Source organism: Synchiropus splendidus, chromosome 1 (assembly GCF_027744825.2).
Source record: "Synchiropus splendidus isolate RoL2022-P1 chromosome 1, RoL_Sspl_1.0, whole genome shotgun sequence".
Taxonomy (NCBI): Eukaryota; Metazoa; Chordata; class Actinopteri; order Syngnathiformes; family Callionymidae; genus Synchiropus; species Synchiropus splendidus.
In genome coordinates, this window is record NC_071334.1 from 10,187,415 (window position 1) to 10,422,344 (window position 234,930).

At 41.9% G+C, this 234,930-nt stretch overlaps 13 protein-coding genes, 1 long non-coding RNA gene and 1 other non-coding gene across 22 annotated transcripts; 6 read left to right on the top strand and 9 right to left on the bottom strand.

Annotated features, from left to right (window-relative positions):
• The first annotated feature begins 24,175 nt into the window (after window positions 1-24,175).
• trnay-gua (transfer RNA tyrosine (anticodon GUA)) lies at window positions 24,176-24,260 on the top strand. Its single transcript is given in 2 exon segments — window positions 24,176-24,212; window positions 24,225-24,260. It is a non-coding gene; the product is annotated as a tRNA-Tyr (tRNA).
• A 34,214-nt stretch (window positions 24,261-58,474) lies between these two features.
• Window positions 58,475-62,525, bottom strand: LOC128752324 (hydroxylysine kinase-like). The gene is made up of 4 exons (XM_053853426.1): window positions 62,228-62,525; window positions 61,527-61,669; window positions 61,208-61,388; window positions 58,475-59,055 (listed from the first exon to the last, which is right to left on the bottom strand). The coding sequence occupies exons 1-4, from the start codon at window positions 62,520-62,522 to the stop codon at window positions 58,622-58,624; spliced, it is 1,053 nt and encodes a 350-aa protein (XP_053709401.1). The 5' UTR covers window positions 62,523-62,525; the 3' UTR covers window positions 58,475-58,621.
• A 1,251-nt stretch (window positions 62,526-63,776) lies between these two features.
• LOC128752759 (hydroxylysine kinase-like) lies at window positions 63,777-66,701 on the bottom strand. Its single transcript, XM_053854360.1, has 5 exons — window positions 66,698-66,701; window positions 66,105-66,407; window positions 65,081-65,223; window positions 64,748-64,931; window positions 63,777-64,210 (listed from the first exon to the last, which is right to left on the bottom strand). The coding sequence occupies exons 1-5, from the start codon at window positions 66,699-66,701 to the stop codon at window positions 63,777-63,779; spliced, it is 1,068 nt and encodes a 355-aa protein (XP_053710335.1).
• A 665-nt stretch (window positions 66,702-67,366) lies between these two features.
• Window positions 67,367-71,081, bottom strand: LOC128752763 (hydroxylysine kinase-like). The gene is made up of 5 exons (XM_053854370.1): window positions 71,059-71,081; window positions 70,474-70,776; window positions 69,468-69,610; window positions 69,130-69,310; window positions 67,367-67,800 (listed from the first exon to the last, which is right to left on the bottom strand). The coding sequence occupies exons 1-5, from the start codon at window positions 71,060-71,062 to the stop codon at window positions 67,367-67,369; spliced, it is 1,065 nt and encodes a 354-aa protein (XP_053710345.1). The 5' UTR covers window positions 71,063-71,081.
• A 506-nt stretch (window positions 71,082-71,587) lies between these two features.
• Window positions 71,588-82,374, bottom strand: LOC128752862 (hydroxylysine kinase-like). 2 transcript variants are annotated; one of them, XM_053854554.1, is made up of 5 exons: window positions 82,276-82,374; window positions 76,893-77,077; window positions 75,374-75,516; window positions 74,239-74,419; window positions 71,588-74,178 (listed from the first exon to the last, which is right to left on the bottom strand). In XM_053854554.1, exons 2-5 carry the CDS (start codon window positions 77,071-77,073, stop codon window positions 73,745-73,747), a joined length of 939 nt encoding a protein of 312 aa, XP_053710529.1. In that variant the 5' UTR covers window positions 77,074-77,077; window positions 82,276-82,374; the 3' UTR covers window positions 71,588-73,744. The 2 variants fall into 2 exon arrangements, with proteins under 2 accessions (XP_053710529.1, XP_053710528.1); XM_053854553.1 differs by having other exon boundaries at window positions 76,770-77,077.
• A 737-nt stretch (window positions 82,375-83,111) lies between these two features.
• Window positions 83,112-89,010, bottom strand: LOC128752769 (hydroxylysine kinase-like). The gene is made up of 8 exons (XM_053854380.1): window positions 88,926-89,010; window positions 88,182-88,269; window positions 85,696-85,994; window positions 85,336-85,478; window positions 85,056-85,236; window positions 84,550-84,978; window positions 83,393-83,497; window positions 83,112-83,275 (listed from the first exon to the last, which is right to left on the bottom strand). The coding sequence occupies exons 1-8, from the start codon at window positions 89,008-89,010 to the stop codon at window positions 83,112-83,114; spliced, it is 1,494 nt and encodes a 497-aa protein (XP_053710355.1).
• A 7,072-nt stretch (window positions 89,011-96,082) lies between these two features.
• Window positions 96,083-104,207, top strand: nmur1a (neuromedin U receptor 1a). The gene is made up of 4 exons (XM_053854381.1): window positions 96,083-96,172; window positions 96,651-96,776; window positions 99,567-100,491; window positions 103,828-104,207. The coding sequence occupies exons 1-4, from the start codon at window positions 96,083-96,085 to the stop codon at window positions 104,205-104,207; spliced, it is 1,521 nt and encodes a 506-aa protein (XP_053710356.1).
• A 10,636-nt stretch (window positions 104,208-114,843) lies between these two features.
• Window positions 114,844-118,003, bottom strand: dynlt2b (dynein light chain Tctex-type 2B). The gene is made up of 5 exons (XM_053875734.1): window positions 117,861-118,003; window positions 117,450-117,583; window positions 116,933-117,002; window positions 115,051-115,114; window positions 114,844-114,983 (listed from the first exon to the last, which is right to left on the bottom strand). The coding sequence occupies exons 1-5, from the start codon at window positions 117,920-117,922 to the stop codon at window positions 114,936-114,938; spliced, it is 378 nt and encodes a 125-aa protein (XP_053731709.1). The 5' UTR covers window positions 117,923-118,003; the 3' UTR covers window positions 114,844-114,935.
• Window positions 118,004-118,555: 552 nt separating this feature from the next.
• Window positions 118,556-120,526, top strand: si:ch211-276k2.2 (receptor-transporting protein 2-like). Its single transcript, XM_053875722.1, has 2 exons — window positions 118,556-118,770; window positions 119,665-120,526. The coding sequence occupies exons 1-2, from the start codon at window positions 118,622-118,624 to the stop codon at window positions 120,005-120,007; spliced, it is 492 nt and encodes a 163-aa protein (XP_053731697.1). The 5' UTR covers window positions 118,556-118,621; the 3' UTR covers window positions 120,008-120,526.
• A 1,804-nt stretch (window positions 120,527-122,330) lies between these two features.
• On the top strand, window positions 122,331-131,621 carry LOC128767100 (5-hydroxytryptamine receptor 3E-like). 2 transcript variants are annotated; one of them, XM_053878829.1, is made up of 19 exons: window positions 122,331-122,437; window positions 122,525-122,573; window positions 122,646-122,809; window positions 123,113-123,157; window positions 123,216-123,322; window positions 123,400-123,569; window positions 123,886-124,046; window positions 124,119-124,329; window positions 125,150-125,335; window positions 125,791-125,978; window positions 126,968-127,031; window positions 127,293-127,456; window positions 127,954-127,998; window positions 128,144-128,250; window positions 128,657-128,826; window positions 128,896-129,059; window positions 129,233-129,443; window positions 130,970-131,176; window positions 131,246-131,621. In XM_053878829.1, exons 1-19 carry the CDS (start codon window positions 122,411-122,413, stop codon window positions 131,497-131,499), a joined length of 2,694 nt encoding a protein of 897 aa, XP_053734804.1. In that variant the 5' UTR covers window positions 122,331-122,410; the 3' UTR covers window positions 131,500-131,621. The 2 variants fall into 2 exon arrangements, with proteins under 2 accessions (XP_053734804.1, XP_053734812.1); XM_053878837.1 differs by lacking the exon at window positions 125,150-125,335.
• Window positions 131,622-132,036: 415 nt separating this feature from the next.
• Window positions 132,037-138,861, top strand: LOC128767108 (5-hydroxytryptamine receptor 3A). Its single transcript, XM_053878847.1, has 9 exons — window positions 132,037-132,199; window positions 133,000-133,163; window positions 133,232-133,276; window positions 134,095-134,201; window positions 134,263-134,432; window positions 135,115-135,275; window positions 136,366-136,576; window positions 137,874-138,083; window positions 138,354-138,861. The coding sequence occupies exons 1-9, from the start codon at window positions 132,151-132,153 to the stop codon at window positions 138,647-138,649; spliced, it is 1,413 nt and encodes a 470-aa protein (XP_053734822.1). The 5' UTR covers window positions 132,037-132,150; the 3' UTR covers window positions 138,650-138,861.
• Window positions 138,862-141,717: 2,856 nt separating this feature from the next.
• On the bottom strand, window positions 141,718-155,555 carry LOC128752772 (uncharacterized). The gene is made up of 19 exons (XM_053854382.1): window positions 155,517-155,555; window positions 155,391-155,446; window positions 154,214-154,370; window positions 153,982-154,026; window positions 153,798-153,907; window positions 152,858-153,027; window positions 152,629-152,789; window positions 151,479-151,689; window positions 150,338-150,598; window positions 150,045-150,258; window positions 148,683-148,803; window positions 146,805-146,996; window positions 146,692-146,736; window positions 145,814-145,920; window positions 145,569-145,738; window positions 144,453-144,613; window positions 143,594-143,804; window positions 142,808-143,017; window positions 141,718-142,033 (listed from the first exon to the last, which is right to left on the bottom strand). Exons 1-19 carry the CDS (start codon window positions 155,553-155,555, stop codon window positions 141,738-141,740), a joined length of 2,937 nt encoding a protein of 978 aa, XP_053710357.1. The 3' UTR covers window positions 141,718-141,737.
• Window positions 155,556-156,547: 992 nt separating this feature from the next.
• On the bottom strand, window positions 156,548-173,594 carry rubcn (rubicon autophagy regulator). 6 transcript variants are annotated; one of them, XM_053879336.1, is made up of 22 exons: window positions 173,359-173,584; window positions 172,219-172,372; window positions 171,713-171,796; window positions 170,522-170,681; window positions 170,287-170,393; window positions 169,903-170,119; window positions 168,846-169,241; window positions 167,686-167,733; window positions 167,269-167,364; window positions 166,879-166,994; window positions 166,599-166,797; window positions 166,039-166,146; window positions 165,428-165,502; window positions 164,657-164,717; window positions 164,326-164,458; window positions 164,104-164,249; window positions 163,103-163,167; window positions 162,521-162,759; window positions 161,857-161,918; window positions 161,626-161,779; window positions 160,737-160,830; window positions 156,548-158,666 (listed from the first exon to the last, which is right to left on the bottom strand). In XM_053879336.1, exons 1-22 carry the CDS (start codon window positions 173,394-173,396, stop codon window positions 158,530-158,532), a joined length of 2,889 nt encoding a protein of 962 aa, XP_053735311.1. In that variant the 5' UTR covers window positions 173,397-173,584; the 3' UTR covers window positions 156,548-158,529. The 6 variants fall into 6 exon arrangements, with proteins under 6 accessions (XP_053735311.1, XP_053735320.1, XP_053735328.1 ...); XM_053879345.1 differs by lacking the exon at window positions 165,428-165,502; XM_053879353.1 differs by lacking the exon at window positions 167,686-167,733 and having other exon boundaries at window positions 173,359-173,582.
• On the top strand, window positions 163,568-165,685 carry LOC128767362 (uncharacterized). Its single transcript, XR_008416102.1, has 3 exons — window positions 163,568-164,215; window positions 164,636-164,737; window positions 164,818-165,685. It is a non-coding gene; the product is annotated as an uncharacterized LOC128767362 (long non-coding RNA).
• A 7,629-nt stretch (window positions 173,595-181,223) lies between the features above and the next one.
• On the bottom strand, window positions 181,224-214,856 carry tsc22d2 (TSC22 domain family 2). Its single transcript, XM_053870488.1, has 3 exons — window positions 212,552-214,856; window positions 185,930-185,981; window positions 181,224-183,425 (listed from the first exon to the last, which is right to left on the bottom strand). The coding sequence occupies exons 1-3, from the start codon at window positions 214,081-214,083 to the stop codon at window positions 183,126-183,128; spliced, it is 1,884 nt and encodes a 627-aa protein (XP_053726463.1). The 5' UTR covers window positions 214,084-214,856; the 3' UTR covers window positions 181,224-183,125.
• Window positions 214,857-234,930: the final 20,074 nt, after the last annotated feature.

Consider the following 234,930-nt stretch of genomic DNA (forward strand, 5'->3'; position numbering starts at 1 on the left):
GCGTATTTTGAAGGAAATTATCATAAAACAATAATAACTGAAATAGCAGGCGTAAATATGCTATAGTAGATGTTAAAATGTGCACAGGCAAATCGCAGCATTAATAGCTTCGTTGCACCAATGTGTGTTGGGTTCCTTCAGCGGCCGCAGCAGTCAGTTGTTGCACACTTTCATTGGCAAAATGCGTTCGCACCCATTCATACATTGTCACTGTTTGTAAACTTTGCGCATGTCAAAAGATATAGGTCAGTCCTGCACTGTGGAAGCAGGTTGCAGCACTGGACTCTACAGTTCTGGTGCAACAAACTCAGCTGTAAACTCAAAACCAGCGTCTTATGGAGCTCGATCTCCTCCAACTACCACGCCACTATCAGTGTTCCTGTGTTGATTCCAATTGCATGTCCAGATTGGTGCCAAACGTCCAACTGATACCAAATTCATAAATACAAAAGTGAAAAGTGTATTTGAAATCCCAAGATTGACAAATATACTGTGCCATCTGCTGTGCTCTGAAGGATAAGACTTCATTTTCCCATCAACTTCCTGACAGCAGTATTGATGTCTCACAAATTTCCACTGACTCGTCTCCTGAATTAGCACTGTGACCCAGCGGTGACACCCCTTTAGGCATCAGAGTGACCCTGCAACACCCCCCACCGCTCGCTACTGGTTCTGACCCCCTCTGTTGTGAGGACTCTAAGATGTTCCCCTTATCAATTGGCAAAGCTTATTATTTCAGAGGACTTCCTCTTTCCTGGGTAGAGCAGCCCTGCCGGGGCGACCTGCAGGGGGTCACCAAACTTCCTGCGGGCCAAAAAAAAAAAACAAGTTAGGAGTTTTCCTAAACATCTGGAAACAAGTCACAGGGATGAGTTCACAAAGTAGTTTTGTCTTGTCAGCAGATTTAGCAAACCAAACTATTGGCAGGAAAAAGGCGATGTTAGGTGGCAGCGGAATTACCTGATGCAAAGCAAACTGTAAGTTTCATGAAAATTCAACTCATACTTCAATAAATCTTATTGCAATGACGTGGTTCAATAACTGAACAACTTACAAGGGCAGGGTGCGTAGTAGTATTACTATTAGTTGAACATGGTTAATTTTCAGAGCTCAGCATTTGGCACTCGTGACAATGTGAGAACTTGTTAAATCCTTATATAAAGCTAAAGATAGTGAGCCAAGAGTGCCATCTAGTGGGCTCCGATCACGAGGCTTCGTAAAGCTTCATGAGCACATTGTTATGATGGTTCCCTTTCTTTGAAGATTCAAGCAATTTTGAGGATTGTATTGTGCTGTCTGAAGACCAGTCCAGATCCCCGGAAGAAAAGTGAAGTAAATTCACTTTATATTACACTCCAACTAAATCTTTGCTCAAGTCCTTGGAACCATTTAGTTGTGGGGTGATGATGCCACCACTAGATGACACTCACCGTTCTAAAATCATTGTTCAATCAATGCACCCTCACATTGTTTTTAAACCGACAGCACCACCTACTGAGTTCTCAGAATAAGGACACTGTTTCATGAAGCCTCATCAGCCCAGCACTACTTTGCTGAGTCTTGGGGAAAACATGGTACACCGTAGTGATGGGTCCCGCAACACAGATGCGCCGTCGCGCGAGCTGAGCTCACAGGGCAACCACCCCTGTCGGTGAGCACACCGCTTGAAGACAATCATGTGACTGTGTCGACTCGGCAAAAATGCGCCAAACTGTGTTTATAAGGAAGCGCATCTGTCAACAGGAAGCAACTGCTGAAACAATCTAATCTCACGGTTCCTTGTAAATGTCTTTGTGGATCTAGCAGCTCCAAGCTCCAATAGTAAGTTGCGGGACCATTTTGATCTACTATCGGAGAAAAATGTATTTATTTCAATCTTTACTCAGTTAGTCACAGATTTTCGACTTGTCTTGTTCAAGTCTAATTCAAATTTATCTCATGGGATAATTTAATTTAGAAAATTTTAAAACACTGGAAAAACCTGTTTTGAATAAAAAATTCTAAAAACAAAAAGTCCACAAACTTCCTCACTCACATTGTTTTTCACATTATGATACATGTTCACATTATTTGAAGACTTAAATTGTATTATCATGTGCAGTCGGTCATCAAATCAGTATCAATTCAGTCTGTCAAGTCGGTGGCCTGCAGGGATTTTTAATGTCAGGTGTCAGTATTCAGCGACACAGCATCAGCACAGTATCGGCACAGTGTGTCATTGCGTCGAAACACTTTATGATGCCTCATTCACACATCACTAGTACACAGTCCCTGGCATGAGAGCAGAACAGTCACCGCATAAAATAGATTCCAATTTAAAAGTAAATCTAATAATAATAACTATTAAGGGAAAAGGGAGTCACCGGTATTATGCATAAATTCCATTTGTCATTGAAAGGGTATTTTAAAACATTTCAAATTAGGTCTATGAATTTGTACAAGGAGGTGCTTTTCAGTTGACGTTGGCACTAGCCAGGATTGAGATGACCACTGGGCAAGCGCGCAATGTTTGCTCAAGTGGAGCCAATTACTCAAAAATAAATTGGATCTTCCTTTCAGTTCCCGCTTTTTCTCCTCCGTCCTCCCCTCGTCTTTCTGGTATGGACTGAAAAAGCAGGTCAAATCCTCGGCGAGACCCTACGCTTCCAAATAAACAGGCCCGTTATAGCTGTTTACTCAGAGCGCAAGAGCCATTATGTGCGAGGAAGTTAAACATCTCTGACAGGCAGAATGGCCACAGACAAATCGCTCCAGCCCTCAGTGAGGGATTGATGGAAATATACCAATGTACTATTTCATTGTTTCCAGCAGCTCTTATGGATGTTTCATAAATTGTAGTGATATGAAAGTCTATGATCTCCATTTCTGTGTTTTTTTTTTTTTTTTTGTGTGGACTCTCTGTCCAGGAGGTCAAGACAGAGGCAGGAACCTTTGGGGGAATTAAGGCGTTCACAGGAGAAATATGTCAAGGGTTGGCGTGAGAAATCATTACGCCATCAACTATGAGCTCAAAATAATGTGACGTGAAAGTGGCTGCTCACAGACTCACTGTTTGATATAGTAGAGTAGAATGTATTTGTGGGTGCACGTGTGTGGAAAATGGTCTGCTCAAATCTCTGCCAACTGCTCTTCAATGGAAATTCACATTTTAGTTCCAAATATGCATTTTAAAAATGATGGCATTTTCTTCACAGTTTGAATCTTGAAGTCAGTTATTTGATGTGCGGGCGTTCTCATACATAGAAGTCAGAATGTCCCCGCGCAACAACATTGTTTATATTCCATTTATCTTTTGGATACGAAAATTAAAAACTGCTTTGTAAAACAATTTCAATCATGACTGCGTTGCTGGTTGATCGTTTTTGTCCCCCACTGTACCACTGGATGACATTGAGCCACTGCGCATGATGCACTGATGAGGCTTCATGAAACAGTATCATCATTTTCAGAACACTAGCTGCCACCCTCGGCTCTAAAATATTATATATGATATAAACCTCACATCATTTCTAAACTAAGACTGCCCCCTGCTGTGCTCTGACACGAAGGACACTGTTTCGTGAAGCATCATCGGCCCATCACTAGAAGCTGGTAACAAATAATAGCTCCTCTTTGATTTGAGCTGAGGTGCTTATGTTTCTATGTCTTTAACTGTCTCTAACTATGTGTTTATATAGAAAAAAAGAAGATCTAAATGTAACATAGTCACAACAAATATTGTCATTGACAAGAATAGTCTGAACCAGTAACCAGGTAATTCTTGCATTAGTATGACACTGATATATCTGCAAAGCAACTCAAATGACTTCTGTAGCTCTTTCCGTACTAATGAAACAGGAAAACGCCACGACAGAATTGTTTACAGTGTAAAGGATCTCGACGATACGGAACGGCTTAATTTCCAGAAATTGCTTCCATTTTAAGACAACAGTGGAGCAGGAAGCTGGTTGCAATTGAATTCATATAGTCATATTCTTCACAGATGGAGCCCGAATATGGTCCACAGGCTTTCCCCCTCTTGCAGTTCTCAGAAAATGTGCAAAAGACAAAGAACCGTTGTTTTAATTGGCTCAAATGTTTATGGTCTTCTGTTTCCAAGATGTGAGGATTTGCTTTGATTTATCCCGTCATCATTGCTCATGGAAATAAGGGGCATTTGTTGCCTGACAATTTCTTTTATTCAAACCAAAACTCACCCGCGTGTTTAATCCAATTCATACAAAGAAAAGCATTCCCTCTTCTTAGGCTGGTAACTATAGAAAAAAATACTCGATTCTCAGTAGAAGTGGATGTGCAAATCCTTTTCAGAGAAAACAGAGATGCATTGTTTTATGCTGATTCCTTCACAGTGAAAAAAACATCAAACTCAACGCCCAGGACCAAATCTTGTCTGCCTTATCAATTTGTGTGGCTCATATGCAAGTTAGATACAAAGAATAGACGTCGATTGAATTTGAAGTGCACCAAGAACTAGATCACCTTCAGTCCTCATCGTGTTCAACCTTTGCCCCTATGAGAGTGTACATGTCTTTCATTTATCCGGGTCAGAAACCAGTGTTTCTTGGGTAATAAGGAGAAGTCAGAGGATCATTTTGAAACTAAAAGAGCTGGGTTAAAAAATATCAATCTCTAAAAAATATCTCACATCGAACACTCTGTAATTTGAACTAGAATATACTTGTATATAATTAATATTCAGCGTTGCCCACTAGGCAGCTAAATGTAGCTCTTTTTTAAACCCTCTTGGCAATGTTACTTGGAAAAGTGACTAGCGACATTTTTTTTTTTGGTCCCAGTTTCCGTTAAAATTGCTGCTGTCTTCAGGAAGCAGCGGCAACTTGGTTGAGCGCCTCCCTGTCACAGAGCTCTCAGACTGGTGAATTTGGTATAGCGCCACCTCCAGGCAGTAAATGACATTATGAAGATTATGCAATGACATAATTTCACGACTTCAAGCGACACCTACAGCCACCGATAGCGACTTTTCTCAATGAGGGGTTGGCAACACTGGCCATGTTGGAGAGTATTTCCACTCTTTACAGCACTGGTTGTTAGAGAATCTCATCCACATTCAAGCAAAATTGGTTGAACTTGACCGAAATAGCCAAAGGGAGGCTTAAATCAGCCGCTGTTCAGACTCTTACCTCCAGTTTATTGAATTTGTCCCACGACCTGGACTGAGATTAAAACTTTGTACCCTGTCCTTCTTGAGTTTGGATCATTTTTCAGTCCTTGTTGGGGTTTTCATAACACACATTTCACAATTTATGACCTCCAGTTTAAATGACTTTTGCCACTTGCCGCTATAGTCTTTTAAAATGACGCGAGGCTTCTGAAATGGTTGGTCCCTCTGGTGGGCTCTGAATATGCTTCATGAAGCACATTACGGCCCACAGTGTACTACAACAGTTGAAAGAGTTTGAGTCCGTTGTGCATTCTTAACTAACAAGGCCATTTTCAGAAAATTCGGTCTGACTTTGCCGCTCACTGTGATTAAGTTTGACAAGTTTAAGGTCATCTTTATCTTCATGGCGATGATCCGATGTTCTTGCCGTCAACACTGTTAATGTTGCAGATGTTTCAGATGATTTAATCGTTTCTGTCAAAAGTCTCGTGCCCTTTTGTAGTGATCAATGTTCCCGCCTTAGTTGCTGCTGGATTTCATTATTATTGGCTGCAAACCCTTGCTATTGTTGCAAGTGCCATAATAACTGTGATGACTTTATTGTCTGATTATGACCGTCATAACCGGATACAACCGACTGAACCGCAGAAAATATTGTGCATATTTGAATTATCCTAAGATCCCAAGACTCATGTTTGAGCTGCGCTCACTGCCACGGAAACTCAGACGTGTTTTCCTTCAGACTTGTTCGAAAATTAGACACTGTTTTATTTCAGTCCTCAGAGTGCCATTGAGCATGACACACCTGAGTAAACAGGTTACTTCCTCACACACACTTACATCGTCCAATGAGGTATGTTCCTCTGTAAAGTGTGGACTCCACACAGCCCCAAATGTTTGCAGACAAGCCTTCTTCAAATGTTGTCGCAGTCGTGTAGCTGCAGCAGTTTCTTGTCATTTGAAATCCTTAGAGCTCCGGTTCCATCCTGTGTGGACTCTTTAAGTTCACAGGGATTTTGGAGCTAAGGTTGTTGACAGACGATGGTGTCTTGTTGTTGCAGAGTCAGTGGTGAAGCGGCCCCTTGACAACAGCCTCAGCTAATTGTGCCAGTAATCTGTTTTATATAAACTGTGAGGGAGATCAGGGAGTTATCATGGCGCATTCCTCTCCAGAAGTCTTTTTCTTAATAATCTTTTCCTGATGTTGGCGCTGTAATGATCATTGCGACACGTTTCTCGCCAGGTGAGTGTTTTCAGTTTGGCCTCAGGATTGCTAACATTTTGCAGTCGCTCTACAGCGGGGTTTGGTTTAGGTCAACCTGAGCGCACAGTCTGGTTGGACAATAAACAGGACTTCACAACTGCTATCCAAATATCTCCCTGGTGGCCTATTACCATTCTGTAGTCAAACATGCAATCCTGTTGGCAGCCAATCAAAAGGCAACATTCTGCCCACATCCCTAGACACATACCCCTTGGCTCTATTTACACCACAATGTTAACAGCTGCCAAGAAAAGAGACATACACAAAGCAATTTGTCCCTTGATGGAAACTGGCAAACACAGGATTCTGGCAAGGCCAGGCTCTTTTGTTATTCCATAAAGACGTGAAGTGCTGCATTCATCATTATTGCCTGACGCCAGAGTTAAATTCATCAAACGACTGTAAAATAAAAATCCTCACAGAGTGTCAGCGAGAACGGCTGGATTAAACAAATACAGTTAGCTAATGATTTCTGGTTAAAAATGATGTGTTTCTTGGTGTGCGCTCTTGTCAAGACAGAAAGCCATTTTTATCGGTGAGGATTGCAGACAACGCCCCACTTTCCTGAGTTTGGTTTCTGGTAAGAAGAGGTTAAATTTCACCAGTTCAAACCGTAGGTAAATACAAGGTCCTTGAGGTGTGCTTGTAGTCGTGGTCACCACCGTGTGGAAGGAGAACGTGTCGGTCACGTGGGCAGATGATGCCTCATGAAAAAGTGTCCTCATTTTCAGATGGTTCAAATGGTTGTTCAAATCCAAAGATTTCAGAGTGCCATCTAGTGGGCACTGAAAATTACTGTTTCATGAAGCCTCGTGAGCCTCTTCAGAACATATGAAGATGGAACCCATTATGTGACATTTTTTCTGCCTGAATTCAGAAAAAAAATCACCATTTGAGGAAGTGTAGTTTTTGTACTTGTGACTTAACTTTGGAATGACTCACAAACACGAAAGTAAAGTTTTGACTGGTTTGTCTATTCATTCTCCATGAGATGTTTCGCATTCTTTACCCCACAGAGCCTTAAACAATAAGTATTTGACTGAAGCTCCTTTGGCACTTAAGTGAGAAAAGGTAAATGCATTCAAAACAATATTGACATTAACAAGGCAACTCATGGGACTCTGACAATAGGCTTTAAAAAATCCACAAAAACAACACTTTTGTGAGTATGTCAGGCTTTATAAAAGTGGGTCAAGATGAGAAACCCTGCAGTGTTGTAGTCGAGACCAAGGCCAAGCTCAAGACCTAAGTCAATACCATTGTTGGGACTAACGCGATATTGAGTAACGCGTTATAGGAACTACGTTATCTTCTGTAATAACGCGTTCCTTGGCCAAAATTACCAAGGCGTTTATCATTACTGTGATTTAATATGTGTCCGTAATATGCATTAAAAGCCTCTGTGGTGGATGTGACACCCACACTAGTCAGGTGACACAGCGTGAAAACAATAATGACTGCAATCGATGGCGGTCCAGGTTTGATATTCCTGTTGTTGGAATATTCTCACTGTCTTTCATTTTTGGCTGTAAAAGACCAGAGAAATATTGTAGTGGCGAGCAAGCTATGTGGCGGCTGGGAAACACTGTGCACGTCCTAAACGAGCGATTCCAATCCGGCGAAACATTTTCAACCATGAGCACGAAGCAGACTTGCCAAGGTTCGCTCGTCTGACGCCACAGGAGAAGCCATGGCTACTAAACAGCAGAAGCTTGACTTCAGAACGCCTGTTGCACAGGCACATTTGTAGAAGACATGCAAGCTATCGTAACTGTGGAGTTGTCACTGCAGTTCATGCTTCAACAATAACTCTGTCCCAGTGTCGTTGGTTCTCGACCCAACCCGATGACCGTGACTGTTCTAAGATGACTATGTTTGAGCTTCGCTATAACAGTTTTAAAAAAGTTACCTTTGCTTGTAACTTCTTACTTTGAAAGTAATGAGTAACTTGAAGTAACAAAGTTACTTTTGAACGATGTAACTAGAACTGTAACTAAGTTACAAACTTAAAGTAACTTGCCCAACACTGCTTAATACAGAATGAACTACTATTTGTTTCGATGATGGCATTTCAGTTCTTTACTGAGAAGGACTGAGAAGGAAATTACGACTCATTTATTAAGCTGTAAAATGTGAATGTGTACGTCTATATGACATTATGCTATTGTATTCTGTACTCAGTTTGGTCCAGGTCTAGACTCTGTCTCTGGTTAGGTGGTTCTCTCCACATGACCAAACCATCCGGCCTCCATGATTTTGTCTCCAAACCTCTCTATACGAGCTCAGATATATTCAGTTCTCTGGTAACTCGAATATATTGATCCAGAATTGCAAAGGTAAATGTGTATGTGTTTGAATATTGTCCCTTGAAAAAACTAAAACATCATAACACATCGCACAGGTGTGTCACGCACAGCAAATGTAACCTAAAGTGGCATGAAATATAACTAAGCTAAGCTGAAAACCAAAGTATGTCAAAGCTATTCTCCAACTTCTCTGAACAATGAGAACTTTATATTGTGTGCCTTAAAAGAGCTTGTGTGCCATTATCGGTCTCGTCATGATCCTTGTGGTGCCTTGTAGTGCTGGCTGAAACTAGGTCTGTGAAGCTCTGCAGACAGTGGGTTTATTAAGTATTAAAGCATATCATATCAGTGTGGCGTAATAGTGCAATGGAACAGACTTTTACATCAGGATTACTTCATGTTAAGCCGTCCTCTGCATCTATCTGAGAACGAGATACGGCTTTGAAGTCTGGCCAGTCAATTAAATGATATGGGCGTACATTAAAAAACTGTGTAATGTTGAATAGCGAAACAATGAATTGAAGAACTCACACTAATAAAATGTAAAGAAAATTCATTAGGCGACATACAGTCCATTCCATATGAAGCAATATTCTAAATATAGTTGCTGTTCCTCAGCCCTTTGAGGATCAGAGCGGTAGCTGAACAGAGCAAAGTCTCCGTCGGTGGACAGATGTTTTGGTGAACAGGTGGCTGGGGGTTGTCCCTGAATTTGCATGGCTCTGACAGCCACTGCAAAGCCCACACACTTCAAAGGACAGAGGCAGGACTGCTAATGATCTGTGGAGAGAAGAATCGGGACAGACTGGAGAGCAAGTTGGCCTCAAAGGCATCATGTGGACAAGAACTTTCAGTAAATGACATTCCAGTACTGAGTGTGTCCAATAGTGACATCACATTTATGTTGTTAATATTTGGTCCTATTATGGCAACACTCGTGTTTCAGCAGTGTAAAAGTCTTTAGGGACCACTTCAACTGGAATTCAACATCTTTGGGAATGGCAATAATAATTTTATTAAATCTTACAAACCGCTTGTCGAAACACAGTCTGAGGTACATTGAAGATGGCAGCAGTCAAGTTATAGTGGAATAAGGACAATGAAAAACGCACATAGAATACACAGTGAAACTGACACTGGTATGATATAAAAACATCACAAAGAATGACTCTAATCCAGAACTCCACTCGCCAGAACTCCTTCTTTTTGTTTCAACAACAAAACTTGTGGCATTTTTCAGGGGTGGCTCCTGGGGGCGCTACTTCTTTGCCTTAGTTTGATCACTGTGTGAACGGAAGGTCAACGTTTGGATCCCAGCTCCAGATGTGTTTGTGTAGAAGTCTCTCTGAGCAAGACACTGAACGCTACTGTCGTCACATGAAGCTTCACGAAACAGTGTCCTCATTTTCAGAGCGCCTTATAAGGCACTCTCCGCTCAAAAAACATTTCCTCACGTCCTTTTTAGACAGAGGACCACCGAGTCACCTATGCAGGCACAGTTTCATGACACTACCCCTGGGTGTCTCCATACACATGACTACCGCAATAAATTTGTAGTCCTATTTATTATTTTGAAAATGATCACTCAGGACTTGGACAGAGTCAAAAAACAAGATTGTGAAGAGTTTATATAGATATATAGGGTGTATATATAGAGTAAATGTTAGACAAAGTTCAAATCATCTAACCACAAAGTGAATGATGGAAAGCTTTTTCAAAAATGATTTGTCTAATGTCATGACTTGGGTCAGCATGAAGTCTTCTTGGTGACCTTGATGGTATTATCATTTTCTGGGTTTTGTTTATTTATTTATTTTACATGATATTATTTCCTTTTTCAGACAACAGTGGCTGCACACAAATAAGCATGGATGTGGCTCCTGAAATGAACAAAGCCCAGGTTTATCTACACAGATAGAGTAGTGTATGAATTCAAAAAAAGCTTTGGTTCAAGAGAATACTGTTGTCCTTCATTAATTGTACTTTGGAAAAAGGAAAATAATACATATAAATCTGGAAACGCTGTTAACCTTTTTTACTCTGCGCCACCTTGACAAACATGACCTGTGATAAATCACATTAGGTCACTTTTGTGTGCCTTTGGAAATGCTCACATTCCTTATCCAGGCTTCCATCCCTCCTGTTTGGATTCCATAATTGGAACATTGTCTCTGGGCTTTCACATTAAAAAAAAAGTGAGCCTCTGAAGTAATCTCTACCATCTCGGCCCAACGCAAACACGGCTCAGAGAAGCCAGCGACACGATTTCTTTCCCTCTAATAACATCTTTATTGAAGCCGGGTGGAACAATTAGGAGCGTGAGAGTTCGCTGCCTTTAATTCTGCTCTATTGAATCAGTCCCCTGGATGTGACACAGTCAGAGCTGCCATGTTTAAACCGTTTTGGAGGGGAGCCTGGGGGGACGGATTGAGTAATGCAGTTATGGGTAATGCACACCAAAGCTCATTTTTAACTCAGAGGTGAACACTTACGCCTCATGCTCCAATTTCTAACAATGTACATCAGCAGTGCAGCCAAATGTTTTGGATAAACAATTGCAATTGAATGTAAAAATAAATGAATAAATAAAAGTCTATGCTTTTGTTTGATTCTGATCCACACAACTCCAGACGTCATCGTGCTAACTGGACCATCTGAAAACAAAGATAGAAAACAGATAACAATCCACTGATGGTTGTAATAGTCCTACTTTAGTAAGTAACTTACATCTGTGGTCACTGTGGTGAGTTGTATGTATATTTACAAATGTGTATTCTCTAAAGCCCCATAAGGCCCATCTACACTGAGACGTCTCACACATTTTTGGCATCAGATCGGCCTTGCGCACCCACAAACAGGTGTTTACAGTCACCAAAACTACAACCTTTCTAGAGCAGGTCCAAGAGTGGGTTGGTTTGACAATTCAAGTTTAGGGTTAAGGTTAAAATATTAATGTCATAGCCTCTTTTTACCTAAAAACGGTGGACGACAGAGTAATGCTTCTTTGTCTCCTATTGTTTGTGTATAGCATGTATTGAGGACGACAAATGTTGATGGAGAAGAAAAAAGGGTGTGGCGCCTGAGGGTTCTGCTCCATTGTGAAATGTGCTTATAGCACCTGTATGTATGTAACCATGAGCTTCACAACACTGTTAAACCCCTGGTCCTACCACATATACATGAACTAAATAACATCACAAGTAAAGTAATAGTGAGCACTATTGATCGTCTCCGCCACACGTCCTCATCCTAATCCCAACCATTCTTTTGGAACATCTTGAGGGGCCCTGGGAAGGGAAACATTTGATTCAGTTTGAAACAAAATGCAACACAGAGGGCTTATTTTTCGTCGTCCTGGACTCAAGATGTGGCACCTTTGGATCCTGAACTGACTCAGCAAGTTCACAGAGCGCTTTTATGAAAATGGCAGGGGAAAGAGAGAAGTGCCTTTGTCTAGACAAGGCACAATTTGTGGACAATTTATTTCCTCGCGTTGCCGTTCAAGAGAGAATAATCTATTCCTACAATTATAGTGAATTTATTCAATATACCATCTTCCTTAAAACAAACATTGCTTGGCTCCTGGGTCCATTAGCTGTAATGTAGTGGAAAACACCACAAACTACAAAAAGCTCCTCAAGTATGGGGGTGAAAGGCGCATTATTGTAAAATTGAGGACCAGGGAAGCTTGTGAGAGAAAGAGCGAGTGGTGTTGTATCTGTTTCGAATCAAAGGCTTACGGAAATATGTCCTGATGGAAATAAACTGTTCTCAATGGGAAACATGTGACCTCCAAAGTGGCCGGGTGCTTTTCAAGGATTTGAGCGCTACCCTCTTCACTCACGAGAGGTGTGTCATGAAACGCCCGTCGAATCTGCAGGATGCACTTTTATGTTTGCGTTGCAAATGGCCCGGCTCGGGGTGAAAGGTCAAAGCGATAATCACAAACATAAACACACCGCTGCGCCTTTGGAAGGCCTCACGCTTGACCCCGATGTTCCAAACAGGTAAATCTTTGCAAGGACCGACCCAAACTTGGAAGGCTGGTAAACTGTAGCAGTGTATTCTGGAACAAGGTAACACTGTAGCTGCTGTTTTCAGGGGGTGGAAAGCAAAGGCTTTGCCCAAACATCACAGACATGAAAGTCAATGTCATTGCTGGTTCATTTCCACACATATATCAAAATGTTTACTGTTTTTGTTTTTTTATTGAAGTGTGTGAGGACCATAGAGATGCGTTGCTATCATGGCTGGCAGGTTTGACTTTGTGTTCTGAATTGAATTGTCATTCTCTCTGTGGGGAGTTTCTTCTCCCCATTCTTCAGAGGATATCCTCTGGGCACTCTGGTTTCCTCCCACGGACCAAATAGCATACATAGTTGAATCTGCAACCTAAAATTGCCCCTGGGTCTGAATGAATGCTCAGTTGCCTATATGTGTCCTGCGAGTGGCGACCTATCAGAGTGTCCCCATACTAGTGATGGGCTGATGAGGCTTCATGAAACAAAGTGTCAAACAGAGCACGCTGGATGACAGCCACTGTTCTAAAATCTTTGGATGTGAACCAGCATTTCAATGAAACCTCACATCATTTGCAAAACAAGAGTGTCAGTAAGTGAGCATTGAAAATGCGGGCACTGTTTCATGAAGCCTCATGAGCCCATTCCAGCCCACTCCATTAGGGATTGAGCGGAAGTGAATGTGATGAGGATTGTGATTTGTTGGTCGCATCTTTCAAGTTTTTCAAATCCTACATTAACTCTCGGCGTCAGTGACTGCCCTTAAAAGGCTTAATCTGACTCGCCACAGTGTCAAATGTGAAGGAAAAAATAAAGACCATGAAGAACCTGCTGAAGAACTTTTAGTGCATAATAAAACAGCAATTACAGTTAGAGTAAATTCGCATGGGAAACTACAAACCCGAAGTGACACTGCCGTCAATACCCCTGACGCACACTGGTTCTCTAACTGCTCGGGTCCAATACATGTTTACATGAAGAAAATTCCGGACAGATGTCAGATGGATTTATCAGGGGAAGAAACAAGAATCATTTTAAAGTGTTTCGTGATGAGCAAACTGCAGAGCTATGGCCCAGATATATAAAAACTAATAACATTCGTCATGCTGTCTGCAAGATGTTTCACAACAAAGTCATGATTAAGTCGAAGTTTCTGAGCCATGACATCGTTCTCCCCTTAAATAAACACCGAGAGGTCATCAGATCTTTTTTCTTGCTGAGATTGAAATCCTCATGCAAACACTTTGAATATAAACAGACACTTGGCTGAACGTTTTTGGATCTTAGTCACAAATATGATTTGATGAGCTGTAATGCCATGGCCTTTTGAGCAGTGGGGATCTTTTTTGGACTCTATGAGGGTTTGAAACGTCCTAAAATGAAGTTACTGTATAAAGCCAGGGTGCAAAGACTTGCCACTGAATGTGAAGCAACCTTAACTGAAAATCAACTCATAACTCATAGTTCTCAATTGGAAAAGAGTTGCGTGTCCTGTAGGGCTGGTCAATTTCTTTTTTTTTTTTTTATCGGGATTACGATTATGTCTATCTCCGATTATGAATACACGATAATCGTCATGAAACGATTATTTAGCCGGACACCCCAACTTCTCTCATTCTGTCCCGATGCACCCAAATGCTGCACCACGCCTCGTCCAGACGGCGCAGTGAGCCCGCTACGCAGAGTAGCGCAAGGCTCTGCCTGTCAGCGAGTGTTGGACGCTAATATTAACCACTGTTTGCTCCCAACTCAGTACAACGGCGGCATGGAATTCAGAATCAAAACCTCAGAGGAACAGACGCTCACCAGCGTTTGAGTCACAACAGCAGTGATAGCTGCTTGTTGGAGATGTTCTGAAAACCAATGACTATTTGGAAATGGATAAATGCATGAGAACAATCGCTCGTGCTCAACCTGAGACGGGTGATAAAACCAAGCACTCCTTGTCATTCAACACGCTGCAGAGATGCAGGAAGAGATGTGGAAGTTTTATAATTTAAGGAGGGACATCTCTCATGAGCTCATGAAAAATGACAAAAAAAAAAAACCTTGGAATGTGAAATCACATCTTACAACATCAGAACCACAGAAAAATCTATGCATCCCAGTCAATTTCCTGCTTAACTCGAAATATTTTCTCGTCTCCAGCGTTCTCTAAACCCAGACTTTACAGATGAAGGTTAAATTTAACTATTCAATTATTGTTTACATGTTATGCATTGTTTTATTGGAGATCATTGTTCAATAAAGTTTGAAACTTCAATGACTGCGAAACATAAAAACGTTGAATAATCGAGATTATGATATCAATCAAAATAATCTCGATTATCATTTTTGCCATAGTCGTCCAGCCCTAGTGTCTTGTCCAGGATGGAGGAGAGCAACACCGCCTCACTCCCTGGACGTCCAATGTGGATGTTTTGGTTGGACGGCTCCAAGTCTCATTGTGACCAGCCTGTGAGACGGAGGTTGGGGTTGGTAGCTTCTGAATTTCTGATGACTCCACCACCATGACATCCTATGTATTCAGTGAAGAGAGCCTCCGAACGTCTCCCTGCGCCTCGTGCAGTCCACCTCCCCAACACAGTCTCAACTGCAACTTCTTCTGAATTTAGTTCAGTAACACAGACAACACAATAGAAATCTCATATTCTCAAGTTACATATCTCCACTGTTTGAAATAAGAGAGCGAAGGCATTGACAGGGAAGTAAACAGTTATTCTTTAACTAATGGTGTAATACAAAGCCAGATCCGACGCTCAATATTCTTTTCATTTCGCCAAAGTCATCTTTTATCCCACTGTCAGATGGGAACGCCGCAGAAGATTCACCAATTGTGCTGTCTGTTCGCGCTCACACTGGAGACGTCTGTTGGCTCAGCGCTGTGATGAGCGGATGCTGTCATCCAAACAAAGGAATGGTGAAGCAAAAATAGCGATTACTGGCATGCGGAGCCACATTTGCAAGCAGGCAAATATGCTTTTATAGACGCTCACGTTCACCAGCTCTCTAATTAATATCTCCTGCGCCTCCTGGGTCTGTGAGGCAAGTCCACCCAAATCCCCCGCCACTTTGTTCGGAGCAGGCAGCTCACAGCAAAACCTGCCTTTGGAACTCTAACTAGCATCATTGATTTTCTATCCTGAGAGTCTAAAAATAGAATTTGGATCTACTCGTATGTGAGGGGGATCAGTGAGTGGAAAGAAGATCACAGTTTGTCAGCGGATATATACTGTGTTTGCACAATAAAAAGGTACAATAAAAAGGACTGATCAGCATACGGTTCTGTCAGGAGCAGTTTGAAAAAATTCAAAGCCCAACATTTGCATTTGCAGGTGGGGATAGCAACTAATGCGTGAAGATAATCTGGAAGCATTACTGGCGTGGCCTGTGTTTTTATACTGACTCCGCCTTCTCCTCGCGGGCGATGACTTTGTCAGGCAGATGAATCGTTCCTCCTTCCGCTTAACTCCGAATCATGCAGCCTGAATTGAGCTCATGAGGTAACTTTAATGTAAATTGCCAGCGTCTACATGCCAGGGGAGAAGTAAATTGCGAGTAATGGACTCAGCGAGGGCCGGGATGTTTACCCGAGTAAATGAAGGAAGCCACACTGGAGAGCTGTGTGTGAGACAGCGTGTCAGACTAAAGTCCTGATCATGGGTGATGGATGCTGCCAATGTATTCATGCGAACTTGGAGTGAAATGGTTGCTGATTATTGCGGAGGTTATTTCTCATCGATGTGTATGTGAGTCCAGCTTGCTTTGACTTGGAGTAGGTGCAGCACCGTAACAAAAAACCGTACAACATCATTAGTCAAACTTGGACTCAGTAGAAAATCCAGATCCAGATTCTGCATCGGTGAAACTATACATCATTTACATTTAAGGTGTTGTTGAGTGGTGATGGGTTTATGAGATTTAACGAAACGGTGTCCTCAATTTCAGAGCCCACTAGATGGCACTCTCTCCTCTAAAAAAAAAAAAAAAAAGAGTTTTAACACCAATGAAACCGAGCATCATTTCTAAACCACCTGGCTTATTGCTAGTGTGAGACAAAGTTTGAGGTGACCAGGACGAGCTATTCCAACTGGAATCTCCTCACTGAGAACTTTTTAGTGTCTGTTCAAAGGTAATCTGGATCCAGTGCTGCGTAGCTCTTCATTTGCTCCATTGTCTATGTCAAATTTATATGGAGGAACACCATGAGCTCGGCACCAGGTCGGTGATACTGCGCCATACCAGACGTTCATAAGCATTTCCCACACCTGTCTTAAACACCTGTCCTCCTCCTTCACTGTCATCCTCTACCTGTTTCAGTGTCATCCAACATGCCACCCATCTCTCCTCTCCTTGTGTCCAAACCATATGATCCAGGCATCCCAGACTTACTCTCCAAACATCTCTATATGAACCATATTCTCATCTGACCCTCCTGGTTACTCTCCCTCATGTCCAGGCTCCTCTGTCATCTCTACCTGTTCCACCCTGCCTCCACTCTCTTCTTCCCTTGAGCTCTGACCACCACACTGTGTAACTGATACCTGAACAGTTTTCACCACCACCACTGACTTTAATCACTTGTCTCTCCAAATCATTACATCATCAGCAAACATCACCATCCATAGAGACTATTGTGCAGTTTTATTTTTATTTTTTAAGTGCTGCAAATTGTCCCCAAATATTTAACATATGTAACATCAACTTTTTGTGTACCTCCGTTTGTGTACTGCTTTCATCCGCCGTATTGATTCCTGCCATGTGACTCTAGATCCAGGAGTCCACTACTGCACCACATTTGGCAGAAAAAAAGGGAGTTGAAGATCACCAGGCTTTATCTCAACGGGTCAGAGGTCGCAGCAAGTGCACGGGCTGTTGTCTAACCTTCCTTGATGAGCTCGGTACAGTTTCATGGTCTGGTCGGGTCCTGGAGGAAAAAGGGAGTGGGGTTTTAAAAAATCCGGAGGAGTCTGATAAGGGGTTACCAAAGAACGCAAAACAACTGGGAGGTGCCTTTGACTCATATTTTGGCTTCAGAAGCAATATTCTGCAAACATTCACTGGAATAAGATTTGAAAAGTCTGTGATTCTCCCAGGAAAGCAGAGAGTTATTATGATCGTTGATGAATTTAGTGCACATGTTCAAGACCAGAGGGCACATTTAAAATAGGACATTTAAAATCCTTCCAGGGACTTACCTTTTAGTTTTACAGTTTAATATGATCACAGGTTTACGTGATAACCTTATTTAACCTTATTTAGAAATGGGATTTTTATCAAATAGACAGCTTGTTTTTCCGGCAGCTCATGTTTTTCTGACACTCTTTTGAGGACACTGTGTCATGTCAGACTCTCAGCTGGGCACTGCACCTTTCTGAGCAAAACCCAGTCTGAATGAGAACCAGGACCAGATGAAGAATCAAGATTTCACATTTAGATTAGATGGCCTTTATTAGTCCCACAGTCACTTGGTAAAGATCCCTGCACATCACACACGTTTTTCATGAATATTTCCCGTTATTGTTTTTCAAACCTGCTGTTTTTCAATCCAAGCTTGCACATCAGCAACATCATTTCACTGAGCGAAATTGTAACATATATTTTTTTTAGGTCAATTTTCCCAGAGTTTTGCACATCAGACTAATGTTTTGTTTTGTTTTATTGTTTGTTGACTTATACAAAAAGGGACACTTATACCACAAACCAAAACATTCAACATGGCGGAGAGCATCATTGTGTTCACATCCCAGCACCCAGTTCTTTACAACAAAACACATGAAAACTAAAAAGACACCCACCATAAAGACAACGCTTGAAGGAGAAGAGCTGAGCTGCAGAGATTGAATTTGACGGTGTGTGTATAAAAACCTCATGTAAATGTGAATGTTATGTATTTAACTGTGTTGTCCCCAGTGTGCAAAGACAGGTGCGTCAATATTAGCATCTAAACTTTTTGCAATTTAGTGCCTTTTACTCGCATCGCTGTCGCTGTGCGAGGACCTTTAAAGTGACCAAAAGTCAGATTCCTCGATGAAACAGTTTGGGTGACTGAAGGTGATAATGATGGTGATGATGATAAAGACAAGGGCGAGGATGAAGATGGTGATGAGGATGAGGATGTTAGAGGTGATGTTTGCAATGAGTTGTGAAAAAAATTCAAATAGACTTTTCAAGTCATAATGACGATTTATAACATAAGGTAGTGAAGAAGAGCTTTGAGTCCCTCCTCTTGAACACCAGGTAAAAACCTATACAATTCCGAAGAAAACTCTGCCTGCTGCCCAATGTGGAACTTTCAAAGTGACCACAATCATCCGAAGGCTTCTTAACAACAGCGGGCGAGGAAACTATCATAGCTCGCCTCAACCAATACGCTCCTCTGGCAAATCCATAAAGGGAAGGAAGAAGGAGGAATTAGGAAGATTTCCTGTCCTCCAAACACACCAGCCAGACGCCAATTTAGTCCTCCTTTCTCCTAGATTCTCCTCTCCTTTCCTTCGTTTCATGCTTTTATAATTTTTTCTCCCGTGCTCTTACGCTGCCTGATTGCATCCATATGCTCTCTGGGGAGAGATGGGGTCAGCACCCTACTTACTCACGCCACAGTGAGGCACTGACACTTGTGAGAAAGCTCTTCCAGCCCGCCAGCACAGCGACTGCCTCCGTGCAGCAGACGGGATGGGCTGTTGGCCCGTCATGCCAATCATCAATTCTGCATTCTAAACGTATGTTACTCCGCCGTAATCCGCCTTCTCCTCCTCTTTTGCCCGCTACATTTAGAATTGAGCCTTGAGAAGATCTGGCATCGATTAAGTGGCGCTAAAAAGGAACCATGTTGGAAGGGGCCCAACGGATCCTTCTGCCTTCAATCCTCTCTTTTGTTCACAAAAGCCAGAAAAGGTCATAAATTTAACCTGAAGACAGTGTGCAAATTGCAGTCACACTTGTGAGCAAAAGAATCAAGGTCGAGAAAGGAAAACGGAATTAGTCCCCCTCCAACAGTGGTCCAAATTCTTTCCTCTGTGCAGGAAAACACAGAACACAAGAGAGCGTGGTCCTCTGGCAGATGTTGTAAACCGCTAGGATGTGGCTTCAAGGACCAGGAAGGAAAGAGAGCACACCTTTAGTGGGCCACCAGCACGCATGATAATTTGTAACCAAATATGGTCACACAATGCAGGGAGCATATTGACAACAACACAGATGACACAGAACATTGAATCTCTATCAACTCCTCCCAGAAAGTGACCTTAGTAAGACACGATTTCCTCTCTTATATCTGTTTGCTGCTTCTGCATTAAGACAAATAACAATATTCGACACCCTAAAAAGGTGACATTCCCAACAATGTTTGAAATATATGCAAACACTAAGTGGATTTCTCAGTGTCATGCAACTACCTGAGATCAAACTATAGTGTTTTATAAAGACCAAAGTAAGTGTCAAAATGTTTTCAGTGAAATATTTCACTTTGATATCACTCTTTGAAAAGGCTGTAGCTTAAAATCAGTGAGAGATATAGGTGTACTCCAAATTTGAAAAATCTTCCAAATGACTGAGGCTACACAGTTTCTTTTCTGAGCCAATCCTTTCCCTGGAAGCTTTGTAAAAGTGGTTTCATACCTGCACACGAATCCACTGAGCACAACCTGAAACGGCATCTCTGTTGAGCACGTGCTTCTCAACTGTTACAGTATGTTGGCAGCACATTTGTGCAGTCTGAAAACTCATTCCCTGCTCAGTGATATGAAAGGGTAGGTGAGTTCACTGCTATTGTTGTGACCTGACGACTTTCAGGGTGCGAGACAAGACAGGTGAGAGGCTATGACCGACATGGATCCAGTGTTCTAAACATGGGCCGCTATATCAAAAAGCATTGGATCGGATGACTGAAAACGATGAATTTGTGTGGATGAAAGACATATACATCGCAGAACTTGCAGAGCATGAGGCCTCAAATAAATCACAAGAAGACGCTAGTAAACTAATAGATAAGATTTAAAAATAAATAAATAAATAAAGATTTCAAAAGGATGATTTAAAAAAATGCATAACATGAAATTAATGAAACTGTGTTCCTAAAAGTGATGTACCAGAAGATAAATGATCATAGAAGATAAATATTATAAATTATTTAATTATTGATTTTACATACATTTCATTTATAGACTCTCAATATGTAGATAGATAGATAGATAGATAGATAGATAGATAGATAGATAGATAGATAGATAGATAGATCTTGAAGAAAAGTTAAAAAAAAAAAAAAACTATCGAGGCTGGTGATTAAAAAGCCTGAAGTTGTGCCTCAAACACTTATCACATGAAAACCCCAAAGCCTTGTAACCTTGGAGTCACATGACTCGTATGACACGCATAAGCCGCCGCCGAGGCTCACTTTGTTGTGGTCAACGTTGACAAATCAAAGTTCCCTGCTAAATCTCTGGCCTGTGAGGTCAGGGACTTGATTTGAGGTTTTCTCTCATAACACAGCACGGCGACCTTCTTACATCTTTCGAAACGCATGGCGTGCTAATCTCAGGCTGCCTCTCTGATCCTGTGACCGCGACTTTTGGGTTGAGGTAGCAGGAACCGGAATCACCGCTGGTTAAAATAAGTTTAACCCCTTGACCTTTCTAAGAAGCCACTGTTTCCACAGAAGAAACAGAACCTGGCTGTGACAGAAAATATCCCCAGACCTACAGCGTCACGTATTAAAAAAAAAAAAAAAAAAAAGAATGCTTCCTCTCTTTTTCCTTCCGCCTCAATATGTTCTTGAAAAACTATTATCTAAAATTTCACATCAGCGAGCATGTTTAAATGAGCAGAATGATGTAATACCCAGGAATGTTTACGCCTGTGGTCATGTCTTGTCAAAGAAAGAATAATCACAGGCGTAACTAATAACAGCCGCTTTATTTGGGTGTGTTTGCTTTTCACCCATTTTCCTCTAATGCAGAACGACTCCACAGTCGGGTTCTAATCACGGCGTGCTGGATGTTTTGCCTGTGGCTGGTGTCGACAGAAGTGTGCTACCTGAGCGATTCGCTGCTTTTTCCTCCTTTGCTGCAAATCTCTCCGCTGGGATTGGATAACACATAGAAAGGTCACTGTATTCCTCAGAGATCCTGACCCCCGAAAATGACTGTTAATCACTGCACCTCTCGTGCCTAAACGGGACGTCGCCATTTTCCAGTCAGGTGTTGATTTATTAGTCGACTGAGGTGTCGTGGGAAGTTACTTGGCTGCTGCGCACACACACCTACAGACATTTAAGAAGTTCCTTGCACACAGAAAACCTTACATACACGCTGGATTAAAACCATCAGCATCACCATCACCAAAGAATTATTTCAAAAAAGCCAAAAAAAATGTTTTAGTATCATTACATTTTAGACTTTTATGATGGACGTTGTTGCTAAAATGCATTCCCTGGTGATGGGCAGATGAGGCTTCATGAAACTGTGCTCTCAGGAGGTGGCGCTAAAAATGATGTGAGGTTTCATTCAAATGGTTGTTCAAATCCAAACATTAAAGATCGGAGCGTGCACTTTTCATGAAGTTTCATGAAGCCTCGTGAATATTGATGGGGTGATGAGGCTTCATAAACACAGTCTCTACATTTTCAGAGCTCAGTTTGAGGCACTGCTGGTCTAGAAGTGACGGTTCAAATCCAAGGATTTTAGAGCGGAGTGCCATCTAGTGGGCTGTGAAAATGAGGTATCCGGTATCATGACATTTATTTAGTTCTTTTTGGCTGGCAAATATTTTAAAGGTAATATAATGTCAGCTATTAAATATCAAGTCGAGGTGGATTGAGATCGCCCGCTGGCCAAATGAGTTACGACGGTGAGTCCCGTACAGGAAGGTCCTGCGTCTCACTGCGAAGGAAACAGCAGCCGTCCATTGGCTTGTCGGCGCTCCCACACTAACTGAGACATACCCACCTTCCCAGCTCAGCACCGGACTGATGGAAACCATAACATGGTGCTGAGCTTCTCCGGGGGATTCAGGAACGCCACACACTAACATGGCTCCAGTTACCCTGTAACCTTAGACACAAAGCTGCACAGACACACAGACTCACACAGAGCCGGAGTGTTTGAAGGCACTTGAAGTGACACAACACACCAGCATGCAGGGCTGGATCAAGTGCTTTATTTTCAAATAACTGTCAATATTTACTTCAGACACCATCTGGTACCAGATGGATCCGCTTGGGACCAACTGGACTCTGCAATCCTATATTAGAATATTATTAGGAAGGGCTGCGGGACGCAGGAAAGACCTGCAACATGCAAAAACATTGTCAACTACCGTTGCAATGATGTTGCTGGGTGTATACAAACAACATTTGGATCCAGTGGCACCACGTCTTTTCTCGGCTGGGTCACGTGTTTTCACACCACTGCTGCCTGAATGCATGCAGACAAATGAATGGTGTTGATATGATTGAAAATATTCCATTCAACAGAAACAGGTAACTTGCAGACTATCATCTTTTTTTTTTTTGCTCTGCTGTAAAAAGATGAACTTGTGCTGAGGCCGTCATTCTAATTATGCGCTGACCCAATGGTTCATTTGTTCTTTGTCACAACTTTGCTCAGCCCTCTTTGGTCCCGGCCCTCATTGCAATTGGACTCGTCCTCCAGAAGTACCAAAGTAACAAAAATGTAAACACGATGAATACAGGGGAGTCGACCAGTTCGGAAATTCACCCCCAACACTTTTTAGCTCTCAGGAAAGGAGGACGTCCGGTCAGCCTCAGACAGTACACTCCAGCTTGGAACTTCATCTAATGAAGTAAATGTTGCTTTCTGAGTTTTGGGAAATAAGTAAATGTTCAATGAAAAAAATATTATTCATAATCTGCTGGAATGATAATGCTGTGTTAATTTATGCCATAAAGTTTTGCCAACACTTCCACACAAAAAGTGCCCCATTGACCTGACGCCACCCTTAGGGCGTTTCAAACCACACAAAAAAATACAAAAATTATGGATTATAATTTACAGCCAAATCACCCTCTGCCATGTTGAGGTCACAACATTTGATTCCTCCAGGCTTCCGTTGTTGCTGACATCACCTCCGGCTCCACTTAACCAAGCACAGGCTGAAACTTCATCAGTTCATGAACTCCATAGATAACGGAATCACTAAAATCACTCAACTTTCATTGCGGCAGTGTGTGGTTTGATGGAGCGCCACCTACTGGCTGATGAAGCACAATGCGCTCAATACATTTATCATAACTTATGTTGATAAAACACATGAGGGGCGATAATAAAAAAAAAGTCGCTGCGGAAGTAGGCACTTTCATAGTGCCTTTTTAGTTTAGTTGAGGGGCGGGCATGAGATGTAACATAAATACATACATCATGAGTTAAGCGCTGTTTAAAGATAGAACCGATGAAAGAAATATTAAATGTGACTTGACTTCCCATGATTGAAATAGTCAAGTCCTTCGATAGCTCAGTTGGTAGAGCGGAGGACTGTAGAGAGAGATGGATATCCTTAGGTCGCTGGTTCAAATCCGGCTCGAAGGAGTTGTTTTTCGGGAATTTCTCTTCGGAGATTAATAAAGTATCTATCTATCTATCTAGGTGTCATCATTTCTACAATGGGTGTCTCCTTTAGAGATACAGTATGATGAGGAGTTCTGTCACTTGGGAGAGACTCAGAGTCTCAGCTTTGTCGCTTTCAAAGGAGTCAGACGATTCGGGCATCTCATGAGGATCCCCCCTTGATGCCTCCCTTTGGAGGCGTTTTTGGCACAACCTTTTGAAGCTGCTGCCCCCGCGACCCGGCAATGGATAAGCAGATGATGATGGATGATGGATGGATGCATAGAAAAATAGGGCCTTTTTTTATTCAATTTTTTGTGTCCTTGTTTTTTTTCACTGGTTGAATTGATCATTTCTGTGCCAAGTACTACTAGTTTTTATTTGACAGGTTGTTGGACATTGCTTTATCTTATAGCAGAGTGAGTTTGTGTGGCTGCTGCAACAAATTCTTCCCTTCAAAGGAAAAATGCTTTCCACAAATCCTGCAGACAGCTGGATTATGTTCACGTCCATCGCATTGGTGTGTTCTCATCTTTTAATAAAAAAACAATATACGCTAACATCGGTCAAAGTCATGCAGGCACAGAATGTTAGGAGAGGCCAACAGATATTGTTTGAGTCATCCTGACCCGAGAAATCCCGTTCACGGACAGAACTGTTTACAGGAAAAGGACGAACAGAGCGAAAGAGGAGGTTTGAGTCGTGTCATCGCAACAGAGAAGGAGAGAGAAGTTAATAACAAAGTAGATACAATCTATTTACACCACTCATCAGTGAGCCATCCCACAGCAGGCGTAAGCATCTTCCTAATTCTCCCCATGTGCCGGCTAAATCCGCTTTAAAGCCGCAACTTTTATTTAGTTTTCAATTATCTCAATGTGTTTGTTAATAGGTGGACGAGACGGAAGGCGGACAAACACCAGAGGGAGCAGCAAAGAGCAAGTGAGGCCAACGTTGAGTGACCGGCGGAGCACAAACAACCTGAGCAAACTGAAAATATTTGCATGTTAACTGAAGACTTGAACCCGTTTAACCCCTTTACAACTTTGGAAAGTCGAGGTAAGGGTGTTAATGTTCAAGATTTTGAAGTGATATTTTAATGATTTTAATAAACACACAAGGCAACAGAAAATGTTGACCTGTGAAGCTGCTTTTACAAACGCAGGGGAATATGTTTGATGAATGGCTTCTCCATGCTTCTTCTCATGCTAGCACAAATATGTAAACACCTCGGACCTACAGAAGAGAACTAATCCCTTACTGGCGATTCCTCTTCGCACATCAGGGACCTCTAGTCCCTGGTGCTCCTGCGTCTGCTCGCCTGTGGAAGTCTTCATGGAAGTGGCATGTGTGTCACGGGTCCTAACACAGCGGAGGAAGCTGAGGAAGTGCAGGACCAATGAGTGTCAGGGTTTGTACTTCAGGGAGCCGACTCGAGGTCTAAGGGCTTGTTTGAACTTCCTGGCCGAAGCTTTCGCAGCTTTCTGAAATGTTATCGTACAGCGGTTCACTGTGAATCCCTGAGGGTCGGCGCGGACCAGGAGGTGAGGAGCGAGGGGGGATGTTTGCCTTTAGCCTCACAGGCTGTGTGAGAATGTTAAAATATATGTTTACGATTTGTTGACACTTTTTTGTTTTATGATTAATTAATCTAGGTTTGAGTATTTCTTTTTTAAGCTCCATAAACCTCAACTTAAACTAGGAAAGAGCAACAATGATCATGCATGTTTAATATGAATTCTTATGTCTATAAATCTCAATGTCTTCCATGCTTAGTCTTTTCAGGGAAATTTCGGGAGGTTATTGCTAAAAGAAAAACATTCCTTTCAACACCCATTTTATTTGAACTCTATGAAGCATTTTCAACCACAATTTGGGATGAATAAAGTCATTTCTATCTTATATTGGTTTATAGGACCACTGGTGGCCTTATGAGGCTTCATGATACAGTGTCCTCATTTTCAGAGTCCAGTAGATGGCACTGTCTGCTCTTAAAATTCTGGATTTGAACAACTTTTCAATATAACCTCACGTTGCTTTTAAACCAAGTGTCACAGAATGACCTCTGAAAATGAGGAGGCTGTTTCATGAAGCCTCATCAGCCCATCACTACAAGATACTGCAACATTATCTAAACACAAGCATCTCTCCTTGATATAAGCGTTTAGAACTTTCATCTCAGCTGGTTCTCCTCCTCAGAGGATCCAGATGAGTGTACCTGCTGTAGCCATGAGTGTTTGGACTACGAGGATAATGTTGGAGAAACCATGAAAAAATGAAAATGTGTCTGCTTCTACTTGTGTAAGTTGTTTTGTCTTTGAATTATTCATGAGGCCACCACCTACTGAAGTATTCAAAATCACTTTGAACCAGCAGGACTTTCCAATGAATCGCAGAGGAGACGAAAAAAAAACCTATATGATGAGGATGTTTAAACTGATGCGATTTGTTGCTAAGAGACACTTGCACTCTAAATTGAGAGGTCACAAATGTAATGCACCTAATTTGTTTTGGTGAGCGCAACCATGTAATTACAGTCATTCCGTGCTCCGCAGCGTTAAATGGAAGCGCTGCGTCATGAGGTCTTCCCACAGAAAAGCAGGAAGTCACGGCCCGGAGGATGTGGACAGTATGAGGAGCCGGTGGAAGACAAAGGTGAGAGTGTTCGCAAGTCTCTGCTGCTGATGCAGGATCACTATTGTAATGGTTGTCACATGTCGGTGCTTGTTTACGGCATGTGTGTTGTTATACTTACAGCACAAAGTACTCAGAGCTTGGCAGGCTACTAATGGGGTATTATCAGCGCACCACACAGCCCAACCACCTCCTGCTTTCATATCTGCATGCCGAAGAAGGCAATCAAACAGTCGACTCGAAAGCAGGCCATTAAATGGAATCAAGGATAATTCATCTTTTCTTCAGATTTGGAGCCAATGGCTGCTTTGCTTTTCATTCCAAGATGCAATTAGTTTATTTGTAAACAGAATGCCATTAAAGCTGCAGCTCTGATTTGCCATAACTTGCCAGAGGTTTGCATCGTGGGCTGAAAAAGACCTGTTGACATTAGACGCAATCATTAAGACTGTGGGTTTACGTAAGTAACAGGCAGAGTATTTTGATATTACGATGCAAAGTACCGATAACAAGGTGCTTTTTTGCCTGCTTGTAAATACAAAGTTTTTCTTTTTTCACTCAATGTCTGGCACCGCAGCACGTATTGTGTATGACAGTTACGGCAGCATAGTATTCCAGCATCTCACTCTCACACAGCGACTGAGGTCCTTAGTGATGGTGGTTACCAGCAGAAGGAGTCCATAATGGGAATGGGCGGACCAGCCAACATGAGAGGGGATGGAGGAGTAGTTATTCTCCTGAAGTCCAAGATCATCTCCACTGTCTGCTGGGCGCTGAGTATGAAGGTAAAATGGGTGCAAAAGTGGCACATACCCGTAACACAAGACTCGTATCCATGCGTCAGAGGCACATACGCGTAACTGCACATTTGCATCCGTAAACCCCCGTGGCACGTGCGCGTACGTTGCTAAGTTTTCCACCTCAACCACCGCCAAAACATGTGCATAAGTTCCACATACTTGTAGAACACGATCCGTATGCGCGTGCACCCTTTTGCACCTCTTCTCACACCTGTAAATAAAACTGATGCGCACTCGTAGAAGTGGTGGCAATACGTGCCTGTTACTCCATGCGTGTTCCCGGTAGTCACGTGACGTCTATTGTCCAATCGGCTGCAGCGACATCCCATGTCATGGCGGTTTACGAAGAATTCGGATAGAAGGCAATTCTTACTGTTACCACTGATAGAAAGACAGACGGTAAGTGCTTCATTTACCCACGTCGCTTTTCCTTGGAAGATTGATGCAATATAATGGCGCAGCGTGTCGCTGCAGCTAATTGGACAATAGACGTCACGTGACTCCCGGGAACACGCATGGAGTAACAGGCACGTATTGCCGCCACTTCTACGAGTGCGCATCAGTTTTATTTACAGGTGCGAGAAGAGGTGCAAAAGGGTGCACGCGCATACGGATCATGTTCTACGAGTATGTGGAACTTATGCACCCGTTTTGGCGGTGGTTGAGGTGGAAAACTTAAGCAATGTGTCACAATTGCAGTTTCAAGAGCTCGTGTTTAGCCACTTGCATCTGTGCACTTAGAAAATGAAGGCGAAATTACTTTTCATGTTTGTATGAATGTAAATCTTCTTTTTACGCACACGTGCCACGGGGTTTACGGATGCAAATGTGCAGTTAGACATATGTGCCTCTGACACATGGATACGAGTCTTGTGTTACGGGTATGTGCCACTTTTGCACCCATTTCACCTTCATAGTTGAGCACCAGGTTGTTGTGGCCGCACCAGGAAAACCAGCTGAAAACACAGGCGTCTATTTGCGAACAGAACAACAATGAAAGTCAAATCCCTTCTTAGTTTGCTCATTTCCAACCAACCATGTAAGTTCTATTGAAAAATGCTTGTTTGTTTTGGAGAGATTTTGTCAGATGGAGACAAACATGCCATACTGTGACTGTCATGGCCATGTGTTCTCGACCGATGAAACGGCAGAAAAAGAGACTTGGGGATGTGGACCTCGAGACCCTGTGAACAAGTTGTCTACCAAGCAATGCCCCTCCTGGCACATTACCCTGTGTCACAGCAGTTTTGTGGCGCGATCTGGCTGCAGCTTTGTGAAGTAATTACTCTCTCTGACTGCTGGACCTCAGAGGAGACATGTATCGCACATTTACTGAGGAGGGGGCGGAAAAAAAAAAGCCCTCAATGGCTCAGAATGGCACCCAGGAGCAATGTGCAATTAATTGATAAACGCCACGACGTGATGTCCAATCAGATAGCGCGGAAGTGCGGCAAAGGAGTGCAGCGGGGCGTGAATCGGCGCTGGAAATATGCATGAAGAGAAAGTTAGCGAAATGCCATTAACCTAGCAAAGCCCTCCACTGATAGCGCAGGGCTTAAATCGCAGCGAGCCCCTGAGATTATGGTCAAGTCTGGTGGTGTTCCACGAGAGGCTGCAAACCCCAGTCTGATTGCCTCTGACTCATGAAGTTCCACCGGCAAGACGAAAACCACCATTAGGTATGTGGTGAAAGTGTTTTGACCTGGTGATTATTGTGTATACACAAGGGCTGATTCATAATCAGATGGAATTTTTACTGGAAAATTATAATCATTATGTAGAATTGGCAATACTTTCACATGTCAACATGACTGTATTTTGATATTAATATTTTAATGCCAGCCACTGTTTGAAAAAATCAAACACAGGGAGTGGGTCGCAAATGTAAAATCTGGCTCAGGCTTAAAGCCACTTGTAGGAAACGTGGTAGTCATACAAACAGAAATATACATAAATTCCCTCCAAGTAAACAGACACACACCCTCCGCCTTTGTCTTCAGCGCAGATTCTGCTGGCTTTGATTAATCGTTGCCGTCAGGGGGAAGTTCCTGTGTTTAGACCCCAACAGGCTGGTTGCCCATTCCACATCTGGAAGCGCTAGACCTGCCCTGCATCACATAAGCTTGCTAAACATAAGGACCTCATCTGTGCCATTTCGCATCCCACTCATTTTTTAAGCCATTTCTCTCCTGTATATTCAATTATCACGGTCATTTAGATACTTTTAAAACGTTCTATTTATTCAACAGGTTTGAAATATATGTGCATTGCTATAAATCAGGAGGGTAACATTTTGGTTTCATGGATTTTAACATTCTTAGGCTTTTCATTCAAGCCATAATTATTATATTTGAGAAATATCTGTATTTGTGCTGTTTGTATTTATTATCATTTTATACAGATGCAGAAAGTTCTCTTGAGAGTAAAGAAAAAAAAATCTAAATATCTAACCAGTCAAGAAAGAATTGCATAAAAGCAGCTGTGAATTCAACGTGAATTTCATATGACCTGAGAAGGGCTGTTTTTTGGGGGTGGTAAGTGCTCTGCCTGGTAGAGGTGGTGAGAGACAGGCGGGTCGGCCCAGCTTAATTTCTCACCCTAGTTTGTTGTCTTATAATTGTCACCCTAAATCATCCGTCCATTTTCCCCTGCTTGGCTGATGTTGGGTCGCAGGGGCAGCAGCCGAATCAAAGAGGCGCAGAGTTCCCTTACGCCAGAAACCTCCACCAGCTCTTCCTGGGAATAGAGAAGCATTTATTGGTTGACAGAGAGACACAGTCTCTTCCAAAAGTCTGGGTCTGTCCCGGGGCCTCCCTCAAGTTGGAGGTACCGCTCCATCTTGAAAAAAAACTACGTCAACTGGCTTCCCTGAATGCAGAAGAGCATCGGATCTACTTTGAATGTGTCCTAATGTTTTGGACTCAACAACTTCACGCTTTGTGTCGCCTCATGAGTGACGATGAGTCGATCACATGCTCCATGTGTCTCTCACTCCTGAACAAGACCCAAAGATGCTTCAGGCCCCCCCACGTTTAGAGGGTCTTTTCAGCCAATTGGGCGAGACGTTCCAGTCCTTTCCCACATGAGAACCACGGCTCCAATTTAGAGGAGGTGATTTTTCCATTCAGCCGTGAATCTTGCCATGTATCTATACACACAGACCAATGTTGTGTTTACCGTAGCAACAACTTAAACCACAGGCCCCACAGATGAGTCAGGCAGCTGAATCAGCGCCGGCTGATGAAAGCGATTGCACAGTCATGGACACATAACCAAGTTAAAAGACCCTGACAGTTTTTTTCTTCCATACAGCTTCTGCAGGAAAAGTGACATATTATTTAAGTTTAACAGATATCATTTGACAGTCAGGTGTTGCAGACCACTCCTCCAACATCTCCACTTCCGACATGGATCATTCCAACTGTGAGTTGGAGAAGTACTCTTTAACTTTTGCATGCAGTTAAAAAGTACGCAGCAAAACCCAGTCGTTTATCCGCCTTCTACTGAATGTTCCAGCAATGGTTGTGTTGCCGGAGTAATTGTCAATGCGTGAGACGTAGGAACACCAGGAACAGACTGCTCCTCCATTAATGCTTCAAGTCTGTTTTGCACACTGGATTCTTCAACAGTCTATGAATGACAACCACTTTGTAGATGTTGATAAAGTTGCAAAATTACTGTAATAGAAATCATTTCAGAGTGAAATAACTAACAGGATTTTACCGCCATGATGTGATGTCCAGATGTGCGTGAACACCATCAGAGATATGGAGGCATCACTGGCTGATTTAATCCATACATTAATATGTGAGTGATGAATAGGTTTCACCACCAGACGGCTTCTTTAAGGTCCTCCAGCTGTTGATAATGAGAGTCAGCCACGATTCGTAAACTGTCTAACATTTATTTTCTGCTGCTTTACTGCGTACTGGTGGTCAGGAGTCTAACTCTGTTCCAATTGCTACATCAGCTCAAAACATTTCAGGCTGATAGAGTCACTTGAAGTTATGAGGCTCAAGCAACACAATCCAGATTTAGCCACAATACATCGGTAGAAAAGAGAGTGTTTTGCATGCGTGAGAGAAGGAGAGAAAAAGAGGGAGAGAGAGACATACGTCGGTTGTTAAAAGTAAAAAAGCAAGTGGTTCTCAGCGTCCTGGCTTGTTTTCATGTCGCGGTTTGTTGGTGAAGTGGTTGGATTAAAATTTGTCACAGTGTTGTTTTGCGGTCGCACTCTTCGAGGTGTATCTGAATTCAATTGTCTCCTAAAGATTCTTGGAATATTTGGAAAATTTACTTGAAATAATACTAGGAGTTCAGGAAAAAAAACACTGAATTAACGTTTGAATTTTTTATTGGACCAGTTTGAAAATTGTTTTAGGCAGTGAGGAAGGCTATTAGGTGACATATCGCTACACAATATCTAACTTCAACAATCCAAGATGGCGGCGCGGACACACGCAGCGGCTTCTCTCAGACCCTTACCTTACCTTAACTTTTTAACTTTTTTTTTTTACTTTGCAGTCAATATTTTCATGTAAAACTTACAATGACAGAAAAATAAATCTTTACATTTGATACGATAATAGACACCAGGTGGTTTGGTGGTGTCCTAAGTTCCTGCTTAGTTCGCCTTTTCTGAAGAGCACCAGCATTTTGTATCAAGCGAAGTTCTATGAAAGATGAAGTTAAACGGGGTGCTGCTCGTCACCCCTAGAAGGTCCAGGTTTTACGCTCTTCTGTGGTTTTGTGGTGTATCCTCCAATTGTCGGGAGATCTGTCCAGTGTGTCCGCTTCCATCTCCCCAACTCACTATGCATTTCCCAACCATTTTTTTGTTTTTAGAAAAGAGAACTTTTTTTTTTTTTTTTTTAGTCCCTGCGAGTCAAAAGTGTGAGAAGTTTCCCAGTAAGAGCCAGACCACCTTCCACGGCCATACATCTCATCAAGTCCACTTCCTGTGTATCTTCTGTGTTATTGTTGAATGTCACTTAGGGCAGACAGAGATGGAGGAAACCATTCTGTTTCTGACTGTCTGTGCCTTTCTGGGCGTCTGCCCCACAGCCTGTCCATATATCTTCCTGACTGGTTGTTAGGACTGTCACAGGTTATGATTCAGGGTTGCCTGCTTGACCCTGAGCCATGATATTACACTGCCACTCAGTGGAGGGAAGCCAGACTGCACCAACAGGCTGGATTGATTTCTGCTCTTACATACTTGAGAAACAGCTGTTGCCATGCTGCCTGTATTTAAAGCCACGTCCACGGATGTGAATGAAGGAAACATTTTAAAGGAACTGCTCTAAATGGATACTGGCCCCACCGCCCTAATAGCACTCAGACTGCTTTAGTAAGATTATTTTGCTTGCTTAATGACCAGTTATCAGGAGAAAACAGTTGAATTTCCTCACCAAATAATGACCAAACCTCTTGCAATTTAACACACCTGGGTTAACATGAGTATATTTAAAGGTAAACTGAAGCGGCTTTACGTCAAAAAGGAGCTGAGACAGTTTAGTGAGAGCTTGTTTGTATTGTACCGGCTATCCTCACAAATGGTGGTTTACGAAGAAGTGAAATGAAGAAATCGTACCTGAAACAGGCCTGAGTTTTATCCCTAGAAATGAGGTGAACAAAAAGTGAAATTTGAGCCCAGACAAATGTCTGTAATCTGTAATCTGTATGGTGTCAGTGTGGGTCACTGAGATTTTTACTGTGTTTTTTTACTGTCATATTGCTGCTGATATGAAATGAAATGATGATTATTAATAAAAATATTTTAAATCGACATTACTATTACATAAATGGAACTGCGACTGATAAAAAAAATTATTTTATTTTATTTTTTCCCCTATAGGGCGGCGGTATCAGCAAGAGGAGCTTTGTCATGGAATAGAGTTCACATGATGGTAGGAGGAGACTGAAGTGCATGAGCGGATTGACTCCTCCCACTGACATTTCTAATCCTATTGAAAATCATACATTATTATAACCCACATCCAGTGGTCAAGCCGAGTCAGTCTTTTCTATCACTTTCACGGGTCACATCACTCCACCCACTCGTAGCAGAGGTTGGATCTCAGCTGGCCCATCAATGGTTTTACTGTCAATGAAAGAACACGCTTTATTGATACAATTCTAACAGATAAACTGTGCTGGCCGAGGCACTCTCGATATATCATAAACCTTGTTTGGGCATTCTCAACAGGGCACCTCCAACAGATAGAGGGCATACGCTTTCATTACCAGAGTGGAATTTGACAACAGCCCATCTATCAAAGCGCTGCAGCCATAATTAAAGCTCCGCGCTGAGGAAAGTTCTGATGATCGTAAATTCAAATTGCCACTGAAACTTTCCTTTGAACTGTGAATTAGCTTTTCACCATGAAGTCACCCCAGATTGCTCCCCGGGGTCCGTCGGAACAAGGGAGATTATGAGAGGAGACAGATTTGTAGACGGATGAAGGTGATGACACGGACAGACGAGATGAGCGCGAGAGGGAACAATGCAGTCGGAGAGATGACAATGTTGATAAAGTGAAATTGGAGATCAAGCCAGCAGATGGAGGAGCAAAGAATGTGACCTGCCAAGTTGCTTGTGGCCGTTCAGCCCTGGATACGGATATGTACGGTGGGGAGATAAAAAGGAAGGGTGAGTGGGAGCGACAGATGCGTGGCAAGGGGAGGAAGAGCGATGGGAGACAGGAAGTGAGGGCGGCACACAAAGAGGAAAACAAGGCAGAGATGAGGCAGCAGAATAAAACCGCCAAATCGGTGAAATCAAAATTCTGACGAGAGACAAAGATTCAAGTCTGCGAGCGAGGGAAACGGTGAGAAAGGGGGGAGAGCCAGCAGCTCGCCTTCCTCTGATTCAGCTGTTCAACAATAGATGACTATCAGTCTGTCAGCACCCGAAAACGCTGAGGGAGTGAGAGGCAAGGAGCAACCATCAATGCGCCATTGTTTGAGCCGCCGACGAACCAAGTCTCTAGATGGTTTTCTAATAAAAGTTTGAACGCGATGAGTAATGACTGGAACACACAGACTGTAAACAGAGTCCACGGATGGGAAGTTCCGACGCCCAAAAATGCACGGCGGACAGATTGTTATAAATCCACACGGAGACGGAAACACACCCGTGGAATTAAGGTGATTTTTAAAAGATGTTTGGTATTAGCGCCCCGTGACAACAGGGGGAAGAAAATAATTGGCGGAAATGCAGCATCGCACGCAACGGTCCTCTGTCCGCTACGAAGCAAGGGAGTTACTTTCTTGTTGAGTTTCTATTGTACTGTAATGTAAGATTCTGGGCCAATACATAAAGTGTTTGCCTGAATACTAATGTACAATAGTAATATCATTACTTAACTAAAACTACTAAATGACAAAAAAAAAATGGCACATTTTAATGTGCACAATTTAGGAAAAAAAAACTTTGAATATGATTTTTTTTATTATATATGTATATGATGAAAACGCATGGAAATATTGGACAAATGTTGGATATGTTACAAAGCATTTCTTAATAAGAAGCTAACATTTTGGAGAAGTCACGATAGATGTACTGAAAGTGTTGGAGTACGTGTTTAACATTAGTGTAGCACTAAATGTGTCTTTTATTATTTGTTATTCCTCGTGTATATATTTAATGCAATGCTTTGAGTCATAGAATTTGCTTTTGTTGTTTCAATCCTTTAAAATATGCCGAAATCACAAATGATAAGCCGTGTCCGGTTTTTATCTGGCCATGAGTCTGGTAGCAACGTAACTCAGAAATGGATGTATGGATTTCATTGAAATTTCCAGGTAGTGTTTATAGTACAGAAAGGAGAGGATGACTACATTTTGGGTAGTGTACCGTCCGCACAGTGACTGCCCCTGAGTTTTCACTGACTCAAACCCAAAGATATTGGAACATGCAGCACCACCTGAAAATGAGGGCACTCATACTGAATTCTGCCTCAATTCTTGATTGTTGTTGTTTTAAATGTTCAAAAAAAAGTATCTAATCTTAAAGATTAAGCTGCTTAGCGGAGGTCTGCACTCGCTAAGTTCTTTTCTGGTGATATTTCTAGTTTGCGTTTATCATTGTGTATTTCAGTCACACATCCCTTTACCTGAAAACCCTTTACCTTAAGCTCTTCACAATCTTCACGCACGCTCATTTTTCTCACGATGACATATTAATTTTGCTCAACGTTTCGCTTCCACTCCATAAAACTTTAGAGGATCACAATACAGTTTAATCAGGAGGTCAAGTGTGACTTGAAAATTGAAGATCGTAGCGTGAAGGCAACATAATACGATTGGCACTGCACTCTACCAATCAAAATGACAGATTGTTGCGACACTGTTTTTTTTTTCTTTCTCTAACTTTTGCCCTCTTTGGCGAGGAAGCAGCTGAAGTAGATGAAACAATACGATTAAAATCCCAGGAGAACTGTGAGTTGGTAATGTGTGCAGGAATTCGGCGCCACACAGTACATTACCTCCATTCTCCATGTCAGAAAGTTCGACTTATCTATGGAAAAAATATTTACTTGACATTCCCATTTCTGAAGCAAAGTGTCTCTCATATACATCACATGATGGATTCCAGCATTGTTTCCTGCCACCTAACTGACTGTACTAGTTCCTGGTAGCCTGTCGTCATGGTTACCTGATGTTTTGAAAACAAAAAGTCCACTGCCCAGGCATGTGCTCTGAGAGACCCCTAGTGGTGCTCAAGCACCAGCCCTTTGTCTGTGGATGAGAGAAGTGCCCCTTTTTATTTTCAATTCCACCCTAAAGTATTTTGTTATCTCACATTTGAGTTGATCTGGGAGCCATGTTCTATGTTGAACTGGTATGGACAACACATTGAGATGTGACAGCTGGTTTATTTTCGATTTCACATCATGCTTTATGAAGTTTGTGGCTTGCCCTCGCCTTTTTTGTGACGTGACTGAAAGCAGCACAAATAGATGGGGAAACCAAAAGTATGTTTGTGAATCTAAATGAACCAATACAAGACCAATAATATTACTAATAAAAGTTAAGTTCCATGAATAATTTTTGTGAGAGGATGCGCCTTTTTTCTGACTTGAGCATCTGCTCCCCTCTAAAATGTTAACATGCCTGCTTCTGCCTTTCATTCATGAATAGATACTATTCAGGAGAAATATGCCTCAAACTAAACTACCCAGCTCTCGCTTGATCAAAGAAGAAGCATCCGCCACAAGGTCCGCACCAAGCAACCAACCTGCACCCCGGAACGCAGCCTGGTAGCTGAGGGAGACTTTTATTTAGACTGGAAATATTTTTGGTCTCTCAAATTAACCAGAGACATGCAGGCAATTGAAGGAAATGTCCAGAAACCTGGAGTCAAAGTGGCGTAGCCCACTTCCCTCCAGCTTCATCAACAGCTGAATGAATATTCCTCTCGAGTCATTTTGACAGGGTAATCACTCAGAACACCAGGGAAAGCTTGCAGCACAGCGTCCGTTTATTTGACTTCAGCCGACTACATGTAAAAACACGGCTTCTCTGTGACCTGATAATGCGCCGCGGTTATTAGGCTGGCCTCGGCCCAGCGCTCCGTCCGGCTCCTCTCTACGTGTGGATGTGCTCCACATACTGCGTTCAAAGGCTGCCGCAATGTGGTTGTGGTTAGGCGGCAGAGAGGCAGGAGGAAGAGACAGCTGCCCGTGTGACGCTCACCAAAGTCAACAGGGCTTTTGCTGAGCTCCTGCAGCACACGGCTGCAAACACGTCAAATAAATATCTGTAAACTGATAAGTCCACTTTTTCAGTTTCTGTGGGCTGCAGACGTCTGCGATGAAAGGAGCTGCGTCGTGTGAAGACACTGGGATGATTTGTTCTCAAGAGGGGCCACGTAAAACAGCGTCATCAGTGAAGTGTGTTTTGTAGGAAAGGAAAGGATGACGCTTGAAACTCACCATCAATAGTCAAGACAATAATGAATAACAATAATCATCATTTTGATTCATTCAAAAACGTTATTTTTGTCCTCTACTGATAAGAAAAGCCAGGGAGTTACTTTCTTGTTGATTTATTATTGTATTTTTCATATTATATTCTAATAAAAAAAATAAAATAGTGATGTCATTATTTAACCAAAGCTACTAAATAACAACAGGCAAAAAAAATAAGAAAAAAGGTGATATTCTCCGCCACACATTTAAAGTGTGTCAGTACAACTACTTAGGGGAAAAAACAAAATGAAAAAAATGTTATTACGTAGATGATGAAAAGGTACAGAAATATTGAACTAATGTTGGAATGTTGAAAAACATTTCTTAATAAGAAGCAAATAGTTCAGACAAGAAGCAAGAAATGTACTGAAATTGTTCTAAATGTACACTATATATTATTATTATGGTTGTTGTTGTTGTTATTATTATTATTATTATTATTATTATTATTATTATTATTATTATTATTATTATTATTATTGTGTTTTGTTCATTTTGGCACAACGTACCAAAGCACTTTCCTCGTAGGTGGGATCCTCACTGACCTTGACAATAAAGCTCATTCTGATTCTGAAAACGGAACTTATGATCAAAAATATGAGGCACATGCATCAATTACTGTAAATTAATGTCTCGAAATAACAGACTTAAAAAATTGACATTTGAAACTCTTTCTTCTGTGTTGTTCTTATGTGTTGCTGCATTTACTGACTCTTCAAGCAGTCACATGACCTGCTCATGGGCACCATCTCACTCGACTTTCTCAGACAGTGCTCACATTCCGTAAATATCTTGTTGACGGCGACTTCAGGTCAGATTGTAGACTTACTATAGAGTGTAAGTGGCGATGGGCCGATGAGGCTTCATGAAACAGTGTGCTCATTTTCAGAGCTCAGTAGGTGGCGCTGTCGATTTGAAAATGAGGTGAGGTTCCATTGAACGGGTTGTTCAAACCCAACGATTTTGGAGTCGTCAGTCGCCACTGCAAATGAGGCTTCACCAGTCCATCGCTAAAATGACGACAGAGAACGTGACTGGTAAAAATATAAAAATTGAAAACAAATCGATTGCAAAACCATTAAAATGCACGTGCAGTTAGTGAGTCTGTCTGTCTGGTCTGAATGACAACCACCGCTCTGTGAAAGAATACACTCCTGTTCCGGATGCATTTCAGCCACACATTTCTCCGTTCAGCGTTGAATGCCATGGCATTTCACTGGAAAGCTGCTCCTGGTCTAAGCTGCTTATTTACCAAATTTGAACCACTCAGAAAAGAGGCAGCATCCGTGTTTCACATCTTTGTTAATTACCGCTCTGATTTAATGAATCATTGCTTTCCGCTTAATTTCTTCGTTTTATCTTTTACAGCTGCTTACCGAGTCCACGTACCCTGCAGACAAACATCATTTCCGAGGCGAATCTGGAGTGTTTTGGGGAGGATTTAATACGTTTCTCCTCCCCACTGACAGAGCGGGAGAGAGAGGCTGAGCTGTGCTTAAGAGCAGCGCAGGGCTGCTTGGTCACGGATTACTAAGCGGGACCCTATAAATGTCACCCGCCCGACAAAGTGGTGGACAGAGACGGAGCAAAGGAAAGCTGAGGAGGATCACCCCGGCGATAATGTGTTTCACAGAGACGTCTCTGACGCCACCTGCGCGGAGAACTGAAGTACAGAAAAAGTTTAATATTTGAGCTCTTTTCAGACAACAGCCAACATGAAAACAACTCAGTTTGTAGTGATGGGATGGTGAAGCTTCATGAAACAGTGTCCTCATGTTTCAGTGCCTCAGTGCCATCTCTTGGGCTCTGAAAATGAGGACAGTTTTCATGAAGCCTCAGGAGTCCATCACTACTTAAACAAGAGCTTATTCTCATCCTCCTCTGTTGGCTGTGAATGATTTCATAAACAGCTTGAGATGAAAAATCAACTTTAATTGAACATTTCAATGTAAGTATGGGGTTCAAAATGGTGATGTCACTGAGCGGAAAAACTGCAATGGGTTGTGGCTTTTTCGGTCAACTAGAAAGTTTGTTTACAAACACCGTCGCCAGCTCTCTGCGCTGCTTGTTTGCTAAACTTTGATCATGGTGCAGAAGTACTGTGGTACTGACTGCCATACCCGTTCCCATGACCATTTCTGGGGGGAAAAATGGTCTGAGATTTTTTTTTTCTAAAGTCGAAGAAAAGTTAATGAAGACTAGCTGAAAATCCTTTGACAAACGTTGGTGAGTTTACAGCATTTTTAGACTTGAAACTTAAAAAAAAAAAAAAAAAACAAGACCAGAATCGACGTATGTGTCATGCTAGTTCATAAGTCACACGTAGTAATGCCACTTGTGTTAAACAAGAGGCCGAGTCAATCCCCTCTCTTTACTCAAAAATTCATTTTGACTTCATGGAATACTTTTTTGGACTCATTTATTCTTCCCATGTGTGGCGGTGTTTCACAAGTCGCATCAATCCAAGGCCAAGATGACCACCATTCACTTTGAGTTCATGTTGTGGCTCATACGTATCAATTTTTTTCTTTTTTGTTCCAAGGTACTGAGCCTTCCAACATGGGTCCAGCATGTTTGTGTCTTTTTTTCTTTTCATTTTCATTGATACATTCCTTTCTCACAGCCTTGCATTGAAAAGTGAATGCAAACAAAGACTGGTGACTGTAAACATAGCGACTGCGGCCCACAATGCATTGGGAAAACACGTAACTTCCATTTGGGGAACTAACCAAAAAAAAACCCACCTAAAACAACTACTGTTTTATACTGCCTTTACTTCCTCTCACCAATTGAGGGCCACATAAGTACAGGCCGAGGGCCGCATTTGGCCCCCGGTCTGTACTTTGTTCACATTAACTAAATGGTTACATTTCTTTTTATTGGCAGTTTGCTTTACCCTGCATAAAAATATATTTTACATTTCTTGGCATGCCACTTAATTTGCTTCACGCTGCTTTGTTTTAACAGCTTGGTAAAAAATAAAATGTTTAAATTAATGAGAGTGTTCACAAACTTTGGCGAGGATGTGATATAATGGTTGAAATTGGCTTCAAAAATCAGGTGGAAGGAACTCTGAGCCTCGCTGTCCCGTGTGAGAACACGTCTCAGCCTAATTCCGCCTAACAAGGTCATCAGGGAGCATATTTCTCATTATCACAGGCAAATAATTACTGGACAAAATAAAGAAAGACGGTCTTGGGTCTTGCCGTACAACACTAGCGCAGGCTGGGCCGCTCCACACGCGGATGCCAGGCTCCCCTGCTGCCCTGAGGGTATCAGCTCATCACTGTGCCTGCAGCGACTGACCGAACCCAGCTGCATTATGGATGAGCGGCTCACCCCATGCTCAGCCTCTGTATGTAGATTGTGCCGTGCCAAAGTCAGCGCTCCGTGGATGCCTGTGAACACAGGAGGGTGAAGTTTAAAACATGTTGCATTTGGAACTCGGGATAAGAAAATCGAATCGTTGCGACGGCGTGAGATGGAGTTGCTGACATTAAACATGTTTGTCTCTGCAAATCCACGCGCTGGAAAGTGGCGAGCGTTAATGTTTACTAGAAAATGACTAGGTACATTTGTGAGCGCTGCACCTAAGTCAGAAGTAAACCTGACATTTCCAAGCTGGAAAACAGTCCACCACCAAACACCGAGTCAAGAAAAAAGGCGTTTCTTTCAATTTGGCATTTTTCTTCTAATATTGAAGCCTGGATATCTTGGTTTTTTTTTTGTTTTTTTGTTTTTTTTTTAAATAAAGTACAAGAAGTCTTGGGAAAAGGACTTTTACTGTTAGCATTCGCTGGTCAGCAACATATTTAGCATACCGTACTGTGGAAAAATGACAAATAATGGCCTGTGAAGTGGAGGTTTTTGAGCCCTGAGAGGCTTTAGCCAGCAGGGAACCCATAAAACCTGCTTTGTAGAAGCTATAAATCACAAACTGATGACTGTACTTTTAAATAAATATGACTCAGGAGAAAGGAGTGGTTGGGGTCACAATTTGGCCAGTGGGGCAAAGCTCCAGCGCCGCTGTGAGTTGATGGTGATTTGATTTTAAATGTTTATTCTTGGGTGTCGTCATGGAAAACAAAAATAGAGCTGCACAATGTAAGGAAAATGAGGAGATTCTTTTCACGCTCAAATGTTTTCTTTCAGAATTGCAATGTGTGATTTCATGTTATGCACAGATGGAGAAGGAAAGGAAGACAAATGTAGTCAAACTTGACTTGTGTGGAAAACAAAGTACAGGGGAAGATTTCCAAACTGAAACTGGGTGACTATAGGGAGGTATAGTATATAGGACACACACCATAGTGGGTGCTCCAGTCCCCTCTTCACACTCTGCAGTCTGACACCACCACTTGTCCGAGCTTGTCATGGGCTCATGAGGCTTCATGAAACAGTGCCCTCATTTTCAGAGTAGCCAGTAGATCCCACTCATTGCTCTGAAATCTTTGGATTTTAAGAATCATTTCATTGAAACCTCACATCGTTTCTAATGGAGAGCGCCACCTACTGAACTGAAGGCTCATTTCTAAACTTCCCTGGTCCAGCAAAGCCTTTCTGTCATATTTTATCTTGATTCTAAATTGTTCCAAACTCTTAGGAGTTGAACTTAGATGGAGCCCAATGGACACACATTTTATTGTCCACCCTCTTTATATTACAAAACAAATGTGTTTTCTATCTGCATGTTTCTCGACTGAAAAGAAACTCTCACATCCAACAAAGCAAAAGCTGATGATTTTCACAAAAGCAAACTGGAAACAGCTTGGAGACTTTAAGGAATTTTTTAAAGCTCTTCGCTCAGTATGACTCTTTATGTTTGGGAATGTATAATTCAAAACTGGCCTGATAGGACTAACATCCAGCATTGAGTGTTTCCCATCACCAAACACTGTCATAATATTTTGATGCACTTGCAGCCAAGAACTCCCAGGTCAAGTCCACCTTTTACGGTATGAATGACGAACTGTAGATAGGAGTCGCTTCTTTGAAAAGTTCAGCCGAGGTTTTCCAGTTGCACTAATAATACAGCAGAGAGTGCCATCTAGTGGGCTCTGTTTCATGGAGCTGCACATTGAGAACTTTCCACTGAGGTACATCAAAGGTCAAAGCCGCCTCAGCGGTGAAGTCCACTGTGGTATCAAGGTCATGTCATATCAATGGGGGGCTTAGCCTTTGAAATAGGAGGCAGCTATGTATGAACAAGGGGTCATCTGATGTCAGCGGGACTGAATTATTAAAAGCAGGGAGCAGATGAACATTTGCTCGTATGCCTCTGGTATCATGTAAGAAACTGGACCTTGAAGATAGAAGTGGGGAAAACTGGACAAAAACTGGTATCTTGGCAGAACATCAACTGAATCTCGCCTTGCACTGTGCGCCAAATGACATCAACCAGTGTGTTGTATAGAGATGGAAATTTCTAACCTAATTTTCATGGAGGAAAGAGTTTAGCTTTAGGGCAGAAAAGACCATTTTGGATTCAGCAGCTAGTCCCGCTAATGCTCTCTGCCTGTCCCGAATCCCTCCGCTGTCTGTGGGCAGAGAGCCGGGAGACTGGAGCCACCGAGACCCTAGCGAGGGCGCCAGACTCGGTTCCCTCGCCCACCCAAATTCAATTCCCTTTTTCCCCTCCACTGCTACCGTCCATACCTCAACCTCTGGAGCCAACGGGCCGGCCTGGCTCCTCCATCCCTATTTTGACAAGCGCTTCAGACATAATGTCACGGGAAACCACGACGCCTGCCAGGAATGCTAACTAACCATAACACCAATTAGTCAGCAGGAGAAAGAGCTTCAGCACTGTACTTTAAACAGGGGGTGCCACCGGTCCGGCCATTGTGGGGAGACTTGGACCCCGTCCTGATTGGGAAAGGGGGAAAAAAAAAAGAACGGTGGAAAGTAAAGACCCCCTTTTTGGGACGGCGGGGTTAACAGCGGGGCTTTTAACGGGTGGGTTCAGTTTCATATGTTTCCTCCCTGAGGTTTCCCCTCCCCAGTTATCATTGATACGATCTGTGGCAGAGGGGTTAGGTCTCCCATAACTGTTTAATGGTTTCATCGCCTGGATCCGGAGACATCTCACAACAAATAAAACCCCCTTAACTTACTTGAAGGCTTTTTTTTTTTGAGCAAATGTTTTGCTTTGCTGAACCTTTTAGCCACATCTTCAGCCAGCAAAGTTCTTCTTGCCAAGCTACTGATGGTTGCGTTTTAGCCTTTTAGAATTATCACCTGAGGATTTGTCATCACTTGCATCCGATCTGCCTCTTTGCAAAACACATTACTGGAAAGCAAAGCAAAGAGCAGATTTCAATGGAATTTTCAGGGAAAGTTGCTAATGAGACACGGACCAGGTGGATAGACTTTTGAGAAGCTTCAATGTTCTGGGTCCAGGAAGTCTGTGAAGGACACATTGGTGATTGAGGAAACGGTTTGTGGTAACACGCAACACCCCTTGTTGCATGTTACATATTTGGGTGGGTGATATGGTTTTGTCACCAGGCGACGTGTTTGTGTTTATTTATCCATGTCTTACGAATCCGTTGTTATTTGTGTATATGTATGATGATCTTCTGCTTTTATTCTTCCATAAGCCACATGATTCATATGATTTTACCATAAGCCAGGAGGAGGTTCAATCTGACAAAATCTACCTAGTGAGGTCAATGTGTAGCATCTGACGTCCAGGAAAATCTGTAATGTTGCTGTTGAACAAAGACGGCTTTTGCCCGCAGAATCTGGTCATTTTTTTTTTTTTTTTTTTCTTTTTTTATGGGTACACAATTTTTTGTTGCTGCTTACTTTTTTCTTTTTTCGTATTGTTTCTTGGTGATTAAAAACTGCACTTTTTAGACATCCTTTTTTTGTTTTCATCTCTCAAACGTATTTATTTTGTGCAGACAAGGGCTGGAACTTAGGGGGTTTGTTCGTGAACTTTGTGTGTGGACTTTGGTTTCGAGTGATTGGGACATGCGCCGTTCGCGAGTAGATGTGTATTGTTGTTGAACTTCTTTGTTATTTTTCTATAATAATACATTTGATTGTTATCGGAATGGATTGAAAATTTTGTTGGCAATTGGCCTCGAGTTATTTGCAGCACCATGGTCAAATGATTCTGAACAGCACACGCCAATGTCCTTAAGTTAACGGGTTTGTGCCGTCCCCCTTGTGGAGGTTGTGTGGAGGCAGATCGTAACACAGCGTTAGCTTGACTACACTGGCTGCCTATCCAACAGAGATTGATGGGTACATCACTGACACAGAGAGTGAAACTCTGAAGAAAAGAAACGGCTTATCAGTGAGCAAAGTCAATAAACAAATAAAGGATGACATGTGAAAATATTTTTATTTTTTATTTTACTAGTAGCCACACACATCTAAACAATGTTGGGGTCTTTTATCTCTGCATGTCTTTGGACTGTGGGGGGAAACCAGTGTGTCAAGGGGACACTAAAACAACAAGAGTGATAACACACAAGCTCCACACGCACAAGGCAAACGTTCGCGCCGAGCTGTATTTGAACCCGTGACCCCCCTCCTTGTGAGGCTGAGGCCATGACGTGGTTTTCCTGCTTTTCTGTCGAGGTCACATACGGATGAAAGTTGCACTAAATGACTGTATATAGAATATTTTTGAGCAACCAATTTTTATGTATTTTCTATTGTCGACTGAGTCTCAGAGGGAAACTCCTCCAGCCAGACTCATCCTCAGTCACGAAGCCAGTTATTTGCTTTGATTGGCCGGACGCGTCTTGTGAGGAAAGGCAGAAATCATCCCCTGAACAATTTGTCTTCAATTCCCCTCAATCTGCTCCGAACACGGTCCAGGCTGTAAAAATACATTTTGCATGAAATTCTCTTGTTAAATATACAAAGCCCAGTTCACTCAACTGGGTATTCATCAAATCACATTTCAGAGGTGCATGGAGCAGAACAATAAGTTGGAACCCAGACCGCTGAAATCATTGCACTGTCATTATGATTTAAGCCTTGGTTTATTTGTTTCTACCCGCAGAAACAGGAATATCAGAGGGTTTGGTTTTACCAAAGTGGACGATGGAAAGCCGGCAATTTTCATTATGTCGTACTGCTGACCTGTCTGAGCTGCTGCCCTCGTGTTTTTTGGCAAAAACTGAAACATTGATGTACTTGTACGTAGAAATGCTCGGCCTGATGGACATGAATGCATGACCCGCTGGGCTGCAGTTTCAGGGCGGAGAATTCCCTCTCCACATGATCGTCCTGGAGCCTGTCGAGGGGGAATTCTGAGCTATTTCAAGAACTAGAGTCAAAATTCATTCAAGCTGATTTTCATTTATTTTATTCTGTCTTCACTACCCAATAGTGAACTTAAACACTAAATCAAGGGCTTTGCTTTTAAGCTAAGCTCTGTCCCCAGGACTCATCCTGTCATCACACTGTCAATAGTAAAAGGAAGCTTCATTTAGCGCTGTCTCCGTTTTCAATGAAACCTCACTACATTTTAAACTCTTTTTTTTTTTTCAAAAGGGATGACAACAACATTGTGAACAAGTGCTGTGAGAGTGAGAAAACAGTCCCATTCAAATATTAATGTGTTGGAAAAAAAACAGGTAGAAAATCTGCTTTGAGTTCCAAACTGCCGTAGAAAGGAAAGAATTAAGATATGTTTTTATGGAATGACGCGAGTCAGGTCACACATTGAAAGTTGCCCACAACTAACATAGAAAAGTGGGAACTAAACATCTGACCTGTTCCTCTCTGTAGTGTTTATGTGACGTACTGTAAAGATCGCTGAATACACACAATACAGTGCAGAGAGAGGGTCGGTGTCAGAGGCAGGGCGAAGGTTAAGGCAATGTTCCTCCTCTTGGCCACAGCGTGGATTTGACTTTCAACAACTTTGGAATTGTTGGCAACTTTTTCTCTTCTGATGATTGTTCCTGGTGACAGTGGCAATGTCACACTGGAAGAGAGTTGAGGGATGGGTTGAGGCACACATTTACTTCAGAGTATTTACGTCAGTTACATCAAGCTTAAATCGGAATTTTTGGACAAGACCCCTCCATCTCCAACAACAAGATACACACTGGTGCGTGATGTTTCCTCTTTGGTCTGATGGAGCTCATGATCCAAGTATCATTGTGTCCCCCCCGCAACAAAGCTTGCTGGTGAATGGGAGGACACAATGTCACCAACTGTGGATGCATCAAATGGGACACAGACATGATATATAAACCTGATGGTCATCTTCTGACCACTTCTGGAAAAGTGGCTGAATTGTGAACAACGCGGCGTGTTTTGGTTTGAAGCAGACTAGTGGCTCAAAAGCAGGAGCTGGAACAATTTATGCAACAAGTTGTGTTTTTCCTCTTGCGTCCGGAACGGACATATTTAATCAATATTAAAATCAGCTGAGGGGAACTTGGTCAAGAGCATATTTTACAGCCGTTCTTTTACGTCCCAATGACTCGGACATCATGTTGGAAGTCATCATGCCAGTATAACCTCATAAAGGCAGTTATATTTCAAGGACAATACATATAAAGATGGTGTTTTATTCATACGCTGTTTGTCTAAGAAGAAGAGTGAAGTTGTTCATTAGTGCAATGAAAAACTCCAAACAATGAATAACACACATTTTGGTGACACTAGTTCAGTACTGGTGGCATATGGAACCAAAACATTCATTTATCTTCAGTTTAGTCCCTATTTAAAGATGCACAAAGCTGTTCAATAAAGCAGCCAAGATGATTCCAAGATGGCAAATATTAAATGTGTATTTTTTCATTGCAATCAATTCTAGTTTTGATGAAAAACATCAGCAATTTCTATCTCTAAACACAAGATAGCATCTGGATGTATTTATTTATTTATTCAATAGGTTTTGCGCAGCTATGAGGTTCATTTTTTTATGCAAACATTCATTTAGAATTGATGAACCATTGGTTGTTCCACAACTGCAAATCTTCTCTCCATCAATAGCATCACCATAAATCTTATGACAAAAAAATAAAAACGTAGGAAACAAAATACATTACCAAAAATTTCATTTATATTATGCAGGAGGTTACTCATCATATTCATGCAGAATAATTGTGAAAGTCACAAGAATCTGAAGGTGGTAACTCTAGAATGTAGGAATCTCAGCTGTAAAAGTGGCTCTGCGCTGGAAAGACTGAGATACAAAACTGATTCTTGAGTGCAGACTTGCACTCTCCAGGAGAGATAGAGTTGGACCCAGACTTCTCTAGCTTGTTCACTGCAGGTGCTGTGAAAGTTCATACAGTGAATGGCATGACTGGCGGAAATAGTACGCATCGATGACGAAAAACACATTGAAATAAGTTCTCTGATCTGTGTTTGGGAGGAGAACAACTCAGCAAAAGACACTGCAACGCATCAACGTTGCCAATGGAGCCCTACGCCACTCTCAAACATCAGTTCTGTGCATACTGCCTCCAGCTGACCGGAGGGAGCACTGAAAAAACGGGACGCAGTGCTGAGGGTTGACATGTTTTGTTTTGAACTTCACCTTTAATTCACCCAAAATTATTTGAATTCCACACTGCGGGACTAATGAAGGTCATACAGTATAATCTAAAATATTCAGGTCAGATTGAATGTTGCGTACTTTTTAGTTTTTGTCTACACGTTTCAATTCCAAGTGCGTGAAGCTGTTACAGGAGTGAAGACAGAAGATGTTTCAGGCTCTGAATGACCATGCCACGCTGCTAGTCCGAAAACAACTCCACGGTCCCAGTGAGAAAATTACATTTACATACATACACATACAAACTTGTTTAAACAAACACACAGTCATAACGTGACACAGTTCATATATCTGTTTGTCCTCACGTCCACCAGACAGACGCCTCTGGGTCCTCGTCCCAACATAGTCAGTTTATACAGCGTCAGATTTATGGCGCCGCTGTGTTCATCCAAAACAGCATCTCAAACTCTCTTGTTCCCACAGTCGTGCGTTCTTCAGAGAGGTGATTCGTGAAGGTTTTTGCAATATCAGAGCAGCCCAGTCGGAGGACGCTAGACGTGTAGGTTTAGAACGTTTCACGGGTCCAACGGGAGAATAAATCAAATGCAGTTTTCCTCCAGTAAAAGAAAATCAAAAGACAGTGGGAAAAAACTGGCAACTGAAGAAACAAACTTGGAAAATAAAATGCATGCAAGAAATTTTTAAGGTCCCTTCAGAGTTATTGTGATATTTACAACAGCAACAGTTCGTGCAGCGGAAAATCATGAAACACATCTGATGACAGGGTGAAAAAAACACAGCCTGACAACAATCGCCGGCCATGCAGGACAGATTTTGAGACTTGAGCTTATTAATGGCTAAAAAAAAAAAAGTTTTGTTTTCATCTTTACTGGACTCAATGTATTACGGTTGTAGGGGAAAAAAAACTTGCCAATGCCAGAATGACAGAGACATGTGACCATGGTGACAGCAAAGGTCGTAGGTTAGAGTGCCACCTCCACACACTTAGTTCTCAGGTTGTCAGTACTTGGACCATCTCAAAAAATAGTGCAATCTGCCCAAACAAACTTTCATAGTCAGTCAACAACACGAAAAATCCTGCTCCACTGAGACAAAGTGCTGAGCTATTCTCCATTGAGCGCCATCCTAAGTAAGGGAGAGTCAGGGGACTGCTGCCGAACCACATATCTGATCTGAAAAAAGTTTGGACCGTGAGTAAGAAGACAGGTTGTTGTGTCAGGGGAGGACCAGGTTAGGAACTGTAACTGTTGTGAGGGGCCATCATCAAAAGAAAGACAGTGATGAATAAAAAAAAAAATATCCAAAATACATACTTAAGTCAGAAGGACAAAATGAACCTAAAAGCATTAAATGTAAGTAAGGATATTAAGAGGTGTAAATATAAACCTATTGAAATATTTTTATTTCATATGCATTTAATTTGCATATAAATCAAAATAACTATGGACCAGACGTTTCAGATAAAAAGGAAATTTATTTCAAAATATATTTTCAATATTCCTTCCATGTATTTTGAGGAACAAGAAAAACACACAAAAATGGCCAACATTTTCATCTTATAACATAAACATGATATATTGACTGCTGAAGTGGTGGTGGTAGTGACTAAAACAAAAAAGAACAAAAAAGGCAACGTATCAGTTATGGTTTTAGTTTGGACAAAAGTGTAGAAAAGTGTCAGGTGTGATGAAAGGGAAAGTGTTCAAAAGGGTGGTGAGGCCAGCAATGTTGCATGGTTTGGAAACAGTGGCACTGAGGAAAAGACAGGGGTCAGAGCTGGAGGTAGCAGAGATGAAGATGCTGAGCTTCTCTCTGGGAGTGAGCAGGATGGATAGGATCAGGAAGCAGTAGATCAGAGGGACAGCACATGTGGTCAGGTGTTTAGGAGACAAAGTCAGAGGCTAGATTGAAATGGTTTGGACATGTACAGAGGAGAGAGAGCCAGTACATTGGTAGGAAGATGTTGAGGTTGGAACTACCAGGCAGAAGGTGGAGAGGAAGGCCAAAGAGGAGCTTGATGGAGGTGGTGAAGGAGGACATGAGGTTTGTAGGTTTGAGAGAAGAGGAAGCAGAGGACAGGGTGAGATGGAGGAAGATGATCCTCTGTGGCCACCCCTGAAGGGAGAAGCCGAAAGAGAAAGAAGAAGTTCTGTTCCTCTTAAATTAAGTTAGTCTGACATCAAAAGGGCCACAACAATACAGGCATTGGGCCGCATATGGCCCCTGGGCCGCACTTTGCCCAGGTCTGCCTTATGGTATACACACAAGAGCGTGACGATTTGACACCTCAAGACGTCTTCTTCCTCTAAAATATAAGTCAAGGCGACTCAGATGGCCGACTCCCGGTCCCCTTGGCAGAAAGCCACGTTGGCTTTAAAAATAGTGACTGTTAAAAACTGCTGCCTGTTCTAGCTCTCTTCATTGACTCTCAGTCCCCTTCTGCCATCCAACAAAAAGCCATGCCAGCCTTGTTCAACGCATCAGGCACTCAGATGTACACAGATACAATACTTTTGTTCCATGACAATATCAGATTAGGGATGATTTCGCAATCGGACGTATCCCATTGGAAGTCACAACACCACAGACCAAAACTCTCACCATTTCTTGGAAACTTGAATACAACTTCTGTGTTTATTGGCACGTTCATTGTGTAGTGCAGCCATGTGTACAAGAAATGCCTTGTGTATACAGGGTTTGACAATTGAAATGATCCACTAAGATGATAAATACCAGCAGATTTGGCTACAAAAGAGAAACTAATAATCAAGTTTGGCAAAACGGCAAGGCAGAAACACACACGGGAAGATGTTTCGTCCTGGAAAGATACAAACACTAATGGGCTTCCCAAAAAAATCAAGTCTTTCTTGAAGTCATGTGTTTTCAATCGCTCACATAGATATAAATTGAAATCCCAAAACAGCAGCGCAATATTAAATCTCAATAAAACGTATAGTGTGTGAAGCTCTCTGGCCAAAGCTAACAGATTGGACGGAGCCTCATGAGCGTCCAGGTTCTTTGTCAGCCTCCAAATCGGAAAAGGAGAGTCCAACATCAGGTCTTGGAGGGATGAAGGGGCGAGAGAAGGACACAAAGGGTCAATGGGACCTGCTCGCACCTTCTGACTGTCCAACACTCACTCTCCTTCATTCTTGATCCGCCGCCATCGCGTCCCCTCTTCGCTCCTCCTGCGTCATTTATTTTCTGTTTGCATGAACACACGTGTGTCAGCAATTACACACTTGTTTGAACTCATCAGAAACATATGCAGCAGAGTAGGTCTTTATATCGCTAAATTAATATTGAAACCAACCGTGCAGCAACACAAGCAGAATCAGATCAGCATCTGGGGCTAGTTTTAGCTGAAAGAAAGCAGCTCAGTGTGACACATACTCAAACTATAACAAAGCCGCTTAGAGGAAAATGATTTTATGAATAATAAAGTTAAGAATATCGACTTATTGCCACAGGTTTAAAACAAAAATAAACTCCAGCCTTTGTGCTTCAAACGTCAACTTCGCTTCTGACATACTTCCACACGAGCGTCGCTGTAGACGGTGAATCACTCGTGTGTTATTGTAGCTGACACTTTTTACCCTACACTCATGTCCAGTCTTACTTACACAACACTCTCTCCATCATCGTGCCACTCACACACACACACAGAGTTGAACTGTGAGGTCACACTACGTGAGAGCGCACTCGGCTACGGCCATTAAAATAGACCGAATGGCGATGCTCTGAAATACAAAGCAGTTGAGCGTAAATATAAAACAGAATCTGAGTAACCAAATAACAAAACAGCCAGTGATATAATAAATATCCCTGAGGGACTGCTGTTCCTCAACTTTTCAACAGAATTGGATGTTCCCTTCAGAGGTAAACAAGGTTACAAGAAACATTTGGCTGTGAATCACTGCACGCGCATGCGATGTCCAAAGTGAATAGTCCACTGGTTCATCTCTCAGTGGTCACCAATCTCTTATGACTAGTAATCACATAAAATCATAATAGAATTTAAAAAAAACAGACATATACATTTGGACACAACTACTTCATAGAAGCAGTAGCGTACAGTGTTTGCCAATGTTTGAGGAAATATAAGTAGCAATTGGAATAACAGCAATAAAAGAAACAGCATTGCTCTCACACAATACTTTAACTATTTAACTATTTCCTGTGTCATAACGCTGCAACCTTTACCAACACTTTATTCTACATGAAGTAAAAGTAAGGAGTGTATACATAGTGCTCATTGTAGGCTAGACTAGACTTGTCCTTGTGTCCTTGAGCTGGTAATTTCTTTGAATTTAATTTGCTGAACTGTATCTTTTCCATCTTATGTGACTCCTGACAAATGCACTGAACTGTCTCATGGGATGGGACCAACATGGGAATCTTCTTTTCCAAGAACCAAACCATGGCTCTGAGTAGGAGGAAAGGCACACTGTTGGTAGGTGATGAGCTTCCGCTCAAGGTGGAGTCATGGAGTAATAAAAAAAACATTGCTAAAGTGGAGTATTGCGTTTTATACTGACAACAAAGCATTGCATGTTGACGCGTACGCTCAGGCGTTTCAATGGACTACAGTGAATGTGTCGGTCCAGGTGGGAACAGTAAGAGGCACAGATGTCCCTGCGTCAGGCATCTTGTCAGATGATGCGAGGCATAGGAGGAAGCCCAGGGAAAGACCCAGGACATACAGGAGCAAGCATCTGGACTTTTTCCAGAACCAGCCTCGGGTAGCAGACCTCGCGATAATTGATAGTTGTTAGCCATATTTACTTCACTGTATGTTCATCATATTTATTTTTACCTCAAGCAAACGGACAGAATTCAAACAGACATGAATTCATGTGTGTTTGATAAGTAATATTCACCTGCAGAAGAAGCAGAATCTAAACTAACTTGTCTGAGAGCTGAAATCTTTTCAAGCACTGAAACACAAAAAATATATATTATTTCAGTCCGCCCCAATGCTCTTTGCTTCATAATATCATTTTACAATGACAGTTATTTCATAAAAAGTCGTATTTCATGTCACAGCTACGTTATTTTTCCATTTTCCATTTTCGGAACAGTATAAAATCCCAAACACCTTCATCATGCGGGACAGTGAAGGCATCGTGTCGCAGAGGATCTGACCTGGACAGGACTTGTTTCGCAGAGTCATGACGTCCAGGAGCAGCAATGTGTTTAATAAAAAAAAAAAAAAAGCCCAATGTGAAGGAAAAATAAAAGCTGCTTTTTCAGGTCGCCTGAGACAGCTGTGAAAACACGACACATAATCACGCCTGATTGGAGAAGTCGGGACACAGAAATCAACTTTCCAACGTCGCATGATTGTGATGCATAAAGCGGGTTGTTTTACTTTTAATGACCCGGGGCACAGCGCTGCCAACACAAGCCTGGCTCTGACTCTGCTGCAGAGATGAAGAGGTCTCTCTCCTCCCACAGAGTCTGGCTAAAACCGCTGAGACAAGCTGCTTAATGGCCTGCGCTTCTGGAGGCAACAGGAAGAAATCCATCTCCCTCTGCACTTTCTCCTCCCGCCTACCCTGCGTGTGCTCTTGTTTGTGGCAGACGTGCATCTCATGCAGTCGATTCGCTGCGTTGCGGGTCAGTGCCCTCCACATTCTGAGCGTCTCACCGCATGAGCTGCGTGTGACGTCAGTGTCAGAAACAGACAGAGGAATGTTGTTATTCACGGGCGTGTTTGTCTTAAGAAGAGGACACGCGGCTCATGTGCCCATAAAACATACAGGTAAGAGGAAGAAGTTTTCACTGCAGAAGAACTTTATGATGAATAATTTGTTTTTACGTCACTTATTTCCCATCTCTTTTTTTTTTCTTCTTGGAGCAGCACAAGATCAATTATCAAACTGGATAACTGCACCACAGTTTGCCAAAAAGTTGTCCCATCTAAACATGAAAATCATCCCAAAATGGAACGCAACAATGATGGTGCCTCCGTGAGGTTGGAGCAAAAGTCAAATTACAATTTCAACCTGATCTGAGGGATCGAAAAGCAGCAGAGAGGAGAATTTTTCTTTTCCTAGACAGGTCTGGGTGTCTCTAACAGCAGTCCATTTTGAAGTCCTGTAAGTCAACTTGAGTGTAGCTCGATGGACACGGTAGTAGCAGAGAAGAACATCTGAGTGAATCATGAATCTTGTTGACCGTGTTCTTACACTTCCTTGACCACTCTTTATGACTTCAGAAGGTTTCTGAACATCTAACTCGTAGTCAGTCATACCCCTCACTGTTGGCTTCCTTCAGTGATGTGGCAGTGGGCATGGAAAGCCTCGTCTGGGGTTATGTAGATCACAATATGAGCCTCTTTGAACATAACCCACAGCTTCATTTAGCTGCTCATTGTCAAGCTGGTTTTCAACTGGTTTGTTCAAATACACAAGTGATGAGCTGATGAGGCTTCATGAAACACTGTCCATATATTCAGTGCTCAGTAGGTGGTATATATATATATATATATATATATATATATATATATATATATATATATATATATATATATATATTATATATATATATATATATATATATATATATCCATTTCTATAAATGATGAATAAACATTGTGACTGGTTTAAGGGGTGTTGAAGAAAACAGAATACAGATTAGAATAAAAAGTCGTACTGGAACAAAAATGAAGTAAATTGTCAGGGGAAATGTTTATATTTCATACAAGAGGTCATGAATGAGCGGGGCATGCGACTTTGGATGTAAAATATTGAAATCAACAAGAGGATTAAATCTACAAAAGAAGGGAGGAATTAAGAGTTGTATCTGCTAGAGACAGGAAGCTAAACAGTAGCACCACTGCACCCACTGATGGGAGGAGGCACTTGTATTAGCACCATGAAGGCTAGCAAAGGTCTTATGAAGCTTCATGAAACAGTGTCCTCAGTATCACCAGGTGACACTCTCTGCTCTAAAAATCTTTGGATTTGAGCAAACATTTTTATTAAACTTCTTATTTTTAAATGAAGAGCTCCACCAACTCAGCTCTGACAATGAGAGCACTGTTTCATGAAGCCTCATCAGCCCTTCACTGATGACTGCATTTTTGAAAGACTTTTTTGGCGACAAGGAGGTGCATGGTTTGTTAGACATTGTAATGCAACGCTGAGAACGGGGTCTCAAACTCATGGTCTTGGGGTCAAATGTGAGCGGGCTGGATGATGTTATCTGGACTTACATGGGGCTGGAACAGGGACAACTTACATTGGCATTAAGAAAAGAATATTGGCTGAAAAAATAAATATAGAAATATTTTCTTATTTTTAATTTTAATACCTTCTAGTTTTCTACCTCAATACAAAAATGTTTGAGTCAATATTCCGTTTTTCAATTCCTATATTCTTTTTGTCAGCCAATATTTTTTTTTTCCAATGCCAATGTTCGTCTTTCGAGTTCTCTTCAAGGTGGCACTGTTTTAGCGTGGAGGGCAGGCAGTGGGACGGGGCGGGGTTTGCGCTCTGTCTGCATGTCATCTGCATATTGGTGTAACGTCCAGTGTTCGACAGTGTTCGGTGAAGCTCATACCGTTGGAGCGCCAGACATGACATGGCAAAAAAATAAAATAAAATCGTGGTCACGAAAAAAGTAAAATACGAATTTGAGGGAACAAAGTACTAAATTGTGGCCAAGTACATTCAACATATTTCACCATTTAGTCTAAAACAAATGAAAATGTATTTTCATGAATCAAATCAAAAGATATCAGAAAATGTGTGTGTGTATAAGTTTGACAAAGCTGTTGAAATTCTTTCTCATGTTATTCCATGCATCAACTTTAGATTCATTCAGTCACATAGTAACTTTTAATTTTGTCAAGAAATCACATTTCTCCTTCATTATTCTCAGAATAAAACCTGACCTAGTTATTTATCTATTTTTCTCTCAAAAAATATGACGACATGGCGCAGTCGAAGTCAAGATTCTGGAAATTCACCCAGTAGTTTTTCAAACTATCGGCAAGTTTTGACACCAATTATTCATATAAACCTTACAAAAAATGATGCAACCTTTACTTCCTTTTCGAAAACCCACCACATACTTCCAGTGATGCTATTCCAGCTTTATATTCAACTTTTATTCCGGCGAAACACTGATGTTAAAAACAGCTAATCATCTATAAGACACGAGCCCCAGAGTCTCGTCGAGTCAAAAATGAATTGACTCGTTTTCTCAGTGTTCCTTTACAATAAGTCCAGGGTGGTTTTGTTGCCAGAGTTGTTGTATTATTGGCATCGGGTCAAGTCCAGCGCACACGGCTGTTGGGCATGTGTGGGAGTTTGAAACTATATTAAACTTTCAGGCGCTGTATATTCTTCCACTCTAAAGTGAAGACGCATGAGTTGTCTGTGTAGGTGGATGCAGTATTGACACGAGGTGATGGACTCTCAGAGGAGACAAAGTTTCTAAAAGTCATTTAAATCAATTACGTATGTAGTGACTGAGAGGCCCTTTATTTATATATATATATATATATATATATATATATATATATATATATATATATATATATATATATCTCTTCATGTCTCTGCCTGAGGAACACTGAGCACCGTGACTCCACTGTAAATCCACTCTGGCTAATGGATTGGTTCCTGCACACTAACCTCTGTCCTGCTAAAGCTGCTGTGCCTTCCACCTGTTGGACCACCACTGCGCGTTTTACAGTGAAAACTGAAGCGCCAGTAAAAGTCTGCCCGTGCTAATCTGTGACGCTATTCATGAATCCTTGCTGAAAGCTTCATACCTTTTCTCCTAATGGGGCCTTAGTGGATCGGTGATTGTGAAGATGATGCAGTGAAAACTGAAGAATGAACTGATAAGAATGGAGAGTCTACACGCCTGGTTAACTATGTAAGCTTTCTACAGACCTGCATGACATGACATTGTTTTTTGTCTGTTTGTTTTTTGATTGTGTTCACATAGAGTTGCTACTCTCTATTTTATTTTATTTTTTAATTTTTTTTTTTCATGGATTAAAATTATTTCAATGTTTAGAATTTCTCTTTGGCAGATGAAGTCAAATCAAAGCATAGTTGTTCTTTTTTTGGTTGGTTTTTGAAAGGTCTCACTTCATTTTTAAACAGACAGCACCATCTACTGGACTTTGAATTGTAAGACATCACGTCGTGAAACTCGTGAAAAGTCGAAAGAAAAGTCGAAAACTTGTTTTGATGACGTACATTTATGAAACTTTAGGGGGAAAAAAGAAAGGAAAAATGTCTCGTGATGAAGTTAGTGTAGTTTGAGTCATTTATTTGTTACCGTTGTTGACACATTTAAAGTAATGCAAAACTTTTGGTTAGTAAATTCACTGTCAGACGATCACTTCAGAGGGTGCGGCTCATTTGAAATACTCATATAGAAACAAACACATTTTGTAAATTTGTGTTTCCTCCTCTTCCAGCGAGTTTTCTATTTGCAAGCAGGGGACATACAGGTTGTATCAACATGGTGTTTGTCTATGGACAAAGCAAGTGCGACAATTGTTTTTCTAGACGTTGTTGTCTTGTTTGCCAACTTATGGTCCATTTATGCGCAACGTTTCGCATAGAGCCGGACACAGATACGTGATCTGCGTTCAGTACAAGTTGTGATATATTTAACGGGGTCACTGACCATCACGTCCTACAACACTGTCTGCGCTTTTGTCTTTAGTGCAAAAGGTACTTTAACAATACTTCTTCCACAGTCCTTTGCGAGTTTGTTGTTGTTATAAACTTCTGACTCTGGGCCGCTCCGGTGGATATATTGCTGAACAGCAATACCGTAACGTAAAGGACGCATGGACGTATGTGATCAGTGACGGTAACAAAATGCAGATGAATATTTTTGAAGATGCCGTGTGTATTCTTCACATGATAGTCCAGTCTGTGATCTCCCATGAAATGCATTTGAACCCTCAAGGGCCGGTTTCCAGATCCTGGTCACTCAGTTATTTTACGTGGGCCTTCACGCATGTAACTTGTAACAGTGCTCTGAAAATGGCAATAGAAAGTGCACTAGTTTAACATAGTTTGCATTTACGGTTCAGTTCACGAAGAAAAAAAAAGCAAAGATCACAATGATGAGATTAAATAAAGTCAAAACCGGACCACATTAACAAATCTGTGTGACAGTTGAAAGCTTGAAGATGCAGCTCTAAGGTTTGTTTGATTGCTGTTTATTTGCCACCAAAAAAAAAACATTTATTATATGTTGCCTTGTTTGCTATTCATATTTTTTCCAGCAGCATATATTAGAGATAACCGGTACACTGGCTGAAGATCCGGTTCTGAGTAACACTTTAAGTTACTCGTTTAAACGCGTTAACTTGAAACCACAACTCTGTGAATATTGTGATTAAGATTTGCCTCCCTCTAGTGCTCAACCTGTAAAAGTGCAAACAGGAAAGCCATCTCAGGAGAACATGGTGAGGTCAGAGAACCATTTCTTCAGAACTTCCTCCTTGCCAAGTTCCCAGAGCATTTTAAGAACCCACTCCCCATTTTGGGCAGTTCTCAGCAGATACTCAGCATTGTCAGGGTATTTTCTCGCATTGTCACGACCATAAACCAACGACTGGCATAACCGGCCCAGCACCAGGAGATATAAGGAATCCTTCTCCTCCTCATTGAGCACCATGACGCTCTGCCAGCCAGCTAGAATCGCCCCTCCAACATCCAGGGGTCTGGGGTAGCTGAGCATGTGGTACATGATGGAGACGGCCACCTCAAATACGATGCAGCTTTTCCCGAGTCCAGCAAAGTCCAGGACTCCTGAAATGTTGTGGTGGCCATTGAGAGCCGGCGTGACAAGGATGTTTCGGTCATTTAAGTCATTATGAATGATCCCTGAGGATGACAGAAACCATAGATGGTAAGTCACATGATCGCATCACAAACTTGTCTCGACGAGACTAGACAAGACTAATGTGTCTTCTACTTTCATCAGTCGTCAAACTCACACCGACTCAAGGAGGCCCTGGTTTGCTCACCATTTGGAGGCGACTTTGGAGCAGAGCGGAGGTTTACCTGTGCTCCCTGTGTTTGTAGGGGGTTCCCTAGGGCCAGCTCGATCTCAAGGCAATTCGTTCATGTAGTATTTAATCTATTGAATGGTGCATGGGGTCACGAAAAACGCCTTTTTTTACGTTCTGAGGAACACAAAAAAATGAATGGGCCTCCAATGGCGGCTCATTCACATGCTACAACATCGTACTGTTGCAATTTACTTGAGCTTCTCCGACCCTCGTCACTCATTTCACTAGTTTGACTTCGATTTTGGTTCTTATTCACTCTCCCGTTCCTGAGTGCGCTCTGCTGTTTCAATTACAAATTCACAGAAAAAAGTGCAGACTCATAATATCTACGTGCATTATATTGGTTAAGTTATTATTATTATTATTATTATTATTTATTGGTTGAGACCGGGTTGTTAGGGCAGACTGCTACCGTCCACTGCTTCTGGTAACAACAAGCTAAGCACAGCTCCAGCCACCGTAAACCAGGCCTGAACAATAACGAATGATTGAATGTTGGGAGACATACAGGTTGAGTTTTTTAGCATCAGAGGATTATTAATAAACAAAAGTTTTGGGTTTTGTGGGAGTAATGTGGTTTTGCTATTGGTTTGAAAGCTATGCCTTTCCGTTCTTCGTTCTCCGTTCTCCAAATGTGAAGTCAGCCAAAACCGTTGGACAGCTGGAGTTAGTGGCTGTCACACATACTCTTCTCCACTTTTATTCAGACTATTACTATTATTAAATTATTAAAATAATATAATAATAAATGTATTATTATTATTATTACATTACTATTATGAAACCCGCCCAGACCACACTAACAAGAATAAGTGTTGTAGCGGGAGGCGACAACACAAGGCTACAATTCACTCACTACATGAGAGGAAACGGGTCACAGAAATACATTTTCTTGTCCATGAGGCTGCCCCTTCCTGGGTGACAACTATATCCTTCTTTTCTCCGAGGCCAGAAGTGGCCAAAGCCCTCGTAGAGCAAATCCCAGTCAGAGCGTGGAGCAGCTATGACATAGAACTTCCAGAAGTAGAGTCTTCATTTTCAAACCCAAATACACGACACCCACTCCAATTCCACTCAGTTTAGAAATTGCCTTTACCGTTTTCTATTGACAAACGGTTGCTTTTGTGTTCAACGTCTTTTTGGTCGAATGACTTACAGTTACAGACGACACCTCCCGATGTTCACACGTGTTGACATCACGATACATTGTCACAGTGATTAAAGGCTAACTATCAACTATCAAAGGTTCATTGGGACCTTTTGTTCACGGATGTCAACCCATACCTTACCATGAAGTGGTGACTGAGGGTTTCAGAGTCTTACAAAAATGGCAGAGAAGTCACAGTTCAGGTGTCCACTGCAAACTGGAAAGCCAACAATGTAAGACAGAGGTGGGCAATTAAATTTCCTGAAGGGCCACATTAGAAACTGTAAGTGTAACTGTTGAAAGAGACAGAGATGACTACAAAACATAATGGAAAAATTTCCAAAATATATACATAAAACTATAACAAGGACAGAGTTAACCTAAAAAAAATGAAATGTAACTAAGGATATTAAGAAGTGTAAATATGTCATGAAACCTATTAAAATATTTCATTTTATCTGCATTTAATTTGAATATAAAACAACTTTGGAGTAGACGTTCAAGATAAAAAGGCAATTTATTTCAAAATAAAGTTTCAGTATTACTTTGTATTTTGAGGAACATGGAAAAAAATGGCCAATGAAAATCTGGTGGCGGCGACTTAAAAGAGTAAGAACAAAAAGAAGGCAGAAAAATTAGGAGATTCGTCATAGTCTTAGTCTGACGGGCCACAAAAATACAGGAATCGGGCCACATATGGCCCCCAGGCCGCACTTTGCCCAGGTCTGATGTAAGACATGCAGTGATCGAGCTCCCATTGCCCCACTGAAACAAATGCATGCATGAACTGCACAAATAGACTTCTCGAGATGATTACCTTTCCGGAAGGTTCCAATTTTGGGGATCACATTTAGTTGAAATGCTTTGATGACACCCAAGATGACTTCCTGTAGATGACCTTCATCCACCACTGTAAGGAAGTCTTGCACCGCAGCCATGTTCAGCATGTTCCAGGGATCTTCAGAAAAGTCTAAGGCATCAGAATCGGGCAGATCCAGCTGGAAATGTAAAGGTTAATAGAGTTTAGGACATAGGTTTAGTCAACAGATTAAAACTGTTCTGATGCACTTCCTCAAAGGATAAGTATCAAGACAGAGATGCGTTTTGAGTTCAGGGGATTAAGTGAGTCAGCATACCTGTTGGAAAGTCTGGTTCAGCGAGGCGATGAACTTGCCCACTTGGTAAAGATCCTGAAGCGTGACCTGAGAGTCGTAGATGCTTTTCCCAGGTAGAAAGGTCATCAGCCTCACACAGAAGGTCAGAGCACCTTGGCCACAGTCTGGAGGGCAAAACGATTTTTTTTTTTTCAATAAACTAAGGAGACACCAGGGAGAAATTTAAAATCTCTGCGGCGATCAAATTCAAATGAGCTCAAATATACAGCAGGTGGCAGTAGCGAGTAACCGAACACATGTGTACTGTACATACCAACACACACTTTCTTTCAAATACAAAATAAATAGTTCAGAACTACTTGTACTGTACAACAGTACAGCAGTGTTCATGCCACTTTTAAACTTCTACTCTGTTGTTATGATTCAACCGCACTATTTCTCAGACAAATAAAGGACCACAGCCATCTAACCGTCTCCAGATACAACTTCCCTGGGGACGATCAATTTCACTTCCACAAATTCAATTCATGGCAGTCACTATTGGACTCTAAAGATAAAGACGATGCTTTCAGAATGTTCAAATCCTACCTAAGCCTTCAACGCTGTTCTGTCACACTACTGCCGATTCTACAGGGACTTTCCTGATGTGGCAGGCTTCAGCCTGTTCAAAAACCCTGGCGGCACTTGCTGTACGTTGGAGGAGGTCCAGAAAGAAGCGTTACCTATCTCCTCCATGCTCATGAGCGTCCCGGCAGTGGTGGGCAGCACCTGTTGAACTGGAATGCCACGCTTGCCCAGACAGAGCGTGGTGAAGATTTGGATCTGTAGATGGGCGCCATTCTTACTCTCCTCCGCGTTCATTACCTTCAGAACAAATTTGGAGCCCTCTCTGCTCACCACCAGAAAGTTCTGGTCCAGATAGCTGGGGAGGGACGACATCTGGGATGGTGTGATTCCATAGAGACGGTGCACCAGAGCGTTGGCCTCCTCCATGGAGAGCTTTGGTCTGGGATCCATAGATTTTTCTGGATGTAAAATGAGGCACAATCGACCGGCTTAAGGATTTAGTTAAGGTCTTTTCACTCAAATAACTGTTCCACAAGGAAGGAAAGACAACATTTGAACAGTTAACCTGCCGCAGTACAACACACACCCAAAGAGCACCTCAGGCTATAAACACTGCAGTTGTCCTGACAAAGAAATGGGTTTTAATTGAGGCATTAAAGATAAGAAAAATGAGTCAACTCAACTGTCGGAGCTGTACAACTATAAAAACAGGATGCAAGTACAGTACTTACCCAAGGTGGAGAGGAGAGTGACAACCGCAGCCTTCACAGTCTCTTATGTGAGGACATACTAGTCACTCAACATTCCTGCTTCCCAACTTCAGACGCCTCGATATGTTTTCCACCCACCGTTTAAGACACAGCAGAGTCGTGATATCTGCCATGTACCGGGGCACCAAGTGCAGGAGAGATAGTTCTAATTTATTTACTTATCATAGCTCTGTTTGCATTATGAAAACGGTTCAAGCTACTCTGTTTTGACGAAACTACCTCCCTCCAGTTTATAGAACACCGTGTGCAGACTGTGTTTCTCTCAGATTCTCGTTTTGTTTTTGCATTCCCTCTTGCTGTGGAGTCTACCCTTCCTTCAGTCAGGTCTGAGGTGAATTGAGTGTGTGCTCACTGAGACCTCAACAAAGAGAGTATCAACTCAATTCTATTGGACTTGTACTCTCATTTAGTTTGCAAAGATGATCACAAAATATTCAAATCAACAACTGTTGACTGTCTATTGTAAAAGGCAACCAATGTCAGTCTATGACCAGAACAGGAGGTACATACAGTCAGAAAAAAAACATGCAACTTTGAGGGTTTCAAATTGACAGTCAATATTCACCAAACTTAAACATTACTTCTAAACCGCACCTGACCTCACAAACTAGTGAATAGTGAAGTGTAATGGCAAGAGATAATAAAATACACAGACGCAGATTTCAGACCTTAGAAACAAAATATCTGTGATAACATGTTTCATAAAACCTTGTGAAGTATTTCATGTTCTTGTAATGCAGATATTCAGGTTTTTTGTTTGATGGTTTTGTACTTTTGGGCACCAGAAACACTTGTCAATATCGAAATATTACCATCAACCACCTGCTATATTGTTTATAGACTTGGTGAATAAAGCTGTTCTGAGTCAAACCTCTGCTAAATGATTTGCCTCCCTCTAGTGCTCACCAGTAAAAGTGCAAACAGGAAAGCCATCTCAGGAGAACATGGTGAGGTCAGAGAGCCATTTCTTCAGAACTTCCTCCTTGCCAAGTTCCCAGAGCATTTTAAGAAGCCACTCCCCATTTTGGGCAGTTCTCAGCAGATACTCAGCATTGTAGGGGTGTTTTTTCACGTTGTCACGACCATAAACCAACGACTGGCATAAGCGGCCCAGCACCAGGAGATACAAGGAATCCTTCTCCTCCTCATTGAGGACCATGACGCTCTGCCAGCCAGCTAGAATCGCCCCTCCAACATCCAGGGGTCTGGGGTAGCTGAGCATGTGGTACATGATGGAGACGGCCACCTCAAATACGATGCAGCTTGTTTTCATAAGAGCAAAGTCCAGGACTCCCGAAATGTTGTGGTGGCCATTGAGAGCCGGCGTGACAAGGATGTTCTGGTCACTTAAGTCGTTGTGAATGACCCCTGAAGGAGACAGAAATCTGGGTTTTCAACCATTACGTAGAAACATTTTGTTTAAGAAAAAATGCTCATCAAAATAAAGGCAAACATAGGAATGAAGAATGATGTCTCTGACACTGAGATTAGAAGAGGTTGGAGCAAGCCAAAAAATGTTGCTCTGAATACTTGGGTGTGACCCGCAAAAATAAAAAAATGCTGTGTGGGAGAATTTAACAACACTCTGGGAAATAAAAAGACATTGTTCATTGTTAAACTTTGGGCCAAAAATGCATCACAGCAGACTGACTTGAACTATCTGCATCTGGAGGACAATTAAACAGCAAACCGTCCCCGAAAGTAGATCCATGCTTTGACGGTGTATTTTTTTGTGTGTGTTTGTTGTGAAGTAAAGTTGTACAAAAGCTTACAATTATTGTGTTGATGCAAAATAAACAATATTTTGTTCCTAAAATGTGTCTGTTTCTATCACACATTCATTGATGATACCATGACGTCACGGATTTATATTTGATCCAGAAAGAGATTTGTCAAGGTCATTACCTTTACGGAAGCTTCCAACTTTGGGCAGCACGTCTTCTTGAAAGGCTTTGACGACACTCAAAATGACTTCCTGCAGAGGATCTCCATCCATGACTGACAGGAAGTCTTGCACCTTAGCTACGTTCAGCATGTTCCAGCGATCATTGGAAAGGCAATGTAAGGCATCAGGCTGGGGCAGATCTAGCTGTAAATATAAAGTTAATAGAGTTTAAACTACTGTGATGCACTTCTTTCAAAGAGAGGCATCAAAACTGAGAAAGGATTCAACACTTTGATCAACTTTATCATCAATAATATTTTTAAAAAAGAAATTAAATAAATAAATAAAAGCACCTGTTGGAAAGTCTGGTTCAGCGAGGCGATGAACTTGCCCACTTGGTAAAGATCCTGAAGCGTGACCTGAGAGTCGTAGATGCTTTTCCCAGGTAGAAAGGTCATCAGCCTCACACAGAAGGTCAGAGCACCATGGCCACAGTCTGGAGGGAAAAAATAAAGAAAAAATGTTTTCATTTTCATCCAGTGTTATCACCCCATGTTTATTGTGTCTTTACAATTAGATGAATATTTGCAATTAATGGAGTGCTTCATGATTAACATGCAAAACAATGCTTTCTGGAACTGGAAATGCAGGTGTGACCAAGAAAGGGAAAAAGTGCTGAATGTAACAAGTGCTGTTACTGGTGATGGTTCAGGGGAACTATCAACTCCCAGAAATAAAAAAGTCATTGTTGAACATCAAGCTCAGTGCCAAAAAAACACGTCACAGCCCACAGACATAAACTCTCTGCAAGTGGGCAGCAGCAGTCCAGCTGTCACATCACTGTCATGGATGTTGGGGACACCACACTGTATCGATCCAGGAATTAGATCCAGTCACACTGCAGGTAAAATAAGCCTGCTGGGTGTTTCAGAAACTTCAGTTGGATTTGAATTACAGCTTCGTTAACTCCTAAAACACTTGTGAGCAAGTGGGTTTGTGCATCAGGTGGTTTGGAGCTACAAGTCAAGTAAAAATCACTCGGATTCAAAGAAGCCAAATATCAGGAGAAGGTTTAGTAATGTGTCCAAACACTGCCTTAAATGAGCAGTGAGACATTTTACAGCACGAGGATTGTACCTCTACGTGTCCAATGAAAATACAAGTGAATAATACATGAGCAAATACAGTCAGAGGTTGTCAATTATAATATAATATAATAAGTAATAATACGTTTGACATATACAAATCACCTTCGACACCTTTCTGTCCAACTATAGCTGAGTTACAGAACAGGTTCTTCCCTGGTGTGACAGGCTTCAGCCTGTTTTAAAACCCTGGAGGCAGTGAAGACGGAGGAGGTCCAGACAGAAGCGTTACCTATCTCCTCCATGCTCATGAGCGTCCCAGCAGTGGTGGGCAGCACCTTTTGAACTGGAATCCCACGCTCACCCAGAAAGGCCAAAGTGAGGTTTTGGATCTGTAGATGGGCGCCATTCTTGCTCTCCTCTGCGCTCATTATCTTCAGGACAAATTTGGAACCCTCTGGGCTCATCACCAGAAAGTTCTGATCCAGATAGCTGGGGAGGGACGACATCTGGGATGGTGTGATTCCATAGAGACGGCGAATCAGAGCATTGGCCTCCTCCATGGAGAGCTTTGGTTTGGGATCCACAGCTTTTTCTGGAGGTAAAATGAGACACCATCAACCAGTTAATTCAAATGAAAGTATTCCAAAGAAAGAAAACATTTACATAGTTAACAAGCCACAGTCGTTTCACTTGTGAGCACACACCCATGAAACTCCTGAGGCTCGTAACACTAAAATTAAAGGCATATGTTGGTCAGATGAAAACAGGCATTGAAGCACAGTAAACAACAATTTCCAATAGATTTTGCCGACACATATTGAGTCAACTCCACAACTGGCAGAGCTGTATAACTATAAAACAGGATGTAAGTACAGTACTTACCCATGGTGGAGAGGAGAGTGACACCAGCAGACGTCACTGTCTTTCTGCGGAAAAACCAGTGACTCAACGTTCCTGCTTCCCAACGCCTCTGTGTGGTTGCCACCCGTCCTTGGCAATACATCAGAGTCATAATATCTAAAGAGGGCATGTACCCAGAGCACCAGGTGAGGCGGAGATGGTTCTAATTTATTGTCAGGGCATATTTTAATTTATGTTCAGTATCATACATGTATGTAATGTCATTACAATAAATAATAACAAGGGACTTTGACACTTCTGAAGTAGAACTTTTACAATGTAAGTTCAAGAAAAATGTACCCTGAACTTGATCAACGAGAATTTCATGCTTAAAACATGCAACAATTTTGCTTTCCAGTAGGTGGCGCTCTCAGTTTAACCTTAATGTGAGGTTTTGTTTCGTTGTTTAAATCCTCAGATTTTACAACAGAGAGTGTCATCTAGTGGTCTCTGAAAATGAGGGCAAGGTTTCATAAAGCCTCACAAGACCATCGCTAAGTGAGGAGCCGCCTGAACATGGGCATTGGGGGAAGGATGGAGATGAATTGTGGATTTGTTCAAGATGAGGCCCCTGCATCACAAAAGGGGCCAAAATTAAAATTTTGCCTCCCTCTAGTGCTCACCAGTAAAAGTGCAAACAGGAAAGCCATCTCAGGAGAACATGGTGAGGTCAGAGAACCATTTCTTCAGAACTTCCTCCTTGCCAAGTTCCCAGAGCATTTTAAGAACCCACTCCCCATTTTGGGCAGTTCTCAGCAGATACTCAGCATTGTAGGGGTGTTTTTTCACGTTGTCACGACCATAAACCAACGACTGGCATAAGCGGCCCAGCACCAGGAGATACAAGGAATCCTTCTCCTCCTCATTGAGGACCATGACGCTCTGCCAGCCAGCTAGAATCGCCCCTCCAACATCCAGGGGTCTGGGGTAGCTGAGCATGTGGTACATGATGGAGACGGCCACCTCAAACACGATGCAGCTTGTTTTCATAAGAGCAAAGTCCAGGACTCCCGAAATGTTGTGGTGGCCATTGAGAGCCGGCGTGACAAGGATGTTCTGGTCACTTAAGTCGTTGTGAATGATCCCTGTAGAAGACAGAAACATCAGAAGGTGGGTATCACCTAGATTACCGTCCGTTACGGTTCATATATTCTGCGATGGGGTGCAACTATTCTGCCTTTTTACTTCAGTCAGAGTGGCCAGACTCACACAGGTGTAGAGGTGCAGCAGGGACAGACTCCAGCCTCCAGCAACCACCGTTGAAAGGTGCGGGGCAGGCTGGGTGTGGCCCAAGAAGCTTGAGTCAACCAACATCACTTTGAGTTACGATCTGAATTAATTTACAAGTGAAACCCAAATAGATCACACACTTTGAAAGCTGGTTTCTCCGAGTCCAGGAGTGGGCAAACCTGTCCTGAACGGGCCCGGGTGGTGCACATTTGTGTTCCAGTCAAAAAAGCACACACAGTTTGACACATGAGGCCTGAAACCAGCAGCACCAGAATGATAATGAACAGATCATGGTCTTCAGACATCAGATTGGTGGAAAACATGTCCTTTGGATTGGTTGGAACAGAAGCCTGCACCGAACTACGACCCACTGTGAACCAGGTTGCCCACCCCTGCTCTAGTCAAAGACATAATTTAAGGCATTTTGAGATGACAGCGCCATCTACTGTCTCCATAAAAAGGGGGAAATGCTTTATGACTTGCTTTTCTGTTACCACTAAAATCTGCTCTGAACATTTCCAATCCGTCGTGTTTCTGACGATACGAACATTTGCTTGGCCTGACAGCGACTTCGGGCGACACCTCTCCGGCCCTGGTGCTCCAATGGACATGTGGACATCCTATTTTGGGTTGCATTGCCACAGTAATTCAGCTTTACTGGGGCCTTCGGTCCAGACGTGTCAACCATTACACTACCTTCGAGAAGTTGTGGCACATTGCAATTTAACCTCAACATTCCACTGACAAATGAAGTCATAAACGTAAGTAACACATTTTATAAATACATATTTTTACTCTTTATAATCTCAGTAAAATGACAATTTCAAACAAAATCTCGTGTCTGAGTGCGACCACAAAGCAAGACAAACTGGAACTACAGGAGGCCAAGTTTCACAGATGGGGAGTGGTTTCTACGACCGACTGTTCACTCAACGTGTGTGGTTTTTAATGGTGTGGTTTTCTACGGTACAGAAACTATGATCTCAGATTCAAGACACTAGAGTGACGTAAAAGTACGGAAGCTGATGATTATGAAATTCTGTGTTTCTATCACAACATTCAAAGCTTCGTGTGGCAGGTACAATATCGTCATTTTATGCGACTAATCGAGATGAACTGACCACAGTGTCTCATGGAGTCACATGGATTTGTATTCGATCAAGAAACAGATTTCAAAAGATTACCTTTACGGAAGCTTCCGACTTTGGGCAGCACGTCTTCTTGAAAGGCTTTGACGACACCCAAGATGACTTCCTGTAGAGGATCTCCATCCATGACCGACAGGAAGTCTTGCACCTTAGCTACGTTCAGCAAGTTCCAGGGATCGTTGGAAAGATCTAAGGCATCAGAATTGGCCAGATCGAGCTGGAAATATAAAGGTGAATGGACGGCTGAGTGAATAGATTTTGTTTCATAATAATAAAAATATATAATTTAATGTGATGCACGTCTGTCAAAGAAAAACATTAAAACAGATTTAAGACTTTATGGACTTAGAGTGTGAAAAAAAATAATTAAGTACCTGTTGGAAAGTCTGGTTCAGCGAGGCGATGAACTTGCCCACTTGGTAAAGATCCTGAAGCGTGACCTGAGAGTCGTAGATGCTTTTCCCAGGTAGAAAGGTCATCAGCCTCACACAGAAGGTCAGAGCACCATGGCCACAGTCTGGAGGGAAAAAAATAAAGAAAAAATGTTTTCATTTTCATCCAGTGTTATCACCCCATGTTTACTGTGTCTTTACAATGAGATGAATATTTGCGATTAATGGAGTGCTTCATGATTAACATGCAAAAAAATGTTTTCTGGAACTGGAAATGCGGATGTGACCAAGAAAGGGAAAAATGCTGAATGTAACAAGTGCTGTTACTGGTGATGGTTCAGGGGAACTATCAACTCCCAGAAATATAAAAGTCATTGTTGAACATCAAACTCAGTGCCAAAAAACACGTCACAGCCCACAGACATAAACTCTCTGCAAGTGGGCAGCAGCAGTCCAGCTGTCACTCATGGATGTTGGGGACACCACACTGTATCGATCCAGGAATTAGATCCAGTCACACTGCAGGTAAAATAAGCCTGCTGGGTGTTTCAGAAACTTCCGTTGAATTTGAATTACAAATAACTACTAAAACACTTGTGCGAGAACTGGGTTTGTGCATCAGGTGGTTTGGAGCTGCAAGTCAAGTAAAAATCACTAGCATTCAAAGAAGCAAAAGATCAGGATATGGTTTAGTAATGTGTCCAAACACTGCCTTAAATGAGCAGTGAGACATTTTACAGCACGAGGATTGTACCTCTACGTGTCCAACGAAAATACAAGTGAATAATACATGAGCAAATACAGTCAGAGGTTGTCAATTATAATATAATAAGTAATAATACGTTTGCCATGTACAAATCACCTTCGACACCTTTCTGTCCAACTATAGCTGAGTTACAGAACAGGTTCTTCCCTGGTGTGACAGGCTTCAGCCTGTTTTAAACCCTGGAGGCAGTGAAGATGGAGGAGGTCCAGACAGAAGCGTTACCTATCTCCTCCATGCTCATGAGCGTCCCAGCAGTGGTGGGCAGCACCTTTTGAACTGGAATCCCACGCTCACCCAGAAAGGCCAAAGTGAGGTTTTGGATCTCTAGATGGGCGTCTTTCTTGCTCTCCTCTGCGCTCATTATCTTCAGGACAAATTTGGAACCCTCTGGGCTCACCACCAGAAAGTTCTGATCCAGATAGCTGGGGAGGGACGACATCTGGGATGGTGTGAATCCATAGAGACGGTGCGCCAGAGCGTTGGCCTCCTCCATGGAGAGATTTGGTTTGGGATCCACAGCTTTTTCTGGACGTAAAATGAGACCCCATCAAGCGGGTAAGGGGTTTAGTGGCGCACTTTTCACCCAAACAACAGTTTCACAAAGAAAGAAAGCAAAGTTTACACACATCATACAGTCTCCTAGTCTGCACAAACCCAGAAAACATCTGAGGCTATAAACATTCAAATTTAGACCAGATGTTGCGAAGAAGAAAACAGGAATTAAAGAGAAGAGAGATGAATTTCTGAGCTCCACACTAGAGAGCGCAAAATAAACCTATAAAAAGTGCAGGATGTTGAAGTACTTACCCATGGTGGGGACCTGACCGTCTCTCGACTGAGCACTGAGCCGGTGTGAGATCATACTAGTCACACAACATTCCTACATCCACTCAGCCCTTCACCCCCAGCTCGTCCCATTTGACGGAGGAGAGAACTGCCTCCCCGCCACGTTGGGAAGAAAACTGCCCATGAAGTTACAGTGAGGTAACCACTATTTCCCATGCAGCTGTTTGATTGCATTTTGGAGGTTGCGCTCATTTTCATCGCAGGCAATGGTTTCAAACATTTCATAATAGCTGCCTGTGACTGGCATCACGCTAGCCCCCGATCTACATATATCCATCTCGCCATCCGACAAACAAAAACTTCATTTAAACATTTCAAGATTCATCAGTGAAAACGCCCCAACTTCACAGGGATGGTAGTCAAGCGCATCCTAAACATGAACCCAGTGAAAGATTTCACTAACCTCTTTTGGTATTTTTTAATAGGCATGTTATTACAATACATAGTATTTATTTATTTCAAAATTCATCAGTGAAAATCCTCCAACTTCACACGGATGGTAGTCAAGAGTATCCTGATCATGAATCCAGCGAAAGATTTCACTAACCTCTTTTAGTATTTTTTAATAGACATGTTATTACAATACATAGTATATATTTATTTCAAAATTCATCAGTGAAAATCCTCCAACTTCACAGGGATGGTGGTCACGCGCATCCTGAACATGAACCCAGTGAAAGATTTCACTAACCTCTTTTAGTATTTTTAATAGTTTTTTTTTTTTTTAATATACACGCATAAAGGTGTATGTATTTGTAAAAACACACACATAACACACACATTCTTACAGTACATAACTTCTATTTAAGAACACAGCAAATCGTTATCAGTCATCTCAGTAACACACAACAACCACGGCAGATCTTTTCGCACGTCAGACACTTCACTGGAGCTTTTATTTAACTGCACAAATGAACGCGTTTCATCTATTTATTCTTTGGGGGGGGTTGCAGGACGGGTATATGTAAATCGCGGGCTAGCGTGATGTCAGTCTGCAGTCAGACAATATTGACTTGCAAACAATATTTATGATGTAGAATGGTGGGGAGAAAAATTGACAGCTGGAAAAACTAATATTTGATACGTTTGAAAGCAAAAAACGCGACGGAGTTCAGGGTTTATAAAGGATGGTTCGATAACACTGTAAAACATTAAAGTAATGTGTAGTGGGAAGTGGTTTTTGCTAGTAAATCATACCTAATGTATCACTGCCCAGGGACAGTAATTCCAGTTACACTTCAAGCTCACTTTGTGAAGCCGATTTTTGTCATCGAAATATACCAGGTGAACCAATAGAATCTAACGCTAAATCTAAACTGTAATCTTTATTGAGAACCTATCGCTGCAGCGTTGAGAAGGTGAGTTAAAGATGCACAGGAACCGCAACCTTTAGTCCATTAACTTGACCACTATTCCACTAATACTTTCATTCACACAACAACAAACTTTAACTAGCACACGCCAGTACGTATGATCCCAGTCCCATGCATCATTTCGATATGGGAGAATGAAAATTATACTTATTGATTGATAATGATATGATATATTACTTTAATAATATTTTCCCATGTATTTATTTTGAAACGCTACATGGGACTAAAATGTAACATCCATATTAGTGTCGACTTGACTTGGCGCTGCTCTAGTATCGGCAAATATATTGCTTGAACGTCACTTTCGAAAAGTGAAATTGAATAAAAAAAAAACACAAGAGGGCAGTGTTACACCTGAAAGAGGAAAACCATCAGTCCTGACACTCTTTATTGTCGCTATTGTTCACAGCGTCTGTCGCGACTTATTCAACATGTGAATTAAAAAAATAAAAAAATAAACAATAACGACTAAAAAATTCAGAAAGGAATTATGGTGCGCTTTTACTTGAGCAGAAGGATTTATAGAGTAGGAAAAGCGCTTTGTGGAGGTCTAGAAATACAGTTGGGTTAAGTCAGACACTAGGAAAAAAACAAAAAAAATCACTGTCAATTTTATACTACTTAAAAAAAAAAAAAAAATCTGTGTTCCGGTGCTCTTGTTCTGCACAGTTTTTGCATTGCAGCAAACCTCTGTTGGCAAAACCTACCTCTATTTTTAAGCAGCTATAACAACATTGTGACAGGTTGATTGATGTGAAAGAAAGTGTCACCTTAAAGAATCAGAACGCTTCTTTCAACACATTTAAAGAACCAACTTGACCGTTACTTCATTGACAGTTGGCCTTGCATGTCTTAAATTGGAGAGACATGTTTTACAGAAAACATTACGTTACAGAGCGTGTTCATTTCTGGCTACAATCCTTCAATAATCGAGTCAGTTTTCAAGTGCGGAACATGTGCCCAGTCAGGTAAACAGCCCACTTCTTAAAGTGATACAATGCACCACAGAGGGCAATACATGTCAATGCAAACCATGAATTCAGTCAGTCATCCTAAATATATCAATTCTTGACCGAAACAAAAGTACCAAAAGTAAACTTTCAATGAAATATTACTTGTAAAAAAAAAAAAGTGAGCTAATGCCGCTCTTCAATAAAAGTCACAGTCCTTCAGTCAACAGACTGCAGTGTAAAAAAAGTAACTTTGAGAGAAGCACTTTAAATATTCAGACCTTCATATTTCAGTACGTTTTACATATTTGATTCGATACGCTGTCAAGCGAGACGAGCAGCAGACTGGAACCAAACTTCCTCCACGTGTTCCTTCCCTAACTCCCAAAGTTCAGAAAGGATGCCGACGCCCTTCCTGTGCGTGATCATAAGGTACTCTGCGTTCTCTGGGTGCAAGCTGATTCCGTGCCGAGCTAAAATCAGGGACTGGCAGAAGCGAGACAGCACCAGGATGTATAGCGAATCTTTCTCCGCCTCATTGAGAGGAAAGACACTGGAGAACCCTGCTAGGACCGGCCCACCAGCCTCCACGGGATTCGGGTGCTGAGTGCACATGTACATTATGGCGATGGCCAGCTCGTGGACGAAATAGCCGCTGCTCATGTCCCCGAAGTCCAGGACTCCAGAAATCCTGAAGCTGCTTGTCTCGTCGGGCTTCACAAGTATGTTGAGCTCATTGAAGTCGCCATGATTGATACCTTAAAAACACAATAACTGATTGGATTAAAGGTCGAAAAGTGTCGGGAGCTTGGACTTACACTTGCGGAACTGAGAGTATTTGGGGGCCACAGTGGTTTTATACTGGTGGATGACAGACTTGGCGACCTCCTGCAGAGGCTCTCCATCCAGCAGACTCAAGTAAGACTCCAGCAGAGGGATGCTGGACAGACTCCATCTGAACTGCTCCCTCTGCAGAGTACCAAGATGAGGATGCTCCATCTGAATGAAGAAACATCAGTTATTCCTTTCAGCTTCTCTCAACTTTCACGCACTGACGTCGCTACATTTACTTACACACAAGTTGTCTGTAACCTACAGGCGATTTTTTTCATTTTCGTCCTCCAGCTAAAAACCTGTTTTCTGTTTTATTTCTCCACGCTTGCATCCTCCACACCACAATAAGAAATGACAAACATCATGCTAGAGCAGTGCTTCTCAATTATTCCTTCCTCCCAGGAAGATGTAAACGTTTCGCTCGCCCCAACTCTCCGCCATCTCTGTAAATAGTATAATTTGTCTCTAAAATTATTATAAGTACATCTCTGAATAACACTGTATCCTTAATAACATTAAAAGAAAAAAGTAATACAGTTAAGTTGTTAAGTCAGACGCTGTGTCAAGGGGAAAAAAAGACAAAGAGTGATAGAGAAATGCTACTTAAAAAAAAAAAAAATTGTAATGCTCAGTTTTTGCAACGCAACAAACCTCTCTTGGCGAAACCTCCCTCACAATAAAGAATAACTTAATTAACATTTTGTCTGGAACAGAAAAGAGTTAAAATGCATCAATTTGCCTGAAATAAAACTTAAAAAAATAAAAAATAAAAAAACATGAGTGGATGTGCAATTACACTTTATTCTAGTACGGCAAAAAAATATGTTCTGAGGTCACATGTCCCCCCAGCATCACTCTAAGGACGATGCTAGATACACCACAGATGACCCATGTATGAACCCGAATTATTAACAAAGACAGGCCACCAAGCAGACACACAAAAGACCAGTAGTTCTTAACTGGTCCGGCACTGGGACCCACCTACATGACAAGGCATGACCCAAATCAGGAGGTCAATACAACTTAAATATAAAGCAACAGGCTTTAATATTAAATATAGTTGAACAGCTTTGTGACTCACTTTTGGGGTCCGACCCAAACCATATGAAACACCATTACCTTTTGAAAAATTTGATCCATTTCTGCGGCCATCTTGCCAACTTCGAAAAGGATCTGCGAGGAAACCGCAACAGTAGACAGCATGACTCCAGGCAGGTAAGTCAGCAACCTCACCAGGTACTTCTGAGGACCGTAACCACAATCTGACAACAAGAGATAACGCACGTCAGCATGCTCATATGAGCTTGTAAACACACGCCATGACTTTTTATGTTTATGTTGCGAGATCAGATGACAAACACGCCGCTAGAAACCTTGCCCTACAGTGGTTTTCCATGTGTTGAGCCATCTTGAGCCAACCTTTTTTAAGCCGCAGCACACTTCATTCATTGAAAACAATTTTTAGGCTCATCACCAAAGGAACCTCAGACAAAGCACAAGTCCAAAGTCTTTGTCAAAATCCCTTTCAATTTGTGAAAAATTGTAGCTACTGGCACTCGGCGATTTTAGCAGGGTATTTGCAGGAACAAATTGCAGATTGTTTCCAGAAAGGGGTGGGCAACATGGCAAAACTATGTCATAATCTATTTGTTTATTTTAAATTAAATTGTATCACCATGTCTTTGGTGTGTTTTATTGTAGTTTGAGGAATTTCCAGACAAACCTTGAACATTCTTTGCCTTAGCTTGCTTCATAACAGCAGTGATTCTTTCACTCTTTACATTTTGGAGTGCATGTATTAGGTTTTGCATTTAGTTTTTAGCCAACTTTTAAACCAGGTAGCAAAATTTGACAGTCTAAGAGTGTCAACAAAGTTAGCCGTTTGCACAGCGGCGCAGACTGTCTTTAGCGTCGCAGGACCGAGGGACTGCGAGTGACAGACAAGTAGCATCAGCATAGCTCTATGGTGTATAGAGAGAATGCGACCGAATCTATGTTATCTCCTCATATCTCCTCATGTTGGTAGATGTTCAACAGGTTCAAATTGTTCATGTTCATTATTTTAATATTATAATATGATTTAGTATAATATAATATTTAATATTGGATGAAACTGGACTATTTCCCACAGCACACAGGCTAACACAGCACACTAGTGTTGGACACCGGTTGAAAAACACTGATCTACACAGCACAGAAGTCAGCCTTTTCGTTTGCATGCATTTGAACCTGGTCGATTATTTCCCCTCTGGACACATCGGCAGTGCTGGTCTGATGAAGTTTCATGAAAGAGCATCCGTACATCCAGGGCTCAGTAGGTGGCGCTCTTGGTTTAATAATTATTTATGGTTTCATTGAAATGGTAGGCCAAATCCAAAGATTTTAGAGGGGAAAGAGCTGTCTGGTGGGCTCTGAATTTGGACTGTTTCATGAAGCCTCATCTTGAGCTGTAACTCCTGTGAACCAAAAAGGCCACATTTACAGACAGACTTTTGCATAATAGAGTTACTTTTACCCATTTCCTCCAAACTCAGGAGCTGCCCCTTCAGGTTTAGCACAGCAGTTTGGGCGGGGACTCCGTTCTGGTGCAGGAAGGACATGGCATACGTCTGCACTTCGATCAGGTCTGGGTTCTTACTGTCCTCAGAGTTCATGATCTTCAGCACGTACTCCGCGCCGTCGCCGGCCGACACATGGAAGTTCTGATCGTCATAGCTGGGCAGCGGATGGGCCTTCGCTACAGTCAACTGGAACAGCCTCTTCACCAGATCCACCACTTGACACTCACTGAAGTTGGGCTGTGCTGCTTTTCCAAACATCCTCCTGAAGGGAGACACACATCACAGTCAGCATGAAGCACATAATCATAAAGGGCAATAAGGGCGTCCATTTGATAAAAAGATTGGATTAGATGCATTGAATGAATGGATCCATTTCGGACCTCTTTCAGCATCAGGGGATGCCACTGCAAGTTAATCTTCTCCAGCAGGATCAGTTGTGTCCAAACTAGGGCTGACTTAAACGATTATTTTTCTAATCAATTAATCTAGAAAATAGTTTTTCGATGCATCGATTAATCTAAGGATTCATTTATAATTCGATTCGATTATCTCCCCATAATTTGGCCTATATAGCAATTAATGCTAATTTATCTCCATGAATAAAACACAAATTTCCTCTTTCCAATATATTTGTATTATCAAGTTCAAAAATGAATTTTATTGAACAATACAACAATAAAGTGCACACAGTTGTAGTGCAATGGAATCCTATAAGAATCGTATAATTTATATATATTAATATAAAAAATATAATAAAATATATAATAAATAATATATTAATAAAAATAATAAAATAAAACTTTCTTTCAATAAATAAAACTGCAAAAAACACAATCTGAACCAAAATCAACATAAAATAAATAAAAAATAACAGCAGTGACAGCTGCAATTTACAAAACAACACAACGCAACTTAGCCTAATCATTTAAATCTGTGAAATCATCAAAAGGATGCTCTCAGGAAGTGCAGCAGCCTCCTGGAGGGTGCAGGGGGTGTGGTTTTTTTTTTCGTCCGATAGTCGTCAAACTTTTCTGCTTATCCCTGTCCCTGAAAACATAAATTACAAACACTGTGCATAGGTTAATAAAAATATATATTTCTAAATGATCTGCCCATGTCAATTATATAGTATATAAGTATAATAATAATAATACATTAACCTAAAAGTTGAAAGTTAGAAAACAACAATGAATGTTGTATTTAAAAAAAAAAAAGAGACAAAGAAATTAAAAAAAAACCTAACTTTAGCGTGGCCCAATTTAGCTTCTCTTTGTCTTCCTTATCTGAGAAGGTGTAGCCCACAAGACCTGCTTTCACAGAAAGATTTGTATAAAAAAGACTGCTAATAATGGGAGCTGTTGAAAACTTACGGTGTCTTCTAGGGCTGGGTATCAATTCTAATTTGATTCGATTCCGATTCTCATGACTTAGAATCGATTATCACAATTTAATTCGATTCGATCCAATCTCGATTCAGGTTAGTATTAAAACCATTTTCTGAGCTATTGCCATTATCACATGACTAGTAACGCAACCTATTAATACTAGTATCATATTAACATTCAAAAGGAAATTAATGAAGGATTGGTAGTAAATGATGTCTGTAAGACTGGTGAAAATAGGAAGGTTCAATCCCCCCCCAGGTTGTAGCATTGCTTTCACGAACATGCTGGCAGATGAATGATCGAGGACTGCAAACAGACAACGTTAGATGTGTCTATATTGTACCTGCGGTGATGGACTGCTAATGGGACTGGTGCATTATTAGAAATATGACATTAAAAATCCACCCAAAAGACGCTGCTGTTTAATACAAATGCCTTTTTATTATCAAAATGAAAAAAAAGATATTCTCAGCCAGTGAGAACGTAAACAGAGTGCTGGTTACTGACTTCAAAGCAACCAATAGGCATGAAAGGTACAGTACTTTAGTAACAATGAGTGTTTCACAGTTTTCTGTACGTATTTAAAATGCAAACATGTAAACAGGGTATTTTAATCTTAAACTGTAAATAGAAAATAAATAGGAAATTGAAAAAAAAAAAACCTCTCAGATGCAACACTGGTTCCGGGGACACAGAGATATCACTTTGCCATAAGAGCCAAATGAGGATATTCTACGAACTTCGTGTGACAGCAAAGCGGCAGAGATTGCTGGTTGTTGCTCCAGAAAGCGTTCAAGCATTTCCAGAGCACTGTTCCACCGGGTCGCAACATCAATTGTGAGCTTGTGTGCTTTCAGCTGCAGTAACTTCTGCTTTTCTTTAAGAATGCGGGTGGCTGTTGTACTGCGGTGAAAGAACTTTGCAATGTGCCTCACTCTCCCAAGCAGACGTGCAATATTTGGGAGTTTAAGACCGGCTTGCGAGGCGAGGTTGATTATGTGTGCAAAGCAGCCCACATGAGATAGCCCCATGATATGAACTGCACGCACCATATTTGCAGCGTTGTCAGTCATCATGACAGGGTCTTTGCTCACCAGCCCCGACTGCTCTAATGCCGCCGTCAACATTTCAGCCAGACACGCAGAACGATGGTCAGTTTCAACCTCTGTGGTCTGTAGCACATATGAGATGAGGTTCCACTCCTCATCAATATAGTGAGTTGTCAGACTCATGTAAGATTGCGTAGCCACCGATGTCCACGTATCACTTGTGATGCCCACCCTCACTGCTGACTGAAGCTTACTCTTCATGTTTTGTTTTACGGACTGGTACATATTTGGGATAACTTCTTCAGACAGACGTTTGCGAGACACCATAACGTAGTGTGGCTCCGTTACTTTAATTAGCCGTCTGAAGGCCTCGTTTTCAACAACGGAATACGGGCGCATATCTTTGCAAATGAATCCCGCAATTGCTTCAGTTATTCTGACAGAACGTGCAGAATTACCCAGTAGTGGTAAAGTTCGTTCGAGTGTCATTTGTTGTGGCCCGGTGGATGGCTTGGACAGGAGCTCTGGGTGATGTCGCGTCATATGGTTCTTGAGGTTGGTCGTATTTCCGCAATACTTCACCTCCATTTGGCATAACCTGCAAATTGCTTTGCTTTTGTCAAGCGCGTTCTTGTCTTGGTCACTTCTGAACCCGAAATGGTGCCAGACGGTCGCTTTGAGCGTTCGTGGGGTTTTCAAACCCGGCATGTCGCTAGCGTTGCCACTGTGAGAAGCCATGTTGTTTTGGTTTTCTCACAGGTGCGCGCCTGCGTCAAAGGGGTTGGACTTCACCCGGGGAATATGTATTAAAAATGTAATTAATTAATCCGATCTTTGGACCTAGGAATCGATTTTAAAATCGCTTTTAAGGAATTAATGTACGAATCGATTCAGAATCGGAAAATCGATTTTTTTTCAACATAGCACTAGTGTCTTCTCCTCCACACAAGCAGCTCCCGGGTGCCTCCTCTTAAGGTGCTGGTGCATCGCGGTAGTGCTTTATGCTGGTGCATCACGGTATGCTTTTATGGTATGCCATCTCTATTTTGCACAGGTCACAGACCATAGAATCGTTACCTTTAGGTGTAAAGTACTCCCATACTTTTGACAACTTATTACGAGATCTTGTCCCCTGACTCGCTGCTACTCGATGCCGCAGCTGCCGCCATTTTTTGATTCTGAGTGACGACGCATTGACATGCAGTTTTCGTGTCTACGTATTTTTTGTAGACGTCACCGATGCCGATGCCGTCGACGCGTCGTCCCAGCCCTCGTCCAAACTCTTCCAGAAAGGGCAGCAGTGGGTGCAGGTTTTTGTTCCAATCCTTGAAGCACACACAGTTTAACCAGAGCAAAAGGTGCAGCCTTAGAGAACCGGTCATATGAACCTTGTGCTGGTCTCCCTCTCCTTTTCCTCTTTAGTAAGTAAAGGGTTTCCGCCACGTATAAAAGACTTTATATGTGACTTCATAGGATATCTATTTTGCGTTTTTGCTATTCAAATGAAGTCTTTTGTGGGACCACAGACTGGACCTTGACGGGGTTTGATCGTGGACAATTTACTTTAGTGTGCGAGCTTTTAGCAGCATTCATCCTCAATAATGACATAAACCACATCATACACTTGCATATTATATATTTTTTAACTGAATAAAATGCTGTTTTATAATACTTTCACACATCACAACAATACCACGACAATAACACTATAAGTGGATTGGAATTTTCAAACCATAATATCCCGAGCTCAGACACAGCAGAAGGAATGGATTAAATAACCAATATCCGACTAGTGCCACCGTTGCCCTACACCCCAGGACGACCCTCAAGCATATTGATGGCATTAACCCAGCTTCTACAGCACCAGAGGAGGGATCCTGAGCAGCTCCGTCAGAACGCACTGTTAGCATCTACGACAAGGAAAAAATTCAAGCAGGAGGGAGTGCTGACTAGGGCTGAACGATACATTATCGTATCTATATCGTGATATGAGAAATTGAAAACTTTCACAATATTAACATCACAAAAACAATGTCAAGTCGTCTCCAGCTCCTTCTGCAACGTAAAGCCGAGGTAGAGTGATGCGCTGCTACGACCAGACCACCACAAACCTCTTTTCAAGTTTGTCATTGATTTACAACAGAAATGACAACCACCAGAGAAGGAGCGCAGTGAGTGAGGCTGCGACAGTACTTCAGACAGAACAACCTTCTGTAATTGTCAGATTAAATGGCCTTGACACAAATAACACCCCTTACGGCACAGGAACAAGCAGTCCAATTGAAGAAGGTGAAGGTTGTATCAATGTGGAAGAACACACAAAGCAGGAAATCCAAAGGTCAAAGTTCACATTATGTTCCAAATATCAGCTGTCATGTTTTCTAACCATACAAAAACATAGAAATAAACTCAGCTGTTGTTATTAATTCTAGGTCACTTTTGAACCACCTTTTGTGGAGAAAGTGGTGCACTTGCTTCATATATAAGCAGCAACATATTCGTTGGAAATGCACATTACATTTACGAGAGTAGGTCCTGTAACCTTTGGAGTTGTTCAAGGAGCAGCCACAGAGAGCTGGCTGTGTCAGCATACAGTACCAGTGCCAAGTCCACACTGACATCAAGTATGGCAGACGTCCGTGTCTTCCCTCTACATTCACAGTCTGGACAAAATCGTTCAGAAATTTCAATAAATAAACGGAGAAAACAGTGTCGCAATTGGCCATTTAGTCCTGTTTAGAGAGACTTTGTTGTAGCGGGCTTTTCGTATAGAACGTGGCGAAGCCCAACTCAGCATCAGCTCAGCGAAAATTACTTTTCCAGGCGGAAATACAAGAGTAACCTAATTCCGTTTGTATTAAAGTCATAAAATGTTGGAGAGTAAATCCTCATTTGTCAAATAAAAGGGTCGTAAACGTCAGTCCATGATGTCCCGACTTTTACACTACATCAGTGAACAGCAAAACCGTTATGCGCTTAAAACTCCCTAAGTAGAAATATCGATTACATGTAAGAACTGCACTTACCTTCCACTATCTTGACAAGGTGGTCAATCGAGTTGTGGCGAAAGTGGGGCCAGTGTCCAAGGAGTTTTTTGCCTTACCAAATCGGTCCCACCACTTCCGCGTTAGCCGAAAGACGCGTCGTGATTGGCCGACACGTACGGGATATTGTTTTTTATTATTATTGTGATTCTATTTATTATATTATTATATATCTCACAAAAATCACAATAGACGCCATAGTAGTCACTTATACACTCATAGATATATTTGTATTAATTTACCGAGGAAAATGCGCATCTATGAAGGAGTTTTCTCCCCTGCCAAATCGGTCTTACCACTACCGCATTTGTTTTATCGTTTAAATATGTCAATCGGATTATGTTAAATAACAATTGTGTATTTTAGATTCATTCGTATTATCTATTTAGTAATAAACCTCAATTAATATCTATATATTTTGCAGATTATTGACAGATAAATAACATTTTCTAAAAAAAAAAAAAAAAAAAAACATCCCTTCAATCAAAGGATTGAACCTAAATGATATTTTAAAATATCAATCTTGTCACTGGGACAGTGAGATGACAGGAGACACAGACGCAGGGAGTAAAAATAAACGGCAGAGGCAACAGAGCTTAAGTCAAAACAGGAACAGAAAGAGTCTGCAGCCTGAGAATAAACAATCAAAGACCGGAATTGTCCAAAGTCTATAACAGGAACGGAAAGAGTATCCAACAGAGAATATTAAATGATTGGAAGTCCAAATTCCAAACAGGAAGAGTTCACAGAATGGAACATGAACAAGGAGGAACTAAAAAAAGCGAGAAAACACGTTCTGGCGCTGCACAGTTATCCAGCTACTCCTTAAGTACTTGAGGGTGGATCAGGGGAATGAGGTGCAGCAAACACCCCTCAGGTGGATGGGCAGCGTTGATGGCGTACAGCGGGTACAGTCGCTTCATGGTCCTGAGATGGGAACAGTGAAGGCTGATAGCCATAAGATTCCACTGCGGGGTACAACCTGGTAGTCGATGAGGTCAAGGAATTGTGGGCGTATTCCACACAGGGTCAGTGAGAGCTCCAGGATGCGGAGTGACAAGCTGAGTGGTTGATTGTGGGTGGGACCCCGAAGACAGACTTGCAGAGGCATCGACAGCCATGCAGACGGCCCGCCAAACTTGAGATATGAGCTGGGTTCCACGGTCGGGAACAATCCAACAAATCTGAAGGGAGTCCATGGTTCCTAAAACCGTGAAGCACCAGCAGATCAGCAATTTCTCATGAGGGATAAAATGCATCATCTTGGAAAGACTTTCCACTCAAGCAGAGTGTGCAACAGAGTCCTTGACCTCTCAGGACATGTTTGGCCACCAAAAGCATTGCAGGAGGAAGTAAAGAGTGCAGTGGATCCCAAGATGACAGGTGAGTTTAGAGGTGTGCCTCCACTGTGACAACTGGGAGCGAACTGCTGAATGTTACCTGGACCCGAGCTGTGCCTCCAATACAGTGCTCTCAATGTTCCTGATGGCAACACAGATGAAACAGGATTCCCGCAGGATTGACTCAGGATCAGTTTTGATTCGTTGGGTCTATCCCTCAGGATGAAGCAAAAAACCCAAACTCAGAACGGCTCTCTCTTAACTGTTGTAGAACCTTGCGAACAGGAATATTGTGTTCTTCCCGCGATCTGGAGAATATCAGGATGTCATCATCACATGGGGGCGTTGGAAAGCCCCAAAAGCTGGGAATGGGAACTGAAAGAGTCTCCAAAGTCCAAACAGAAAGAACTCACGAAGAAGATTGGGCAAGTGGAGGAACAAAAAGCATGAAAACAGAGTCAGGATCAAACTTGCAAAAGAAACAGTCACTCGGCAAGTCAGGAGAAGAGTTTGAAGGCGAGGCGATCAGCATGCCATGACTTGAAACCTTCACAGTCTGGCGCTGCACTGTCATCCAGCTACTCCTTAAGAGGGGAAAGAGGTGGATCTACCACTTGTGCCCCACCTGTCAAAACAGAGGAAACACAAGAAAGAGGAAATGTCCATGCAAAATAAAAGCATGGAGGGAAGGGGACCTGACAAATGTATGTTGAACCATTCACAACATGAAAAGTAAGAAGAATAAAAGAATGTTTTAAATCATAACTGGTATAACATTTGTATTTTAATGATCCTTTCACACCTTGAAAAAAATGCAGTGCATGTCTAGGAAGTTTTATTTTAGAAAGTTCACAAACCGCACCCTGAGTTTTACCCCAGACTCGGCTTATTCACACTTGAATGATATTTGGCTGACTGAGTTCAGCAGCAGATTGGAACCAAATCTTCTCCACACGCTCCTTTCCTTGCTCCCACAGTCGACTCAGAACACCAGCAGCCTTCCTGCGGATCCCCATGATGTACTCTGAGTTCTCTGGATGCAGGGTGATAAAGTAGCAGGGTAAAACGCTAACCTGACAAAGTCGAGATAACACCAGAATATAAAGACAATCTCTCTCAGCTTCATTGAGAGGGAAGACACTTGTGAAACCTGCCAAGACCGGGCCTCCCGCCTCAGCAGGGTTGCAGTAGAGCGTGCTCATGTGCGCGATGGTGATGGCCAACTCGTGGATGAAATAGCCACTAGTCATGTCCACAAAGTCAAGAACCCCTGAAACCCTGAAGTTGTTCTTCTCATCAGGCTCCACAAGTATGTTGAGCTCGTTCAAGTCTCCGTGGTTGATGCCTTGAAAGAAAGATTTTTTCTGGGTTACTACCTTCATTTAACAATGAGGCTCTGGGTGTCTTCCTTTAAAAACGTACACTTGCGAAAGTTTGGGTATTTCGGTGCCACTGAAGTTTCATACTGTTGGATGACAGACTTGACCATCTCCAGGACAGGCCCTTCATCCAAGAACCTGAGGTACGATTCTAGAATAGGAACCCTGGATAAGCTCCATCTGAACTCCGTCCTGAGCAGCGTACAGAGATGAGGGTGCTCCATCTGAAAACAATGAATCATAAATCACAATTTCAGTGAGCAAAACCATCAATCTGTCAAAATGAATCTTTCAGACTTCTCAATTCTTAACGGTCCAGTTACCTTTTGCAAAGTCTCGTCGATTTTGGCCGCCATCCTGCCAACCTCCAACAGCAGCTGAGGCGACGGTGGAACCTTGGATATGGTGACCCCCGGCAGGTAAGTCAGCAACCTCACCAGGTACTTCTGAGGGCCAAAACCGCAGTCTAAGACGGAGGAGAGAAGGATATCATGTATCCCCGGGTTGAAAAACACAGCAATACACAACAATAGACATGAATTAGCTTTACTGTGTCTAGGTGGGATGCAGCCCGAGCCATTACAGTAGTACACAAGCACATTACTATGAAGTGATTGAAACTTCAAGGATCTGTTTCAAGCCCTGCTCTTCAATGAGCCTACATCGTGAGAGTCCTTCCTTACCCAAGTCCTCACAGCAAATCAGCTCTCCCTTGAAGTTTGGCAAAGTGTTTTGTACAGGTAGTCCATTTTGGCGCAGGAAGGACATGGTATCAGTTTGTACTCCTACCAAGGTGGTGTTTTCAGTCCACTCAGAGTTCAGGATCTTAAAAACATACTCTCTGCCATCACTGGCTGCCACATCAAAGTTCTGATCGTCAAAACTGGGCAGTGGCTGGACATCTGTTACGGTCAGGTGGTACAGCTTCTTCACCAGATCCACCACCTGAGACTCGCTGAGGTTCGGCTTGGTCTTCATTTTGCTGAAGCACAGAAGAGTTAGAATGAGCTCTTTAGTCTTATTGGGTGTAGTCTGCGACTCGCAAGACAAAACACAGGTCAAGGAAGAAGCGGCAGAGAGGATGTGTGATTAGCACACAGGTGTCAAACTGACCCCCAAAAGGGCCGCAGTGGGTGCAGGCTTTTGTTCCAACCAATCAAGAGGACACCTACTCACCAACCAGGTGTCTGAAAACTGTGACCCCTTGATCTTCAGTCTGTTTGTTTCAGCTGACACCTGATTGGTTAACCTGTTTGTGCTTTCAGGGCTGGAGCAAAAACCTGCACCCGGTCTCCCACAGTTTGGAGAGAAAGGTGGACAGGAGTGGACGTGCTGGACCACAGATGACATGTCTATATGAGCGAGTGTTGAAACTATGAAGTTATGGAGTCGTATTCTTCAAGAGTCTGGTTATGTGCTACCAATACATTTGTTTGTTTTTGCCACTACTCACTCAAACATTTGTTGTGTTCATCCTGGGGAAGCCAGAACATACACCAGAAGTCATATTAAGTCCTCCAATCGACAACCGCTATGTTCTCTAACATAGAGAGTTGCTTTTATGTGTTTATTAGTGTTTATATATATGTTTATATGCAGGACCCACCCGCTGTTTTCCATCACAATTCTCGGGTGATCCTGTTGTCATGCACCAAACACGCTTTTCCTGATGGATTCAAACGTGTTCACGTGACAACTCTTCCTCATACCCATCAGGCAAATGGGCGTATCTCTGAACATGTAAGCACCTGATTTCATGGTGCATATTTCCTGCTTTCAAACAGAGATACAGCTTTGTTTTTGGCTGGCAGAGAACATGTTACATTCAATGAGGAACTATCATGAAGCGGGGCTAATGTTGATCTTGCATTTATTCAGCATTCATTTAACCTGATGACAAATATGTGATGAAGCCGTTTGGCTTCACATATAATTTTTGCCACCCCTTGAATCTGTTTCATTCATCATTTCCACATCAAAAGAAAAGAAATCCAATCCTGAAGTACCCGAGGCAGCACTTTTTTCGAACAAGACAAATGTTAAAGCAAACCTCACCTCAGACACAAAGCGTCGACCAAGCACCGAGGAGTGAACCAAAGTGACACAACTACTGTAGATACATCCTACATCAACATTCTGTTTGGACCTACAAAATAAAACTTGCCACCTGCAGGCCTGGCATGTGTACTGCTTTGTTTTGTGATATGTGCGGACGCCTGAAGTGGCTCCATTTTGGTGGCACATTTCCCCGTGTGAGCAGCCTCTAAGTCGAGGGTGGGCAGTTAAATTCCCTCATGGGTCACAATACATACTGGGGGTGTCGCGAGGGGCTGTCAAACCAAGGCAGAAGAAAATGGTTGCGTATTATGAAAAAAAGAATGCATGACATAAAATGGGTAAAAGAAAAATCGAATGCTGGATATAGACAGCAAAAAGTGAAATCCCACTTTATAATTCAGTTTATTTACATTTTACTTTGATAGCGTGGAGTTTGCATGTGTTCTCCAGTTTCCTCCCGCAGACATGCTCACTAGGTTGGACACTCTAAAATTGCCACTGGGTGTGAATGGTGTATGCCCGGCGATAGACTGGCAACCTATATATATACTTTTTTTTTTTCTTTCCAAAGATTAGTTAACTTTGGAACAAACTCTAAAATTGAGAATCTCAAACTATATTAAGTTCAATTCTACATGCAATGAATCATGTACTGAATGTACACAAGATAGTTTCGTCATAAAAACATTACATATTATCACCAAAAGATGGACAGATGGTTGACAGACAGACAGACAGACAACTGTAACTTTGTGAGAGTTTGCAACAGTCTATGCAGCAAGCTGTGCAGTCTTTGATCTAGAATAGAATCGTCCATTAAAAGCGAGATGAAATGTATAATTGATGAGCAGGCATGTTATTACAAAGCCCTGCATTAGCCTTTTGCTGTATAATCTAATGTGTAGGTGTATAATTGTATGTAAATAGCAACATTATAAATAAAAACTCAAAGTTCCATGTTGACTTCGGGTCAAGCTGTGTGAGTTACCAAGTTCCTCCAGGCTCAGGATGTTCTGCACCGGCGTTTGGGCCGTGGTGTCAGTCTGCAACTCTATCATTTCAGGGTTTTTGCTCTCCTCTATGTTTGTGAACGTCAGCACAAGCTCCTCACCGCAAGTTCTGGTCGTCGGCAGCGAGGCTCTCATCTTGTAGACTTGCTTGATAAGAGCTGAGCTTTGGAAGTTTCTGCTGACATTTTGCTGAGGAAACATACAAATAAAGGTTTGTTTACATTGAAGAGCAGATCGATTTTAACCATTTTGAGGCTAAAAATTGAGGTCTGAAGCTCCTATTTCTTCTACACATTGGATTTTTAGGTTCTGCTCAGGAGATACACTTTCTATCAAAACAATTGAAACAATTGTTTTGATAGAAATTTGTCTAGAGAGTATTCCACAGTATTTCAGAATAAAAGCACCAGAAGAAGCCAGGTCTACATTTGCTTAATTATTACAAAGGTAAAGTCAGACAGATTCAATTGAAAATTTCATATGCTCTAATTATTATATTTAAAAAAACCAATACCATCGTAGCCATGTCTCTACTGCAAATAAAAAATTAGAATACTTTTCTATATGCCTCTGTCATTTTCCATTTTATTTAAACATTGACGGTGACATTGCCTCCACGGATGCAAACAATATCAATGATTCATATACAAATTAGCAATTATACAGTCACTGCAGATCTCACCAATGCAACATCTATATCTCACGCTATGACTAAATGAATATAACTGTCAGAAAACAATTTAAATATTGATCAAAAGTAAATTCCATGTGTATGTCGTCTTTCTGCAAATCCAAATCATTTGCAAACAAACCCCTTCAGTCAAAAATATGAATTTGGGACTCACCTAAACTGTGACACTGGATAAACGTGGTGAGATGAATGATCCAAAAAGCTTCAACAATCTCTTCTGAAGCCTGACGAGACGTCATGACAGGTGATCGCGCTTCACCAATTTTCATTTAAATGAGCTCATTATAGTATTCTGACGAGATAAGCGCTTCATTAACGTTCTAGAAAAATTCACATTAAAACGGGTGATAAATGGTGTTGCGGCCGGCATTTCAAAATAAGTGTTCTCCACCGTCATCGAATAACACCAAACAACTGGTCGAACTCAAAGGCGTGATTTTTTGCGACTTCTGAAAAAAACATGCGGATCATCTCGAGAAACCTGAAAAACATTTGAATCTACTAAATTTTCCATAAAGATTATGATCTTATCTGCAACACCGGTTTCACTCAGAACTGGTTTTAGCCCATTAACCAAATATATGAAATATATTCAGGCAACCAAATAAATACAGTTTAGCAAGGCATTCACAGGCGATTCATCCCACACTTTGGAGTCCTTTCAACAAACAAATAACTATGCCAAGACAATATAAGAATTAACATGATTATATTCTATATATGTTCTTTATTTTTTTATTTAAAAAGAATAGATAAAACATATAATTCTGATATAAAGGGACATTTCAAAATGGTTTTGACAAAATTCTTTCAATTTCTTTAGCGGGAAAAGAAAAAAGAGAAATGAAAGATAAAGAAAAAAAAAGTCGGGCCTCAAAAAAGATACATGAAGAGCTGAATTGGTGATGAATAGCATGAAAAATCATCAGTTTTACTCTGGCCTCAAGAGGCAAGAGGGCTAATGCAGTCAAGGTGCCACATCTGTGCTCTCACTCAGTATTTAAAAAAGAAAACTAAAGTGAAGCTGATGATGAGCGATGGGTTTTGTGCGAAATGAAAGCAGCCAAATAAGCTTCATTGCAGTATATGATTTGGACTGAAATTTTATAAAAACATCTATACTTTTTTCGTGACAATTAATAGTATCTATTGATATTTCTAACTTGAATCTTTGTTCAGCACATATACACATTCCCTGAATAATTGTGCACGTGTGGGGCTCTCTGTGGGGTTCACTGTGTCTCTGGAAGAAATGAACATGAATAGTTCCTGGCTGCCATCTGCCAGTACGCTCATATTAATGACATGACATTTACTCCCACTCGACTGAGGCCGCACGTCAGACACACCAGGAATGACTCATGACAATTATAAGCATTTTTTTAAAGCCTCCTCTCCCCTCCACAGTACATGCAAATGCCACTGATGCCGTCAACATGTACTGGATAATGATATGAGAATGATCCCATATTCTAGAAGCTTTTTTCCCCATGCATTTTCTGTTGACTGAAAATTTGCCCCTGTACGCTACCAATGCTAGTGATGGGCCGATAAGGTTTCATGAAACAGTGTCATCTTTTTCAGTGGCCTCTAGGTGGCACACTGAAACCTTTTGGATTTTTCACAAAAGCAAAAATTAGGTTTCATGACACCATCACTAACTACAGAGACAGAAGTTCCACCCCGTTTCCATTTTGAGTTTTTTTGCGATTATAGATAGGAGAGTGCGCCATGAGAAGTCACCATCATCCGCAAACAAAAAGTTGTTTTTTTTTTGGAAATTTCTAGCGTTTCCATTGATGTTTATTTTGGTTATTTGTGAACATTTGAATAAGAATAGGTGGATGCAAACCCATTACAGTGTGACGTGACCTTTGATCCATATTGTAGTGAAGGAAATACTGATGAAGATCTTGTCACATATCATCACATGTATATACGTAAATATATTTATGCAACTGAGCAGTTTTTGTATTTCGATTGATGCCTACAAACGTTTCTCTGTGGAAGATCAGTTCTGGATGACAATGAATTCAGTCAGCGCCACAACAATTAACTGAACTTAAGTCCTAAGTTTATGCTGAGATTCAAATAATAGACGGTATTTTCATACTTTATACATTGACACAAACGCAAACCTTTCACCAAGAAATGGGACCCCCAAAAATGAACGTTGAGCCTGTGGTTTGTTTGAAGATGTAGGTTCATGTCCTGAGTGGCATTGACATGCATCTGAGGCTTCATGAAACAGCGTCCACCAGATGGCACTCCCTCCATTAGAATCTTTGGATTTGAACACCTATTACTTACCATCTTTTTAAAATGGGATTGCCATCTAATGAGCTTTGAAAATGAGGCCACTGTTTCATGAAGCCTCATCAGCACAACATTACCTTGTCAGTGACCTGATAGAGAAAAACACCATCAGTTCAGGAAGCCATTCCATTTCATGTACGTCACTTTATTTATGCCAATACAGGCCATGAAAGGACGCATCAATCAACCCAAACAGAACCACAGACAAGTTTCATAGATAAGGAATGTTATCTGAGCAGGGACAGGGAGTTGTATTCTTTCTTTGTGTCTTGAAACGACGCCGACAACCCATCCCTTTACCAGGAAATGAGAACAGGCGTGTTCGTGCTTCTCTTTCTGTGGACACATTAGGTCGTAAGAAATGAAAAAATCTTAGGTGATAGGTCTACAGCACAGGTAGTGTCTGGAATAGAGATCAACTTTGGCGACTATTCAAGAAAGGCAGCTATTTACAGAGAAGTGCATCATCAGCAAATTTAACATTGCGAAAGAACAGTCTGTGTCCTGTGAGAAGGATAAAAATAAGGCTCTTTTCATAACATTCAAGGACAGAGTTTAAAGACCAAGTTTAAAAAACACACACGTACAATTTATACGGAACAAAAACAGACTGCTTTTTTTTTTTTTAGCTGAAGCAGTGTGATGGCTTTTCACAACACTCCAAATACACAACGCCCCCTGACTTCACGGGCTGCCTGCCAGAGAGGGAACAAAATTTGCTCTTCTTTGACTTCTTTTGATATTTTCCATTGGAGGTGGCCACACCAATCCTCCATCTAAACCCATCTTGCTCACCCTGCATTGTCACTCGTGTCCATCATTGGAGCTGACATCATAAGAAGCTGTTCCTTCTGGTGATGGGCTGAGGTTAAAGCCCTTTGTTCAGTGGGGAAATCACAATCACAGTCCCTAGAGATCACTGAGGAAACAGTTTTGAGCCTTGACTCGTCCATTAGCTGACTAAACCACTTTGCTATCCTTCCCTGCAGGTGGCAATTAAAAAAGAAAAGACACTTTTTGTATTGTGATTTCAAGCCCAATATATACTGTAGGACAGTGTTTGTTTTCATGTGGCAGGGCAGATGAATAAAACATGGAACACATGAGCTCTGTGAGGTCCATGCATTCATGTATGAGTCAGATTCTGTCAACATGTGGCCAGATTGAGATGTAAATCCTGCTCATGGATACATGTCTGACTTTTTCATAATGGAGTGCAACTCTATAGTTTTCGGCTAGTGAGGGCCTCTTCTCAGGCGTGTGGGAGACCTGATCGCAACCCACCCATCACCACAGTTTCCCATTAGTTCGTTGGATCCGAAAGTTAGCAAAAGTTTCACGAGCATTCGCCTCACAACCCCCCATTTTTTTTCCAAATCATGACCACAATTAATAGTCCAATAAGAAGGCAAGAAGAGTGTGTGAGTTACTGACTCTCTAAACTGACCCCCTCTATTAATATCAAAGTAGAATCCAATATATTTCCTGTCCAAGCAATGGCTGTGTGTAGCACCTCAACTTTAGAAGTCAATTTTTGTACAAATGAGTATCACACACAACTAGTGCAACAACTGAATGAGAGTCATATGTGACATACAATATATTGTGAATGTATTTCCACTCACTTTAAAAATCCTCCTACAATCACCAAGCCAAAAGGTCATGTTCATGGAAAAGTGTGCCTGAAAAGTATGCACAGCCCGATGGTGCGTCCACTGCAATTCTGCATTCCGGCGTCCTCAGAAATGGAAATTTCCCAGCTTCAACATTGGATTTCCCAGTCGGAAGTTCGCAAGCCAAGATGGCTTCCATTAACAGGACATAAAAGTTTAGAATAAAATACCCCAATGGAAACAAACCACAAATTTGTATTGCTTCATCTTCTGGCAGCTTTTCTTGCTCTAAATGGAATGTGAACTTGTCAAGAAGTTTCTTAAATTTGAACATAATTTTTCCGACCTCGACAACTGCAACGTGTTGAACTCAGCTTGATGTTCCGTGCTCTGATTTCCAACTGCTGAGGTAACTGCAACACAGCGTAAGTAATGATGAAATTAAATAAGCCTTTCACTTCAATTTCACTTCTACCCTGGAACAGCATTTTTGCACGTGTTTCATTGACCCAGTCCTGACCTCTGGTGGCCTACAAATGGCCTGAACACTCTTCATTTGAACTGAACTAATCTATTATGTTGTGCATTGTCTCTATAGGAAGTTTTACAAATTACTTTTCAAGGTACCCCATGGTCAGCAGTGCAGGGTTAATACTCTGTTGACAACTATATATGTAAATTCAAGTACATTCAGAGTAGTGGAGACCCTGGCCATTGTGAGTAAAACAAACAAAAAAGCAAAAGCAACCTGTATGCTTTTGTATAATAATGTGCATTTGAAGGATTTGAATAAGCTCTAGCTTTCATTGTGACATTTGTGTCTGTGTCAATGCAGATAAAAAACAGAATAGAAAGTGGTTCATTTTCTATTCACCAGTCAAGGACTAGTCACGTGTTTCCTTGACAGACCAGCAGTTGACTGATGAATCTCACAATCTTCAGCTCTCGTGTTGACAATTGAGTCCATTAGCAGCTTGGCATCAAGTGAGAACATGTGATATAAATGTGTTATCATTTCACTTACGAGGAATGAAGGGGTTATTTGAACAATATCTGAAATTAGCTGTTGGGTGACTGCGAATCAGGAAGGGAAAAGGAACAAACACTCCAATGTAGTAAAGTACTATTATCACTATGATGGCACACAGAGCTGGGTCAGGGGCAAAAACCTTCCTGTCCCACTTACATCGCCATTTAAAACAGAAGTTATTCAGCTAACTTGCCTTTTCATGAAGTTGGAGGCTAAACTGGTCTGCAACAGGTTGGGCACTTGGAGGGCACAGACCGTGTCGGGCAATGTTGCGAAGCGGACGACAACTAATGAGGTGGCAAACCCTGCTGAGATATGCCAGAGGACAACGTTGAAGGGTCGAAAATAAGCACACACAGTCCACAGAAATGTTCCCTTTATAAAGACAGAGGAGAGAGAGTGAGAGACATTCAGCCTCAACAAATCGATATGTCACACAGCCTCTTCACACATCAACAGCCTGGAACTAGTTTCGTCCTGTCTCTCCTCAGCACTGTGGTCAAGTCCATGTTTAAGAGAGAAGAACACGTTCTCACTGAGATAATAACAGTTCCTGAGAACGTCTCCTGATGTGACGGTGGAGGCAATAATGTGAGGGCGAGTAGTTTCGCCACCAGATCCACAGAACAGTTCATCAAAGTAAGATAATGACAGGGCAACACCGGCAGCGCGACCCCTCCTCCCTGCGATTTATAAGCCAGCACTGCGCTGCTGAGAGCATTTTCTATTGTGGTTCTGCAGGCGACTAAATACGAGGCTGAAGGTCAGTGATTAGGATTCATGTCCACCACTGTTCACTCAGTGATTCCTGAAGAAGCGACTGCTTTGAAACCTTTCCTTGTCACCTCCGTGCACAGAAGCTTTCGCAGAGGAAAAACATATTGGCTTGTTCTTGACAAGGGATGTTGTGATGGGTTTCATGAAGCAGCACTTCACTCTCTGAAACCTCCATTATGTTACCTTCTGAGGTAGAAGGACACTGTTTCATGAAGCCTCATCCAGTGTTGCCACAGTTACTTTGAAAAAGTAATCCGACTACTGATTACTCAGTACTCCCGTTACTTTACTGATTACTCGAATTTAAAAGTAACTAAGTTAGATTACAAGTTACGTGTCAAGTTACATTTAACAGCTGACTGCAGCTCTCATTGCCTTTAATGTCAGTTTTGAGGTGGGAGTTCTCTGGGGTCCAGCGTTTTTCCATGTTTGGGGTAAATTTTTTAGTACAACATCAGTTATATGAATGTACAGTCAATGTTTTACTTCAAGACACTCAACACTCTACACGCGACACTCTACAAAAAGTATGAAAAACAAAACAAAGTGATATATTGCTGTTTATATAATAAAATGTAGGAATTGCGGCATTTTTCACTTCACTTCACTTTTTTGCTTTTTGTAACCACAAGGCAACAGTTTAGTGTCTGTGTGTCACGTCTCCTGTTGGCCACCTGAAGGCAGTAGTTGCACTTAAGTGGCTGCTGTCACTGCCCTCCACGCTCTGTCGCGCCAGAGGGTCCTTCTATTTCTGATTTTCGAGAGAAAATGCCACATCAGTACCGTTTCATCCTGCACCAAAGAAAAAATAATCAATAAAAGTCTATTATAAGTGTTGTTTAACTTGACCTATCAAGAGGATTTTTTAAAAACTGGTACATAGATTTTTGAGTCTGCACTTTCGACACATTTGCAAGGCTACTTTATTTTGCTCTCTTTAACCGGTGATTTCTGCATGTTGGTGGACCCTGCAGGGTCAAATGTTGTCATCACGCCTCTGTTATTTACAGCTTGACATGTGAGCTGCCCGCGTGTTGAAAACGTGACTGGCATGTCCCGCACCTGACGTCATTCCCACGCAGTTATCGAAAGCGAATGGTAATATTTCGCTTCCAGACAATGGCAACAGTAGTAACACACGGTGAGTTAGATAAGTAACTTTAGTTGGATTACTTTGTTTGAAATAGTAATGTGTTAGATTACTCATGACTGGAAAAAGGTTGTGATATAAGTTACTAAGTAACGCATTACTGGCATCATCTGCCCATCACTAGCCAGCGATGATGAGTCCCTGGAAGACATTCCCCCTCCATATTATCTTCCCCCCAACTGAACCCCCCCCAATCTCTTCCTCAGAAACAGAAACAGCTTTAATGGCCAGTACAGTATAACAAGTGATATACAGAAATTCTTTTCTGTCTAATGGTAGCAATGGATGGACAGCAATAAAGTGACACGCATTAAGAAGAGCATGCAATGATGTATATTAACAATATGTATGCGCCAATGTACCGGTGAAGAGTATAGTGCAAAGCTGTCCTGAACAGTCAATGTGGCTCGGAGTTTGTGCGGGTTATGGCGGAGGGGAAGAAACTGTTCATGCGCCTGCTGGTTTTTGTCCGTAGCGCTCCGAAGCGCCTGCCTGAGGGGAGGGGGCAGGATAGGGTAAATCCAGGGTGAGCGGAGTCCATGATGATGTTCGCTGCTCTCTTCCTGGTCCTGGATGGAGGGCAGGGGGCCTCCAATGATTCTCCTCTTCATACCACCATTCTGGCTCCTCTCACCGCTTCTAGTCTCTTTTCTCATTTGCTAAATCTTCCTTTCTTAATCTCACCTCACACCCTCGTCCCTCCTTATTCCCACTTGCTTCGCTTCTTCTGTATGCTCCCATTTTAGATTTCTTCCACTATGCCTTCACGCCTTCTTCTCTCCTCATTTTCTCACTTCCTGCAACACCATCATCTTCACCTCTCTTCCTGACCCCGCTGCTACTCAGCAAAGTTGTAATGTTAGCAGATTTTTTTTTTTTTTTTTTTTTTAGCTGTGTGTGGAGACTGTGTGGAAATGTTCAACCTGACAGCACAAACATCAATTTGTCTGTAATTGATCATAAATAGGGATCAGCCCACACATCTGTGAGCAGAGGAAAACCAGGGAGAGAGAGAGAGAGAGCGTGGCGAGAGAGGCTGGAGATGAGGTGAATGAGGAGGAGACACTGCAGGAGCAGCATCACTTTCTCGCGCCGTCACACGACCAGCACCACGACAAGGTAAAATATTTCTGATAAAAGCTTTATATTTTCTATTTTCACAGAGGAATACAGTTCACTAAAAAGTTAAAATAATGTTTATTGCTTCTTTGTACCCACACAAACCATGTCTTTACTGTCTTTAAGTGACTTGAGTGCAGCTTGGACGAAGACACAAATGTCTGCTCATTTTACTGTGTGGCTGACATAAATCCAGTAATGTTTTTGAAATATGAGCCATGCAGAGACACAGAGACTGAATGTGTTTTGAAGACTGGAGTTATTGAACAGATATTTTTACATAAGTGTCGAGGCATGTTGTCACATAAACTAACAAATTCAATATGACATATAGATAAAGAGCTGTGATATTATTTATTATTAATGTGTTTTATATGTAAATGAGCTGCAGTGGCCCATAAGGAATAGCTGACTTTTTTAAGTACAGTATTTCAATTGACAAAATGGGATATTTTAAGTGTATGGAAACCCATGACAAAAAAAAGTCACTAGGGAGAAAAAAAAAAGGATGCATTCGGTGGCTGACTAAGTGTAGGTAAAAAGGGTACTTATCAAGAGTAAAACGGTGATTGTTGTTATTTATATATTTTGCTTTGTGTCAAAGTACTCCAAGCATTTACGTGATGACGAAATATAGAAATTGACGACAATTTCGCCTGAAATTATGTGTTTTGGAACAACATAGCAATTAGAAAACTACCAAAGAAAAGAAATGCAGAGATCCATGAATGCATCGCACCTCAAGTGCAGCATCGGCATGGAAACTTTTTTTAAATCCCATATACATTTTTTTTTTTTTTTTTTTTTTTTTTTTTTGCTCCTCCTATGCCTTTTTTTTCATGTCTTTTGTCTTTCTTTTTTTAAAGATGCTTTTTGCATTTGCTCCACATTGTGTCTTCCATGACTGACCAAGACATGACTGTGTCGACAATAATCTTCTTTTAAACTGTGTTCAAGATTGAACACTGAAGATACTGAATGGTAAAGTCAGACTTTCATTTAAAGTACAAATCAATAGTCATTCCACATAAATATAAATGAAAAAGATGCATTCATGAAACATTCGTTTAATGTAATGGCATCACTGAAGACCCTGATGACATCACAAAACCCCATTTCAACTACTGTGTGACGGCACACAATTATACAGATTGACTTTGTTTATATATGTTTGCATGGACATACACTGTGTGAGTATTGACCATATGTAATGTTATTTTTATACCTTAATTTTCTGTTTATTTGGTTTGTTTATCTTACACTCATTATTATTAATATTCAAGACTCAACACACCTCTTATCATAAAAATTGTGTAAAGTGAGACAAGCACTTGGTAGGAAAGAGGCAGATTTAAACAAAGAAAGATTCTTTAGAGGGCCCTACAACAAAACCAACAGCAGGATAAGTCTGGGAGGAAAATGTGAAAACATGTTTGAAACTGCAGTAAAAGACAGAAAGTAATTTCCTGCTGGCAATGAACCTTTTTAGCAGAAAATCACCCTTTGTGTTGCTCCATAAAATGAGCAGTAATAGGACCAGAAAGAAAGGCACTTCAATAGAGACAGCTTTTGCAAATATGAAGTCATGTGGCTGGGCGTAGTCTGTCGCGTCATGTGAGGCTAAACTGCTTTGGCAGTTGGGTGTTTTTCTGCAAATTGAGTTTGATATCACTGCCGCACACGTTGTTGACTTGGACAAGGACCGAAAGATTCATGGTGACGAAAGAAGAGTGACAAGAGGGAAATGACCAGGTCAAAAAGTACTGACCTGTTCGTTTCAGTACTGACAGAAAACGCAATTTCTTGGGACGAGATATTCTGGTGTTGCGTTCAGGGACCTTATTGTGATCACAACAACACAAACATGGCACCAACTACGGTGTGGAAAAACATTAATGTCTTGACAGGGAGGCTTCACAGTTAGCTGCAAGCAAATGGTATCACTAATTTGGACCTTTCTGTTTAAAGAAAACTGAGAATTGAAGTGCATTGATGCTCTTTTCCTAAACATGAAGAGGTCAGTGAGAACTTCAGCGTCATCCGGGAGATGAGATGCTGAGTCAGATCATCTGTGGCAGGCAGACGCAGGCTCAACAGAGCTGCTGCCTCTTTGTTCTTTTATGAACATGCTTCATTATCCTCTCCTCTTGTTGGTTCTTTTAAGCGACCACTCACAGTAACTATGGGCTGATGAGGCTTCATGAAACAGTGAGCTTATTTTCAGAGCTCAGTAGGTGATGCACTCTGTTTAACAGTGATGCGAGGGTTCTATTATTTAAGTGCAATGAGCAGATACATTATATGAGATACATAGATGATCGTATGGACCAATACAGACATAAGTTTAAAAGAACTGTAGCTCTCTGTCTACTGTTTCATGGTACAGGAGTCACAGGGTTAATTTCCGTTTCAGATCAGACAACAGGACTCATTCTCCCGACTGACTAGCCCAATGGTGGTAGTTTGGCAAAAGTGTCATCTTTCCAAACATGCATTTCTTTGCATTTTTGGCTTTTTTTTTTTACATAGTGTCTTTTGTTGAGTTTTTATTAATGACTGTTTTTGCAACCTATTTTGATCTTCAATCTTGTTCCAATACCCCATATTGAAGAAAAAAAAAAACTAACACTAAAACTAATAAAAATTCACTGAAACTAAGCATTTTTCAAAAACTGAAACCAATAAAAACCCGCCCACTCTAAAACTAAAACTCTGATGGGCTTTATATACGTGTGACTTCATTCACATGTCATGCTTTGTGTCTCAATTGTCTTTTCTGATTCTTCCTAGAATTCCTTCCTCTGCCCTGTTCCGATGGATATCATCAACTGTACCTTGGATCTGTGGGACAGAAGCTGGTGGGACTGTCTCCCCGGGGAAACGTGTGCCAACCTCACAGCAAATGAGAGCTACGCAGCCATTCAGGACAGATGCTTGACACAGAAAGCCTATCTGGAGAGATATCTGGGGCCACTTCGTTCGCCGGTCTTTCTCCCGGTCTGCCTCATCTACCTGTGTATCTTCTTGGTGGGAGTGCTGGGCAACGCGTTGACCTGCACAGTCATCGCACGCAACAAAGTGATGTGGACGCCGACAAACTACTACCTGTTCAGCCTGGCCGTGTCGGACCTGCTGGTGCTTCTGCTCGGGATGCCTCTGGAGCTGTATGAGCTGTGGCACAACTACCCCTTCCTGTTCGGGAAGGGAGGCTGCTACTTCAAGACCTTTTTATTTGAGACGGTCTGCTTGGCCTCCATTCTCAATGTGACGGCCCTTAGTGTGGAGCGCTACATTGCTGTTGTGCACCCACTTCGAGCCAAGTCTGTGGTGACCCGCACGCATGCCAAGCGGGTCATCCTGGCCGTTTGGGGTCTGTCTGTGTTGTGTGCTGTTCCAAACACCAGTCTCCATGGGATCACCATTCTTCACGCTCCCACAACAGGAAACCAAACTGTCGAGATCCCAGACTCTGCCATCTGCACTCTGGTGAAACCTCGATGGGTGTACAATCTGACCATCCAGGTGACCACCCTGCTATTTTTTGTCCTGCCCATGTTGACCATCAGCGCCCTCTACCTGCTCATCGGCCTGCAGCTTAAGCGGGAGAAGATAAGCCAGGCACTAGATGCCAAGTCGGGTTTTGGTCAGGACAGTTTTTGCAACATCCGTACTCAGCAGCAGAAGGCGCGGCGGCAGCAAGTCACAAAAATGTTGTGTGAGTCTTCTTTCTTTATTCATATACTAACCAGTACCAAGACCAAGAGACAACTGAATACAGAATCTTTTAGTCATATAGGCAGAGATTTATTTTTCAGTGAAGAAACGGTTGTCATGTTTTCAAAATGAATCAAGAACAGAAATGCTTTAATTGGAAGAAAAGTATTTTGTTTTTTATACGTTTGGGTCACTGCCTTGGTTCGATCCTCATTGGTCTTTACTCTATTCCATGAGTCGGGGAAGATTGCTTCTTTGAAGGGAAGGCTGTTAAGGACGACTCTTAGGGAAAGCGCAATGAAGTGCGATACAGAGTTACTCCAAAAACAATAGAAAAACTGCCCTTTCAAACACTGATATACATATTTGACAGATTTAATGACGCCAATCCTGTGTCCTGTTCAGCTATTACTACTCCGACTGGTGGCAACCGGCCAAAGGATCCTATTTGCATGACTCACTGATGTCTGTTTCTCACTGTTGGTTTTTGTCGATGCAAGCCTCAGTAATCGTGCACCAAAGTATAAAGACTTTTTGACTGGTATCTTTATTGGCAGTCCTCAGCTTGCTACCTTTTGACCCCTTAATGTCATATTATAGATAATATATATATATATTAGTCATCAGTCAAGATGAACATATTCCCACAATAACAATATGAGCACAGACCAGAAACAAATTCAGGGTTTGAGGGGTTAAATACAATCGCCCAACTTGCTAATTGGATTTAGCTAATTGACTTAATCTGCATAAATATTGCTTGATATTTCTGCTTCCTCTCAAAGTAACAGCAATACATCAGACAATTGGACTTTAATAGGACAAACACAACCCCTTCAGCAGAAGCCATTGCATCTAATGGGGGGACAGAAGCACTGCAGACTAACACAACACAATATAATATAATATTCATTTTGGCTCATAACACAGAGGCAGGAGAAGGAGAAACTATTCGAATAGATTAACATACATTCCCCGCCCACAACACATCAATGCATGCATGGACGTCAGTTTTTCATTTCAGAAAAGTAGGAACGGACAAGAAATTCTTGAAGCTGAACTAAGCAAACACTATTTTAGTTCAGCTGTCGATCATCACTGACCCACCAATAAGCATTTGTTTCAAAGATGTGAGCCACAGTTTGCCAATTATCAGAATTATTGCTGTTATTATTATTATTTCAGAACCAGTCAGGTAATGTCTTCAAACAACAATAGAAGTGGCACAGGGACCTTAAGGCCATTAGACAAGTTGTTTCATTGACTAGAAAGGCACTGAGACAAATCTTACGTCCTCGTCTCCACGTCTTCATTCAAACACATCATGCAATTCACTTAAAAAATAATAATAATAATTGCCAAATAAATAATACGGCTGACAGGGACATGCAAAGTCCACAAAGAGCCATGCCTGAACCAATGTGACTATTTGCACTTTAGTTATCTGTAATCGGTGAATCTAGTGATGGGCTGTGTTTTAATAGCTCAATAAGTGGTGCTCTTTGTATAAAACTGATGTAAAGTCTTATTTAAATTGTTGTTTAAATCCAAGTCTTTAAGATCAGAGAATGCCATATTGTGGGCTCTGAAAATAAGAACTTTATCTCACAAAGTCTCTTCATCCCATCACTTGTATTAGAGTACTGCCAATGACATAAGATAAGCAAAGAAACTGTTGGTATAGAAGAATACAAGTAACATTCGACTTACGACCGGGATCGGTTCCGACCAACCATCGTAAGTCAGATTGGACGTTCGTCGGATGCCATTCAAAATAGCCGATGCGAGGGTTATAGATACTACTGTAGTGGTAGATCGCTGTGTGAGAGTGAGATGCTGGGATACTGTGCTGCCGTAACTGTCGTACGCGTTGCCGTGTTGCTACGTGCTGCGGTGCCAGACATTGAAAAAAAAGGAAAAAAGAAAAAGCATCTGCTGGCCGTGGTCGTAAGTACAGGTGGACGTAAGTCGAGCAGGTCATGCCAGACATTGAATAATAAAAAAAAAAAAATCTGCTGGCCATGGTCGTAAGTACGGGTGGACGTAAGCCAAGTAGGTCGTGATCGGTTCTGACCAACTGGTCGTAAGTCAGATTGGACGTAAGTCGAATGCCATTCAAAATGGTCGACGTGAGGATTATAGGTGCTACTGTAGTGGTAGATCCCTGTGTGAGAGTGAGATGCTGGGTGCTGCCTTAGCTATTGTACGCGATGCTGGGCTGCTACGTGCTGCGGTGCCAGACATTGAAAGAAAAAAAAAATCTGCTGGCCATGGTCGTAAGTACGGGTGGACGTAAGTCGAGTAGGTCGTCACTTTTTTCTATTGATGCGTAATCTCTCTTTTCAAAAAGTCTCACAGTTCATGAAGCTGCTTAAAATCATGCTGCTGAGGTTGGCAGAGGGAGTTGTTGGCTAATACATTTTCAGTGACATACCTCTTAGATATAGCAAGTCAGAAGTGCTAATATCAGACTTCTAAAAAATTAGTTAACAACATACAGTACTTGGTCTATTAATGGAGAATGGTGCGTACATTTCATCATTTCAATATTTCATTGTCAAATGAAATATGGAGCTAAAATATGGATAGGTTGCATTTTTCGTTGGGTCAGATTCCTTACAACATTCATGACCATTGTATTAGCATGATACCCTTAGCATACATGTAGCAACACTACAATGGTGGCATAGTTTTGTAACAAAAAATATATAGACTGACATTTTGCAAAAGACAGAACAATGAGGTGAAACACGAGGGACTGCTTCCAATAAGGGTGTTTTTCTCAACCTGCATCCTCCCCTCAGTACCTCTAAGGGGCTAAAGCTAATCCTCTCATTTGCACCCACATACAGAGCCGAAGTTTATATTTATTTCATCGATTTTTTAAATTCAACATCAAGCAAAAATGCATCTCTGGTGGGACCGAAAACCATGCAAAGATCTGGACTTCACCACTGCTGTGCTGTCATCAACCCCCTGACACTGTGAACCAATGTCATTCTGTACTCGTATAATATTTGACACGGTCACATTTAACCGCTCATTTAGTTAAAAGGCAACGTGAGAAACCAACATGGTGTTTTCAAAAGCTTTCACAATATGTTTTATGTGGTGTTGATTTATTAATCTCTCGTGGTTAATGTCCTATTTTTCCTCATAACGTGGCAGGAATTAAACTTTAAATGGAATAATTGAAACCAGATTGCTTCACTGACACAATCCCTGAGGAAAAACACTTTAATGAATGCAAATGTTGATGCATCAATCTGCCGAAGTCAATTTCAAACCCTCCCCCCAAACCTTTTCAGTTCTCATCTGTGATGTTTCTGGTCCGCAGTTGTCCTGGTGGTGGTGTTTGCCATCTGCTGGGCGCCATTTCACACGGATCGCCTCATGTGGAGCTTCATCAGCAACTGGACCGACAGCCATCTTAAGTTCTTCGAATACGTGCACATCATATCGGGGGTGTTTTTCTACCTCAGCTCCGCCGTGAACCCCATTCTGTACAATCTGATGTCGACACGCTTTCGGGAAATGTTCCGAGAGGCCATGTGCCACCGGCCGCACCACATCATCCCCAGGAAACACTCCCTCAGTGTCACCCGGGTGACACTCCGCAGCACCCTGAGCGATGCTCCGCTCAGCCACAGGGCAGCTGTGGTGGAGGCTGAGGCTGAGGAGGGGAAGCTTAAGAATGAAACCAGTTTTTTGTGCTAAAAATAAAAATGTAGTTGCTGTGGAGATGCAGAAAACCCATGTTTCCATAGCATCTCATTTACTTGATCCAATAGATAGCTTGGGATTTGGAATGTTGTTGAGAGCAATGAGCTCAACGGCACAGTAGGAGGCAGTAATGTTCCACAACTAACTCGCACAACACACAGTAACCAAGTAAGTGCACTGTTCTCCAGCACCGGGTTCAATTCTAGTCTACAAGAGTGTCTCCACCAAGTGCTCAGTATCACTTCTCAGAGGCTTCCCAGAACCAGTCTGACACACTGTGTCACTAAAAATCAACAGATTTTTTTTTTTAAAAGAATGAAAGTCGGTTATGAACTCAATGGTTTTAGTACAGTTAGCCTGAATATCTGTTAGAGATCGAAACCGCCATCAGATTTTAAATATCCAGCTGGTGGACACCACTGTTATGCATTTATCCATCAACAGCATCCAGAAAGAAGACGATTTTGATATTGTCTTGCCCAGAATTAACAGTATGAAGGTCTGAAGAATACAAGGTTTTGAATTTTTGCTGCTGAAAAGCATAGATGTAAACTTTAAATAATAATACATCTTTATTTTTGTGTCTTAGATGACCAAGTCAAAAGGTGCCAATCGCTTAACTCACTGAATATCAGTGTCTTGTTTTGAGATACAGACCATGTGAATGTACAAATAGACAATATGGGTCAAGGTAATAACAAAGACAAAATGGACTAGTGCAGATTTAAAAAAAAAAAAAGAAACACTTCAGACAGGAGTGGAAGGGACCTGTTTTTGTGTTTCAGACTCTTAATGTTGAATGTTTTATGCCAAATATCCCCATGTATGAATGTATGTTTTGCTGCTTTAAATATTCTTATTCTGTAACTAGTGATGTGTTTTTATGCCTTTTCAATTATGAAAAGAATTACTGTTCAAAAAGAAATGTTAAAAAAAATAGTTTATTGTTGTTGTCTTTTGCCCCAACTGTCCACAAGATGTCATTTTTTTAGATTTTAGTCAACGTGTTTTTTTAATTGATTTTATTCTTCACAGAAAAAGTCCAACACCTTTTACCATTTTTGCCTCTTCTAGACTTGATGATTCTCAAATTAAGTTTGGCCCATAGCTTTGACCGATTGCAACCATGTGCAACCTTCCATCATCTTGTGGCTAATTGTTGTAACTGAAATAAATCACTGTTGTGTCGCCCTTGTTTGATGTTTTCCATGCTAGAGCCTGAGCAAACCGAGTGATGTAACCTGGACACAGCGTCCGTGATGTACCCAGCACCAGACTCCGTCATTGTACACTCTTTTGATGCCCCTGTATGGTGGCTACGTGGGGAAAAGACGAGCACAAGCACAAACCCAGAAAAAGTATTACAAAAACGGAATCACAAGTACAAGGTTGAAAGCACGACCAAAACAGATGTGAATTAAAAAAAAATAATAATAATAACGGAATGACCACAGCATGAAGGCACACAGGAAAAGTGTGGCTAAATGACAGCACGTAACGTGCAGAGCACACCTCCTCCACATACATTAATGTTGTGATTTTGTAGATGTGTTTCTGTATTGATGGTTGCACTTTTGATTTGGCAATCTTTATTCCATTCTTGACCTCCTTCAACCAAAACGCATGTGAAGCCACCTCCTGAATGTTTCTTCATCTGCGCTGACAAATCTTTCGTGCAAAGCTGGAGCTTCAGGCACTTCTACATTAAAGGTTAAAATGTTTTTTTTCCCCATATTTAGACAGAATCCATGTAAAGCTTGTTTTGTTATACAGTACAATGAAAAACAATGCAATATTTGGCCCTGAAAATGTCCCAAAAAAATTATTAGCGACATTTGTATGAATTTGTGATTTTGTGAATTTGTGGGCAACTTTGAATGAGTTGAACATTAAACCTCCGAACTCAACTCCCTGACAGTTTCTCTTGTAAGCAGGGAGTTCTAGCGGAGTTGAGCTTCTTCCCCTGCTTGGACAAAGTCACCCTTGGCTGAGCGTTGATGGTATACCAAGCCTGTTCGATTAATAGATGTTAGATAAGACATTCCTTGAGTTCCGGAGGGAATAAATTCAAGTAGCTCTTAGCGGGAGCTGCAAATCTGATTTGTTATCAAAGGTGCAAGATGACCTTGCTGACTGAATATGGTTCCTAACTAAACTGTGGTACCAATGAGGGTGAGAGGGGAAGATCCCCTTTTCAGCAGAGACAAGGATAATAAAGGAGAGCGGTTTGAAGGTGAGACCGGGTTGTAGGCATTGAAAGCTATGCCTACAAAGCTATATATATATATATATATATATATATATATATATATATATATATATATATATATATATTGCTGCAGCTTCTTACCTCTCATCCTCTTGAAAATTGAAGCAACAAAAAAGGGTCATCTATTGTTCGGGGTTTCCCATCTAAGACTGAATGAGTACAATCAGCCTCCGACCTCCACACAGACTGTCTTGACAGGCTTCAGAAGATTGCTCAGTGGCACATCCGCACACACACAGGATTGCTGAGATGAAATAAAATAAATAAATAAAAATAAAAAATAGACTATGATCATTACAGCTGAGGCGTTTAATAAAACCGGGATTCATAAACTGGATAGTTGGCTGCCTCATGGAAAATGCAATCTTGAACTGAAACTGAAGCCGGAACTAAAAGCCTCTGAGCAACAACGTTGACGCGTCCTCTCGCCATAATGGGGCATCAAACAACATCCATTGCTGGAAATTGAATTACAGTGATATCATTTAGCTTTAAGGGGTGAAAGAAACATTTTAGATTGCAGGGGAAGAAAACCCTGGCACACAGTCGGGGAGCAAGTCTTGAAACAGTCATCTACATAAAGAACAGTTCAGTGAAGCAGAAAATGGATCGGAGGAGACTTTTATTGGAAAAGCTTGGTGTGGTTATTATCACACTTTTACTTAGAGATGATAATAAAAGTAGAATAGACAGCAGCATTATGGTTCAATACCTTTTTTGATCCCACTGTTCCTTCACTTGGAATGGAAATCGATCACTCCTGTAGTGCCCGTGCAATTAGTTGGCTGAAGCAACAGCATAGCTCACGGCATCTGGAGTCATTCCCCTGAAATTGTCAACATAGATAGAAGCCATTCGGAGCGTGATTATCTAGCTATAGACCGAGCGCGGCATGTGAGCTGCATCAGTTGGATGCCATACTGTGCAAGTCATAACCTTCCGCCACCAAAAATAAACCATAAATATTTCATGAAAACAGTCCCTGAAAATTTCAGCTTAATACATTGGAATCTTGGAGACAGATAAACACCAACCAAAACATAACCTTCTTAGAGTCCAAATGTTGGACATTCAGCTTTCTGATGCTGTTATGTAAATAAATGCCTATAAAAAAAAAAAAAAAAAGCTTTCGCACGATTGCTTCCGCCGTTTGAATATCGGATTTATCTTTACAGGTTATCCGTAAACTACGCCGACAGCGAGAGGATAATGCAAGCGTTCTCATGAATATTTAACCAAACACATGATGGCAGATGCGGAATCCTGTAAGAATGGTGAGAGAGAGAGAGGAGCCACACGGGACATTTGCAAGACCCATATGTCCATCTTCAGGGCATAATCTATCAGCCTCTCACCCCAGATCAGATGAGTAAAAAGTGCACCTGGGTGTAATGCAATTACTCTGAAACCTTGGTGAGGTCCTTGCTTACTTTCAATCCACGTCTTGTTTCTTGAATTTGAGTGGCGCACTATTGATTGGACCATGACTGACAGGGAAAAGCCACTTACAATGCAATGTTAACTATGCCGCTGCAAGATCAAAGCAGCACTTCAATCTCATCTATACTTCACCTTCTACATGGCATCCGATGAAAGAGCGTTCGCTCAAAGCTTCACTGGTCCTCATGCGACTCTTCACGCATCCTTGAAGGCAAAAAAAACGGCTTCCTTTTCATCCATGAACAAATGTCATCCTGGAAAAATAAATGTCAAAATTGAGAACGCTGGTGACAGGAGCGATAGAGTCTCTGAAGGTCTTCATACCATGTTTGAATCAGGCGAATGAGGATTCAGATCCTGGTCTAAAGCAGCGATGTTGAATGGAGACTTTGCATTCCAACTAAATGCAGCTGCACCACAAAATTACTGTTCAAGTCAAACCAAACTAAAATGCCCAAATATCAAGGAAACCTTTTACATAAGGTTGTAACTAGGGATGCTCCGACCGATCGGTCATGATCGTGATCTGCCGATATCAGTGAATGCCAATCCCTTCCACTCAGCAGCAGCATGTCTGCTGTGGAGGTTCTTTCAACCTGTCATTTAAAGTTTGCATCCTGCAGCTCATGCACGGGAAAATGCTGCTCAGGGAAGAGCATTAAAATTAAATACGCGATTTTAAATACCAGCATTCAACGGAGCACGGAGATTTTTAGGGGCTTGTAAAAGTGAGCTGTTTGTGCAGCTAAAGGTTGCACACAGAGCTAGGCAACCAGCGTAGACGGAAACAACCGAATCTGACGCTGTTTTGGAGTCTCATGCAGTGTTCGCTAGCCACCTGAATCTGAAACTTTTGAAAACGTCCAGAGTGGACCAGGGGCGTCATTTATCAACCATGTAAACGCAAAGATGTGTGTAGCACAAAGAATGGTCTTTGCAAATTGTACCTATGGTTATTGACTATGCATAAACTCAATAGAACCCATAAGAAAATGTCTTACACGGTGGAGGGACACTTCTGTATAAGCCTGAAAAACTCTTTTCTCAACTTCGTCAAAAAGACCAGGGGGGAACTGAAAGGTCCTCCTCCAGTTGTAGATAGTTCGGGTCTATGGGCTGTGATGCTCTGATATAAAAAAAAAATCTTAAACTTCACTTTTACTATTGTATTTAGCACCTTTCCAACACGCGGTTGATAAAGCTTTTAAGCGCACCTCGGCCATTTTCGGTGGAAACCAGGAGTAAGAATATGGAGGGCCGCCACAGTCAAGTCAGTAAATTTGTAAAACAACGTCATTAAGTTAAAATGAAACGCTTCACAGACAGAGGAGCTTTAGAATTACCATTGCCACTTAGGTACATCCACACAGAGATGGACATGGTAAGTTGATGCACACGACCCCAAACCTTGTGCAACCCTGATTTAAAGCGATTGAAGTACAGTTCTGCTTTACTGGAGCTGTCAGTCGGAGAACATAAATATGAGCTGCCATATTCTCAATTCAGTTAATTCACTCAGATTCGTGTGGTCTTCAACCTCAAGCAAACTCTTTAACAAGACGTCATTTTTGATGGGAAAAAGATCAGTTCTTGTATAGGGACAGCAGCTCTTGTCCTTGAACATGTCGTCCCACAACATCTGCGTGCTGCACCACATCCATTATGGATCCTAAAAATATATTCAAATATTTTTATTTGTTGAGAAGATTAAGGAAATGTATTTAAATTGGAGGAAGCTTGGGGTGCAGTTTCACCACCTCAGGCAGCGCCCTGAAGGTCTCTTGCCTGATGGACGATCCACTCCAATGTTTACAAACCCAAACAACTCCTCCAAAACCTGTCGACTCCCCTGTTGCGCATGAATTGAAATGTGTATTAAATGAGATGCAAATATTCAGAAAGCATGACATAACTGGATCGGAGAGGGAGCCTTGAATCTTTTCAACCATATGTCGGTGTGAAGATAATTTAGGGCTTGAATCCCTTCAAGTCAGTTATGGTAATCGCTGCTTGATGAATGCATGGCCACAAGTGCCCACAGTTGTAAATGCATTCACGCAGCCGTCACTCAGACCCATCTGGTGAATTATTAAGTTTGTAGCTGCAGCATCTGTCATGAATGAAGAACGTCATCCAACAATCGTCGGCCACTGCTTTGTTGTCAGTGGTCATCGTGAGCCAACTGCTTCAATGGGCTCCTCGAGGGAGATGAGGCTGCGTTGAAGAAGCAGATGCTGAAGACGTCGCTCCGTGTCATAGACAATAATTGATCCCCTACAAGTGTCACCAGAGTCTCATTGGATTATCTCCAGTCATCTAAGACGACCAAGCCAGCGGATGACAAGCAAGCAGCGGTCTTCAACATCCAGCCATCTGGGATGCTCAAGATACACGACAGGATGGTGTCAGTATTGGTCTGTTGGAACATTGAAAATGTTAATGAGCATGAATAAAACTGATACCTTGCTTTTCACTTTAAATATGGCAGCATTAAGTAAGTTTATCTCTTAGTGAAGAAACTATCTGAATACCATGGACCACGAGGGTCTTAAAGCTTTCTGCCGCTCTTTCAAAACTAAGACTAAGCTGCTCCTTTCCTCTGCACGAAACCATCTTGGTCATCTTAGTTATTTTTCCAGCTTCATAAGTTCAGAGCCACTGTAACATCTCTCTCAGGCCCCAAGATCATTCTTTCTTATTCTTAGCACAACTGGTGGCATAAACCTGAAATTCCAAATCTCGTAACAGCCAACCACCTCTGCTCTCTGAGAACCATTTGAAGGATTTATTTAATCCTTGCAGACCTTCTGGTTGAATTATGAACGATAGCACGCTGCGGCTGCCCGATGTACCTCACCAGCGGTGGTGCAATACAACATACATGCCTGAAGGTGAGCAGTTTTTTTGTGTGTTTTTGCAATAAAGGGGCATTAAAAACAAACAGAAATCATTAAGATATTCCATTGTAGTTTTTTTTAACACTTTCCCAACCGTTTCAAGACGTAACTAATATCACGGCTGAAAACTTCAAAAGAATTAGGAGTATCCATCTGACGTACTTGTGATCATTGCAAAACAAAATGTGAACATTAAAGCGATATTGCGTAGTTTAAGAATATTTGTTTTTGGCAGTGTCACTGGTAAAATAATGTAATTGCAAAACTGTTGCAAAGCTTCCTGGTCCTTGCATCCATCCCATGTTTGTTTACGAGCAAAGATCATAGGGAAACAGCGAAAAATGTAATAACAAATGGCAATACACACAAGACTGTCAAGCTAATACTTGCAAAGGGAACTCTATCATTCAGCATCAGGAATCGAACTCCGTCGTTCAGCCAGTGAGGAGAGGCAAACAGTGGCAAGATAATAAACCTTGATTTCAACTTCACAGAATGAAGCCAAGGGTAAAGTTCTGCCATTTACTGAATTGGCGACAATAAAATGCTTTTAGTGATGAGAAGTATCTGCAGCCGTCCGCAGGGGTCCATCTCTTCACATGTCTGGCCGGAATGCATGACTTCAGTTCCGCAAGCAACGAACTTTAGTCATTGTTTCTTTCAGGATTCTTCTGTGAAAAACATGCTGAAAACCGCCATGTTCATGTGCTATCTGTTTGTTTCGCTGTTTCCACTTCATCTTTAAATAGACAGCATTTTTCTGATGCTGTGGCAGCTCTAATGATAGAATAAAAAAGACAAAAGTTGCAGCTTTATTACATCATGACTCATGAGAAACAGTTGTGATAGAACATGTTATACTTGTCTAATCCAGATAGTCCATCAACACTATCAATGACAGTGTAAATTTCCTGGAGGGAGTCATCCCAAAGGGATCAATAAAGTCTAAGTCTAAGTCTAAGTCTAAGTCTAAGTCTATGCTAGCAGATAGCGGCTCATGCCAGCCGGCTATATCGACACTACACATGACAGTTAAGGCAATAAGAAATATTTTCACCTGTAGAATGTGAAAGTGTTTCATTCCAAGACCCACATTCAACGATATGAAAAGAAATCTTCAGAAACAAAAGTGAACGCTTCATTCCAGCTTGTTAATTAGTGAGGTCCTTCTGAAATGCTTCATTAATTTTATTTGCTTGCCAGCTGGAAAGGTGAATTCAAAATGGGTATCGAAGTGAATAGCGACAAATAGCGTCGTACGATTCATTAACCGGATTGATTTAAAAAATAAATTGTCGATCGTTCAGCCACATCCAGATTTTCTGCATCAGTCAGTCACAGCTGCTTCACTAAACTGCGCCAGTGATAAAGCCAACAGAGTTTCAATAAATAGGTTACGCTGCAGAAAAACTTCTCTTTTTGTGAGGTGTTCAGTAGAGTAGGTTGATAATGGATCTTATTTATTCAGTAGGTGTCACTCTCTGTTCAAAATGATGTGAGGTTTCAATGACATGGTTGTTCATGTCCAAAGATTTTAGAGCAGAGAGTGTTTCATGATGCCTCATGAGCCAATCACTACCTCCAGCCTCTCACCCTATCAACCAGGGTTGGCTCAAGATGAAATTCATGAAGCAGTGTCCGAATTAGGTGCTGCACCAGGTGGTACTTTATAATAAATAATCAAAAACTATTGGGGTGAAACCTCATATCAACCTCACAGTGAGGCTTCATGAGGCTAATTCATCATCACAAAACCATGTCCTTTAAGTATAAAGATTCTCCTCCCAACACAAATATATATCAGCCTTGAAGTCACTGAAAAAAATATTGAGCATCTTCGCAAATCCAGTGATTCAGTGAATGTTTTTAGTAGGAGGCACTCTCAGTTTAAAAATAATGTGAGTATGCTTTTAAATAGTTGTTCAAATCCGAAGATCCTAGAACTTGTGGGCTCTGAAAATAAGGGCTCTGTTTCACGAAGCTTCAGAAGACCATCACTGCCAAATTCAATAATCCAGTTTGTGCCTTGGATTACACCCCACACTCCAGTCCCTTTTTGATGACAAAGACAAATAACTTGATTCAAAGCTATAAAAATGTTTAAGGCTATAGAAGCTTGGACTGTTGCAGATGCAAGGAAAGCGAGACGTTAAGGAGTGACAAAATGAAAATATCACATTAATGACTGTGCCGATGCAGTTCAAACAATAGCCGAAATATCAGGTTTGACGTGACTAATATATGCATTTTTCACATTGCGCTACTAAAATATTGAGCTTCGTCACATTAAACCAATGAAATCATAAGCGTTTTATTTACCTTACCTGTTTGTGCCCAAGGTGTCCGCAACTCCGCCAACAGAGCCGGAGGACCAGAGGTGAGAGGCAGCAGCTGTGGTGTCAGAACTTTGGACACACGGGTGAAAACAGCACATTTTGTACGCTTTAATGTCAATAAAAGATGTGAGGAGATCATGAATCAAGTTCAGAACATTGCAGAGTTTCTTTCTTGAGTGAGTCTCGATGCTGGAGCCTGTTTTCATCCTCATGCATTTTTAAGCCAGGTGCACCACAGACCTGTCTCCGGAGGAGACAGCACCACTGCGTCTTATAGACCGCTGCGGATTATGTATGAACACTATTTATTTTCCCTCTTAAATTTAGTGGGCGCGGCTAATATATGGGTGCACTCTATAGTTTGGAATTGCCGGTCCATGTACTATCCAGCTAAGCACCTTTCGTTGCAGCTGATATTGAATAGTCGCACTCTTGGAATGATCCAAATGCAGCTCTGTCCACGATGAATTTTGGGAACTATTTAATACATGACACTGTGACGATGGCAGGCTGATGGCAGGAGTAACTGGCCTGCCTAATGGAAATCTCCCATCTTCCATCTACATAAACGTCATCAAGCCGTAACAAATCAGCGCGAGCGCTCTGTTCGACCTCGCTTCCACAAGGACAAAAAAAAATCTCATTATTTGGAGAACAGGGGTAGCGCCACTACAATCAACTAATGGTTGATCCACTGATGAATCTCGCGTGGTGGGAAGCCTGACGACACTTAGTGGATTTTGGGCAGACTCAGAAAGAAGCCGCTTCCTTGGTATCGTACCACACTGAGCAGGTGAAAGGCACTTTCCGCTCATCATCCTCTTTTGAAGCAGGACAAAGTGGCGGGACAAAGAAGTGCTTGCTTCATTCGGCTGGGTCAGATCATGTGCGGTCACCTATGTATTGTGGCCACCTTGGACATGTGCTAAGAGTTAAGAGTTTCCATGGGAACCTTGGACCAAAGGCAAGCTAATGGTGTCACAAGAAGGTGAGAAGGTTTTCTCAAGCCGGGTGTTTTTCTATGACAACCTTGACTAAAAAGTCCATGTTGTTCGGTGGTTAGTCTTAACAACAGTGGGGTAACAGTACATATATGGCAATGGATGCTGGTTTACACTCTATTGGGTCACACATTTTTACCGTTTTCAGTGGAAGAAGGTGTTTGACTATCAGAATAACATGTTACAAACCCGTTGTTCCATCAACTCACTGTTTGCTCTCAGTCAGTGGAAGAGATGTGTCACATTCCGATACAATGATCGAACACAGACACCTCTCTTCTCTCTGTGGCAGTTATTAAAGATAAGCCTTTCTCTTCCTCTTATCTCTTCCGCTCAGCCAGCCAAAAGCCATTTCTTGATCGGACTTGGCCATTTCAGTTTCAAGTGATCTCAAGTCGCATCTTTCTTCTCCACAGGTCTGATGAGAAATCTACAACAAGATGGAACAACAATGTATCTTATCTGGTCAAAAGCCCCCATCAAGGAGCAGCGGAAGTGCTTTGTCTGCAGGCTGGTTGCCCGGGAAACCAGTTTGATCATGCTGTCGATGGAAGCATTGTTCAGCATTTTCCAAAAATATTATTATGATGAATATGAAGTTATAATTTCAAAGCCGCAATTCCCTCCATTTACACCCCCCTTTCAGCAGGCTAGACATTCTCAGGCAGGAATGAAGATCCGTCTCTTGTGAGAAATGCAAAGGTCATTTATTAAAAGGCTTCTTAAAATAGGATATGTACATTTGTCAACTTCTTGAAGAACTCCATCCACGGTCCTTCTCAGTAGAAGTAGCTTCCAAAGACAGCCGCCACACAGAACAAACTGTCCTGTAAGGGTGAGACGTGTCATCAGAAGGTGTTCTGAACTCAAGCTATAAAACACACAGGCCCTTACGTTCATGAACACATCTTCTGCATAGTTATCCGTGTCTGCATCCCACAGACAGCGAGACGACATCCTGGGAGAAGAGAAGGTATTCATGATTCTTCTTCATGGCAAACTTAATTTACTCAATCGCACAGGGGAAAAACGGTAGCCAGACATGCTGTGACAAAAATAACTCAGAAAAGAACTTTAAACTTTGAAAGCTGATGGATCTGATGTACGAAGTTGGACTGACATTATTGAAGAAATACGGCAGATGGAGCATTTGACCTCTCTGTTGAGACTGAAAACTGGGTTGTACACAAAAAGATGGACAAAATGGAACATTTTTCAGCAAAGAAATCCAACCTGTGTATTTTATTTCATCGCGGACTCTACTCATCCAAACTATGCACTGTTCTCCCTCCTGCCATCTGGCAGACGGTTCCGCAGCATCCGATGCAGAACCACCAGATTCAGGAACAGTTTTGTTCCTGGTGCTGTCAGGTTGCTGAACATTGGACAATAGCTGCAATACTGTTTATTTGTTCAATTGTACATCCTCTGGACTGGCACTTATCTGTTATTATTTTATTATTATTTATCTATCTATTTATTTTTGGACATTTCGTTTTGTTTTTGGAAACTGGAGGCCTCAGACCGAAATTTCGTTGCCATCATATAGTAATATGTTTTGTGCAATGACAATAAAGAAAGTCTAAGTCTTATTTTAATTTTATCCCCCTTTTCCTACGCGTTATAAACCATTGTATGTATCTTTTTTCAAAATGTATTGCCTGTACTTTGCAAAATTTGATAAATAAACAGTAAAAAAATGAAAAAAAAAATGAAAAAAATAAATGCATAATTACAATACAATTATTTGAAACAACCTAGCAGAGAAACAGTACCTGTAATAACATCTGTGCATTGGGCAAAATTGAATAATCGCCCTGGGTAGTAATACATTTAAGGACTAGCACGGTATGAAGTTTATAGTTTATTTGCTGAATGGTCAGTTTGAATTAAACAGAATTTCAATTCTACTTCCTGTTTGCAGCCTTTTATACGAAGCCATTCCAATTCATAGCACAGAATAGGAATCTGGGTGACATTCTATATTCAACTTGGACATGCAGACCACCGGATGAGACCACTTTGACTTGACCCACCACGGATTGAGATGAGTCCTGCAGCTCGGAAGAGGAGCAACTGGCGACTGTCAGAGACAACACCAGCCCCAGAAACTGGTCTGCTTCCTGTGTTAATTTAACTCTTCCCACATCACAGCATGGTGTGAACCACAGCTGCTGATAATGAGAAAAGAGTGACTACATCCCCTCTTCCCAGCCTCCATGATCTGCACATCCCACAGACTCTGAGACCTGCACCTTTGAACCACTCCACCCCAGCAGGAGGCCGAGAAGACTGACAACCAAACCCACCTGAAGTTTCAGAAAAGTGCCTCAACCCACCCACTGACACTGACTCCAGGACTGTTCCATGTTAGTTTGCACTCAAGACATGACTTTGCTCACTTATTCCTTATTCATGATATAGAAATGAGCATTTTTCATGTGTAAGAAATGAACCTGCTGATTGTGGAAACTGTTTTCATAAGTTGTTGTCCTCACACAGAATATATTGCAGAAAATAAATGAGGGGAAAAAACTCCAGATAACATCTTAAAGAAGAAAGGTACTAAATTATAAGAGGATAATGTGAAATAAATGAAACATCTGCTGTGGCATGTTTTCATGAGCAATGAGTCGCGACTTTACAATGAATGATGACATGGAAAGCAATTCATGTTTATCATCTGCAAGTTAGATGCGGCGTACCTGTAGTGTGGAGGATTAAGTATGTCTGTGCTCAGCATCTTTATTATTTATAGGAGTTACAAAGCACTCACTTGACTCCTTGTCCACGCTGCTCTCCAATCACCACCTGCACGACCAGCTTGTACCTGTCAAACCCGGCATCTGTGGGGAAGAAAAGCTCAGTTACGCAGTTCATCAGTCAATGTCATGTTGGTGGAGTTGGTCTTGTACATGCCTCATTTGACACACAGCCTTTCTAAATGTCTTCTTCAGTATATTCCTCACGTTATGTGTATGCTTTGGAAAACTGAACAAATGTTTTTTTATTTTACACGATGGTGAAAGGAGCACACTTTAATGTGTGAATCGAAAAGTACAACACAAATCAAAAGCATCACACGTGGATGATCACCATGCGTGTTATGTTGCGGTGCATAACAATCATAAATACACGTTTTCAAACAATAAAACTTGATTGTGGACAGACTAGACAACATCCAAATGTTGTTCATGGAAATCCAGGGAATGTATGATAAATGAGGAATGTATGGCTCCCGTACGGAGGCCTGGAAGTGCCACGCATGTGTTGACGTATCGCGTGTGACTGACTTTTTACTTTGTCCTTTATTTGATCGGCCAGTGTCCGTGACAGTTCCGGCACAGCCTCTGAATCGTACCGCAACCCGGACAACTGTTCCCTTATCGTGTCACGAATACACTCCTTCACAATAGCTGGTTTGAATCTGCAAAAAAAATAATAGTAATAATAATAAATAAATAAAAAATTAAAGAGCCAAAGTAAATAAGTTAATATACCACCATTTTCAGAAATACAAAATGGCACTAATTCTGATGGATTTACTGCTGCTCCGTATCATAACTTTTCATCATCAATATCATTTTTTTCTCTTTTATGCGTGAAGCAACTGTTTGTATAAGCAACAAGCTTAGCGGAAGCTAAGCTAACCCCCTATATCTAACCAGTTAGCGGCAAGCTAAGGCAAGTTTGTGCCGACTCACTTGTTCTGATGGTTGGGTCGAATGCTATAAGCAGCGTCGGAACCACCCATCATACCAGACATGAGCCAAAGAGACGCAAACTCTCGGTTGAACGCGGACACGCCAGTCGCTCCTCGGTCGCTTGACGCGTTACTATAGCTACACCGCCTGTTTCCGGCTTCAAAATAAGAGCATGAAGATGACGTACGAGCGCTAAGAAAAATAATAACCCACCGCAATGACTTTCTTGTATGTGTTTTGTGAAAGACTTTGGTCAGACGGCATTCATATAAGCGCTAAATGAAATTGTGCCCACTCCAGTTAGATGTTTAGAAATTGTTTTAGAACAGCCATGAACAGTGGGGGAGAAATGAAACCTATTGAAGAAATAAAAGTGATTGTAAAACTGCGCCCCAGCCAAGCAAAACAGACTTTTAAAATGTAGCAGAGAATCACTTTATTTTATTGAAGAGTGATAAAGGCTTGCCGTGTCATTTTGACAAATAAATAAATAATTAAATAAAGTGCTTATTATTTGGACCATATGCCCACAAAAACTGGGCATATGCTGTAATAATGCTGTGTAATGAATTCATGGCCTCTTGATTTGATATGAATTATTTTTATTATCTCAAACACAGACGGAGGAGGAGATAAGGAAAGCAACTTAAGTTTCATTTCACCAGAACTGCTGACACGGCATGTATATAGAGGTGAAAAGACACTCCCTGTAACGTGCTGGTTATTTCTCTCCAGACAGAGACACATCTCTTCTTGCGACAATGGCTCAGGCGAGATGGAGCAGTATCTTCGGGAGCAAAGCAGCAGAGCTTCCTGAAGAGGACACATGGAATCTTGAATTTGATGACACTATTGTCCCCAAAAACCCAGCCGCAGGATGGAAGGAGTATATTAAGAAAGCAAATGGAAGGTTTGTCAAACTTCTCTGGTCTTTCTTGTGCTATTGTTGAAATACTTTGCCTCTTTAGTTTTTATCTGGTGACAGTTTGATGATGATGTTTTGTCTCCGCATCAATAGAGGTTTCATTTCTAATTATTCAGTGGATGAGATTGAATTATCCTGGGAAATACAGTTTCACTTTGTAGTTCAGCAAACTGTTATGATGTGAATACAATGTTTTTAAGTGAAAACAGTCAACAAAAATGCAAACATATTTAAAGCAAGTGTAAGCTCAGGTATTTTCTAATTAGGTATTGTGTAGCACAGATAATCCCCACGTTTGATAAACAATCTGTAACTTGTCAAACAGGTACAGTATAAAGTGGATCATCATCATTTTTGTCTTTGAACATTTCCCGTCAGCAGTCGCAGTCAGCCTCCTCCACCTACTTTGGTTATGCTCCCAACAGTCTCACCCATCTTCATGTCGGCCTTTGCCACACCCATGAGCTGTGAACAGACTTGTTGAATACATTTCGGACATTTATCCAATCATCTGGTGGGCACTCTATGTTTGCTCTACAATGCGTGTAAGAATATCAAAACACCCAGGATTATTTGAAAAACCTCACACAGTATGGAGTATGAAGAAGAAGTTCTAAGAATTCAGCTTCTGGTTGCAGACATGGACCAAAGTGACTGAGAAACAGAGTAAATTTCCAAACGCTTTCTTGGGTTTGAGGCGCTGTGCCAATGCACCCCTTGTTCTCCAGGCCACCGCCCAAGCTTTGAGTCAGTTTGCAGCAATCCTCCCTGAAAGTAGAAGCCGATGACACCTTAATCCCTCATGACTGAAACGGAAATTAAAATGCAGTCTGAATTTCATTGCTGCATTTAAGTTTTTGCACTCGACCTTTGTTCCAGGTTTGCATGTACCACTTGTCGAAGACAGTGGCCATCCAACAAGGTGATGGTGATCTTTCACATGAAGCTGGAAGATGGCACTGGAACCGTCAAAGTCCGACGTTGCCGTCAAAGTTGCAACCGGTGCTCCGAAGCTGCCATGGTGATTCCAAATATCGAGGACCCCACCCTCAACGCTCTTATGGATACACTGATAGGGAAGATCAGAATCAAATGCTACAATGAAGACCAAGGTGAAGGACACCGGAGATATTTCCAGGATTATGAGGTGCATAATCCCCACGAGCCGTCCAACTGTGAGGGCTGCCGACTTGGCATTTGTAACCAGAACCAGAATGTCTGACACCATTTTGTGCAGTTTGAAGTAGTCCTGATTGATAGCAGAGCATAAAGATTCCCAACAGAAATATTGATCTTGCAAACCAAATAGCTTCCTTGTATATTCACTGTCATAAATGCACAATAATCCAGTCTGAATTCTTGAACAAATTGGACTGCAGACATGTCTGAACTTGCATCCTTTCAACTGGACGGTAGTAGTATATTCATGAAGAGGGAGGTTCAATACTTCCCAGCCCATTTTTCCACAAGAATCTCACCAACTGACCTCTCCTGCTGAAAACCTCAGCCCTGCTTCACCTTGGCCGCATTAGAGCCTCACCAGACTCTTAGAATGAATTAATTTCTAGGTCTCTTGTCTTAGCATCTTCATCGGGGCCCTTCTTAGGTGCACCACCTAAACATTAGTGGAGTAGATTGTGCCCAGGCTCCCTGGAAGGCAGTGAACTTTGAGTTGATTTTCCTTTTCTTTGTGATGAGCTCCAGCTCCTGCTTTAAAGCCTCAATAAATTTGAAACATATATTCATTTGTTGTCACTTTCTTCCTGCTCTCTCGAGGAGCAGTACTTTGTCTTAACTTTCAGTGTTTGCTTAGATTAAGGTGGGCTCTTCTACAGGAAGCAAGACAGGCATACAGAAAAAGTAAAAAATAAACAGACAAAAACTACTTCAGTACTGGTTGAAAAGTGCATCTCAAATTAAAAACAGTATCATCAAATTCACCACTAGGAATGTTTCAACAGAATTACACTGAATATATGATTTAAATCGTGTTTTGTGTGCACTCTGTATCCAACTTGTTGGATTTTAAATGTTTTAACATTTCAAAATTCATTTGCATTTTACGCTCATCATAAGGAAAGTGAGAGAATAATTTGGACGGTTATTTTCTATATATATGGACTGTTGCAGCAATAAAAAAGAGCGACATTTGAATTTCAGCTGAACAGCTCTGAGACAACAGTTTAAATGAACTGATGAAAATGTTGTTGTTTTTTTCTGACGCACAACCCTAAAGCACAAGATCGACAACTTAATAAACTCCGAAATGTGGAAAAACAATCATTCTGTTTCCAGTTGAAAGAACTGTGCACCATAAAGGGGTGTTTTCTAAAACAAAAGCCAAGACTCAACAGCAATCAATGCTTTAAAAGCCTTTGATCTGAAATCCTCACAACATCCACTGCAGTTCCTCAACGCTTGCGTGGTTATATCCCCTCTCTGTGTCTTGGCTGGACGGGGACTCGGCAGTTGCTCGCTGCTCCTGCGACAGTATGAGAGTGTGATGATAATGACAAGCCTATTGGTTTTTAAAGGGCTTGGTCAGATGCCCGATTCCCTTCCGAGCTTTGTTCCGCCTCTGTTAGGAGAGACGGACTAAGCTTTTTCAGTTTGTGTCCTTTTACTTCTCTGTCAATCACCTTCACAGTAGCACTTCTCCCATGTGCCGATGTGGTGTGGCCAAAAACATAACTTTTGTGTGGTCAGTTTTCATTGAGCTGATGCAGACCAAGTGGTATAGCGCCTCTAGTGGCCATAATAGTTCACTACACGATCAAATAGTTTTTAAATATTTTACATGCTTTGTTATTATATCACTATCCATGACAGAATAAGGTAGATTGAATCTTATCGTCTCGATATTAAATGTGATTCCCAGTGTGCTCTACCTTATGCACTACATAACCTTTGTCTATAGATTTGTCATCGCCCTTTGTTTCAACCTCCAATTGGGTTAAAGTGAAGATTAATAAACAGACTTTTGAATGTTATAAGCATCAAAAGTGAATGCAAGCAACTTTCGACGACAAAGACAAAGGGTCAGGAACCGGGGTTCTTCATACACAAGTGGTACCACTTCAGAGAGGCGGGAAAAAAACAGAAATGATCATAAATGAGGATTAAAGACCTCTTTTTGCTGTCTTGATGGTACCTCACTCTAAAAAAGCACCTTGCCATAATCAGATTCAGAAGAATACTTTTGATAGAATGATCATTTCCGTACTCGAGGCAGAATGAGGTTATATCATCCCCTCAGAGCTGAAGCAGCTCATTGTCCTGGCATGGAAAGTGTCTGAGGTAATAAAGCACCTGCTCTCCCAGAACACTCTTCATTTGCTTACGACCATGGCGAGACCATGTGGACGTGTTCAAGTCACACATTCTGCCCAAAGAAACAAACGGCGGTTTACATTTTGTTTTACGTTTGGAACCGCCAACTGTTTTCCATTTCCCACATCATTTGACGCTGCACGCATGGCTCGCTCGCCCTCTATGTATATCTCGCTCCCCTTCTGTGAAGTGGCAGTTGTTCCTGCACTGGGTGAGTCACCGCATTGATTCGTTTTCCAAAATATTTATCTTGCAAATAAAAGGTGTTCAATCAAGACTAAGCTGCAAAGTCAACATGAGTGAACGAGCTTCTCCGAAAAAGGTGACTTTTTCCTCATTTGCGGAAACATCTCCATATAAATGTAACTGGCATGTGGACTGAAGTATTTCATTTTTCTCTTCTTTTCAGTGGCTTCCACCAGGTTGGGCAGCTTTGCTTGTGGCCGCCACAATATTAGGTATTGACTTGAAAACCTGTTCTTAGTGGACGCCTGACTGAATATTCTCTTTATCATATTTCTGACTATCAGTTCCATGTGGTGCCCTGGTGAAGAACTGTTCCGCACCAGACCAACCGGCTCTACTTAAAGCTCTCAATCCGGTGTTCAACCTGAGCGCCATACGACCTGTCTGGAACATGTCGACCTGCACCAACGTCAGCGTTTACTTCACCTTGTATGGAATTTTGGGAGTGGTGAGTATTGCTTAGCTCCAATCGAAACTTCTTAAATGAAGGAAAAAAACATTTGCTTTGCTTTTCATCACAATTCATCGTACAAAACAGATTTTTGTTTAGAAGTGGCAAAAGAAAGCCCATCAAGTTATGAAGTAAAATCACTGAATGAACACATAAAAACCATTAAAGCCTCCTTATGAGCACATCAAAGTGAACACCAAAGGTCCAAGGATCGACCTCTGACGCACCCCATGACCAGCAGTACAGACAACTTTCACCACACACTCTTTTAAGCTTGGCTTGTTTCTTCTTCCATTTCAGGATGAGAAAGCACAAATTCTCAAGACGTATATCTGGCTTCATTACGTGAGTTTTCAAACCTTTTATCCTCCCTGAGCTGATTCATGATAGTCGGTTTCTCTAGTGGTGGAAGAACGAGTTTGTCAGCTGGGATCCGGAGGAATGTGGAGCCAGTAACATCTCTCTTCCCAAGGCCAAGTTCTGGGTCCCGGATATTGTGATTAATGAGTTGTGAGTCAAGACAGTGTTATTTATTGTTGGTCGTTTGGGATTGTTGGGATCTGACTTAGACGTGCATTTCTCCACAGCATGGATGAAAATAGCGCCCCTGAAGTTCCGTACCTTTATCTGCACAGCAACGGTGCCATCCACGACTCCCAACCGGTCCGAGTTGTGAGCTCCTGTAACCTCAACATCTACACGTTTCCCTTCGACATACAGAAATGCACACTCACCTTCAACTCCTACATTCACCTGGGTGAGAAATCTTTGTGTCGAACTTTATTTATTCACCTAGGATAGATAGACAGACAGACAGACAGACAGACAGATTGATAGAGATAGACAGATAGATAGATAGATAGATAGACAGACAGACAGACAGACAGACAGACAGACAGACAGACAGACAGACAGACAGACAGACAGACAGACAGATAGATAGATAGATAGATAGATAGATAGATAGATAGATAGATAGATAGATAGATAGATAGATAGATACATAGTCTAACATCAAGTTGAATGAAAATGTATTTAACAGATTTAAAGAATGTATTTTCCTTTCTTAATAGCAATGGACATAAAGATTTTACTTGGAAGAGCAGAAGAAGAAATCACAAAACGATCCAAAAACGTGATGACGACGATGGGAGAGTGGGAGCTGCTGGACATCACAGCGGACCAGGGTGAAGCAACCACGGACAGCAGCACCATCGATGAGCTCATCTTTTATGTACTTTGACTCGGATCACTTTCCTCCTCAACCAGAGGTAACGCACTGAAGTCAGTTATTTCCTCAAAACAGATCCGAGTGAGGCGCAGGGCGATGCTGTACGTGGTCAACCTGCTGATCCCGAGCTGTTTCCTCATTACGGTCGACCTCTTCAGCTTCCTGCTGCCTCCTCAGAGTGTTGACCGCTCGTCCTTCAAGATGACCCTCATCCTGGGCTACACGGTCTTCCTGCTCATCATGAATGACCTTCTGCCCATCACTGGAAATACCATTCCTCTCATCAGTGAGCCTGCCCTTCTGTCTGTTTTTTACCTTCTTAGATCTGGGTTCAAATCTAGACAAGCTAACTTGTTGATACAGAAGGTGGAGGCGAAGAAGTGGGTGCAGGCAGGATGGAATCATTGGAGAAAAGTGTCGGCAAGGATGAAAGGGAACTCGTACAAAAGGGTGGTGAGGCCAGCAATGTTGTATGGTTTGGAAACAGTGGCACTGAGGAAAAGACAGGAGGCAGAGCTGGAGGTAGCAGAGATGAAGATGCTGAGCTTCTCTCTGGGAGTGAGCAGGATGGATAGAATCAGAGGGACAGCACATGTGGTCAGGTGTTTAGGAGACAAAGTCAGAGAGTCTAGATGGAGATGGTTTGGACATGTACACAGGAGAGAGAGCCAGTACATTGGTAGGAAGATGTTGAGGTTGGAACTGCCAGGCAGAAGGTGGAGAGAAAGAACAAAGAGGAGATAAATGGAGGTGGTGAAGGAGGACATGAGGTTTGTAGGTTTGAGAGAAGAGGAAGCAGAGGACAGGGTGAGATGGAGGAGGATGATCAGCTGTGGCCACCACTGAAGGGAGAAGCCGAAAGGAAAAGAAGAAGAAGAGCCTACTTGTTACATTTGGGGTGTGGTTACATGATTTGTTGATAGCTTTTACAAGCAAATGGCGTGGTACATATCGAAATAGGCAGCACTCCTTATTTGCATGGCTACAACCACAAGCAAGAATTTCCAAAGTTGGATGTCATTTGAATATTAAATCAACAAATCACTTGGTGTCGCCTTCTGCTCCTGCTCTTTTTCCTCACTCAACTTCTCCCCGATCCACCACAGACGTCTTCTTCTCTCTGTGCCTGGCTCTGATGGTGGCCAGTCTGCTGGAGACCATCCTCATCACCAACCTGCTGCTCGGCTCGTCTGACTTCTCTCCGGTTCCTCGCTGGGTTGAAATTCTGGTTCTCCGAATCCTGGGCTATCTCGTCTTCTTGCCTCCAAAAGCCAAAGGAAAAAGAGATGCGGGTATTCATTGCATATGGGATGCGAGCAGCTCCTCTTTGAGATATGATGTGAAACTTCTTGTCATGGGCTCGAGTCAGAACTCCTAACCTCCTAGCCGTAACCTATCGTGATCGTCCTCTCTAATTACAAATATCTCTTCTTAACATCCTCCTTTATCACATCCATTCGCCTCATTGATGTCTCCTTCTTCTTGTACCTGGTACCTCCTTCGAGTGACGCCCAATGAGGTTTCATGAAACAATGTCCTCACTTTCAGGGCCCACTAGATGGCACTCTCTGCTCTAAAATCTTTAGATTTGAACAACCATTTCAATGAAACCTTACATCTTTTTTAAACCATGAGTTCTGAAAATTCCTGCTACTACTAGTTGTTTACAAATCTCCATCTCAGTCTCCCTCCACTCATTCCAACCTCCCGTCTTCACCAACCATTTAATATTTCCGTCTCCAAACAGAGAGTCCTCCCAAGACGTTCACCAACAAGCACATGTTGGACAACCGTTTTCCAGAGAAGAAGGGGGATGCAGAGCAGGAGGACAAGGCTCTGGAGGAGCTGAAAAACCTCAGCAGGGACCTCCAAGCGATCCGAGTCCAGGTGGACCGGCAGATCAATGGAACCAAAAGCTCCGAAGATTGGACCAAGGTGGGTTTCATCATAGACCGCCTGCTGTTCGGCCTGTACATCCTCTTCATATCAGTCAGCTTTCTCACCATCATCATTATCTGGGTGAAGTCCTACTCTCAGTGACACATCTCCCTTGATCTATAGAGTAAAGCTGATGCATATATGGTAGTATACCAATCATATTTGACATCAATTCTACTGCGTTCATTTGCTGTTGTGTTATGTCGCACGTTGTATACTAAATAAAACGCATTGCAAAATACAACAAATGGTTTTGATTGGCATTCATTTCGATTAGGCTTTAGTTGTGAACCATGTTTCCAAATTCTGTAGTGTTGTGAGTCAGGCTGGTGTCATGACCTCTCATCCTGTCTCCCAAATGTGACGCGTGCAGTGCATTTTAAAAGTCAAGTACTTACTGTAGTTAGAGGGAATTGAGCCGATCATAAAAAGCATTCCGTGTTTATCAACTGACGAAACTTTCTCATGTGGTCTACAACAAAGAACAGAGACTAGGTCCTGAACTTCAAAAATGACAAATTTATTTTATTCTTTAATAATTGTACAATTAATTTGAAATGTGCCTTTGAGCAGTGATGCTCCGATGAGGCTCCATGAAGCAGTGTTGTCATCTTCAATGCCCTCTAGAGGGCACTCTCTGCTCTATAATCTTTGGATTTCAACAAGCATTTCAATGAAAACAGAGAGGGCCACCTTCTGAACTTCTGAAGTGGAAGGAGGATGTAAAGGTGGTTTACATTAAATGTTTTTTTTTAACTAGCTGTGGTGCGAGAGTGCCACGGTTGTACAGGAAGCATCTTGATGGTATTTTAACAAACCCTCTGTAGATGAAGCCCGAGCTCAATTTGACATGAGGAACCGAACAAAATGATCAGATTAGAGTAGCAAGGTCCTGATCCATGATCCCTCTAATAAACTCTGGAGCCTTTAACAGGATCACCGCAGCACATCAATCAATCTGACAACCGCTTTTGACCCAATTTTAGCGCCACATGCCGAGAGTCAAGTCGACTAAGCTTCTATTCCTCTTCGTCTCTGTGCTCATGCATGGTGAGTACAGCGCCACTCGCATCCACACACACGCTCTTCACTGGTTAGTCTTGACCTCGAAGTGTTCATATCGTCCCACAAAGTTATTATTAGTAATTATTTTTATACCATGCAGAAACAAAACCCTACAAACTGATGTTCTATTTAGATGTTTCTTTTCAGTTTCCTCCAAAAGTTGTGTTTAAAAAGTGACATTTTTTAACAAAAAAATGTTCATTATTTAGACAGTTTTGTGATGGTATGTTATTTTCCCATCCACAGGTTCGTGTAGCTGTGTCATGCTGAACTGCTCTCGACCCGATCCACCCGCACTGCTGGAGGCCCTTAAACCTGTCTTCAACCTGAGCTCCATCAGACCTGTGGTCAACTCATCGACGCCCACCTTTGTCTATGTTAACATACTGATAACTAGCATTTTGGGTGTGGTGAGTGACTGAAAACCCTTACATTCGAATGCATAAAACATCATTGTATTCACTGGCGTAGCCCATAAATGATCATGTCATTAGACTACAATGTGTTTCTTAGTTTCAAATCCAGTGGGAGCTGGAGAACACATCCGTCATGAGAGAGGCTTTTCTCTCCCTCTCATAGAAGAAGCTGGAAATAACTAGCATTTCAGCGGATGATCCCACCACCTGGAAACCCCATCATCCCCAATTTGAACAACAAAAGAACAAGGGGGGCAAAGTGCCTGCTATGAAGGCCTTTTTTTTAAATCACATTCAGGTTGCCATGGAAAACAATGGTGTAAAGTCAGCAGGGGGTTTCCTCCACTTTTTTACAGTGTCCAAAAGTAGGACAACTATACTCTCTGGAGAATTTCTCTCAGAAAAATGGCATCAACTGAAGACGTCTTTTAATGTTGGTGTCATGGCTCTTTGATAGTGGATATCAACTCAATTCACTCTTTCATTTTCAGGATGAGAAAGCTCAGCTGCTTAAAACCTACATGGTCCAGAACTTTGTAAGTAAAAGCAACTGAAAATTCCTTGCATGAACTCCAAGACAACTGACGTTGCCCCGACCCCTGATGCCAGGCTTCAGGTGTTTTGAGCAGTATCATGTGATCAGTTGAAAGTTATAGCAAACCGTCGTGTTGTGTTTTGCAGCAGTGGAAAAATGAGTTTGTACACTGGGATCCGGACCATTGTGGTTCACACTGGCTCACACTTACAAGGAAGCTGCTTTGGGTGCCAGACATCGTCATCAACGAATTGTGAGTGCTTCTATCACAAGGTGTTTGCTGAGAAAAATACTGATAACCTTTACGAACAAACAGATTACTGTTTCTAATTTATTGAGCAGGTACTGTACAGCCACTCCCTCCTGGCATCAAATGATTCCAGTAACACACTGTTGCCATTGTTTGAAACCACAGCTTGTCTCTTTGTTAGACACTTGTGTTGTAGAGGCTCAGTCTGTAGGTATGAGGTACTCACTCCCCGGGTTTAGGGAGTGAGTTTGGCCTCTAATACAGACCACTAAATACCTGGATAACTCCTGCCTGTCAACAGCATCTTCATATTTTGGGGCGAAATACATTTCACTTGTAGTCTGCTGAATTGTCCTGTACATCTTGGTAGCAGTAGTGACTACTTGGTGGTGACTTTCTCTCCCTTCAGCATGGAGGAGAACAAGGTCCCATTTGTCCCGTACACCTACCTCTATCACGACGGCTTTGTGAATGACTTTCAACCCTTCAGGGTGATCAGCTCCTGCAGGCTGGACACCTACATGTTTCCTTTCGACATCCAGAACTGTACGCTGACTTTCAACTCCTACCTGCACCCGGGTGAGTTCTACTCCGGCGCCAGATCGTCGTTCTTCACTTGATGTCATCTTGATGCGTCTTCTCTCCCAGTCTCCTCCATAGAGCTGGGCACCAGGGTTCTGGCCGAGGATGTTTATAAAGCCTCCAAAGCGAGGATGTCATCTGCCGGGGAGTGGGAACTGATCGGAATCGAACATTCCTTGCATCGGCTGCCGACATCTAACGGAGATTTTTACGAAGAGCTTCGCTTCCATGTGAGAGTTCTACATATAACCATTCAAATTATTTTTATGACTATAGGCCCCTGGTTAGCATCAGCAGAGGCAACCCTGGGTTTGGAATGAGTTTGAATTCTGATTTTTATTACTCCTACCTGGCTGTTCTGCATATGCGATACGTTGACTAGATAAATAACCTTTGTGTGCAGGTGTCCATCAGACGCAGGTCCACCATGTACGTGGTCAATCTCCTGCTCCCGAGCTGCTTCCTCATCGCTGTCGACCTCTTCAGCTTCATGCTGCCTCCAGACTGTGTCGACCGCTCATTATTCAAGATGACCCTCATCCTGGGCTACACCGTCTTCCTGCTGAACATGAACTCCCAGTTGCCCGCCACCGGGGACACCATCCCTCTGTTAAGTATGATGTTTTGTGGTTGTTCTCAGACTTAAACGTCCATCCATACATACATCTACTGCCCTCTACCCAGTAAGCCTCTAACCTTCTTTGACTAATACCAGGCGTGTTGACCTGATTCAAACCTTTGCTGCATGCACCCGAATAACTGAGCTCTCCCACAAGCTCTCCTCTAAACCGGGAGAAGAACTATAGAGAAGGTTGCTGAGGAGAGGAAGGCATTCTCAGGTTAAGCAAGAGACATAGTTTCTGAAACATGTCCTGGCTGTGATCCATGGCCTCTCCCCGATTGGGTTCCTCACCGAGGAGGCGTCCAAACAAAGATGTCCAAGCCACCACCACTGGCTTTTCTTGGTGAGGGGTGTCCTTAGAAGAGCTTCTGATCTTTATTAAAATGAATTGCAAAATGACATTGAGAGCATTGTCCGCTCCTTTTTGATTTTCCCAAGACATCACATCCATGGCTCGACAGTGGAGTCGATACACTGAAAGAAGATTGCTACCTGAATGATTCTGTGACCAATCGATAGGTGTCCATGCTCAGAATGTGTCGACCTCGATTAGTCTTCTCTTGACGCATTGATTTGATTTTGATTGGCACCTTATTTATGAATGAGGAACAAAAACATAGCAACAATACTGACACACAGCCAATACACTCCTCTTCAATGGTCACAATGACTGGCCAAAGTTTGGTTTCTGTTGTCAGTGTATCAGTAACTGAAGCGTCCCTGAAGAAGTCGGAGGGCATGTTTGTGCAAGGTTAAATAGGAAGCACAATAAAAGGGCTTGTCTCAGAACACCAAAAGTAGCATGTAGTTGAATAGGACATCTCCTTAGTCTGCCCCGGGGCCTCCTCCCAGTTGGACATTCCTGGGACAAACTTTACTAAGAGCCTCTCTGAGATGATGGAGTCTTTCAACCTATCTTTCGGCCGCACTGCCATTTTCACTTGTGATACCCAGGTCTTGTTCTGTCAGCCACTACCCCTGACAGCACAGGGGGATCTGCCAGTAAATCATAAAAGTTCAACCGTCTGTTGTTAATTTTTTTCTGTTTAAACTGTTGAAGTCTGAGGGAATAAGCAATGGACAAGTTTAAGGTGCTAATAACATGTTATTGTGTGACTTCTGTCTGTTAAGCCCTTTAGTCAACACACGTCATAAGCAAATGATATATGTGAAAAGCAAGAGGAGCAGAGAGCTGGTCGAAGGTTACAAAAGCCATCTCGTTCAGGTGTTTAAAATGCTTATTTTTTAAATGAGTTTTGACTGACACAACAGTGAAATTAATCATTTATGGTGCAGACTGGAAAAAAGTTTCATTTTATGGTAATAGTCAGTTGTTTTTGTGTGTGTGTTCTTGAATTCTAGAGTTAGTGTGTCTTACATTGTCTTGATGGCACTGCTAGCAAACCACAAGAAATCGATTTTGTGACAGAGACTCTGGGTCATGTGACACTACATCTGAAAGAGAATGCATCACGAACTCGAATGAATCCGACAGAAGTGTGTATTTCTCTGCTACAGACGTGTTCCTGTCTCTGTGCCTGACCCTGATGATGGGCAGTCTTCTTGAGACCATCGTCATCACCAACTTTCTTCACGGATCATCTCGCCTCCCTGCGCTTCCGCGATGGATCAAAGTATTGGTCATCAAAGTTCTGGGCTGCGTGGTGGGCCTCCCACGGAAACCCAAAGCTAAAGATACTGTTGTTGAAAACCCTGCAGGACTGGGTAAGAGTGTGGAACAGACAGTGTCTGAGATGCATCACCGCTGAGACGCTGGCTGTCACTTCTACTCAGAAATGCCAGTCTCCGTTCCATATGATGAAGAAGCATCCATTGACATGATGGTGAAGCGGCTGCAGATTCTGAGCAGGGAACTCCACATCCTCCGCCTGCAGGTGGACCAACACTTGGGGCGGAGCCAGACTGCAGAGGAGTGGATCCAAGTGAGTCTCATCGTGGATCGCCTGCTGTTCATCATCTACATCTTTTTCCTGTCCATCAGCCTGACGACCTTTGTGGTTCTCTGGGCGACCTCTCAGAATATTTGAGGAACTTAGCTGCTACCAAGCTTTTTGCACTTTTGTTCAAGTTATTGACATTTTAACTTAAATCTGACTATTAAAGAGCTTGAAAACAAGCAGGTCCATCTTGTCCAATATGTTCATCTTGCCCTCAACCCTTTTTTTGGAAAGTACTTGAAGTATACCGTACGTGAAAAAAATGATGGGCCCTGTTCTGTTAAAACAGAAATATAAAAAAATGGTCATGACGCCTTTTATCACTTGAAGCACTTTTCAATATGTCAGTAGAATTAGTTCAGTTTTACACTGCATTTTGAGCACGTCACGCACAGTCAAATGAATGTTTCCTCGTCTTGGCTCCGCCCACTGAAGAGTCCAGATCCATAGCTGGTTGGTTGGGAAGACATATCTTAGACAAATACAGCTAATCCCCTGATGAAATTAGAGGAGCATTTACTTGACTGGAGACATTTAAGAAAGCGGAGGCATCAGATTATTAAACACCTATTTTATTCTAAGATGATCATTTAGGATTCATCCCAGCACCAGCTAAAAAGTCCATATGCAAATCCCACTCTGACACAAAGCAAACTGACACAAGTGTTTGAGTAGCAAAATGTAGCTTAATGCAGTTCCCACACACGGCAAGAGACACACTTTCGACAGACTATCGACAACATGACGGACGACAAACGCCTCGCCTTCGCCTGTGCTCTGCTGCTTTACGGTAAGAACGCCATTCATTTTAACAACATTTAACTTATCAGACGTGAGCTGGAAGTATCGTAATAGAGAGCGTGTGTTGCCATATTTTCTCCATAAACTGCATTGTTTCATGCTTAATGACAGTATTTTTCTACTATTCTAAGAAAATGTAAAATATTAAACTTTAAATATTTATGAGCCTCTTTTTAATCCTACAATTTCTTCAGACATGTTGATTGTTAAATAACACATAGCAGATCACAGTAACACACATAGACATCCATTTTTTTCACTTTGAACAAAAGAGACGTACATCTTGGCCGTTGAAGTTGTTTATTAACTATTATCTGAATGGAAAAAAGGGGCACAAAGGGACAAGAATATCCCGGTGGTGGCTTGTAAAAAATGTCGCCACGGCATAAAAAAGCCATTTCCCAGGTCGTACTACAAGTCGCACAATGCAGTAGAGCAGTTCATGTGGCAATTTTGACTTGCCATTAAAAACAGTACAAATAAAGGTTTGACACTGGAGCAAGAAATAATTCACCTGACACTACTGCGATGAAAATTCAGATTTAATGATCAACGGGGCAACAATATATGGCATTAAAACAGGAATCTATTACTTCAGAAGTTGCTGGGAAAAACAGAATAACTCAGAAAACGTATTTGCCTCTGCATTGCAAATTGTAGCAAACAAAGGTTGTTGGTTTAAAAGATCATTTTTGCCAATAAATCCTGTGTAATATGAACAAACCTCGAAGGAAATGAATCACAAACCAGACTAGTGATTCTTGTTGATCCAAGAACGACTCCTCTCAGTCGCAGATGCGGCGGCCTTGAACTGCTCCAGCCCGACCCCAGAAGCCCTGGTCGACGCCCTTCAGAGGACTTTGTTTACTAAAAAGCTGATACGCCCAGTAGAACGCTTCAGCGACGCTGTTAACGTGACTGTTGGCATCACGGTGGTGGGGATTTTAGGAGTGGTGAGTCACGCTAAACCGCTGAAACAAGTGACAGGCAAATGATCATGACTGTATCTGCATGTCCACAGGATGAGAAAGAGCAAACGCTGAAGACTTTCTTATGGCAGTTGCTGGTGAGTGTGACTTCAGTCAGACACTTTCCCAGTCATATCTCACTCAGTAAAACTACTGTTGTCTCAACCCAGCGGAGACCAGTGCCTTAGGAAACTCATTAATATATATGTATCTCATTATATTTAAGCTTTGTCACCAGCTGAATGATTGGAAATGTCTAAGTTCTTTCAAATTCAACCCTCACTTTTGAAAGAATTTGAACTGTCTATTTGAACTGTTTATTTTCCTTGTGTTATTTGGGCCATATTGTCAAGCAAATGTGGCCATCATCGATAGGAGTGTTTTGCACCAGGCTTTCCATCGTAGCCACCAAGTCAGACCAAGTCGTGATTTAGCTGAAGAGTGTGTAGTTTTCACTTCAATGAAACACTCTGTCCAGCTGAGTCCGGAGGCGGTCAGCTTCAGGTGTTAATGCAAAATTTCATGCTGCTGATTCGGAACAAAGAGAGACAGAAGATATTTCTGACTGTGTTTGTGACTGAGATTTAAATGATCATCAAAGTTTGGAACTTTGTGAAGCTCAGATTGTGAATTTCAGGATTCAGGATGGATCCACAGCTCGGAAAATGAATGAGAAGAGACACGTTGTGGGAATAAACATGTTATAATTCACAGTTAAAGCGGTCGAGGCAATCTAGTTTTTGCCATCAGTTTCACCATCAGCTGTTTCTAGTGTTTGCATTGTTCCACTCGTGTGTTCACATTGTTCACAGCCTCTTGACTGCTACTGCTAGTTGTGATAATTATAAGTGTATTTACTGAGTCTCATCATGCATCTGTTTGTAAAATGACTTTCAGTGTTTTACCTCATTTTCAGGAGTGGAATATAGCTGGGTTAAGCTGGGACTCAACTCAGTGTGGAACAGAAAGGATCTCTGTTCCCCGAGAAAAACTCTGGATTCCAGACGTTCAAATCGCGGAATTGTAAGTTCAGACATTCATGACTTGCTGGCAGAAACGTGACCGTCTTTGTTTTTCGTTCCAGCATGGAAGAGGACAAGTCCAAAAAGACACCATATGTGTATTTAAACCACACTGGGGATGTGTACGATGATAAACCGCTGACAGTGGTCAGCACCTGTCGCTTAAATATATACACCTTCCCGTTCGATATCCAGAACTGCACCCTGACCTTTGAACCGTACCTGCACTTCGGTAAGACCTCCTTCGAAGTTGCACCAACTGAAATGAGTTCTGGGGAAGTGAAGCTTGAATGGTTCACCACAGATTGACCTATAGGATTCAAATTCCAAGTTGGAGGTCCACTAGACCAGTATTTGTTTTTGTTTTTTTTTAATCCCGAGGCTCACCACCAAAGGAACCTCGGCCAAAGCGCGCTTGTGCTTAAAGTCCTATAGAAAATCCCTATTCATTTGTGAAAAGCTCAGTTGTTAGTTTGCCTGGCTATTTGCAGAAGCAAATGGCAGAAAATGTATTTGTTTCAAATGTGTCCAGAAAGGGGTGGGGAATATGGTAAAATATATCATGATTTATTTATGTATTTACTTACTTTAAATAACTTTTTCGATTTATTTTATCCCTTGTTTTGCATGATTTTATTGTAGATTTGAGTTTCCAGACAAATCCTGCACTCTTTGCCTGAACTTGCTTCATAAAAACAATTATTCTTTCTAACTTCACATTTTGGAGCGCATTTATTTTTTTGTACAGTGCCAACCTTTAAACCACAAAGCAAACTTTGATAGTCCATGAGTATCAATAAAGTTGTCAAGTGAGACAGCTCTGCGGTGCAGACAGTCTTTTGGGGCTGCTGCAGTCACTGTGTTTTCTCATTGAACCTTACTATTTTAATAGTTTTGGCCAAATCTAATTTCAGCCACCGATATCAGAATGGTTCAAGGTGCCTCGGCGGAACACATCGTGGCAGAGTCCAATGACGTGATCGAGACTCACGGGGAGTGGCAGCTGTTGACCGTCCAAGTGGTTCCATCCACTCTGGTGTTGGACGATGGAATGTACTCTTCTGTCAAATACCATGTAAGTCTGCATCACGTCATGTGACCACTGTGTTGTTTACATTGCCTGATACTCAAGACTCAGGGGCCTTTAACACTGAACGTAATGTTGAACTGGTCGACATCACGCGGGAAAAAAAACTGGAAGGTTCAGAGAATTCAGAATGGTGCCGGTTCCAGAACCGTGTCAGAGTGAAAGACCTCTCAGAGAGCGCAGACCTCCACCATGTGACTTCCACCCAATGTTATTGTCCCGTGTTTAGCGAACGTCTGAACAACTGCATCTTCTGACTCCAGTGCTACATGAAAAGCTGCATAGAATACTACGTTTTACAAAGTCATGCACGTCTCTGAAGCTCTCTGAGTCGCAACAAATTCTTCAAAAGTATCCAAAATACAAGTAACATCCAATTTACAACCAGGATCGGTTCCGACCAACCGGTCGCAAGTCATATTGGAAGTAAGTCGAATGCCATTCAAAATAGCCGACACCAGTCCTAGGTGATGCCGGGCTGCTACGTGCTGCGGTGCCAGACGTTGAATAAAACGGGTGGACCTAAGTCGAGCAGGTCGTAATTCGGGTGTTACTTGTACATTAAAATTTAATAATCTTGTTACAGTATCTTCATTTCCTGAATATTTCATTGAGATACGTTCTTTGTTTTGTTTTTTTTTGCTTACTGACAAGGATGACAAGTGGCAAAAACATGTCCCCGTAGGCGGTAGTGATGGGTTGAACGGTGGCCCCATTTCCAGGTAGCACTCTAGTTTTTTGGGGGGGGGGTTTGTGAGCTTTCATTCAAATTTCAGTCTGAAGTTTAAGAGCATAGAGTGCCATCTTTTTGGCAACAAAAATAAGGGCACTGTTTCATGAAGCCTCACCAGCCCATCACTCTTGGTGGTAATTTAGCATTTATTTTTGCGTTTATTTTCTGATTCCTGAAGACATGTTGACCACACCATCCTCACCTAACAGAGGTGTAAAGGCATTGAAAAGTCTTTTCAAAGAGGTGTGCCGTATGTTGATGCCCCAGCAAGTACTGTTTGTCAAGCCTACATTAAAATTTCCACAGCTCTCTGATCCTGTGGCTGTTTCCTTGTTTCCCCTCCAGCTCATCATAAAGAGGAGCCCGTTGCTCTACGTGGTGAACTTGTTGATTCCCAGCTGCTTCCTCAGCTCGCTGGACCTCTTCAGCTTCTTGCTGCCTCCTCAAAGTGTGGACCGAGGCGCCTTCAAGATGACCCTGATTCTGGGTTACACCGTCTTCCTCCTCCTCATGAACGACCTGCTGCCAGAAACTGGCGAGTCCACACCCCTAATAAGTGAGCGCTTTATTTGGCTTCCACTGCAGCACGTGCTTTTTCTATTGACGGTGTGATTCCATTTCAATATTTCCGTGGTATTTGCAGTTCCTGCATGTCTGGTTCCCGTCTTTGCCTGTTTGTTTTCGTCACGTTTGAGAGGTCCACGGGTTCTCCATGAAGCTGCAGTTCTCCTTGCTGTCTTTTTTTTCCAGCATCCAGTTAAGATGTGCAAACAGGGCTAGAAAAGTTGAGGGATGAAAGTTGTTGCTGGGTTTTTAAGGACACCTGGTTTCTGGATGACAGCAGAGTCAGCATTTTACCACAGAATGAGTGTAATCAATGTCGATATATAAAATACTCCTGTTGGCAAGTTCCAGCTACCTCAGAACTATACAGAAGAAGGTCATGTTACTGCATACAAATGATGTGGTTCTGTAAGGTAGGTTGATCATCTAGTGGACTTTGGTCTCCATTGTTGCCTCATATGACCTCACCCTCGAAATAGTCCACGTGTTACCCAAGCGTTGCTGAAGGGGATTTTATTGTTAAATAAATATGATCATTTCTGTTACTGCGGTTGCTGACTCAGTCAGTGAATATGGTCTGACACCAGCAGCCACTGTGAGAATGGTGTTTGCAAGCTTCACAACTGTTCGAGCTCGGAGTGGGTTCGATCCAGGATCAGGCTCTACTATAAACATTTCTGATCAATTGGAAGTTCCCAGTCAGGATTGCATACCTCGACAGTTTGTACGATTTGAACCGCATACATTTGGCCCACAGTAGGGATTTTAACTCTCCCAACATGATGCTGGAGGGTAGCTTGATGCAAGCAGACTGTCAAACAAATATTACTCCTCAAGTGGGTGTTTCACATTACAGCCCAAAATGTACACAAATGTATTGTTTTCCCGTGGCTCTGTTGTCGCTGACGTCATGCAGGAATACGAACAAACACCTTGATACACATCAGCTGAACATCACACATTTTGCTTCACAAAACATTATTGTGGCATTGAAGCAGCCAAATTGTTGTGCATGGACTTCATGTCACTCATGTACACAGTCTGTACTTGTGCCCTTTTCTCAACTGTATGGCCTTTATGTATTTATTTTATTGACGCTTCAATAGCCATTGGAGCCAATTTCGCTGACCATTTAAAGCAGCCCCTTGTGTTTTATTTATCGCTTGTACTGTGACGGCTGGTCAACAGGAGGCGCTGTAACACTTGAAACAAGGACAAACAGCATGTGTTCTGGAGGACATGCTGGCTTCTGCAGTGACACATTCTCCCCTGTGCTTTGTGCGTCCCAGATGTTTTGTTCTCCGTCTCTTTGGCCTTGATGGTGGCCAGCCTGCTGGAGACTGTGTTCATCACTAACATCCAGTTCAGCTCCAGCCAGTACAGCGAGGTGCCTGAGTGGCTCAGCACTCTGGTGCTGCGATACATGGCCGTCCTGGTTTGTATTCCCCCCAAAAAGAACATCAACCGCTACACCGTGTCCATTCATGCGCCGTCTCAAGGTAACCATTGACATTTTAATAATGTCGTTGTTCTTTAAACTTGTAAATCTGAAAGTTTACAAGCTTTTAATTTACTTCCTCTGACACACTGATCCACATTGTTGACATTCATACAGACTTTTTTGAGACAACCTGAGTGCGAGTAGCGCGACAAGTGTCAATATTTTGTTTGCTAGCAGCTTGAAACACTTGAAGCAACTGTTCGGGTTTGTGCTACCTAAAGTAGCATCGCAACGGCATCATCAATAACTTTCTTCTTATCAACTCTAGGGATCAACAACAACCTGACGACTGCCAAGGTTCTTTCCACCGTCAGTGGGGAGATGCTGAACGTGACGCCCACGCAGGACGTGTCGCTGCATGAGCTGAAGAAGATCAGCACGAACCTGATGGCCATCCGCCTCCAGATGGACCAGCACTTCCAGGGCACCAAAACCTCCAAGGAGTGGCACATGATCGGGATCATCATTGACCGGCTGCTTTTCGGCATTTACATCGCCTTCATGACGGTCACTGCTATTACCATCCTGGCCATCTGGATTTCAAGCGCAACTTACTCTCCCTGACTGGAAAAACGCCGGCCGTGATGCTAACAGAAGTAGCTGGGTGAACTGTAAATACTGTATGAGATGAATCGTTGAGTTGACATTAGTTACAAATCATTTCGATAATTACAATGCACACATTGTTATAAGTGAATTATTATGTTTTTAGTGAAAAAACTGTTGTGGGCTACTAATGTTCATTTGTAAAATGATGTTCAAAACACCATTAAATGATAAAGGGTGTAATGGTGTGATTTTTTTTTTTTTCTATTGACAAATGAACTCCTTCAAGTCAGTCTTTAAATGAACATGGGATTTAAATACACCTCTTCTTGAATCCACTGAATGAAGGTAAATGAGGTGAAGGTCTTGACTGAACTCATCTCGTCTCCTGTGGCTCCTAATCACCACCAGGGGAGGAATCAGTTGCCAAAGCCATAACCGCAGCTGCAATCCATTTCACGGCCACTTTGCTGTGGCCTTCTTGCTTGAGGCCACTTTTTATCACACTTACAAAAAGTAGCGAAAAGAGCTGCTAAGGCTGGAAGATGAAAGAAGAGACTGTTTACTTTTAAAACTCACTGTACATTCACAAACTGATTTGCATGTAAAGTCAATGTAGAGGTGCAAATACGTGTGACAAGCTGTTGCCCTCCACCTTTGAATATTCAGGGATATCATAACAAGCCACAGTCGAATGAGCAGCATTCATTCAACCGCCACATTCAGGGGATTCCTGGATCCACGTGCTACTATGGATCACCACTAAAATGTAGCCCTCAGTTCCCACTCTCTACATTTGCTGAAGATCCTATTGGAATCTGTTCATCTGTTCCATTAATCCACAAGACTATGTGAGTCGTGAGTCTATAACTCAAGTCCTGAAAAGACCAAAGAATGTTTATCTGCGTGAGATTGGTCCCAAGAGATGGAGGCGTCGAAAAATAAAATGGTCCGGTGGTTACTGGAGGTGTTGAACAACACCGGTCTTGGCCCGACAGTTAACCTGGTCTGAGTGCTGGGTCCACTGGGGCTCATTGTGTGTCGTTACGGAGACAATCATGGGGCCAGTTAGACCATCCCATAATAGAAGAGGGCAAGTTCCGAGAGAGGATGACTCTCTTGGATTATGTCCATGTGTTGGGAAAGGTCTGCACAAATGGATGCACAACCCCAACTCTGTTAGCAGCTTGCTAAATGGACCAAAGTGAGAATGGAACAGGAACAAAGTAAAAAATAAAAATAGATGTTTGGTCTTGGTGTGTGTGTGTGTGTCACCACTGGAGGCTGCTAGTGAGGCAGGAATGATGAGTTCTTTGTCTCTTTGGATCCCTGGTTCATCTTTCAAGGGTTGTGAGACTCTCATTGTGGACTTACAACAAACTAAGGCAATTACTTATAACTACATAATTGCAACAGTCTTCGAAATCGAGGGGAAAGCTATTTGAGCAAGATTGACTGATTAATTTTATTCTTGAAGAACTCATCATATATGAAGATTGTTTCTGTATAATACTAATATTAATAATAAAAAATTTGAACAATTTTAATTTAATAAAAAAAATTAATAACAGAAGCTTATATCCATCTGTGAATTACAACTCCAAAAATGTAAAATAAATAAATCCTCTGAGCCAATAATAATAATGATATGATGATGATATTATTATTATTATTCCGTCATTCGATTCACAGTCTAGTGCACTCATCGACATCCTGTCCTTCTACTTTCTACATGAACAGTGGACGTGATGTCATCAATAAGGGACAGACATCATTTCCTGGGCAAAATCATTCACAAGGTTCATCTTTTTGTGTATACACACGTTTCATGTTTTAAAAATTCATTTGCGGAGCCAATTCATGATGAAAACATATAATCCCGGGGCAAAGCTGTGTGGTAACATCATCAGAAGGTGGCAGCCTGGACGCTTGCTGTTGAGGACTAGCAACATGCAACATATTGTAATATGCGCATAAAGCCGTGTATAGGGTGCAGCTCAGTTCACATACAACTAAATAGATAACACATTGTTAAAAAGGCAAGCACAAAATTCATAAGAAAAATGAAGCAGGGACAACAGTTGTGATGGGACCATGAGGCTTCATGAAACAGTGCCCTCATTTTCAGAAGCCACAAGATGGTGGCCTTTAAAATCTTTTGGATTTGAACAGCCATTTCAATGAAACCTCACATTGTTTATCACCTGAGAGCGCCACCTGCAGAGCTCTGAAAATGAGGACACTGTTTCATGAAGCCTCACAAGCTCATCACTAGATGGTGCAGCAAAGTACACAAACAAAACAGTGCAGATGATCCAGTCGTTTTTTTTACTTGCTTATGTTTCATAGAACATTTTGGTTAAGTTAAATTCAAGACAGACCAGTGGTCGACACTGATCAGCTCCTGCAGCACCAGCTGCCCAGCAGCAGTGATGGTGACCTGAGACCCTGGCACACAGGGAGGAAGCATCAGACATCAGTGTGTGTGTGTTCTTCAGAGAGCAGCTCCACTCCAGCAGAACTGCAGCAGATCTGTCAGTTCCTGGGAGACCTGCGCGGCCACCTCACCTCACTGAAGAAGGAGAGCGAGCTGCAGGAGCAGTGGTGCCATGTCGGCTACATCCTGGACTTCCTGCTCTTCCGCATTTACCTGCTGCTCATTTGCTGCTACGCTCTGGTCAGCCAGTCTTGACTGGACAGACGAAGAGTTGCTTTTTAAACATTCAATTCTGTTGTTCATGTCAACAGTCACGAAAAAAGATACACAAATAGATGTCTATTTATTCACTTGATTTATCAAACTGCCAACTTCATGCAACAGCAGGCAGAAATTTCATCGGAATCACAGGAATCAAGAAAAACCTACACAAAACAAACACTGCTTGTTTGACTCTGGGCAGGTTAACTCATATGCACCGTCATACTCAATATCACGAAAGTGTAAAGAGTCACTGAAAATGCAGGGTGATTCCATTACCCACTAAACTGCGTAATAACACAATGCCAAAGTGATAAGAATGTGCATCTCATCGAGTGAAATAACTGTAGGTAAATGTTGCTGAGACACTGAATACTTCTGGTAGCATCACGGCCGGTGTTTTTCCAGTCAGGGAGAGTAAGTTGAGCTTGAAATCCAGATGGCCAGGATGGTAATAGCAGTGACCGTCATGAAGGCGATGTAAATGCCGAAAAGCAGCCGGTCAATGATGATCCCGATCATGTGCCACTCCTTGGAGGTTGTGCTGCCCTGGAAGTGCTGGTCCATCTGGAGGCGGATGGCCATCAGGTTCGCGCTGATCTTCTTCAGCTCATGCAGCAACACGTCCTGCGTGGGCTTCACGTTCAGCTCCTCCCCACTGACGGTGGAAAGAACCTTGGCAGTCGTCAGGTTGTTGTTGATCCCTAGAGTTGATAAGAAGAAAGTTATTGATGATGCTGTATTGTCAAATAGCTGATGTTTTGTGTGAATGGAGATTGGAAAGAAGGTTAGCCGCAGTATGATGGAATACATGTGTGTGAATGAGAGGGAGCCAAGTGGACGGGTGAAGTTACAGGATGCAGAGATGAAGAAGGTGGAGGACTTTAAGTAGTTAGGCTCAACTGTCCGGGGCGATGGAGAGTGTGAGAAAGAGGTGAAGAAGCGGGTGCAGGCAGGGTGGAATCATTGGAGAAAAGTGTTGGGTGCTATGTGTCACAAAAGGGTGTCTGCAAAAGGGTGGTGAGGCCAGCAATGTTGCATGGTAACAGTGGCACTGAGGAAAAGACAGGAGGCAGAGCTGGAGGTAGCAGAGATGAAGATGCTGAGCTTCTCTCTGGGAGTGAGCAGGATGATGATAGGATCAGAGGGACAGCACATGTGCTCAGGTGTTTAGGAGACCAAGTCAGAGAGGCTAGATGGAGATGGTTTGGACATGTACAGAGGAGAGAGAGCCAGTACATTGGTAGGAAGATGTTGAGGGTGGAACTGCCAGACAGAAGGTGGAGAGGAAGGTCAGAGAGGAGGTTTATGGAGGTGGTGAAGGAGGACATGAGGTCTGTAGGTTTGAGAGAAGAGGAAGCAGAGGACAGGGGGAGATGGAGGAGGATGATCCGCTGTGGCCACCACTGAAGGAAGAAGCCGAAAGAAAAAGAAGAAGAAGAAGGAGTAACAACCATACTATTATTGTCATTTGTTACCTTGGGAGGGCGCTTTTATAGAAACAGTGGAGCGGTTGATGTTCTTTTTTGGGGGAACACAAACCAGGACGGCCATGTATCGCAGCACCAGAGTGCTGAGCCACTCAGGCACCTCGCTGTACTGGCTGGATTTGAACTGGATGTTAGTGATGAACACAGTCTCCAGCAGGCTGGCCACCATCAAGGCCAGAGAGACGCAGAACAAAACATCTGGGAAGCACAAAGCACAGGGCAGTAGCTGTCCATCCTTATATATTTGACAGGTTAAATGTCACAATACTGCATTTCACAAGTGAAAACTGAGATGTGAACCTGAGCTGTAAAGGTTAGGCCGTTCATTCTTTCTCCTGCATGATGTCTGCAGACAACAGTGCCACGGGAAAACGGTTAATTTAGGCAAATTTCAGGTTGCAAAACAATAAAAATGTTAAACACCTGTTTGAAGATTAATATTTGTTTAGCAGTCTGCTCCCATCAAGCTACCCTCCAGCGCTACCGCGGCATGTCGGCAGAGTCCAAACAGTGTGTCATACCGTACGTACTGCGGATTCCGAGAGTAAGCTATTTCCACTCAGCTTTTTCTAGTTTTAGGTTTCTGAACACTCGCACCGTAGATAGCTGTAAAACTGAGGAATGGCTGCCCTGAACACAGGCGGCTCTCATGGTAACTCATCGTTCTGGAAATCCATTCCAAATTTTGCCGTACAACCACGGAAATATTGTAATGGAAACACACCGTCAATAGAAAAAGCACGTGCTGCAGTGGAAGCCAAATAAAGCGCTCACTTATTAGGGGTGTGGACTCGCCAGTTTCTGGCAGCAGGTCGTTCATGAGGAGGAGGAAGACGGTGTAGCCCAGAATCAGGGTCATCTTGAAGGCGCCTCGGTCCACACTTTGAAGAGGCAGGAAGAAGCTGAAGAGGTCCAGCGAGCTGAGGAAGCAGCTGGGAATCAACAAGTTCACCACGTAGAGCAACGGACTCCTCTTTATGATGAGCTGGAGGGGAAACAAGGAAACAGCCGCAGGATCAAAGAGCTTTGTCATTGCTAGTTCAGGGGTGGGCAAACCGGTCCTCAAAGGGCCGTGGTGGTGCAGGTTTTTGTTTGCAGGTTCTCCAACCAGTGAAGCACAGTGTAACCAATGAGTTGACGGCTGAAACAAGCAACACTAGACTGTTCATCAGTTGACCGCAGTGTTCACAGACATGATCGGTGAAGATCTGTGTGCTGGTCGGGTTGGAACAAAAACCTGCAGCAAATCTGCTCATTGAGGACTGGTTTGCCCTCCTCTGGGCAAGAGGAGGTATTTGCAGGCACTGCCTTGATACCTCTATTTGCAGAGGTGTGGTCCAAATCTCTTTGAAATTAGTAAAGAATTTAATTTTTAAACACAGGACAATAACATTGGGTGGAAGTCACATGGTGGAGGTCTGCGCTCTCTGAGAGGTCTTTCACTCTGACACGCTTCTGGAACCGGCACCATTCTGAATTCTCTGAACCTTGGTGCTTTCTGAGAACCAAACCATTTTTTTTCCCGCGTGATGTCGACCAGTTCAACATTACGTTCAGTGTTAAAGGCCCCTGAGTCTCCAGTAATCACGCAATATAAACAACACAGTGGTCACATGACGTGATGCAGACTTACATGGTATTTGACAGAAGAGTAGATTCCATCTTCCAACACCAGAGTGGATGGAACCACTTGGACGGTCAACAGCTGCCACTCCCCGTGAGTCTCGATCACGTCATTGGACTCTGCCACGATGTGTTCCGCAGAGGCACCTTGAACCATTCTGATATCGGTGGCTGAAATTAGATTTGCCCCACCACGACATCAACTATTAAAATCGTCATGTTTTCTTTGCTCAATGAGAACACAACTTAACTGCTGCAACACACACTGACACTATCCCTTCTAGCGATGGTGTCCCACAGGGCTGCATGCTTGGCCCTCTCCTTTGTTTACACAGTGGCCATTAAACTGCACAACTATTGCCTCTGAGTGTCAGCTAGTGTCCCTGGACTTGCAATAGCTCTTTTAGTGCAATAACCATATTGACAACAACATTGTGTTACAGATGGTTCTCATATTCTATTCTGTTGTGATCTTAGTGCTTAGTGTACATTAGTATGTTTTTATTTTATTTTATTTTATTTTATTTAGCGTGTTCTTTTGAGTAACATATAGTCAACATACATTATCAATTAACCAGTGCTTAGTCCTGTTCAGGGTTGGAGGGAGTGCTAGAGCCTAACCCAGCAGTCATTGGGCGAGAGGCGGGAATACACCCTGGACAGGTCCATGAAGGGGCACACACACACACATGCACAACTAGGGTCAATGTTAGCGTGTCAAATTTACCTAGTGAGTATGTCATGGGGAGAACATGCAAATTCTATGCAGAAAGGTGGTTCGACCCAGGCATCGAACCCACAACCTTCGAGAGTGCTACCCACTAGACCGCTGTGTGGCCAGATCTTTATTCTTCTTTTCTTTCTCTTGCCTTGAGTATGAGTTTGTGTAACGGAAAGCAATTTCCCCCGGATAAATAAAGTAATTCTGATTCTGATCCTAATTCCATTGATATTTCATTCCATGGTTGCAACCTTGTTGCTGAACTTAAAGTTTCTTTGATTTGATTCTATGTAAAACACAAGTATGCAACAATCCATCTCTCATTTTGTCCACCTTTCTCCACTGATCGCTTCCCCCCGAAAACAAAAAAAAAAAAAATAGGTGCAACTTCGAAGGAGGTCTTACCAAAGTGCAGGTACGGTTCAAAGGTCAGGGTGCAGTTCTGGATATCGAACGGGAAGGTGTATATATCTAAGGGGCAGGTGCTGACCACTGTCAGCGGTTTAGCATCGAACACATCCCCAGTGTGGTTTAAATACACATATGGCGTCTTTTTGGACTTGTCCTCTTCCATGCTGGAAAGAAACAAAGAGAGTTTGCGGTCAAGCCACATTTCCCCAACCAAGTAATGAACGTATGTTTGAACTTACAATTCAGCGATTTGAACGTCTGGAATCCAGAGATTTTCTCGGGGAACAGAGATCCTTCCTGTTCCACACTCAGTTGTGTCCCATCTTAACCCTGCTATATTCCACTCCTGAAAATGAGGTAACACAGTCTGTGGCAGTCGCATTCAAGAAGCTGTGTCAGGTGAATGCCAGCGTTAGAAAAGGCAGGTCTTTGGAGATTAAGCTACATGTGTTCAATGCAAATATTTCACACATAATCGTATTAAAACATCAATCATGGTATATTTGTGTCACTTCAGGTTCACTTCCTGTTTGTATTAAACCACTCCACATTGCGAAACTTCAAACAGACATCAAGTATCCATAGATGCCTGGATTCTTTGTTTGTCACATGGACAATATACAAATTATATATATATATACATACAGTGAAGTGAGGCGCTACCTAAAATTAAATAAAGTAAATAGTACCTGTGGTTCCACTGGCGTTCACAACAAGTGAAGTGAAGTTGGTTTGATATTGAGTGTTTGGACATCGACAACTTGGCCTTCAACTTAGAAATGTATTACTATTTACCATTGTATATTTTGAGTTTTTGCTCACCACTTAAAGGCCAATAAGAGGAGCAAATGGTCACTTTGCAGTTCTCTTACAACAAGTTCAACACTGTTGTAACAAGGACGCACTTTATTTTGGTCTTATTTTTCTTATTCTTCTTCTCCATGGCCACATTCGCTTCCCAAAGCAACCCAAATGAAACCTTGTTTCGGTGACATCAGGTGAAATTTGAAATGATAAATCCATCCTTTAATAACAAACCAAATTATAAAGAGACGTATGTATATCACGCTAGTTGGTCACCGTTATGTGGTAGTCTCTCTCACTGTATTGAACTCACCAGCAACTGCCATAAGAAAGTCTTCAGCGTTTGCTCTTTCTCATCCTGTGGACGTGCAGATACAGTCATGATCATTTGCCTGTCACTTGTTTCAGTGGTTCAGCGTGACTCACCACTCCTAAAATCCCCACCACCGTGATGCCGACAGTCACGTTAACAGCGTCGCTGAAGCGTTCTACTGGGCGTATCAGCTTTTTAGTAAACAAAGTCCTCTCAAGGGCGTCGACCAGGGCTTCTGGGGTCGGGCTGGAGCAGGTCAAGGCTGCTGCATCTGCGACTGAGAGGAGTCGTTCATCTTTTGTTTGCTACATTTGGTAATATACTGTAGAGGCAAGTTAGTTTTCCTTTCACTCTGACATTTTCTGAGCTTTTTTTTCCTGCAACTTCTGAAGGAATAACTTTAATTCCATATATTGTTGCCCCATGAACTGTACATCTGTGTGCATACTGTGAATTCATTTCATAACGCTGCTTTGGGGTCGTGTGATCACAAAAATGAACAGAAAGGGCATCAACTGAAAAGGAGCACTGTTTATGAAACACTTTCCCAAAGGTAGGTCACCTGAGCTGAGACAGTTGTAACAAAAAGAAAAACGTCTGACCACATGTGTTGACAGGTCTCAACTGATATAAACAAAACTTGCGCCCACTAGTGCCCACCACCAAAAACAACAGACGGAGAAGTTGTCACATTTGGATTGTTAACTTCATTGCATAGAAAATATGGCGTCACATGCTCTCTCATATGATACTTCACGCACGTTCCAAATGTTGTGCTAGCTTGACTAAATGTTCAGCGTTCTTACCGTAAAGCAGCAGAGCAAAGGAGAAAGCGAGGCGTTTGTCATCCGTCATGTTGTCGAGACTCTGTCGAAGAGCCTTTCTTGGCAAGTGTGGGAACTGCATTGTGCCACATTTTACTACTCAAACACTTGTTCCAGTTTGCTTTGTGTCAGAGTGAGATGTACATATTTATTCTTGTCTCATGTAGGAATCTGAAAGGTCTTAAGCAAGCTGATGAGTAAGTGTTGATTAGCTGAGCTCAAGACAAAGAGCCTCGGTGCAGAACATGAGTCTGACAATTGGTTACCACTCTACCTGAGTTCGATGACTGCATCGCGCAGCCAAGAGGTCCAATAAGCCTCTTAACAATTGATGCTATAAGAGGGAAATAGTATAAAAAGAGGGAAATACTATATGGCAGCCAGAGTGTAAGTTCTGAGAAACACTATTTAGTTCATCTAACTCCACTCCTGTGAGTTTCTGCGTAGCCCTGTAACGGTTAATCCACTCCGAGAATTCATTTGATTGGCTCTTTGCCCAGGAAGGCACCTCCCACCCTATGAATCCCCCTGCCACCCGTCAGCCGACCCCATGTGGAACGCAGTGGCAAACAAAGGGCCTGCTGGGCGAGAATTCAGAGGTGTCCGCACATATTCATAGAACTGCTAGGCCCTTTGCTATTGGCTAACACCTTGGCAAGGCGTTAGGGGTAAGTGCGCTGCTTACCCCTACAGTCTTTGCCGAAGTGTCAGCATGGCCTCCATGGCCTCCCACCAAAGACCACGCCAGTCCTGGAACCATTCAGATTCAGCGTCTCTCTGGCTCTGCCAGGAACCACCCCAAACCAGTTTCTAATAGTAAATGGGCCACTGAACCAGTTGACATATCTCTGAGATACAGTCGTCTAAGCAGAAGACCGGAGAGTCACAGGGGCTGAAAGCGAATGAGCCTTGAGGCCAGCAGCGACTGTCGTCCCTGTAGCACCATTGGCTTCCTTTCCTCTCACATCCAATGTGCAAGACTGCTCCCTTGATGACTTTCAGTCCACCTCTCTGATACACTCCAGCAGTTGGCGTTACGTCAGCATCCTGTGCCCATCCAGTTTCCTCTGACCGCTTTATAACCAGAAATTAAAGGGAATAAAGAGCCACCATACTCTCTTTGTGAACCTCTGCCTGTTCCTATTTTGGTCATTATATTTAGGTCACCTTGGGTGGAGACAGAGCAGGTAAAGTCAGGCTCTTCCAGCTGCAGTTAGAGGGGGCACAGCGACTACCAGCCTCTTGGTCCTGAAGTAGAACATGGCAATCCTGGTATGTTGTTTGTCTCCTAGAAGAGCAAGGCAAGCGAGGTGTGCTCGTCCGAAGCCTTGTGTGTGTAGTACTCGCTCAAAGGGCACTAGCATAAAAAGAAGCACTTTGAGGAAATATATCAATCGAACAGCACTCAATGGTGATTGGATGGTTCTGAACCTGAGTGGAAAAAAAGGAGCCAAGTGGCAGGGGCTATACAAATATAGGATGGTACAACGCAGGTGCCTCCCTGAGCAGAGAGCTATCACATCAATTCTCAGACCTCGGAGTGGACTAAGCAATGGGCTATGGACTAAGCCCATGTAGCACGTATGACACAAGTGTGGAGAAGCTACTGACTCTGGAGGATCTGTCAAGGTACACAATCAGAGACAATTTTTGGAAAATTGTGATAAACATCGGACACTTTGACACGTCTCTACGAGTAATGTTACCGTGAGTAACATCGAAATGATGAAGTAGTAGCTCTGCAAGCTCATAGTGTGTGTGTGTGTGTGTGCTTGGTTTAGCTACACTTGTGAGGACCAATTCCTGGAAATACTTTTTGACATAAAAATTCATTTTTACTGCATCTGAATGTCTGCTCAAAATACTTATGTCCACGGCCAGCAGGTGCTTTTTTTATTTTATTCAATGTCTGGCACCACGGCACGTAGCAGCCCGGCATCACGTACAACAGTTACAGCAGCACAGTATCCCAGTGTCTCATTCTCACACAGCCATCTACCACTACAGTAGCACCTATAACCCTCGCGTCAGCTATTTTGAATGGCATTTGACATCGGTCCAATCTGACTTACGACCGATTGGTCGGATGTTACTTGTACTATATGATAGTTTACCTTCAAGTATGACATTGACCCACAATGTTCAGTGGCAGTGTTCAAAATGGAGGGAATGAAGGAATCGTCCCCCCACTGCAGAGTTCAAACGCTTAAGGACACTTTCTGTGCATTTCCAATGAGTCTTTACATTTTTATTGTATTGACTTTGACGAAGCCCATGAGTTAACCTGCCTCGAGTCAAACAAGCCCTGTTTGTTTTGTGTAGGTTTTTATATAGGTATTTCTTGCAAGTTTGATTCCTACAATGAATGAATTTTTTGCCCGACATCAAGTTGCCATCAGCGATAAATTCAAGTCAATCAATATGCATCTACTTGTGTATCTTTTTTATGAGAGATTGTTGACATAAATTACAACAACCACGACAGAATTGAATGTTTGAAAAGCAGGTCTTAGTCAGTCCAGTCATGACTGGCTGATCCAGATGCACCACATGGAGACGATGACCAGAGCGTAGCAGCAAATGAGCAGCAGATAAATGCGGAAGAGCAGGAAGTCCAGGATGTAGCCGACATGGCACCACTGCTCCTGCAGCTCGCTCTCCTTCTTCAGCGAGGTGAGGTGGCCGCGCAGGTCTCCCAGGTACTGACAGATTTGCTGCAGTTCTGCTGGAGTGGAGCTGCTCTCTGAAGAACACACACACAGATAAGTGATTCACTGTCTGATGTTTCTTCCCAGTGTACCAGGGTCTCGGGTCACCATCACTGCTGCTGGGCTGCTGGGCGGCTGGTGCTGCAGGAGACCAGCTCCTCACTTCTTCAGATGTGTCTCTATGAGGGAGAGCAGGAGGAGGAGCCTCCGGCCAGCGGTAACAGATGAGGCTGGCGATGTGTTTGAGGACGACCACTCTCACCCACTCAGGCACCTGCTGGTACTTCATGGAGTTGTGGTGGAGGACGTTTGTGATGATGACAGTCTCCAGAAGACTGATGACCATCAGAGCCAGACACACAGAAAAGTAGATTCCTGAACGACACACAGACCAACAATTTAACCAGGAAACTCTAGAAGTCTCTCTGTAGACGACAACATGGGGAATTGACTTGTTTATTTAGAGGTTGACATGAGGCCAGACACATAGAGGCCCATAGTCCTGATGGCTCTGATCAGTGTCGACCACTGGTCTGTTAAAGTCTTGACTTAACTTAACCAAAATGTTCCATGAAACATAAGCAAGCATAAAAATAAAACGTCTGGATCATCTGCACTGTTTTGTTTGTGTACTCCTTTGCTGCACCATCTAGTGATGGGCTTGTGAGGCTTCATGAAACAGTGCCCACATTTTCAGAGCTCTGCAGGTGCCGCTCTCAGATGATAAACAATGCGAGGTTTCATTAAAAATGGCTGTTCAATGCCAAGATTTTAGAGCAGAGACTGCCATCTGCACTGTTTCATGAAGCCTCATGAGCCCATCACAACTGTCGTCCCTGCTTGTTTTTCTTATGAATTTAGTATTTGTTTATGTCTATTTAACAACGTGTAATCTATTTAGTTGTATGTGAACTGAGCTGTACTCTGTATAAGTGTTTACATGCATATTACAATATGTCACGTGTAGCTAGGCCTCAACAGCAAGCGTCCAGGCTGCCACCTTCTGATGATGTCACCACACAGCTTTGCCCTGGGATTATATGTTTTCATCAGTTATTGACTCTATTTTTGCTACACATGAGACATGTATATCCACAAAAAGATGAACCCTGAATGATTCTGGTCTGGAGTTACAGATACAGTAGCACATTGGCTTCACAAGAAAGGCCACAGATAAATATCTGCGGCCATTGTTGTGAGGACGACTGATAAAAGGCGACCGGTCCTATCTGTGCTGGAGTCCAGTGGCTCTGACCGATGATGGGCGTGCCGTTGGCAGTGCTGGGCAGCAGATCGTTCATGATGAGCAGGAAGACGGTGTAGCCCAGGATCAGGGTCATCTTGAAGGAGGCTCGGTCCACACTGTGCGGCGGCAGGTAGAAGGACAGGATGTCGATGAGCATGAGGAAGGAGCTGGGAATCAGCAAGTTGACCACGTACAGGACTGGACGCCGCTTTATCACCACCTGGTGGAGAGACAGGCACCAATCGTCCTAAGTGTTTAGATAGTCTATCATTGCTATTATATGCCGCCGAGATTTCATCAAACTGGGCTGAAGGTTTGGTGCTTCAGGCGTAAAAGCTTTTGGCTTTTGTTTTGTTTCATGATTATTTTTACATACTCATCTTTTGTGGAACTAAAGAGACATTTTGTTTGTTATCATGTACATTTCGATATGTAACAATTTGCATAGAAAGAAATAAGAAAAATATATAATCTTGTTGTTGTTCTATAGAAAGAAAAGGCAGTTTAGGTTCCGTGGGTTGTTATTTTTAAGTCATTGTCATAGTTTTGAGTCTTGATCTAAGATGAGATGTACAAAATAAAACAAATACATTGCACTCAAATACTTTAACTAAAGACTGTATGTAGTTATAAGTATGAGTTCCGTATTGTTACACCATGAGAGTCTCACAACCCACGAAAGACTCATCATTCTAGCCACACTTGCAGCCTCGATTAATGCAGTGAGCACACAGACACAAGTCCATTTGTTTTGCTATATTTGTGAGGACCTCTCATCACTATAACCCTTTTCCCAGCCTCTCCCCCTTAACCTAACCATCCAAAACAAATGACTAACCTTTCTCAGGACTATGAATCAAACTGAGGTTTTAACCCTTTAAACCTTGTGAGGACAAACCAAAATGTCCTCAAAAGAAGGTGGCTTGTCAGGACTTGGTACTCACCGTGTATGGCAAAGTATGCTCACACACACACACAACCAAACTTAAACTCAATTATAATGACCTAGTTATTATACAGGTAAAGTCAAGGGGTCCTAACTAAGCAAAATGTCCTCATAAAGGAGGTGTTTTGCCTCAAACGCCTCTTTCCCGCCAGCTCTAGCACAAAAGGAAGATTCAAACATGATCAGTATCGAGAGAAAAGGTGAACGTCTCACCCAAAAAGTGATGATGTCCCACTCGTCAATCCCGAAGCGAAGGATGGAGGTCTCTCCCAGTATGTCCACCAGCTCCCACTCTCCACTGGCTTCCAAGTAACGTTTGGAGTTGCCTGACATCTCCTTGAAGGTCAGAGCGGGACTCACCCTGACGTCGCGAACTGAGCGGGAAACATGAGCGGCTGCGGGTTTTACTGCCGAAACCTGCCGGAGCACGGGCTTGTCTTACTGGTGTGCATGTAGGAGCCGAAGGTGAAGGTGCAGTTCTGCACGTCGAAGGGGAAACTGAAGATCTTCAGGTTGCAGGCCGAGACCAGCCGCAGCATTCGGTCCCAGCGGATGTGGCCGGTGTGGTTGACGTAGACGTACGGACACGCTTGGGAGACGTCGTCATCCACGCTGGAGGGTCGGCAGGGGAGTTTCAGGAGAGGAAAGACGTTTGGCGTTGCCATTTTTACAAAACAAATCAAGAATGGAGAGGTTTTCATTGGAACAAGCCGCTGGATCTGTATTCTGGGTCTCGGGTCAGGTGGTATCAACCACAACACTTGAACACCGAGTTACAGAGTTTAACTCTGGACTGTTTTTGTCAGGACGAACGCAGCACACAGTGGTCTCCACATGGACACCAGAGGCAGCATCACTGGACTATCATTCCATTTCATGTATCTATGTATGTATTTACTGGAGATTGGATGGTGAGGTTTAGGGGCAGAGGCTGGGGAAAGAGTGATGTCAGCGACGGTCCTCACTAAGATAGGAAGACAAACGTGTGTGTATGTGTGTGTTCACCGACGGAAAGGCGACTTACAGGCTTCTCCTTCTTCTGTACTTGTAAAGCTGTCCTTGTGGGGACAAAATCTTGGAAACACACCTACTTGTGAGGACGTTTTTGCAGGTCGCCACAAGTCTAAGCCTCAATCTGAGGGTGAAGACTTCAAAATAAGCGGGTCTCAGTCTGGTCCAGCGTCCTGTCCAGTCTGGTCAAGAGAGTCTCTTAAGTCTGTATCAGCCAAAAAACCTAAAGTTACATTTGAACCAGGGAAATGGAAACACAATTCTGAAAATCCAATGTGTCATGTCGGCGACTGAGGTTGGCATTAGTTTGCCATTCAAGAACCAGGATTGGACCCTGAATCTTGGCTGAGGAACAACTCCACCTGACTTACAACTCATACACGATAATATCAGGCGACCACAGCTGCTTGACCGGGAGAGAAATCCGGGTGACACCATCGCACTGGTCCGGATCCCAAACCAAAAACTCATGATGCCAATACTGCAAACAGTCCAACAGAGCAAAGGCTTTAATGTGTGTTCAAGAACGAACCAATTTTTCAGAAGGCTACTCACCAACCGCAGCCACAGGAACGTGGTGAGTATTTGGGTCTTTTCATTCTGGAGATAAAGAGTCAGTCACTTCAGCCACCCACTAGAAGGTCCAGGTGAAATCTGGAGGCTTTACTTTCCAGTTCAACACAACAAACTTGGAAGATACAGTGATGAAGAAGTGATGGATGAGGACGCAGAAGACAGGAATCTCTGAGAGAAATCTGGATCAGATGAGGAGATGTTTGAGACTCACCACTCCCAGGACGGCGTAGAGCGTGAAGGAGATGTTGGTGACCGTGGGATTGCTGAGGTTGACCGCCGGTCTGAAAGGTTGAAGGTCAAAAACTGCCTGTATGGACTCATGCGTGGGACCACTGTGACCCTCCTCACAGGTCAGTGAACTCTGACACCTGGAAGCTAAAAAAACAGACTATTAGAAGATGCCTCACCTGCAGCGGAGAGGCTTCAATATATTCAGAACCAAGAATGTAAAATTACACAGCGAACTGTGTCATTACACGCATGAAATCTATCATCCATGACAATACTAGGTCATAATTACCTGATAATAGGATCAGAGTAGACACAAGATGGAACATAATCTGGAGTGAGCACAGGCTGTTTGTCCTGAAATGATCCCAAAAACACCAGTAGGGCTCCAGGCTGCGGCAGGTCAGGACCACGCATGTGCTTTTGTACTCACGTTGTTCCAGTCTCAAGAGACGGAGGGCGGCAACGCAATGATTCAGCAGACCAACCGTCTGCAGCGTCACGTGAGGTCGTGCGACCACTTTTTTGTCCATGTCACAAGGTTCACTCACTTGTGGACAGGAATGTGTGTCACGGTTTCATGTTTAAAAAATATTTCAATTGTAAATTTGAACCACAAAAGTTGGGTCGGGAGTGTGTGTCCATCTGTGTTTTAGATGATGTCAACACACTGATATAATCCAAGACAGTCATCCTCTCTCGGAACTTGACTTTGTCTATTATGGGATGGTCTAATTGGTTCCATGATTGTCTCCGTGACGACACACACAAAGAGCCCCAGTGGACACGGCACTCAGACCGGGTTGAGACCGGTGTTGTTCAACACCTCCAGTAACCACTGGACCATTTTATTTTTCGACGCCTCCATCTCTCGGGACTAAACTCACTGTGTTTCGTGCCACGCAGATAAACATTCTTTGGTCTTTTGAGGACTTGAGTTATAAACTGCACTTTAAGTCTTTTCTGTTACAGACAAAAACAAATGTATTTGTTATAGTAAGTTGATCTACATTACTTTCTTCTTTTTCAGAGGCAGCGGAGAGTTGGGGGGCACGAAAACATGTACTTACCAGAGGATCTGGGCTCCGATTGGTTAACACTTCACGACTTGAATCCTTAGTCTTGATTTTCCAACTTCAGCTTTTGATGCGACACGTCACCTGCGGATCTGAGTGGCCAGAGTCCAGAAGACCTCCAGGAGCTGATGCTGATGGAGCTGAGGAGGTCAGGAAAAGATCAGCTCACCATCAGACCCCAAGGGAACCAGCCAAGGACTGAAGTGGCACATGATCAGGACTGTGATCGACCGCCGGCTGTTCAGCCATTACCTCGCCTTCATTGGCATCTGGATCTTATATCTGAGGACAAACTATTGCTGGACATACAAAGACATGACCCACACTTGTTTCTGCAACATTTCAGATGTTTACAACCAACCGGAGATTTTTTTTTCTCAACCAAGACAGTGGAATGAAGCAGAAATCTGAGTTTTCACTCCAGATTCAGTTGAAAAAAAAATCTATGACTAAACATTTTTTTAAACCAATCATACAAGATATTTATTTGTGCATGTGCAGCTGCAGGACAATATAGAGACCTGGACACAAGACTTTTTTTGTTTTATGTATACATTATATAGTAATGTACTTTATCAAGTGAAAATTCAAAATAAACCAGAACATAAAAATATAAATTTGCAATAACTATCATTGCACTCATAAGTCTAAATTTTCACACAGGCATCTACAACTAAAATAATCCTCACAAATTCATTATTTATGAGAATCATGAAATTAAAAAAAAAAAACTATTAAATACCCATGTAACCAATTTTATAAAGCAGGATCACCCTTTTAATACCTGCATTTACTGCATTTTAATTCGTTTTTCCCCCAAAATTACACTTTTTAATCGCATTTCTTTAGGTTTGACGGTCCCTCACCGTATGTATTGCGGCTCCTGAGGGAAAACAAATGAAACACTAGAGGTCGCTGTTCAACGCTCAGAAGTGTGAAACTGAGGAACCGTCCCCACCGACACGAATGGAGACCGTGTTGCAGTACAGCCATTTCATCGCTGGATGGCAGTATTACCCCGCATGAGTGTTCCGAACAGAAAGACGGGGGAACAAATACGTTCGCTTTCACGAGAGGTGCTTCCGAGGATAAGAGAGCTGAGCACCTCGGATCATCCACGGGCCTCCATCATCCTGCCCAGGAGAACGAATGCATCTGTCCGTCGCTGAAAACGATGGGCGGCTGCGGACAGGCAGGAGGGAGGGACAAAATAACCAAGCAGACAAGGGTCAACAGTCTGGCCAGTCTTTTATTGTCATTAGAATCTTGAATCAAAACAACACAATAGTCATTAGAATAGTATTTTACATTTGTACAGGTTAAAAACAACCACGGTTATAGTGCTCTCCCACTCAAGGACGGCTGTGCAAGCTTCTTCTCACCGAAGTTTAAAAGCAGCTGATTTAAAAAAATGTTCTTTTCACGAGGTTCAAAGTGGTGAACATCAGTTATTGCTCAAGGTGAGTCGTCCGTCAGGACAAACATTGTTTGAGCTGCATCTGTATTTGGACAAGAGGAGGCTGTGACATCAGAGGGTTTCTAGTTCCAGCTACTGATTCAGTCTACAGGGGACGTGCAAGTTTCCTTCAGGCTGTTTGAATTTCAGAGAACGTTCTCATCTACGTTGTTCATAGATCAGCAGGCTGAAATCATGTGAGTGAAACAATGGTGGAAACCGTAACACACAACCCTTCAGTCCAAGTAGCAAGGAACATCACAAGTTCTGGAATGATCATCACCCTTCACCTTTGGACATCACAAAATAAATAGTTCCGATTGGTCAGTTGTTAAGCTTCTTTCCATGAATAGCAAGGCAGTGACGCCTAGAACGTTCTTGACTTCACCCAGCAGTAGTTTATGACTTCAATACTCAAGCAAACCCAACTCATTTAAGACTTCAAACTCAGAATTTCTCACCAGAAACTCTGACTTTTACGACTCTGACCTTCTTGAATCAGACTAGTCGCCGTTTTGATATTAAATCAATGTGATTCCAAACTTAGGGGTTATGATTCAAACTTCTTAGTATTGAAAGTCAGACTATCTGAACTTAAAACTCAAAATATCAGACTAGAAAACCTGACTTTAAGATCAGACAAAATTAAATGTTCTGATGCTGAGACTCAGTCTGACAATGTCCGTTAGGCTGTTGAGACTCTGATTTTTTTTAAAACCTACTACCCAGACTTTCTATGGCTACATGCACACAGCGGCGCTACACACTGTAGTGAGATCAGGTCAGTTTCTGTGTTTCAGTTTGACTCTAAATTCTAACTATTCACATGAAACTCCAAATCTGTCCAACTGACGCAAGCGGTTGTTGTGCAAATGTCTAATTTTGCTACCAGAAGGGGGCGCTGTCTGGTTCGCCATAGGGTGCAAGAATCCAAACGCGTTCATACGGAGGGAAAAGGATTAAACGTGAAACACTTCAGGCCAAGTCTCATTTTGGACTGAAATCTTTCATCCAGTTGTGCAACCACAGTGCGCTTTATTTGGAACACAGTGAAGAATCACGTTTCAACCCCCAAACACAAGTGACATCACAGCTTTTCTCCTCCATCAAACTGCAGAATCTGTGCAACCAATAAGTCAAACATTAAAAAAAAAAAAACAGAGGCAAGTGCTGATTAGGCTGGTGCAAACATTGTGCATGAACAGCAGTTCCACACACACACACAAACACACGTAAAGCTCTTCTGAGTGAACAAGGTCTCAGTTGTACTCGGCACGTTCCAACTACGACATCTCGTCGGTCCCACAGGCACATTTGTGGCAATAACACAATAAAAATTAAAAAAAAAAAAAGAAAAGTGCAGATCATAAAATTGAGGGAATCCAGCCGATGAGAGGTGGCATGTCTGCAGGGGCGGGATCTAACCCTGCACAAGCCTGGCGCCATCTCACGCTGAGGCTGAAGGTCAGAGATAAATCTAAAGCCGACGATTGTCACGCCGCGGGTCGCAGCAGAAACCTTTGTAAGTCAAGTATTTTTGTGTGACGTATTCAAAAGGGCTAAAGCCTGAGCTCATCGAGATCATGTGACCTTCAACTAAGACAAACTTTTAATCTTCATTTAGGAAAGTTGAAAAGCAAAAGAGACCAAATGGACGAAGAGGCATATGCTTGGTGAAGGGAATGACAAGTCATTTCAGAGCGACAAAGGTAAATGACTACAATCACGGTCGAGATGTGCTTTTCTTTCTTTTTTTTTTTTTGAAAATCAACTCCCACCTCCCTCGTCCTCTTGCTCCTCCATGTTTCTCCTCGCCATCCTCTCCCGGCGCTCCGCCAGCCGCCGACATCGCGGGCAGTCTTTTGCGGCGCGGAAACAGTTGCGATGGTAACACGCGTGACATTCTGGAGGAGAGAATCAAACAGAGAGGATTCCATTTACAAAAGCAAACAAGAGAGGTGGAACCAGTCAGACAAGTCGCCACAGCCAATCAGGAAGCAGCAAGAGAGGGTTGGAGAAGCAGGAGCACGTATATAAGGAGCAGCAGGAAGAGTCAGCGGAGCAGGTCAGAGGAGGGAGCAGGTAAGGAAGGCTGCCGGGGCGGCGGTCGAACCAGTTCAGACACATCCTGACTGGAGAGGAGCGCTCACTCCTCCCTCGTTTAATGCAAAAGATAAGTGACAAAAAAAAAAAAAAAAGGGTTTGACGAAATGACAGGAAACTTAAATTGAAAACAATGTTTATTTCATGAGAATATGGAATGGAACTGCGATGACAGCAGACAGGTGTGAACAAACTATTTACAAAACATTCTTGGGTTGACATCAAAACGAATGGTGCCATAAAAATCGTCCATGAAGACGTTAAAAAATTAATAAAAATGATCAAAACAAAAAAAAAATAAGCAGCCCTCGGTTCATTGAAGCGAAGAAGGAAAGTGGGGGAAAAAAAGTAGAAAGTGACACCTTCCAGATGCCACAAGATGTTAAGGTCAAACCTTCACCAAACGAACACACCACAGAGCCACCACTTGAGCTACTGAACTGAACTGCATGACATGAAGGCAGTAAATGGAAACGTCTGATCAAAGTTTATCCAGACAGAAGTGTCACCAATTATTAACCTGCTTTCTAACTCACCTGATGAAAAAAAAAATGAAATGCAAGTGTATTTTCCCAAGTGTCAAATACAGAACCGAAGGAAAAACAAACTGATAAAAGAAATAATTTCATGACAGTATTATAATAACTGTGTAACTTTCTAACTTTTTGCTTATCATTATTCCTCAACTGCTCAGTGGTGATCTGACTGAGCAAGTGTGATAAGAGGAAGAAAGAAGAAGAAGAAAAGTCCAGAGGGCAAAGCGCTGAAAGAGAAACCCAAGACTTTCTTCTATATAAACACACTCACGCACAAAGATAAATAAATAACAACCCATGATAGCAATTTGGTTGAATGACTTTCATAGAAACTACATCCAACTCGTGGGAGTCTTGAAATAAATAAACGACTGGCTCGTACCATGTCGACAGTAAGGCTGACATTCTATTGCGCTGCCTCCTTCACTTCCCCTCCCTCTTTCTTTGGTTCTCTCCACTGCCTGCCTCTGCTTAACCTCATGGCTTTCCTGGTTTTGCGAGCTCTCCAGTTGGTTTTGGCTTTACTCTCCTCTTCCTCGCTGCTGCCCCCCTCCACTTCCCCACACCCCTCCTCCTCCTGCTCGTCCTCCCTGCTGAGAGAAACCGCTGACAGTTTCTGCTTCAGCACTTTCATGACTGTGAATCTGTCCTGGTCAGACTCTTGTTTTGCCACCTCCTCCTCCTGCCTACGCTCCTCCAACAGTGGCGTCTCGCACTCGTCCTTCTTGTCATCCGTTTTAGCGTCAGTTTTAACCCAATCTGCCTGGTGTCTCTTCAGGAAACCCTTTCCCAGACTTGCAAAAGCAGACATTCTCCTGCCCTTCCTGTTTGGCCCTTCATCTGTCTCATCTAGACTCTCTCTGCTGCTGCAGGTCTCGCTCTCGCTGGTCCGCTCATGCTTCAGAATGTTCTTCAGTCGTTCTATATGAAGCACCTTCAGTAAATCTAGCTTGTCTGGCTTAGCGCTGCTGGTGTCCCTTCCCTCACTGCTGCTGTACTCCTCGCCACTGTGCTCTTCCACACTTCCCTCCACCTTACCCACCTCTCTCTCATTTTCTGAGTTCACCTCACCTTCATCTGCCCACCTGCAAAAAGATTTAAAACGCTTTGACAACCTCTCCTCCATGACGGTGGCCTCATCTTCCTCTTCCTCCTCCTGCCTCCAAATCAACTCTACATCCTCCCCGCCCTCCCCCTCCCTCCTGTCCTGAGACAGGGCCCTGGCCAAGTTACGGGATCTGGGGATCTTCCAGTCTTTCCAGGTGAGTGTGAGGGAAGGTCTGCGTGAGGGGGCTCTAGAGCCAGCCAGGCCTGCCATGAGCAGAGAAGGCTCACCTTCACAGCGCTGGCACTTGCTGAGTTGAAAGGGGAAGATTATGTCTTTGTCGTTCCCGCAGAACTCGCACACAAAACCCTTCGCCTGGCACAGCTGCAGGGAACAAACACATGGCGCGTGAAACACAGAAACAGTTTGTCCAAAGGTAACCATCGCTCGTATATATGGAAGAGGATTGGCCCTAAACCTCTTCCGTACATAGATGCAAATGCATGCTGACAAAAAAGCCACGCTGGTACCCGCACAACTTGGTGAGAGTTTATAGAGTAAGAAAAAGTAACACTATTTACCAATGCTGCGACCGTCATTGACAGAGAGACCAGTAGGTGGCTCAGTCCTACCAACAAGCATTGACCTCATCAATTGACCGAAAAACTGAAGAACTAACTACCGGTCAGAAGTGAAAGTTTGTTTTATAAATATGTAGAATAGTTCAGAACTTCACATTAATTATCTCAGCTTTCTAATTCATATCATTTTAGAGTTATAATCCTAGCATGTAATAAAGTTGAAAATTCCACTTGTGTCTTTTTTCTTTAAACTTATCAAACGGTCAAAATCTCACTGTCATGGTAAATAATTGACAGATAATGGATAAACTTTATTCAAAGCCATCGTTTCTCCACATAAAAAAATAATTCAGTTCAATTAAACCATAAAGGACTCAATATCAATAGATGTAACACAAAAAATAAAAGGATATTTTCACTCATTGCTTAGCAAAAAAAACGGTTTTCTGTTTGTTTGGGGGTTTTTTTGCCAATAGTGTCATGTAATCCATGTGGCACTTGAAGGCTAAACTCCAGATTATTTCAAAACATTTGATAATCTAAGGTTTTGTAGGCTGCAAGGATGAGCATGAGTTTCAAGTCTGGACTTGACTCTTACCACACAGCTTGCGACATGCACTGTACCCAGTTTGAGCAGCTCTTTCATTCGAGGGGCCAGGTCGCCGTTGCGTACAGCTGTGAGGTCATTGAGGGAGTAGAGGTGGAGGTCATCAGTCAGGTGACCCGGAAGGGTGTCGAATTGGTCCAAAACCCTTAAAGCAAACACAACAATGAGCAGAACCTTCAAACACTGGAAAGCAACTCACGTTATTGGGGAAACTAAGCTTACTCTTTTGCAAAGCGACACGTCCTGAACAGATTCTTCATATGGAATAGCTGCCTTCTTAATACCTGGAGAAGAGGAGAGACGTGTGTTAAAGGGAACCATAGACACCATGAGGAACAAGTTTTCATTTCCATGACACAGAGCACAGAAACATTCATCTTTCCAGAATGATGTGTTCTAACAGCCCACTGGCATCTCTCGGTTCGAGTCACTTGAAGAAGCATTTCATCATAACTGCAGCACATGACTCGTGAAACCAGGAAGATTTTAAAATATCTTTTCTTCTTTCAACAGCTATTGAAAACAAGTGGGACAATAGAATGGTGTGAAACATAATTTCCAAATGCAATTTGTGGCAGGAAAAATAAGGATTTTTTTATCACCTTATCTTGTGTTGAAAAGCACAGCCAAGGCACTGAATTATTTTCTGTAATTCAAAGAACTTTGCTTTGTGTTTGAGAAAATAAATGAAAAATAATAAAGCCAAAACTACACTGCAATTTAAAATCATTAAAAGGGTCTGAACTCACGGGGAATTAATGAAGTATCTCCTAAAGGATTTGCCGCAGCAGGTCTACTTCAATATCTCTATTTAACCAAAACCTGAAATGAACATCCAAGCAAGAGCAATATTTGCCTTTCGTCAGGCCTCCATGTTTGCACTCACCCGTATAGATTCCAAACTCTTGATCTTCTTGTAAAGGCCACTATTGATGTCATTGGGGTTGAACAGCGGGTCGCCAGCGATCTTGCTCAGGAGATCCCGGGCAAAGTTGCTGACATAATACTTGCTGAAGTCCCACTTCATCAGTACTCGACCGGGAACCACAACCTGGGAATTCTCATGGCAGCACTGGCAGAAGTAGCGGCCGATGTATTCGCAGTACCGAAGTCTCTTAATGTAGTCTGGAATTAAAAAGTACCTTTGAAGATTGTCCACAGTAACACTAGAAATGCTGACCTGATAACTTAAAGGAAGACACCACCTTCATTTCATGACGACATATGTTCTTATCGCTCAATCTCTCTGTTGCGTGACACTATGTGTTAAGCATTGCTAGTGGTCTTCCTACAAAACACACCTAAGTTCACATTTTTTGGTTTGCTAACATATAGCAGCACACGAAGGACAGATTGAAATACAAGAGAGGGAGGAATCAGCTCATCTAAGATCAGAACATATTTCATTATGGAAAAGAGGTGGCGTGTTTTAAAATGTTTTCTTTCCATTGTATAGAGTCATGGATACCTGGATCAACACGAGTACCACAGCCAGCGCAGCGGTAGTTCTGTTTAGCCACAACCATTTTCCTTCTAAAAGGGAAAAATAAATAAATCAGCACAAAATTGTGTTTCTTCAGACAGGCAGACCAATATCACATTTGTCACTACTTAAATTTGGTCAGCAGCACAAACAACACACAACTTAAGAAACACAGACAAAATGTATCCTCTAATGTAGGAGGTCAGGACGACAAAGTGAGCATTCATCTCATTGAAGCGAATATGTTTAATAACCTTGTTGATGGATGATGAAACATGTTTATGTTAGATTCTTGGGCTTATCAAGTCACATGGGTTGTTATTTATAACATGTCACTATCCGCCTGTGTTCTTGTGTAGCCAATGTGCTAATAAAGTGAATACGCCATCAAAGCTGTTGAGTATAATATACTTAAACGTTCATTTCATCAGTCTTTTGAGGGCATCTAGAAAAAAACACTTCAATATAGAAGGCTATTGTTGATTGATTTGGTCATATATTTTCATAGTTCTTCATGTTTTTAATATGAGAGGAGGTCAATATAGAGAAAAAGAGCCGCGAAGAGTCAAATAACTAGAAATGTAGTATTCTCTGCCAGCTGAATAAGTAGTAAATTGTAAATTCAATGAGATTTATAGTTGCACCCACTAAATTTAAGAAGGAAAATAGATCTTGTTCAGTGGTGCACCCGGCTTAAAAATGCATGACAATCGCTTCTTTTGAAAATCACACTTTTGAAAACGGGCATCCAGCATGGAGACTAACTCATGAAACAAACTAAGCAATGTTCTGAGCTTGAATCATGAACTCCTCACATCATCTATTTTATTAGGATCTATATTGTTATTTATTATTATTTATTTATATAAGTTGTAGTAGTCAAAGAACTTAAAGTATCTTCAAAATTAATTTAAAATAAATACGGTATGCATTTACATTGGAAATTTGACTGCAAAGTGAAGACAAGAGTTTTCTTAAATCCATACTTTGGTGGAGGGTGGATGTTGAAGATTATTTGTGGGCGTGGTGGAGCCCACTCAAGGTTTCCTCTGACCCGGATCCTGAGTTTGTAGATGTCGGCGTGCTCCCCATCATCAGGTGAGATTGGCAAAGAATCCGGAATTGGCAACAACTGCGCAATAACGGCCAGAGTGATGGATTAACAGTGCGCCAAGAGTCGTTCGCGTTTCACACAATCGAACAAATACCTTCTGTGGCGCGTCATGCTCTGGAACCAGCCAGTCGAGCTCTGAGGCCGCAGGAAGCTGCATCCCTTCAAACTGCCGCAGCAAACCCATGGCTACTGACTCAGCAGAGTTGGACTGCAGGAAGGAGGGAGTACTGGAACCAGAAAACAATGCCTTAGTTAGGTGTCAAGAATTGGCTTTGCAGATTAATTCTTCACTTTAATTTAGCGCATCAGGATTTTAACTGAGTCACAGAACAGCCATGTGTGCAAACTAATATGGGACGTGCTCTTTTCGTTCATCCAATTTAATCTCTGACTCCTGAACCAAGAAGCAATGAAAAGCCACTCACATTGACTCGGAGCTGAGAAAGGACCTGCTGCTGGAGCCAGCACTACGCTTAATGTCTGCATCTGGTAAACAAAGCAAAAATGTGAGTTCACTGTAATGTTTACTTTTCAAAACACACTCTCACTACAGACAAACAAAAATCAGTAACTCTACTTTCCGTAGGTGACATTTAAAGGGAACATCATGTGGGGACGACGATCCACTGGATTTGTTCCCAATAAAAACTGAAACCGGTCAGTATAATCATCTGAAAGCCCTAGGTACCTCATAAAAATATGTAACCATGAATGAAAGTCCAAAGGAAACACTAACAAGATGAATGTCAGGATGGAAGCAACACAAAATTACAGAACGATGGATGGCACAACATGATTGATAGTTGAAGAATGTCAGTCATGATTTTCCCCAGAATTCCAACACAATCGAAACACATTAATGGTTAACACTTGGATCACTGAAGCGTTGAGCAACAAGCACGGCGAAAAGAGGAGTTAGCTGGCTGGAATCCAAAATGAAACACACTTGCCTGGTATTGAAAATTGTGAACCGCAATAACATAAAAGATGATTAAAACCCAGCTAAAAATGACCTATGAAACAGTGATTTAGATCACACAGTGAAAGATATCGTCCGATTTGTTTAGGTTCACACCAACAAATGTGTCTGTGGTAGCTTGATATAACACTCAGGCAGGCGTTTTTCAGTTTGGTGTCGAGCCATCAGTTTCCTCTCAGCGATGCAGCAATTTCTGTTTGACCTCGCTGACGGATACCTGAGAACAGGGAGGCGAGTGACAGGGAGAGACCGTTCCGAGACACTGCCAGCATGGAGGCACCCCCACAGCCATCTGAGAGATAGGAAAACTCAGCTCCACCTTCACCGCCAGCACAAACATTTCAAACAAACTCACAGCAGAGCACCCGTGCAAACCCTCCATTTAACTCAAGCCACACATAAAATACATGCAGTCAGATCCAAAGCACAGCATGCTGATCACAGTGCCTTCCTGCATTATTGAAAAAAGCATTGATTCTCCTGGTTAGTATTTATACAAACACTGATTCATATTTAGTCACCGTAAGCCCCATTTATGTATGAGACATTAAGTTAAAGACAAAAACAAAAAGGACTGCAGACTAAACAAGGTTCCACTTGGTTGTCAGTGAACTTTGACAAAATGATTGGTACAATATAACCTTTGAACTCAAGACATGTTTCATGGAAAAACATAGCGGGCGTGGTGAATTCGGATGACAGTTGATGTTATGAAAAAACAAAACATGGATGATCAGTTGTGTCTCTGTGGAAGAAGAAGCAGCAGTAGGTATGAAAGTTTAAGAAAAAAAATAAAATAATTCTGCCACGTTCTTTCCTAAATTCTACCTTGCAGTTCGCACTCTTCCACCTCTTCAGCCGAGCCAGAGTCGGACAGACCCTGGTATGAATCCTGGGAGCTTCTCCTCGAGCCTCCGCTATCTGTGGAGTGGTACACTTCCAAAAAGGAAGGGAGATTCATTAGACAAATGTACCAAATCTTTGGATTTGACCGAACATTTCAATGAAACCTCAGTGCCACCTACTGAGCTTTGAAAATAAGAACACAGTTTCATGAAAGCTCATCGGCACATCACAGCTCTTCACGGTCGGGCGCAATTTTAAACGCTTCTCAAACAAGCAGCCACTGGCCAAAACCTACCAACACTTAGTTCAACTATGGTGATGACACAAAGCCCCACTTTGACCTCACAATAACAGTCTTTTGTAAAAATTGCTGAATGCAATGTTGCATCGTTTCAGCTATACATGCAGAATTCAAAGTAAATAAAAGAAAATCTCATCTACGACCGAAGGTGAATGTTTATTTTACGGTCCATAAACCTCCAAAAAGACAGGTCTTGACACAGATTGTCACAGCTTTAAAGTGTCAGGGCTCATACACTTACTATGCTGGTTTGCAGGGAAAGATGGGAGTCGGCTGCGGCGGATCTGCTGCCTTCGTAGGCGTATTTTCTGTTTGAGCTGCTGAATCTCACAGTCACTGTCTCCTTCCTCCTCACCTTCTTCCTGCTGCTTCCGCAGGTTGTACTTCATGAGCTCTATGGCTGCGATGAGCGACTCTGAAATGTTGAAATGTGCGTTCTCCTACAGAACACAAGAATCTTGAGTAATGAGAATGCGCTATGACATGGGCAATAATTAAAGGATATGAACAGAATGAGTCACCTTCTCAAGGTCAGCACAGCTGCCAAAGTCCTGCTCCGACAAGTAACTGATGAGGCTCTGACCCTCTGACGGCTTTCTGAACATTCCATCAGAATGGCTCCTGCCCTCAGGCCCACCTGCAGCAACGGAAACAAATCAAGAGTGAAGTGGGGACAGTAGTGCCACAATGTACACGAACAATACTTTATTGGATGACATAATTCATTATTGTACAATAGAAAACAAAATAATGTCCGAAAACTCCTGAAAAGGGATTCAACATATATAACTTACATCATAAGGAGTGGAACCAATAACAATATTATACCTTCCATTTGTAGTTACATTGCCAAACTAAGTATACAGAGCACAAGAAAAGTGAGAGCACAAGAAAACAAGAAAAGTACTTACTGGATTCCATATACAGGGAACTGGAAGTGCTGGAGTCGCTCTGTTGATGTGAGAATGGGTTGTAGTCCTTTATACAACAGTCACTGCCTGCAGATTCTATGCAAAAAGAACCACAGATAAGTCGCCCAAACAACTGTTAAGAACTACATATGATCCTCGCACAATAAGATGACGTCGTCTTTTAAATGCAGAGGAACAAAATGTTACACAGCGTAGTGAAGTCACACTTTCTTCGGGGCAAAACAAGGATAAACAACAATGCGAAATGAGTCAAAACGTGCAAGGAGACAAACAATCATGACCTGAGATTTTACATCAAATGACAATCTTGAATGATGAGGACTCGGGGGAAGTTTGTCTGCATGCGGTAACAAAAAAAAAGGAGGTGATGGAGTACAGTTGGGCCGCACTGCCAACCTGCCAAAGGATCTTCAATTATTACGGCAATTTTCCGCCGACTGCCTCCTTTCGCAGAGAACGGTGCAAATGGAGATAAAAGTAAGAGAGACAGGAAGTTAAGCATAAATTCTCTAGGCACCAGAGACACCTGTTTCTTATTTTCAGCCACTCCAACGTCACATTTAGGCAGCAACCGTCTTAAGTTCAGCTTGTAATTACAACATTATGGCTCATGATTCGCTGAAAAACATTCACATTCAAAACGGGGTGTAACAGTAAATAATTCAGTCATCATATTCTGAATAAACAGGCTTGCCAGCTCTGAGCACTGCAATGCAGTGCATGGCTGAGAGCGATTAATACATGTGCACATGAATATGCAGTCACCAGCTGCCTTTTAACTTCTGCATTGGACCAGAAACACTATTAAAAGCAAGGTTTTTATCAGCAGCTATACAACAAGAAATTAACGGATTCACTCAGCAGTTTTTTTTTTTAACACCCACTCACCGGAAAGAAAATATTTTATCAGAATGACAGCCTCACTCTGTAAACCGCAGAAGATAACAGGAAATGGTGTGCTAAGATGGCAAGTTGCATGACAACCACCCTGCTGTACAAGCATGATCTCACACCAAGTTGCATTTAAGAATTCAAATTTAAACTTCATACATGTCATCAGCTATATAAATGTGATCTTTGTTTAGCAAGAAGATTTTCAGCTGTTGTGCAACAAGCTTTACAAAGTGTCTTTCCTGGACTTGTTAGTACAGGTCTCTTTTGTAGGAAGAAGTGCCTGCATTTCCAAACTGTTCCGATGTTCCAAAACGAAATAGATTTTCATTAATCAGATGCCACTTGTTTCAACAGGCCCAGGTCACAGCCTGCAGGAACTGCTCCCACAGTGAGTGGGACAAACTATGGGAACAATAGGATCAAGTAACATATGGCAGTAATTGGATTTTTAGGGATCTGAGAACTTTCTGGTACACTTGTAATACAGAACGTAATACAGAACCTGGGAGAGCGGCAAATTATGAGGGCATTAGGTTGTCTTTACAGAGCACTACTGACAACAACTTGTGTACTTAGAATGTTATTTGATAATATTTATTAAAATAACAATAATCTAAAGGGACACAATAACCTGCAAAAAAACAAGGCTTTTAGATACTCACCATTTCTGAGTTTTTGATTGACATTGGTGTCAGAAAAGGAGCGGGTGTGGCCTCTGGGTTTCCGGCCTGGCCCATTCTGGACCTCCGAGCAGGATGACCGTCTTGGAAGGGGCGGAGCGAGGAAATTCTGATGTATAGACCGGCCTTTCGGATCACCTTGATCGCTACTCAGAGTGGAGCTCTGGGACTGACACCGGCTGCGCTGCCCAAGGTTGCCGATCGCCAGGTACTCTGGGCCATCATCGCATTCACCATCAACACAGTCACCAGCCTCAGGGGTGGCCTCTGGGAGCTGAATACAAGGCACTGACAAAGGCCCCAGTGGTTGCTTATTCTCTGAGGAATTGGACACACAGACCCATGGGGCGCCCTCACCACTAGGCGGTGAAGTGGAGACTGAAACAGAGCAAAGTCATGGTGAAGGAAGAAAATAGTAATAGTAAATAATTTTGTGTTTTTTTAAATGTCATGTTAATGTGGACGCTCGAGTGTGAATGTGGCCTCATAACAATTACATTCCTGCTGAAATACAAAAAAAAAATTAGTTTCCATTTTCTATTCCAGCAGGAATGTGATAGCAAAACAGAACAATGGTTGAATTGTTGAAACCACATTTATCATTCGCCAGTCACACAACAGTACATTCTACACAGTTTCAGTCAGGAGGTCAATTCATGAACTTCAGCAGACCACCCCCCACAGGTTACTTATAAGATGAGAAAATAATCTCTATTATTACCACATCTAATGTTTGAACAACAGTACTTTTATCATTGAATTCCCAACTACAATACATTTGCAGCATGACTGGATATAATGCCATATGTATATTCGGTCTTGTGATGGAAAAGTACAGATCCCTTGAACAGAACATTTACATTATAAAAGCGAGAACAGCTGAAGTGGAACACATACTTTGCATAGAACACATTTAGACATAAAGAAATTGCACATCTTAAAAGTAAATATTTGTAATTAAGGTTAAAGAGAGAGAGCGAAAACATGCATTCAGGTTCACACAAGGCCAGGACATCTACATGAAATCATTGTCCCTCACCTCCATTGCCATTGTGGGATCCTAGTGGGGTGGATTTTTCGCAGTTTGGGCTTGCAGCCTCTTGGAGAGAGACGTTGGATGTAGTGAATCTACGACTGAGAGATTCTTTTTTCATAGCAGAGTCAGCACTCCGAAAAGCCATGTTGGACACTGGCAACACACACAGACTCTGGCTCTTAAGCAAACCCAGACATGGTGGACCCTTCAATGGTGATAACTGAGGAGCAAACAGAAGGAGTCACTTGGAAAAATGAACATTTGTATTCAACTGGCATAAAAGTGGGATAATATCAAGGGATCAATAAAGGGATTAGCCGCTGCAGATAGCTCGCTTGCCAGCTGGTGCAAACCATCAACATCCCATGATATGCCAGCAACACTCACCCCTACAGTGTCCACTTGGGCTAAAAGTTTGGCATTATTCTGCTCCACAGCTTCTAGACACTGAAACATCGCAGTGACGTGAGGCTCGCTCAGCAGGAAGGCATCATCTAAAAAGCACAAACAAAGCTAAATGAGTCAGAGCACAGGAAAGTATCAGAAGAGCACAAAGACATATTTAGGTGGAATGAGGAACTGAAAGGTCGACGTTTTCTACAGCAGATCTTTAGAGACGCACCATTGTAGTACTTTCTTGTGTTACTCAGGTGCTTTAGTAAAGGCTTTAGCTGAGCGGACAACATGTGAACTTGTAAGCTTTGAAGCAGCCAGCGCTCAGCCTTGTAGCTTTCACCAGCACTCTGCATGCCACTGCTCAGCACCGGCTCCAGATGCCTAAACTGTCGACAGGGGAGAAGAAACACACATCATTAAACACACCAAGTCGGCTTAGGGCGTGTGACGTGCAGTCGCTCACTTTGGTTGCAATTTAAATCTAAAATAAGCATTAGAGAGCAAAGGATGTATGACACAAGGATGGCAGTGCAACAAAGTACACATACAAGACAGATGATTCCCTGGGAAGTTTTTGGAATACAATTTCATCTTTCAGGGTGGGGTTGGAGAAATTGTTGCAAAGGCAACAGCCTTAAATATTCCGTGCAGCAGGAAACCCTGAAATAGTTAAAGTAAATGCTTTGAAAGCAACTTTTATGACACAAATAATATTAATGCTGTAATATTTGGAGTACCAAAAAACAGTGCTTCATAGTAAAGCACCACTCCTCGTCATGACAAAAATAAATAAAGAAAATAACCTCTCACCCTACAACCGGATTAGATGCTAAGTATAACAATAAAACATAGTCAGCACCACAGTCGTAAACAGGCACGAAGTTAGAAACACATCACTCAAATCTGAATTTAACCCCAAATTAAAACTGAAATAAATCAGTGTGTGACTGTTCAAATGCAACAAGGTACACCCAAGCATTTGTCTGGAGAGTATAAGATGCAACGTATAAGAAGTAAGCTTTATCTTGGTTGCAAAAAGTTGTTTTTGCAACCAACATTGGAAGTAATGTCAGCATATCACTACAAGATGGTGCCGGCAGCCTCTCTAAATATGACTAACATTTCAAAGTTCAGACAAAAATGTATCACAGTCCAGGGAAGCGAAAATGTAATGGGGTGGTGTCTGAAGGGTTAGGAACAAACCTCTTATGTATCTGAACATGTTTATCAACCACAAAGATATTCTCTCTACAATTAGCAGTATCTTTCGCCATCACTGTGAATAAGTGTGACTGCAAAAAAAAAAACTGCCGTTATCATTTTACTGCACACATCAGTGTATAAGTGTACATCATTATATTCTCAAATGAGCAATTATCATATGGCACAACACATTGAAAACAGAAGAGAAACCTACCTGTTCAACATGTGATGCAAGATGTGGGCTGATATAGCGAACACACCAGACAAATGGCCAGTAATCTCTCTGCTTGTAGTACACCTGAAAGCCAAGTAAATTAAACTTTGGTCAGAGGTAAATGAAGTCACGAAAGAGACGGAGCTGAATGTGGTACAACTAAAAACAAAAAGAGGTCAATTTGCAGCTTGTTAAACATGAAACTCACAACACTCAGGTTTATTGTGCAGTTCAAAATGCAGCAACACATGCTGCATGACACATCAGTAGGTTAAAAACAGAGTCATCAACTTTCAAAAAGCAGTTAGACAGAAGAAATACCAAGTACCCACGTGTTAACCTTTAACACATGAAGATGGTGTTAGTTGACCAAACAAAGTTGAACTTTACAAAACATTGACCAGCAGTGTAGTCAGGAAACAGCATTGAAGCTTATCAGTAATCCCATCCGGGTGAAATGAGAAACAGAGCAACAGTATTCCTAATCAGCTTTCCCAAGTCCTGACCTGCTCGTTCTTCAGTCCATGGCTGAGGATGTTGTTCATGTCTTTGTGCAGACGCTGCAGACCTCCATATCGTGACCACACGTTGGGGTTGTTGGTGGACAAGAGGCCTTCCACTGTGGTCTTCAGACTGGACAGCAGCTTCCAGTGCTCCCGCCTGGAGAGAGAAAGACAAAAGAGGAAGTGTGAGGGCAGACATTAAGGCATTGAGCAAGAGGCTAAAAATGTGCTGACCTATGCAATTGCACTGTCACAAACTCCATACTGCAGCACAATCTTTTCAAGTGTTGGTTTCAGTATTAGTTCTGAAAAAGCTGTGCGATGAGATCCATGTGAGCAGGTGTGTTTTCTGAAACTGCCGTCACGAGCTCTGGGTCAATATTGTCAGGTTGCAGACAGACAAATGAACCAACAAAACACTATGATGAAACTAATCTCCCAGCAAACAAGCAGGGTCTAGTGCAGTATTTTGTCAGTGACGATGCACCTTAAAAAAAAAAAAAAGTAAACATTCTTGAGATAAAGCAATGAGTGAGCAGGAGTGAACCATGCACACTGACCACTGCACTTATCGCCAGGCAATGATTATCACTTTCCAATAATTGGGAAAAAAATGTGATGCTTCAAATGATACTGGTGGAGCAATCACACTTCTCACGTTAGCTTAAAAGTTCTCAGAAGCACATCTGATTGTCAGTGATAAAGTAAACCAACGGACGACTGTGTTGCTTACAAATGTATACTGTTGCTCATATGAACTCTGGTTAATGTCACTTGACAGTTAGCATTAGCTATTAGCAATACGAAGCTTAGGTTGCAGGAGGGCGACATTCAGGCCCTAATGTTTTATGGAAGGTATCGACAACCTGAAACGGAATTCAAAGTGAATATTTACCACGGGTTTGTTCGCTTTATTGCAGCTCCGAGTGGTAAAACGCTGACATTCCGTGTTAGCTTAGCCTAGCTTCGTAGCTGGATTACCTTCTGTCAGACATTTACGTATCCGGTAGAATAAGTAAATGTCTGGGTAAATGTCCGGGAAACTTCAGGACTTGAGAGTGAATAGGGCAGCGTTGGTTGTTACTTTAGCTCCATCGCACGGGAGCTCTTGACAGCAGTCACCGGCGGTCGGGGGACACTCACCTGCGCTCCTCCGCGTCTTCCTCCGCCACCGCCTCCATGTCCTCCGGACAGAACCGTGTTCCGTACACAGACGCCACGTTTGCCGGACAGCCCCCGCGGTTCACGCAGTAAAAGAAACGATGCCAAAACGAGGCAGTTTCTGACGCGACTAGCCAGACCTCCAGTCCTCCGCCATGGCTGCCCCGCCTGCTTCAGCCGTGAATCAAAACACTGGAGGCCGCGTGACTCGTTATGACGGGGCGGAGGTGTGGAGCTTCACTCCGCCCACCGAACTCATGCGCCTTTGATCGAGAATTTGATTCACTTAAAATCTTTTGCCACCAAGACCTGTCCGTTATGCAGAAATGTTGTCGATGAAATTGTTACATTTGATTCATGACGCTCAGTGAAGACATGCGTGAGGATATAATACTGTGTTGGTGAGTAATGCCCCCTGCTGGTGATATTTCGTCAGCGTTTTCATAGAGGTGATGTTATCCATTTTTCCAACGAATCTTATCTATCAGTCTGTCTATCTGTGTATCTATGTATCCGTATAACACATTTTGATGTCAGTTATATGGCTACAAAATCTTCTTTTCGGCTTCTCCCTTCAGGAGTGGCCACAGCTGATCATCTTCCTCCATCTCCCCCTGTCCTCTGCTTCCTCTTCTCTCAAACCTACAAACCTCATATCCTCCTTCACCACCTCCATAACTCTCCTCTATGGCCTTCCTCTCCACCTTCTGCCTGGCAGTTCCAACCTCAACATCTTCATCTACCAATGTACTGGCTCTCTCTCCTCTGTACATGTCCAAACCATCTCCATCTAGCCTCTCTGACTTTGTCTCCTAAACATCTGACCACATGTGCTGTCCCTCTGATCCTATCCATCCTGCTCACTCCCAGAGAGAAGCTCAGCATCTTCATCTCTGCTACCTCCAGCTCTGCCTCCTGTCTTTCCCTCAGTGCCACTGTTTCCAAACCATGCAACATTGCTGGCCTCACCACCCTTTTGGACACCTTCCCTTTCATCCTTCACCCTTTTGTCACACATCACACCTGACACTTTTCTCCAATGATTCCATCCTGCCTGCGCCCGCTTCTTCACCTCTTTGTCACACCTTCCATCGCCCTGGACAGTTGAGTCTAAGTACTTCAAATCCCCCACCTTCTTTATCTCTTCATCCTGTAACTTCACCTGTCCACTTGGCTCCCTCTCATTCACACACATGTATTCTGTCTTACTGCGGCTAACCTTCATTCCTCTCCTTTCTAAGGCAAACCTCCACCTCTCTAGCTTATCTTCCACTTGCTCCCTGCTCTAACCACAGGTCACAATGTCATCTGCAAACATCATTGTCCAATGATGTCAAATATTATAAAAATATTAATAATAAGAAGAAGAAGAACTTGCTGCTGGTTTAATGAATATGCTCTGAAAATGAATCACTACGAACACACATTCTGAGAATGCAATTTGGGTTTTTTTGAAAGCTCAACACAGTAACGATGTAGTTCTGTATTACTCCCACACGATGGCACTACAGCCCTTCTTTCGCCAGCATGCTCGAGAGTGGGAGGAAATGTGACAGTGAATCCCTGTCAACCGATCTAGCAAGTGACTGCACAGTGAGGAATGGTTCTTTCATAACACTCCTGCAACACAAACAAGAAGGGGATTGCACAACACCGTCGACCCCACGACGAGTCAGTGCAAAGTCTTGCACTCAAATCTGACGACAGGTGGGAAGGCCATGGGGGTAATGTGAAATGGTTGGAAATTACATGGTATATATTATAAATAGTATATTAGTTGCACTTGCCAATGCCCTGGGTGATGCCATATATATATCTTTCATGGACTGGCTGAACCTGAACCAGCTCTTTTTTTATTGAAAGTTTCCCCACTGGTCACTCACTGAGCTCACGAGGGCACAACCAGGGTCACATGTGGCCCCTGTGCCCTGCTTTTCACAAGTCAGATTTGACCTATTTAAGCAGTTAAATGTCGATGCAAAGGAGTCATTCATACATTCATTACACAGACATATCAATCGCATCTGTGCCTCCAAGCTGCATCCACTCACTGATGTGAAATTTGATTTTACCACAGGGCTGACTCACAGTTGGAGGCAGCAAGATCTGACACGACGCGAGGAAAGCAGACGAAGACTTGCCACCCTGTTCAACCCGTTCTCAACAGACACCTCTTTGAAGTCCTGAATATCATGTTTAATAATCCAAACCCATCTGATTAAGGTCTTTGCTACAAACATCGCTGGAGATAAACCCAAGTCATGGACATTATATTAGCCCATGTCACAGTTGTTTTGGTTATGTAAAACTGATTTTTGGACGTCTTACACAATTCAGGATGAAATCAAAAGGCGGTCTGAAGGTCATCTCCAGAGTCTTCAGAACAAAAACTATCAGATTAAATGTAATTGAATAACATCTGTAGAGGGAACATTGGAATCACATGGTGGAGGAAGTTGGTGTTTCCTTCAGCGTCTCTGCGATGACGGAACAGCGATGAGGTGAAATGTGTCAGAGCCGATTTGATAAAGAACGATTGTTGTGAGCTTAACATGTCAGAGCGGTTCCAGACTTGTGGTCCTCTTGGTTCCAGACTGAAAACAGGAGGTGCTCTGGTTTAGTCAATAGACGTAATGTCAATAAATACTAATTTTGATTAAAAAAAAAAAAAAAGCCCTGACAAAATTGAGCAGAAGATGGAGTGAGCTGAGCCAGAAGGCAGAGCTCTTCATTCCCGTCATTCGGGTTGTTCTTTTTTTTCCATATAACTATAAACTTTAGAACTTTTGTTTTATTTCCCGTCATATTTACGCAGCTTTCCTCGTGCATTTGTCATGAAATAATTTTGTCATCATAGGTCCTGAGGTTTATTCCTTCTTTTGTTTTCCATCTATTCCTCCAAACACAGTCTTCCTTGTTAGTTCTGGTTAACAGCCACAATATGTGTGATTCAAAACAGTAAAAGTGAACTCATCAGAACATCATCTGAGGACACACATGAAAATAACAACCCTACTAAACTGAAGCACGAAGTAATTCATGTCCAAAGACAGAGGCGGGTGTTGAGTGAGCGAACGTAGCGTCACTGCAGATTTTATACATGCCTGTGCGGAGAGCGTCAAGTGCCCCAATAAACGCTGCTCTGACAGGCCAGAGTGCAGCAAGGTCAAAGTCTTTTTAAGCTAAATGCTTGTAAGAGTTTGAAGATGGGGAAGTTACAGTAATGAGGGGGAAGCTAGTACATGAAAATAAAAACTCTAAAAGGATGAGAAAAATAATCTTTTGACAAGATAGATCATTCGAAGTTGTTGTTTTTTTTTGTTATAAGGAGCTTGACACTGCCATTGATCTTGATACAAGGTTGTGTATAAATTAAGATAAAATGTGGAAAAAAAATGTAATTAATTCATCTATTACACAAAAAAGTATTTTCCAAATTGTATTTTCAGGGCTCGCTTAACCACAGGTCTGGTTCACATGTCAAACAACATATAGCAGCAGTGAGTCGGCTTCGATGTTGGCGAAGTTTCAATAAAGTTTTGGCTTCTTTATAGCAGATCAAATACAGTATTTAAACATTTTTAAAATCATTTTTATTGTTTAAAACTAAAAGGAAAATTCTTTAAAAACCCATGTTTCCACATCTTTTGTGTTCTTTTGAGATGGAGGATCTTAAAATAGGCTACATCTCAATGAAATTTATTTCAAATTAAGTATATATTTTTGTCTTACATAAGACCAGACAATATTCCAAATATGTTTGAAATTCTAAATGCTCTTCTACCTCTGAGACTTTTGAAACATGTAGGTGTCCGGTTGATAGATGTTTAAGATGAGCTGCAGTAAAAATCACCCATCACTCCCCTGACTCGAACACCAGGATGAAATATGAGATATTTTTTCGCCGATGACTCACTGCTTTACCTGGAACACAACACACCTGTACACGCTGAGACATTTGAAACATGTCCTTCCAAAAGCTTGTGCATGACGAATGCTATGAAGGGTATTTGCCTTGTAAAAGTTGGCGTTCGAGTCTGTCATTGTTGACGTGCAAAAAGAGTGCAAATAATGTTTCCTAAGTTGAAGGTCAGAGTGAGGTAGACTCAGGTCGTTTTTGTTTGTTTGTTTGTTTGGTTTGTGCTGCTCTTTACTGCTGACCATGATCAACATTAAACAGGTGGAGGAGGAGGTGGAGGTTTCACTGTCATCACCGAGGCAGTCCAACATGCCAAACACCGGTGCTGACACTGTTACGATGTTTATCTCTTGTTTCTCTGTCAATACCAAAGAAGAAGCCTCCAAAGACGTCTCCGGACACAAAACATCTTTTTTTATGGTGATGTAATCACTTAGCGTTATTCATTTCTAATTGAATACTAAATGTAATCTTTCAGTTATTCCATTACTTTCGATTAGATAAGTGGTGAAATACCACATGCCTTAAGTCTTTGAAAATGCTGAATATGTTGTTTTTCTTTCCTCAAAGCCAACAATGGCCATATTGAAATCTGAAGTTAAATGAATCGAGCAATGCTTATTTTCACAGTATCTCTCCATAAAAACAAATATATTGAAAAAAACACCTTGGAAAAACAATGCATTTTTATTATTTACTTATATTAATAAGTAGGTCTGTAACCAACATGTTCATTCTTCAAAAGAAATGATGATCCACATTGAGAATAAAATGTATATAACATGAAAAAAATATATCCTATTCTTGCCTTGTTTTGTGTTAGTAAGAAAATAATTTTATTTTCCTCTTCTGTCCATCAGTGTTTTGGCATCATGGACCCTCACACCGGTCACAGTGTATGATGCGCACCTCCAGCTGTGCGCTATAGTCATGAAGTTGTGATGGACCTCCACCGTGGCACTGGGAATCATCGGGTTGGTCGACATTCCATTGACGTAGTACTGTACATTACATAACCGCATGTATCTCAAGAATGGTACACTTTCAAGACATCCATGCAGTACACTTGGCACTACAAGACTCTCATCATCGCATCTTCTTGGAGTTCCGTCTTACAAGAATAAGAGGTGTGCGGTGAAATACCCTGGGGGGCAAAAACACTCTTTTCAAGGTCCCTTTTTCTTCATGGTGACAGGAGAACCAGACCCTATTCCTCTACTTCTGGAGTGAATCTGTTCAGCCGCTCCTGATGGTGATGTCACTTGACTTCCTTTGATATTACAATGTAGTGGTGTCAGTAGGCTGGGAAGGACTATAGACTTGACTCACAAAACATGACGTGTGCATGTCTGGTCGATGTTGGTGCCTAGACTGTCCAGTCACCATGGAGAAAGAAGAACCACAAAAGGCGAGTTTCGGCATCACAGGGTTCACCCTGTGTAGGTGAGCCTACCACCAGGTCGAACTCACAGAATGCAGTGGTAAAGGTTAGGAGTCCTGACAGTGTACTGTTCCTCGAATAATGTATCACATTAATGTGATATATGAACAAAAAAACATGTTTTTTTTCCCATCAGAGTTTGAATAAGCCTGACCTCATCCTCCTGACTAATCTGAAATCAGCCCGTTTGGGTACATCTTTTTCTTATTTAAACCATGTCATTCCAGCCACATCACAACACAGAAAGTTCAGTCATCCGACCTCAAGTCAGCAGTGTGGAACCACGACAAATGATGTCAGTGTTCCTCATTGGTGGGGAAATGAAACTGGGGCCATCATTGTTTTGTGAAAATCAACTTGGATTTCCGAGAGGAATTATTTCACCATCTTGAAAATATCAGCTTCGAAATCTCATCTGATGCAGGTCTCGAGCAACACACCTTAAATTGTCTCAACTGGTTCCTGTTGCGTCACAGCGGCAGCGGTTCCTCACCCGTGACATGGTGAATCATTCAACTTCCTAGTATCATCGCTGTTCTGACTGTGATTCTTTTATCGAGTCCTCCGGGTCCAATTCCTCTTGAACACAGCTGAGGAACAGTGTGATACACAGTGTTATGATGATTGCTGTGCTGCACGTGTGTTTCGTCCACTCAATAATCTGATTTCTATCCTTGCTGACAGCACTTTGAACCCTTGTATTCTGTGGGAGGAGCCATATCACGAAACACAACCTGTGTTACTACTACTTAGATTGAATCAGTTTCATGTGTATTTAGGGATCAACCTTTACATGATAAACCAATAATTACAGGACTTCCTGCTTTATCTTGCGATTCACCAGGTGCTGTAAAGAGGAAATAGGGTTATGTCAGATCAGGGCTCAGAGATGAGGCTGAGTTGCTGCACACTTGGTGATGGGCTGCCGAGGCTTCATGAAACAGTATCCTCATTTTCATAGCTCAGTAGGTGGCGCTCTTAGATTAAAAATGATGCAAGTTTTCATTGACATGTTCGTTGAAATCGGAAGAAGTGTGCCATTTAGTGGCATCTGAAAATGAGGACGCTGTTTCATGAAGCTTCATAATCACATCATTACCAATGTTATTACTATGAAGGCACTCAAAATAAACTCAATGTCTTTCACTCACCAAGCCAGCAGGGCATGAGCTGCAAGCTGAGTAAACAAGCCATTCATTTCCTTAGCTTTTAGGAACCTCAAGGGAGAGGGACCCATGGACCAGCACTTTTGACTTTCAAACTGAGCCTGTTTGACCAATATTTTTTGCTCATTTAGTTCCTTCCGATCCGACCACTTTTTGCTACTCACATGCCGAGAGGTTTGTGTGATGAGTTATGCTTTCATATTGAAACGTCCCGGTGAAACTGAAGGTCGTCTTCAGCAAGGCGTCCTGTTGTGAAATTTTGTTCAAATGAATGGGGAAAAAAGTGCTGAGGTGAAGAGATGATACACTAACAGCTCGTCTTTGACAAGATCTCAGACCCCAAAAAGGCAATACTGTGGCATGTTTTCCTTGAAATACAAAAAAACTCAGCACCACAGAACAGGGAGCTCTTATGCTGTTTGCAACATCATAGAACATTATTTACTTATATATCTGTGTGCACCAGGTCCCACCCGGTTTCCTTCCCTTCGGCTTGCTCACGTAACTGTCCACAATTAGGACAAAAAAACTTGAAGCACAAGATCTTGAGCAAATATTTTATGGAACTGAAGAGGAAGCAGGGGCCGACTAAAATATGAGGACGAGGTCATTTCAGATAGACGTCATTCGCAGTTGATCTGAGTGAGGTCTGGCATAGTGCACATGGCGATGTAAAACATTAGTGAATTTAAAAAAATATATATATTATTTGGGTGTTTTAGATCGGCTTTCCTTTTTTGCAGTATATAGTGCATACTTCGAAGATTAAAATAACGATGTACGAGTGCGAGAACATACAGAAAACATTTTCATGTAGCAATAATATAATTCCCAACCTAATCTGCCTGGTTTGAAAGAACTCGATCTTTTTGGACCTCATTTTTGGAAGACTACCAGAAAGAACAGATTCATGCAAACATAACTACAATAATTCAAGCAACATTATAGCGGTCATGTGAGTGATGCTTTTCATGCATAATTCTGAAAAAAATGATTTCAAAATATGTCAATGAAATAAAGTGCATCATATTTGTGTTGTGTATATATATATATATATATATATATATATATATATATATATATATATATATATATATATATATATATATATATATATATATATATATATATATCCCTGAGTCAATTGAGTCGCCACTAGAAGGTTTGATGACGAGTCAGTCCACAGCCTTGGGTCACAAATGAAAAGTTTTTAAGGGACAATATCACATCTGAACTCTGGTTTGGGATGATCAGTCAGATGAGTCTGAAGTGGCCAAGAAAGGTAAAATAGAAACCAACACAAGACGGCAGTCTTCATAAAAACAGTAATTTATTTTTGACTGAAAACTAAAATTGTCTGAACAGCACATTACAAGGGCATTGTTAAGATATATTCTCCAAGGCTCAGTGATCACTTCCATACAGTACACTTGGCATGTACACGGCATCTCCTTCAAATGAAATACAAATGGAAAAGAACTCAAAAGAGATAAACAAAGCCCATCTGCACAAAAAAAAAGTCCCATTCTTGTGGGGGAAAAAGATTGATTGTACAATTACCAAGCGTTTTGGTTTGGTTTTAAGCCACAGAGAGAGACAGACCGGATCACCTGACCACATCAGGCGACGTCGCAGGAGGCACAAAATGCGAGACAAATGCAACATCCCGTAATATGACAATCTTCTGGGTTTCAGCTTGAAAATGTGAAATGTTAAAATTGCTTCTGTGGTTATTGTTATTTTGTAAGCGAGTGTTGGTACACTACAATCAAAATCAAATGCTGTGTTTTTAAATACATTAAAATCTGCAATGTAACAAACCTTTTCTCTGCATATGACATTTCACACAGCTATTATAGACACCAACCAAACAAGATGGCTCCGTTTTTTTCATGACGTTTTTCACGCTCAAGGCTCTCTCTTCCACAAACGCCTCTCCATTCATTAGATTCCCTTGCCCTTCATCACTCGCTCCACCCTCCACCCCATTGTTCCCTTTCGCTCTCAGAAATCCTTTCACATTCGCAGAACCTGACAGAACAATAAGAGTGCTGGATTAAAAACATGAGGTAAGAAAGTGGGTTGATTACAGATCATGCAGAACATGCAACAAAAATAAAGGGACAAAGGTAGAAAAAATATAGTGTGCATTTAAAAAAAAAAAAAAAAGTGGGGGCGCAAGGGGAGGGGCTTACACAGCTTGGCGTCTTTGGTTATAAAGTAGGTCCAACGATTTTCACAGCTTTTCATCCCGCAACCAACCCCTCAATTCATCTCTTTAGTTCAAGAAAAAAATGAATTAAGTTTTCTTAAAGGATACATCCCAGCACATATTTCACCTCTGAGCGTCCTCACGCCTAATACTTTACATGTTACAAAATATACATTCAACCTGGATTTCGCCTAATGCAAGCTCGGCTTTAGTGTTAGCATTGTTTATTCAAATTTATTGCCTACTTATTGAGATCTACATGTCGACTACTGAATTTTATACCTGACAGACTCTAAGATACCGAAAAGAACAAAAAAAAAAGGTTTTATCTCCACGACATTGTTCATTTAAATGATGAAAATAGCAGCCCTGAAATAAATAAATGCAAATACTAAAACAGAATGAAAAGGATGATGATTCATGTCGAAGGATGGTGGCTTTGTGGAAATGAAAGCGTTTTTGTTGCAGCATATAACAAGCTGGGGCAGTTGACTCAGGTCAAGCAGAAGTGCCCACAAATGGCGCCTTTTTTTTTTTTTTTTGCTTGAAGAGGATGGGCCCGTCCACTGGCTCCGCCCCCTCTGCCCTCCAATCCAGGGACGGAGCGAACTTGGATGACTGAAGGCCTCTGTGCTGGTTGTGATGAAATCTCCATCAGCTCACTGGGCCACCCAAGTGGCCGTGCTCACCTCTGACCACTTGCTGCCCTGACAAAAACAGCTCTCTGAGCCCTTTGACCCCCTCCTTCTACACACAACAGCATTAAGTTAAACGGTGCGCTGTGGCCAGAGTTCTGAAAAGTTCTCTAAGTAAAGCAGCAGCTCAGCGGTGGCGGGACGCACGCACCAAAGCGCCATGGCTCCCGATCTGACCGCCGATGGAGCCGACTGAGCAAAGAGCCTGTTGCTTTCGATTGGGACGGTAGAAGTTGGTGTCTCCTCGAGCAGGATCGTCTTTGCCTGCCTCAGGAGGTGTGTGTTTTTGAGCGTGTGTGTTATGGGGGCAAGGAGATCACGCTGAGGTTATGTTGGGATGATGAGGGACACCCTGGGTCCCCTCGTGGTGTACGGTGGGGACGGCGCTGTTGGTGGTCGCTGGCGGCTGCTGCTGCTGCTGCTGAGGAGATGACGTGCTGCTGACGGTGGTGAGCTGACTGGACAGCTGGTTGAGTTGTTCCGAGTTGGCCAGCGACTTGAGCACCGCGTTCTCACGTTCCAACACAGAGTTCCTTTCGTAAAGCTCCTTGATCTGCTCCTTTAGGACCTCCACCTCCTCCCGGACTGCATACATCAGGTGGCTCTTCACCAAGTCCTGGTGAGCGAGAGAGAAAGAGGTGAAACACGGTTCACACGTCAGTTAACACTCATTACTCATAAGGCATTGTTGGTCTCTCCGACAACTTATCCAAAAATTGGAGTGAGTAATCTCTGCAGTCAAGTGATGTACTGGTTAGTGCCCAGCATGAGAGCAGGACTCGATGTGAATGAGACATCTACATGGTTACATAACGGTGTTGCCCCTCAAGACATCTCCAATTTGAAGCGGCTCTATATAGAACGCAGTGGCAACAGCGCCCCTGCAGTTATCACATTTCTGACCATTTACAAGGTCAAAAGGTTAGAGGTCGTGGACATGGGTCCCATATGTTACATACAAAAAGGCACTGCTCTTCGTCAGTGTCAGCGATTTGTGGGTTCAATTGCAGAGCTACACAATAATAATAATGAAGAGGGCCACACTGTGGAAAGACACTAACTCTAGTATTCTGCTCCTTCAAACGTGCGTTCAAGCACACAGGCCTTTCCTCGGCCGTCTCAGAAAATGTACCTTCACTGCTTCATGATGATGGCAAGTTGCTAGACTGTATAATATTTGATTCGGGTGATGTTTGGCGGATCAAATGAAAAGAAAAATGTAATCTATTGTAGAGCCCTCCTCTTTTGGATGGAGGCTCTGGTGGGTGATCGACACAAGCTGCAGCAGACGAAAGCTCTCAGATGTCTTCATGAGCGAAACTTGTACGGGATGATTCAACAGGAAGTGAGGGTCAAAAGTGTCACACTAGAATGTACAACACTAAAACTGTCCAAAGGGTCACATGGGAATAGGACACTGCTAGACTAAAAATGTCCCAAGAAATCAGTTGTGATAAACACAAAAAAAACAAATTCAAGAATAAAAGGTACGAACATTTTAAATAATATACTAAAATAAGCCAATTTACACAGCTCTCATGTAAGATGAAAACAATATATGCTCTGTCGATATGCCACCTACATGGATTCATCAACCGAGCTGCAACATTGATCTGAGGGAACTCCAGTATGCGATGTTAGCTGTATCTTGGATATTCCACCCAGTTCCAGGGATGTCTGTCTCCACTGAGTCTCTTGAGTTGGGCTGACTGATGACGGCCAGTCTGCAATTGTCTACCTGCAGCACTTAAGCTTTAGCACTGCGTCATTTCTTAGCAAAGCGTTAGGCTCAACTGTCCATTGCAATGGAGAGTGTGAGAAAGGGGTTAAGAAGCGGGCGCAGGCAGGATGGAATTGTTGGAGAAAAATGTCGGGTGCGATGTGTGACAAAAGGGTGTCGGCAAGGATGAAAGGGAAAGTGTCCAAAAGGGTGGTGAGGCCAGCAATGTTGTATGGTTTGGCAACAGTGGCTCTGAGGAAAAGACAGGAGGCAAAGCTGGAGGTAGCAGAGATGAAGATGCTGAGCTTCTCTCTGGGAGTGAGCAGGATGGATAGGATCAGGAAGCAGTAGATCAGAGCGACAGCACATGTCAGGTGTTTAGGAGACAAAGTCAGAGAGGCTAGATGGAGATGGTTTGGACATGTACAGAGGAGAGAGAGCCACTACATTGGTAGGAAGATGTTGAGGTTGGAACTGCCAGGCAGAAGGTGGAGAGAAAGAACAAAGATAAATGGAGGTGGTGAAGGAGGACATGAGGTTTGTAGGTTTGAGAGAAGAGGAGGCAGAGGACAGGGTGAGATGGAGGAAGATGATCCACTGTGGCCACCCCTGAAGGGAGAAGCCGAAAGAAAAAAAAAAGAAGCTATTTTTCGCCTACTATCAGGGGAGCTGCCTAAAGACAGTGATGGGGATATATGGAATAAAGAATGGGAGAAAAGAATCAAATGACAAAACTAATAAATGAGATGAGCATTGCCACCTCAGTAATCAGTTGCGCAGTGTTATTTTTAACTGTGTTTCCTGTGAAGTTGACCCAGTAATATAAACGCTTAAAGTTCATGTCAACTGTATTTTTTTTACTGTTGCTACTACATAATGCGATAATAAATGTTTATAATCTATACTTAAATATTCAACAATAACTGTCAAAAGAAGTTCATGCATGGATGCAAATGACACGTCATGAAAAACACAGTATCACAGTAATTTTAGTTTAGTTTTCTTACAAATGTAATTAATAACTCCTATTTAAACTTAATGATTTACAACATGCTGAACACCAAATAGCTTGGTGATCATTCCAAAAATCCTCAGCAACTATGTCTCTATAACCCAATTTACTGGGTTTATGAGACACGTCAATGGAAAAAGCAATGCAACCTGTTGCTGTCAGCATTCTAATTTGATTTCATCTGAAACTAGTGAGTGAGAGATTATACAAACAAGCACACATGTTCAAGGGCCGACAAATGGTGGATTATTACGTTAAATGTCCCCTCCAGTGGTGCGTGTTTATCCAGGCATCAGATGTTACATAAGTTCGCTCCTTTTTTCACAAATATCTTCTCCACACGACTCAACCGCACTTCTGGCAACAATGAGAAGTGCCGGTGACTCACCATTGCCTGCTCTATCTTGTTATCGATAGCAACCACGCTGGCACCCGACGCACTGCAAGACAAAAAGATAGAAAGAGATTAAACACCAGTGAATGCTGATAGAGACTTCCCACTAAAAAAACATGTCACTACAATGTCAAGAAGTGCGCCATTCAAAAAGTTAGAAACGGTTTCAAATCCGCCTGCCAACTTTTTGGGGCGTTGTTTAAAGCTGATCTGTGGACAAAAGTGTGATGAAGGATATTTTTTTTTCTGCTAACTGATGGAGGAATGAACTCTGAGTCACATTAAAGTTTATTTTACCAAAGTCTGCTGGAAGACGTTTTAAAATCAGCTTAGACACACTCATAGCCGGGAGTAAGATGAGCGCCAAAATCAGTTTTGACCTCTCTAACCTTTTAATTACATTGGGAAACTTATGACTACAGGTTTATTGTCGTTACAGAGGAATTTAAAGGACTTGAGCTTACCATTTCCTGACTTAATTGCCTTCAAGTATGTCTAGAACTTCACTGTGGTTTAGTTCCTGCGACTCACTTTGGCTTTTCAGTTCAACAGGTAAATAACATAAGCTTTCAAAAAAAAAATTACTCAACACAACAACGCTTTGATGTGGAATGACTTCAGAAATAAACTGGTTAAATAATGCAACAAGTTGATAGAAAGAAGCATTTGTTTTCTTAAACTTCCACTTCAAAGTCAAAATCATTCTCAATATCACGCCAATTTCAAAAGACTTCTGCACTATAAGCACACACACACCACAGTTCATTCTCATCATGAAACCATTTCCATGTGGAAAAAACACAATGATCTCATTTAATTACTTAAAATGAGCCTGCTTTGAAATTACACACAAACACATCTGTGTGAAGGGCTCTTTCTCTACTTCACCAAAACAAATTTAGAAATGTGTTCATAAGGCACATCTCTTATCAAAGCAAGCTACTTTAAGAATAGAATTTTCAGAACTTCAGTTTATTTAATGAACAAAATAAAACTATGGCTTTAACTTAACTGGACTGTGAGGCATTTCAGGGAGAAGAAAAATCAAAAGACTTTAACATGCATTTATTTATACCGCCTTATATAAATAACTTTGATGACAATAAACTCCTTGAGTAACAATAACTGGACTCACATTAACTGCCAGTTCAATGCATCACTGACTTCAATGAGTCATACACAAAACGAATGTGTACTGCAGCACGTAAACGTGATGAGTAATTCGGGTCAGCGAGGCAGCGCATCTCTAGACACGTCGGATCTTATCAGTTTTCTGGCCTCGGCAGGGCAGAGCAGAGCCGCTCCGGGTGCGGCTGACGTCGCTGCAGGCGATCAGATAAACATCATCGGCTCACTCCGACCCGTCTGCTCCACTGTCCGCGAACGCATTTTATCGGGTGGCGGTGAAATGTCGAACATCCACATCACTTTTGAAGCTTATCCCACTTTGTCACAATGTTATCAGAGCACTTTGAACACCTCTCCTCCCCCCTCTGACAACAGAGGACCAAACTTCGTCTAATCGCAACCAAGATGCGCTATAGATCTTTTCATCAACCACAGCGCGTGTTCGGTCCGACACCTACACCACAAAGGACGATCGAAAAGACCGTATTTTCAGGAAACTCACCGACGCCAGTCCGCGACCTGCAGGCTGTGGACGAACAAAAGCCGGCCTGTTCTCGTGTGAGCCGCAAGGGTGCGCTGTGACCAGTCAGAACACGATGTCCACTCGGTCTATTAAAATCGACTTGTTTTTTAAATAAAACTGCGAGAGCTGCCATTCTTAATAACCCGAGTGACTCCACTGTCTTTAGTATTTCATATGTACTACTGTAATACGTCACTGAACTGATCCATCAGACAAACACACTTCAACAGAGATCCAACAGGTTTCTCTGTTTGGCAACAAAAGTGCCACTTAAAAGACGAAAGTGGTACATGTCCTCATCCTGTCCGCCACTCTGGCGAGGTCCCTCTGAGAAATAATAGAAATCCAAGAAGAACCTGAAAGTGTCAGCGATGATGCGTTCATGTCACGGCTCACGTAGTCGCCTGCTCCCGTGGGGAGGGGACGTGGGGGGAGAACAAACGCATATGCAAGCGGGCGCACACCACGTTGCACCCCTTAAGGATTCACCTCCAAAACAAGCAGCGCATTTAGCAACACTCGCGGGTGACGCGCAAATCGCCACTCTGAATTACAATAGCGTCAGTGAGGGGGTCCATCATGTTTTAAAAACTCAGATCTCAACCGGTTCCATTTAAATTATAATACACAGACAACAACAACAAAAAAAAAAAAAGAAATATCCATGTCGCCGCAGCGTTTTCATTTTACCTGAGGCATCTGGTCCGGTAAGTCATCAACCGGCCCGAGTAAGTCGGAGAAGTTCCCGGGGAGCAGGGGAGACTGTGGCTCATTTTACAGCGCATGGCTCCTCGATTGCTGTGTGCCAACCAAAAGTAGGTAATAAAAAATAAAGGGCGCTCGCTGTGCTCTCTGAGGCAAGGATCAACTCTTTCACTCAGCTTGGGTGCATCTTAAAACCCCGCTCGGATCACATGGCCAGAAAACACTGGGCGGGGCCGAGCTCATCACGCCCCCTTCATTTCCTCTGCTTAAAACTTTATTATTCCAGTCCGACACACACAAACACACACACAAGCTGGCATGAATAAGGACACGCCGTAAAAACAACTTTAAAATGTAGCGAAAGAAAGCAATGAAAACTACTTAAGGGCAAACATAGTCGCAGATAAAAGGTTTATTTTTTTTAATAGATCATTTAAGAGAAGAAATGTTCATGGACAAACGACTAGAAACACCAATCATTTCAGTCTAAAATAAAGAGCCTAATGTAACATACCATATGTTAAGAAATTTAAATATAAAACACATAGAAATGACAATAAAAATTAACCAAACGGGCGGCTTTCTATATGAACATTTCCCAGAACCTGCCCAGCAGGCTGCAAGCTGAATCCATGACATTGTAGAAAATTAAATTACATAAGCTCTATTACTGGGTCGCCTCTATCCTGCAGTGCTGAGAAATAACAGCACCAAATAAGACTATTGTTGGGTTATTTTCAGTCTCTTAAGTCATTTGACTCATCTGTGAGTTACCGCAAGTCTAAAAATGGGTTTTAGCAGGACTTTGAAGAGGGAGGTTCAGATCCACACCGATGTGATGACAGCCGGGTAAATGTGTTGCATTCCACAATGAACGACTCGCTTGCTTGTGTGATCTGAGCGACGATAAACAGTGTGTGGAGAGCGCATTCCTGCTTTTTAACTGCACCTTTACACATCCTGGGACAAAGAGTCAAGAATGTCTACAGTGCAGAGAAGGTGCCTGTTCGCTCCAGTACCATTCAGAACATATCTTCCCCCAAATACTGGAATTGTGTTCGCATTCAGGCTGGTGGCTAGAGAACGTCTGGTCATCCTGAGGACACCCTGTTCTTTCATCAGCATGCTATAAAAATGAAATGTCCAAATCATAGTGTAGTCATTCTGGTTTCCACGAAATGGGTGTCTCTTCCTGGTAACTTTGCAGAATTAAATACAACTTCGCAGAGTCTCTTGTTTCTGGACCCGTCGCTTTGCCATTACGTGCACCTCATAAAATCTTGTGTTTATCCACATCTCACAAGTTGCAACACTCGCACTAAGAAGAACAGTATCATGGGTGCAGGTAAAGCAGGTAAGGTCAAAACCTTAAAGAACTGTTTCCGAAACTTAATGAAAGCCTTTTAATCTGAGATGCATTTCATCTACTTTCATCTTACTTATTTTGTTGAATATTTAGTGGTAATAAATGTGGGTGACCCAGGTAAAAACTAAATGTAAGTGAGCACTTAGTCATTGTCCAGAACTGTGCTGGTGAGGTGGTCGCACATCACTCAGCAAATACAAGTAAAATAGCAGAGGTCCAAATTCTCCCCCGCCCTCGACTGACATTGGGACGTCATGTCTCATAATCCCAGCTAAAAGCCTGTTCACATTTGTTCATGAAAGTACACCTTTACAACGAGCAAGGGGGCGTGAAAACGGGCCCTGTTCCAGAGTCATACTCTTGATGTGATGGCATTTTAAACCTGTGAGTTAATGACACATGAGTACATGTGAGAGATGAGTAACAGTGTCCCACGTGTTGGAAAAAAAAATCAAGTACTATAGTCTTTTTCAAGCATCAGATCAGATCATTCAGAGTTCACATCCTCACACCTTTAATGAAGATACTAGTCACCGAGCAAACATGCCGCTAAACAAATCAAACTTTCACAGACATCATTGGAAGGTCACAAAATGCAACTGAAGTTTGGGCACCAAAAACAAAGTATATGTAAGAGCCACAGCAACCCAGCATGTCGCTTCAGCTCGTACTAATAAAGGACATCTCAGGTGATCTAATATAGGGAAAGATCGCTTTGCGCATAATTTGTTGCGCCTCATTGACGAGTAAAAGCAAAGCAAACCGTGTTTTATTGAAAGCGAAAGACACGTGGCACTTTATATAAGGACCACTAACTGTGTTCACCTCAACATGGGCCTTCACTGCCGACCTCAGCAGTGCACACACATGCACTCGCTGACAAAGACTTCAGCGCCACAAGGCGGCACATTCCATCCCTGGACACCTCCGGTCCCGAAGCCAGAACCTCTTAACCCAGACATCTGTGTCAGCGCCACCATCACGCTGGGATGGTGTACAAACCTTTTATTTATTAACCTTCTTTTGACTTGTAATAGAACAAGATTTCATAATAACAATATGCCAAAACCAGGAACAATATCACATCCAGAATGTAAGTGTGACCGGGCAGATCCAGCAGTTAACAAGTGCCATCAATGGATCTCAAGTTTATCACATTGTTTGCAATATAATAAACACCCAATGTGTTCCCCATTAGATGCATCGGCACACGTCCCAGCCCAAAAGCACACAAACAATCACAGCAGGGAGGAGACAGCTGAATAAATGCGTCCTCGCTCTTGTGTCCCCTGCAACGAGAGCCTTTTCAAACAATAGATGAAGGGAGGAGGGGGGCTTTAACAATGGAACGTTTATGATTTAGTACGCTGTAGTTCCCCTTCTGCACCAGAAGAGGTCAGCACATATCACTTTATATGTCTTATTTCCTCGACTATAATTAATCCTGTGTCAAGTTGAGGGCCTCAACAATTCATCTTTACATACATAGGTCGTAAAAAACAAACCAGCATGTGATAAGAACCTCCACAACTCTGAACTGTAATGATTAATCGGAATGGTAAAGCTCAAACCACAGTTTGACTCCCAACAGTCAAACGTGAGCTTTCACTCTTGTGACTTTTTCCGACTCTGCTGCTTAGCGCGACAACTCCTCAACACGCCGTCATCTCTTGAAACAGAGAACCCAGTATTTCTGTCGGGGGCGGTCTCAACAGCAGATCTGTCAGTTTTCCATGTTTACCCATCTTGTTTCATCAACAAGATCACAACAGCGCCTGCACACAAGTTCAGCAGCTTGAAAAAACAGTTAAAAAAAGATAGTGGCGGAGGCATACGAGGACTGAACAACTGGTCGATTGATAACCGACAGTGAGAGCATCTATGTTTGAAACCCCTGTGGTGACACACAACAAACTAGGATGCCCTCTATCAAGCAAATCCACAGCAGTAATAACAACTTCAATAGAAAGTCTGTCTGACTGGACCACACAGGTGAAGTCACCCTAAGAGTCTGCCTGGGGTGCACATGACCCCGTCACTGGTTCACAGCTTTTCCTTCCACAGACCACTTTTATTGCGTTACATTGTTTTGAGTGGTCATAACATATTTCAAGGCTGCTCCTAACGCTTGCACATTTCAGTTGGCCTCTGAAGACTGGCAAAACAACACAAGAGCTGCAGCTATAAATACAGAAAAAACTAAAACAGATAAGGCCAACGACCCATTTTATATATATATATATATATATATATATATATATATATATATATATATATAGTTTTATATATATATATATAGTACCTTTGACGTTTTTAAAAACACGTACAAACATATTTTTTTTCAATGTCTCATAGACCCAGAAGAAGACTTAAGTACCCCAAGGGGTACATGCAACACCATTAGATAACTGGTCCCTAAATTCCACCATAAACACCGCATGATATAAAACAATGTGACAAGTGACAACTCTTTAGAATTGACAATAATAACTCATCTCATGCAGTAAAGAATTGCGCTATAAAACAAGGAATCTTGACAAACCGCTCCTGCCCTCTTTTCAGAGTGATGTAAAACAATGTTGACAATTGCAGGATGCGGGAAGTATGCTAAAATGTGGCTCAGAGGAGGGAGACTCATCTGGGTCTGTATTGTCAGGCCAGTGCACATGCGGGGTGGTCCTCGCTCACACACAATGAAGAAAAAACAAAAATCAAGACAGACAAATGGGAGATGAAATTATTTTTCCAAGGCTAAATCAGCGCCAGGGGAGGTGCGTCTGTTGGCCCCCCATGCTTCCTCGAAAACAACCTGAAGGAACTGTCCCACTCACACCCTTTTGGTTGTTACATAATCCGCAGACTTGTGCACAAATAACCAAACCAGCAAGCTGTGTGACTCGCTCAAAGCCCATCCGCCAACATCCCCAAAGGACGAGCACGGCAGACAACGAGGAGCATGGGAAGAAACAAAACTCCTGCAGGGTTTACTAGAGAACGCAATTTATTTGACAGCAGACATGATTGTTATTTTTGCGTCAGAGGGCACTGGTGTGGGACCATCGGTTCAGTGATTGAAACCCCCCGGACTCTATGAGAGTTGAAGCAAGCCTGCCACTAATGGGACCAACATGTTGGGTCCTCAGCAAGGGTCTACTTTCCCAAACCTTCACCAATCACTGCCAACAAAAAACAGATCTTCCAAGCAAACTTCATGCACTCTGGTATCATATTTCAGGACCCCTTGTTAACCTTGAATTTAGACTGGGACCCAAAACATGCATGGAAAAGCACCGATGGTTCACCAAGGACAAATGACTTGCACTGTGTTAAAGCAGCACGAAACACGATTATCATATACAATTTGTTTTCCACCCATATTTTACTTGACAACGGGTTTCATGACTCACGCAATCGTGCTCCTATTCCTTTAGCTTGGCGCTCTTAACTAAACAACTGGGTGATCCGCCTTGTGGCATACGTCACCAGCAAACGGCTTGACAGCAGCGTGGCGGGGACTGTGGCACCATTCATCTGACGCCTGTTTGCACGGAGACAGAAACCACAGAATCTCCAACCGTCTAGTGTTGGATATGGAACTTGATTCTGAAATCACGATAAACAATGGATGGTAAATGAAATTCCTCTCAAATACTTGTCTCATTGCCGAGTTTTCACAGTAATTACAACAAAAGATGTGTGAAACAAAATCAAACATAATAAGATGGTTATTACATGATGATTTAAATTATTATTTTTCACATCCCATGGGCTACGCCCTTGTTCTTTGCATGTTACCTAGTGCCATCGGCCAATATGTACACATCAGAGGGGTGTAGACCCTGGGCTGGTGGAAGGAAATTGAATTTCCTCAGGGGGCACATGATATCCAGGTCGGACGCAGATAATATTGCTCAAAATCAATTGAAAAAAATTTTTTTAGAAATAAACTGTAAAGAAGATTACTAAAGTGTAAATGAGAATATTGCCATACAATGTTCCAACTAATTTAAAAAACTGCTCAGACAGTTTTTACTGTTGGGGGCACCATCACTGTCTTTATCATTTTTTCTTTTCACAGTTGGGAACTACCACAAGTTTGTCAATTCAATGACACAGTACTCATTTAAACTGAGCATCTCACAGCCCAGAAGTGTAAAACAAAAAACTCCTAGCGGCCCTCTAGGGGGCGGCGCCCGGACCAATGGTTAAGAATCACTGTTCTATGGGGTTCAGGTTAGGTGAGTTTCGGGGACAAGCAAACACAGTAATCCCGTGATTGTTGATCCAGGATTTTGTACAGTGTGGGATGGTGCCAAATCCTGCTGGAAAATGAAGTCCACATTCCCATAAAGCTGGTCTGCTGAAGCAAGCCAGCTCTGCGGTGTTTGACAGCCAACACCAGCGTGTGACAGTTGTGGCGAGTTTGGTGGACTTCGGTTCACAATCCTTGTTATAAACTTATTTTTAATACAGGAAAGTTGACATTGGTTGACTCTGAGTTTCTGGATAGGTGTTTGTGTTATTAGATCGAGGGACCCAACAGGTTTTCTAATGCTGTTGTATGCTTTGGTTCATATCAACACATGCAGGGTCTCCCACTGCGCTGATGCCTCGGTGAAACACCGCATTGAAAACAGTTGGATCCCAGATTAGGGATCACAGGTTGTGGACCCAATCTCACAGGCAGCACCGATGCTACAACCAGGCCCCAGTTAGGGACCATCACCAAATTTGTCAAAGTATTCATGAAATCTTTGAAAATGCGTGAGAAATAAACATTTTTGGAGAGAGAATTGGGAAAAGAATTTATCACATTGATTTTGAGAATAAAATATGATTAAATGATAATTTATTCACATTATTTCTAGTATTTCTTCAATAGCATCTAGAAAACATGTGCAGAAGGATCCATAGTAAATAGTGACGAGGCGAGACATGAGATATATTGGGGACAGCCATCAGACAGCTCAATTTAAACCCTAGATGAAACTGGCAGAGCAGACTCTCAGACACGACTGGGTTCTACTCCAGATTACAGAAACTACAGAAACATTGAATTTGTCATCTCGACACTTAGTTAACTATTATATTTAAAAATAAACAAAATATAATGCACAAATAAGTTTCATTATTAAAGTTTCAAGAGAGACTGTCCCACATATGTAACGCAATGAAAATATAGTCGGAAGAATTATAGTTATCGCCGAAATGATGATCATGATCATCCGTACTTACCTGATTAGTGTGTGACATGTTGAGCCTGCAATACTGACGCCTTTCACAGTATTTAGTAAGGTTTTGGGATTGAGGTTTTACTGAGCTCTGTATCACAACCAGCGAAACGAAATGCTTGAGATATCTCAGTTTGAATATAATAAGCCTAAAAAAATACACTGGCTTCACCTTCATGTTGAAATGTCTGAATAAAAAAACTTCAAGTTTTCCGCGTAGTACATGCACGTGAAGGGTCATAAAGCCAAAAGTAACAGGGTGGAAAGGCAGGCTTTATGCAGAAGGGAGAAGTAAGGTCTCTGGTTAGATGTCAGAAACATTTCTACATGATCAGCGTTGTGGTTTTACTTTGATTTCTGCTTGTTGCTCCTGGACCACTGTTTCCCAAGGTCTGCTGTTGTGATATACTTGGAATCATCTTTAAAAATTGGTGTGACTAACAGAAAGCGTACTGGGATTACAGTTGCATGCAGAAAACAAATGTGAAAATATGCATCAACTAATCGAGCACAGTGAGCATGTGCATTCCTGCAAGGCACTATAATTGAGTATACTATAGACAAGCAAGCCAAACCCATGGGGAAAAAAAAAAAAAAAAAAAAAAAAACAATGAAGAAGAAACAAAGGAAAACATATGAATCTGCTAATAAGTAGATCATGTAGTTCTTGACTGGAACATTACGAACAAGTGATTCTTTTAAAATGACATGAATATTCTGAATATGTATTTGTCTAGTGTTGCAATTCCACAAAACTATTTGCAAATAAATAAAAGGTGGCGTGTTGGATCTTTAGATGGAATATAGAATGAGATCATAAACTCATCAGCAAAGTCAAACTTGCTGGCAAATTTATTTATAATTCCTTTCATGGGCAGAAAGGAATTGGCTATGTAAAAAAAAAGGGAACTCATTTGATGTTTCATGTTAGGACAGTAGAAAAAAAATCCTGACAGAAAATGTAGTGATCACTTGAACACCATAATTGGTAGTTTGACGATAATGTATCACTCAAGGTAACCAGCCAGGAAACTTTGATGGCCAAGACAAATGGCACAAAAGCAGAACAGATCAAGTGATTGAAGGTTGAGGTTAACATTTCCTGGAATGCTCCTAAACAGTTTGTGAGTAAATCCTTTTCGTCCCGTACAAGTCCAACCTTGCAGAGGAGTTAGCTTGGGACAAAGAGAGGCGGCTTCTTTCACTAGTTCTGAATAGAGCTTCACTGTTAAGTCGCAGCGCCCAGAGGCATCAAGAGCTGGATGTGAAACAAACAGAAGCGTTAGAGCTCATGCCAGTTGCCACACCACACCATTAAACAACTGCAACACTAAGGTAAACATCCACATCTTATCTGGACCAGCAGGTTTGAAGAGGAACTCCATAAAAAAAATATTTGTGCAGCTCATACACACAGCCTTTCATGGCAGATATTTTTAAATAACGCCTTATAAATCATTCACTAAATGAAAGCTGTGGTTAAAAAGACATCAACACAACGACCAGTTTTACTGCCTACACTAATCACGTTAAAAAATAATGTTGTACACTCATTAGAATTGCACATAAAACAAATTTCTTTTTTTTTATCTTTAATCAGAACCTGAAAGGAAGGGGGCCAAGAAGAGATGCACGGGTGAAGTGAAGAAATAAATGCGCTTGCATGCAGACCACACACACAAGGGAGACTACAAGATTTCAGTATTGCTTTCATCCTTGTTTATATTTCAGCTAAAACGTTTCTAGAGTGTTTTTATAACATTCAGAGAAAGTGGAAAGAATATATTGTAACCATAGTGGTACTTTAAAGCAATTGACTGGACACTTAGATCTGTGTGTTGAACACAGTACCACGAGCAAGCAGACACTTATAACCATTACACAGGATCACAGAGATAAGTACGAGACAATATTAATGCTCAGAAGTGTGCATTAAAACAAAATGTCTTCATCACAAATGTTTAAAGGCCTCAGAAGCGATTGTGTTCCACTTGTTTTGACAGTATGCAATGTCATGCATTCGACGACCATGTGATCCATGCTAACTTAAGTCGAGGTGCTCATTAAGGGTGCCAAATCCTGGCATCAGCCCAGGAGTTATAAAACAGAAACTGGAGCTCTGGTTCCTCGTGACGGACATTACATAGCCCCACAAATGTCACGGCGCTCTGAACCAGTGCCAGGACAGAAGACCCTCACTGATACAGGTAATGACTTCATTCAACATCAAGCAGCAGGGAGAAAGCCAAACAGAAAAAGTTAATGCTGTTAAACATGAACTTTGCAAGCACTTGGAAACTTGGAATAGAGGAACCCTTCATCGGGCTGCAAATGCACACTCTAAATAAATGCAATCCATTGAGGCAGGAAGTTAACATGCCAAAAGTGGTTCACAGTTACAGCTGATGAACTGAAGCAAAAATAAAGGTTGCATAACACTGATACAGACGGTTCATCGAGGAACATCGAGCAGTTGGCATCCACAGAATTGATAACCGACTTTGGTTGGGATAACTGGCTGACAAAGACACGGATATAATTGATTTACTTTGTACAGTGCAGTGCTAATTTTAATCAGCTGATGCCTGAAGGAGTGCATAGCTGCATGTCAAAACAAATGAAGAGGGCGCGGATAACTAGTTCCTGTGTCATTCAGATATTTGGCGATTTGTGACTGAATGGTACGAGCACAAGTTAACAAAAATGCTGAAAATTAAACAAGCTGGACTATCAAAATATAAAAAATAATATAATAATATGAATACACATTATTGCTAGTATTAATAATATTAATCATTTGAAGGATTTTCCCCATCATGCCACATATAGTAGTTTGATATTAATCTTCAAGCCGATAACCATCCGTGGGAGTTGAGAGGGTGCAGAGGCCTGTTTTTACACAGGCCACACACAAGCGCAATCACAGACATGTAAAACACACCCGTGCTCATACCTATCATTGACAGGCTTTGACCCTTGTAATCTGCTAGGCCGGAAAGCCTGGTAGAAAGCAGTGGATGGGTTCCTGCAATTTAAATAGGAAGTGGAAACACATAGAAGAGACATGAGAGAGAGACAAGAAGCAGGAGAAAACAAATGTTGGAAAAGAGCAAGTGAGAAATTTGAGGAAGAATTGATCTCTTCAAGTGTCAAGACCATGATGAATGAGCTATACAATCTATATTTTCTGCAATACTTATTCTGCCAGAGTGAGCAACCCAATCTCATCGATTGCCCTATATTCACTTGTGATTCATCACTTTTCATTTTCTCCATAAGTAACTGTAAGTCTGCATGAAATCTAAGCCCAATGAGGTGCACTAAATTAAGAGTAAGTGTGTAAGTAAAACATACTTTCATCAGACTTGGTAAAGAGGAATGAAGAAGTGGGCAAAGTGTCAGACATCAGAGTGAAAGTAGAATTTTTTTAAGACCGCTTCCTGAGTGGTTGCCTAAGATAGATAGGTAGATTATGTTGCAAACCACATGAAATACTGTATATGCATCTGTTGGACGTGGAACAACAGAGGTAACCGTATGTGTGGTTTCTGCACGCTACTAAATTGAAAAATGCGTAATTTTATTTTTATTTGATCAGACTGCTTCCTGTACCGAAAGCGTAATGTATTTGCACTCGACTACGCCACCTTAGGCAGGACAGTCGTACATTCATTCAGAATGGCACATCAAAATAAACCTGAAAGCAAAGCTGCTTCACTATCCTTCAGATCATATACTGTATATAGTACGTCACATATGACCTTGATGGCAAGCGCATGGACAGCTTTATGTGGCAAGTGACAGACAATTCCAAAGTACATTGATGGAAAAATGATATGCCGGCATCACACAGATCAAAACTAGTGGTATATATGTATATTTTTTTAAACATTGTTGTTACTGCGTAATGCCGTGTTTGTTCTAAGTGGCACATGGAAGAAAATGTCGCATATAGCATATAACTTTATGTGTCACAAAATTCTGGTTGAGGTTTATGACAGTTTTGCCTTTTGTCCGCAGAGTCAGGGCCAAATCCTAACCTGCTACAATAGGAGCATGGTGGTCTACAAAACCTTTACGGTGGCATTTCATGGCAAATGAGGCTCGCATAGCAACAAGTCAGGTGAAAGAATTTGGTCCTTTAACAAGAGAAGTGGGCTTAACTATCGACACTATCTGAGTGATTGGAAGAGTGATTTACAGCCAAGATTCCATATTTGAGCAACTGACATATCTCTGACAGATTTATCTCTGCCACACCCCAACACGAAAGACCTTTGAGTTCTTTCATGCACGAGAAAGATACTCAGATGCTGCAGGTTTCAAGGTTTACAAGCAACATTGCTGAGATCAGCAGGTGTCAGCTCATCTCGCTCTCAGAAAATGCAAAAAAATGAGTTTTCTATACACAGCTGTGGAACAGGTTACAGAGTTTCTGTGAACGACAGGTTAGAAACCAAAATCAAACTTCTGTTGTCTCAGGTGGGGTAAGGTAAAAGGACTGTTTCTGAGAAGAACCCCTTTTTTTACTCATTGACCAGAACAAGTCAACAAACAACACTTTATCAAATATAGTAAAATTCATGAAAATTAAACATGCTTTGGCTAACAAAAAGAAACAGTGCAGAACTGGGAAACCAGCTGAGCAAAACGTCTTCTGGTCTGGTCTCAGGTTATCAACAGTGCCATCGGCTAGTTGAATGACCTACAGCCCAAAGCTCAGCATGTTTAAAAATGTGTCGTGTCCAACCATTTAGTCTTCTGGGCAAGACTTTTTTTTTTTTTTCAAATTGACAGACGTGCACATGACCACACTTGACACGCAGTGTCAGTCAAACTTTTTTTTCTTAGAATGGTTCGCAACTCAAAAAACAAATGACCCATTTCGACCCTCCGATGGTTCTGGTTTTAACACTGGTCACATGACACATGGCTCATCAACAAACATGCAGGCTGTGAAATCTCCAGGTGACCCAGTTTACTCTTACAAAGCTGCTTCTGACAAGTTGACAAAAATATCTCCGACAATAACTTCCTTGACCCATGTTGTCACAACTCTTTCACAAGACCTGTCTTGTGCAGAACGAGTTGAAGAGTGCTCTCAACATTTTGTTTTCTGTTGAAGGGTTTAGAGCGATTAGTCATCTTCCACTTTAGTATAACTGAACTTAGATTGGGCCCTCTGATTTTCGTGATACAGTCAGTGGCCGATTCAAACGTAATTGACTGAGTCAATCAGCATCTACCACCTAATATCACAGAATTTGACATAATGTGGCTTTTGTGTGGAAAAGAGAAGTGTATAGCACAGAGAGAAGCCCCTCTGGAAGGCACAAAGAACCAGCTACACAGACTAGGATGTTAGCTTTAGCCACAGTTTAGTGCCAACGCGGGCCTTTGTACAGCTCCGGTAGCGTCAGAAGCTCGCAGGTGCAGACACTCCTGCAGTTATCCAAGTTAAAACAGCATAGCATGGAGTTTGATGATTTAAGAAATGACTTCTTATAAGCGACAAGAGTAATAAAAACAGGAGTCTCAAAAACGGAAAAAAACGAACAAAAATATAACGAAAAAAAGTAACGTAATTTTCAAATGTATCTTTCCTGAGTTATACAGGTTTCACGTGTCGAGGTCTTCCTGTCATTGATACAATAAGTACATCATCATGAATTGGCAATGATTTTAAGTTTTTTATTTAGTTATAGATCTTTTTCTTTTATATTTAGCAAGTACATTTATTTTGTGTGTGTATGTTCATTGCCTTTGATATACTCACCAGTTTGTTCAAATAAAGCACATTTTGTTAATATCATTGCAGCCTGGAGTTTTCTAGGCTAAAAACTGACACTAGTTTTTCACAAGCTAATTTGCAATGGTATCACTGAGTTAGATTTTGTTATTCCCACATTTTGGGAGGCTCAGACACACTGAGTCACTGCCTGATTATCAGCCTGCAGCAGATACTTTAATGCTTCTGACAATATATATTCAAGCCAGCACTTCGTGTCATTACACCATACATGTCTATAATAAAGACAAACAGGACAGCAAGTAACCATGGCGAGATGCGATCCAACATGCAAACAAAACTCTGATTTTCAATACATCATGAAGTGTCACTTGAGAAGAAACACGGTGGAAATCAAGCTGTGCACACCCCAACACACAACACACATAGGCGTGTATGTAATTAGAACCAGTGCGGACAATGGCTAAACAATAATGGCTGAGTGTGTGTGCGCTGTAAATTTATGCGACAGGTTTTGGGAGTGGACAGGAGAAAATATGAAGAAACTTTCATTGTGTTAATGTGTACACAATACGATGCATTTTTTTTTCCAGGATGATCCTTTACTGTTCTGCATCAAAGTGGCATTTTTCACTATTCACATTTCAAACAAGTAATTTAATACACCAACAAAACTTGGTTCTGTCATACCAGATGGTGTTTTATGTCATCATGAAAAACACCTCATTCGCTTTTAATATGCAGTCAGTAGCTGCCAGGTGCGTTCATGGCTGAATGTTGTATGGATGCAACACAGGTGAGTCGTGGATAACAATGTTGTAAATGCACATTTGGAAATATGACTTGGAGATACTGCCTCACATACATCACACGTCACACACATACATCCTCACAGAGTCTTCAAGTTTAATGTGGTGTTTCACCACTTCACTACGAACGGAAGTGTCAAGAACAAACTGCAATCCATATGTTGCATAATCGAATTGGTGAGGATTGCCTTTTCATTATAAGAGATTATCCAAAAATGTTGCATGTGAAGTAATCTGAAGGTCTTGAAGGTGTTCCAACTTTCTATCGAGGACGTAGCATACACAGAACAACAACTATGTCCATCAAATCCAGATGCCTGACAGGGTAACAATGAAAAGGATAGGTTGAAGAGCAAAGTGTCAAGTGGGATTGTGCCTGTAAATGCAGTTCAGATCTTAATCCTCACCGTGCTTCAACAGAAATGAATAGACCTGGATAAACACATAATCAGTGGGTGGTTCAAAAGAGAGGCATGAAGAGGACAGTCGGTTACTGTGTTTATGGATTTGTTATGTAACTCAACTGCAGCTGGAATGTTTAAATTGATAGTTTGCAACTCATAGGTGGTAAGCTAGTTTCCCCATTCAGAAATGACGCTTAAGGTCAACAACTGAACAGAAAAACGCAAGCGAGGTTTTGTGCAATGACAGCACAGGTCCCTGCCACAACTAATGTGACACAGCGCGTGACATCACACCTTTACACACACATACTTTGAAATGACTAAATTGAAAGAGGAGTCACAGGCTGGAAGTATCAGTTTTGCTCTTTTAAAAATGTAATTTGCAACCTCACAAGCATCAGTCAAATACTGTACAACCTCAAAATACATATTCAAAAATCCTGGCATGTGAAAACGTGGCACGTCACTTTAACAACATATATATCGTGCAACCTGATCAGAAATGAGCTGTACCGCTTCTCAAACAGAAATGGCCCACATTCCATACTGAGGCTCAAATTTGACGTTGATTACGTTTTCCAAAAACCCAATAACACATTTATAAACTAATAACTAATAACTAATGCTTATTTACTGTAAAAAAAAAAATCAGTAATTATGGTGTTGTAGTCGTAGGCATATACACGTAATAAGGTGCTAGTCAGTAGTTCATAATTAATAATAACTGGCAAATATACTGATCATACATATATGAAATACAATTTAACATATGGTAATATATGTTCCCTATTTAATGTGCAACCAAATAACATTAAATTATCCAAGAATTTTTGATTTACCAAGAACTAACGCAAAAAGTGCCCTTATAGAGTGCGATTTCAAAGTAAAACTCAAAGAAAACAACAACAGGAGACTTCTTCGTGTGACTATTTTGCCTGTGAATTGGCAATCATAAACTTGTCTCATAACGTGTCGCAACAGTAGTAAAGATGGGTACAGTACTCCTGTCAGCCAGGAAATTATGTTCCCCTGACCATTGCTCACTGAACAACAAACAACCTCGTCCGGGTATTTATCGACCCACAAAGCCATTCATCCTCCTCCCCAAGTGTAAGTAGATCATCATTGAAGTACCCTAGTCCTTTAATATAGCAGAGCGAAGCCGTGAGTGTGTGTGGCTTGACAGAAGTTGGAACCCCAAATATGTGTAATTTAGGTGTAAAAGTGTAATCCAGAATTTACAACGGGCTACATGTTACTTAAGGGCACGACCTTTAACAGCACTAAAACTGTACTTTCCCTTTAATTGCTAAAGAATGTGTCGACTCCGGGAAAGTCTAAAAAAAAAAAAGCATCTGTGTAGATGACTCAAGCTATGTCACACTGATCTGAGCTTTCACATACATCGAGGGTGTTCATTCCAGCATGGCTTGCCACATCGTTAGAACCTGAGTCAGGATGAGTCAGAACCATCCACAAGACTGAGCGGGTCATTCATCTGGGCGGGAGCTGACTGTATCTGCCAGAAGCGACAAGGCCAGCACAGATGCTCAAGTTCACCTCGCAAGCTTCAAATCACTGACTCAGTTTGCTAAATAAAAAGTGAAGAATTGTTTACTGAAGTGTGAATGGCCCACTGAACTTAATGAAGGCTGCTGGCCCAGAGGACTTTCCTATGCCTAAGCTTGTCGGCAGCCAGCGAACAGTGACTTCTCACTCTGCAGGGGATTTGCCTGAGGTCAAGCGGGCACGCAACACAAGTATAGAGATGAAAAAAATATTCAGACAGGTTTCGGTCTGAAAAAAAAAAAAAAGCAACTGAATGCGAGTTTGCCTCCATCTTCATTTCCATGCTTTTATACACTGAAATCAAACTACACTTTGAAGCAGAGAAAATAGAAAATGTATAAACTGAGCTCAAAGAACACACAGATAACACACCTAACAAGTTATTATATGAAAACAGGTCACAACAAAAAATACATTACTGTAATTTAAAACAGATGCCTTTAGCTGTAAATCTAACTGGCTGCACAGTAATAAGCACAGAGTTTCAAAAGCTTATTACTTCACATGAGTGTATGTCAATGTATTTGTTATTTTCTGGTTGCCTAGGCATTTTTACCTACAGGCAGATGAAGACTAGCAGATTCCCGTCATAAACCATAGCTTCTGACATACCGTACACATTAGGTGTGTCCTATGCAACGCATGATTTGCCCCATGGGGCCAAGGTAAGGAGCTAGTCACTTAATACAAACAAATACAACAGGAATGTTATCACTAAAATAGAAGGGATGGTTAACACTTCAGATTGGGGAACATATTTACTATTGATAAACCAATTACACATCAATCTACTGGTAATAAACAGTATTAGGTGTAGTTCTGAGTGAGCCTTGGGTGACTATTCCAGGGTAAAAATGATCGGATGACAACACCCAATAAAAGCAAGACGAAACAGTGGGAGAAGAATTGTCGGCACAAAAGCAGCTGCCAGCCATGCTTTCCACACATCCTCATTACTCAGTATTCAGACATCTCTGGCTCCAGAGCGACCTCGCCACTGAACACCACCTCCTCTTTTCCCCAAAAGTATATGCTGAATGGCTACTAAACATGCTCACTCATCTTTGTTACAACTTTGAGATTTTTTTATTACGAACACACCTCCGTATAATCCATTTCGCAACGTCCAGAGGAATGAGCACTGATCTTGTTGAGCTTTTCTCAACAGAAAGGCATTGTACTGAAAAGGCTGAGTGCTAAAACCAAACATCTCATTGATCTGGATTGGATTTTGCTGCAGTTTAACAATTCCTACAGTACGACTCCCACCGTTCACCTGGATTCAAATCATTTAAAAGGAGTGTAAGTCAGACCATGTATGATTCCAAACATATTGTCAACAAAACAATATGTTTGGAATCATGCAAAACCAACTTCAAAACCACACAGCTTTGCATGCCTCCGCTTCCCCAATTTTAGATCTGAATAAGACAAGCAAAGGAAGAGGAAGCATAATTCAGGGTAGAGATCAACACAGTCAGTCGATTGTAAATACACGAGAGAAACTGTTAACATTCATTTTTAACATGCCATTCAACTTAACAACTTAACCTACATTAACTGATCAAGCTATTCAACCAACTATGCAAAACATATTTTTCAATAGTTCAACATTTTACACTTGTAGAGAAACTGCATGGTTGGCTAATGTAGAGAAATGCATTTGCTGTGATGACAAGCTTACAAGGAGAGCATCAAGTGAGACAAATGTGAACCAAAACAGCAAACTGTGACGGAGGATGTAAAACTTGAAAAATAGAACTGAAAATGTCTGACCGAGACCTACCAAGACACAAAGTTGAACAAGAATCACCAAACACAAGCAAGATCTTTGAGAGACTGAGCATCAAGAGGACTTTATTTTGACTAGATGTGGGCAAAGTGCGGTCCAGTTGCCACATGCGGCCTTTTGAATACCTTTTTCGTCCTGTTTTTCTTCCTCCACAGCTATAAATGGCTAATAAATTGTGTTAATAAATTAAATAAAATAATTTTAAAAGTGCAATGCTCATATTAAAGATGATGTCTTGTCCCGCAAAATAAAAAAATGAATATAAGATATCAAAAATAAAGTGCAGATAAAAAGAATCTTTAAATGTATATAAAATAGCAAAACTATATCACTAATCAAATTACATATTCATAAATTCATATTAATTTCCTGTCTTAAGAGTTAGATTGTAGTAACAAAATCCAAGTTAAATTTAAGACCACTGTTCTTCCGTCTTGGCTTGATGGCCCCACTTCATATTCACCATACGGAACGTGGTCCTCATATTTCATAATCCACCCTCGCTTCAGACAAAATACAACGCGAGATGGGCGGAAACCAACCTCAAACCTTTACACTAGAACGCCACCTATATTAGTAGACATTACATTAATAGTAGATAGTTGTGACATGTATTTCCTATCAGCAGACTGAGAATAGGTGTTTAACTAAGGTGTAATATGATGTCTATAAGGCTTTTAAAATGCTCAAGATATTATTACAGACCATTCTCAGATCATGTCCTTTTCCAGCTTTGCAATATGTGGTACAAATTTTAAATGGATGACTTCACAATGAAAATGTTTTACCAGCAAATACCTGATCACAGTGAAGTCATAAAAATGTCACATCACTCAAGATGTCCAGGTAGCAAGTACAGACTAGCAAGGGACTCTCAACAGCTTTTAGAATGATCTGATGAGAGCTCCAATACTTGTTTAAGTATTCAAGCTTTCCAAAAAGGACAGGAACCTCTTCTGTTTTCATAGCATTTCAAAAAGGACAAAATGCAAAACCAATTTACACACCTCACATACTTGTAGAAGTCTTAACTCACAGGTCTGGGGATACAACAGTTTATTAAGGTTGTGGTGAGGATGGTAGAAACTGCCAAGTTGTCACTTATTGACCAATAATGCACTGCATAATTAGTCAATAATGCCTTCAATTTGCAGTCAAATATCTAAAATGTAAATCACTCACCACTGGCCCCTCAACGTGTTCTAACAAGGCTTCTGCCTCAAACAGTTTCTCAGCTCCACTTTCCTTAATTACATGCTGGAGAATGGCCTTGTCTGACTTCTATATTGTTAAAAGTCATTTCAGGCCGGGTTGTTTAAGCTCAGCTCCAGGGGGCATCATTACCAACAATCTCTAGTTTTCTTTATTTTGCTCGTAAATAACTGTAAGGGATTGCTCAGCACCCACACTTCCCCTTTAAAATCTTAAGGGGAGAGAAAAACAGAAATGCAAGTATGGACATAAGGAGTAATTCAAGAAAAAAGAAAGGTTTGTGAAAGCAAGACAATGAGCATCAGTAGTAGTTTCAAGACCAATAAAAAAACAACCGGGTCATTAAGAGAGACCTCAGAGAGTACCCCAGCTTTACAGGAAAAAAAGAAACGATCAACCACAAAGAACAAAAAAAAAAAAAAAAAAAAAAAAAAAAAAAGAGTGGCTCATGCCTCAGCCCGGGGCATCCTACAATCACAGCCTTTCAGGGCTCCTGGAATTTGTCCCCTGGCAGTTCAGGCAAGTCAGCTGTGGAAAATAAGCTGCTCACGCCCCTCGTTTCTAGGCAGCACAGCAATCCGACTACAACCCCCAACACGCACACACACCCCGGCCCAAACTTGACTCTGCATCCAACTCTACCCTCCCCCTTGTCAAACTGCCAGCAGAAGAAAATGGAGAGAGGCTTGGAGGCGCAACACTACAAATAGTGAACACGCTTATTTTCAGCCAACAATGGAAGCTGGCTCATGTGCCATAAAACTCCGCAACTTTCATTTATTGGCCCTACAGGCAGCAAATGCCAGAATACAGCAAAGCGCAATTTTCTTTCATTATAGTTGGTTCTTAAAACTACCACAAACAAAAACAACTTCGAACACTTCGGCACATAACAAATGAAACCACAGTCTATTTTTCTAAGGTGCTTCTCAACAACTGAGTCAGGTTCGGTGGGTTGGTTTTTAGGGCCCACACAAAGAAATGATTTCAATAAGAGGATTTACTTTCAGTGAGGAAAGAAAAGACTGGTAATTAATCAGTCACTTCATCCCCTAAACTTCCATTAAAGACACAAACTGCTCACTGCTAGTGAAAACATTCGCTCAACTTCAAATTTCTGAGTGATGTATGTAATGGCTACTAAGGTCTGTGACCCTTGCAAAGCGACTGACCCACAGTCATGAGGTATACCATCAATGATCCTGTTTATCCAAATAAAGAATATTGAGTTTAGAGACATTTGTTATCATTGTTTCTTGCCATTCTTTGTCTTATTTCTAATTTTAACCCAGGTTATTTTGATCAAAATTTTGGCTGTTTACAAAATTGGCTACTTATTATCAAGTTAAGCTTGTCTTTATGTTCATTGTCACGTGCAGTGGGGAGTGAAGTGTAGATATTGAATACAAGTTATATTTATCATGTCATTTGTTTTTCATGTGGCGGATGCAAGTTAAATGCATTAACCACAGAGGCTACAGGGGCCTGAGTTTCCAACAGAAAAAACATGAATCCACGTGTGTAACATCTCAGCTGACAACCTCTAGTTCATGTGGTGCTTCCAACACAGGCACGCAGGCATGACACATTGCATTCATTGAGCCATGATAGAAATACTTCTTTTTGCAGTTTTCCATGGAACCCTCAACTACCAGAATAACTGCTTAGCATATTTACACAAACATCTCAACTGAGCCAGGAGCCAACCTGACATGTATTCCACAGAACCAATTTCAATATCAAAAATAACCTTATCTTAAAAGGCTTATTTAAAAAAAAAAAAAAAAAAAAAAAAAAAAAGGAACCAAGACTGCACTCACATTTGCGAAGTGAAGCGTTACAAGAAGTTTCGCTTTTTTCACAACTAGATGAGCACTCTCTTCTTGGCTTCATAAGCAACTTCACATAAAACACTATCATTCGTTTCGTCCTCAAGAGGAGTTGTTTACACAGAACTTATGATCTCGACTGCTCATAAATCTTGTAGAAATCCAGTGGCCTCACAGAGCTAATCCTCTTCAGGGGAAAAGTGTCAAGGAAAAATAATAATGTGGTGCAGAAAAGAAGCACACCAAGAGCCATTAAGCACAATGCATCAAGACTTTAGCTGATTTCCCACCAAGCTGAACATGATATGGAACATGATATGTACCAGTCCCAGTAATATGTATATGATTTCACTCAGAAGCACACTAGCTTGTTCAATACAATAACCTTTGCAAATAACCATCATAATTGGAACAACTACTGAACTCTATTAAAATGAGACATCTTCTGTTTCAACTAGCATAGTAGTTGATGCTCACGTTCAACACGGTTCAGACCTACACAACACTTCCGGACACCTGCCTACATGAATACTGGAAGTAGAAAAACTGCCTTTGTATTAGGTTGTGTTTTAATTTCCATGCAAAAAGACCTACTTATGGGTGTGATAGATTTGACAGGAGTTCAATAATAAACTGGTAATTAAAACTTTATCAAGCCATGATAATAAAACTTGGTTGGACTGACCCCTCCCATCACACAACAAACTGTCACACGCAGATGTATGACACACAAGTATGTGGGAACCACCTTCCATGTAAACTTGTGCTCTGTCAACTCTCTCTGCAAAACAAAGCAAAGAAAGGGCACAAAAAGTCTTGCAACGCCAGGAAAAGTTGTATGCTAAGAGAAGGGCACAATTAGCAACTAAACACTTCACAAATATCTTTGAGACAATTCACAAAGATTGTCTACCTTGAATATTACAATAAGATGTGGACACCATTGAGCCAAAGCAAGCATAGTGCCAAGTTCAAACACAGCTATGAAAATGGTATCCATGTCTTGGATTCATATATCCTCCAGTATACATTATGATGTTCGCCTGACAGTCAAGCAGACTCGGAGCAAAACTCCAAAGGGTGATTGGCCTCGGCAGATGTATTGAGTTAGGAAGAGGCTAATAAATGAAACAGTCTCAGGGGCATCCCCCATCACTGTATTTGGCAAAGACAGAGCATGCTGTGTAAGAAGCAAACCATTTCAAGCTGAGGGAAAACCAAATGATTTTCAGGCCCTGCAAAACTAAAAAAAACTGAGGGAGATTTTATACACATGCAGGCACACATTTGCATGCGTGTGCAAGTTTAAGAGATGTATAGTTAAGCGTCTCTCTTGCACTGCTGATTTTTTTTTTTTAACGCAAAACATAGGCTTTAACAAGCACGTTAATTACAGCTGATGACAGTTGGAATGATGTCTCAGAGTGCCAATTCCATTTTGAGACCCTCAGTCTCCTTTTACGATCTGATATTTGAGGTAAGCCAAAGAGTCGGAATAGAATTTATGTGCACGTAACTTAAAGAATTTCCTTATGGAACAACGTATGTAAAAGGTGCAAATGAAATGATGGCAATGAGCTCCATCCATCAATCCAAATGAGGCAAAGCAAATGTGGTGTCCATGCTAAAGTAGCAAGTTACCATACAGTAGTAGTGTGTTTGTTGTCACACCTTTACCGTTAAAATCCAACCCTTTCTCAGCGTGGAGGAGCCTAGAGGCATCGCAACACCAAAATGTAAAACCATTTAGTAAACATGCCCGGCAGACAGGTGGTGTTGTGATGTTCTCACAATCAGCGAATCTGGCAAAGCACGTGTTCAAGTAAGAAAGCTAAGAGTCTTGCTGCATTAGCATAGTAGCCCCAACACAGTTGGAAACAGTGGGCTGACAATGCTGTACAACTGACATTTACACACCGACAGAAACAGTGAACAGTTGAGACTTTCACTTTATTTTAACCAATTAAATATCCAATCAAGTTATAAAGTTCAGTATATTCAGAAATCAATGAATAATTATTTTGAATAATTTCAATTTCCGTATGAATCATAATAATTGTGACCACAATTTTTCCCATATCATCATATCATACAACTTTGATGTGAATGTGGTATTGTTTTGTTTTTTTAGATTTGAATCACAGTGTCAATGGTCAAAATTATCAACACTAAATTCACATTCCATTGGAAGCCCTGAATTAGCCGAGCAATGGGGACGGATTATCGTCTTCCTTGTTGTAAGAGTTAACATGTTAGCAGGATGAAGGGGTGAAAGAACTCTCCATCTCAGAGTGATCCACTTTTTTTAAAAAAAAAGCTTAGACAAGACATCCCTATTCGATCTGTTGACTTCTTGACATAAAGAGGCGTAACGTCACAATGCTCATTCATATAATCCCACAAAGAATACTGGGGTTGATGACAAAACCGCACACTGTAGATGGTGCCAATTACAGAATATCCAGAGAAACTAACTGTGTCTATTGTCTTAAAAGGCAAAGAAGTGTGTTTTAGCATGTCCGCTAGCCATTTCATCCAAGTGTGCCAATTTTATTAGCCCCGTGTGATCTGCACGAGTCATATTTTCTATTTTAACTGTCTCTCTGTACTTCCTGCCAAAACCCCACGATCCTCCATGGGGCTACTGGCAGATGTGACCAGCATCAACACATCAAGCAACACATCATCCTTCTCGTTTTAGAACTTTTGGTCGATCAGTTTGTCGTACTGAAGCCTGTCTCCACTTTCAAATGAAAATAAAACGCTTTGGAGATCACTTTTTGATCGCAGTTCGCATGCACCTGATTTAAAATCAGAATCAGAATCTAATTTATTGCCACGGCCAGTGGAGATCCCACCAACTAGGAAAGTGCTTCAGAATAAAGTGCTGTCAAAAAAATAAAATAAAATATAAAGATAAATAAATAAATAAGTAAATAAATAAGTAAATAAAATAAAAGAACCCACAAACAACAGCAAAAACAAAATAAAAACGAAAACAGAGTGAATGGTGTTATAAAGCACACACAGATGAAAAACATATTTGTCTTTGTTCTTGCTCAAGTTTTCTTTTTGTCAGAATTCAGTCTATTCCTGATGTCAGAAAGCAGAAAAGCACTCCTCTTTACAAATAATTGGTGGATTGTGTGGTGTACATTGTGCTGGAGATCAGAAACAAATGTTATTAAACAATGCAGTGCTACTTTAAGACTTAAAATGAACTAAACAAGAATGTGGTGGAAACATAATTACAGGTCAGCAGACCATCAACATACCTCCCTGACATCTCCATCACAACACAACAGGTCTCCCTGTCTGAGCAGCACACCGTTTCCGATCTTTGCACAATTATCAGCAGAGTATCGCCAACATTGGAGTTCAGGCAAAAAAAATAAATAAATCTATACCCGATTTCCAAAGCACACAAATCTTATCCTCTTTTTAATAAACCATCACAGGGCTGGATCAAACACTGACCAACAGAGGGGAACACACAACTACAGAACAATGCAGGTCTCTCAGTGGAAGACTGATTCCAACTTGGGTCAGTGTCGGCTCAGACATCGCCCCTTTAACTCCTCTACTCGGCTGGAATGGTAAAGAGCAGCAACGCTTCATCTCAAGCTGTGCCAGCGCTGTTCAACAGACCCTAAAAATAGCTGTTGTGTGTATGTTAGGAGCACAGAAGGCAAGAAAGAAGTCCCTATTTACAAGGTTTGAGATTTGGGAGAGAAGGCTGGGCTGATTGCCCTCGGCAAGTTTATCAACCGTCAACAGACAAGGGAATAGAAGAAAGTTTCCCCCCCGCCCCCCTATGTGAAGGGAATAACTTCCCCCTGGGCTAAAAAACACAGCTTCTGTGGGTGTTGTAACTACTTACACTGCTAGTTAAGCACCCAGCCTGACAGGATGGAGGTTGGAAGGAGGAGTCTGCATGAGTCTTAATATGAACGGTCAGTTTAGAGACGTCAATTGAGCAACTTATTCCAATTACAATGACTTTTAATGGACCAGGCTGAGAGGAACTCTGAACCCATAAGTTTATTCATCAGTCAGATGCAAATATTTCTACTTACAGCGCTTCTACTTTTGGCTGTTGCGACAGGAAGGGAATTCTTATGCGACTGTAAAGTATGACCACACGGCTGCAGAATGCGATAGGAATGTTTGATATGATGGGCACTTCCCAATCCAAAGGACAAACTTTACTTTATACTTTTATAAATCATTTAAAGAGCTACCAACACTGTTTTACGTTTTATTTGCATTTTTATCAGATTTAAAGGGCTCTCTTCTTACCTGTCTTCATCACCATCCATGGCAATGTGGATGTTGAACAGGCTGTTGACAGCAGGGCTGGGCAGGTTGAGACCCTCCGTGATGAAAGGCTTCACAGCATCTTTCCCGGGGACGACACTGGACTGAGGTAGAGTGTCCAACTTCTGCCTACCGTCTTCAGCGTGAAGGCTCGTGTTCAACCCTCCTTGTGCTCCCTGGGGTTGGAGATTTCCGGCCGTGCCAAGCGCTTGACTTGGCACCCCCTTAGTGGTGTTGGTGGTACTGGGCACTGTGGCAGGCACGTTCGGCATACCGCTATGGGAGCTGGTGGTGGCGACAGAATGTGTGGGGGCAATGGTTAACCCTCCTGAAGGCTGGCTTGGGCTAGCAGGATGCTGGTGGCCAGTTCCCGGGTGTCCAGGAACAATCGTGGATGCATTACCCATGTGATGCATGGAGGGCTTGGAAACTGAACCAGAGGGCACGAATGACGAGGGCCCCGCAGTATGTGATGTCACTGGAAGGTTTTGAGTATTTGAAACAAAGTGCTGCTGACGAAAGTCCTGCTGGCCAGTTGCGAGGCCAGTTGGCTGAGTAGAATATGCAAACGGGAGTGTTTGCGTGACTGGAGGCATCATGGGTGACTTCTGCTGCATGGCACCTTGGTGCACACCGTTTACATTGTTAGAGAGGAAGTTCTGAGAGGCAACAGGTTGCATATTGCCCTGCTGCGGTGACGAATCAGTATACCCTGTCGGTTGGAAGGCACTTGCTCCATTCCCAATGTGAGAGACCAAACTGTAACCTTTATGCAGGGACTCTGACGGGTGAGCATTGGAGAGATGTGCAACGGAGTAGCCACTGTCTGCAGTGCCCTCCAAAGAATGCGAAGAGAATGCACTTGTCGTGACCACAGAATTACTGGTGGTCCCCAGCCCAATATCTCGGTCCATGCTGTGGTTCGGGATTAAAGTTGGCTTTATGCTATCTATAGTCCGATTAACATTTGAATCTGAGTCTTTCTCGTAGAATTCCGTGCATGTCCACCTGCCACGGCGAAAAGGCTCTCCAGTGCTATGGTCAAGTTTAATGACCCTGAATCGAGAACTACAGCTGGTGCTCGCAGGGACTGTGTGTGTCACACTGGCAGAAGGGGTTGTACTGATGGATGTTAATGGGTGGCTGACAGAGCTCGGAACAAAAGGTTGAGTTGCAGCTGGCACAGACACACTTCCTCCCAAGTTGTGCGCAGCAACACGACTTGAGCCTACACTTTTGTAAGAAGGCCCCCCGTTGACAGGACCTGTCAGATGAGCCTGGATCTCTTGCGACTCCCCCACGTTGTTTAACGTTTCCTCGGATGAACTTCTGTCACACACGCCCAGCTCAGCACGAGAGACGTCAAATATTTCCGATGACACGTCCTCTGTCCGGGACTCGTCCGGGTCGTCCAGGCTCTCGGTGTCTTCCGTGATGCTGCTGGCGGCCACCTGAGCCTGTGTGACACTCGTGATCTGGAAACAACTCTTCTTTTTCGCAGGCATTTTAGACATGTCGGCGATCTAAGTAGTTTTCCAGACGAACGCGAGTGCGAGACTAAACGTCTTACGTGTTTCACAGCAGGAGGATATAACAAAGATAATCACATGGCATTTCCATACCGTTCCTCTTCCTCTCTCTTGACGGCAAAAGTGTCACAATCCGAGGCCAGATCCTCCAAAACTCCCGGGACGTTCTTCCTCAGCCCGAACACGAATGCAGCAACTCTCTTCACTCTTCACAAACAGATACGCAGACCCGTGTCGTCCAGCTTCGGAAGTTACTTCTCGCCAAAGTTCTTGTCAAGCAGTTTCCACCGGTCCTTCAGTCCGAGGCGGGCCCGGTTGCCTGCCCCACACTTCTGAGGACTTCTTCCCGACTAGCCGAGTTAGCTGATGAGAGCTACTTTTCCTTGGCTTGGGAACAGCACGCGCGATACCATGATGTAAACAAATCCTTCAGCAGGTGAAATAAAAGTTGTACTCCAAAGGTAGAGGGGTCAAACGCGTGGAAGTCGTTGTAGCTCAGCCTCGGGAGGTACGGAAAGCTCTCTTCTGGCTGACATGAAAGCACTTTACCACAGTGACGGCGAGCTAACGGGCAGCTAACTGCCTGCCGCTCTGCTAACGCAACCCACCCGACAAGATGGCAAGAGAGCGTTGCATTCTGGGTATTAAGGTCAAGTCCCATTTCTTTCCGTATTTGAAATTGAAGTTTAAAAATAAGCACAATGTTAAACATACGTGTTTATACATACCGATTATGAGTGTTAAAGTGATTTCGGGGCTGGATCAAAATAAAATGCAAAATAAGAAACGTTGGGAGCGCAATCGTCATTTCCGGTTAACTTGAGCAGCCTTTAAAAATGTTTAAATAACAATTTTCATTCACTGTTTTTTTAAAGTCCGTTTTGACAAACATCTCTTGCTCAGAAATCTTTAATTATAATTGCCATTTAAAATTCTCCTGTTTAATCTTCTAATTACTTTTGACAAAACCGAACACTAGTTGCTTTGTGACGCAAATGCAGTTTCCGGATTGAAAAGTCTGAGAGATTTGAGTCGGAAAAGCTGCTTGTTATTCACATCCTTTGAGTCACAGCGGGAGGTGTTGAAACATAAGTCATGAATGAAGTACTTCATAGTAGGCCCGTCATGTGACTCATGAAAATGGGTTGTGGACGCACAATACGAAGTATTTGTGATTATTTCATTATTATCATTATTTTGGTAGAGACATGTTTCCTGAAACTTTGGTCATTTGAAGCCTTTTATGTATTTGTAACAAGCAAGATCTCACTTTATATGTAGATGAATATGACATAATTGTTTTTTGTTTTCATTTTTTTATGTTGAACAGAATGAAATGATTGCGCAATATTTATAAATCAACAGTGATTCATAGTCGACCGAAATTGTAAACAAATGTTTGAAAATTATGAAAATTCATTGAAACAGCAACATATTTTATTTTTTTTTTCATGAAAGGGTAGACAAGAAAATGGATTATGTATTCATAAAATAAACACACCATACACACAAAAAAGGGACAGTTTATTAAATAATGAACACACTGTGAATGTTTAAACATTTTGTGATTTTTTTTTCTTGAAACCAAAAACTGTAATGTAATGAATGTAAGTTATTTCTGCAGGAGTGTTCCTTACTACTTGAGACGATAGAAAAGTATTTGATGGAAAATGCTCACCTAATCTGTCATGTAATTCTTACACAGCTCAAAGGCAAAGGAGCTCTTAGAAGAGAGTAGTCCACTGCTCAAGTGGTGTGCCTTCTAGTTATAGTTTTTGTGATGCACATTTTATATTTGTGTCCATACTAGGCTTTTTTTACATACTTGAAATGTATAATTGGCGGATATTAATTGTCTCTGAATTTAAATTGGCCATATACATTTTTATTATCATTATTAATACAATTATTCAAGCATGTAATAGCTAAACACATTTTCTTTCAGCTCTAAACAATCTTATTAGCACAAACCAGCTCCTGACATTAACTTTGTTTTCATAGTGCCTACATTTCACATCCATCCCTCTCCAGGAAACAGGAAATTCTTCATATGCCACATGTGTTGTGAAGTCCCAGGGTTGAAAAAACTCTCCGCCTTTCACATAGATGTTATTATATTATTAAGTACATTATTTAGTCCTTTGATGGGAGATGTGAATGGAAATGTATGAGCATTAAAAACAGAAATATCAAGGACAATTTGTATTGACACTTGAAGGTGTTGCTCAAGTGATTTCACAACTCGTGCAGCATTCATGTGACCATGATTCAGATGCCAAGTCAGCACTGAAGTTACTGAACTCGATGTGTCAAACTGTGGATTGTAATCTCACACTGTGGATGTGTTAGACGTTTTTATTGTGCAGCAGGTAGTCATGTCTGCACAATACTCTCCCAGTCACATATGACGAAATTTAGCCAACACATTTAAGATTTCATAAAGAGTTATCTTTACAAAATCAAATTATTTTTGTTCCATGGAGATACTGAAAATGCCTCAATCATTTGTCAATGTTATTATTCAAAATACTTTTTTCATTAACATTTTTATTTGACTGCTTTAAACAATAATATTCAAATATGAATGATTTGCTGCTTAAAGCATACAGTTTTTTATTTTCTTTTTTACTTTAATTTTCTGTCCATCCTTCATCATGGATGTTTTGGTGATGACATCACATTATAGAAATGATGAATTGATGCTCTAAAAAATCGGTCTGTCATAAATAAATTATGATTAACATCTTGTAATCCATGCCAAGTTTTAAAACTTCTTCGGACACCACCGCTATGCTCGTATTGTTGTCAGACACTAGTCAGATATCCCACTTTCTGTGTGATGTGATTTGCATCTTTGCAAACAAGCGATTACAAAGACAGTACAAGCAAGATATTTTTTCAATGGACCCAAACTTAAGGCATAATAAACAATATGAACTGTTGAGTTTTATTTACTTTTTTAATCTGTTTTTTTCTACCATTTTGTATTTACGCTTTCACCAACAGTAATAAAATGCATTGCCAGGTCCAATTCTTTTAGTTTCCTTTCCGACAATCTCATAATGTTTGCATGGGGTTGTCCTTGCCCTGGGGTGAGCAACCAAAAATTTGATTACATTGTTATATAATATCTTCAATCAGATTCACTTATGCAATTTTGAGACCCTGCTTTGTAGATGTTTATCGAATGCTCTCAAATCCTGTTATCAGATTGTATTTCGGTGCTGCTGATCTTCATCATGGACCGCCTGACCAAATGTGAAACTACAATTATTTTATTGTGTATTGCAAACAGTAACAACAGCAGTGGAGATCAGCAGACCAGGCTCAAGTTATACGAACCTGTCTTCGTTATTTGAGTATTAAGTCGGTAAACAAGTGAGCCGAATAGATTAATGAGTCTGCCGGCGATGTAATCCGCAATTCTACAGCAATACTCGCCGTTCATTGTTTTCGGATTACCCCAAACCCCGGGACTTAAAAAATATGCTGTAAAAATATTGCGACATCACGTCCGCCAAGCCCTCTATACTTAGTCTCACTTCTCTGGTAGCAAACCGTGCGTGGGCTTTCCCGGTACGGGCAAAGTGTTTGTGTAGCTGTTTGTGTTTATTTACTCTGGTCTGAGGCTGAAGACTGCCAGGCTGAGCTGTGGCGCTTAACAGTCCGACGTGCTGGGTCCACTTTCATTTCTCCACCGCAGTTACAAGACCAGCGTTGTGCTGGCTGTATTTCGGGGGCCAGGGGTTCTGGCCAGTGGTCACTTTCAGCAGCTCAACCTGAGAGACCTCTGGCCTTTAGCAAAGCAGTGTGGGCCCAAAGTGCATCATCAACAAACAGACTGACCAAACATCAGTCATCACTCGCTAAAAACAGGCTTCCCAGGAGAGAAGTGAGACAAGGGCTTGGTTCAGGGCAACTTTGGCCAGCCTAAAACTGAAATAATGGAAAATGCACGTGGATCTTGAGCAACCCTGGGAGCTTAATGGCCCCAACAAACACATCTCCACTTGTTCGTGTTGACCTGGATCATTTATTTGACTTCAGCATGCGCTGAAGTATATAATAAAATTAAATTACCTCCTGGTTCCAGGTGACCCATTTCGTCCACGCTTGCTTCCAGATGGACCAGAGTACACTGGATCCACAGAGCAAGTTAAAGTCTGAGGTATTTTGGGACTTTGCTGGGTATACTTTTCCCTTCACCACCGAGGTATGCACTTTCCCACAGATATTTTCGACTCCATTGTGAATTCTTCAAGAACTGGCCTTGAGGAACACTTGAACACTTTCACTCAACATCCAGGGATGATTTGAATCAGAGCACTCGAGATCTGTGAACTCTTTGTCAGTTGGAAAAGGAGAATTCTGTCAGCACCATTTCAGCAAATTGGAGGTAGCTAAAACAGCATATTCCGCACGCATGCCTCACACTAAGCCAGCCATCTCCACTTGAATCCTGGCAGTTCTGCTTTTCCTCACCTTCCACTGTATTAATGAAGTTCATAGAGTCTTCCTCTTCTCCTGAGACCTGCTATAGTGATCATACGATCCAATCCACTGGATCGGTATCAGATCCACTCGTGAACGGATGTCACATTTTTTTCAAGAACCTGTCTGACACGATCCATAAGCCCAAATATCCCCAGTTTCACTGGCCGCGATGTGTATTTCATTTTGTGTTTCTACATCAACTAAGGTGTATAGCCCAATATTTTTGTTTTGTTTTGAAATATGTGCACTTTTATTTATTTCGTAAATTGGAATAATGCAGGGTCTGTTATGTTTACTAACTAACTAGCTTTTTGTTTTAATAAAGTCAAGCCGTTGACTTTATGTAACTCCAGTGGTGAGGTGTCGTATGTGTTAGTATTAAGCACATCATATCCATAGCATCTTCAACAACTTTTTGAGTAACAAGCAGAAGTTGTCAGATCAGTATCAACCCATCCCTATAGAATACAGACATTGTCTATGTGACATATCCTAGATCTGCCCAAGGGTCCCTGAGCACCTCATCAGCTGGGGTCCGGCAGGAAATCACGCTACATGCTTGCGCTGTTTCAAAGGAGCAGCAGACATGGCACTGAGGTGAATCTGGACAGATTTCAGGAGCACAAAAAACAACCCGAAGATTCAAGTTCTCTTCACACATTGAGTCAGGAACTGAGCATGAGTCTTCACTGATGGGCCTAGACATTGAGTTCACTTCTTTTAGAAGTTATTTTGGAGAAAAATATCAAAAGCCTATTCTCATGTAGTGCAGCCATGTGATACTGCATACCAACCTGCCATTGCGCTGCAAAATAACGCCCTGTTTTCCTTCATGCTGCACTGTTCTAACATTCTGACTTACTGAGAGGTAGATACAGTGGCCCCCACTTTCTCATTTGAATTTTGAGCTCACCATTTCAAATGATACAAAGACTGAGGGGGGCTTTTAAAATACACTCTTAACTTTATCTGATGTGTCTTATATAAACTGCTTTTGTTGGCACAGGTACTCCTCCCATTTCACATGAAGTTGGTATGTTTTCTCTTTCCAAAGTGCGTCTGAGTCCCCCATTCTTTTCTGGCAGTCACAAATCAAAAGTCTAGCTTTTAGAAGCCCGCCATCCATCAACATTTGTGAGGGGAGTTGGGTCAAACTCAGTTGGGATTATAGGAATTTAACATGAATTCATGTCGACTGTGAAGACTGGAGTGTCTGCAGGTTTTACACACAGACAGAGTGTAAGGTTCTTGCGGGTGTCCTGCACAAGAGTTCATCTAAGTGTTTTCCACCTGATCTACTCTCTGCTGGCTCCTGGAATTTCTCCAGGATGTGTCGTGGATTTGCACCCACAGCAGGCCACTGGCCAGCCCACTGTGCTGAGGCAATAATGGTCTTTGCCTTGTCTTCGATTAAGTTTTCACCAAACCAACTGATTCCATGTCTACTGGTGCAGAACATGTACAGTCTCTGTTCATAACCTGGTCTTGACTCATGGCAAGGTTTTCACTTAGATGTCTCTCATTTATTTCCACTTTTATTTTGGCAGTTCGCTTACTTCGTTTCATGGATCCCTCTTTAGTTTTGGCACTTTTCTTTCGTTAACTTCCACCCGACAACCGCATCCTTCATTGCCACCATAGTCTCTCTGTTTTCGCATTCTGTCTTTGTTTTCAAATCTCTTCCATCATATCCTTCATTTCTGACTTCATTAGTTTCTCCTTTGGCGCTGAAACTTCCATTTTCCTGGCCACGATGCCTCCTTCTGGCTGGAGGTGTTGCAGGTCTGAGTCTTGCGAGGTAGCTGGTGCTTGCTCATCAAATATGGGATGACAAAAGTGGTCAAGAGAACAACTCATGGCATTAAGTTAATGTGACAAAGGTGGCTGTTTAGCATCTCTTAAGGCTATGTCTTTTAGGAACCCCTGCTGCTAAGAAGAGGGACATTTTGATCTTTGTCGCATAAATGAGGGACCAATAAAGACCTTGCCCGATAATCTCATCTCTCATTAGATTGCGCTATAGCAGGGGTTCTTAACCATTTTGATCTCGTGGCCCACCTTTCCCCGAACAATCGTGACCGGGGCCCATTCAAGTAATTGAATTTATTCATTACTCTTGATTTAATTTGTGATCAACAGCCATATTTAATCTACTTACACGTAAACAAACCGAAACCTTGTGAAATGACATGAAACCCTGTGATCATCGCAAGATATTTATTTTATTTGTCATTTACAAGTCCCACGAGCCGCAGAAGTAGGTGCTAGTCATATCCATCAAATTGACCAAAGAAAAAAAATACACTTGATGCAAACTGAATAAAATTCTGAACGAAATACATATAATAAAACCATGTCTAGATATCATAGACTAAAAAGAATATATTTAAACTCCAAAGAATATATAAGTGAAGTGTAAATAAAAGTATTGCCATAAAATGTTTCAATTCAAAACTGCTTCAACAGGTGCTTTCATGAATAGTTTTTACTGTTGGGGTGACATCAATTTCTTTATCATTTCAAGAACCATTTTCAAGAACTTCTCCATGGTTGTTAACTATAGATTTGCAGCTGTCAAATCAATTAAATTCAGTGACACACTACTGTCAGCATAGCATATATGTAACTCGCGGTCCTCATGGCCCAAAGGTGTAAAACAAAAAAACTTTTAGCTGCCCAACCATGGGCCCTAGGCCTATGGTTAAGAATCATTGCCCTATAGGATCCCGATTTTTGCCTCCCAAAACAGTCTGGGCCGACTTTTTTTTTTTTTTATCTTCATGTGCGCGTTCTCTCTCATTAAAAAAACATCTCAACATTTTGAAAATCCCCTCCTATAATGTTTCTGCAACAGCAGACTGGCTCCATTTATCTCGACGAAGGGTCTCAGAGTGATCCACAAAAAGGGCCACAGTGGGTCCAACAGACTGAGAAGCTCCTGATTTGCACTCGATTGGTTGGAACAAAAACCTGCCCTCACTGCTGCCCTTTTGTGGATCAGTTGAGAACCCTTACCTGGACTAAGTGGCAATGAAAGGGAGAGGAACAACGATAGTACCTTTAGTTTTCTGCTGCTAGATTGATTAGTCGCCATTGCTCGAGCAACGTTCAACAATGTTGAACAATTCTTAGATGTGTTTAAAAAAGGGGATGAGGCCCAAGCAGTGTGGAATGAATCATTTTTTTGTTTGTTTAAACTGGAAATCATCTAAACTCGTCTAGCAAACACTGTAATAATAGTGGAAAAAAGTGATGCGGTTAAAATCCCAGCTCTGAACTGACCACTTTGTAAATGTTGGTGATTCATCGTGGACCTGTCAAGTAGAAAATGACAAGGCAGACGTAGCAAAAGGTGCTGGTCCTAAAACTGTGGGAACAAGGAGGCATAAATCTCAAGGTTGCGACCCCGAGCACAAGATAAAAGTACAAGAGGAAGCGTCCGGATGTCACCTGGTTGCGGGCAAATGTTTGCTCTCAGCTCTTCCAGCTGTAAGGAAGTCGGACATCCCTTTAGAAAAAAAGCAGATTGTGCTGAAGCTTTGTCGTTCTCCTCAGTAAGAGCTTAGCTTGTTTTATTCCCCTGCAATAATCCAAAATAGTCATTAGGGTTTATGACGCAGCAAACTTGCAGCAATCATGTGGCTAACATTTAACAAATATGAATTCAATTTCATATGTATCAATTGTTAAATCAATCACACTTGTGTTGGGTAATGTTTTATGATTTACTCAACAGAAAGAGAAGCTTAATATAATAAAGGCAAAAGAGCATTCCTTTTGAGGGTTCGGTTTCAGCATGAAAAACTGCAGCAGCCATCCAACAAAACATCCCAAATCTGTTCTATTCAAGCACTTCACCCAGCATTATCTCTCTTCAAACACTCTGTGTGTGTTGGGGAGGAGAGGTATGCCTCGTGTTGTCTTTAGATGAATTTGTTGACTCAGCCACATCATGGCGACGCGGCTCCCGATTGGGGACAAAAGGCAAGTTTAGGTGACGTAAATCATTATGTTAGGAGAAGAATACTAGGTGTAAAGTTCATGTAAGGTTAAGGTTATGCTAAGTTTAAAGTTCGTATAACTCTTGGTAATTGGGGTAAAATCGAGGTGACATTCCTGGAAGTGTGGATGAAAATCCACAGCATGTCCACAGCAAGAGATGGATTCAGAAATGCAGCTCGAGATGATGGGAACCGCCCGACTACTTGTGTTTATCTTGTACGAATGTGAGGAGTTCAAAGTTACCGAGACAAAGCCAGAAAGCTGTTGAAGACTTTGGAGTTTTTTTATACTTGACTGAAGCGGCCGTGTGATGTAACCCTGGAGACGGTGATGGCAGCGCGGAGAGGATGTATAAACAAGCTTTTGTGAGGGAAAGAAGGGTTTCTCAGAGGAAAACACTGATTCACCTCAAATGCACCTGATTTTGCTGGACACAGAGGAACGCTCTGTGTCCACCAAAACCCGTCTTGGTGTTACATACTTCCCTGACAGTGAAAGCAGATTTGGACAACTTCAATAAAGATTTTAAATGAACTGGCAGCAGGAGAGAGATCCAGATCACACCATGGAATGGATACAGATGGATACAGAAAGAATTCAAATAATATTGAGAGAAATGTCAAGAACAGTAGGAGCTTCAGCCCTAGTTTTGACCCAAAGTGTGACAGAAACACAATGTAGAAATGATGCTGCCTGACTGTTGACCTAAGCTTTGCCTGCCCTGCATGTCAGTGGAGTCACTCCTGGACGCTGCTGGAAGTCCAGGGGGTGTGGCAAAGTGGAACGTGGGGCTGACAACGCTATCATGGCACATGTTGCTTGCTGATGGTGGCATGTCCCACAATGACGTCATATGATCAATTCTCTTCTCTCACAAGATAAATGCAAAGATTTAGGCTGGGGAAATTTTAGATTCTCAAATACATTGCAGTTGTTTTGATGACATCATCACATTTTTATGCACAGAATCGTTTTTTTTTTCCAACACTGACGATGGCAAGACTCGACGTAATAGAAGTAACATCCGACTTACGACCGGGATCAGTTCCTACCAACCAGTCGTAAGTCGGATTGGACGAAAGTGAAATGCTATTCAAAATAGCCGACACAATGGTTAAAGTTACCACCAGTTTCTGTAGTGGTAGATGACTGTGTGAGAGTGAGATGCTGGGGTACTGTGCTGCCGTAACTGTCGTACGTGATGCAGGGATGCTACGTGCTGCGGTGCCAGACAATGAATAAAAAAAAAAAATCTGCTGGCCGTGGTTGTAGGTACGGGTGGTTGTAATAAGTTGAGCAGGTCGTAGGTCGGGTGTTACTTCTAAACCGTTGGAAAGCCGAACTTGAGCTCATCTCTTGCTCCATCAAGCCGATCAAGCCAAGTATTTATACAAGTTGAATACTTGTGACAACCTTTCATTTCCAAACACCAACACCAAATGTAGACCAAGGACTCATTGCTGGATTCACGTAGCTGATGCTGGCATCGGGCAGCCCACTGTCACTCCACAGTGCCATTTCGCCAGCGCACCACTACATATAAAGTCATTTGGTGAGAAAGGCAAGGCAAGAAGTGTGGCCTGGCAAAAGTCTGTTTTACAAGGGTTTTATGTTGGTTACAAGAGAAGTGGCAACACCTTTGCTCTGGTGAGTTGATGCTGAACCTGAGGTGGAAAAGAGTCAAGGGCAATTAAAGGTCATTGTGTAACACGACTGCAGGGTTGGAAGTTTTATTGTCTTGTTAAGATAGTTGAAAATAGAATAAATAAATAATGTTTTGTTTATTGGTGTGGGTGAACTCAGAACTCTATGTGAAAGACGTTCACCTGTCAGAGCATGTTTGCTCCTCATGCTTCATCCTCCTGCTACACAGTGTCCCTGGTCAAACAGGTACATTTCAAAGCATCGGAAGAGTTCAAAAGGTCAACGTTCATAACTCCACTGACAGCAGAAACTGTAAGTAATCACTTTTTTTTTCTCAGGGAGGAATTCGGTTTTGTTTTCGTGTTGCTCCCGCTGAAGGCTTTACTGATTCCAAGATGAGGCATGTCACCTTTCGTCTCTGGCCCACCTTTGTTGCTGCTGTCAGGTGGAGTCACATGACACGTGCCATAGATCGGGAAACAGTCGTGAAGTCAGATCCTGTGGACGACTGGAAAAAAAAATGTACTCCTTGAGCCGAGTTGTTTTCAATGTCCTAAATGTAAATTTAATTCTGAATGGATGATTTGTCATACTTATGTAAGCCTCTTACGCAATGAAAAGTACGAGTTTGTGGCTTTTATTCCTCTAATTCATCCTGATTTGAGGCTTAAAAAACCTAATTGTTCTCATAGCTTCTTATTTTCCCTCCTTGCTGCTGGCAGCAGAACTGGTTGCTGTGTTTGCAATAACAAGCAATAAGAGTGAATGGAATCCAACATGATGTGAATTTGTCTTGATAGAGAGCTCATGAAAGTGTCAATGTTTGATGAGAGGACAGGCAACAACAACACAAGCATACGGAGGAAGAGGCCGCGTGAGCTATAGGCTGTCAAGAATGTGCCCTGGAGATGTTTACTGCTGCTGCTGTACATCGAGCCTGAGTGTGAAAGAAGGAGGATATGAAGTGGGCTGGGATGGGCGTTTGTGGATGGATGGATGGATGACTGTGGCTATGGGTTAGGCGGGGTAATAGATAGATAGATAGATAGATAGATAGATAGATCGACAGACAGACAGACAGACAGACAGACAGACAGACAGACAGACAGATAGATAGATAGATAGATAGACCATCAACAAGGTGCTGCGGTACACTGTGTAATAATGCACAAAAATAAAATAAAATAAAATAAAATAGCTAATACAAAACTGAGGCATGTATCAGCAGTAAAGCCTCTCAAATGATTGTGACAGACCTGAGAATGCAATTACACCAGTGTCACAGATGAACTCGGACATCTTCATTGTGTGGTCCAGCTGTGTCTTCCTGCTTCCTTCCCTCCTAATGTTTCACTTCCTATGACTTTTGCCCTTTCAGACAGTTATATTGTTACTGATCACAATAGCGGTTCAGCCACTGTGTTTTGATATTGTCAGTGCGTTTTCACTCACCCAGCTCAGAGTCGGATGATCTGGCGTGATTTCCAAGCCATGTTAGTCCAAGGTGTAGAGTAAGTCAAGAGGGTGTGTATTAGGTTGAACAGAAGGGCCACACAGGTGGCATTTATGACAGCAATAAACTCATCACTCTTGTCCAGAAGGGGGCAAACTCTGGCCCGGGAGCAGCGTGCAGCCTCTGCCATGGGTCAAAGTGAAACTGGGTACAAATGTTTTGTGTTCCAACAGCTTCAAGTTAGGATAATGTTATGATATTCTGTTTTCACATATAAATTCACTGGTAAAAATAAAAGTAATTCCAATTTGTATTGGAATGGACTTGATTTTTTCATTCCATTTTTGTTTTCTTTATTTTTATCTTTATTGTTTTTATTCCATTTTTACAGTTTCATGTTCTTTCATTTTTATTAAAAAAAAAATCTTGCCCACTATTTACAACTTCCGGTATTGTGATTCTTTCTTTATTATTATTATTATTCCTGACCCTCACTTGGATTTAATTTATTTTCATTTTTCTGAAAAAGTGTCATTTTTATACACTTGTATTTTTTACTCTAAATATTGACAGGTTTAGTTGAATACATTTTCATTTCATCTATTTTAGTTTTCCCCTCGATATTTCCATATGAATTATTCTTAGAAAATTATAAATAATTACAAACATTAATTCCTCTGTTTTTTATTTTATCTCACGGCCCTCACAACACTGACGGAATATGAACATTGAAAATGAATGTGGAAATTCAATTGTCCGCCACTGCTCTTGTTTCATGGGTGGATCTCCACCAGAGGGCGCCTTGAGCACATTACAGTCCGTGTTAGAACTTTAAACTAATAGAGTCAGTCGCTCGTATAGAAAATGAAGCTTTGGAAAATTTGCTGGTGCGAACAATTTTTTTTTCAATACTGAAAGGTTCACTCAGATTCATGTTGCCAAGACCAAACCCGTCAGGCAACAACTGCAACACACGCCAGAGGTGAAACATCCGAAACCCCAGTTGCTGCGGGCAGCGTCTATTGTGTTTCCACATGACGGTTAATTCGGAATAACTTTATCTAAGATCCACTTAATCCGCCTCACCATTCCCATATCAAATCACATCTATCTTCCTGGTATTCCACGGCAGGTGACACATATGTGTCAGCGGTTCCACCGCTGGAAATCTCAGATCCCCGTCAGCATCATCGCTGTCAAGTCAGAACCAGTTTCATCTACTTTAATCTGCCGTTCAAAAGCGTCTGGGAGGCAATTTTTCGGAGCGCAGGGCGAAAAACTTGACACAGATACAACGTTCCCACATATTAAACACACTAGCGCAGTCATGCGAGGCCAAAACACAAACACGTTTCTGCTTGTTGGTGTGTGTTTAGGATGAAGCTTCATTTCATCGACAGGTTTTGAAGGATGCTATTTTGTTACATTTGCGGGGGACACGACCTTGTCATGTGCCTCGTTGTGGAATTACGGTTCAGGTGTGCACATTTAACTAGGTCTATGAAAGGAAAATAGATTAATCATCTTTGTAAAAAAAAAAAAAAAATGTATAGAAGGAAGGAAATGAATATAAATTATTTAATATAAAATATCAGGAAAAAAAAAAAAATATATATATATATATATATATATATATATAGATAGATAGATAGATAGATAGATAGATAGATAGATAGATAGACAGACAGACAGACATACAGACAGACAGACAGATAGATAGATAGATAGATTATAATCATATATATAATCATTATCATGATAAAATCAAATTTAAATGAATTTTAAAAGTGTCAGAGTGATGCGCACAAAATATATCACTGTATGAAAACTTTGTTCACATTCTTGGTTTTTTTTTTTTTTAATCATATATATGTGGAATGCGATTAGGTGACTCTTCCCTTTTACTTTATTTCGTTCCGATTGTATTTTTGCGTCTCTCGCGACTCTCGGGCGACATCTGTCGGTGGACCCGGTGATCACCACTCATTGTTGTAGGGACTATTTTTCTCCACCGAGTGTCATCACTGAGTCACTTTACTGACTCATAGGTCAAGCGAAAGTTCATGATTTTGAGAGTAAACCGAGATTGAACTTTGACATTTGACATTCAAAGTGTATGTTTGATTATTCTGATGCTTTTGAAATTAAGCATGAGAATTATGTCGAGACGAACGCAGCAGCAGAGCATCAAACATGAAACGGCTGGTTTGTCGGCTTGTGACTCTGGATACATGTCTAGATGCTATTATCATCCGCTAGGAAGTTAGTTTAAGATACATTTCTGATGATGAATTGTTTAAACTCAAGGACACTGGAGCAAAAATGGTAAATAAATAGTGCTACGTCTTGTCAAGAAGAGACTCCTGTGATACCTCAGCGACTCCCTCAGTTGCACGTCCCATTTACTTTCTATTTGACTTGCAAATAAGGGCCGCTCTTTTTGAGATAGACAACATGGCGACTGAGGGATCTGTGTGTGCCTGCAACGTCCTGAGTGGGACACGTGAGCTGCCACTGAGCTGTTGACTCACACCCTCATAAGGTGCTCCATCACTGATGCTGTTCTGTGGATATGAAACTGCCCTACTCCAGTGCAGCGGGTCACGAGACGCCCAGCGATCACAAGTCTGACTGGAGGCTTTTCACTTGCTGTTTACGGCTGTGCAATCTAATGTGCTCCAGAACCAACAAACACCAGAGCTCCTCAGTTCAGGTCCTCCTTCAGCCGTCAGTAAGTCATGTGATCTCAGGAGACTTCTCAATGAGGTGAGATTCAGGAGTAACTGTAGCGCTTTACTTCTCATAATCTATGATCAAAGGCAATGTTTTTCTCTGCTGAAGTCGGCAGCAAACTTTAAAACCAAGTTCTAAATTTGTCTTACACACTGAGTCTGTGGCACAGCATCACTGCCCCATCATGACCTCCACACTGCGCCATCTACTGACAAGTCCGAATCTCACACCCTTTGCTCTGCCTGTCGACTTTCAAGCAGCATCACCAAGACATTTTATTCCCACTGCACCATCTAATATAGCTGGTTTCATTGTCCACTTTTCTTCCATCTTTGTTGTCTTCTTTCCAGTCAGTGGCAGGATCTTTGGAGTCTGGTTGTGACGAGTCATTTTCCTGCTACAAGAAGATCATGAGGAGCCATTGCTCATCCTTGGCTGTCAACCTTTTTTCAGTCATGTACCCACATAAAATATGACAAACAAAGCATTTTTGGTGACATCTGGTATACATTTTTGTTATTATGATTATTAACAAATATAGCTTTTTATATTATATACATTTTTATATACATTATTATATCCATTCAGGTACTACACTGACACATTAATTGTGAAAATGTTCCGCAGACTGACAGGTCTATATTGTTGTTGGTGCCCACTGCCAATCTGAAGCTGTGAGCGTTCTACCACAGGAGACCAGAAGAATTTAAACATTCTCCACCACATTGCCACTTTACATTCCAACGTGTAACCGTGTGTTTACATTTCCAATTACACTGCTGCTGCTGGCACGAGCCGTACAGAGCAACATGTGGAGCATGAATTTGGATGACAGGTTTACATGCTCATAGTGAGCGTCAAAAGCGAGGTGTGAGGGCCTTTTACAGCCCTGAATCAAAAGCAGTCTGACATTTAAAAGTATTATTTGAGGCTTACAAAGAACCTTTTTGGGATATGATATAAGTTTTTACTGTTAACTTACTGATACCATGTTTAAAGTGAACTTGAGATTTATGTTTGACTTGCGTTTGCAGAAGACTAGGTCAGTCTTCATTTGAAGACCAGCATCTTTCTGGTCTTTCTAAAACGCTGATGTGTCTGTGATAACTAGAGGGTGATGACGTTCCGACCCATCAGTGCAGCACAGAGGTTTTTGGAAGCTCTCTGTCTGAAGAGAAAGTGCTTTCCAGAAAAGTTGATGAGCAGGTGAGTTGGTAGGTAAAAAAAACTGAGCACGCCACCAACTGCGCTCTGAAAAATATGAGCTCTCCTGAGCTCTGAAAAGTGTTTCATGAAGCCTCATCAGCCCATCACCAAGATTGAGAAATTGTTCTGCTCCATATTCGGGTCACGTCACTGCCTGTCAGGATTGTCTGAGGCCGGCGTGGTTTCCATGGTGATGGACAGTGAGGTATCATGAAACAGTATCTCAGGGTAGTTGAAACAGTGTCTTAAGAGCTGGCGCTCTTGGTTTAGAAACGGCATCAGGTTAAATGAATTAGTTGTTCAAGTCAAAACATTTTACAGTAAACAGTGCCATCTGGTGGCCTCTATACATCTGGACACTGTTTAGTGAAAGCTCATGAACCCTTCAAAACGGTATCATGAAACCTCATCCACCCATCACTAGGTTTCCATGCTGCTGTGTTTCCTTGTGTTGGGTCCATCTAATCTAATCCTCATTGAGACATAGACCTTGCCATGAGCAGCATGAGTTTGCATTCCTCGGATCACATTGATTCCTTCTCTCAGCTGCCTTAAAATTTGCTTACGTTTCAGCAATACTACCATACACCTAACCGGGCAAACAACAACATCCATACACTTCGACTGTCACCAGATGGGCCAAACAGTGGTGGGATTCCCTCGGCCTCTCAGTCTGCTGACTTGGGTGAACTGGAAACTGCCTTGCAGCAAGTGTGGATTGCAGTTCCTCAGGACATTGTTCAGAGACTTATTACCTGCTTTAAGATTAGACATTGCATAATTTGTGTTGATGTTAATGGTGGGCAATGATGCTACTGACCTTCTATTTAGACCACGTTGTTCTTTCATGGCCAGCTGCATTGAATCTTCACTGCTTTGGTGAACTGTTTGTTTTATTGTTTCTTTTATAGGTAATGCAGTTCAACACATTATATGATATATGTTTTGATAATATATTTGTTGTTTGCTGCTGTTTTGCAGAAAAGACAGAGGAATAAAAAAAAACTATACGATAAATGTGAATATAAAAGCAGAACATTACAGAGAAAAAAAGAAAAACAAAAAAGCAATCCATATAAATAACCTATTGATCAGAAAATATGCATTGAATAAGTTGGGGAAAAAATGTACAGGAATTTGTGAAAAGTGATGATAAATAAATTCACATTTTAAAAAAAGAGAAATGCGAATAAAATAAAATAAACATAAACAAATAAAAAATAATAAAATATTTGAAAAAGTATGACTAACAATTAGAATATAAATCAATTATATTTACGTGGTCATATTTACATTTTTGTCATACTTGTTTTTCAATTCATTTTAGTATGACTAAAATTATTATTAGCACATTATAATGTGCTAATTCTCGTCTTTTGTTGTTCACTGAAGAGTCAAAGCATCGCAAATCAGTCAAAAAAAATGTCAAGATCTTGTGTAAAAATGTGACACTGAATGAAACGACCGTGAAAATGACTTCCAGGGTGAAAGCTCCTCACTCCTCACTGCAACTATTCATGGGAACAGAACAGAGGGTCTCTATGTGCTGAGTCTTCGTTATCAGACGCCATAACAGGATCGACAGCAGCAGCTAAACAGGGCCACAACAGACTTTAAATCCGTTTTCTGGACAGAGACAATCAAAGGCGGCCGCTTATTTTTAACTTTTTTATATAACGTGGGTGTCGTTTGGTGCACATTCCCAGAGTATTTTTACAGAGAGCGCACCAGACTGAGGAGGCGTGGGCAGACAGGGAGTCACAGCGGGAGACTTTATACAAACTCAGGGCTCGCCACACTTCAAAGTTGTGTCCAAATTCAAGTAAAAATCAGCACACGTCAATACAAAACAATCATCATAAAGCTTTATTCACACAGGACTTTTTACAGCGCTGTTCACAGCGTGCTTTACAGGCAGAAGTGAGTAAGTGTTTGGAGGATATTCCATAAATGCAGGCCTGTAGAAGTGAGCAGAGATTTAAAGGTGCCAGTACACTTTGTGTTTTGGATCTATGTTCCAGAGTCGAGGAGCCCTGAGAGATTTAAGCCTAGCGTGACCCTGCTGAGGTCCTGGCTGGCTCGTAGGGGGTCAACAGTTCTGCAATGTATTCTGGGAGCTACATATAGATTTGTAATTGAGTTTTTCATTTCGATTTCTGTTCTGTTTCTTATAAAATATTTCAGAAGAAGTTCCAGTGTCGAGACTCTTCTCCACTTCCTCTCCAGAATGTTAGTCAGCTCATCTGTGAATTTGGAGCTGCCGACCTTTCGCCAAGTGCTTCTCTCCCGCTTCTCTCCCGTCTCCAATCTCTAGCCCTCACCCCTCACACTTATTCCTAAACCCAGATGTCGTAAACCCTAATAAAAGTAAGGTTCAACCCACCGCGCTAGTGGAATGACACACTTCCTACTAGTCGACCAACAGACAGGAGGAGGAGGGAGGGAGTGGTAAGAGCCACGATGTTAGGCTGCGGTCAGCGGTGGGGTGATTCACTCTTTCTGTACTTTATATCCCTGCTATTTATTTTACACCGCTTCTCTTAGATATAGTTATATTTGTTTCATCTGTCTCATTCCTTTGTGATTTTTTTTTCTCACTGTCACAGCGTGGCTTTTATAGCGGCTACTGCGATTTCATGCAAACATGACATATGATGTCTCCGTACATGTGGAACGCTGTGTCTCAGTTTGTGACTTGGAGATTCAGCCACGTGTCTCTGTCATGATCAATAGCAGTGTTGATCCATTCCTCAGATGGGGGTTTCAGGCCTGAGGGGGGCCTCAGAGAAGACTGCTCCTTTGTGAGTCCCGCTGCGTCACACACATGCAGACGGACCCTGTAGCTGGACAACGTTTGATCTGCCTGAATGGAGGGAGGGCAAAGTTCAGCAGGTCTGCTTTTATGGCACTTGCCAAACGCTGCTGATATGTTATCAAGTGATAAAGGTGTTGAAGCAGTTGGTTTGCACATCAGGATGATCCAACGTCAGCGCAATGAGTAAAATCATTCAAAGATTGATATTAATTTACTTTTTTGCGGAGTCAGCTAAGCCACTCATTTTCAACCCTACTGTGATGCAGTTATCTTTCATCTATATAATTGGTGTTAAATATATTCCATGTGCTCAAAGGGACAGTAGGTAGCAGTAGTGTCAGGAGCCCAAGAGGCATAGGAACTAGAATCTTCGAAACCTTAGCAAATCCACATTTCATAGCCAAAGTGATTTGTCTTCAATAAATATGTCACTGTCACGTGACCACAACACAACCTCATAAATCCAAACCAAAATACGAAGAAGTTCATGCTTCATGGTCCTCCTGCCCTGTACTTGGAGCCCCCTCTCCGTATGTCCTGTTTCCCTTCACAGTTGCTTTGTGACACTGTTATTTTGAGTCGTCATATCTGGTTCTTTGTGTTGTTTTGATGGGAGTTGGTTTATTTACAGGGGTCCGACTCTCGTGGAGGAGTTGTGTTGCTCACAAACAATCAAAATGACACAAAACATACGTCAGAGGTTATAAATACATCAAATACTTTAAAAATCGAAATGAGAGTTTTGTAGAACCTTAGCAGTAAATTCATCTTGCTATTTTACTGCAAAAGGACAAAATGTGATTTTTGTTCATAGCATTTATTCAATTTGGTTCTCATTTTCTCCTCAGATTTTACAAAAAAACATTGGTGACTTGGATGTTGACACACTCATGTCAGCCATTTTTCCTCTGCGATCAGCATGAGTTTGGTTTTACCTTCATCTGTTTTGCTAAATTCCTGTGGTGTCAGGTGGAGAAAAGAACAACTGAAATTCATGGCGTTGGGACTTGAGTGCATAAAAAAAAATGTTTTGCTGCTTTCAAAGCATTTATTGCACGTATTTTGTCACAACACGACATTTTAGGATTTTATAACATTTTCATGTTTTTGTTGTCAAATGTTCTCTAACTTTTTACTTCAATTTACTAAGTTTACCTAATGTATTTTATTATTATTATTATTATTTATTGCATCATTGACACCCAACACAACTCAAAAAATTCTGGTGGTGGTTTTGATCCTGAACTATAGACCCCGCATATTAGCCGCCCCTTCCTTGGACATAAAAGGGAAGCCATCCAGGAATAATAAATGTTTTATAGCGCATCTGTTGAGGAACTTAAAATGAGTCAGCTTCAAGTGAAATCCTGAGGTTAATCTTCATGTATTCTCACTTCTTTAAAAAGTGCATGTCATCTGTTATGATGTCAACGTTCATGACCCGAGCTAAAGTACACAACCTCTATTCTCTATCTCCCGTGACTCAGAATGGTTTAGCTGTCACTGGGACTATTTTGTCAGAGCAGAAGGACAAAACAACTGTGACCATGGAAACTGGCGGCGTCCAATGAGTGCGGAGTTCATGGGTGTGGTTGAGAAGGATTTCACCCTGCTCAGGTCCTTCAGCCTGGTAAATGAATAACTTTAGTAACTTCTTTCCAGGGAAAGGTTCGATTTATTCTCCAGAAAAGGAGTAAAACCTGATTTGATGATTTATTAATGCAACTCTGATAAGATGAATTTAAGAACTACTTTCACTCAATTTATCCTCGATGACACGCCTAAATAAATAAACAAAACATGAGTTTTATATGTGATCGGATAAAAAACGAGGTGACCTAAGTCACTCAATCATTCTCAATAAGTAAAGCCATGTGTGTGGCAGCGTCGGCATGTTCACCCCGTGACATTGGTGGGTGTTTCTTTGCCCTGAGAGGAGCAGAGAAAACATATCATATGGTGACTTCTCCTCTAATTAAAACAGGCTACACATGAGTGGAAAGCTTGTGAACATAACTGAGTGGAAGTTGGTTTAGAATATCATCCATTTCATTCTGCATTTAACCTCTTAGGTCCCCCGATGTTTACTTTGTTTTTTCCAATGTTGATGGACATTTAGGGCACTGCCTGCACCACCTGGAGCGTGACGCATCATGACAGTTATTTGAGTGACAAAAAGACGGAAGGTGCGATAGCACATACAAAGACGCGAGACTCACAACAACTGAATGAAAACAGTGGAATAGAACATTCGATTGAAATGTTGTCAATGATCCCTGTGTCTACGATATGCACAATAATGTCTTCAGCTTCATATGACATGGATATATTATATCTGATATATTTTTGGTGTAGGAGCATTGTAGAAAAAAAGCAAAACTCAACAAATGCACTAGTGTAAAGAGGCTGATTTATCTTTATGAGAATAACAAACGGGAATGACACCAAACTATATTTCATATCTAAAGATGTTTTGTGCTACAAA

What these genes read in the sequence shown, in the direction of transcription:
- dynlt2b (XM_053875734.1), bottom strand. Translation starts at nt 117,922, where the DNA reads ATGTCTGGTATGATGGGTGGTTCCGACGCTGCTTATAGCATTCGACCC. An exon ending in CGACCCAACCATCAGAACAA is followed by an intron (nt 117,584 to 117,860) that starts GTGAGTCGGCAC and finishes TTTTTTTTGCAG; the next exon opens with ATTCAAACCAGCTATTGTGA. An exon ending in AATAAAGGACAAAGTAAAAA is followed by an intron (nt 117,003 to 117,449) that starts GTCAGTCACACG and finishes TCTTCCCCACAG; the next exon opens with ATGCCGGGTTTGACAGGTAC.
- LOC128752769 (XM_053854380.1), bottom strand. Translation starts at nt 89,010, where the DNA reads ATGACGTCTCGTCAGGCTTCAGAAGAGATTGTTGAAGCTTTTTGGATC. An exon ending in CCAATCTGCTGCTGAACTCA is followed by an intron (nt 83,498 to 84,549) that starts GTCAGCCAAATA and finishes TCACGGTTTTAG; the next exon opens with GAACCATGGACTCCCTTCAG. An exon ending in GGCTGTCGATGCCTCTGCAA is followed by an intron (nt 83,276 to 83,392) that starts GTCTGTCTTCGG and finishes ATCGACTACCAG; the next exon opens with GTTGTACCCCGCAGTGGAAT.
- LOC128752862 (XM_053854553.1), bottom strand. Translation starts at nt 77,073, where the DNA reads ATGTTTGGAAAAGCAGCACAGCCCAACTTCAGTGAGTGTCAAGTGGTG. An exon ending in CCTGAGTTTGGAGGAAATGG is followed by an intron (nt 75,517 to 76,769) that starts GTAAAAGTAACT and finishes TCTTGTTGTCAG; the next exon opens with ATTGTGGTTACGGTCCTCAG. An exon ending in ATACTCTCAGTTCCGCAAGT is followed by an intron (nt 74,179 to 74,238) that starts GTAAGTCCAAGC and finishes TGTGTTTTTAAG; the next exon opens with GTATCAATCATGGCGACTTC.
- LOC128752759 (XM_053854360.1), bottom strand. An exon ending in CATGAGCATGGAGGAGATAG is followed by an intron (nt 65,224 to 66,104) that starts GTAACGCTTCTG and finishes TTTTCCCTCCAG; the next exon opens with ACTGTGGCCATGGTGCTCTG. An exon ending in AGTTGGAAGCTTCCGTAAAG is followed by an intron (nt 64,211 to 64,747) that starts GTAATGACCTTG and finishes TGTCTCCTTCAG; the next exon opens with GGGTCATTCACAACGACTTA.
- LOC128767100 (XM_053878829.1), top strand. Translation starts at nt 122,411, where the DNA reads ATGAGTGAACGAGCTTCTCCGAAAAAG. An exon ending in TCGATGAGCTCATCTTTTAT is followed by an intron (nt 124,047 to 124,118) that starts GTACTTTGACTC and finishes TCCTCAAAACAG; the next exon opens with ATCCGAGTGAGGCGCAGGGC. An exon ending in CGTCTCTGTGCTCATGCATG is followed by an intron (nt 127,032 to 127,292) that starts GTGAGTACAGCG and finishes TCCCATCCACAG; the next exon opens with GTTCGTGTAGCTGTGTCATG.
- LOC128767108 (XM_053878847.1), top strand. Translation starts at nt 132,151, where the DNA reads ATGACGGACGACAAACGCCTCGCCTTCGCCTGTGCTCTGCTGCTTTAC. An exon ending in CTGTGCTCTGCTGCTTTACG is followed by an intron (nt 132,200 to 132,999) that starts GTAAGAACGCCA and finishes GACTCCTCTCAG; the next exon opens with TCGCAGATGCGGCGGCCTTG. An exon ending in CGAGTCCACACCCCTAATAA is followed by an intron (nt 136,577 to 137,873) that starts GTGAGCGCTTTA and finishes TGTGCGTCCCAG; the next exon opens with ATGTTTTGTTCTCCGTCTCT.
- tsc22d2 (XM_053870488.1), bottom strand. Translation starts at nt 214,083, where the DNA reads ATGTCTAAAATGCCTGCGAAAAAGAAGAGTTGTTTCCAGATCACGAGT. An exon ending in ATGGATGGTGATGAAGACAG is followed by an intron (nt 185,982 to 212,551) that starts GTAAGAAGAGAG and finishes TTTGTCTTGCAG; the next exon opens with TGCGTCGGGTGCCAGCGTGG. An exon ending in ACAAGATAGAGCAGGCAATG is followed by an intron (nt 183,426 to 185,929) that starts GTGAGTCACCGG and finishes CTCGCTCACCAG; the next exon opens with GACTTGGTGAAGAGCCACCT.
- si:ch211-276k2.2 (XM_053875722.1), top strand. Translation starts at nt 118,622, where the DNA reads ATGGCTCAGGCGAGATGGAGCAGTATCTTCGGGAGCAAAGCAGCAGAG. An exon ending in ATTAAGAAAGCAAATGGAAG is followed by an intron (nt 118,771 to 119,664) that starts GTTTGTCAAACT and finishes CCTTTGTTCCAG; the next exon opens with GTTTGCATGTACCACTTGTC.
- LOC128752324 (XM_053853426.1), bottom strand. Translation starts at nt 62,522, where the DNA reads ATGGATCCCAGACCAAAGCTCTCCATGGAGGAGGCCAACGCTCTGGTG. An exon ending in TGAACCAGACTTTCCAACAG is followed by an intron (nt 61,389 to 61,526) that starts GTATGCTGACTC and finishes TTACATTTCCAG; the next exon opens with CTGGATCTGCCCGATTCTGA. An exon ending in AATTGGAACCTTCCGGAAAG is followed by an intron (nt 59,056 to 61,207) that starts GTAATCATCTCG and finishes TGTCATCCTCAG; the next exon opens with GGATCATTCATAATGACTTA.
- LOC128752763 (XM_053854370.1), bottom strand. An exon ending in TGAACCAGACTTTCCAACAG is followed by an intron (nt 69,311 to 69,467) that starts GTACTTAATTAT and finishes TTATATTTCCAG; the next exon opens with CTCGATCTGGCCAATTCTGA. An exon ending in AGTCGGAAGCTTCCGTAAAG is followed by an intron (nt 67,801 to 69,129) that starts GTAATCTTTTGA and finishes TGTCTTCTACAG; the next exon opens with GGATCATTCACAACGACTTA.
- nmur1a (XM_053854381.1), top strand. Translation starts at nt 96,083, where the DNA reads ATGGCGGAGGGGAAGAAACTGTTCATGCGCCTGCTGGTTTTTGTCCGT. An exon ending in AGGGGAGGGGGCAGGATAGG is followed by an intron (nt 96,173 to 96,650) that starts GTAAATCCAGGG and finishes ATCTGTGAGCAG; the next exon opens with AGGAAAACCAGGGAGAGAGA. An exon ending in ACGACCAGCACCACGACAAG is followed by an intron (nt 96,777 to 99,566) that starts GTAAAATATTTC and finishes GATTCTTCCTAG; the next exon opens with AATTCCTTCCTCTGCCCTGT.
- LOC128752772 (XM_053854382.1), bottom strand. Translation starts at nt 155,555, where the DNA reads ATGGCTGAACAGCCGGCGGTCGATCACAGTCCTGATCAT. An exon ending in TCGATCACAGTCCTGATCAT is followed by an intron (nt 155,447 to 155,516) that starts GTGCCACTTCAG and finishes TGACCTCCTCAG; the next exon opens with CTCCATCAGCATCAGCTCCT. An exon ending in TGAACCGTACCTGCACTTTG is followed by an intron (nt 144,614 to 145,568) that starts GTAAGACCTCCT and finishes ATCTAATTTCAG; the next exon opens with CCACCGATATCAGAATGGTT.
- rubcn (XM_053879309.1), bottom strand. Translation starts at nt 173,396, where the DNA reads ATGGAGGCGGTGGCGGAGGAAGACGCGGAGGAGCGCAG. An exon ending in CCCAAGTGGACACTGTAGGG is followed by an intron (nt 170,120 to 170,286) that starts GTGAGTGTTGCT and finishes TTTGCTCCTCAG; the next exon opens with TTATCACCATTGAAGGGTCC. An exon ending in GCTGTGCTGACCTTGAGAAG is followed by an intron (nt 166,798 to 166,878) that starts GTGACTCATTCT and finishes TGTGTTCTGTAG; the next exon opens with GAGAACGCACATTTCAACAT.